The 288,358-nt window shown below is 37.2% G+C and overlaps 2 protein-coding genes and 1 long non-coding RNA gene across 6 annotated transcripts; 2 read left to right on the plus strand and 1 right to left on the minus strand.

Moving 5' to 3' along the window:
• Window positions 1-992: 992 nt before the first annotated feature.
• On the plus strand, window positions 993-82,440 carry NRAP (nebulin related anchoring protein). 3 transcript variants are annotated; one of them, XM_074233648.1, is made up of 42 exons: window positions 993-1,272; window positions 1,806-1,900; window positions 2,773-2,860; window positions 8,074-8,178; window positions 10,736-10,840; window positions 12,369-12,470; window positions 13,905-14,009; window positions 16,664-16,771; window positions 18,304-18,411; window positions 21,244-21,351; window positions 22,629-22,745; window positions 24,411-24,515; window positions 28,370-28,477; window positions 29,192-29,296; window positions 31,969-32,067; window positions 33,507-33,611; window positions 36,683-36,790; window positions 37,068-37,169; window positions 38,321-38,518; window positions 39,195-39,299; window positions 40,491-40,589; window positions 41,992-42,096; window positions 42,851-42,958; window positions 44,560-44,871; window positions 46,227-46,331; window positions 50,577-50,675; window positions 52,571-52,675; window positions 54,167-54,274; window positions 55,331-55,444; window positions 58,367-58,564; window positions 60,828-60,932; window positions 62,539-62,637; window positions 64,522-64,626; window positions 65,505-65,612; window positions 66,498-66,809; window positions 71,247-71,351; window positions 72,178-72,276; window positions 73,439-73,543; window positions 78,453-78,560; window positions 79,565-79,876; window positions 81,317-81,448; window positions 81,968-82,439. In XM_074233648.1, the coding sequence occupies exons 1-42, from the start codon at window positions 1,201-1,203 to the stop codon at window positions 82,169-82,171; spliced, it is 5,295 nt and encodes a 1,764-aa protein (XP_074089749.1). In that variant the 5' UTR covers window positions 993-1,200; the 3' UTR covers window positions 82,172-82,439. The 3 variants fall into 3 exon arrangements, with proteins under 3 accessions (XP_074089749.1, XP_074089750.1, XP_074089752.1); XM_074233649.1 differs by having other exon boundaries at window positions 21,247-21,351; XM_074233651.1 differs by lacking the exon at window positions 50,577-50,675 and having other exon boundaries at window positions 81,968-82,440.
• On the minus strand, window positions 80,523-134,896 carry HABP2 (hyaluronan binding protein 2). 2 transcript variants are annotated; one of them, XM_074233652.1, is made up of 13 exons: window positions 134,736-134,896; window positions 112,488-112,527; window positions 101,506-101,616; window positions 100,354-100,461; window positions 99,179-99,295; window positions 97,778-97,897; window positions 97,098-97,269; window positions 96,281-96,378; window positions 92,263-92,515; window positions 89,313-89,455; window positions 88,806-88,943; window positions 87,046-87,182; window positions 80,524-83,208 (listed from the first exon to the last, which is right to left on the minus strand). In XM_074233652.1, exons 1-13 carry the CDS (start codon window positions 134,805-134,807, stop codon window positions 83,041-83,043), a joined length of 1,677 nt encoding a protein of 558 aa, XP_074089753.1. In that variant the 5' UTR covers window positions 134,808-134,896; the 3' UTR covers window positions 80,524-83,040. The 2 variants fall into 2 exon arrangements, with proteins under 2 accessions (XP_074089754.1, XP_074089753.1); XM_074233653.1 differs by lacking the exon at window positions 101,506-101,616 and having other exon boundaries at window positions 80,523-83,208.
• Window positions 134,897-135,027: 131 nt separating this feature from the next.
• Window positions 135,028-165,064, plus strand: LOC141519976 (uncharacterized). Its single transcript, XR_012477492.1, has 4 exons — window positions 135,028-135,264; window positions 162,931-163,019; window positions 163,184-163,281; window positions 164,932-165,064. It is a non-coding gene; the product is annotated as an uncharacterized LOC141519976 (long non-coding RNA).
• Window positions 165,065-288,358: the final 123,294 nt, after the last annotated feature.

The raw sequence follows: 288,358 nt of genomic DNA on the forward strand, positions 1-288,358 counted from the left end.
AAAGTCACTTAACCCCATTGCCTTGCCAAAAAAAAATTACCAAAAGTAAGTGCTACTTAAATGTGTTTTTACTCTAATAATGGCAATAAGTCTACTTAAACCATTTCTTAATTTTATGAAAGTTTTTAAAAATACAATTAATGAGAGTTTAAAAACAATTTTTAAAAAAATCTTATTCATTTCAATAAGTATTTATAATGGGCCTATCACATTTTAGATACTACGGAAAACCTTAAAATCCCAAAGAGGAAAAATCCAACACAAACTCAAACCCAGTCCACCTTCAAGAACGTTAAATTCTAAACACAACAGTTATCCTGGTCTTCTTGATTCCTGAAAGAGGGTGAATTTAAGACCCAGAATTAGTTATGATACCTGGTATTTATATAACATGTTAAAGTTGGCATATATTATCTCATTTAAGCCTCAGAAAAATCTTGTGAGATAGATACGAGTCTATCACAATCCCTATTTTACAGATGAGGAGCCAAAAGCTCAGAAAAGGAAGTGACTTGTTTGTGAAGACACAGTCATCAGAAGTAGCACTCAGTCCTACAATATCCAATGGATCATTCTTCACAACTTTACCTCTACTCTATTTAACCTCAGTTATAGGGCAAAAATATTCAGTGATAAAGCCAGCATTCATCTGCCCTAGTGAGTTGTTTACCATATTGGAAATGCCCAGTCTGGGAATAGACATAGATAAACTTTTCTTCTTCAATGATCTTATGAGGAGAGAGTGTTATCTCTTTAAAGCTTCTTTTCTTAGCTCATGATCACATTAGCTAGCATGAAACAACACAGGGTGAATGCAGAATGGTCACCTCCCAGGATTTGGTCATCCAGACAGACATGATGCCGTTCATGAGTTCACTTTTCTATTTAGAGAACCATGTCAGCTAGAAATGCTTCTACTATCCTTTGCCCTAGCATGTGTGTTGACAGAGGTGCCAAAATAGACCCTGTGAGTAAGTGGCAGCTTTATAAGCCATCCAGCTGCTGATTTCAAATCAGAAAGTCAAGAAAGCAAAGGAGGTGGTTGGATAGAGAAGGTTAACACAGACTGGTGGCCACAAAGGACAAGAAGATCCAGCAAAGGGTCAGGGGACACAGGGGAAGTTGGACAGTTTGGTGAAGAAGTTATCCTTGGATTCCTTGTCTGTTCCTTATCTTTTCCCCCCTTCTTCTGACGCTAAGATGAATGTGCAGGCTTGTTCTCGGTGTGGGTATGGGGTTTATCCTGCTGAAAAGATCAACTGTATAGATCAGGTCAGTAGATATTTCTTTGGTCTTTGAGGAAAACCCTGGGGATGTGAAATTTGTTATTTATTTTTTTTTGCCTCAGCAGAAAAACTCCTGTGCATTTTGAAATGGTAACTTTTGAAAAGGATAGATTTACCTACTTTTTTCACTTATGTCTGTTTCCAGAGTAGAAATATAACTGTCTTGAAAGAAAAGATGCTAGTCTTTTAATATATGGTAGATTTGCTGTTGCTGTTTTTTAACCCACTATCTTGCCCAAACTTGAGGATGACTAAAATTTGATGACTGTGTTTGGGTTGGAATCTGGCTCTGTTTAGTTCCTAAATGTCATTTCTCTTTGAAATTAGTCCTTTTGTCCCTTCCAGCTTGCAGTTTATAAAATTCTAAGATCAAAACCTAAATTATAATTAATTTAACTTCAAAATACTACATTTACTCTCTCAAACAGGAACTATACATTTAGTCTTATCTGAATTTAGTCATATCTGAATATTTGGAAATTATGGCATCTCCCTTTCTCTTTTCTGTGTGATTTCTAGATTTGGCACAAAGCTTGTTTCCACTGTGAGGTTTGCAAGATGATGCTAACTGTCAATAATTTTGTGAGTCATCAGAAGAAGCCTTATTGTCATGCGTAAGTGTGTTTGTGGCTTTTTCCTCTTTGCTCACTCCCCCTTCCTTTTTTTGAAAACATCCTTTTGAACCATTTTTTTGAGAATCACTAAGAAACTATCTAAAGAAATGATACCAAAAAAAAAAAAGAAAATTATATAAGTTTTATAACCTGAGTCACATCTTGGAAAGTATAGTTTAGTGTATTCAAAGAGTTTCCAAGTTTAAATATTTTGTAAAATGAAAGATCAAAATTAATCAGATAAAGGACAGCATTGTCCCTCAGCTCTGCAACTTCATACTTGTGTGACCTTGACTATGTCACTTAATGTCCCTAGACATTGGTTTCCTCATCTCGTATGAGAGGATTGGACCAGATGACTGGCATCTTAAATCCCTTCTAATTATAAATGTGACTCCTAAGTCTGAACTGTAGAAATGGGCAAACTCACCTAATGACCATAAAATCTGGGGGCTAGAGTTTTGAAAAAGCAATTTGAAAATATATTATTTTTTTCTTCCAGAAAGTTTTCATTTTGTATTAGCTTTTCCCTATTAAACAGGGTGTTAAAAAAAAAAATAGGACACATGAGAACGTTGTACAGAGAGCAGTAGACTTGCATTTGGAAGAATTGGGTTGGAATCTGGCTCTGTTTAGTTCCTAAATGTCATTTCTCTTTGAAATTAGTCCTTTTATCCCTTTCAGCTAACAGTTTCTAAAATTCCAGAATCAAAACCTAAATTATAATTAATTTAACTTTAAAATATTACATTTACTATCTCAAACAAGAACTGTACATTTAGAATCTTATGATCAAGAGTTTTGGGATAAGGAAATTTGCTGAGAGATTAGCACTTTCTAATTTCTTGTCATATTTCTCTTGTGTTTTATAGACATAACCCCAAGAACAACACATTTACTAGTGTCTATCACAGTCCATTAAATATAAATTTGAAAAAACAGTCAGAAGCAGGTAGTGAGGTAAGTAGCTTGATTTTTTTTTTATTGGGAAATTGTTAAAAGAAAAAGTATGACCTCTATATTTAAATTTACTCTGCTTTTGAGAATCTTTCTCTAGACTGAATCTCATAAATTTTCTTCACACTAACACATTTATGTATTTCTTGAACAAGTATTTAGCTTTCTGTTTGTTGGTACTTTTCCCCCTCAGCTTTATGGTAAATATTCAGTGGGCATACCTAGTAAGTGACAAAGAATAAATATTATTTAGGTTTCTATGCAACATAATTGGTTTAAATAGTTTCATATTTTTCTAGTTAATTCGATAGTGAACTTATTCAGTGTAGTGAAGCATATTATGGTATTTAATAAATACTAGCTGAATGGAATTGATTGTTGAATTGAAAAAGGATATATTTGATTTTTCTTCTTATCAGTGAGATTGTAGGTGTTTACGTGTGTGTGAATATGCATTTTGGGAGATAATTCAGATAACTTTAAGTCTCTAATTTCCCAGCATGAACACTATTAGTTATAAGAGCTGAGGGTAGAAATGCTTGAGACCTTCCATGCCCATTCTTGGCTAGATTGATTTTTCTTAATAATGATCTTCCAATCAATCAATAAACATCTATTAAATACTTATATATTGCAGGGTTATATGCTAGTAGACCGTGTTTACATCTGAGTGAGTTTAAAAAAAAACTTTTAAAAACAGAACCATTGCTACAGAGTGGTGAGGAAATATCCATCCAGGAATTGTTATCTCTGCTTTTTAATCCAAGGTCTCTCATTAATGTACTGTGCAAAACTTATTAATTGCTATACCTTTCTAGGATTTAATTTCCTCATCTTTAATGAGAATATTGAACTAGGTGATCCCCAAGTATCTACAATTCAGGTATTAGTGGTATGAGCCTGGGAAAGTCATTTAACATCTTTGACCTTTATTTTATTTAATTGGAAAATGATTGGTCAGTCAATCAATACATTTATTAAACAGTGCTAAGTACTGTGGATAGAAAAAGAGGCAAAAGACAGTCCCTGCTCTCAAGGAGCTTTTAATATATGGGGAAAAGATATATAAACAGATAAATACAAAACAAGTTTCATACAAAAGAGATAGAAAATAATTAACAGAGGGAAGGCACTAGAATAAAAAGTCTAAGGTCAATAATAATGCCTCCCTCATGAGGTTGCTATGAGGATCAAATGAGATAATGTATGTAAAATATTTTGGAAACTTTAAGGCATAATGTCCATATGAGGCATCCTTATAATAATCATCATTATAGCTAAAGAATGAAACTTATTTCCCCCTTTTTTAAATAACTAATTGTTCAATTGTGTCCAACTCATCATGATTCTGTGAACTATATTGTCAAAGACAGTAGAGTGGTTTGCCTTTTTCTTCTAAGGATGAAGACAAACAGGTTAAATGACTTGCCCAGGGTCACACAGACAGTGAATGTTTGGGGTTGTGGGTCTTCTTGACTTTAGGCGCAGCTTACTACCTACTGAGCCATCTGGCTGTCTCTTTGGCAAAAGATGCTAAGTGACTTGCCTAGGGTCACTCACCTAGTAAGTGTCTGAGGTCAAATCTGAACTCTGGTCTATCCTGACTCCACTTCCATTACTCTATCCACTGAGTCACTTAGCTACCTTTCAACTAATTACTTGATGCTATTCAGGTATTCCTCTTTCTGCTCTCCAAACAGGAGAATTGATCTTCTCAAAATAGAAAATTGTGGAAAAGGCCCTGCTTTGTATTCCTTCCAAATACTGCCCTCTTACCTAGCTGTGTGGCCTTGGGCAAACCACTTAACCCCATTTTCCTTGCAAAAATATTGTCCAATGCCAAATATTATCCTGGTCCTTAGACTGCTTAACCTGTCACAGTCCTTGCGAGCAGGGCATTACAGAAAGGTTATCCCCTTCTGGTGGTCCATATGGAATAGCACAACCCACTATTATAGACTGTTTCAAATTAGTCTTATGAGTTGTTCTATGTTATTTTTTTCTCAGTTGAGGACTTTGACATTGTGGAAAATTTTACACAAACCTCATGAAGTCCTGGTACATCTGTAGATTAGACTGATGATGTTTAAGGGAAGCAACTTAAGATAGAATTTATATTAGTGATAGAATGCCCAAATATCTAGTTTTAAAAATCAATCAGTTGGAAATACAAAATCAATGTCTCATTCTTACTATTAATATTATAAATTTTCAAAAATTTCAACTTTTTGCATTTTAACTTTTTAACTTTTTTTAGGGTTTTTTTTTTTTGCAAGGCAAATGGGGTTAAGTGGCTTGCCCAAGGCCACACAGCTAGGTAATTATTAAGTGTCTGAGACCGGATTTGAACCCAGGTACTCCTGACTCCAGGGCCGGTGCTTTATCCACTGTGCCACCTAGCCGCCCCTACTACACCACCTAGCCGCCCCTACTTTTTAACTTTTAATTTTCTTATTATGAATGTAATCATCAAAAAACTCACAAACATTCCAATAAATAAAGATAGCTATAACAGTTTTATATATGTATATATACACATATATATATATATATACATATATATATATATGTATATATATATATATATTGAATGAGAGGTATATTTTTAAAGTCATCTCAATATCTTTTACTTTTCACATTTCCCAGAGGAGGAAAGCACAAGTTTGACAGTATATTTGTTTCTTCCTCCCTAGTACAGGCAATTCAATTCTCCATCATGATCTGTCAAAAATCATGCATTATTTGCTATCCTTTAAGGTAGTGATGGCTTCACTTTCTTTTAATGGTGTATGACAGACTGTACTGGAATGAGACAGAAATTACCACAGGTTCTATTTCCACTAGCTGACTGTAATCCGAGAACCTCAAGAGAGAAAAGGATGTAAACTGAACAATTGGCTGCTGAGGTCATTTTCCCTTTCTTTACCAAGAGAAAAACAAACAAACAAATATCCAATGACTCAGTCTCTTTAGAGTGCCTGAATATTTAGGTTTTTCTGCACCTTGGGAGGGAGGATGGATTGAATTTTTTTTTATACTTTTGAGAGATTTTGAGGTAGTTGTTACTGTAAGAGATTGTGTTGACAGTTGTGGGAAAGGTTATGTTTAGTTTCTATTTTTTTTCCTGTAATGGTGTTTGAAGTCAAAGAATGTCAGAGATGATAGATTCCTTAGAGAACATTCAATACAATTCCTTCACTTTCTTTCCCTTTTTAAAAAATAAACATTTAGGGGTAGCTAGGTAGTGTAGTGGATATAGTATCAGCTCTAGAGTTAGGAAGACCTGAGTTCAAATCCAGTCTTAATATTTGATAATAACCCAGTTGTGTGACCCTGAGCAAGTCACTTAATTCTGATTACTTCACACACAAATTAACAACCCATAAAAATAAACATTACAAGGCTGAAATCTCTCCTTACTTTTTTTTTGTAGGTACAAGTATAGCTTTAAAAACTTTTTATTTATATCTTCTAGTATTTATGCCATCTACATTCTCCATATACTCCTCTACACTTCCCCAAAAACATTCCTTTTAATTGATTCTTTTTTAAAATTTTATTTAAGACAATGAGGTTAAGTTACTTGCCTAAGGTCACACATCTAAGCAATTTATTAAATGTCTGAGGCTGGATGTGAACTCCAGGGCTGGTGCTCTATCCATTGCACCATCTAATTGTCCCAAAACCATTCCTTTTAAAAAAGAAAAAAAAAGGAAAAACAATAATTAAACAAAACTAACCAACATATTGGAAAAGTTTGACAATGATTGTATGCTGTGTTTCACCCATGATCTCACACCTCTGCAAAGAAGTAGAGGAAGTAATTTTTCACTTCTCTTGGGGTTATGCTAGTTCATTATAGTTTCACAGTATTCAGTTTTATTGTTTTGTAGTTGTTGTTTTTATCCATTACAATAATGCAGAAATTGTATATATTGTTTCCCTTTTCTTTGCATCAGTTCATATAATTCTTCCCATGCTTACTCTAAATTCATCATATTCATACATATTTGGTTAACATTCTTTGATCACTGAAGTAACAGGTATATGTTTTAAGAAGAATATTAAAGTCTGGTTTCCTCTTTCTGACCTGAGATAGGTCTTAATGAAATTCTCCCAATTATAACAAATAGGATGTATCTCCTTGTCTTAAATATCTTTGATATTAATTCCTCTTTATCCTCTACTGATAGTTTTTATTATAGGAATGAACAGTGGAAAAAAAATCTGCTTTGAACAGGACTAGAACATTGTTCAATTATTTTTAATGCTTAGGTCTCACTTAGTAGCCTTGTGTTTTCAGATAGAGAATGCATATTAGCATCTTTCTGTATTTATAGGTCGTGAAAAAAAAATAAGAACTTCTTAAAGCATCACATTAAATGCTATCCTAATGGTATCAGATGTAATCTAATACCAAACCATAGTAAATTTCATTGGGTGAGACTATTCTCAGGTCAAAAACTTCACTTAGAATTCTGTACATATGGGTATTCAGTGTTGACTAGATAAAATTAGAAGATAAATTTAGAAGGTCCCATTTACTCTTCCTTACTATCATTTGGAGGTGACCCTAGGTTCTCAAAGGGTTTGGATCTTAAGTTCTTCCAGGCTCTACTTGAAGACTTTCTAAGCAGGAAAGGTTTTAGGTGCCCACAGATAAACCATGTCATCTGTAGCTAAGTTCTGAAGAAGGTTCCATCAGAAAGAAGACTCAACCAAAAAGCTTGCCACAAAGTGCTGAATTTTCAAGAAGATATCAAATCATGAAGGTTGTCCCCTAAGGAACAAAGGGATTATGAGGCAATTCAACCAGTGAAATCCTTGAAATATTTCTTCTAAAATAAAAGGCATCAGAGTTTAAGTGAAATCTAGCTCCATCATTTACTTCTTTTTTTTGCCTTGCCAAATTCCTCCAGTAGGAAGTGATTTATCTCTTATAGATCTCATAGTACTTTTTGCCCCTGGCCTGGGTTATATTTTAATCTGTACATTTATTCTTTAATCTTATTTTTACAAGTTTAGAAAATCCACAAGATCAGGGACCATGTCATTCATTTTATTTGTCTCCTCCAGAACCTAACACGTTCTACTAAATATAATTCATGGTTAATGATTGTTTTGTTGAATGTATGGTCTTATAATGCCTCTGTGACTTTGACTGCGAACTAATGATTTTTTTCTTCCCTCTGGGGAACCTTTCTGATAACAACTAGATGAAATATGGAGAAGATGGAGAACGGTTTAAATCTGTTTTTCATTGGGACATGAAATCCAAAGATGAGACACCTACACACAAAATGCCAGCACTGGCCAATGAGGTAAAAAGAAGGTTTTGAAAGATGTATTATTCAGATGTTAGTTATTTTTAAAATAAATTTAAATTTATTTGTTGTTAAACTTTAAGTTTTGAACTGTTTCCTGCCCTCCTATCTATGCACAATGGGTCATCATGTTACATGTACATATATATATATATGTATATATATATATATGTATGTATATATACACATATATATATGTATATATACACACATGTGTGTGAACAAAACCATATTATGCATGCTTTTATTTATCAATTATTTCTCTGAAAAGACTTTCCTTCATAAATCCTCTGTTGTTGATTTGAGTATTTATAATACTGAGAATAATATAGTCCTTAACAGTTATTCTTTGAACAATATAGTTTTTCATTTATTACAACATTCTCTTTGTTCTGCTGATTTCACTTCAGTATTTCATGTAATTCTTTACATGGTTTTTCCCTAAAATCAACTGACACATTATTTCTTAAAATATAATCATATTCCATTACACTCATTTGCCACAATTTGTTTGGTCATTCCCCAAATAATTGGCATTCCCTTAATTTCCAGTTCTTTCACATCACAAAGAGAACTGTTATCAGTATTTTAGAAGTTATCAATAATTTTTACCTGATCACCTTGGGAAACAGGTCAAAGGGTATACAACAGTTTTATAACCCTTTGGCATAATTCCAGATTGTTCTCCAATAGTGTATTAGTGTCCTAATTTTTCATCCTCATCAACAATTGTCATTTTCCCCCTTCTGTTAACCAATCTGATAGGTATGAGATGATATCTCAAAGTTTTTTTAAATTTGTATTTCTCTAATCAATGATGATTTAGAGCACTTTTTCATATGACTAAACTTCTTCATATCATTTAACCAATTTTCAATTGGTGAATGAATTGTTACTGTAAATTTTATACTTTACATATATCTATAGCTATATCTATATATCTATCTGTCTCTCTATCTATCTATATAAATATGTAGATTCTTTATATATTTGAGACATGAGAGACTGTCTATAAAATTTATATGAGGAACTGTCTATAAAATTTTCTCCTAGTTTTCTGCTTTCCTCCTGATCTTCCTTCTAATTTATAAATGGTATCTTCCTTTGTATCTAGGTCATGTCTATAATCTATACAAAATTTCTGCTAAATTGCTTTCCAATTTGATTTTATTTGTATGAAAAGTATCTTATGATTTTGTTCATGTAATTCTTGAGTTTGTCTTGGCAGGTATACGCTCAGGTATTTTATATTATCTACTATTAATTTAAATGGAGTATCTTTCACCATCTCTTTTGCAAGGTTTTTTTGGTTATATATAAAAATGTTGATGATTTTATATGGATTTATTTTCAGATGTTAGTTATAGTCATTATTTCAGTAATCTGGTTTGATAATCTTCATTTAGTTGTTTCTTGATATTACTGTTTGCCTGGCCAGTTTTATTTCTCTACCAGGCTTCTGAGCTCTTTGAAGGTAGGGACTACCCTTCGATTGTTTTCATTCATCTTTTTTACTGATATTTGACTCTTAATGACCACTTTGGGGGTTTTCTTGGTAGAGATAATGGAAAGATTTGACATTTCCTTCAGTTCATTTTATAGATGGGGAAACTGAGGTAAACAAGGTTAAATGACTTTTGTTAAGTGAATTTGAACTTCAGAAGATGTTTCCTGACTTCAGGACTAGCACTCTGTCCACCTGACTACCTATCTGCCCCACCCCTAGAGTCATTATACAATCAGAAATATATATATTTATTTTAGTGCTGTCCAATGATAATGAAGGTTCCTACTAGTGACCCTGAGACTCTGTGACATGACTACAAATCTTTTTTAAAAAAAGGAAAAGAAATATTAAGTTGTGTTCAGTATAGTTAGTTGTTTAGGGTTTTTTCCAAACTAATTTTTTTAATTACACATTGGTGTCATTATTCAACTAAACAGAACATCAAGTTATTTAGATTATACCAATATTTGACTATTCTGGATGAATAGAGATTTAGTTGAGGTGCCATCATCATTTTTATGTTATATCCACAAAATGACAAATGAACCAGTAAGTGGGAAAAGAAAGAGTTTGCTTGATTTTTTAAAAACTCTACTTTTGAGACAGTTAGATAACCCAGTGGATATAGCATTGGACTTGGAGTTATGAAGACCTGAGTACAAATATTGCCTTAGACTAGGTGGGGGGGGAAATTTTTCTGTTAGGGATGATTTGGATATTTTATAACATATATTTGATCAAACATTTAATTAATTTATCCCTAAAAAGCGTCTAGATTTATTTAATTTTTGAGTTCCAACTGGCAACACCAGAACAATACAGCCTTCAAACAGGAGATTGCTCACCTCTGCCTGACTTACTAGCTGTGTGAAACCTTGGGCAAATCACTTAACCTGTCTGCTTCAGTTTCCTTATCTGTTAAATGGGGAATAAGAATAGTACCTATCTCCTAGAGTTGTTGTGAGAATAAAATAAGATAATATTTGTAAGTATATTGCAAACTTTAAAGCACTATTTAAATGCTAGTGATTCTTCTTTTCCTTTTAGAATGCTTATTGGGCAGCATTTAGTGGAGGGAATTCTTGGTCCCCTGGAACTCTCCCAGACCCTGAAATTGTAAGAATGGTTGAAACACAGAAGTCTCTAAGTGAGGTAAGCAGAAATCATTTTCTATTTGGATGTTAGTTTCTACTGGGAATCTTGGTAAGTGTTTACAGGAAGCAAATACATACATACATACATATATATATATATATATATATATGTGTGTGTGTGTGTGTGTGTACATATACATATTTATGCATTAATAGTATAGCAAAACTCTTTTGCTGAGCCTTGCAAAAGTTTACTCTCCATGATGAGGTTCATCCTCTCTGCTTTTGTGTTTTCCATTTAAATCATAACAACAAAGGGAAAATTTACCAAAGCTGTACACTTATTCATCTTATATTCTCCAGCAGATATGGGAGTAGGTCCCACAGAAGAAAAAAGAGAAACTTTTCAGAGTATACAGAGAAGATGGGTCTTATCATGGAGTGTAAACTTATGCAACATTCAACACAAAGAACTTTGGTCATTGTATTTTGTTATCAGTCATCATAAAGATATCTTAATGAGCCAGAGGCCTTAATTTCGGTCAGAGCAGTTGGTCTATGATTTACAGTTAGCATTACTTTAAAAAAAGAGCAGCATTCAATAAGTAGCCTTTCCTAGTTCTTGAATTCTTATTATTTGTCCTTTGAATAGTATTTTCCATTTTCATGTTGCTTTGTAAGAATAGTTTTACTTGCCAGAGTAATTTTTCTTTAAAGTATGTCAATGGGGGTGGCTAGGTGGTACAGTGGATAAAGCACCGGCCCTGGAGTCAGGAGTACCTGGGTTCAAATCTGGTCTCAGACACTTAATAATTACCTAGCGGTGTGGCGTTGGGCAAGCCACTTTAACCCCATTTGCCTTGTAAAAAAAACCCTAAAAAAAAGTACGTCAATGAGTACCTCCATCTATATGTTCAAAAAGTATTTATTAAGTATATGTTCTAAAGAAACTATTGTGGGAGAAAGGCACTGAGAGAGAGGCCAAGATTAAATAAGACATGACACTGGACCTCAGAGAATTTTTAAACAAACTGGTGCAGAGGGCAAAAAGAAGATATAGCCTGTATACAAATAAATATTATATGAAAATGCTCAAGTAACAAGCAACTATGGCATGGGGGGGGGGGAGAGTGTTGGATTTGGAATTAGAAGATCATGATTGGAATCTTAGATTTTCCACTTTTTACCTATGTGCATTTCACCTCTTGACCGCTAGTTCTTTATCAATGAAACTAGGAAATTAGCATAGATGGTCTCTAGGGCTCCTTCCAACTAACCTGTGATCCCATGATTCTATAATATAAAATAGAGAATGGTTAATTTACAAACACAATCGGAACCAAGTGCTTTCTGTGAGATTTAAGGAAGAAATGATAATTTTCTATTAGTGGAGTTAGCAATTGAGTTTGAGCTTGAATAATATATAGGATGTCAAAGGTGGAGTTGAGTAGGGGAAGAAGAAGGTGATGGCATTTAAGGATAGGAAAAAAATGTCCACAAGGGCATAAAGGTAGAAAAAAATATGGAGTCTGTATAATGACAAATTTTAATTAGATTCATTTGACATTGTTACTGTTTAACCCAAGTATGCAGAAGACTATGAAGAGCAGAGAGGAAAGGGCAGCTTTCCAGCTATGATCACACCAGCCTACCAACGAGCCAAGAAAGCCAATGAACTGGCTAGTCAAGTAAGTTTTTTATAGTCTTTTTATTTTTTTTAATTACATGCAAAGATAATTTTCAACATTCATCTTTTTTGTAAGTTTTTAAGTTCCACATTTTTTTATCTCCCTAACTCCTCCCCATAACAGCAAGTAAGGGTAACCTATTTCCATATCAGTCATATTGTGAAAGAAGAAGAATCAGAATTAAGGAAAAAAATACCAATAGGAAGAAAAAATATAAAACAAGTTTGGTCTGCATTCAAATTCCATAATTTTTCCTCCAGATGTGAATGGCATTTTCCATCACAAGTCTTAGAATTGTCCGTAATAACTGAACTCCTGAGAGGAGCTAAGTCTACCATAATTAATCACACAATGTTGTTAATTTATACAATGTTCTCCTGGCTCTGTTCACTTCACTCAGCATCAGTTCAGGCAAGTCTTTTCAGGATTTTCTGAATCATGTCACTCATGATTTCTTATTTATTTATTTATTTAGCTTAAAGATTTTATTTATTTTGAGTTTTACAATTCCACCCCCCCTTACCTCCCTCTCCCCCACCCCCCCAGAAGGCAATCTGCCAGTCTTTACATTGTTTCCAGACTCTTGATTTCTTACAGAACAATATTACTCCATCTCATTCATATACAACAATTTGTTTAGCCGTTCCACAATTGATGGGCATTTTCTTAATTTCCAATTCTTTGACACTATAAAAAGAGCTTCTATAAATATTTTTATGATCTCTTTCATCTATTTTTTAATGTCTGTAAATGACTACGTGATCTCAGTTATGTGAGCAATTCCCTCCAGTGAATGCAGATGACCATTATTCTCTGGGATTCATACATTTCTAAGGTTTTAAGAATCACACACGTTTTAGGCTGTCTAAAAAACTTAGTTTGGCTATACTCATCATGGATTAATTTATTCTCTGTGCCATTGAAATAATTCTAAAATTATGGATGAATTAGTAGAAATATAATACTGTTTCATGTGTATTAAATTAAGAGATAGGAGAGCCAATCTTGAATGAATGTCTTAATTTTCTGGATGCTAGTTTCCCCAACTTGGGGATTTTATGGATGAGGTAATTGACATCCATATGTCACTTAAAAACAAACAAATAAACCTTTCTGTGCCTCAGTTTCTCTAGCTGTAAAATAAGTATTGGACCTTCCCTGTGTTATGTCTAGAAAAGATGTGGTCTTTCTAAACCTATGAATCTATAAAATATATGAAACCGGATGAACTCTTGCTGAGTAGGATTTAAGAGATTGGCACAGCTGTTTCCACTAACTTAAATAACCATGTCAGACTCCTGAAGGATTGATCAGGGCTATTAATTTCAAGGCAATACCATTGGGAATGTTCAACCAGTCACATGTAAGAAATGAGAACTATTAAACTTTGGAAAATGGCTACAACCCAAGCTCTGTGTCTTCGTTTTCTATCAGGTACATTATAAACGGGGGCATGATGAACGTGTTTCCAGGTTCACCACAGTGGCAGATACCCCTGAACTCCTGCGTGCTAAGGCTGGTGGACAGCTTCAAAGTGATGTAAGGACTAGAGGCTGAGACACATTTATTCACATTTACAATTCGTTGTCACTGTCTCATCTAGAAGGGGGAAGAGCAAGAAAGTAGGAGGCAATTTAATATGGTGCTTTTATTTCAATACCTATGGAAATCTGAGAGTTTGGATTCTCAGACCCTCCACCCATACAGCTCACCTTAGCAGATAGTCTCCATGAATTGTTATGGTAAAAAAAATTATTATCTGTTGACCAATCCATTGCTTAAGGGCCTCCTCTAATTTATCCAGGTTGGTCCTCCAAAAGTACCCATCATAGGATCCTTATAAATAGCTTTTCTAGCTGTCAGATGCAGAATTTTTTTTCCATAGCCTTTTAGACTTTCTTCTATGTCTTGATAAACATCAAAGTAGGGCTTTAATACAAGACCAGGTGACATGAAAAATTCCCTTTTAAAAAAACTCTCTATGCTTAAGTTTTCCTGTCTGTAAAATGAGAGTTGGACCCAATTGCCTCTTTTAATTCTAGTTCTTTGATTCAGTTTATATTGGCAGGAATTTTTCTTAATCTCATAGAATATATTTTCCACAGACATTTTATCTGTCATGTTGTTGAATATTTTCTTTTTAAAAAAAATTAAATATATTTAATTCAATTAATAAGCATTTATTTTCTCTTCTCACCTTTCCAAACTCAGTTGAGAAAGAAAAATAGAAAAACAAAACTCTGGTAACACAGATGAGGAGTCATGTTTGAAAATGTATGTCTCCTTCCATACTTTAAGCTTTTTCCCTTTTTGACAGGAAGTGGGGAACTTTCTTTTTTATCAGTCATTGCAATCATGGTTGATCACTGTATCAATCAGAGTTCTTAGTCTTTAAAATTGTTTTCACACTGATGTTATTATTGGATATATTATTTTACTGGTTCTGCTTGCTTTATGTTGTACAAGTTTATATAAATCTTCTCAGGCTTCTCTAAAATCATCCCTTTCATTATTTTTATGGCCTCTTATTGTAGGATTTTCATAGGTAAAACTCCAGAACAGTATAATGTAGTAAATATAATATAGGAAATAAATTAAATAATAAGAGAGAGAGAGAGAGAGAGAGAGAGAGAGAGAGAGAGAGAGAGAGAGAGCCTAGGTTCAAGTTTCAGCTCTGTCAGTTGTGACTTTGTGACTTTAGTCTGCTCAAAAAAATCTCTCTGGGCCTCATTTTCCACATTTGTAAAACAAAGATAGTGATACTTATATTTTCTTCCACACATGGTATATGCAGATGAGAACCTGTGAGTACTTTTCTATGTAAAGATGAAATGAGATAAAATGTGTTCATGTGCTTTGTAACTTAGAAAAATGTGATAAGATCATGATTTAACACCTTCAGGTTTACAAAATGTTTCATATATAAGATCACATTGGGATAAGTAGAGCAAGTATTCTCATTCCATATATATACATATATGCATATGTAATACATGCACATTTATAACAGATATATGGCACATTTTATAAAAACAAATATCACAATGTGATTTCCCCATATATGTATATATTTATATAATTCACATATAATCCATATATCATATATATTACATATGGTATATGATACATATTATATATAAAATTTTACATGCATGCATATGTATGTATATACATACTCATCTTTTTACAAGGATTTTCTTTTCCTACTTTTCTTAATGATTTGGGGAAGGTGAGGAAAGAAAATAAATTCTAATTTATTGATAACATAGCTATATCTATACCTGGTAAAACTAAGGCTCTGAATGGGTAGTGATTTGCTAAAGTTGGAATTAGGACTTTGATTTAGGTCTTTTGACTGCTAAATAAGAATTTTCCACTATTTTCATGGTTCATTAGTTTTTTTATTTGGGGGGTGGGGATTTCTTGGCAAAGATACTGAAATGGTTTGCCATTTCCTCCCCCGGTGGATTAAGATAAACAGAGGATAAATGATTTGCTCAGGGTCACATAGCATAATGATTTCTAAGGCCAGATTTGAATTCAAATCATTCTGAATTTAACTCAGTTCTCTATCCACTGAGCCATCTAGCTGCCTCTGCATAGTTTTTCACTAACTATACACTGTTGCTATAACATCTGCAAATATAACTAACAGACTCATTAAGTATAAATTGTTCTTATATTTGCATTAAAGCAAGTTTCCAAGGAGCCATCTAGTTAGCCTAGTAGTTACTATTGTCATTAGTCTTTCTCATTGACTTGAAAGGAAAAAAAATCTCTCTCTGATGGTCCAAATTACTAAAGCATTATTTCTAGGGGGAAAAAATGTCTTTTTTTTGTATACCTCCCTGCATTGTAGTGCAAATACCCAGATAATTGTGTTATACTATGAATAAGTCTAGAAGCTTTCCCAGTAAGACCAGATGTGAAACAGGGATGCCCATTATCACCAGCATCTCTGTAAGACAAACTCCAGGCTCAGCTTAACAGCTCTGCTTTTATTTTAGCCTTGATTCAGGTCTGGGTTTGAAGTTTATGTACTGCAAATCCATACCTTCTAGAAAAGGAGGTAGCAGCAAGTGGCTCTTGGATTTTTTTTTTTTTGCTTTTTCTTTTATTTAAACTTTGTGCCACCCTTAACTTTTAGCCTAGTACTATGTCCAAGAAATGTTAATAAATATTTGTTGTATTAGGTACAATATATGGAAGACTACGAAAAACAGAGAGGAAAAGGTAGCTTCCCTGCCATGATCACTCCAGCCTACCAGATTGCAAAAAGAGCCAATGAATTAGCTAGTGATGTGAGTATCCAAATGGGTGTTTTGATGTCAGGGGCTCACAACCAGGGAGTATGCTTTCTCTAAGAACCAAAATAATGATTCTTGCTTTGTTGTTTTGGGGTAATTGCAAAAGGTCTGTGAATCCATAGGTATACCACATATTGTCATTGTTATCATTATTTTGCATCACTAAATTATAATAGTACCTACCAGGAACATTTGCTTCTGTGACCTTTCAGAATGAAATTTGACCTTCCTTGGTGACTTTTTGTCATTGAATATAGTTATCTCTTGTGGGTGTTAGGGACGTGGCACCTCTGAGTTACTGAAAATTAAGTATAAAATTTTTTGGCCTTCCCTTTGTATTAGAAAACAAGTATGATTTTTTCCTTTTTTGCCCTTTATGAGGTACTTACAGTAACTTATTATACAATTTGGTTAAATATTTGGTCATAGGCTCTGTATCATCTGCTGGTCTTTTCATGTTGTCTGTAGTTTCTGCAAAAATTCCCAATTAATTTCTTATGCCAACCCACAATATATCAAAACTTCAATGAAGAAGGTTGTGACGTGGAAAGGATAATTGTAATTTCTCACTTAGATCACTGAAGTAGAGCTACTCTCATAAGGAGAGATTGAGTCCACAAAAAAATTATATTAAAATGGATTATCATACTCAAAAATGAACCAGTCAACAAGCATTTATGAAGTACCTAATATTTGACAGGCATCATGCTGGTTGTTTGTTTGCTTGGTTCTTATCCTTCCTTACTGAAGAAGACCAAAGCAATATCATATGACAAAGGAAGTTACAGTGAGTTTGCTGTGGCTATCAGATCAATACAAGTTTGGAAGGCCCTACCACAGGTGGGTTTTCTAAACATCAAACTATTCACTCAATATACAACCACAAAAGTAGCCTTTTCAAGGATAAATGCAACTGATTGATTTCCAGTATACAGACCCCAGAACCAGGAAATATATTTAATTTCATGGTTAATAAGCCATATGTACCACATTTTATTTAGCATCTGAGAGCCAACATCATGTAGTGGATAAAGGGCTTATCTTTGGAGTCAAGAAAATCTTGGTTCATAATAATGTTTTTGACACTTATTGATTGCATGGCTCTGAATAAAACTCACTTAACTCTCATGCTGTGGTCAATTTTTGACAGTGAGGTGCAGCATTACATCTGGTGGAGGGAATTTTGATGTCAGCTATTTCCATCATAGATGAGATTCACAGTCCCAGATCTTTTCTAAAACTGTATCTGTTTATATATCTTCTCTCTCTCATTAAATCATAAGCTCCACAAGGGAGGGGAAAATTACTTGTTTATCTTTGTAATGCCCCCTTTATCTAACAGAAAATTGCTAAGAATTATCACTTAAGTGTTCTGTTTAATGAATAAATATGACTGTTTCAGGAATCTAACTCTTCAGTGTCCATGACATTTTCCTGAATTAGAAGCAAGAATTTCATTTTTAAGCTTTAAGACTGAAAAATAGCTAACTAAATTCTTCTCACTTGTTCCTATTACCCTCATGCAGGTTAGATATCACCAACAATACCAAAGGGAGATGAAGGGGAAAAACAGTCAAATAGCTGCTGGAGCTGAGGGTCCTTGGGCAAAGGAATATGGAGATCAGTTTGGCCAGGTATATAATTATGATTATTCATTATTAATAACTTAAGAACCCATTGATTGGTCTCTAATCTGGGGTACTCAGTCATTTGGATGGATGATCTATTCTTTGAAAGAAAGGTTTGCTAAATAAATGATCGATGAAAATATAATCAGAGGGGATATGTTTAACCTACTTAAAAGAACAAGCTACTTTAAAGACATTTATAAAATCTGCAAATATAGCTAACTTGTTAAATATAAATTATTCTTATCTCTTCATTAAGTCAGGTCCCAGGGAATGCTAATTACCAAACCCTAGCTTGCCTGGCAGTATTCATTTGAAAGCCATAAGACTACATTTTTTTAAACTTAGTCTATAATTCAAGTGCACCAGGGATCATTCCATGGGCAAAGAGCAGTGCTGCATAAAACACTGTGTGAAGGATGAATTATTCAGATCTTTTACCCAGCTTCATGCTATACATGAATTGAATATGTTCAGTGATTATAACAATTGTATGCATTTGAAAGATAATCTTTGGGTTTTTTTAAAAGCCCTAAATTTTCTTCTTCTGGAAAAGTTCACAGCTGTTTTTGGAAGGTTATATTTTTGCTTTTTAAAGTAAGAAAGATACTTAAGGAGAGAGGGAGAGAGAGAGAAGTCAAGAGGAAGAGAGAAAGATATTTAGGAAGAGGAGATAAGACTATAAAAAAAGAGGTTTGATGACTGCTTCTTAATTAGCCAGTACTGTATCTTTTTTAGTATCAGTCTTATTGGCATAGGTATAAAAAAGGAAATATAAAGACTGATAAAGACTTTCCTGTCATTTTTTGGTGTTTGTACATACTAGTGAAGTGGATATGTATATATAAATGTGTGGATATGTATGTACATATGTTAAGACCTATTTGCAAACTTTCTGGTATCTAAAAATGAATAAATGTGATAGAGGAAAAATAATGAATTCAGCACTTAAAAATGGTTTCAATCTTTTTTTTCCCTTTTAACTCAAGTAGTTTTAATGAATAAGTATATTTAAACATTATGTTTTAAGAAAATAGATTCAAAATTTTTTTATTTAAATTTATTTTAAAAGATTTGAATCAAGTGACTTAGCTACATCTTGACTTGTCTTACCTATCATAGTTATAACATATATCTCATGTATTCAATACACACACATATACATATATACAAACACACTTAGGTTAGTCATTTCTCTCTGGGACTCGGTGAATATACATACATTTTTTTGTGAAGATTTTCTTTGTTTACTACATCTGAAAAGAATGCCTATATGGGGAACTTAGACTTGAGAAAATCATTGGTTCAATACCTAATGAATCTCTAAGAATTAGTATTTAAAAATTGGAAACTCCAACCAGTAGTTTTCTGATTAAATTTGTATATACACAAGCAAACACACATTTACATACTTGAAGTACAACTTTGTCTCTTAATAGTCCTGGTAATTTAGTCCTTTTAGATGGGCTTCTTTAGACCTCATTAAACATACAAGAGAACCAGAAGAAGCCCTGATTGACAGAATCACCATCCCCTTTCAGTTGTTGAGGGTGCTCTGTAGAGTGTGATTTCCACTTACTGTGTGACATATGATTTATCATGTTCCACCGCTTCACAAGAAGAAGTAGGATAAAAGACTCATGGAGAGAGAGAAGCTATACATATCTCAACTGCTTAACATGTCACATTATTCCCACCTACCACTAAGGGGAAAGCAGTTGTCTTAGTCTGACAGACTATGGCACATAGGGAATAAGGTATCAATGCTTATGTAAAATGGCTCATATGGTTTACATAATTCATGCATTGACAGAATGTCTATAAAAGAAAATTCTAGGGGAAATAGTAGGGTCAAATACTCTGCCTGAAATACCCATTAGATTACATTTCAGATGAACATCTGTCAACTTGAAGTTTCCTTTTCAGGAATGTGTACCAAAATTTGAATATAGCTTCATGATACAGACTTTATTTTGAGAGGCAATGTTGTGTGGGGGACTGAGGAATCAAAACACCTAAATGTGAAACTCAATTGAACCAATTTAGTAGTTATGTGACCATGTTCATACACCTGAATCTCTCAGCCTTGCTTGTTTCATCTATAAAATGAGGATAATGTTATTAACAGCAGTGATAATGATGGCTAGCTTATATAACAATTTGTTCATGAAGCAGCTCACTTGATTTTTATCATAACCCTATGAAGCAGGTGTATTATCTTCATTTTTACAGAGGAGGAAATTAAGGCAGAGTTTTATAGCAAGATGATTAGCTAGGTGGATTTGAGATTAAAAAGAGTCTTCTTCCTGAGTTCAAATCTGACCTCTGAACATTTATTAGTTGTTTGACCCTGGCAAGTCACTTTAACTCTGTTTTCCTTGGTTTCTTCATCTGAATGAGTTGGAGAAGGAAATGGCAAACCACTTCAGTTTCTCCCAGTGAAACCCCAAATGAAGAGTTGGACATGACTGTTATGACCAACAACAATATATACTATGTGTGTGTGTGTGTGTGTGTATGTGTGTATATACATATATGTAGGTATATGAAGCAACATCTTTCTCTCAGGATTCTGGGTAATACTCTTGAGGGATAATGGAATGATTCATTTTTGGCTTAATACCCCAGTAGTTTCTGGCACTCAGTGGGTATTTAAAGAAAGTTTATTAGATTGCATTGAATTGGATAATAATATTTATCCAATATTATTTCAAAAATATTTTCTTTCAGTGATTGTTTTTGCAAATGCTGCATTAGTATGAGTTTTGATAATGGCCTTTCATCATCTACTCATTCTGTGAAGTTAGCATTAACAATTAAACTTCCTACATGTCTCAGCAGGACTATTCAGAAGAATATGAAGAGACCAGAGGAAAAGGTAGCTTTCCTGCAATGATCACACCTACTTATCTGAATGCGAAGAAAGCCAATGAATTGGCAAGTGATGTACGTATAAAGTGGAGAAAACTGAAGGGCAACATAATAAATGGGTTTTGTCCACCACTGTTCTTATAGAACCTTATGTAATGTCAATGTTGAAAATGAGAGGGAAGAAGATACTTGGATCAGACTGCAGGCTCTTCCTCTAATTCTCCTTGTAATCTTGGGCAAATCACTAGACTTTGCTGAACCTTAGTTTCCTCACTTGTAAAATTTTAAAAAGAATAGATTGGATGACCCAAAGGCCCCCTTTCAATTCTAGCAGTTCTGTGAAACTGAGTAACATGGGTACTTAGTCACCAGTTCCTGTTTGGCATTCAGGGACACTTTGGACGTTATTTAATTTCTGGAGATTATTGGAAGTTTTTTGCTCCAGATGGGATTTGTATAGACAAACAGGATAATTGTGTTTCTGGTCATTTTGGATTCATGAAGATTTTGAAACAGACATGCAGGCAAGAAAAGCCTTCATATAAAATGGGAGTCTATGTAGAAATTCAGCACTTTGGGTAAATTTCTGATTGCATAAACTCATGTACTAGTCATCTGATTGTACTCATAGAGCCTCAATCAGTAACCTGACTCTGCCTCATGGAATCTCAGCCAGCTGGCATTCCTTGAAAGACAGGCAATAATTAAATATCATATTCTCCAAAACCCAATGAAAAAGCTCAATAATAATCTCTAGATGTAAAAGGAAATCAGAAGCAGATTATTTATATTTCCATTTTCCATCTCCTCCCTTTGAGAGAATACTCAGGATGTTAAAACTTATAGAAGTATATTGTTTATTACAGATGAAGAGGAGTTCCAACATTGAATCTCCTTGCTTATTAAAGTCTTTTGCTATGTTACCCTTACTCTGGGAGAAGAGATGAAATTCAAATCATTAAGTTTTGCCACACACTGATCCTAAGATAATTTTTACTTTTGAGGGGTGGAAATTTCCTTCCATTTGTATAACCAGTTGGTATAAGTTGACTGAATATATAAGTAAAATCAAATCCTTTATCAGAAAGTATTTCATAAACACATAGAACTGGATTGGACCTTACAGATCATGTAGCTTAACCCCCTCTTTCAAAGAGAATAGAGAAGTGTAAGGTACCTAACTGATAATAAAAAAGTAGCTAATTGATAATCTAAAAGTGGCACATACTATGTAGCTTTATGTCAGATTCAGAAAAGAAAAATTTTGCGCCATAAACTAATTATGGGGCACTTTCAAACATGGACCATGAACATAGTGAGCTCAGATCTCCTTTGTTCATTGTTTCTTTCAGATAAAATACAGGCAAGATTTCAATAAGATGAAAGGAGCTGCTCACTATCACTCACTTCCAGCCCAAGACAACTTGGTCCTAAAACGTGCTCAGAGTGTGAACAAACTTGTCAGTGAGGTAAGAGTGAGGAGGGGGTTAGCTGTGCATATGGGCATACCAGGGATGCTGTTAGGTGGCATGGGCAGGGAACAAGATATTTGGATGATCAAATTCTCTGGTTTAATAGAGAATCACCGTGTCAACATTAGTGAGTTTTCAAAAACAAAATAAGATATAATGCATGTGACACGGACATTCTTTTACCACTTAATTGATTCCTTGATGATTTGGAAAGTACCATGCAGAGATACCTCAACATTTTCATTACAAATATCAATTACCTTTGTACTGTAGATGTGGAGAAAGTGCCACATGGAACACTCATTGAGTAGATGACCATCATGCTATGTTTTTCTGTAGCTTTTTGGTTTTAGATAAAGTACTTTCAAAGACAAGGCATCAAGTTCTACATGCTGATCTTCACTAAAACTCAGAGGAAGGAAAATATTTTTATTCTCAATGACTACACTGATTCCAATAAGTGCAAATAATGACTTCCAGAAATAGTCCCATGCACTCAAATTTGGACTATTTGAAGTTATAATTATGTAAAATGTGGTCACTGGTTCCAGTTCAATGGAAATATGCAGTGTGAAATCAAATAATTCAGTTATTCCAGAGGATTCTTTATTCACACTCATTGGAACTTAACTTATCTGACATCTCTTCTTGAAGTGAGAAAGTATATTGAAACTCTTCAGAATCCTGGTATTAATTCATATTAAAAAGAAAACTGTGAACCTCGATTGCCTTGATGGTCCTTCCCCAACTCAGGGACTATTCTTATTACAGAAAATTGTTTTATAAACTCATGAAACTTGAATGGATCTTAGATGTAGTCCAATGCCCTCATCTAAATGTTTTGGAAAAATGAGGCTCTGAGAAGAGATTATCCAAGGTGTGTGTGTGTGTGTGTGTTAGGGATGGTTTGTGGTAGAGAAAGAATTAGAACTCAAATCGGACTTCTACTCTGATGTTCTTTCTTTCTTCCAGGCCATAAAGCCTCTTAACTATTTGGTGCAAAGATATTGTTAAATAGACAGAAATTATATGTTTAGAACACAGGAGAAGTGCATAGCAGAATTTTGGGGAAGATTTTTCTAAGAATATGCTTTAAGCCCTTAAAAAAAGAACAAATCATAAGCATATTTTTCATAGTATGTCACATGAAATGGAGCTACATTTCCATCTGTAAGAGGACACCAGGAATCTTCAAATGCCTTTTGACCATGTGTTTATCTGTGGAGATAAATCAGCTGAAACTATTAATGGTAATAGGACTTTTCTTGGCCTTTCCAGTTATCCATAGTGATTTTGAGTTGATTTAATAGCTAAGACATAGCATTTCCCATTCTGTTATCCAAGAGTTTTCAAACAGTCATAAATTGAAAGGAATTCACCTCATCCAATTCAATCACAATCTGTAAAACAATTACAAATTTTTCATTATATTGTTTGAACTAGTTAAAAATGTGAATGAGTTTGGTAAGGAGTGGATGATTATGGGGGCGGTGATGAGGAACGCATGTTTAATTAAAAATTCTTTTTAAAATCCTTTTAAAATTCAAATCATAAATTGAAAAATTTTTAAGCAAGTCATTCTCATTTCCTTCAGAGATTTTAGAAGCCTATGCCTATTTAGGGTTTTGTTATATTGTACTTCATGATTCTTTGGTTTCTAAGGTGGAGTATAAGAAAGATCTGGAAAATAGTAAAGGTCACAGTATTAACTACTGTGAGACTCCTCAATTCAGGAATGTCAGCAAGATCTCAAAATTCACCAGTGATGTAAGTTGGTAATCTCTATATGTGTAAGTCTTGTAGCTCTTGTCTTTGCAGTCTAGGACTAATAATATGCTTCCGTTAATGTGACTGTATATATATGTTCAGATAACAATGGCCAGAACATCATTGACTTTTGAATATAGTAGTCACAACTGACAAAATTGGAGTGATAACCAGTCCTTTTGCTCTGGTCAAGTAGCAGTAAATATGTCCTTGAATCAGTGGTGATAAGGGCCCTTGACTCTTAGGGATGGGGTGAGACTCACATTAGGCCATTGTTGAGGAGGCTCTGTTTTTGGAAAAGGAGTAAGGAAATGCTCAGTGGAGAAGAAGCTCTCCTTGTATGTGACTAACAGTGGAAACTCACTATCTGAGTGAGTTTAATTATTCTTGGTGAATCATGTGGCTAATTATATAAAAATTCTATTAAAATGAAAATAAAATGATTTTTTTAAGTTGTACAGTTTTTTTAAATCATTACTTAAATTTTCGTACTCTCCAAATTTCATTTTTCAGGGCAAATTTCCAGTAGCTTTATCCTAGTTTTGGCTTTGTGTACCATATATTTTTTACATATGTGAAAGAATATCATAAATGTACCTCAATTCTAAGCATGATTTTTGATGTGCTTTTATTTTACCACCTTATTTCACTTAGTCATAGATTTTAGAGTTTAAAAGCACCTTAAAAATCTAGTTTGATATAATCTTTGATTAATCTTTATCACAATTTTTTGACAGTCATCTTAAAATCCCTTCAGAGAAAGGGAGCTTGATAATGTGAGGACAGCTTATTCCACTATTCAAGGGATGTGTTCATTAGTAAATTCTAATTTATGTTGAGTCAGAATATTTCATTTTGTAACTCCACTGGATTTGGTCTTTCTTTCCTCTCTTCCCACTGATTCTAGTTTGCCTTCTTCTGCCCCCTCATTCTAATAGAGTTTTCTTGGGAAATATTTTATTTTTTGTTTGTTTTTTTCATTTTAAAGATTTTATTTATTTTGAGTTTTACAATTTTCCCCCTAATCTTACTTCCCTCCCCACCAGCCCCCACAGAAGGTCATTTGCCAGTCTTTACATTGTTTCCATAGTATACATTGATCCAAACTGAGTGTGATGAGAGAGAAATCATATCCTTAAGGAAGAAGCATAAAGTATAAGAGATAGCAAGATCAGACAATAAGATATCTGTTTTTTTTTTCTAAATTAAAGGTAATAGTCCTTGGTTTTTGTTCAGTCTCCACAGTTCTTTCTCTGGATGCAGATGTACTCTCCATCACAGACAGCCCCAAATTGTCTCTGATTGTTGCACTGATGGAATGAGCAAGTCCATCAAGGTTGATCACCACCCCCATGTTGCTGTTAGGGTGTACAGGTTTTTCTGGCTCTGCTTATCTCACTCAGCATCAGTGCATGCAGATCTCTCCAGGCTTCCCTGAATTCCCATCCCTCCTGGTTTCTAATAGAACAATAGTGTTCCATGACATACTTATACCACAGTTTGCTAAGCCATTCCCCAATTGAAGGACATTTACTTGATTTCCAATTCTTTGCCACCACAAACAGGGCTGCTATGAATATTTTTGTACAAGTGATGTTTTTACCCTTTTTTCATCATCTTTTCAGGGTTTAGACCCAGGAGTGGTATTGCTGGATCAAAGGGTATGCACATTTTTGTTGCCCTTTGGGCATAGTTCCAGACTGCTCTCCAGAAAGGTTGGATGAGTTCACAGCTCTACCAACAAATGTATTAGTGTCCTAGATTTTCCACAACCCTTTCAACAATGATCATCCTTTCTGGTCAAATTGGCCAGTCTGAGAGGTGTGAGATGATACCTCAGAGATGCTTTAATTTGCATTTCTCTAGTAAGTAATGATTAAGAGCAATTTTTCATATGACTATGGATAGCTTTGATCTCCTCATCTGTAAGTTGCCTTTGCATATCCTTTGACCATTTGTAAATTGGGGAATGGCTTTTTTTTTAAATTTGACTTAGTTCTTTGTATATTTTAGAAATGAGTCCTTTGTCAGAAATACTAGTTGTAAAGATTGTTTCCCAGTTTGCTGCATTTCTTTTGATCTTGGTTACAGTGGTTTTGTCTGTGCAAAAGCTTTTAAATTTAATGTAATCAAAATCATCTAGTTTGTTTTTAATGATGTTCTTTGGGAAATATTTTAAAATGTAAAAGGAAAATATATTTTTTATCAGACTGTTCTGAAAAGCAAAATCTATTACTATGAACAGTGATCATTAGTATCATAAAGATTTCACAAATGCCTACTTGCATTCATACTACACAATTTCACAAATGCCTGCTTGCATTCATACTACACATAATGATTAGGAAAGATACAGTTCTTGCTTCCATGGAAGTAAACTAAAATCAGTTACTTAACTAGATGTATTTGGGTCATTTTCATTATTATTTGTTGTGCAAGTCCAACCACATCACTCTTGTGTTCAAGAAGTTTCAATAACTTTTTGTTCTCTCTGGGATTGAATACAAATTCCTCTATATGGAATTTTAAAACCCTTCACAATCTATTTCTACCCTAACCTTTCAGGATGATTGCATAATACTCCTTGTCAATCACTTTTATGTTCTCACCAAATAGACCTGCTTGCTGCTCTCATTCAGGATATTCTGCCTCCCATCTTGATGCCTTTGTCCATGCATTCATACCCACAGTGTTTTCTGTCCCTCCCACATTTGGGAACCTCTAAAAGATTCAAATCCTTATTTACTCAATTATTAATATTCTTTCCACCAGAAAATATTTTATGTATATTTTGTATATATTTGATATCTACTTCTCTGTATATAGCCTGTTTTCTCTGGTGGAATTGAAGTTTCTCATGGGCTAAGCCTTTTTTTGGTTATTGTATCCTCAACATCTAGCATGATATATGAATGCCAAATAAGTGAGTAATAAATTGTATTGTACTGAATTGATTTTGGTCAAAACTCAAAGTTTCTGATTAAAAACAAAGTTTGGATATATATATATATATATATAATTATAAATATGTATATATTTATATGTGTATATATAAAATATAGTTAGAGATCTATGGATAGAGTTCTAGATTGATAGAAATCTATATAGCTAAATAGAGATCTAGATAGATATTTGTATATCTCTTTGTAGATATGCAGATATATACTTTACATTTAGAGATATATAGTTATCTGTCTGGCTATTTTCAAATAATTTGTGCTTATGTATATACATTCATTTATAGTATATATTTTGTGTATATACTTGATTTTGTGTGCAAATATGTATATGGACACATATATACTATATGATGTATATATACTGACATATATATATATATATATATATATAATTTTTATTTGTATATGCATACATTGACCTGTGCTTTAAACAAACACCAGAAAAAGAAGTGACTTATAATGCCTTCTTACAGTGCTTGGAACAATACCTTGCCAATAGTAGCTAACACATAAATATTGACTCAATTAATTGACTATAATCTGATTAAAATGCTGCAGGTTTTCACAATGGAAGAAGAGAACTGAGAAACTGATTTTTTTTCAGATAAGACTTTAAAAACTCAGTTTTCTTGGCTTTAAAAAATGTATTTTCCCCGCTCTGTGTGTTTGCTAAGATGTACTCAACAATGTTCTGGTGTTTAATTGAAACTTTGAATTAAAAAATGTTTAAAAATTTTTTAGTGAATTGGTATAACAGCTTAGAGTAGTAAGCACCAGAACAAATGTGTATTTCATCATTTCTCTTTTGATTTTGAGGCTAAAAATTGAGGATTGTTTTCTTTTATAACATGGGCATGAGAATTGTGAAATTGAATGGAGTGTGCTTCTTTGCAGAATAAGTACAAGGAAAATTACCAGAATCAACTGAAAGGTCACTATGAAGGAGTTGGCATGGACCGCCGTACTCTACATGCCATGAAGGTCGCGAACCTGGCAAGCAATGTAAGTCTTTTTTTTTTTTTGAGACCAAACTGGCCAACATAGAAAAACAGGTGATGCTTCATGAAAGGGAAGGAGGGAATTCTTTTATACTTTGTTTTTTTCCTAAATGAAGTGTTAAATGGACCCACATATAATACCAAAGCTTTAAAATGAACTAATCCCTATTATTTAAATATTATCAACTTTGTTTCCCAAAGAATTTTTGTTAAATTATTTAATTCTCAGTTCTTCAAAATGAGATAGGAAATATATTGATAGGGGTACTCAATAAAATAAACTTATTCAAACTGGCATGTATTGGATATTAATTCGGGGATAGGAAAAGAGGGTAGGGAGGGGAAGGTTCATACAGCTATGGATTTATAATTTTTAGGGATCATAGAGGCCATCTAGCCCAATTCACTAATTTTACAGATGAGAAAAATTTGAGGTTCAGAAAGTTTGTGACCTTCTTAAAGTCATACAGATCATAACTATCAAAAGTGGGATTTTAATCCACATCCTTTTTGCATCAAAGGTAAAAGTCAACTGGTATTATATTAATTGAATAGAAGAACTAGAATCAACTAGTGTTTTTTTGGTAAACATGCAAATCAATTTCTTACCTTAACTTCTTTTAGTTTTGGTTTTTATTATGACTCATACTCAAATAACTTATGGTTAAGGCTTCCTCCACTCCTCAAATTTGTTGCTATTGTTTTCTGTGTATTTCAGATAGCCTATAAATCTGATTATAGACATGACAACATTGATTACAACTACCCAGCAACTCTTACTCCTTCCTATCAGACAACCATGAAGCTCATTCCCTTGAAGGATGTAAGTTGATTTCCAAGATTCCCCTTTGTTTTTGTTGTGTGTTTTATTGCTGTTTTGTCTTGTCCTACTCTTTGTGACCCCTTTTGGGGAGTTTTTTTGGCAAAGATACTATAGTGGTTTGCCATTTCCTCCTCCAGCTCATTTTGCTGATATTTTCACTGCCTTATTGTAACTTTGCTCCATTGTCTTATGTTCTCAGTTTCTTTGACTAGTCAGCATTTTAATTTAAATCTCCTGGAAACAGATGAATTTTTTGCTGCAAAACTACTTTAGAAAAGGTTGGGTACTTTTAGCATGTCCTTGTGGGGCAGAATCCTAAATAATCAGCAGATTATTTAGACATATGAAAATCCAGAATGGAGGTATTCAAGTTAGGCCATAAAATAACAAGACTTGTTAATATGTGGATTTAGATAGGATCTCAATCAGATTATACCACCACAAATTTACCTGCTATGTGTTGGGAATATCTGATATAATAGTAAACCTAGAACATGGTTCTTATTATCAATTTGTATAGAGGCAAATTATCAATTTCTATAAAGGACTAAACCTGGAGTTAGGAAGACCTGAGTTCATGTCCTGACACAGAGATTAACTATATGTATGACCCTGGGCAAGCCAATCACTTTCAACCTCAGTTTCCCCATTTGTAAAATGAAAAGGTTGGATTTAATGATCTTTAAAGTCCTCAGATCTAAATCTATGTTCCTATCATTCTATTTCTGGCCCTTATAGATTCTTGCTGGATAAAAATATGAAAAAATTACCTTTTTGTTATTGCAACTGTAGTCAGAATTAGGCAAACCCGGTAGCTGCCTCAGGAACAATACTCAGAGAACACAGTAAGGGATACTTTTTACAATTTCTTTTTATAAATGCATATATTTTAATACCATAAAAATCATACTTTCTATGACACACATAACATACAGTAGATTCAAAGCTTCACATGGACAAGGACAATGGACTCAATTTTCATGTGCAGGGAGCTACAATTTTGCCTAGGAAATACTAATATCTCATCCCTACTCTGTCTCTGTTCTAGAACCATGAAGGTAGGTTAATGGAGCAGAAATGGGAGTTAAATAGAGGTACTTAGTTAAAGAGAATTCCATTTAGAAGGATTTTGTCAACATTAAATGTCATTAAAATTAGACTTCACTCTGTGACAAAGAGCCCCTTCAGAAGCTAGATTGAAGCAATGTACATGCATTTCTGATGTCGCAAGGAGGTGATTAACTGTGCTGACTGTTAATTATGTCCTACAGTGAAAAATAATTGTGTTCTGCTCCGTATTTAATGCTTAGTTATCTGACAGGCATATGCAGCTTAAAAATATATTTTCATTACATTTAATCTTGCATAACTCAGAATTGTAATTCACTTCTTATGAGATGATCATTTTAGCTACTGAATTAATACATTAGGATGCTAACATACACTAATCTCATTAGTGGTTGACATTGAAATAACTTCATTTTCCCCTACTTTTCACTATATTCTAATCTTAGAGCATGCAAAAAACTTTATTCTGAATAATTACCTAAAAGTCCAATAGTAATACTATCATTCACTTACAAAGATGGCACAGGGTTATTTCTAGACCATTGTTAGATTGGCATGTCATTTGAATTATTTCTGGTACAGGAATAGCCACCTTACAAGTGGAGTGTGTTTTAGAAGTTCTTTTGCAAACTGGTTGTTTGGAACATTGAACAGTTTTTCCTAGAGTGACTTGCAGCAGCCTATTGAAGTCATAATGCATGTGACTGTAGCATTAATAGTATTAAAAGCATGAACCATTCCATACTGAAGGGAGAGGGTGACAAGGAAGACCAAGTCCTCCCTATTTCTTGATTCCACGGATAGACTTTGGCTAGATTTTTAAATAGGTAATATTTAGCCATTCTTTAGGCTCCCTTTCTGCTCTCTTCTTGTCTGTCTGTCTGTCTGTCTGTCTCTCTCTCTCTCTCTCTCTGTGGATTCCTTCATATTGTCCTCACCCCATAACCTTGTTTGTCTTTATTTTCCTCAGACTTTAATCAACTGAACCAACCCCAAATGCAAGGCAGAAACAGTAGGAATCGGTCAATTCAGTTGGTTGGCAGAACCTTATACCTGTCCCTGAAGGGAGATTCATAAATTTATTCATAGACCAAGAAGAAAGCTTAGAAATGATTCTTGGGGGCAGCTAGGTGGGGCATTGGAGAGAACATTGGCCCAGGAGTGAGAAGGTCCTGAGTTCAAATCCAGTCTCAGACATATAATTACCTAGCTGTGTGACCTTGGGCAAGTCACTTAACCCCACTGCCTTGCAAAAACTAAAAAAAAATAAAAAGAAATGATTCTTTGATGATCCATTAAGGGGAAGAAAATAGAAATGTCCCAAAATAGAGCAATTAATACTTCATTCCCCCTTATAAAAAGTCATGTCAATTATATTCATTTGTTGTGATTTTCTCTCTTTTCAGTGGACAGCATTTCCTGGACACAGGCTATACAAAAATCTACTCTGAATCTTGTCTTTGGTCTCCAAGAATTATCCTGTGCCTTATTTTAGCTAGCTGATGAATTTATACTTAGTTAGGACTACTATCCAACAACCAAACAAACATTGTCCATCATATATGAGAGCAAGCTGACTTCTTTGATGTCTTCTTTTAAACCAGGTCAACTACAGGCAGAGCATTGACAAGTTGAAGTACAGCTCTGTGACCAATACTCCGCAGATCATTCAAGCCAAGATCAATGCTCAACAACTCAGTCATGTAAGGGGGATGCCACTGACCACCAAGTTGTTCCTGACTCTTGGCAGTCAGCTGGGAACATTGTGATCATTTTAATTTTGTTCCTCTTTATCCCCTGGGCTTTTGATCATCCTGAGATTCTTCCTTGATCAACCATGTAACTGTGGAAAATTGATATCCTGTTACTTTTCACAAACTCAACTCCCATTTTTTAAATAATACTTTGATATTTGCAGAGTGCTTTGTATGATGCTTTCTAATATGAGCATCTAATCCTGTAAAGGAGATGAAATTATTATCCCCATTTTATAGATGAAGAAAGCTTCAGAAAGGTTAAATAATTTGCTCTGGGTCACATCAGTAGTACCTGACTGATCCCGACTGCAAACTCAGTGCTTCATCTTTAATGCTACCATTGAAGAAATGTTTCTGATTTTCTTTTGAGGGGGACAGGTAAAATTAATCAAATCACTCTATGAGAGGTCAGTGTTCATATATTATATTGAACATGGAGTTTATTAATGCTTTGAGGTTTATTTTATTAAGTCCTGGTGGGTTTTATAGTTCATTTCTAGGGGTTTTTTTTTTGAGTCCTCTCATTTGATTCTCACATGATGGCCAGACTTAAGTCAACTGAACCAACCCCAAATGCAAGGTAGCAACAGTAGAAATTGGTCAGTTCAGTTGGTTGACAGAACCTAATATGTATCCCTTAAGGCAGGATCATAAATTTATTCAAAGATCAAAAAGAATGCTTAGAAATGATTCTTGGATGATCCAGCAAGGGAAAGAAATGATAGAAATGTCCCCAGATAGAGCAATCAATATTTCATTACCCTTTATAACAAGTCATATCATTTATATTCCATCTAAGAGTTAGATTCAAACTCAGATCTGGCTGCAATCCCAATGTACTTTTCACTATTGGACTTATTCTGAATTCATGGAAATTTTAAGCAGCAATGGAGCAACAACAAATAAAAGTCCCTCAAACTCCTCAGATTTCTATATGGTGCTGACCTGGGAGCCCAATAAGTCTGGATTCATGTCCCAGCTCTGTCTGTCATAGTCTAATTTACCCACTCACCTTGGCCAATCTACTTTTACTACTCTCACACTCAGTTTCTTTATCTGTAAACTGAAGAGGTGGGACATAATGGTCTCTAAGGTGTCATCTAGCTCTAATCTTTTATGTTCATTTTTGATAGTTTTAATTATCATCTTCTTATTAAAAGTATCTTCATTCATCAAATCATAGTAATTTTGAAATTACCATCTTTCCTTTTTTTCTCTTCTTCCACATTTTCCTCTTACTCTTTACTCCACTCCATGATTGCCAGTTTGATTTGATTTGAAGGAGAATTCCCATGGATTTTTTAAAAATAAATTAGGGGCACGTGTTGACATTTTATCTGTTTAGAAACCTTGTTCTCAAAATTTTGTTTCTGGGATTCTAATAGGTGAATTACCGGGCCGATTATGAGAAAAACAAATTGAATTATACTCTGCCACAGGATGTACCTCAGATAGTAAAAGCAAAAGCCAATGCTGAGTTGTTCAGTGAGGTAAGCAATGAGAGGTGGTTCAAACCATTCATCAAATGGCTTAAGTTTATTGTTATGTGCATAAATGGGAAGATGATTCAGTTCAATTTAATACATATTTATTATATGCTCACTATATGCATATCACTTTGTTAGATGATAGACACAAATGAAATGCAAGGAATTTACTGTACTTTTGGGGGGTAGTAGAATGTGTATGCAAAAAAAATACACTTTTTGTGACTAAAACAGGGGAAACAGAATGACAGTAATTGGAGGAGGAATCATGAAGAACTTCATAGAATAGAACAGGATTTTGAGATGAGGACAGAAATGAAAAGGAAGTATGTTTTGAGGCGTGGTGTGTTACTTGTGAGAATACAAGAGGCTAGCCAATAGTTGAATTTAACTGGAATATAAAATTCGTGAAGGAGAGTAGTACAAAGTAGGGTTAGAGAGGTTGATGGGAGTTAGACTTTGGGTTGACTTTAATTGTCAGATTTGAATTATTGACATTTTAACCCAAGGCAAAGTTTTAGAGCAGAGTACTATATCTAACATGTCAGATCGATGGTTTAGGTAGCTATAAGAAGAATGGATTGAAGAGGACAGAGACTAGAAACAAGGAGACCAACTAGAAGACCCTGATAATAGCGGAAATAAAAGGCAATGAAGACTGGAATTAGGGTAGTGACTATGGAAATGGAGAGAAGGGGATGTTTCAGAGAGATTTCATGGAAATAAGATCAAGAAGACCTTTTGAACTGACTAGAAATGTGAGCTGAGGCAAAGGGATCAGAGATGACCCCAGAGTTATGAACATGGGTGATTAGGAGATGATGGTCTCCTTAACAGGACTAGAGAAGTATGGAGGAAGAAAAGATTTATTTTGGGGAGTTTGGAAGGGTAAGGGAATAGTGAATTTTGTTTGGGATTTATTGAATTTGCTTTGCCTACAGAATATTCAGGCTGAGATACCCAACAAGGAATTGGTAATGAAAAATAGGAGTCCAGGAAACAAACTAGGGCTTTGTAGAAATATCTGGAAGTTATAAGCATAGAAATCATATTTAAATCCATAGGAGGGGATGAGATCTCAATGAGAGACAACCTTGCAGAAGGCCAAGGGCAGAGCACTAAGGGACCCCCATACTTTGGGGAAATGAAACGTGGAATAACGCAATAGAGAAATGGGTCATGAAGAGTCAGACACGACTGAAAAGAGTGAACAACAACAATGAATGTGACAAATCATCCCAGGACAGGCATGCTTTTAAATGCCTTTTGATGGAAGACTACCAGGGAGGGTTAGGGGAGAAATATCACCCTAGTCTGCCCCATGCTAGTGTCCTACTTTTAACTACTTCTTGGTTGCTGAGTGCTAAATCATTGTATTTGAGTGTTGGTTTTAAATAGTTGAAGGACTGAACATGTTGTCTTTGTTCTATAGTTCTGTAATCCTCTGAATCAGATTCCTTGGGGGGAAAGCTCTAGTTGCCTTACCTTAGCTATGACTTTGAGTTGCAGAGATGTTGAGGAGAATTAAGGATTGGAGAATCAGTTTTTGCAGTTTAGAGATTACTGGCAACCTTGGAAAGAACAATTTTAGTTGAGTAAGTAGTTTGGAAACTAGGCTGCAAGGAAATGAGACATGCATTGTGGTAAATAGGAAAGGTCCCAAATGTAGGTTTTTTTCTGAAAATTTGGCAGCAAAAAAGAGTAGAAAGGATTGAGAAGATGGAGATGTCAGGTTCAAAAGAGGATTTTCTTAAGGATGGGATATATATATATATTTGCATATATTTGTAAGTGGTGGGGAAAAGGTGAGGAGGCACTAAAAGATGACAGAGAGACACAGAGACAAAGAGATACAATTAAATTGATTAACTATTATGGGGTGGGTCAAGACTCTTAAAGAAGGAAAATTAGGCTATAGCGGGGATGATGAATTGGGAGAATAGGGAGAAATGGAGGAAGCAACTGGAAGTTGCAATAAAGATGAATAATAGTCCGGGAGAGTTATGGAAGGACAGGAGATAATGATCTCAGAGCGAAATTTTAGAATTCACAATAATGTGGATGATACAGTAACAAGGGGTACTGAGGTTTAAGGTGTATGACTTTAAGACTATTTACTATTGTGTGAAGAGTTTACAGTCTGCATCAATAGAGGGAATAACCAAACTCAATATTATAGACCTTTTGAAGCATTGACAAATTATTATTATTATTATTATATTTGGATCTATAACTGTCCTTGAACTGTGATTTCATTGGTCTAAGGAAGTTTTGATGTGCAAACTCCCTTAATCTGTTCAGATCATCAATTTCTTTGTAATTTATAATCTTAGATAGATGCCTTGATCATGGGCACATAGCTCATATGTGTATGAAGCAAGATTTGAAACTTCTTGACTCCAAGACATATACTGCAAGGATTCTCCTTTACATATTATTAAATTTACTTGCCTTCATTTACATGTTATAAATATTGATAATATTCACATTTTGGGTACTATTCACATATCCATAATATTAAATCTAGTCACCATTATGTATATATTATCAATGTGACATTCATAGAGTTGATTATATTCATATGTAATCAATAATATTAAATTTAGTTATTTTCTTGTTATCAATATTCATAATATCCACATTATAGATGCTATTTGTATCAGTAATATTAAATCTAACTACTGCTATTTACATATTTTCAATATTTTGATCATTTATATGATTGATTATATTCATATATTGTCAATAATATTACGGTTAGTTGTCTATATATTTTCAGATTATTCACATTATTAATATTCATCTTGCAAATTATCATATGATTAATAACATTTATATGCTATCATATTATTAAATTTGGAATCTTTATTTAGATGTATAGCTCCTGTTTTCATGGACTTTTAAAGATAATAAAAATAGTAATGATAATACAATAGTAAAAGTTCTAATTCTGATAGCCCATTTTTCTATTTCTTGGGAAAGATAGAGGCTTTCTTTTCTTTTTACTTTTTCACTTTGACTTTAAGCAGCGCTGCCAATAGCGACTTCTATTCACCTGGTGTTTCCTTTATCAGGTTAAGTACAAAGAAGGTTGGGAGAAGACAAAGGGCCGAGGGTTTGAGATGAAGCTGGATGCCATGCCTTTGTTGGCTGCCAAAGCCTCGGGGGAGCTTGCCAGCAACGTAGGTTTTACCTCATTAACTTGTAAATGCATAAGAAATTGTTCCGATGAGGTGTTGGTGGTCATATGGGGAAAATAATGATTGCTAGGTTGCATTTTAAAGTTGCAGAACTTCTAATACTTTCATCTTATTCCGGATTGGATAAACATTGAGATATGCTTTAAATTTTTTTCCCTGGGATCCTTTGCCTCGTACTTGTAACAGCCTGGCCTCTTTGGATAGCGGACTTCTCCCCCCATTCTGCCCACTCACAAGAGACTTTCTTCTTTCTCTCAAGATTAAATACAAAGAAGACTACGAAAAAACAAAAGGCAGAGCCACGGGAACCAAAGATTCAAGGCTTTTGCACTCCCTGCAGGTGGCCAAGATGAGCAGTGAGGTAAACTATTTCTTCCTGTTACTTATAAGGTATTTTAGGGAAAACTTCTTCAGTGAGCATTCTTTGTTGGTCACCCTATGAGGCCATGAACCAGTTAGAATCTCCTGCTCGAAGCCCCTTCTATGCTGAACTGTAGGAGAGATTAGAGGGGTGCAACCCTTGTTCATTACTCCTGACTTGTTGCTATAATTTCAGAGTAGCTCAGGAATTGGTCTTCAAAATGAGCAATAATTAATAAATAAATCCAGGAAGTTACACAACAGAATAGAGTTTGGGAAGACTCTAAACTTACATTAAGAAAGTAGGAGCAATGACTTGAAATCAGGAGTAGCCTGGGTTCAAATTCCACAACTTTTCTGAACCCTTTTCCCTCCTGGAAAACATACAGTTCTTATGAGGATCAGATGAGATTCTGATTTTGTAAACCTGAAGGCACTATAAGAATATCTGTGAGCATTCAACATTTACTACTACTACTACTACTGCTGCTGCTGCTGCTGCTGCTGCTGCTGCTGTTACTGCTACTACTGCAACTACTGCTGCTACTACTGCTACTACTACCTACAATTATTGCTACTACTACTACTACTACTACTACTACTACTGCTGCTGCTGCTACTACTACAGCTACTACTGCTACTACTACTATTACTCTCCTACTTATTACTCCTGGTGCTGCTGCTATTACTATTACTCTACTACGAATGCTACAACTACAGCTCTTACTTTGGCCACAGCTGCTGCCACCACTGCCACTGTTGCTGTTATTCAGTCATCTCTGACTCTTCATGATCACCTTTTTTGGGTTTTCTTGGCATAAATACTAGAGTGGTTTGCCATTTCCTTTTCCGGTTCATTTTCCAGATAAGGAAACTGAAGCAAAGAGGGTTAAGTTATTGTCCAAGGTCTCACAGCTCCTAAGTATCTGAGGCTAGATTTGAATTCAGGTCTTCCTGATGTCAAGTCCAACACTCTGTCCACTGTACCACTTAACTGCCTACTAAGCCCCTACATTTGCCAAATACCATGCTAGGCAGTGATAACTAATGAATCTCTCTTATTTCTTTACCCATCCCTTCTACTTCTCTACAGTCAAGTTTTAAGTCAAATATATTTATATATTTGTGTGTGTGTGTGTGTTTATACTTAAGGTTGAATACAAAAAAGGGTTTGAAGAGAGTAAGACTCATTTCCACTTGCCTATGGATATGGTCAACATCCAGCATGCCAAGAAGGCCCAAGCTCTAGCCAGTGACCTGGACTACAGGAAGAAATTGCATGTCTATACAGTGCTCCCTGAGGACATAAAAACCAACTGGGCTAAAAAAGCCTATAAGCTTCAGAGTGAGGTGAGGTCTCTATCCATCTTGTTACCAGGTATTCCCAAACTCATCTTTGTGCACAGTAATCCTTAGTCTTTGTCTTATATAATTAAGTCTTAGATAATTTGTCTTAGTCTTTAATTCTTTTAGAATTAAAAAAGATGTGACTATATAATAGCAGAAGGCTGGTTTCTCAGAGTAGAAAAGTTTAAAAATCCACTTTGGGGTCTTATATTAATTACCTGGAGTATTGTGAGAAAGGGAAGAGGTATCAGAGCTCCTGAGAGGAAAAAAAGAGAAGAGAACAATGGAGAACTTGGAGATGCTAACCCTACTTGAGAGAATGCAATAGGATCTGGAGAAGAGAAAATTAGAGTTGGTGCCTGGAGATGTTAGAAAGGTAAAGAGGTGTTGGCAATAGGATGGGGGAAAGACTAGGAATTTTGTCACATAGCAAAGGGAGAAAGTGTTTGTCAAAAGAGCAACAAATACTCTTTGAAAGAGCTCCTGTGGGGCAACACAAGCTAAATACTTGGACTGGGCACAAGGTTAGTCCAGTTATTTTATTGCTTGTGCAGGACCCAAAATTGTTTATTTTAAATGAAAAACACATGCAAAGTATAGAGCTTTTTCAGTTCCCTGATGATTTTTCTATTTCTGTTTCAATTTCTCTAATTACAACGTGGTGATTTTTCTCTTGCAGTTGCAGTACAAGGCAGATCTGTCATGGATGAAGGGAGTTGGTTGGATGGCTGAGGGGAGTCTCAATATAGAACAGGCCAAGAAAGCCGGAGAGTTGATTAGTGAGGTAATCAAAATACATTTCTTTTGGTCTCTCAGAGCCTGCTTAACCCTGGAAACATTAAGATACCTGATGAAATCTCTTAATTTCCCTGAACTCTATTGACTTTTATATCTGATGAATAAACTCCAAGTCAGAAGGAAATGTATTGCTGCTTATGAATTGGAGTGTGAGAAATTTAAATCTCAGTAGAACAAGTAGAGGGTAGAAGGCAATAAAAGATTTTGGAAACTTGTCAGGTCTCTGCTAGGCTTTAGGGGATACTGCAATCGTGGAAGGAATTCATACTCTTAGACCAAGAGAGTTGAATGCAGGCTCCTTCAAAAGCCTAAGCTTGGGTTCTTAACTCCAAGAAGGAGGGTTAGCAGGTCAGGGTGAATAGAGAGTCCAAGCTTTGCCCATACCACATACTATGAGACCATGAGCAAATCAAGTAACCTCTGGGTACCCCAGGAAACTCAATAACATTATAAGTTACAGGTGAATGGTTTATCTGGATTAGTGGAGAGCATTCTAAAATGAGAATTCCCATACTGAAAATCTTCCATGGTTCATTCATTCTCTTGGGGCAGAGATAAATTGGACAACTCATATATACAGGGGCAGGCAGAGAGGGAAAAAATCACCCACTTGGGCCCCTGTACCTCAGTTCATTATAAAAAAACCTGCTAAGAACCACAAAGTGATAGTTAGATTTCCCCATATGACTTAGATACTTCTAACTCAGTCTTGTTCATGGTTGGGGAGTTAAATCACTCTTAGGGGCACTTAAATCCTTATCTTCACTCTCCCCAATTTCCTATTTGTTTCTGGGGAAGTTATCTTCCTTTCCTAAACCAGTTCCAATATTTCTAAGATGAACATAAACAGGCTGTACAATTATATTTGGGAGCCCCCACCTAAAGGCAAACTAACCCTGTTAGCAAATCCTAGCTCCATCAAGGAGGCACTCCTCTTTGTGAGGTTTCTACAATATTAAAATTGTTGAGAGTAATATTTAAATTTATGGATCAAGTAATCAATAGTTATTAAGCATGCCAGTCTCCATGCTAAGTACTTTGTACAGCAATGCCCATGTCCTATAAGTAGTTATGAGGGAAAGTCAATAAAAACTTAATTGAAATGGAAGTATATACACTCAATAGTATTTTTATGTCATGGTATTTTTCTTTTCTATTTCCTTTTTTTTAAAAACAGAAAAGGTACAGACAGAGAGCTGATGCTCTGAAGTTCACCAGTGTTACTGACAGTTCCCAAATGGAACATGCCAAGAAAAGCCAGGAACTGCAGAGTAATGTGAGTATTGAGTTGTCCCTTGGAATAAGACTTAAATTTGGAAAGATCTTAGAAATTAATTTCATAGACTGAGAGCTGGAAGGGACCTTAAAGATCATTAAGTTCAACCTCCAGATGAAGAAACTGAAATAAAAGGATAATCAATGGCTTGCCGAGGCCCACAATGCTTACCCTCAATCTACTGTACCATGTTGCATCTCCCTCAAAATATGTTGCTTATTATGGAAAAATCTGGTCTGATGAGATGAAATTATTTGCCATGCATAGAGAATATCAGAGACTTAGACTTAGGCTTGGTTTCAAGTGTTATTTCTCTTACCTAGGTCACCTTGGCTCCCTTATCCACCAATCTCTTCTACCACAAATTTGGTGAACTTCCAGGGAAATCTAAAAAGCAAATAAGGATTACCATGGACCTTTTTGTAGTATAACTTTTAGGTTTCCTCTAAAAGAGGAAGCCTCTTGAAGTCCCTAAATCCCTATCATCTTTATGAAACACAGTGTTTGAGGACCAAACTGAAGCTAGGTTTTAGTTTTGATGAAGTTGCCTTGAGTCTTTCTCCCTCTCTTGCATTTACATGTATCTCATCCAAATCAAGTTGTATGGAAGTCATTAATTGTGTGCTCAGTGTCTCTCTCTCTCTTTGAGCATGTGCTGTTTGACATTTTTATTAGTGAGCTGGGAAAAAAAACAAACATCAAATTTGTAAGTTGAAAGGGAAATTAAAAGTCTTACATGGTTTAAAAAATATTTCATAATATGACTGTGATTAGGCAATAGTTCATCTAAAAAAAGATTGGGGGGTGCTAAATGGACTTTATGTGTGTGTGTGTGTGTGTGTGTGTGTGTGTGTGTGTGTGTGTGTGTGTGTGTGAAGCTGCATTAAGAGAGGCATAGACCCAGGCTTCCATATTCTAATCAGATCACATTTTAAGTATATTGTATTTGGGTCAGGATACTACATTTTAAGAAGGACATTGATAAAATGATGTGTGTCCAGGGGTGGGCAACCTGATTGGCAAGTGGTGTTGAGATTATGCCATATGGAGATCTGCTAAAGTTACTTGTGGAAGATGGTGGTAGAGGGGGAAATAGTATACTACTGACTTCAAGTATTTGAAGTGCTGTCTAATGGGAGAAAAAATTAAACTTATTTTGTTTAGTACTAGAAACAGGAGCAAATGGGCAGAAGTTACCAAGATAATCTCCTACCCATGATACCAATGGAAAGACAACTTACTATTGAATGGTTGTTCCCTGGCTTTTTTTCTTATGGAGTGATACAAATATGAATATCAGTTACGCACATGGAAGTAAAATACAAAGAACTTCACGATATATTAAATGCTTATTGAATTGAATTGAGTTCCTTTCTGCTGACATTTTGTTTTGTTTGGCTAGGTGGCTTACAAGTCTGGGAATGAGCATGATGTTCATCAATACACCATCAGCAAAGATGAGCCACTTTTCCTGCAGGCCAGAGCTAATGCTCAGCATCTCAGTGAGGTACTGGGAGAGGGATTGTATGCCATACTTGTTTTTTCTTCAAATGGGATTTTATGAGACTTGCTTCATTTGAAATTCTGTGGATAATAGACTAATTCAAACAATGTATCAGTGTCATCTATGATTACCTGTATTATGTGGTTGGACTAGATCCTGATCCAACTCTTTGTGAGTCCTTGAAAGACTTGGTTATTTGGGAAACTACCAGCATGGAAAGTCCCCCCCCCAAAAAAATGCAGATTGCAACCTGTCTAAGGTTTAGTAACTAAGTTCTAGGGGCTTGCCCTACCTCTTACTCATATTTCATTTCTGATTGGCTAGAGAATGGAGTGAGAAAAGGATGCCTAGCAGGAGTTATTTGGTGACATAACTCAATTATTTATATATCACCCTGTGAGAGAAATTACTACAAGATTGTAAATTCTCTCCCATGGGAGCAGGGGCCCATGTCTTATGTGAACTTTATATTTCTCTCTTGGTACCAGTACAATGTCCTATACACAGGTGCCTAATAAATACTACTTAAAACTGTGAATAGTTTAGAGATTGTAACTTATTCCTTACTAGATGACATACTATTTAAGAATCAATACTTTTATTTCTCACATAGTTTTAATGAGCATCATTGGAGTTTCTTAGGTATTGACAGATGACATTTGGTGATTTAATTTCCCTTCCTAATGAGGCTATTAAGAAGTCTGAAGCCAACCTCTCACCTAAAGATTAATTTTTTTAAAAATTGATATCACTTTAGAAACTGTATAAGAGCAGCTGGGAGAAACAGAAGGCAAAAGGATTTGAACTTCGTCTGGACTCCTTGTCGTTTCTGTCAGCCAAGGCCAAGAGGGACCTAGCAAGTGATGTGAGTGGTTTCTTGAGGTTTTAGGATGTATAATTGAATCACAGACTATCACAGTTACCAGAGACTTTAGAGCCTATCTAATTGAAGTCTTTCATTTTACAATCGATAAAACAGAGAATCAGAGAAGGGAAATCCTAGGATTTACAGTGAGAAGGGACTTAGAGATCTTTTATTCCCATCCTTTCATTTTAAAGATAATACGAAAACCCAGAGAAATGTGAAATGTCTTGCTCAGGGTCACACAGGTGCCTTTGAAGTATTATCAAGATTTGAACCCATATTTTTTAACTTCAAATCCAATAGAATGTTGGATTTGTAGACAGGAAGATGCCTCACATACCAACTTCTTTTGTTTCAGTTTCCTTATCTCTAAAATGGGGACAAAAAAAGCACATACCTCAGTCTTGTGATGACCAAATGAGATTACAAGAAGCACCACATAAATATGAACCTTTGTTATTATTATACCAAGCTACCTTTCAAGTAACTTATATATATATATATATATATATATATGCATATATATTATTTGTTCCCCAATTATATGTTAAAAAATTTTAAACTTTTTAAAAAAGTTTTGAATTGCATATTTTATCCCTCCCCTCTCTCCTTGAGATGGTAAGCAATCTGATAAAGATTATGCTTGTGCAATCATGTAAAACATTTCTATATTAGTCATAGAAAATGAATTTAAAACAGAATGAAATTTAAAAATATCACACTTCTATCTGTATTAGACAGTATCAGTTTTTCATATCGTACTTATAAGTTAAATATGCTCTCACATACATAACAGCTGAAAATTGTTTAGCATTTCATGTTTTGAAAATTTTCCATTTGATCTTCACAATAACCCTGTGAAGATGGTACTAATATTATCTTCATTTTACAGATGAGTGAACTGAGGCAAACAGGATTAAGTGACTTGCCCAAGGTCACACAGTAATTGTCTTGCCCAAGGTCACACAGTAATTGTCTGAGGCTTCCATTTGTTGCCTTTAGCTTTCACTCCCACTCCAGGGTTTTTTCTTGAACATAATATTATCTGCTCTACATTACTGTTTGACCAGTTCCTAATCACTTTTGCATGACACATACCCCTTTGGCAGTCTGATGCAGCCTATCTACCACTTCTCAGAACAATGTTTTTAAGATTATTAAAGGAAATTCTAAATTTCAGTTAAAAATTAGCAAAAATTAAAGTATAATTTTTTTTCCTATTCCAGTTAAGACTACCATTTAAAGCCCTCTGTCATAGAGGAAACCTTCCAAACTCTTATTTTGTTTGTACTTAAGCAATTAATATTCTACTTTGTATTATATTTCCTTGAACATATGTTTTCTCTCCCTACCAGATTGCCTTGAAGGCAAAGATTATGCCTTTTCATCTTATATATCCCTTATGCTTAGTGTAGGGTTCTGAACATAGTAGGTGTTCAGTAAATATTCATTGAATTGGATTTATAGATACAAACTTCATCAAACCTGATCTGGTTTTCAAATATTCTGGATGTTTGTTTTGTAACCTATATTGAATATAGACTGAGGCTTGATCATTTCTCAGGGACAGTCTCATGCCTCCTGTGCTTTCTTTCCATTAGATAAAATATAAGGAGGACTATGAGAAATCTAAAGGCAAATTGATTGGAGCAAAGGGTGTACAAGGTGATTCTCAGATGGCTCATTCTCTCCAAGTGTCCAAGCTGCAGAGTGATCTGGAATACAAGAGAAGATTTGAGGATGTCAAAACACAGTGTCATGTTCCCTTGGACATGATCCACCTTGTCCATGCTCAGAAGGCTCAGCATTTAGCCACGGACATAGGATATAAGACAGCCCTACATCAATTTACTGCTCTGCCTACAGACATGAAGGTGGAATGGGCGAGGAAGGCATATGGTTTGCAAAGCGATGTAAGTTGCTTATTTTAAACGACATTCCCATTAATGACATGAAGATGCTATTTTTTTCCTATCCCAGTTAAGACCACAGTTAAGGTCATTTGTTATAGAGGAAACCTTCCAAACTATTAAGAGTATTTTGTTTGTACTTAAGTAATTAATATTATATTTCCTTGAGTATATATTTTCTCTCCCCTACCAGATTGTCCTTAAATGACATCCATTCAATATAACTGTGTGGTTTTTCAACCTTTAGATTAAAGCTCCTCTTTACAGATCCAATTCAAAATGTTTAGTCCCAAGAGATTTTACTCTTTCCCAGGCAATCAAACTTAGGTTCCCACCAGCAATGAAGCTGTAGAGCTATATTCTTTTTCAAGGGATATTTTCACAACAATTTCCTATATTCATGGAATATTCCATAATTACATTTTTTCCATGTAGAAGTGTGTATATGTGTGGTAGTAGAATTTTGATTGTGTTATTTTATATGTGATGGAAAAAGAGGTTATAATGGAATGAATGGACTCTGTTTTGTGGTCTTTTGGGGAAAGGGCTTAGGCAATGGAGAAGACCCTTAATAAAGGTTTATTGATTGACTGATATATTGTTTCATCCACACTACCCTTCCAGGAAATGATAGCCTCAGCTGTGAAAATTATCATCCATTTCTCCCCTTCTTTGCTCTTCTGACCCCTAATTGTACTTAATTTTTATTTATTTATTTAGTTCAATATGGTCAATGAACCAAAGCATCAGGACAGATGCTGCTGAATCTTACACTTACATCCTCACCAGTGTGGTTACTCCATGGTAGATAGGTGAACTAGTTTCAACAAGGGATCCATTTAAATGGTCATTCCCATTAAAAACTCCTTGTATAATGGCAAGTAAAGGAATATTTTGCCCCATGGAGATATGTAGGAAGGAACTGAAACCACAGGAAGCCCTGAATGTCTTATGAAATTCCATCAAATACTTTTCCACCTGCGTTCTGTTGTGCATTCTCATTTTCTTCTCCCCTGCATGTCATTTGAAAGAAGAAAACTGGTAAGACAGACAATGAGATCTGCTCCTTTCAGCTGTTGGAGTCAGTATTGAAGTCAATAATGAGGAAAAAGGTTGAGTCCCCCCCCCCCATATTGCAGGGTATCACATAAAGTCATCCTAAGCAGAGATGGCTCCGATTTTTAAAAATTAATTTAATTTTTTTTGGGGGGGAGGCTCTACCTGTGACTGTGCAGAAGCAGATAAAACAAAAGCAGGAGCTAATTTGACTCAGTTGGTCTCTGGGCTATGTCAGGATCCTTTAATGGTGCTTTAAATGTCTGAGCACCAACAATGGTGCATTTTTTTTTCTTTGTCAGAACCAATATAGAGCCGATTTGAACTGGATGAAAGGAGCCGGATGGATAGCCACTGGGTCATTAAATGTGGAACAGGCTAAGAAGGCAGGAGAACTCATTAGTGAGGTGAGATTTCGTGACAGCATGTAACAGAACTGGCTGCATTATGTGTGCAAAATTCCTGTATAAAATTAAAATCATTTCCACTCAAAAGGCAAAGAAAAAGGCAATGCCACATGAAAGGACTCCAAACCCAGACTAGGACTGGTAATTAGAGGGAAACCACATACCAAACACACGCCAGTAGGAGCCCATATAGCCTTTGCAAAAACAAAGTAGGTGACAAATGATATTATGAATAATAATGGCAATCAAACAGTGCTCAATTGCTACCCACTAACTTACCTTTTTAATGAAGCAACATAGGAGAGATGATGAAAAGATACATTGATTGCACCCAGAAAGCCCTTTTGTCACTTTATACACACATTTCTCCCTTCCTCCCCTCCTCCCCTTGCTCGCCAAACACCTGAGACACCGGTAGAGTGCCTAGCACTCTGTATAATTCAGCCCTTTGGGTCTCTCACCTGCATTTTAATACTGGGGCTATCCAAGGTTAACTGGACTAAATGGACCCTTCCCTAAGGCATCTCTACATTCTCTGCACTAATTGCACTAGAGTTTAGGCAGAGGTGCTTCTCTCACATCTGAGGGCAATCTTTGGGAGTCAGACAGTGGAATAGAAGTAAGGTCAGCTCAGTTTAATTTAATAAGTGTTTAAAAGCAATTTTAACATGTCAGCAAGCAATGTGACTCAGTAGAGGGAGAGCTGTCATCAGAAGACCTGGGTTCAGGTTTTACCACTGCCACATAATGCTTATGTGCCCCTGAGTCCCTCAACAGTGCTATGGATGGATCACTGAAATACATACATTGAAGAGAAAATACCAGCCTGCTTTGGTAAAGGGGGTTTCCTCCATTCTCTATTCAAAATAAATCATAGGTCTCTATCACTATCCCAAGTATATGCTGGACACTATCCTAGCTATCCTGGGATCTGAGGATAATAAAGTAAAAAATAATGATCTGTACCTCAAGGAGCTTATGTCTTATGGGTGGGGGAGGTTAAAGGTGGCATAAATATGAGGGAAGATAAAGTGATTGGGGAAACAGCAATGATAGCCAAGGGGATCAGAGAAGGCCTCAGAACAGTGAGAATATAAGCCTAGAGGAGAGGAAGGGAGTGTCTTAGGTTAACATGCCTGAGCATCCCCAACCAAAGTCTCTTTCTGTCCTTAATGGGCCTTTAGGCATCTGTCTGATGGCTCTAGGGACAATCTGTACTTTCATAAAGGCCTAAAGCCCTTGAAACCAAGCAAAAACAGTAGCAACATATACTTCATTAGAACCTTGGGTCAAAAAAGTAAAACATGTTGTGTTGGCATCCTCAAAGAACTTATAGTCTAGTGGAGGTGAGTAGCCATATGCAGATGAACCAAATAGAGCAAAAGCCATTGATCTTCCATTCTGGGAAATACATAGTCTTACTCCTAGTGGTCATTTTAGTCTGTAAGAATAGATAGTAATTCATAAAGATTTTTCAGTTTTTACCCCATGGGACTGCCCTGTCTTCCTGGGATTGATAATTGTCTTGTGGGATAGACTCCCAATTACTATGATAAAGTTGTTCTAATTTGTAGTGCTTTTCCCTTAAGATTAGCTTCTAGCTGCTCTATAATAGGCATCTAATAAATGAATGAATATATCCTTCCTCACTCTTTTCCCTTTCTTTCCTTCTTTCTCTCCTCCTTCCCTTTCTCTTCTTTTCCTCATTTCTTCTTCCCTCCCTCCTTCCATCTTTCCCTCCCTCTTTTCTTTTCCTCCTTCCTTCTTCCCTCCCTTCCCTCCCTTCCCTCCTTCCCTCTCTTCTCAGCACTCCTTTCTTCTTCTTTCTCACCTTCCCTCTTTCCTTTCTTTTCCTCCTCCCCTCCTTCCCCTCTCCCCTCCTTCCTTCTCTCTTCTTTCCTTCCTTTTCTCTTTATACTTTTCTCCCTTCTTTCTTACTTTCATTTCTTCTTACCTTTCTTCCTCCCTTCTTTCCTTGTAAAGATTTATGTATTGTTATATCCGACAGGTGGTATAGTGAATAGAGCATTGGACTTGGAATCAGGAAGACCTGAGTTCAAATAGGTTTTCAGCCATTTACTTGTTATGTGATCTTGGGCAAGTCGCTTAACCTCTGTTTGCCTCAGCTTTTTCGTTTGTAAAATGGGAATAATGATAGAGGTGCTATGAGGGATCAAATGAGATAATATTAATAAAGTATTTATTACGATACTTGGTCCAATGTAAGTGCTATATAAATGTTAGTTATTATTAATTACCATTACTTGAGGGCAGAAACTTTTTTATTTTTTCTTTGAATCCCAACTAATTCATAGAATATCTGGCATGCAGTAAGCATTAATTGAAAACTTGTTGATTGATTGAATTCTATAGCACACATAACTTTTTGCTGGCCTATATATGTATCCTCTTAATTAATCAACAAGCAATTATTAAGTACCTACTATGGTTCTGGGAATAAAAAGATAAAAAAAAAGATCCACAACCCCAAACTGGAGTTTTAAAGTTCTACCAGAAGGTGGTATATGAAATTCAGGGGAGTCATCTTAGGATGACTACTGTGACAAAGGGACAACATGAGCCTTGGACATCTTAGTGGAAAATCTTTCTAGTTCTAGAATTTGTAATAATTAGTCCAAAGATCATGTGAACATATGAAATGAAATGAGGAATTATGAACATTTAAATTTCATTGTTTAAAAATGTATTTTCTTCAATTGTCTGCCTACTTACCCCCACTCTCCTGTGATATGGTTCTTTTATAGAAAGAATTATCCCATAGTGACTATCTAATTTTAGAACTTGAATAACTGAATTTGCTTAGCTTCTTTGAAGCTTTGCAAGATTTCAGCCTTTAATTGTGCTAAACGCTTTTTTAAAGTAGATAATTAAACTTTTGCAACATTTCATGGGAAGTCCAACCATTTTCAATCAGATCCTTTGGCCTCAAGTATATTTAGAGCTGTAAAGTATCAGATCTCGTCTGATCCAACCCCTTCATTTTACAAATGAAGAAATGAGGTTCAGCAAAGTTGAGTCACCTCTCCAAGGTCATGTAGATAGTAATAGAGATCCTAGCACTTCTATCGCATCACTGAGATTCTCAAGATGAACCAGATCAATGCCATGTGAAGAGACCTCTGCTATTTCAGGATGAAAGCTGAATACTGGTGAGAGTCTCAGTATACACAGGCAGCCACACTATACTCAGGCATATTGACTCAAGAATTATCTTTGGGCAGAAGGAAAAAGCACACTCTAATCTTTCTGGCCCAGAGACAAGTGAGTAGCTAGAAATAGACAGTGAGAGAAACCATGCCATTACCTTGCTTACCCTTTAAATAAATTGGCCAGGTGGGGAAAGAATATTGTGGTGGGCCTTGTTTTAGAAAGGGTCAAAGGGGTGGTTATGAAAGTTCCTTAAAATAATCACTTCTAAGTTCCTCAAAATAATAATTAGCCTACTTCATTGCAAATATAGTCTGCCTATTTGCTTCTTTGTTTTTTTAATTCATTTTTACTCAGTTTTTCAGGAACTAACATAAAATCAGAGAAATACCATTTTGCTAATCCAATATTGAATTATCATTATTTATATTTTAAACTAATTTTATTTATAGACCCCTCAGTACAAGGCCAGTATGTAACAAGTGTTTAAAAATACTTGTTGAATGAATGAATGAATGTTTTAAGTTCTATATTCTGCCGTGACCCCTTTTTTGAATATCATTTTATTATTCTTGTCATTGTTATCATAAACATTTCTGAGAGCCTACTGTATGAATGATGATCTCATTATCTGGCATGTTATATGAGCTATTTTTGACTCCACCATGTTCTTGTGTGGGAAGAAAAATAGAAAACTTCAAATATTAAATGTAACCATTCCAAAAATTTTTTTTGCTTAGAGGAACCAAAAATATGTAAACAACACACTACATAGTATTTGAAGCTTTTAAAAGCCCATTTCTAAGTGTGACTTATAGTGTTTTACTGGGATAACCTAATTTTGAGGTGTTCCCTTTGTATCATGTAGAACTACTTTAATGTTAATTGACACAAGGTTATGCTGAAATTGAAACAAATATTAACCCGAAGGCACCTAGGACATAAAGATGGAGGAAGTGGAATTATAATTATGTTCACAAATTCACTCTAATCTCAAGCAACCTATGATTTTTCTCTTTCAAATGGCATGAAAGAACCACACAAAATTCACAGCTTTGATCTTTTTCTGCTCAACAGAAGAAGTACCGTCAGCATCCGTGGGCTTTGAAGTTTACCAGTATTAAAGACACTCCTGAGATGGTCCAGGCTAGAATTAGTTATACCCAAGCAGTGGATGTAAGTTATAATGTATATACATTATGATTATAGAGTGGGATCCTCTTTCAACAGTCCGATAGAAGCCAAAGTGTTTCTTAGTCTTGATTTCCCTGTTGTCCGAAGCATAAGTAAGCTTTTGTGTACTAGCAAGATGGACCTAGAATGGGGTTGACTTTTCATTTGTGTGAAAATAGGGTGTTATTTTCTTTATGATGAGGAGCGGAGTCTTTCCCCTAAGACCCATCCAAATTTGTGTTTCTTTATATTATCTTCTGTTGTGATACTCCTTAATTCTCTCCTCCAGTTCTATATCGATCACCCTCTTTTTTAATATACCATTTTTAGAGCAAAAAATTTTATTTTTGTTTTTAATTGTTTTCACTTTTGTCACGTCATGAATGGCATGCTTGATGCTACAGTGGGATCCAAAGGCCAGACACCTTTACTGGAAAATGATTTGAATGTGCTCTGAGGATATTAAATTGAATTTTCAAACTGTTTCTCCATCCCCTTCATTTCAGAGTTCTGATAAGAAATGAAACAAATTCAATCAAAATTTGGGTTTGTCTTTATCTACACAGCACAGAGTAAATTGAAGATCTGAAATTTATCCATTTTACCTCACACATGGAAGCTCTTTGGACTTTAATGGGATTCATCTGCAAAGGGATGGAATGGGACTGGATTATTTTCAAGGTCCCTGCTAGCTCAATGATTCCATAGTTAGAACTGCAGAAATTTGCTGTAAGGAGCATTATCTTAGTTTGGTTGCCTACATTGAGATATGTTTTTCACTTTGCTTTGCCAATGTCTTCTTTATTATGTCCTGTGCATGCCTAAAATATTTTCAAACCATCTTAATTTTCCACTAAGTAATACATTTTGTAAAGTTTAGGCAGGAGTCAAATTCCTCATTATATCTCCAAATTGAGCAGATGTTTGTTGTCATTAAGTGTTTTGCTAGCCTAATGTCCTACAATAATCTGAGATTAATTTTAATGTTTTCAAATTGTAAAGGTAATGAATTTTATTTGACTTTATTTTAGACAAAAAAAATTTACATTGAAAACTGGGGAAAGTTGATGGTGAAATTTTTCTATGTTGAGAAAACTGTCAGATACTTTAGTTAACTGACTCTAGGGGGCACTGCTGTGATACTTAGAAACACGGACTCATTAAATAAGATTTGGGGGTTGGGTCAGCCCAGCCCAGTCCAGAGTACTTTACAGTTAAAATGGGAAAGACAGAGAAACCATGCCAGGGTGCCCACATTTACTGCTAGGTCCCATTCATGGTCTAGTTAGAGCAGACATATGGGAGAGATTGTAGATAAATCAAAATGCAGAGAAAATTTAAGGAAATGAAAATGATTCAAGAAGTGGTCATCTTATCTGATGACTTTTCAAGTCTGATATCTGCTAGTATAGCTTGTGGATGAACACAGTTTTTATTTGTACCTTTCCTTTCCTCATTTTATACAGTTGAAAAATCCCTTAATTTAGAATCAAAGGATCTGGACTAAAATTCCTATTCCTCTATTCCTATTTCTGTGACTTTGGGAAAATCACTTAGTCTTTCTGAGCTGCTTTTTCTTTATCTATAAAATGAGGGGGTTGGACTAGCTGATTGCTGAGGTCCTTCCCACCTCTAAATTCTATGATTTTTGGCTACATTCTTCAGTTGAGAGTTAGTAGGAAAGGTCTCAGTCTGTTATATTCTGAGCATAAAAGAATTAAGAGAAATGTTCCAGTGAGATTGTGGGATATCTGAGGAGAAAGGGGTGGGATACTGAGATCTGGGTACAGATAGACATTCACACCACTTCCTTAACGTTTGGATTTTATCACTTGTCGGCTAGAGTAGTCCTATGAGATATACTCCATTTTTAATAAGAAATTATTCCCTGTTCACAGAGGCTGTATAAGGAGCAAGGAGAAGACATAAAACATCATTACACTCAGACTACTGACCTCCCCGAAGTACTCCTAGCCAAACTGAACGCCATGAACATCAGTGAGGTGAGGTTGACTTTGGAGATGGATGCTGCTCTATAGAAAGAGATCTACACACACACACATACACACACACACACACACACACACACACACACACACACACACAAACATTTAAAATAACAACTTGGAGAAAAGGAATATTTTGCTTGGAAAGGAGAAATCTCTTTTTGCATGAAGGACCTTTTGAATGAGAAAGCATGAATACATAAAAAAGGGTGTATTACCTTTAGTCTCTCCCCAGTCTGATCCATTCTCCTCTTATTCTGCTGCCAAAGTAATCTTCCTAAAGAGTAGTTCTGAACATGTCACCTTCTACTCAAACTCTGGTGGCCACTTGTTATGTGCAGAAACAAACATAAAATTTTCTGTTTTAACTTTTAAAAGCTTTTCACAACCTGACCTCTTTCTACTTTTCTACTCTTCTTATATTTTACTATCTTCTTGATACTCTATGGCCTCAAAAGATGGGCTTTTTGTATTCTTTGTATATAACATCTCTTGACTATTCACTGACTGCCCTTTCAGAATTCCCTTCCTCTTCCCCTCTGCTGCCTGTTTTTCTTATCTTTCTTCAAGACTTAACTCATATCCCATCTTTTGCAAGAGACCTTTCCTTGTATCTGCCCCCACCCCAGGTCCCTTCCCTCTGAGATGACCTTTGTTTATACTGTATATATCTTAAAGAAACATGGATATTTGCATGTCATCTTCTCCATTAGAAATTAGTGACTGATTTGGAAAGAACACTTGATAAATGTTTGTTGTTGTCTATGATGATGATGTTGTTGGACTAATTAGTCATCAAAAGCCTTGATGCTGATTTCAGAGCAGGTGTATCCCAATGAAAATATGGGTATCTAGTATGTTCTAGGGGATTGGGTCATGTTCTAGGGGGTTGGGTCATGGAAAATTTAGCACATGGTCTATGCTTTCAAGATTGGAGAGGGAGATAAGACAGGTAAACAACAATAGATAAGAGATGGCCCAAGGCCATATATTGGGCAATATTGAGCTTATTTATATTCATATAGTATAGACTCTTTTATATTTAGGCAATATTTGCCTTCTTGACAAACAACATAGTGTATTGAATAGAAAGCCAGTCATTGAATCAGGGTTGCTCAGGTTCAGGGCTCACCTCTGACACCTGCTGTGTGTGTGTCCACAGGCAAGATGCTCACTGTCTTACTGCCCCAAGTGACATTCTGTATAAGTTACATCTTTAAGAGGAGTTGCTCACATTGATGGAATCATAGATTGACCTGATGAAAAAAAAGAGAGTTTATTATTTTCAGCCTGAGGAATCTATAATTGTAATAGGAAGCCAATGGAAGCACATTCCCAATGCAAGTGTTTATTGAATGGAACAGTAATCATTCAATAATATTTGTTGAATGGATAGATGACTGAATTAATGAATGCATTTTGGGAACCTAATGGTTAGGAAGACTTCAAGTCAAATGAAGAAATTAATTTGTGTTCATTTTTTCTCAGACACGATACAAAGAATCCTGGAGCAAGCTTAGAGATGGTGGCTATAAATTGAGACTAGATGCCCTTCCATTTCAGGCTGCAAAGACATCAAGTGAAATCATAAGTGATGTGAGTTTTTGTTGCAATTACCTGGTTGATGCTAAAAAGTTTTCATCTTTTCTCTCAAATTCCTGCTTCATTTTCTATATCTATGGATATTCTCACATTTTCTAAACCAATGAGTTGACTACCTCTTCTTTCCAGAATCCTTCCAGAAGGCTCCCTCTAGGATGTCTCCCATATGAGCTGGGTCTATGCTACTATTGCCCCCCTCTCCAGCCATACCTAGTTCTGCTGCTGCCTCTCTTTTCTCTTTAGCGCCATCTCTGGAACTGTAGGTTTATCTGAGAGGATTATATGGAGGGATGTATAGGTTTTACCTCCCTCCCTCCTCCCACCTTATTCAGAGATGTTCTCACTTTCTGAACCTACTTTTGATAAATAATAATAATAATAATAATAATAATAATAATAATGATAATTTCTTGTATATGACTTTTTAGTTTACAAAGAACCTTCTTTATAGCAAACCTATCTGAAAATTGACTTGTCAAAGATCAGAAGGGTTAAATGACAGAATTAGGACTCAGACTGTCTAAGTTCAGTATTGTTTATCCTGCACCAAGTGCCTTCTCATAGTAGCAAAACATATTCATCTCTTAGGCAGAAAAAAATAAACATGACACTTTTTTCTTTTTTTGTAAAAACAAAACAAAATAACCATACAAAAGACCCACAATTGCTTTAAATATAAACACGGGCTCCAAGGAGATGGAAGTTATTATTGTCTTGAAAAAGCCCCCAGGAAGAAATTGCAAACAGTTCAATGTACCTTCTTCTTCCAGGCAGGACAACCCAGGTCCCAGCAGGTAGAACCAGACTGGAATTTGATTTACTAAAGATCTACTGCCATTCCCCAGAACAGAACAGAGCCCTTTACTCTTCCTGAGCCTTGCATATGAAAGAAGACTAGACCTCTTGACTTCTGCACCACATTTTCTTTTAACTCATTCACTTGGTGACTGTCAAAAGAACAAAACATTTTCACCCAATACCCACCTCTTCCATTCTGCATCCCTTGTCACTTATGTATTATTATTTTTTTCTCTTTCTCTCTCCTCTTAGTACAAATACAAAGAGGCGTTTGAGAAAATGAAAGGGCAGATGCTTGGATCCCGAAGCTTGGAAGATGATATCAACCTCTCACATTCGGTGCACGCAACCTCAGTCCAAAGTGATGTAAGTTGAAAAAAATGTAAATGAATATGTCAGCCCACCTATAGTAATAGTCCCAGGGAGTCCAAGGCTATTGAACTGCTGGAACAAATAATGTGTTTATCTTTGAGATCATTAAATAACTGAACCTTGGACAAAGCCTCAGGTTATTAATTAAAAAAAACCTCTGCCCCCTAAATAAAACAAAATAAAACAAAAAAAAAACAACCCTAACAGCAAAAGAAAATACTTTGTTTTATTTTTAAAGTTTTTAAAATGTTGGCATTCCCAGAATGGGGAATGAAAAAGAGTACTAGAGTCAAGTGACCTGGAATTTGCAGTTTCTTCACTAAGTAGCTTCACTAATTGTTTCTTCATCTATAAAATGAGGGTGCTGGATGGATAACCTCTAAAGCCCCTTTCAACTCTTAATGTTCTATGGTTTATACAGTTATTTGGCTATCATAATAATTATGACTTACTCTAAATGCTTTACAATTCACCCAGTGATTTGACATCCATTATCTCCTATGGGTTGGATCTGTGTGCATGCATGTTGCACTCTTCTGCTAAAACACATGTATCTTGGTCATTTCTCTCTGCCTCATTTGCCCATGATTTAATTCTTTCCCTTCATGTTCAAAGAAGTTGTCCTTAGAGGAGATAATACTCTCTTTAATGTTGTTAATTGGTTCTAGGAAACCTAATGTTAGGGGAAACAGCATTACAGGGGGAAGTTTGTTCCATAGAAATAATTTGACATGTTATAAATGAGTGATCAGCCAGATGATTTTAGAGGGGTTTCATGATCCCATGAAAGGATTTTGTTAACAGTGCATTCACAGTATTTCTATGTAGTGGCAAAAGCACTGGATTTGGAATCAGAAGACAAATCATAAGTTCAAATCCTGGCCCTGCTTCTTACTGTAAGGGTAATGTCCAGCAAGTCCCTTAGGACGACCTCTGTTCTTTTTCTGTGAAATGAAGGAAATAGACTAGAGCATGGCAGTTCTAACTACTTGATTTTTTTTTAAAAAAATGTATTTGATTTCCTCCAATTACATGTAAAAGTAATTTTTTTCACTTTTTAAAGTTTTAAGTTCCCATTATATTCCCTCTTTCTGTTTTTCCCCTCCTCTTCTCTGAAATGGTTATGCAATCTGATATAGGTTATACAAGTGCAATCATGAAAACATAGTTCCATATTAGTCATTTTATGGAAGAAAACTCATGGCTCTATGATCTTAAGATGTTAGCACAATATAGTTATATAGCTGGTCAAGGAAGCTGACCCAATAGGTGCTTTGGTGAGAGCCAGACAGTCCAGCAAGCAGGAATGGTGAGGGGAGAACCAGGAGCCCAGGCTTCTGGTGCTGTCATGACCTGAAGTTTATATATCAATATCATGAACACATAAAGCAGAGGAAGCCTGGAAAGCGTTACCTGGAAATAACTTTCCTTGAACCAGTGATGTACTCCCTACTTGGGCTACATATTGCCCCTTAGTAACCTCTTTTCTCTTTCAAGTTAGCTAGAGGTGATTTTCTTAATTTGGTTTCGTGATGTCATATAATGAGTGGTAAGAGTGTTTGGGAGACTGAGCAGCTTAATTGGCAGAAAATTCCAGAAGACATTTCTTCTGAAGACCTGATAACTGCCTTTGTTTGTAGAGGGAAGGATTGAGATTATAAATGGAAGTTGCAAGGAGTAGATTTACAAAGGAGTATATTTAACTTTTTTTTAACGTAAGAATTTATCAAAAAAATCCCAAACTTCCTGATAATTTGGGCCAACTAGCAAAAGCAGACTAGATTGAGAGTTAATGGATTCCCTGCTACTGGATGTCTTTGAAACAGATTGGAGAGAAGGTTGTAGAGTTTTTTTTTTGTTTTTATTGTTCAGGTACAGTTTAGATATGATAACCTCTGAGGTTCCTTCCAATTTTGTGATTAACCTGAATTAAAGCATTGCTGGTGAAGGGAAACAGGTTATAATTGCATTTGTTCTTGGTTTTAGGAATGGCATGGCCAGGTTGTACCTGTTGCTTATGTCTCCCTCCTACCTTACTCCATTCCTCTCTGATGCATAGGATTCAATGGAAGGCTTTCAAGTACTTAGCATTTTAAGATTTTCAAAGTTTTTTTGCAGCTTTCTTCACCAAAATATAGTGAGTCAGATAGAATGAGCTTTATTTTTCCCACTGTAGTAACAGAAAAACTGAGGTTCAGGGATTTTAATGTGGCTATGACCCAAGGACTTGAACCCAGCTCTTCTGACTTTTCCATGGACTCTTTTCTTTTGTATCCTGCTGTGTCTTTCCCTCTTCAGTCCAGTTTCAGAGTTTTGAAGATACAGAATAATCCCTGAACCTGTATTGCAATTTTTGCTTATTGTGAAATAAGAATCCCCACTGGGCCCTTAAAGCAATTATATATACATATATATGTATATATATGTATATATATATACATATATATTTATATATGTATATGTATATAAACATGGTTTCCTGGGGGGGGAATCACAGATGGCTAGAAAACTGAACCCAAAAAGGAGGTGGTGAGAAATATGGGGGGGGAGAATAGCAAAAGTTTACCAAATATGTCCTTTTGCATCTAGAAAATTTGTAGAATTGCCAGAATTGGATGAGAAATTACTTAGTATTTCCTCTGTACCCTCTCTTATTTGGGGGAAGCATAGAACTAAACTGGGTCTAAAAACTGTGTCATCAATCCCAGTGGGCTAGAGAGAATGATTTGCCCTTTCTGGACCATTCATATTTTCTTAACATTAGTTGCAGTGAGGAAGGAGAGTTGGTCTTGCCAAGAATCCCTCCTGGGCCTTAATGAATGGGTAATTATATAACATTTAGACTTTGCAATGGAGACAATAAATATAGTAATAATGCTATTGAAACTGTTACTGTTGGTGTTCCTACCTCTCTAGGTGAACTACAAGAAAGGCTTTGAACATTCAAAGACTCAGTTCCATCTGCCGTTGGACATGGTAACCCTGGTGCATGCCAAGAAGGCCCAGAGCTTGGCCAGCGACCAGGACTACAAACAACTGCTCCACCAGTACACATCTTTGGCAGAAGACCTGAGGTTACACTGTGCCAAAAAAGCTTACCAACTGCAGAGTGAGGTAAAGAGGGAGAGACCTTGCACCATTTTACTTCTAGGTTTGATCATAAATACTCCCTTGGGTCAATGTTAAGCCTTGAAGGTTGTTCAGTGGATCTGAAAGTATAGAGTAAACTACAAAGAGCATCCTATTTATCACTTCTTATAAAAGTCTATATAAGAATTACAGGAGAACCTGGAAAGGGGCTATTTATAGTTTCCCTCAGGAGCTATTTATTGGTTATTTAGTCACCAACCATTTAATAAGCATTATGTACCAGACACTGTGTTCTGCCCTCAAGGATCTCATATGTTAACAGTGGGGACCAACATGTAAAAAAGTATACATATAGTATCTCTCTCTCTCTCTCTCTCTCTCTCTCTCTCTCTCTCTCTCTCTGTCTGTCTCTCTTGCACTGTCTCTCTCTGAACTGTCCTGTCCTTTTCCTTCCCTTCCTCTCCTTTCCCCTTCTCTTCTTCAGGAGGGCTTCATATGTTTAGATATTCAATTATCAATAGTGAGGGGTCCCAGGAGAACAACTCTTCTCCTCTACCTCCCCATTCATACTAAATATGACCATTTAATTTTTTAGTTTTTTTTTTTTTGCAAAGCAATGGGGTTAAGTGGCTTGCTCAAAGCCACACAGCTAGGTAATTATTAAGTGTCTGGGGCCGGATTTGAACTCAGGTACTCCTGATTCCAGGACCAGTGCTCTATCCACTGTGCAACCTAGCCACCCTGACCCTTTAATTCTTTTCCTCCCTTTTCATACAACTTTGTTAGCAGAAAAGAGATAGATCCTCTGTCAACTGAGACCAGGTAGGAAAAATAGCTTCCTCTTCTTGCCCAGGACCCTATTATCAGGAGGTTTCTTTGGAAGTGAAGTGGAATATGCACCACTTCTATTTGCCTTGCCCCATTTCCACTATTTTCTCTCAGGGAAGAGGGCACAAGAAAAAAAATTGGTGGAGAAGAGAAAGAAGAAAGGAAATCAGACCAATGGCCTCACTGGAGACTCTTCTAAATCCTTTATAAGTCTTAGAAATGTTCAGAGTTCCTGGATGATATTGTTAGTGTGGTCATTTCTAGTCTCTCCAGTAGGAAAGTGTATGTAAGGCAGAATATTCATGGGTTTTTCCATTCCTGCATATATATCTAGTATATTTTCTGTGAATCTTTCTCTATAAGCATCAATTCACTCAGAAGAGTTTAGGGGAGAGACAACTGGGACCATTGGGACCATGTCCCCCCCGGGACAGAACTTTGTCAGATGTGTGTGAGGGTTTGTCATCAGTGTGTTGTTTCATACCTATTTACAGACTTTGCTGCAAAACAAATTGCCAGGAAGTTCACAAGGGAGTCACCACACTTACTTATTAGAGATAGAGCTGTTACACAAGCACAAAAAGCCTTACTAGTTTCTCTTCTTTTCATCATGAGTGGATGCAGAAAGAAGCACTTCTGACTCGTGCCCCCTGCACCAGAAGTGAAGGATGGCTCAATTATCTATTAAATTTGGGGACATCAAAACCATTAACACAAATGACAAGTGTGTGAGCAATCTCTCTCTCTCCCTTTTCTTGGGAAAAATATCTTGAATTCCGTTAGCAAAGTTCTGAATCTAGACTAATTGAAGCTACTATTACTTAACTTGTTATAACTCAGTGGTTATCAAATTTTGTAATCTTAAGACCCTCTTAATTATTAAAGGCTCCACAAAAAAAGCTTTGGTTTGGGATTTTGTCTATCATTGTGTGATATTAGACATGGAAACATATTCTATTATGATGAAAATAAGTTTTCAGATCCCCCTGAAAGAGTAATCATAACCTCTAGGAGACTCTGGACTGCACTTTGAGAACTACTTCTGGTGCTTTTGGGGGCTCATTTTAAGTAGTGTAAATTTTGCCCTGGATTGTTTATAAACCTAGTTATTGTCTCTCTACATGCATATTTTATTTATTTTGATTTGCCTGACTTCCTTTCAGATGCTACTAAGTAAATAACATTGTTGAGTTTTTCCCCTACTGAACTCAATAACCACCTATTCCAATTAGATGGTTATTGATGAGACTCCGGTATAAACTAAATTTTGATCTGAAAAGACCTAACTTGAATAATGTATGAAGTAACTGGTTTGGAGTGTTGTTTTGCCTTTAAGATGGTCTTTAGTGGATCTTTGCCCTCTCCTGTTTTACTTTGATTCTGAAATATAATGAAAAAAGGTTTTAAATTTATGTCTGACTAATTCCTCTGTCTCTTCCTCTCATCTTGTTTCCTTCAGAATTTGTATAAATCTGACCTAAACTTTATGAGAGGTGTTGGCTGTGTTATTCCAGGAACTTTGGAGATTGAAGGAAGAAAGAAAGCATCTGAGCTCATCAGTGAGGTAACCAGCAATTTTCCTTGGATTGGGTTAATTGCTTCTGGGTATTAATATTATCAGTAATATTTGCCATATTGTGGGAAATATCTTTAATTAAAGAAAGTACATTACTATGCTATTTAGATGTGACTCATTAGATTAATCTTTAATTTCACCCATTTTATTGGTGTGCACATTTGAATCTTAGTGCCATTTAAGACAGTTCTGCAGATAACTCCAAACTTTCCATTACCCAGAACAAAAATTATTTTACTAGCTTGTAAGATGTGGTTTCCTGGGATTGCTTTGAAGAGTAGTAATTTCCTGTGGGCTTTGAAGAAAAAAATGCTGAATTCTGATACTGGGATTGAGAGACTAAAAACCTTTTCTCTTTGACTTAAAAAAAATCACCTAAAAGTTAGATTTCTTGGGTGGGTTATAGGACCATACTCTAAGTAAGCATGGGAGCTTTCAATCTTTTTAACTGTATGTGGGAGAACATAATAGAGATCACAATATTTATCATTTTCAATTAATTCATTTGGAATAAGATAAGTTTTGATCCAATTAGCTGTTTATGATAATATGAGAATTCTTTCCCTGAAGTGCTACTCTTAATGCCTCATCATGGGACACAAATGACCTTGGATCCTTAATGGCCATGCCTGCAGAATACCAGCCAGGACCTATCTATATCTATTAAACTTGAAAGTCCAGCTATGTAATCCTGGAAAGTATGGAGACCCCTACCCTCAGAGGGGTGAACACAAGGATATTTTCTTTCTCCTTCCTTTCTTCCTTCCTTCCTTTCTTCCTTCCTTCCTTCCTTCCTTCCTTCCTTCCTTCCTTCCTTCCTTCCTTCCTTCCTTCCTTCTTTCCTTCCTTCCTTCCATCCTTCCTTTCTTCTTTCTTTTTCCAACTACATGTCATGCTAGTTTTCAAACAATCTTTGTTTTTTATATTTTTCTTCTTCCCTTCCTTCCCCCTTTCCCCTGACAGAAAAACAATGTGATATATGATTTTTGTGTTTAAACACATAGCAACTCATGTAGATGATCTATGATGTGGAAGACTTGGGATCGGTGTCAGTGAAGAGAGTGCCCCTACCAATGAGCTCATAGGTCCTTGAATTAATTGAAAAATTCATAGGGAGTTCAAAGAGACTAGAATGTTACATATGCTCATAGATTTTTCTATGGCTTCCCATTATTGGTATAAGCCTATTGATATGACTCAAGAAATATATATGTAAAATAAATAAAATAAATTTAAAATATTAAAACACTTCTGTGAGCAGTGGTCCTGAATACATTTAGTATCTGAACCTCTAATTTGTGTGTCCCTCTGACACTTACAGAGAAGGAACAATGGAAACTTCCCTTTTATGTTGAGCAGCATCTGGTCCAACCCTCTACTTTTCCCTCCATTTGCTTCCCCCTTACTAATGAGTTCTGAATGTCCTAGATTGTTTCCAAGTCCAAGGAAAGAACTGACACCAGTGGCTGAGAGTCTCTGGTCTTGGTCAAGCCCAGTTTTATGGCCAAGACTGGAGACAGAGGAGACCCTGGAACTTCTCAGAGCCAGTGCCTCATGGAGCCTTCCTTCTTTCTTTTTCTTTTGCGGAACTCAGAGTAAATACCGCCAGCAGCCCCAGTCCTTCAGGTACACAGCTGTGACAGACTCTCCAGGACTCCTTCATGCAAAATTCAGCAATCAGATTACTAATGAGGTAAAAAAAAGTCTCTACTGAAATCAGGGGTGGACTTTTAACATTGCCCTCTGCTGATAAAAGGAAAGGGAAAAAAAAGCAACAAAAGTTTGGGAAGAAAAGAATCATGTCCAAAGAATAATAATAAGACCAGTTAACATTTATATAGCACTTTAAATTTTATAAAATACTTAATTTGGTAACTTTCTGGAATACTCCATTACCTTGGATCAACTTACATTTTCTCATTTGATTATCTCATGTCTTTTAGCTTCTAATATAATGCTCTTCTCAATTTACCAAAAGAGTATCTCTCAGTCATTGTCTTCTTTATTTCTTCTTTGGAAGTTGGACTTCTACCTAAAGAAAACAACAATTGAAGGATTTTGGATAATTTCTAGGTTTAGAATACTGGTTCATGATCCTAGGTATTTTTATAATTAGTTGGAATTTGACTATATACATATATACATTCATATGTATAGGTATGCATTATATACATATGCATGTATATATTTTTCCTACCAAGTAGTGATTAATATTTATAAAAGGCAACTCAGTACAAGAATATAGGGAGTATATGGCCTAATCTCTGTTAGGGTCTTGTCTTACGAGGTGGCTTCTTCAGTCTACTAGGCCATTTCCAAACATTTGAATCATTAAAATCTTGGGAAATAAGGAAATATATAGCAACTAACAATGACTTTAGTGAAATGCACAAAATTAGAAATTATTAAATTATCATCATCGTCAAAGACCATTGTGCTCCCCTAGAAGGAGCTCTCGATTTAAAGGCAAAAAATTTAAGTTAATTTCTAGTTCTATCTCATATTAGCTCTATGATTTTAGTCTTTTGGACTCTTTTGAGTCCATTTTCTCCTTGGTAAAATGAATTGAATTCCACCTCTGCTCCTTGTTATCTATGTGACCTTAGTGAGTCAGATCCCCCTTGCTAGATCTTAGTTTCCTCCTCTGTAAAATATGGAGATTAGAGTAGATGATCTTTAAGGTACCTTCCAACTCTAAATCCTATAGTTCTACTTGACAATTTTACTATGTCTTTTCTAGATGGGGAAAATGCCATATTACTTATTTTTCTTTCTCTTTCTTTGAGCATTCTAATCCATTGTTGTTTCTTGCATTGCATCTTTATCCTTGGTTGTATATATAAACGATTTGTTTGGTTTGTTTTTTGATTTGGCTTGAACATGAACAAATATCTTAAAGTCTAAAGGTGTACCATCCAATATATAACCTTCTTCTTCTTTTATTTTTAATAAATAATTTATTATTAATTTATTAATAATTTATTATTTATTAATAAGTTGTTATTAATAACAATGGACAGTGCATTGAATTTGGAATCAGAAAGTTTGAGGTCAAATATAATATCTGTTAGTTATTATTTGTGTGACTTTAGGGAAATAATTTCACCTCTGGGTCTTAGTTTCCTCATCTGTGAAATGGAGAAAGGAAGATTGGAGTGGATAATATTTAAAATCCCTTCTAACTCTCAATTTATGATCCCATGAAAATTAGGAAACAGATCTTTTTCAAATTGAAATTTTTTCAATTAATATACTTTCCCTCTTACCTTTTTCCTGTTGAAAAGCAAAACCTTTATAACAAATAGGCAAGATCTAGCAAAAACAAATGATGCATTGATGTCTCAAAGTCATAAAGTCTAAACTATGTTTTAATAAATGGAAAAATGAATGCATTTTGGCAAACTAATTACTAGCATCTCATTTGCTTCATGATCCCTTCCAATCTCTTTTCTGTTTATAGCCTTATAGGATATGAATAGATTTTCAGAAAGTACATTGCACTCTTTATACTCCCAGAAGAAATTATTTTGTTATTCATAAAGGTTTCAATGACTTTAATGATTCTTTTTCCCCTTAGCGTCTCTATAAAGCAGCAGGAAAGAACATAAGTCACCAGTACACAACGACTCTGGGTCTTCCTGAGTTTATCAGGGCAAAAATAAATGCAGCCAACCTCAGTGAGGTAAGTAGTTCTCTCTGGGTGGCCAAACTTGGCTGCATGAAAAATACTGAAGTTCATGTCTCTCCTTTCCTTGGAGTGGTGGGAGACAGGCAATGAAGGGAGAATATTGCATAGACTCCCAATTGCTTGAGTTTGTTGGGTAAGACTCACTGGACTCTGGATGGGTCATATCCCTAGAAGTCTTTAAACAGAAGCTGACTAGCTTCGTCTTAGTGGGACAAGAGGTTAGATCTCTCTGATTGGGACCTTTCAATCCTGAGATTCTGTGGAACCCAAAAATAATTTTGATATAAAGAGAAAAAATTAGTAAAACTTTGCAATAAATAAACATATGTATGTATGCATCCCATCTTAGTGATGCCAGAATTTATTTTTCAACAGAGTTTAGTTGCGATGCAAAGATACTTATTTCTGCCTCTTCAGAATGAAGTAAAATTTTTTTGGTTTTTGCAAGGCAATGGGTTTAAGTGACTTGCCCAAGGTCACATAGCTAGGTAATTATTAAGAGTCTGAGACCAGATTTGAATTCAGGTCCTCCTTATTCCAGGACTGGTGCTCTATCTACCATGCTACCTTGTTGCCCCAGAATGATGTAAATTTGATCAGAGGATAAGCCCAAAACCTTACTAGAATGGGTAACCTCTTGTTGTTCACATTTAACCATATCTTTGTACAAATGTGCTGAGTACAGATGTTGAGGGAGTGGTAGTATGCACACTAATGAGATGTTCTACACAAAATAGAGGGCTTTGGCATGTCAGAAATTGATTCATATACACAGAACTACAAATGAGAGGAGGGGGTGTTTCTTTGTTCATTGATTCATGTATTTAAAAAAAAAGAAAAAAGAAGGAAATCTACATGTGTTCCCACTTTAGGCAAAATACAAGGAGTCTTGGCATAATCTGTGTGCTCAAGGCTACAAGCTGACAATGGAAGCGATCCCCTTCCAGACTGCAAGGGCCTCCCGAGATATCGCCAGTGATGTGAGTTGAATGATATGACCTTCCATCTTGCCTAATTTCTGTTAACTTCATGTAAAACAATGTCTATGGCAAATTTTACTGAATTAAAGCAAATCCATAACCATGTGAGACAAGAATGTCACTTGCAGAATATATTACTTATGAATGAGAGTCTTTGTAGGAGGGAAAAAAAGACTCTGCTAATCAGAAGCCAAATCCAGTCAAAGACCTTCCAGGGGGAACTAGGCTGATTTATTTGTAATCACAATGCTAGAGAAATAAATGTTCTTCACCTATAACTCTAGCCCTGAATTAGGTAGAGAAATCACAGTAATTCAAGTCACGAAATTTTTATCTATTTTCCTTTCCATCTTACTTTTAGGGACTAACATTTTACTTTGCCCACTGCAATTCAACCCACTGTGATGATAAAGTCCATAGCTTTGGGACATGAAGGTGACTTTTCCTTTCCCATAAACAAATCATAGAAAACAGGAACTTCAAATGCATAGATCTTGTTTTGGGGTTTAATGTTTTATCAAGTGCATCAGGATAAAACACAACTTTCTCATTTACACTTTTTGATAAATTCCTTTTGGTCATAGGCAAAGTAGACAAGCAGGGCTCCTTTCTGTTGGTTTCAATATCCAGTTTCTGATCGGAAGCAGAATAGAACTATGCTTTGGGTTCTTCCACCCCCAGGGAAGAAGGTGCTTTATCTGGCTAGCCTGCATTTTGTTTTGATTCAGGAATTTTCTCCCCAGTAATAATCATCCCCTTGTACCAAAAAAAGAAAAAAAAGAAAAAAGAAAAATGTGATTTTTGTAGAATTTAAAGTAAACAAAGACAACTAGAATTGAAGCAAGTAAAATGCAAATTGCTGATTGATTTTCTTTTCACCCAAAGTGTCAGTACAGACATGACTTTGTGAAGGAGAGAGGGAAACTTATTGGGGCCCGAAGCATTCTGGATGACCACAGACTTCAGCACTGCCTGCGGGTGGGGAAGCTACAGAGTGACCAGCAATATAGGAAGGAGGCACCAGGCAGCAAAACTCAGTACCACCTCCCCATGGACATGGTGAACCTGGTCCATGCTCGAAAGGCTCAGGCCCTGGCAAGTGAGCATGATTATAGGATGAGATGCCATGACTTCACAGCACTTCCTGAGGACTTGAAGCTATTTTGGGCCAAGAAAGCCCATGCACTGCAGAGTGAGGTAAAGTTTCTTTATCCTTCCCTTCCCTTCCCCTCCCTTCCCTTCCCTTCCCTTTTTTCTCCCTTTTGTTTCCCATCTTCTCTTCTTCCTTCTCTCCCTTCCTCTTTCTCCTTCTTTACCTCTCTCTCTCTCTGTCTCTCTCTCTCTCTCTCTCTGTCTCTCTCTGTCTCTCTCTGTCTCTGTCTCTCTCTGTCTCTCTCTCTCTCTGTCTCTTCTCTCTCTCTCTCTCTTTCTCTCTTTTTTATTTAAGGCAAATGGGATTAAGTGACTTGCCCAAGGTCATACAGCTATGTAATTATTAAGTGTCTGAGATTGAATTTGAACTCAGGTTGAACTCAGGGCTGGTGCTTTATCCAATGTGCCACCTACCTCTTGTCTGTCTGTCTGTCTGTCTGTCTGTCTGTCTGTCTGTCTCTCTCTCTCTCTCTCTCTCTCTCCCTCTTTCTTTCTCTTTTTCCTCCTCCCTCACTCCTCACCCTTCCCCACCATCAGTTCCAAAATTGGAACAACGTTTTCACTTAACTTTATAGTATCTCCTAATCTTTCTTCTCTAATTTATTATAATTTCACACACATGTATGTATGCATATATATATATATATATATATATATATATATATAGAGAGAGAGAGAGAGAGGAGCAGATAGAGATAGGTATATAGATCTCTATAGCTATTTATGTATCTTATATATACATATTATATGGACTTGAAAGAATTCTTCTACAATGTTTCATATTGGATAAACTGTTAATTTTGAAATCTAGAAGATGTATGTTCAAATCATGCTTCTAATACTTAGAAATTTTATGACATCCAGAAAGTCAATTAACCTTTATATGCCTTAGAAAACTCCCTAAGAATTATCTATTAAGTCATATAATGAGTTGTCCATCTGCACAGGTAGTTCCCATTTAAAATTATTGAGTTTATCAAGTCAAACACCCTCATTTTCCAACTGAAAAAAAATGGAATGCAGAGATATGAAGTATTTTGCCTGAACTCACACAGCTCATGTGGATTGCAACTTAGGAGACCTTGAACTGGAAATCTGGTTCCTCGATGTTTTTTTCACCATATCATATTACTTCAGCATGATTGTGTCAGTAGCGTCTTTGGTCAGAACCAACCTTAGGACGACTTCTTGTTGATAATTCAGTAAGGAAGATTTAGATGCAAAATCTTCAAAGTAGTCCCACTCCTGTAGGACACATGTCCCCACTCTCTACTGTTCTCTGGACACAGCTGTCTGCATTTTTCTGCCCCACCATGCCCAGTTACTAAAAGTCACAGTTCATTTATGGCTTGTGCATTTGAAGCGATTGGGCTATTAAGGAAAGGTGGGGTGCATGGGGACTCTGAAAAATGATATGTGAATCTGAAGCCAGTTTCTATTATAATAACTAACAACAATAATAATAATTGGCGAGGATAGAATGGTCAGTTCTTGCCTGCAGTTCTGAGTAGCATATGGAAACCAAGTTCAGGGGTTCTCAAAAAAAAACGTTTTGGAATTGTGCTTAGAAACCATCTTGGGGAAGTTGATTTCTTGTTACTCTTCTCCTCCTCCCATTTTTTATTATGAAGCCTGATGCTGGCATGTTGTTATTAGGTTCTGTCTGAATAGTTGAAGCTGGACTGGGAGACGAAATATCAATAGCCCATCCATTTATGAGCGAGTCTGAGGCACAATCAAAGCATTGGGGAGCCTGCATCTTGCTTTCTTACTTACCTGCAATCGTACTGTTCAGCTCAACAAAAGGAGAGTTGAAAGAGCTCTCCCCACTTCATGTCTTTTATGAAAGGAGCAATGCCCGACTGTGAAGAATCCCTGTTGGATTATTCTCTCTAACTTAGAAATTTATCCAATTTCCTCTGTTCTTTATCAGAGTGGAAGGCAAAAGCGTTGCCAGTATAGACTGAAAGATCCCAATATAAAAAGCAAGCTACTGGCATGGGGCATTGAAACCCGCTCCTGAACCCGAGGTAAGGGAGACCTTAGATGTCTCTCTTAACCAGTTTGGTAGCAAAGTAGAATTTGCACAGGGACATTAACCACTAGACAGTAGATCAGAAAGAAGCCTTCTTTGTGGCAAACTGTGAGGAACGCTGTAAACCCTGAAATGAAAGGAGCCAGCACGGATTTCAGGAGTGACATTTTTCATTATGGCAGAGCTTCTATCTAAATTAAAGGGATGCCATCAGCTTCGTTTAGATCCAAAATTTAGATTTCCTTACAGGTTTCATTTTTTCCCCTTTACAAAAACCTAATTTCCATAAAGATCATTTGCTGAGACCACATCTAGGGTAGGTGATTCTGGGAACATCAAGACAGGGAGGACGTAGGGGACTTAACTTATCTCCATCCTGGAGCAAGGGGCATGTGGCAGGAATAATAATATCCTGCACTTCTGGCATTTCTTTCATCACATTTATAGTTTCCAAATGACTGATTGTTTTTCCCAGGAGTATATAAAGACAACACTTTCCCTTTTGACTATAGTTATAATCTTGCAGCCTTGGGGGGGAAAAACAAACCAAGAATCTGATGTTCAGTCCAGCTTTGCAAGAGAAGCATGGGTAAACTGAGTCATGGACAAATTGGAAATAGCCTGTTCAGAATTACTTAGTTAGGAAGAGTCAGAGTGATAAAGAGCCCTTGATTTGGAAACAGAAAGTTGGAATTCAGGCTCTCTTCTTTTACTGCTTTGGTGACCTTGAGCAAATGACTTCTTTTTCTGATCCTCAGTTTCTTCATCCTTAAAATAAAGGTGTTGACCTAGATCAGGATTGACAAATTAAGACCCCCTAGACCAAATGTGGACCATCTGCCTGTCTTTCCATAGCCTGGCTTTGTGAAACTGTGGCCAGAGGGTGATAGATTGGGTAACCTCTGATCTGGATGGTCTCTAAAGTCCTTCCTTATGAGACTTTTAGGTAGACACAGTTCTCATTCTCTCAGGTGTCTTAGCATGACTATTGGATTTTCCAGATTCATGGAATTTTATATCAAGAGGAGAATTACTGTTCTAAGACATGAAATAAAACAATATATTTTATCAATCAGTCAATCAATGTGCTTGCATTTCCCAAGTACCTTAAGATATTGTGTTAGACCGTGAAGATACAAATATAAAAATAAAACTGTTCCTATCCTCAAGGAGTTTATGTTTTAATAGGATATAAATAAGCTTGCAGTATATCAGTATGTATATATATAATAAATATTTGAGATTTTTCACTTTAAATACAAGGCTATTTCAAGGGTAAGGAGGAGGAGGAAGAAACAAGTATTGAAATAACCCCAGGAATGTGCTACAACTATTATCTCATTTTATTCTCACAATAACCCTGGATATTGGTACTATTATACTTCACCTATTTTATAGGTGAAGAAACTGAGGCAAATAGAGGTGAAGTGACTTACCCAGGTTCATACAACTGAGGTTGGATTTGAACAAATGAAAACACGTCTTCCTGATTCCAAGTCCTGTCTACTGGCTGCACTGGTAGCTCAATGGAAATCGAGAAATATTTCATGTGGAGAAGAGCTGAGCTTTGAAAGAAAATAGAGATTTCTAGTAATCTAATGGAGAAAAAGATAAAAACTAAAGAAAATAATGGTTGAGAATTAAAGGATCTGAGTTATCCTTACATTGTGTGATGGTGGACAAGTCAATAACTTCTTGGTGTCTCATTTTCCTTATATTTAAAATGTGGGAATTGGACTGACCAATTTATTTCAAAGGAAAAAAGATTGTTGTTATGATGGCCATTTTTACGGTTTGGGTAATTAAGGCTCAGAGAAGCTAACACCTGATACCTGAACTTCATTTTTTTACTCTAAAGTTCAGAGTAGTGACACTGATGTATAAATGCTACCTTTCTAAGGCAGGAGGTAAAGTGGTGCCATGGATAGAGTGCCCAACCTCATCTCTGTGAGTTCAATTCTGGCCTCAGACTAAACTTAGTAACTGTGTGAGCCTCAGTAAGTCACTTAACTATGTTTGCCTCAGTTTCCTCATCTGTAAAATTAACTGAAGAAGGAAATGGCAAAACTACTCCAGTATCCAAGAAAACTCCAAATTGAGTAGAATTGGGAGACTGAACATCACCAATCAAGGTTGGGGGGACTGGCTCTTTCCTCTTTTGAGTTAATTTGAACTTTAGATCATTCACACAGGCCATTCATATCCATTGCTTTATAAATCATTGAAATTCACGGTTAGAGTCTCTTTTTTCTATTCTGTTTCTGTTACTTAATTTCTGTAAGAATGCACTCAGGCAAACAGTCCAACTAAATGGTAAGAATGAGAAGAGAGAAGGAAGATTCTGGAATGTTGTTAGGAATCATTACTGCAAATCAAGGATCTTTTGAAAGAGTCTTAATAGTCATAGATGTTATACTGATAAAAAGTCAAAAATTTTCTTCCTGCAGTCACGCTACAAATCAGACCTGAACTACATGAAGGGACTGGGTTGGCTGGCGCTGAGATCTCCACAGATAGAAAATGTAAAGAAGGCTGGTGAACTCATCAGTGAGGTACTGATAAATCTTTTATGGACTGGTCCCTCTGTAGGAATTGTTTACCATTAGAATGCTTTGTTACTAGGGGGTGTGGTGGGGGTACAGTGAACATTACATGAGAGTAAGCCTGTGCAAAGTCCTGAAGTCAGGGAGTGGAATGTCAACCTTCCATTATAGTAATACAGTTTGACCAGAATATAGAGTATGTTATTCCTCTATTCTGAAAACATTTTCTAAATTATGGCATTTTGAAGGACTCAGCAAGATGAGCTAATGATTTATTCCACACATTCAAACATGTATTATCAATTTGAGAGAAAAGTTGTGATTGCCATCCAAATGTGTATTTATCATAAATACTGCAAAAATAGAGGGGAAAGCAAAATATATTTATCCAAATGGAAAAATCAAAATGCCCAGTGCCTCATTATTTGTCTTGGGGGATAACCCCATGGTTGGATGATAGTATATAGTAAAGTCTTCTCAATAATTGAGTAACTAAATCTTTCTAGGTCAGAGAATGAACAGGTATGATTGATTTTATACTAAATTCTGTTGAATGGTGTGCATTCGTATGAGATACTAGGGCAGTTTGTCCTTTCATACCGGTAGTATTATTTTCAAAAGATTTAAATATCTCAAAGATATTTCTCATTGCATAGAAACATAGATAGTCTGTTCACTTTCAAAGCATTGTTGTTTCTATTGCCCATAATTGGTGGAGATGTATCTGAATAGGTATAATTGATATATTTGGTTCTGAATTAATTATCTTAATACTTACTGCAATCAAAAAGTTGTACTCCTGTTTCATGAGAATCTTTGTTTATATTCCTTGCAGGCTAAATATCGTCAGAAGCCGGACAGTATCAAGTTCACTACAGTGGTTGACTCCCCAGACCTAGTCCATGCTAAGAATAGCTACCTGCAGTGCAATGATGTAGGTTTGATGTTATGTGCCACTCCTGATAGATGGTTCTCTGCCACCTTTATTTCAAACACACCTTAATTTTCAGTGGAATCCAATGGAGATAAAAGTTTAATTTAACTCAACTGGAGACAAAGACCAGAAAAGTTAAATGCCTCTCTTTACTTTCAGTCTCTGCACATTTGCTCTTTCCACATTCTCTCTCTGTCTCTGTCTGTCTCTCTGTCTGTCTCTCTCTCTCTCTCTCTCTCTCTCTCTCACACACACACACACACACACACACACACACACACACACAATGTCTTTATATTTTCATTTCTGTCTCTTTCTTAATTTCCATTTAAATTGTACTTGAGTTGAGCCAGAAGTAGAAAAATATTGCTGACATTGGGAAAGATGTAAAATTTACACCCCAAAACAAATTAACCTCAGTTTTCCTGTTACATATAAAGTTTGCCTTTGGATTTGAGAGAGGGTTAGAACTGGAGGCATTCTGTTTTTCTACTACAAAGTCAAAAAGAAACTGAACCCTTTCAGATAAAATATACATATTTTTAAATTTTATAATATTTATATTATATTGTATTTATAGAATACTTATATCATTTATATTATATTATTTGTGAATCATTTAAAAAATCTTCAAATTCAAATATTCTAATCAATACATACATGTATTATATACATGCTTAGAAAGTGGCAGAGTATAATCATTGGAGGTCTGGGCTTAGATTCAGAAAAATGTGGAATCAAGTCCTATCACACACAACCTGAGTAATTGGGGGCAGATTATTTTTTCTGTACTCTTAGGAAATTCTTTAAGCCTATAAATTGTAGGTGAGACATTGATATACATCAGTCAGTCAGTGTCTTAGGCTATTTCATCTTTTTATGGGCTGATAGTATTAGAACCCTAAATGAAGTATGCTTTTAAATGGGCTCTGTTTGAAATCTGCCTAGTCTGTGCACATTTTTCTATATACTCAACTATGAGCAAAAGAGTTGAGTAGCTACCATGGCCAAGATATTGTTAAAAGTTCTGAGAAATGCTAGTATGTGTATTTTTATAATTATTTTTCATGTGCATCTGTCTATGATGTTCTGAATTCCATGGAAATGTAGCACTACAAGTTATAATCTATATTTAAACAGGAACCTATTTTTGATTTGACAGCGTCTCTACAGAGCTGGGGACTCAGAATTGATGCACAGATATACCTTCCTTCCTGATCACCCTGACTTCATTCGAGCCCGTTTGAATGCTCTTCATCTTAGTGATGTAAGTAAATTACACATTCTTCCTGTTTTCTCTTTCTGTGGTTCAGTGATCAAATGAGATTTGCAAAACTTTAAAATTCCATATAATTGCTAGCTATTAATATGTCCAAGTTCTTGCCAGTCACTCACTGTATGGCTTGGGTAAATCATTTCCTTTTTCTGGGTTTCAGTTTCCCTCTCTGCAAAATTAAAGGGATGGGCTTTAGGGTTTCTTCTAGTTCTAACATTTTATAATCTGTGTTTGACTTCAAAGTCATCACTTCTAACTTTATGTTGAGCCAGGATCAGCCTCAGTTAGGCTTTTTACTGACTGTAGATGTTGTCTTCATTTATTATCTAGAACATTTTTTTCTTTTCTGTAGGTGACAGTTCTCCATATCAATGTAGTTTTTGTTGTTGTTGTTCAGTTGTTTCAGCTGTGTCTGACTCTTCATGACCCCATTTTGGGGTTATTTTGGCAAAGATACTGTAGTGGTTTGTCATTTCCTTCCCCAGCTCATTTTACAGATGAGGAAACTGTGGCAAACAGGGTTAAGTGACTTGCCCAAGGTCAAACAACTAACGTCTGAGGCCAGATTTAAACTCAGAGAGATGAGTCTTCCTGATTCCAGGTCTGGCATTCTAGCCATTTAGTATCACCTACTTGAAGTTCAGCAACCTTAAAGCAGATGTACTTTTTTGCTACAAAAGGATGTACTTTTCTCTTAACCTGGGATCTATGAGTCCCCAAAGAGTATTTAAATAGATTTCAGGAGTTCTATGAACTTGGATGGAGAAAAAAAAATTGCCTCCTTAGTATAAAGGCAATGAGTAAAGTTTAGTCTTAGAGCAGAGATTGTAAACCTGGGATCTGTAAACTTGCATTTAAAAATATATTTTGTCAACTGTACTGTATTTCAATATAATGGGTTTCCTCTGAAGTCACATGTGTTTTATTTTATGCTCTTAAAAATATTACTCTGAGGGGCAGCTAGGTGGCACAGTAGATAGAGCACCATCCTTGGAGTCAGGAGGTCCTGAGTTCAAATCCAGCCTCAGACACTTACTAATTACCTAGCTGTGTAACCTTCGGCAAGTCACTTAACCCCATTGCCTAGCCAACATATGTGTGTGTGTGTGTGTGTGTGTGTGTGTGTGTGTGTGTGTGTATGTATATGTATATATATTGTGCTGAGAAGGGGGCATCTGAGAGGTTTCATGAGATCGTTGATGTGATCCATTTCACCAAAACATGGTGAAGAGTCCCTACTCTAGACAACTTCAGAGTTGTTCCTTTCACCATGAAATTACTTTGGAATGGCACCGAGTAGGACTTTAATAAATACTTGATGAATGGATGAATGGATGGATGAATGAATGAATGATGAATGAATGAATATGAGTTCACATTTCCCTTGCCCATGGCCCAAATCCTTTTTTTGTTTGTTTGTTTTTCTTAGACATAAGTTCTTTGAGTGTATAATGGAGGAATCTTGATTTTAAGGCACATTGAAGGCTGCCTGTTACCAGGAAGGATTTGAAGTTACTGATTCTAAGTGAATAAGTGGCAGCTTGTCCTCAGGGGCTGTGATCCTATGATAACAGGTAGTGAGGCTGATGAATCAAAAGAAACCTGTCAGATCAGAATAACATGGTCTGAGTGTGTCCAAATGTGGTAGCAATGGGCCACCCAGAGCTCAGCCATTCTTCCCTCCCTGTCCTTCCCATTGTGTCCTGTGGCTGCGTGTGGTTAAGCAGCTGTCACTTTTCACCCCGGAGGTGGCTCCTTCTCAGAGGATGGCAAGATGCTCCTTCTATTTGACGTGTGTATCAGTTTGTGGAGTTTGTAAAGCACCATGGGATTCTTTGCAGTGAATTGTGCTTTATAAATATAAGTTATTATTATTATTTGAAGCTTTTGATGGGAGTGAGGATAATTTTAGAATAGCCGCTTAGGTGGGCCTATCTTCCCCTGGGTCAAAGAATCCTTTCCTTTGGCAATGCTCGGGCAAAAGGCATTTCTTATCAATCTCCCTGAAATGTGGGAAGTTGCCTTCATTGGAGACTTCTCGTCACCTGCTTGTGGCAGGTTTGGAAACCAAGATAAAATAGGCAGCCCTTTGCAGGGGCTTCTTAAGAAGGGGAGGCCCGCACAGGATCTTGAACATTTGCCTCTAGCGACCGCTACCAATCATCAGAGGCGGTGAACTGAAATTGCCAGCTGGGGTACGTGGCTATGGAGAACTCGTGAACCTCTTATGAAAGAGTACTTTTGGGGGGAGGGCATGTGGGGTGTGTACAATTGGATCAAGCTCAGTACATGGAAGACTGGAGAGGGAAACTGACCTTCCTGGGCAAAGAAAGCCATTGATATTTGTAAGGCAGCAGAAATAACTAAAAATCAAATGGCTTTAATGTGTGAGGATGAGGACAAAACTGAGCATACTGTGATCAAGAAGAAGCACGCCCAGGGTTCCCATCAAAGGACCCGCGCAATGTAAAGACTCCCAGTGGCAAGGCAAAAACCTCAACAGATTAAAAAAAAGGAGAAGAAGGCGGCAGGAAATTATTACAATATAGCAAATAGTATACAGAAAGAAGTTATCCTGAGGGAAAGGGTGCCAGGGAAATGAATTGGGGAGGGGGGGAGTGGTGAAGCTCTGGATTCCTGATCCCATTTGGAGCAAGCATAGTTGGAACTCCTTTAACTAAGCATATTATTATCTCAAACCTTTAATTAAAAAAAAGTCCAGGGTATGGGAAAGTCTAGAAATATGGGAACCTGGAAATTTTTGCTGAGGGTGGGCAATCTGAAGTGGACTCAGAGGCCAAATGAGCTGCCATATTGAGTGTGTATGTGAGTGTGAATGAGTGTGTGTCATCTCTGTTACAAAGTCACTTCTCTCTTGGACTCAGTTGCTTCTTCTGTAAAGAGAGAGAGCAGCATACTAAATTATCTCTATAGTCTGTCTAACTAAGATTGGTTGACTCAATGTATATTAATAGCAGTTGACTTCTCAATGGCACTCCATGGTTATACAAGATGCTTCACCAACAGCTCATGATCATCATGACAACCCTGTGCAGCTCACTTTTTTGCATTTTTGGGGTGAGGAAACTGAGGCTGAGAGATACTAAATGACTTCCTCAAGGTCATTCAGTCAATAGAAGGTAGCATTTGAATCCAAGGCTTCTTGACTCCAAGACCAGCACTTTATCGTCTCCACCATGTTGTCTCTATGATGTCAATGGTGGTAAAGACCACCAGGTTTAGCAAAATGAAAACCATTTTGCCTCCATTCATTTCAGGAACTTTCTTAGTCAGACCATCTGAATAGGAGGTATAATGTAGCACGTTGGTCATTCTCCTTCCTTTGGGGGACCTCTGGTCCTTGATCTAAATTGCATGACTAGTTCAAACATTTTTGTCTTTCTGAATGTATAGCCAATGGTGTCATAATTCACATGAATTTTTTTGGTTATGTCCTCAATGCCTGGCACAATCTTTGTCACTTAGTCTATACTTAATAAATGTTGGTTGATGTTATTGATGACAGTGACTGTAATGATACAGCTCAGTCTTGGATTGGTTTGGTTATCTCAAATACATTGACCTAGCTAAAGTCTTAGGGATGGAGCATAATGATAAAATTTTTTTCCATTTCTCTGTGCTACCTTCTCTGATCAATGTTCTAAGCCCCCCTGGGAAAATAGAAGCCACTAGCTTAGACCTCATTTTTCAGGAGGCAAAACCAAAGGCCTCCTTCCCACCTAGCCCACCAAGGTCATTGACCTGCCCTACCTGACTTACAGAGCGGTCATCAACAGAGCTGGGCTAAGGACACAGCTTTTCAATCTGCTAGGATGATGGTCTAACAACTGTCTCCTGCTGCCTCTCTTCTCTGTGGATGGATAAAGGACAGCTATCCACTGAGATCTCCATGCGACACCTTTCATGGATCCCCTCAGTTACTTTTTGGGAGAGAAAAACCTCTTTAACACATGAAGGCTCTGAAGAGTTTGATGCCTATATTGGTGATGTGGAGCTCTACCTGAAGCCCTCCTAAAGGAAATGATTACAAATACCTGGGGGGTGTGTAAGTACAACTTGAAAGGGAAAGAATGAAAGGGGACACTGATAGAGGAAGATATTAAATGCATGGGGCGCATACTCAACCAGGGTTTTTGACAGTATATTAAATACAAGTGAAGGCTCTTGCCTAGATGTTGGCACCAAGGGTGGAAACTAGATTTAGGGCACCTCAGAACAAAAATGTACTGAATGGCATCAAAGTCAGACTGAATAGGTTCCCAGTAAGCCAGAGGAGCTAATGAAAATAAATATGCTGGAACATTAGGACCAAGATGTTGGAAAGGTTGGAAGAGTTGGGTGTTTTTAAAACTTTGAAAATTTTCATCCTAATGTTCAGATGCCACAAAATTCAGGAGCCTGTGTCAAAAAACAACATGGAAAGGTGCCATGGATGGTGAAGCCAGACTATGAGCTGGGAGACCTGGATAATTGATTCATATTGCAGCCTCAGTTTTTCTCATCTACAAAAGAGAGTAATATCTGTGACATCTCACAGCAGAGCTATTTTATGGATCAAATGTGAAAGACCTATAAATAGTGAAATAATATAAACATATAAAATGCCATTAAAATGCTGTTTGCAAAGTTTTGTAGATTATCAAGGAGAACTTCAAAGTGTTTTCCATAGAGTGACTGGTCAATGAATATTTGCTGAAAGAATGAATTCAGGAGTGAACAAATTCTCAAAATAAAGCACTGATTACTACTCTTGCCTGTTGAAAAGAGTCCTTTTTAAAGTAACCACAATTCCAGGAAGGCATTTAGTACTTGAAATAAATTTATGTGACACTTAAAACAACTTATTCTCTTCTCTCTCTTTTATCTTTCTTAACCTTAGAAAACATATAAGACCTCTTGGGAAAAGATCCGAGCAGCTGGCCATGACTTCAGACTGGATGCCATCCCTTTTCAGACTGCCAGAGCCTCCCGAGAGATTGCCAGTGATGTAAGGAACCCGGGCCCAAACCTCTCTCTCTGCATCTGCTGTCCCTGAATATGTAGCTTTACTGTGATTTGAAAACAGACAGCTGGGACCCAGGGAAAATAGTTCCCACTTGTTCCCTAGTTATAGATTTCTAGATCTTGGCCAGGAGTGGTTTGGAAGGGATGTAGTGAAAAAAAAAAGTCATGTTTAAAAGTAAATAGTGGTACATAAAACCAATAAACAAGGACCTGAATCATGATTTTTCCCCTTCTTCAAAGGGTTTAGATCATTTCAGTTAGATCATTTAAATCTAGACTGGGCAAAGTGGTGACTGTGAGAAGAGACACATTTCTCTTCCTTCTGAATCCTTATATAGAAGGAAGGAAACAGAATAAGCATTTATTTAGCACCTGTTACATAATAGCATTGTGTTAAACGCTTGTTTATAAATATTATATCATTTCTTTCTCACAACCATCTACAGACTCAATGCTTTTATTATCCCTATTTTGCAATTAAGGAAACTGAGGTAAACAGAGATGACCTAAAACAGTTAAGTGACTTGTCCAGGGTCACACAGCTAGTGACTGTTGGAGGCCAAATTTGAACTTAGTTCTCCTTGACTCCAGGCCTAGCCCTCTGTCCTCTATTATATCTGTATCTATATTTATGCTCATGATTTATACACATATCTAATCATATATAGATATAGATATATATAACAATATCTATATATCTACTTATATATATATAAGCTATACAGATATGCATAGATATAGATAGCTGTAAACAATATGTATCTCTCACATATATAAATCCATCTATCACTATAGCTATATCTATCTATATAGTGTGTGTGTATATATATATATAGTATATATAGTATATATATATGCTTTCTCTGCCCTATATCAATATATCATAGCAATTGGGAATCCACTGAGGTGGTCCAGCAGATAAGGATGTCACCAAAGGAAACCTGTGTATTTTTGAATGATTGGTGAACTTTCCTCTTTTCCCTATAGTTCAGGTATAAAGAGGCCTTCCTGAGGGATCGAGGTCTTCAGATTGGGTACCGCAGTGTAAATGATGACCCAAGGACAAGGCATTTCCTCACCATGGGAAAACTGCAGAGTGACAATGAGTATAAAAGAGAATTCATCCAGAGTAGGTCACAATTCCAGAGCCGGATGGACCAGCCTGGATTTATCCATGCAAAGAGGAGCCAGGAGCTGGCCAGCGATGTGAACTATAGACAACACTTGCACCAATACACCTGTGACCCAGAGCAACTCAACCTGAAGCATGCCCAGAAAGCCCACAAATTGCAGAGTGATGTAAGTCTGTGACTACAGGTTTCTCTCAGTCCTTTTACTCTTTTCATAATCTCTAGAATCCAAAAGTAGCAGAGAAATTCCTAACTACATTAACTCATTCTTCACCAGTAGGGCATCAATTGAAACAACATGGCAGGGGTGGGGTGAAGGGAAGCATGAGTGTAGTTGTTGATAGGGTGATGGACTCCATATCAGGAAGACTTGCGTTCAAAGTCTATCTCTGACACTTTCTCATTGTTGGATGATGCTGGGCAAGTGACAATCTCTTACCCTCAGTTTCCATATATGTAAAATGAGGCCAATAAAAGCTACTGCTTTACAACATATTTGTTGAGGGGTTCAGATGGGCTGGTGTTGGATCCTAGATCTAGAGCTGAATGGGACCTCAGAATCCATCTAGTCTAGGCTCATTTTAAGGAAACTGAAGTTCAAGGAAGTTAAATTACTTGCCCTCAAATTACATAGGCAGGATTAGAATCTTCTGACTCCAGGGTCAATAGAAATCTTTAGGCACTACTATTATGAAAGTCAGCTCCGATTGTTCTTTCTTTCATGAACAAGATTATGCTATAAATTGGTGATCAACTTAAGTGACTTTATAGCAGGGCTTCAGAATATTCCAATAGATCACATTTCAATCATTTTTAATTGTTTTATTGGGGTAGATTTCCAATGTTTTAATGCTATTAATGAGAAATGACATGCTTCAGGGAAGCTTTACATGGAAGATAGTTCTGTATATTTCATTACTGGATGTTGGGAAGTATGAAACTTGAGCTGACATAGAAACATTGAAAAGGGATTTTTATGCATTTTTGGTATCATAGATCGCTCTGGTGAAGCATGAACAGTATTTTTAGAGGTGTAAAATGAAATACATAGGATTACAAAGGAAACCAAAGTTTAGTGAAAATGAAGTTTACTATGTCTCTTATCCAAATTCATGCCTCCCCTAAAATCTATTCACAAACCCTTTGAGTATCCATGGACTTCAGGAGAAAAACACCTGATATAGAGTAAAATAAGTATGGAGAAAAATTTTAGAGCTCATTTAGGTCAGCCACCCTCATTTTACAGAGGGAGAAACCACTTCCCCAATGGGAAAGCCATTGCCCAAAGATATATGACTAGTTAGTGGCAGAGGCAGTATTAGAACTCAGGTCTCCTGACTTCCAGGTCTTTCTCACTGTCTCCTCTTAGAGCTAACTACCCCAAAGGAAAGAGAGAAGGGAGAGTACTATGAAGAACCCATAGATCAGTGTGTTCTGCTTTGAGTATGAGGAATTTTTCCATATAAGATGGAGAGGGCAGAAAAAGGGCAGAAAACAAGTTTTTGACCCCTTTTTATATACTAATCAACCCATTAAATCACCCCGAAGTTCAATGATGTTTTCCTTTCTCATTCTTCCCCTTCCCTCCTTTGCACTGCCCCCAATCCAGGTCAAGTATAAATCTGACTTGAACTTGACCAGAGGCATTGGCTGGACTCCTCCAGGCTCCTATAAAGTGGAAATGGCTCGAAGGGCTGCTGAACTGGCCAATGCCCAGGCCCTGCGATCTCAGGCTCCCTATGTAAGTATGCTGCCTCAACCTTGCCCCAGCTGTGGGTTTCCTCTTCATTTTATTTTGGTTGTCACTCATGAACTATGAAGATTCATGCCAATAAGAAGCCTGTTTTCCTGGGTTCAAGATGACCAGGCATGGGAACCATAGTTCAGCCTCTCACAAGGTGTCTCTCATGTTGTCCTGAAGAGGAAAACATCATTGAGCAAAGAGAGCCTGCATCTCAGGTTCCATTACTTTATGATGGTTGAAAGGTCAGGAGCACAACATCTAAAATGGTTTTTGTTTTGAGCTCTGTTTTCTTTAGAGTAAAGAGGCCATGTCCAAATGAGACACTGGATTTTTCCTTCTCTCTTCTCTTGCCTTAAGGATTTTTATTTTTTGAGGTCTTTTGTTGGGGAGGTAGAGTAGGGAGGAGGGACATAGGTAAAGGAGAAGACTTAAAGTTGTATATTCTCCTGAGGGATCTTAGACTCTTCTTAGGAGAGCTCTGAATTTCACTCAGATGTGATCATTTTGTTTCCACAGGCAGGGACCAATCCCTCTGGGGAGGAAGATAATAACCAGGGTAATGTGAACCCGGATGCTACCGAGATTCTGCATGTCAAACGGAAGAAAGCACATGTGCTTGTAAATGAGCAGCCGCCATGCAGAATGTTTGACAAAGAAACTGGGCATAGAAGTAACACCCTTCCTCCCATCCTCCAGGTCCCCCCAAAAGGCACATTTTAGATTCTTGAAGTTTGGAGGTTGGCATCACATGTCAGAAAGGGGTCTTGATTGCCTGAGGTACATGATAATGCCCACCCCCCCCCATCATTTTTGAAAAACAGCTTTGTTACACCTGGATGTTTCTTACTTTTTTTCTTTTGAAACATTTTTGAACACAATATCACCATGGAATGAAATGTAGATCTTTATATTTTTAATTCAATATTTTAATATCCTGTATTGAGTGTTGGTTCTGTCTAGCACCTCCTCTATGTGTGGTGCTGAATAAAGATGATCTGACATGATCAGAGTCATTCTTGTCTATTCTTTAAGGGTCTGTGTTATGATTGTTCTTGGGTTGGACCTATGCTCCAGAAATCCTCCAGAAATGAGGATTTCTAGACCACAAAGCCATAAGAACTGAAGAAAATAATCCTGGAGAATTTAGGTTCCCTTCCATGATTACCTTGCAAATGGTAAGAAATAATGAGGAGGCATGGATAGCTAATGTGAAAATGCTGGCTAGAGTTATGGAGGACTCTATTTATAAATGGAAATTATTTCTATTAAGCCCCAGTGAAACTCTTTAATTTGGTTGCCTTAGCTAGAAGAGACTTTGGAGATCACATGATCTAATGCCCCTCCCCATTACCCCACATCTCAGATGAGGAAACTGAGTCCCAAAGAAAAGGAGGGATTTGCTCAAGACCAACATAGTGGAAGAGTAAGGTTTCTTTACTAATCTTGATCCATGCAATGTTCTTTCCCTCTGATTACTTCTTGGTAGTAAACCTTCCTGGTTAGGCAATAGGCAACAATGTGATGAAGAGAAGGATGGATATAAAAGTATTGTAATTTGGGCCTTTATCAGCTTCTAGTTTAAGCACCGTCTAGTATGATCCAGATTCTTTTTGAATGGTGTCTTTGATCCAGCTATGGAACTTGGTCACTAGTGTATAGATTCCTGGTTTCTTTCCGCAATGAAAACCCCAGCTCACAATCCCATAAAGGTAGTATTTGCCATCCCTTTCACAGGTTAAAGGGCCACCAGAATCACCCTAGAAGAAAATAAGACAGTTAGCCTTGTAGGAATAGCAGAATTGTTTGTGGGAGTGGGGTCTACCCCATAAAGTTGATGTCAAAGTTAAGAGGAAAGTTATGAGTAGTGATTCCTCTCAGACCCAGAATAGGAACAAAGAAACACTATATATTTTCCCCTGGACTCTGAACCCTACACATGACCTATTCCCTACTTTCTTTTCCTCAGACCCAACCACCGTGATAATCTTGACTATCCCTGTAATTAGACTGGTAGCTTCATAAGGTCAAATTGTCAGTGGCAATTGCGGATAGGGATATATAATGGATGATTCAAATCATGAAGAATCTAAAAACTACACTTTGGTCATTAGCATTGATTTTCCAGAGTCTCATACTACATAACACAGCAAAAGAATGGGAAATGGCATAATTAGAACTAATATGTAAAATAGAATATGCACTTGACTTTGATTGAATTTTCTACTTTACTACTTATTTATATCTTGGACAAAATTTTATTTTTCTGACTTTTAGCTTTCTTACCTCTGACCTGGAAATAATAGTATTTGCATATTCAGCCCCTCAAATTTGATGTGAGGAAAGTAACATCAACTAATGCATTGTCTATGACTAATGGCATGGGGACATCCCTTATCTCTCTCCAGTGGGACTTTTTTTGGTCTCTTCTCTCAGACTATTAAAATTATACATATTCTGTTTCCTTTCATGGTTGTTTTGGCTTAGATTATCATATATATTATTTTTCTTGGAACCAATTCTTTTGTATTTTCATGTTTTCTTCAATTTTTCATATTTATTATTTTTTTACAGTGCAGTAATATGCCATTACATCACATAACACATTGGTTTAATCATTCCCCAATCAACAGTTACTTTGTTTCTAATTCTTTATACTACATTAGATATTTCTGTCAATATTTGGTTTTATATAACATAGTTCATGCTATCTTTAACATTCTTGGGTGCCTAGTAGTTGGTTCTCTGTATCAAAAGGGATGGAAATTTTAGTCACGTTTCCCCCCTGCATAGTTATAAATAGTTATCCAATGGTTGAAACAACTTCCAGCTCTATCAATAGTGTGTTAATGTGCCTACCCCTTCCTCCTGAATTGATTATTTACAGCTTTTCTCCATTTTTCCAGTTGGCTGGTGTGTTTCCTCTTCTTTTCCATCACAATTCTAGGATGGATATGTCACTTCCACACAAGGTTTTGGTTTCCTCCCCAGAATCTAATTTTCTTTGTTTATCAAAATAACTGCTTCCTCTACCTCTTGAAATATGAAAATATCATTAGAAGCCAAGGAGTTGTTAGCTTCTTTGTCTTTGGAAGAAATAAAGAGATCTATGAAATGTCTAGACAACTAAAATTTCCAATTTGCATTTCATATCTTGACTTCAGGTAAATATATTACACAACAAATGGAAAACCAACCTTGTTATAATAATATTTTGTTTGTCCTTCATTATAGAAAACTATGACACCAGGGAGGTGATGCCATGATAAGCACATGAACTGGATTTGAGTGAGGTAATGCTGTGCTAAGTCACCAGTCTCACTTTCTCCTCCAGACATCTAGGTCCAGTGGCTAAATATGACTCAGGACAACTGGAGATCGCCCTGAATGTGAGGCAATCAAGGTTAAGTGACTTGCCCAAAGTCATACAGCTAGTAAGAGTCAAGTGCTGAGGCTGGATTTGAACGCCCATCCTCCTGACTCCAAGACCAGTGCTCTATCCACTGGGTCACTGCCCTTAATCAACTTTTGTTAGATGTACTTCATCCTACCAAGAAAATTCTCATTTCTATATTTTAAACAATGATTTAAATTATCTTGATGAGATGTTTAGTTCCCAAATTTGCTCTTTCTTCTGAAGTCCTTGCCTTCAACTGCAATAGTAATGAAGATACCACCTGATGTTCTAAGGTCTTCCATTTCATGTTCAAGACTTTTTAACTCTTATCCATAATTTCTGGTTTTTTCTGTCAGTATATATATGAGAATGATGAGAAGTGTGTGGTAATATTCATAGCTCTCAGATGAAAGGGACAGAGGAAGGATATAGAATTTTAATCTCTCAGCTTACTTATAGAGGGGAAGTCTGATTATGAGTTTGATAGGAAGAATATCCATGTTAATGGTCATAATGAAGTTTGTGGAACATATCTAATATTGAATTATCTTTTCTAACCCTTTAACAATGGGAAGGGTGGTTTTAGGGTTCAAAGCTTTTGGCTGATGGTTGTGGCAAGGTGGTGGTAGAAATACAGAGTTGAGGATGAGTCACAATCCTAACACCTCCCTATTTCCCCCCCTGCCCAAGAAACTGGGACCTAAAAAAGCAAAATAACTGTATTCAGATGAAAACAGGTTAAAATTGATATCCATGGGGTGGATAGATGGTACAGTGGATAGAGCACCGGCCCTGGAGTCAGGAGTACCTGAGTTCAAATCCGACCTCAGACACTTAATAATTACCTAGCTGTGTGGCCTTGGGCAAGCCACTTAACCCCATTTGCCTTGCAAAACCCTAAAAAAAAAAGAAAGAAAGAAACTGAAAAAAAATGGCATCCAGAGAAGCCTTTAAAGGTTAGTGCAAACTCTTAAGGATTATATGAAGAATATGAAAGCAGTTTAGAGAAGACCTCCAGAAAGAGCTCCTAGGTCCTTTTTTTTTTTTTTGAAACATGAGTTCCCCTTACTTATGTCACAACATAATCTTATTAGTGAAGCCTCATCTCCCTCTACTCCTATTTAGGAAATGTGGCAATTAGGAGTGACTCTGAACACAGACAATTCAAAGCTGACTGCACATATATAAGCAAACAATAGCTGTCAGTCTATTGGAGTCATAAAATGTTTGTTTTGGGTTTTTTGCAAGGCAAATGGGGTTAAGTGGCTTGTCCAAGGCCACACAGCTAGGTAATTATTAAGTGTCTGAGACCGGATTTGAACTCAGGTACCCCTGACTCCAGGGCCGATGCTCTATCCACTGCACCACCTAGCTGTCCTGGAGTCATAGAATGTTGAAAGGAAATGTGCCTTAGTAGATAGTCTGCTAGATTTGGAATAAGGTAGTGCTCAGATCAAATTCTGCCTCAAATACTGTACACAAAGTGCTATGCAAAATTTCCATCACTATTTAGTTATAATCTAGTCCTACCCCTTCCTTGTATATAGGAAGAAACTATGACTTAGGAGAACAAATAATTTGCTTATGATCACATAGTATATTAGTACCCCTGTAACTCCAGCCCAGGGCTTGGTATAATGAGGATTTTCATGGGATCTATAATACTGATGTGAACAGTGTCATTAACTCCAAGCAATATTACTTGGTTTTTGCATAGCTTGTCATTACAAAGATCCTGATTGTTCAAATGATTTTTGAAAGTGTTCAAATATTCTTAAAACACAAAGATCATAAATTGAACTGGCATGCTTAGCCTAGAGGACTAATCACCATTCTGTCCCTTAATGCTAGGGTTTTATGGAATTCATTGTATCTGTTGTTTGGTTGTTTCAATCATGTCTGACTTTGCATGGTCCCATTTGGGGTTTTCTTGGCAGAGATACTGGAGTGCTTTGCCATTTCTTTCTCCAGTTCATTTACAGATGTGGAAATGAGGTCATCAGAGTTAAGTGACTTACCTAGGATCACTCATCTAGTATGTGACTGTGGCTGAATTTGAATTCAAGACTTAATTAGTCTAGGTCTGGCACTCTCATACTTAGTGCCTCCTAGCTGCCCATTATATCTACAGTATTACAAAGTTTAAAAAAATTCACCTTCCCTCTTTCCAAACAAATTAAATTAATTAAATGTGACTTACTTGGCAGGAATCAGTCCCCTGTCTGCCTGCACAGATCATGGTGTCATCAATCAAGTTATTATATTGGTTTGGAGCATTACAACGAGATTTGGAGATCAGTTGGACTTTAGCATCCAGCAGATGACGAGATCCTTTTCCTACATAAGAATAAAAGATAAATATTATTCCTAATGAAATCCAGAAAATATTACTATTATCAATTTATTGGCACAAAATTTAGATAAGAGGGGAGAATTTTCCAAGAAGCAGCAAGACTTCTGGAGACTATTAGAAATCAGTATGTTAAATCAAGCTAAATCAATGTGTTAATACTTTGAGAATCTGTAACTTCAGTGATCCAGTAGCTCCCTCCAGGATAAGGCAGAAAGCAAACCCCTTATTGCTTAGTAGATAAATCTAAGAGTATCATTCGCCTAGAGCTCAGAGAAGGCTTGTCCAAAGTCACACAACTAGCAAATATCCCAGGCAGAATTTTTACTCTGGTCTTCCTCACTCCCAGTCAAATACTCTATTCATGAAACTAGATTGTCTCTCCTCAGGATGAATAGTTCCCCTTACCACCACCACTCCAATGAATCAGATTAGCAACTTTCCAGAGTCAAAATTTTCCTGCTGTCAAAAATAGGGAAACCAGTTCACATTTTCATTGACTTGTATCATCACTCTCTAGCTACAAAGTGCCAAATAATCATTGTTGAGACCAATCATATTCAGAAAGATGGAATGGAAAGAATGCTGAATTTGGAATTAGAAGATTTGGATTCAAAACCTGACTCTCATTTTCTATCTGTGACCTTGGGTCAGTCATTTCACTCCTCTTGGTTTCAGTTTTTGTCATCTATAAAAATGAGAGAACTAGGATAAATAACCTTTAAGAACTCTTCTTAAAAACACCCAAGAAGATAATTAAATGAAAAAATTTTTTCATTAAGCAAAAATTTATTTCCTCCCCTCTAGGAGAAAAAAACTAGAACTCTGGTGACAAATGTTCTTAGTCAAGCAAAATAAAATATGACATTGGTCACATTAAAAAAAATATGTCTCATTCTATACTCAGAGTTCATTATCTATCAGGAAGAGGATAGCATAATCCATCACTGGTCCTCTGGAATTGGTGTTGCATTAAATTTTTATTATCAGTTATTTTTATTTAGTATTTAACAACTATTATTTATTAAAAATTAATCACATTAATCAGAATTCTTAAGTCTTAAAAGTTGTTTATCTTTGCCATGTTGTTGCTATTGTTGTATAAATTATTTTCTAGGTTTGAAAACAATCTAATTTTTAGTTCTTGTCAAATAATTGAAATAATACTCCAGATCCTTTATTCTGGAAAACAGATGACTCACAATAACATGAGAATAGTGTCCTCATTTTTTTTGGTAAGGCAATGGGGTTAAGTGACTTGCCCAAGATCACACAGTTAGGTAATTATTAAGTGTCTGAGGTTGAATTTAAACTCCGGTCCTCCTGACTCCAGGGCCGGTGCTCTATCCACTGCGCCCCATAGTGCTCTCATTTTAATGCCCCAAATAGCCTCATTTTTAAAACTTGACTAAGTCTGGGCTGAAGAGATAAATAGCCTATTTGGAAACTATCAACTTCTTTGAATATCAATATTTTCATTTCAATTTTGGAGGGAGGAATTTTATCTCCAAAGCTTATCTGTTTTGTCCCAGAGAACACTTGGTTAATTGAATGGGGGGTGTGTGTGGATATAGAGGAAAGAAACAGCATTTATTCATTGAAGATCTTACCTGCTGATGATGTAACTCCCCATCCAGAAATGTAGCATTCTGTCTGAGAAGGAAATGGTGCCTCAGATATGCATGCTGTCTTTACAGATTTAGTTTCCTGAGCACAGTGACCATTCACTGGTTTTAATTTGAGCAAAGCTAGACAGTAAAAAGAAGACAAAATGATGAGATGCTATGGAGTCTTATTTGTCTGAGATTTATCAGTTTCAGACTATTAGGGAAGAGGTGGGGGTAAAAATATCTGAATTTTATGGTCCAATTCTGTCTATAGTTTATCTTCTTCCAAGAAGCAAGGAATTACTCATTTAAACTTTTTGTGATGACTTCTGAGAAATAATAGGGACATAATGGCAACTAACACTGATATAGATAAATGTGGAATAGAAATTTATAGGCTTCACAATGTTAATGATTAGTAAAAAAAAAAAAAAGAGGTTTTTAGAATCTTCTAGATCCAATCACCCAGGAAAATATACCCACGAAAAACCTATAATAGGAGACATTTACCAATATCATTATAGGGAATGTCATCTATATCTTCATAATCTGGATGGACTAATATTTTCTCCACTTTAAATCTCTGCTCCTGTGTTTCAGATTTCATCAGGTCTTGTTTACCAAGAACAACCTGTACATCTTTGGCTTTTAACCTATAAAAGCAAAATTAGAGAAAGTATAAAAGGTAAAAACATAAAGTCCTAGCATTTATTGTTTGGAAAACTCAGACAAGGTTGGGCAAATTGTTCAGTAGACCCAAGATAATGTTACACACACACACACACACACACACACACACACACACGTATGTATGTATGTATGTATGTATATTAGAATTTTATGCTAATTGACTCCAAGAGACATTTATGGTAAAAGACCTCTTCTTCCTCTTAATTCCATCAAGTTACCAATGAACCAAGTTTTCAGAATTTTAGTTGGTAGTTATAGCTTCCAGTTTTAGTTGGTCTGATGCTCTTTGACAGCTCAGTTAACCAGTCATAATCTACCTTCCTAATGAAGCAGAGGAAATACTAGGCAAAGAAAAATACTATGTCAACAAATATTAATCTGTTCTTTTCTATGCTGGCCTTGTACTAAGAAGGATCATGTTGTATATTTAATATTTTGGGCTGATGCTTATCCTTTATATCATGTTATCCAGACAAAAGATAAAAGGAATTTGTGCCGCAAGGCTATCTCACCAGAAAGGGGAAGCTGAGGCACATATATTCACCGAGACACTAATTAGAAATACTACACTAGGTAAGCTGCTCCAGACATGCACAGTAAATTTAAGAACTAGTTACTCCCTGATCCCTCCCTAATACTATCCTAAATCTTCCCTAAAACTACCCAAACTTCTCCTAGCACAAACACCATGCCATGTTCTCCTTTAAAAGTCCTTATTTAATCTCTTTCCCTAAGGAAACTTAGCCCAAAATAACGCTAATAAACTTTTAAGTCCTTAAGAACTCTGAGCCTGAATCTATGAATTCATTCACATATCCCCCCCCAACCTCGCCCTCCAACCTTTGTAATTTTTATCACCCCATATCTCTCAGATAAAGCCTCTTCATCACTCATACCACTCTGGTCCAAACCTTTATCATCTGTACCTGAGCTAGTTTGCTAGTCTGCCTGCTTCAAGTATCTCCCCATTCCATTCCATTCCATTCCATTCCATTCCATTCCATTCCATTCCATTCCATTCCATTCCATTCCATTCTCTACTCAACTCTCAAATTGATCTTTCTCAGGCACCAATTTTTCATCTTCCTCTTCCCTACCCCTTCCATCTCAATAGACTACAGTGGTTCCCCATCACTTCCAAGATCAATATAAAATCCTCTGGTTGGCAAAGCCCTTCATAAGCTAGCCCTATTCAACCTTTCTAGTGTTCTAACACCTTACTCTTTCCTCTTTTTACCTCCCTCCAACCCCTGTTCTTTGCAAACCAATTAACACCAGCCTCTGCTGTCCTTCACATTTCCAGATACTTTTATTGGTCTTCCACCATGCCTGGGATTTTCTCCCTCCTCATCTCTGGATCCTGGCATACCTAGCTTCCTTCAAGTCCCAATTAAATTTGATCTCTACAAGAAGCCCTGAATGCTAATGTTTTTTCATTATCATTTATCTCCAATTTATTCTAAATTTTGTTTGTGTGTTGGTACCCTCATACGCCTGTGAGCTCACTGAGATGGAAGATTGTGTTTTTTTGTTTGTTTGTTTTTATTTGTTATTTAACAGAGTCTGGTATATATTAGCAATGCTTATTAACTAGTGAGCTAGTGAACTAGTTAACTAGTAAAAGACATCAGACTGTGGTTCTCCCTTGCCTTGCAAGGCCAGGGTACACTGCATTCTGGGAATGTCACAAAAAGACTCAACATCACTGAATCTTCTGAATATTTACCATACCACTTTAGGTTGATGGAATTTGGAGATGTATAACATGTTTTCTCAGTATATCAAGCTTCTTCCTTGTATCTGGGTTGGAGGATTTTATAGATGGAGTTTTGTATTCCTGAGTGAAGAATTTTCCCCAGTGTAGTAACATTTTCAACCAGAAAAAAATTATCTTTGGTGCTATTCTTTCCACCCATCCCTTTACTTTCCCTAAGTTTCCAAACCCTGAACCTTTTCCCTTTTCCTGTGTCTCTCTTAAAAGCTTTCTTTCTTTCCTATCTCCCTCTCCATTATTAAAATTTATTATCATCCTTAAGGATTTGTAAGCTAAGGACTAATTGATTTGATAAAAGAATTCCCAATTCCCAATAAACTGTTCTATTCCCAGGAAACACAAGTGCAATTAATAATGGAGCTTTCTGCAAAGGGTTGACTATTCTAGGGAGAAGGACCACCATAAAATTGTATTATATTGGATAGGACATGAAACATCAAATTCCAGGGTTGAGATGGTTGCTTTTTTTTGAAGGATGTTTTTATAATTCTGGCTCAAGTAAGTAATATAAAAGGATTTGATGGGGCAGGGACTGCTTAGTCTTGGAGCTCTGGTTAGAAAATGCCAGGATATGGGGTTGGGGCTACTTTTCTCCAGTTTGGGAGAGATCTCTTTCCTAAGTCATGTGACCTCAGCAGCTTGTGAGGATTCCATCCAGCAAAATGGAACAAAAGTGTTTTGGCAAAGTGTTTTGAATAATATCAATTCTTCAATAAGAAATCTTTTGTTGGAGAAATTTATCTGTGTCAAACCTGTAAGTCTGTTGCCTAAAAATAACATTTCCATAGCGTTTTATGGTTAACAAAGCATCTTCCTTATAACACCATTAAGTGTGAAGCATAAGCATCATTTTCTCCATTTTACAGAGGAGGAAACTGAGGCACATAGAAATTAAGTTACTTGCTCATGATCACCCACCAGGTAAGGGTCTAGTCCCTGGACCCCTTCTAGGTTTTTTATTTTAGAAAAGTGACCATCCCTACATCTTGAACTTACATTACACAGTGTGCAGCAGTGAGAACCCAACAGGGCTCAATCAGGGTGCCTCCACACATGTGCCCATTGGGCATGGAAAGAGTCAGGGACAGAGACACTTGGAGGGATGCTTGCCAGGGATGCTTGCCTGGAGTACTCTTGAAACCCCCATAGATCCTTTTAATGTTTTCAAATATCTCTGGCATCCCACAGGTGCTGAACTTTTCACTTGAAGTGATGAGCTCAGTGGGCCTCCATGGAAACTCCAAGACATCTGTGGTAATGGAACAAAAACAGAATTTGATTAATACCACGACCACTTGCCCTCTGCCAGTCCTATCTTTTTTCCTCCAAGAAGAATTCAGGAAATGAAAATCAACCAGTATGGGTCCACTCTGGGGCACCAATCCTAGAGTGATTTTTATGGTCTCGTTTATTTAGTGCAATCTATTCTTTACTTGGCTTAGACAATGAAATTTAAACCTGGAAATTAAAATGGCCAAGATCACACAGCTACTTGGTGGAAGAAATAGGACTAGGAATCTTACGTCTGGACTCATTTAAAATACAAAAGTTTTACAATTTTGAAAGCATATTATAAGGGAGGATGGTAGAAAAGTGTGGCACTTAAAAGCATGCAAAAGGATAAATGTAGAAAACCAACTTTTCATGTAAGTGTAATTTCAGAAAGTATACACAGGACAGGTATTATTTGCATTTTTTAATAAAAAACCAGCAGAGTGAGAGTAGCTAATAATAATTGATGTAATTCTTTGTAGAGCTTTTCAAATATTGCTTAGTTGTTTTCTCTTCTGTCTAATTCTTTCTGATCCTCTTTGGGGTTTGCCTAAGATACTGAAGTGGTTTGCCTTTTCCTTCTCCAGCTCATTTAACAGATGAGGAATTGAGTGACTTGCCCCAGGTCACACAACTTGTAAGTGTCTGAGGGCAGTTTGCCTGACTTTGGGACAGGAGTTCTATCCACTACACCACCTAGTTATCTCATTTGATCCTGAAAATAACCCTGAGAGACAGGTGCTATTATTATTTTCATGTTATAGATAAATAAACTGAATCATATAGAAGTTAAATGACTTTCTCAGGATCACATAGCTAATAAGTGACAGAGACTATCTTCTCTAGGTGGTCTTCTCCTCTTCCCTCCTAATATTACCTTTCACCCTTTCTCTTTGTGTCTCTTTTTTGCCTCTGTCTCTCTCTGTTTCTCTGTCTCTGTGTCTCAATGTCACTTGCTGTCTCTCTCTCTCTCTGAATTATTTATTCTCCCTCTCCCCACCCCTATTTTGAATATAAGTTCTTTGAGGGGGACAGATGTATTGATTTATTTTTAACATTTATAAAAATTTGATATTTTATTTTAAAAAGCATTAGGACTGTTAATATTATTGCTGTTCTTCTGGGCTCTTTACAAAATGATATTTCAAAATGTTCAGAATATTGACGTCTCACTTTATTGGTCTAAAGCTACCATCTTAAAAGAAAGGAATGAGGAGGGACCTTCAGTGCACTGTCACTGAACCTACTTTAATGTTTTTCTACAACTGTTTAAAAAGTTACTAGAGAAGAGTCAAGGTATAATCCTAGAGTTGTGGCCAAAGTTATAAAGTTAAAATTTTTTTGGTTTTAAAAAACTTTAGTTTTTTTAGATGTAACTGGAAGGTGAGGCTAGGGAGACTTATGCCCCTAGTTGCTTCCATCTCCATTCCTGGTGATTATCCTGTTTTCTGGGCATTCCATGTCCTATTCTCCTTCTTCTTATTTCTTCCAATTTGGATCCAGGGGGATTTTAAGGTCTCCTTGTTCTTTTTCCACCAGAACCTTCTTGATCGATTTGGTCTTGATTCATTTCTTAGCCACCAGGGTCTCTTCTGAATATCCCATTAGGTTGATCATGGTCAATGAGCCTATCTACTCTTCCCCTCTTGCCACCAGGGTCATCTCTTTCACCATTACCATAACAAGATGAAAAGAGTAATAGAAGAAAGACCTCAGATTTAGAGACTTCATACTTACTAAATTCTCCTTTTTAGGAAAAAGTTTGGTTTCCATTGCTTAGATGAGGACATTGGCTAGTACCCTGCTCTTTATTAGACATTTCCTCTTCCAGAGAGGTTTCCTCTTGAAATCCCTAGGTGTTCTTCATGGAAAACCTTTCCTTTCTCCTGATATGCCTCCCATGAGACCCTATCCCTACCCTGTCTTTCCTAGCCCACTACAAAATGAAGGATTTTTGCTAGTCATTGGAGGAGCAAGAGAAATTAATTGTGCCACTTTGAAATTCTTTCCACTAAACTGTTCCCTTATAGTTTTTGCAGGAGTTGAGTGATCATAGGATACAATGACATTTCCATTTGACTTCCCTGAATCTTTATTTAACCAGGTTGTATGTCATCAGTTTCCTAGTCTTTTTAAAATTTAATTTTTAATCTTGATAATTCCACACTAATTCAAAAGATCTTTGAGCTCCTCAATAGTCACATTTTCACTCAGTCAATGCCCATAAATTACACTATTTTCACATTTTGCATCTAGACCATAGTCTTCCAAGGCTTCACCAGGTTTATTGAAACTACCTTGCTTTTCAACACTTCTCCATTTCTTCACTTCTTATTCCTTGCCCTTCTCTACTCATGCTCACCTTCCCCCTCCCATGAGGGGCCACTCAGGTTCCAGTTTTCTCCTGGTCTAGTAAAGCCTCTAGGCCCTTGTCTATATAAACTCATGAGGCCGAGACTGAGCCAAGGAATGGACTTTGCTGCCTGTAACTATAGCTCTGTTAATTTGCAGCTTGGCTATAGGAGCCAGATTGAATCTGTGGAAAAAAGAGGGTTGGGGGGGATTGGAGGGGGAGGGGGAATTGATGGCCAAGGAGGAATTGTTATTCATAGCTACTTTTTTTACTTTGTTGATCACAGCCATTCATTATCCATAGATCTGCTGCTGCTCTTGGGTATTCTGCTAAAACTACTCTAATTCTAGTTTGTCATCTGCACAGTTGATAGGAGGACACCCACAATGGTGCAGTGAGTAGTTTCATGACACATCTACTGGTCACTCCTCCTCTTCCTCTTTCTCCTCTTCTTTCTCATTCTTTTCATCCTTCTCTTCCTTCTCCTCCTCCTTCTTTTCTTCTTTCTCCCTCTTCTCTTCCTTCTCTTCTTTCTCCTCCTTCCTTTTCTTTCTTTTCCTTTTCTTCCTCCTCTTCTTTCTCCTCTTTTCCCTTCTGTTCTTTCTCTTTCTCCCTCTTCTCTTTCTCTTCTTCTTCATCATCTCTTTTTCCTCCCCTTCCTTCTTCTCTTCCTCTTCTTCCTCTTTCTTTCTTCTCCCCTTTATCCTCTTCCTTTTTTTTTAGGTTTTTGCAAGGCAAATGGGGTTAAGTGGCTTGCCCAAGGCCACACAGCTAGGTAATTATTAAGTGTCTGCGATTGGATTTGAACCCAGGTAGTCCTGACTCCAAGGCCAGTGCTTTATCCACTACACCACCTAGCTACCCCGCCTCCTGCTTTTTCTTATCCTTTTTTCTCTGTATCTCTTTGCCTCTCTCTCTGACCCTCTCCATTCAGGTACCATGATTTAATTTTTCTTAGTATTATCCATTTCTACCACATAATAAGAACTTGCTGACCAATGGTTTTTGTTTCCATAGTACTGTGCCTTACACATAGTAAGCAGTTAATAAGTGTTTATTTGACTAGTTTGTCTTGTCTTTTATTGCTTTAAAAATGATAGGTTTTTTTTAAAATTTTTGAAGTAACAATAATTTAAAAAAGTAATCAGTTGCTCCTGTTCTTCTTTGAGATTTGATGATTCTATGATCCCTGGAATCAATTCTTTGATCAAAGACCTCTAATGAGGGAAAAATATAACTGGAACACACATTCACTAAGCTCTCTTCCTGAATAATGGTCTATGACCCTAATATACATATAAAACATGCAATATATGTACATATATATATATATATACATATAATATATATGACCAAATGTCTATGCATTCTGACTTCCAGTAACTTTACCTGATGATAAGCAGGAGGTGACATCACAGTACTCCCAAATCAGTGTTTTCTTTTCCAATTGAGTGAAACACCATGGACTTTTGTCACCATCTGGATTCCTGAAAAGAATGCATCCCAATACAAATGAGTCCATCGGAACTGAACAAAAAATCCTTTTGAACAAGACCAGATCTACCTAGTTCAAATTTTGTTTACTGGTCTACAATCTTAGAGTTGGAGGGTGATCACAGAAATAAGCCAAACTCCCACCCAGTGCAAACCCGCTCCAGAATCCCTCAGGTATCATCATTCCACCTCTACTAGAAGTCCCATATATTATTGCATAGAGAAAAGGAGGCTGGGCTGTTGCCTTTTTTACCTGGAATGAGGAACTGAAATACGAAAGAAGAAGAAGGAGGAGGAGGAGGAGGAGGAGGAGGAGGAGGAAGAAGGAGAAGAAGAAGAAGAAGAAGAAGAAGAAGAAGAAGAAGAAGAAGAAGAAGAAGAAGAAAAGAAGCAGCAGGAGGAGGACAGAGGAGGAGGGGAGGAGGAAGAAGAAAAGCAGAAGGAGAAAGGAGGAAGAAAAGGATGAGGAGGAAGATGAGAAGGTAGAGGAAGGTAGAGGTAGGTGCTATGGCTGTTCTCATTTTATCATTGTAGAAACTGAAGAAAATAAAAGCTAAGAGATTTGACCAATATCACACAGATAGTGTCTTGAGTCAAATTTGACCTCAGATCTTCCTTACTCTGGGCCCAGTTCTGTTCACTGTAAGAATAGGAGGACAGAAAAGAGAAATAGCTCTTAGTTATCAGAGACAAATGATAAAACCTCTTTTACCTGCAGTAGTTGTGGTCACCAATACCATGTACCTTGGCATCCTCCATAAATATGTTATAAGCCTCTTCTAAGAGAAGATGAGAGTTCCAGTGAATACAAGTATTTTGGTTAATTGTCTTACTGACTTTCCCTCGGTAGTTGAGGCCATTGTCTTCATAACAGTCTTCAGGACCTCCAAGAAAAGACAAACAGAGGATCACAATTATCCACTCCATTCCTCACCTGGGGGAGGGACTGGGTGTCTTCTGCATAGTTAATGTCAGTGATAATTTTTCCTCTTCTGGACTTTTGCTACTCTGAGTGCCAATAGCAATGTCTCAGAAAGTAAATAGGTTCAATTTCCAATTCTCCTACCAGAGTTTGGAAGTGTGGTTGAAATATGTGGAGAACTGGCCAAGAATGAGTTCAGGATGACTTGAGTTCTAGTGGCCCAAAGCAATAATTATGTGAAAATGATCAGTCATATTCAAACCTGGTAAAGTTTGGTTTCAAATTGGTCAAATCAGAAATCAATCACATTTGAGATTTCTGTTCTAGAAAGGCAGAAATAGCGAATGCAGTCATTATAAGGAATTCTAAGCCCTAAAGACTAGAACTGTGACATTTTGAGTAAACTTAGACATCAATGAGAGAAATTGTTGTTTGGCTCTCTTGATCTTGAGTGTAGGAAGTGATCATACCTATTTCACAGAATTTCCCTCTGAATCTATCAGGACAGTTACATGTAAACTTGGATCTCCTTCTGTTGCGCCTGCAGACTCCTCCATTCTTGCAGGGATTTGGTCTACATGCTGAAAAGACTGTCAAAAGGAAAGTGGGGTCAGTGAGTTGCTTCATAAAGAGAATGCATCACCTTGCAACTGAAAGGAAGATAATTTCTCCTGTCTCATACATCCAGATTATATATTTTGGTGATGAGGAAATCAGATCACCATAATATTTGCAGCTGCCAAATGATCTATGGTTTAGGTTTCTGGGGGTACAATAGCAATTTATGGTTTCCGGTCCTATTCTTAAGCGCTAGATGATGACTTCACTCTTAATTAACATTAATTAGCAAGATTCCTCCTCTTGATTCATAACATTGGCTAATCTCTATTTTGTCCTGTGTCTTATACTTTTACTGCTGGTTTTCTAGTATATTAGAAGACCCCATAACTATCCTTTACACACCTCCTGGGATTGACCTTTGCTAGGAAGGATTGTTTAGTTCTCTACTCATGGGTCCTACCTAAAGGTAAATGGAAAAGGACTTCTCTGCTTCACTTTATTAACTGAACCAGCTAGGGCTAGATACTGAAAAGATTTAGAGTTGGAAGGGATCTTAGAAATTTTCTAGTCCAGCCCCCTCATTTTAGTCTGTTCCTTTCCTAATTTTCTTAGTACAGTCTAGAATCCTCCCAAGACATTTAGGGTTATATCTAGATGCCATCTTCAATTCTTCTGTTATTCTCTTCATCCTAAAATCCATCTTCTATGAGAACCCTTACCTAATTCCCCTTAATTTTATTGTCTTCCCTCTGTTGATTATCTCCAGTCCATCTTGTATAAGTTTGTCAGTACATAAATATTTGCAAGTCTCTTCCATTAGACTGAGTTCCTTGGGAGTAGAGTGTCTTTTGACTTTTTTTAGGCAGCTAGATGGCTCAGTAAATAGACCACAAAGGCAATGAAGAATAGAAGCAGCATTCAAACTTATTCCTCTGATTAACTTCTCTACAGATACTTTTTTTTTGCTTTGTTGATCATAGCTACTCATTATCCACAAATGTTCTGCTACTCTTAGATATTCAGATAAGAGTGACTACCTAATTCTAGTTTGTCATCTGCATAGAGGATGATGGCAAGAGGACACCCACAATAGTGCAGTGAGTAGTTTCATGATACATCTAATGGTCAATCTTCTTCCTCCTTCTCTTCCTTTTCCTCCTCTTCTTTCTCTCCTCCTTTTTTTCTTTCTCTTCCTCTTCTTTTTCCTTCTCTTCCTCCTTCTCTTCCCCCCCCATACACAGTGCCAACCATGTCTAAATATAAAATCAACCTATACAGATTTTTTCCCCTTACCCCCACCTAAGACTTACCTTTAGAACAATTTGGACCCCTATATGGATGGTTACAGGCACATCTGTAATAAGGTGGAGTCTGTATAATGAGACATTCTCCTTTGACACAAGGATTTTTATGACATGTGTTGAGTACTACAAGAGATTAGTGGAAAATCAAGTCAATAATATTTATTAAGCATCTACTATCTCCCAAAAACTGGATTTAGCACTGAGAATACAAAGATGGAAACAGCATGATCCCTGCCTTCAAGCAACTTAAAATAATAAAGAAAATAAAATCTATAACTGATATCTAATGGGGGAAAAAAACCAAAGACTTTAGCATTGATTTGGATGTAGAAGGAAAAAAAGAAGGAAAAGAGTGTGATTAAAGCATTTTTTAAAAAATTGCAGAGAAGAAAATGAAAAGACCAGAAAGAAGCATAGACAAGCAAGATAGTTTTGAAAGCTACAGGTTGAATTTGTTATATATTTTAAAAGAAGTTTAAGTTGTATATGATAAAATCTAGAGTTTTGTATTTAATGCCCTTTTTTCTATGTGAATGGAAATGCCTATTTAATTTGGTGTTTGTTAAATTCAGAATAAAAATATATTTAAAAAAAATTTACCTAGCGCAATTCCTTTATTGTATAGATGTTAACCACTATGGTAGGAAGAATTTCAAGTAATAATTACTTATATTTCTATAGAACTTTAAAGTTTATAAAATATTTTCCTTACAATAGCACCATGGGGAATATCCCACAGGTATTATCATCCTCATTTTTAAGATGAGGAAACACTCTTAGGAAGGTAGAGTGAGTTATGTTAAAAGGGCAGACCTAGGATTCAGTTTCCTCATGCTAGGCTGAATGCTCCTTCTGCTTCTGGGGTCTGCTGCTAGTTAATAGTGTAACTGTGGATCAATCATTTCTCCTGAACTTACATTTCTTCCCTTACCCTTCCCACACCAGTCTTAATTCTCTATCTAGAAGCTCTCTCATGTCCCATCTAATTCCATAATCCTTTGCCAGAATAATTGTAGCTGTGCATTTCACTCCTTTTTCGAAGACCAGCTTGGTTCATCTTTTAATAATCCAGGGAGGGAGTAGAGGTAAAAGAGGAGGGTGAAGGGTGAAGTCTGATAGATGGATATGTTTTCTTTTCAGTGTGAGAAATTCAAAAGCAAAATCTAGAAAAGTACACTCACCACTTTTACAGGTCCTCCCCCTGAATGGAGCAGGGCAGTTACATTTGAAGTTGTCTCCTTTTATAACACAATCACCACCATGCATGCAAGGATTGGGGTGGCATGGATCTGTAGGTTTAAGAAAGGAGACAATATTTGTAGTAGTTGCTGTTAAATCAAGCAAGCAAGTACATTTATTAAGCTATCTATGATTGCTGGACACAGTGCTAAGTACTGCTAATATATGGACAAAGAATGAAATAATCCCTATTTGTGAGGAGATTATTTTCTAACTTTAAGATCTCTAAAATCATTAGTATAATGCATTTATTAACACAGTAGTAAGGTATATAAAAAGAAAAAAAAATTCTCTCCTACTCAGGACACATTCTTTTAAAGATTCCCATGGCACCAGTGGAAAAGAAGAGACTTTCTTTCAATCTAGAATTTATAAATGATTCACATTTTAAAAATTCCTTCTTCACAACAATCTTGTCAGAAGTACAAATAGCATTCGTCCCATTTTAAGGATAAAGAAATTAAGACTTTAGATTAACTATTATTTTTTAGTTTAACTATTAACATATAGTTTGACTATTAACTAAGGTTAATAATTGTCAATAGTAAGCAGCTAGCATGGGTCTACAGCAGGATTCAAAAACCTGACTCCCACTATCAAGTTCTGCACTCTATTTACCATGGCAATCTTCCTGTTATCCTCTCTCTTGGGTCCCCATCACATACAATTACAGCCTCTTCTGCTTGTGACCTGTTTTGTATATGAGAGCCTATGCTGTGACAAGAGATAAAAATATGACTGGCATTGTGGTCCAGCAGTCAGAGATCTAGTGAGTTCTGCCACTCTTTCTACTACTCATTAACAATGCAATCTTAGATATTCAGTTTATTTATCTGGAAGTCGGTTTCCTCATCTGTAAAAAAGGAAAATTTTTGGTGAAATAATCTCCAAAGTCCCTTCTAGACATAAGATTCTATAGCTCTCAAAAGGAGAAAAATTCTTAGGTCTAAATAATTCCTCTAATACCACCATTTTGAGAAAATATTTGATGAAGAAGAGGTGAAATATGCAAGGAGAATACATGCATTCAAACATTTACTCCTTTCCTCCCCAGTTTCCCATCTATTACATCCCCCCCAAAATGATTTTCTTACCATTTTCTACAGAGGCCCAACTAATGTATTCTTGATAATCAGACAAATTACTTAAAATTATTTCATGATCATAATATTCAGCACTATATTCATAGTCATCAGGAATCCAATCTACAGCAAGTGAAAGAATGAAAGAAACATAACATTTTAATGAGCTTATAGAAATAATATTTTTAAAGCAATAGTAGAATGCAGTGTCTTCAATTTGTCCTCTGAAAATTCCACCTGAATTCATGGTAGTCTTGGAGGTAGTATGGTTTCAAAACCTTTGGCCCAAGCCCCCATTCAATAAATTCTCTTAAATACCAAATAATAGTTTGTACATAAAATCATTAGTAAAAGGCATTTATTTATTTATTTTTAGTTTTTTTGCAAGGCAATGGGGTTAAGTGGCTTACCCAAGACCACACAGCTAGGTAATTATTAAGTGTCTGAGATGGGATTTGAACCCAGGTACTCCTGACTCTAGGGCCTCTGCCTTATCCACTGCACCACCTAGCTGCCCCTAGCAATCACCTCTACCACTCTCCCATTCCCCACCCCCACCCCATCTCCTGCTTCTTCTTCTAGAGAGCTGGTAGTTAAACACTAACCAACATACTATTAAACAGGATATAACAGAACAGAGGGGTACTATTATCTTTCTTTTTATTTGGGAAAACTGAGGCTCAGAGAGGTGAGATTTGCTTAAGGACAGGTAGGTGCACAGTGGATAGCACATGGGACTTGGAATCAGGAAGACTCATCTTCATGAGTTCAAATCTGGCCTGATTTACTTAGCTGTGTAACCATAGATAAGTCATTTAGCCGTTTGTCTCAGTTTCCACATCTATAAAGTGAACTACAGAAGGCAATGACAGGCCATTTGAGTGTTTTTACCAAGAAAACCCCCCATACAGGGTCATGAAATGTCAACATAATTGAAAAACAACACATAATGGTAGAGGCAGGTTTAGGACCTGCTTTTCTCTTGCCTTTGCAAGTGGATTAATTCAGATTTCTTAAAAGACCTCTATCATTTACTTCAGTTACAATAAGTCAAAGAAATTCCTAGCTATTTTCTTGTCTATTGTTGTTTGGTTTTCTACTTATTCTATTATAGGGAGCAATTTTGATAGCCACCAAAGACAATCTTGCAAATGTTTATGGACCTTAAATAATGTTGGGAAGGGTAGTGTAGGATAATAGGACCCAGAGCTCAATCCCTCACTGGAGGTCAGTCACAAACACTGAAAGCCTCCAAAAACCACTGGCTTATGTCTTTAAACTTGGGAACAACAGGAGGTAGGAGAAGTTTTGTATGTGGAGAAAGTTGAGTTGACTTTCTTGACTCCAGATGATATTAAAGACAGCAGGAATTATATAAAGAGCTCGCCAGATACATATGATAATGAGGGAGAGAAAATGCAGATAGTAAACTTGAAAAAAGCCCTCCTACAGAGCTGGCCTGATGGCTTACTGGATAACACTCTACCTTGGACTGATCATCAATTGCCATTATCTTAGCTTCCTTAGTCATTCAGTTATAGTCCTTATCTCTTTGGCTTTTGAAAAATCTACTTTTGTAAAATGACTTTTGTATTTCATATTAAAATAGAAATAGTCCTTTATTTCTTCTTGAATACACCAACTCTGGTTTCTTTCCAAAAATTTCACCTCATTTATCACTATGTCAAGTCAAGACTCCCTTTCCAGGCTCATTATCTTACAAGAACTGAATTTTTACAATATGAAAGTGCTCTTGGAGCACACCTAGTCAGGGATAAGGATCTCAGCTGAAGATAAGACCATTGTCTTCCTGGAGCAAATCAAGTTTCCCTCCATCTGAGGAGACAAAACAAAGAAAGAAACAACAAGGGGAAATAAAATATTTCTCCAAGTTTGATATGCAAGATTTTATTCTGGCCTTTGCAGGGGGAGGGGCAGCAGGAAGGGAGGGGTAGAGAAATGTCTTTGGTAAAGAGAAGATTGGATCATTTATTTATTTATTTCCCCTTGGAGAACTGTCTTTTTTTTTCTTTCCAGCAGGTGTTTTTAAATAATTACTTTTCCAGGTGTTTAAGTCATTTCCTGAATAGCTTCAGCATAATGGTGCATAGTTTCTCAGCTTCTTTGTAGGTGTTGAAAAATGGAAGAAAAGCACATGTCTAGAAAGGATGGTTAAAATACTGTCTAGCATTTTAGGACGGGGGGATGATAGAAATGACTCCCTGCATGTTTTCCAGTGCTAGGAAAAATATGACATTAAACAAGTGCCATTTGATTGTTGTTTCATTTTTTTTTTCTCCACTAAACTATGAGTTTTGTTCAGGCAAGAAATCTGCCTTATTTGTCTTTTGTTTCCTTTGCTCAGTCATGACTTTACACATATTAGGTATTTAATCAATATTTATTGAATTGAATGCAATTGAATAGACTGCAAGTTCAGTGAGTCAACAGTATGATATGGCAGTTCCCTTATCCTGCTCAAAACTAAATCTTCGTCTGTATTGGGGAGCATAGTTTATAAGAACAAGGGGCATCAGTGCCACTGTACTCTTCCCTGGTGAGATCATGAGGAAAGAAATGTGTAAGTAGTAGGCTAAAAAATGTTCAGAGGAGAATAATTGAAATAAAGACCTTGAATCCATGTCCTATGAGTAGCAACTAAGTATTTTTAACTTGGTGAAGAGAAAACTCAGTGTGCCACACATTGTCTTCAAGTAAATATTTAAAGGACAATCATATGGAAGAAGAAGAATTGGATTTGTTCTATTTGCCCTAAAAGATAAAACTAGGAGTGGATGGAAGTACCAGAAAGGAAAGATTAGGTTTGATTTAAGGAGAAAATACCCTACAACTTCCTTATAATCAGGAGGCACACAAAAAGAGAATAGGATGGCACGAGAGGCAGCAGGCATCTATCTCCCCAGTGAGATTTTTCAAGCAGAATGACCACTTGTGTATGTTGTAGTAGGGATTATTTTTCTGCTATGGGTTAGTCTATATGACTGCCAAAATCCCTTTCAACTATGAAATTCTGTTATTCCGAACTATAGTGATCTCTGACTGCTTTATAAAACAGCAAAGGAAATGATTACACTTGTCTCTACTGAATAATCACATAGCAAATTTAGCAGGTACTCCCTGCTAAAGAAGTCAGCTAAATAGAAATATTCTAGGACTTTCTCATTCTTCAAAAATATGACTTTTTCTTCTATTGGGATGGATAGAATCAGTGAGGGGATTGGGTCCCAGATAACCAAGAAAGAAAGAGGACAAAAATGTAGGGATGCAAACAGAACTAAGGCACTTGGACCTCAATGAGGCCCAGTATGGTATGGAAACTCCCTTCAGTAGCAGCTACATTTCTTCTTCTGAAGAACTTCAAAGAACTAATAGTCTACTATAGATGTGACCCTGGAAAGAGCAGCATGCTCCAATTCCTGGGGAGAAAGAGCCTATACCCATCCACATCCACATCAACAAATTACTATCATTGGGTAGATAAACCCAAAAGATGAAGGAATCAGCAACACACAGAGATCTTAGGCCACATGTCCAGTTTGGCTCCTCTAGGGGCAAAAGTCTTATAGAAAGAAAAGCTGGAAACTAACTCTACATATCAACAAAGGAATTAAACAATAAATTATTATTAAGTGCCATCTTGATGCAGCCAGACACTGTGCTAAGTAAGCACTGAGGATAAAAAAGTGATAAAAGACAGTCCTACCCTCAAGGAGTTACCAGTCTAATGGGAGAGATAACATACATACAAACAAATACATATGAAGCAAGATACAGGATAAATAGAAAACAATTACTAAGGTGAGAAGTTAAGAGGAGTTAGGGAAAGCTTCCATTAAAAAGATGGAATTTTAGTTGGGACTTAAAAGAAGCTGGGATAGGTTCCACCTCCTCAATAATCAAAACTATTGAAGACTCAAAAAAAAAGTTCTTGATTTTAGAGTTCTTGGTGTAATCAACACATACACATGCTATATATATATAATATACACACATACATACATATAAATAAACACATACATATACAATTGTGTATATATATACATATGTAGTGTATATTTATGAATGTATACATATATGCAAAGAAGTTTCATCAAAAGGAAGAGAAATCTATTAATATTCAGTTCCCTTCCCTCCCCATTACATGTAAGTATCATAAGAATTCAAAAATATTGAAAACATAATCCCTAACCTAGACATGCATAGAGAAACTTATAAGAGAGTGGAAGGAAGAAAATATGCACATAAAAGGTTAAATAACAGTATAGAAGATGCTATATCTATGTACATATATGCACACATACTATATACATAATATATATATATATATGTGTGTGTGTGTGTGTGTGTGTGTGTGTGTGTGTGTGTGTATTTGTTACTGTTGTTCAGTTGTTTAGGTTGTGCCTGACTCTTCATTGACCCATTTAGAGTTTTCTTGGCAAAGATATTGGAGTCATTTGTCATTTCCTTCTCCAGCTCATTTTTATAAATGAGAAAACTGAGGCAAATAGGGTTAATCTTAAAACCAGAGTAACAAAGCCAGTAAGTATTTGAACTCAGTAAGAGAAATCTTCCTTACTCTAGATTCAGATCTCTATCCACTGCCATAATTATATACATATACTATATGTGTACAAACATATGTAATATATATCCATACTATATATGAACACATATAATGTGTATATTAAAGATATAATACTATATCTGTACAACCATATATACTAAAAACATAATACATATATACTATATTATATAAACATGTGTAATGTGGACATTATGTATACATTTCCTATATCTGTATAAAATATAATATAGTCATATATTATGTACATATAGTTACAGTATAGACATACTATATATGTGCAAACATATATGTATATTTTATATACTATACATGCATAAACATATACTACATATATAAATCTTCTTTATGTATGGGGGTATATGGGTATATGAGTGTTCCTTATTTTTAGGTTCCCTGGTTTTTCTTTCAACTTCTTGTTCATTGTAAACTTTCTTTGGGTCCAGGCCAAGCTCCTCTGTTCAAAGGAATATTATTGGACATTAGTAGTCTTAAAGTGAGACTTTCTCATTTCATTAGGAAAATTAAAATAGCCCCAGAAAAGAGGGAGAAAATGAGCAACTATGTGAAGCATTTTACTGTTAGGACAAAATACTTCATGGATTTCTCTAGTTAACAGTTCAATTCAATAAAACTGCATTAAGTGCCTCCTGTGTATGTAGACATAGACTTAATGAAGGGGTTGAGGTGATATGAGTAGACGGGAACCAAATTACTGAGGGTTGATGGCTGCATAGGGAGTTTGTTTGTATGCATGCATGCATGTATGAAATAAACAGAAAGATGGGTTCAGAGTCAGGAAAACCTAGCTTTCAAACCTGCCCCAGATACTTACTTACAGTGTGACCCTAGGCACATAGTTTAACTTCTCTGTGCCTTGGTTCTTCATCTGTATAATGAGAAAATTGGATTTGATGACCTCAAGTGTTCCTTCCAATTTAAAATCAATCATCCTATGAGTGTGAATGTGATATATGTGTGTGTGTGTGTGTATGTGTGTGTGTGTGAGAGAGAGAGAGAGAGAGAGAGAGAGAGAGAGAGAGAGAGAGAGAGAAAATGATATATTTATAAAGCAGTTGGAATAATAGGTACTACATAATCATTAACAATTATATAAATAAGTAATAGAGAAGATTTATCATAAGGGAGAGAAGTGCTTTGATCTTTGTTTAATAATAGTAATTTAGCAGTAATGTGAAGGATATTTTGAACAAGAGAGAGACTGGAAGGAAGCATTCGTGGAAATGTTGAGAAGACACAACTGAAGAAATGCGGTGGTGAGGAAGGGAAGAATCAAGATGACTCTGAATGATACCCTGAACAGAAATAGAAAAATACAGAAAATGGCAGAAAATAATAAATTCCATTTTGGAAATGATATGATGATTTATGGTGATCTCCATTTGTTGAACTGAAAATTCACCAAAAATAAAGAAGCCATTCTGTTGTCCCTATGTTATTATGCTCTGATGATAACAATACCTACCACTGTAAGGATCAAGTATTTTGAAAATACTAAATGTAACCTATTTATTGTGATAATAACCGATGATGATGATGATTATATTTAGTGCTCATGTCTACCCCATGAGGTAGAGAGGGAGGTCCTCATTAGAGATAAAAAAAAGTTTAAGGAACAAAAAGATTAAATAACATATTTAAGATAATACAGTTCATTAATGACAATCCTTGGACCTGAATCTAGATCTTTCTATTCATAGATCTGTGCTTTCCACTACTCCACAAGGTTTCTCCTTTATTTCAGTGCTATGGAGATCAGCAAGTGTTAGGAAATATCAACAATGGAGAACTTTAGCTCAGTCAGATGCTGAAGGCCCTTGGACCAAGCTTACAGTGGTTCGTGCCCAGGGTCTTCCTCCCAAAAGCTCTGAGTTACTGCAAAGTTGCAGCTGCTCTGGTTAAAGAGATTGCCAGATGTGTGAAATGCAATCAAAATCCCTGGTATCACGTCCCTGTTGGCATCATCAATCATCATGGCACAGAAACCTCCTTGGAGGGCCTCCACCAAAACACAATCCTGTCTGATTCCATTTGACATTTTGAGTCTAGTTGACAGGGTGCTCTCTATGGAGATCCTATCTGGCAGGCAGTGGGATGGCTGATGGATGAGCTCAGCACACATTTCAGGAGAGAGCCAAGCTTTGAAAAGGCACCTCTGTGGCCCTGGTGGCTGACAGTGTCACCTGCCTTGGTTAGATCCACAAAGACCTGAGTTGTCTGGCTTAATGGTTCTTTCTCCTACAATTGGGTAATGAAACAGAGTTTTCCTCTGACTCTTAAAACCATCCTGTGCTGTCCAATGAGGAATAAAGAGTAAGGAAAGAGACACCAAATCTGGAGTCTGAAAGCATGAATTTCATTCCTGGTTCTCCAAGGTACTACGTCTTGGGCAAATCATTCCCTCTAATTGAGCCCGTTTCCTTGTTTGTCAGATGGGGGGGGGGGGGGCTGCTGAACTATAAATAAGTTCTAAGGTCCTTTTCTGCTTTAAGTTTTAGAACTTAAAGGTTCCTTAACCTGAAATCTGTGAACTTTAAAAAAATTTTATATATATATATATATATATATATATATATATATATATATATGTAACTATTTCAGTAAAATTGATTTCCTTTGTAATCCTATGTATTTCATTTTGTGCATTCAGAAACATTATTTTGAAAAGAGACCCATGAACTTCATCAGACCATGCCAAAGGGATCTATGAAACGAAATGTTTCCCCTGGCCAGTTACTTAATTTTTGATTGAGCCATGTCCTTGACAAAATAATGAATATAATAATAACTAGAATTTCTGTAACACTTCCAAGTTTACAAAGCAATATATATATATAATTTCATTTGGTCCTCCCCATAAGGTAGGTGATATTATTATACCCACCTTTCAGATGAAGAAACTGGAAATGAGACAGTTTGAATTCCTGGCCCAGGGTCACAGTTAGGAAGCAAATGAGGCAGAATTTGAAGCAGGTCTTCCTGACTCCATACTCTAGGCACCCTCAATGCTTCAAAAAAAAAAAAGCAACTACAAACACAATGGGCTCTTCAAGGACTGAATTTAGAGTCTGAGGACCTAGGATTGGATTCCAGGTTTGCTACTGAGTAGTGTCAATTTGGTCAAATTGCTTCGCTTTTCTGGGTCTCATATTCTTAGTCTCCAAAATGGAGGAATTGGGCTTAATGTATTTTAAGATTCTTTTTGGCTCTAAAGCTGTCATCCTAAGAAGTCAGAATGCAAAGTGTGGATGGGTGGGGAAGAAGGAGAAGAAATGAAGATAGATTACTTTTCCTAAGCCTTTGGCAATGAAAGGGAGGAGACATGTCTAGGATGCTCAGTGGAACTAATTTGTCTCCTAAGTGGTCTTTCAGTTCTTCTCTCTCTCTCTCTCCTCTCTCTCTCTCTCTCTCTCTCTCTCTCTCTCTCTCTCTCTCTCTCTCTCTCTCTCCCTCCCTCCCTCCCTACCTCTCTCTCCAATTATTAAGTCATTTAACAACTGTTTAATATTCATTTACAAACTTACCAAAATAACTTTCCAAATGCATAGGTTGTACCATATCACACCCTAACTCAAAAACTATTGGCTCTCCATTGCCTCAGGGAAAATGTACCAAAGAGCAGGACATTTAAGGTGCTCCATGACTTGACCCCAATCTACTTTTCCAACCTGATTCCACATTATCACTCTTCATAAATTCTATTTTCCAGTCAAATTCTATCACTGGATATTCTTCCCTAATGTATCTTGCACACTCCTATCTCTATATATTTATACAAGTGCTCTCACACTCAACCTTCATCTGTACTTCTTAAAAGCCTCTCTTCCTTCAAGGCCTAGCAGAGCTTTTTTTCTTTTTTTTAACTTCTTTCTTTTTCTTTTGAAAGCATTGTGTAAACAAGGCTGTCAAGGGTTCTTACATCTACATTTCTTGCCCAAAGCAGCCAGTGTCCAGGAGCCTCACCTCTCAGTCCTCTGGAGGCTCCTACTTCATCTGTCTTCCTAGGACTTCTGAGTAGGGAGTGAGAAGGGGAGAAGCCAACCCTTCTTTCACCATAACTGTGGTCCTAGTGGGGCTATCTTCTTTGTTACTATACCTGTCCCTCCCATGCTAAAAGACTGCCTTCTATACCCTGCACCTTTCATGTCCATGAAGATGCCCTTAGTACCTCTCCTTAAGTTATTTGATAATACCTCATCATGTCAGTCCCTTTCCCAACAAGTGAATTTGAGCCTGGTGCAGTTTGGGCCAGTTTTGATTCTGAGCCATGGCTGTGGTGCCATTTCTTCTGCCAAACTCTCCCCAATTTTCTACAATAAAAGTTCTTCTTTCTCCTCAAATTTTCAGGCATTTATCCAGATTTCTCTTTTGCCTCCATCATATTTTACCTTGCATCATACTTATTTATTTACTTGGGCTATTGTCCTTAGTACAAAATAGGGTTACATTGCTGAGAGCAGAGACTGTTATTTTCATTTATATAGCCCTCACAATGAGCATGGAATCACAGTGGGTGCTAAATAAATGTTGGATTGAACAAGCCCACATAGCTTAGGGGATCTGGAGCTGGTTTGGAGTCAAAAAGACATGGGATTCAAGTCATTTCTGACATACAGAGGCTATATGATCTTGAGTCAATCCCTCAGGGCTCCAGGTAATTCTCTAAAGCAATCAAATCAATCACAAACATTTATTAAATGCCTACTGTGTGCCAGGCCCTATCATCTATAGAGAGGTCCTGATAGGCATTAGTGGAGGGAATTCCTCACCAGGAGCTCCCTATAATGATAAAATCTGAGGTCTTGTCCAAAAAAGAAATGCAGTGAATTTAATCAAATGATCATTTATGAATTGATTTTTTTTTAGTACTGAGGCTAGGAATTGGGCACATCTTTGAAAAGGTCTTCTCTGTACTGATGCCAAGAGATGGGCTCTCCTCCAAGAGCCAGTGACTCACAATTCATTCCAATTCAGCAACAGAGCCATAACTAAGCATTGTGGTACTTGGGGCATATTTCATAAATTATGTCCAGGGGAAGCAGCAAGAAAAATGATTTCAAATCATTTTTTTTCAGGAAATTCAATTCCCCATTGGAGGGGAAGAAAAGGAAGGAACATAGAAGTGCTTACCCTGGGTGGGCCCCAGTGGTAGGGAGATCCAGGACTACCAGATTCCTTTGGTGGGGGGGGGAGACTGGAGCCTATCCAGTGATGGGATTAAAACATGAAATGCACCAGTAGAGACCCCGAATTAGCATGAGGCAATTGCTATGGTGGAGTAAGGATGGGATATACTTGGAAGGAATTCACCTGTATTAACAGGGTGGGGTAGAGAGGAAAAAAGATGCTAACCTTTAGTTTCTTGATATCTAAATGCTAAATTTAATTCTTCTATGCTGTTGAAAGCTCTAAGTGCTCTCAGCACTTTCTAAATTTTGAATCCAGGGGGTAAATCTGGCTGTCTCATTCTAGTTATGGTTCTTTTTTTTCTTTTTTTTAATGTTGAGAGCCTACTGTGTGCAAAGTCCTTTACCAATACACAATAGAACATGCTGATTTCACATAGAGAACAGTACAAATTCTCACAAAGCTACTCAGAATAATATCCTGTATTTTCTAACATTTTTGTATTGCCTCAATCTGGCATCAGTTCAGACTCATAAGCTTCTTGAACTTCAAACTGCATTTCTCTGGGGATAAAACTCTCCTTTCTCAAAACCTATTGACAAAAGTTGGGATGCTCATACATTGTGCAGATGCCGGATTCTCTGGTGTGTAATGTTACAATGGAGCAGCATGTGGAAAGATGTGGCTTTCTCTGATGGGAACAATCACCAGAGAGGATTCTCTTTGGAGCTTTTCTCATCAAGTTGAACAGGGGACCTCCTGCCTCCTAAATGGGGCTTTCAGCTCAGTGGGACTGAACTGAGTAGAGCTTTTTTTTTTTTCCCTGAGATTAGGCCTTGAGAAGGAAAGGGAAGGGAAGAGTTGAGGCAAGAAGGGAAGCAAAGTGAGAAGCAGGAAATGGGAAGTAGGAAGAAAAAGGAGATAGGGAAGGGGAATGGGAGAGGCACCTAAGGGGAAATGAGGGAGCAAAGGACCTAAAAAGGTGAGAGAACAAAATTCACCTATTTTAAAATAATGCTTACAATGGCCCTGATTTCAAGCCTGGTTGGTGGCATAGTCTTTGGTCTAAAGTTTTACTCTTTCTGCCTTGGTCTTCTAAAGAATAGAAAATAATTCTAAAATAAACAAATGAACAAACAAGCAAACAAATAATCCAGTTGCTTTCCTCTGTGCGGTATTCTTTTATCATGGAGATGAGCATTTTCAAAATGAGCACAAAATGAGCAATGGAAAACACACTTACCCTTGTCCACACTTGCTGTTGATGAGGTCAAGGAGGAAAACTGCAGAATAAAAACAAAAGTCAACATTTTTGAGAGTCCTTTCCTAGGTACGGAAAAAACAGACTTACCTTAGGGTAAACTTTCTAGGGAGCAATTTTCCATTGAAGTCAAGTGAGATGCTGGGTAAACCTCTGCTAAATAGCTTTTATTATTAATTTAGATGAAGAAACCTGGGCCATTTTATAGAGAAACCTAGACAAGAATGTCCTAGTGAATCTATTTATCTATCCAAATCTGAACTCTACCTCTAGATAATCAGAGCATCCCTCTGCCCTCTGATATACACACACAGCTTTGTTTTCCACATGTGAACAATCCTTTTGATTGTCTTTTAAAAATCTATTTTGATTGTGTCTTTAGTATTTAATTATCTATATTTTCCAAATATCTCTCCACTTTCCTTTTGCCCTTGCCCTTATAATGAAGGGAAAAAAGTCAAAACACCAGTTTAGAGCAACTACCAAACATACTGAAAAAAATATGAAATTATAAACAGTATTCCATACCCAAAGGCCAACCTCCACCTCTACAGAGAAGGGGAAGAAGGAGGCTACCTTCTCATATCTGTTCTCTGGGAGCAAACATTCTTATAATTCTGAAGCATGCAAGTTTCAAATGTTTTATTGTTACTCTTTAATTTATACTATGTAGTCATGGTGGGTTGTTTTCCTGACTGTTACTACTTCATTTTGTATTAGTTCATTTAAGTCTTCCCATGCTTCTCTGCATTCTTAATATTCATTTTTCCTTATGGCACAGTTATATCCCATTATTTTAATATATTTGCTTAGCTTGTTAGTCAACAGGCACCTAAGTGACCCTGTGAATCCAGTTCTGGATCTGGAATCAGGAAGATCTGGGTTTTAAATCTAGTTGTATGACCCTGGGCAAATTATTTAGCCTCCATGCCTCAGTTTCCCTATCTATAAAAAGCTACCTTACCTCCCAGGGTAGTTGTAAGGATCAAATAAGATCATAATTGTAAAGTAATTGTTACTATTATTAGATGGGCACCTGCTTTGTATCCACATTTTTGTCATAAATATTTTGCTGTATTTGGGTCCTTTCTTTTTGGGACGATGCCTTACAGTGAATGTTCAGGTCTTAGAGTGTGGACTTTTCAGTCACTTTCTTAGTATAACTTCAAATTCCTTCTTAGAATTATTGGATCCATTCACAATTCTTACTTACATTATTGGGTCCACCTTTCCACAATTCCTCTAGCACTGACTATTCCCACATGTTGTATCTTTGTCAATTTTCTGGTCTGAGATGAAATTTCAACTTTGTTTTGATTTGCATTTTTCTTATTGGAGTGATTTGGTTCTCCTCTTGGTTTATTTCTTTTATTTGTTTGTTTATTCTATAGAATTATTCAGATCATATCAAAATTAGAAAGTATATTAGAAAGTATATTAGAGGGCATGTCTTCCTTAACTAGAATCACAATATCCTCCCTAGAACATCCATAACAAGGAATCACCCCGTCTCTAATTTTTTCACTTGTGCTAGAGTAGATATCTTCTTTCTATGAGTTCCTCTAGCTCTTAGTTCCTTGATTTTTCATTGAACCTAGAGATAAATTATCTTATATTATTTTTAATGGGGTTTTTTTGTATTTAAATCTTGTCTCTCCCACTATGTGGTAAAGTTTGTGAGGACAAATATTACTTTCTGTATTTCCTTTTTTTTTTGCTTATCCTTTGTTTTCTCTTTTTTTAAAAAATTTATTTATTTTTAATTTTACAATTTTTCCCCTAATCCCTCCCCTCACCTCCCACAAAAGACCTTCTGTTAGTCTTTCTGTATTTCCATTTATCCACCACAGTCTCTACTTTGACATGACCTGGGCCAGGAATCTGTGTTCTAAAGATCATTCCCAAATTTCCTTTTCTTTGAATTTTAATTAATATTTTTTATTTTTAATATACTTTCATTTCCAAATAAACTCTGTCTTCTTTCCTTCCTAGGCAGCCATTTCTTGTAACAAAGAATAACAAAGAAGAGGCAAGCAATTAAACAATACTGGCCAAAGTATCAACTGAATCTGATAGCATATGCATTATCCTATACTCATAGTCCTCCATACTGGAAAAGAAGGAAGGGAGGTACATTTCACAATCTTGGGGTTGGTAATTTATCCTACACCCATACTTCCTGCTGCCTTTAAAGTCCAAGACATAGATCACTCTCTTCTTACAGTTCTACAACCCTGCTCGCCCCCTTCTACCATCTTATTATTAACCAGTACATGCTCTTCTGCCCTAGAGGTCTTGGTCAGATTTCTACTTACCTTTCCCTTGAAGAGAAAGACAGGACTTGGAACTATAGACCTCACTTTTCAAAGTTTGCTTAAACCCAAGCTGAAAGAGTTATCTACACTTGTCAACCCTGCTTGTTCATCATGACTGCTAATCTGACCTCTAATTTGCCGCAATCACTCTATAGCAATTGCTTTAAGTTTCACTAATCACAAAATACAATGATCCTTTTCCTGTTGAAATTACCATTCTTTTCTTAGTAAATCTAGATTTAAGATTATCTTTAACTCTTCTCCCCGCCCCTCCAAACTAATCAGTCATCAAAAGTTCTACCCTTTCTACCTCTGAAGATTTTTTTCATATCCTTTCTTACTTTCTACTTCCACTACCCCTACAGTAAGACTTCCTAACCAGTCTTCCTCCCTCAGGTTTCTCCATAATCCAGTCGATTTGCTTTATTACTATCAAAATAATCTCAAAGCATGCATTGATGGCATCACTCAAACTTTCAGTGGCTTCCCTACTAATCTGAGGATAAGAATAAACTCTGTAGTCTGGTCTTCAAGGCTCTCCAAAATCTGGAACCAGTTTACCTATCTGCCTTTGTTTCACTGCTCCTGCCTTTGATTCTTACTACCTGTGGCCTTAGGCAAGTCTTTTAAATTCCTTGAGCCTCAGTTCCATCTGTAAAAATGAGAGGATAGGATTAAAAGGCCTCTGAGCTCCCTTCTAGCTCTCATATATGATGCTATAATCCTCTTTAAGCATTCTTCATTCCAGCTGGAACACTGACTATTCCCCAGTTCATCTCAGAACTATTCTCTCCTGGGATACAAGACATAGAAATTCAGATATGAAGAAACCTTAGAAATGATCTACTCAAACATCCTAGATGGTGCCAGGCCTGGATCTGAACTCAAATTTGACCTCCAACACTTGATACTTACTAGCTATGTGACCTTGGCCAAGTCACTTAACTCTGCCTTGAATCAGCTCCATCTCCAGTCTTCCTGATTCATATCTAGCCACTGGACCCAGATGGCTCTGGAGGAGAAAGTGAGGCTGGTAATTTAGCACAGCACTACTCAAATCCACTTTATGTACTTGTCATGTCATCACCTCCCTGAAGACATGGACTTCTTTGAGAACAAAAGTCAAACATCATTTATAGAGGAGAAAACTAAAGCATAGGGAGGTGAAGAGGTTTGCCTAGTAAGAGTCAGGATTTGGATCTAGGTCTTTTGACTCCAAATCTCTTGTCCTTTCTATTATTTCCTGCTGGTTTTGCCACCACACTGTCCATCATGCCTGAAATGGATTCCTTCACAAATTGTCATATTAAAGTCCCCCTACAGGGCCCAGTTCAGGCACCCCGTCCCTCACTAGGAGCCTTTCCCTCCTTGAGTTCTTTGAGGCATCGCTGATCTTTCCTTAGCATTTACTCATTTTCTAACTCAAGTAGTAGAATGGCTATGCTAGAGATGACTTTAGTCAGCAGACATTGGACTCAGGTCCTGCCCCTGACCCATATTAACTTGGTTGAATTGTTTAACCTCCCAGTCTTTCCAAGCAACTTTCTAAGACTGGGTTGTAGAGAAGTCACTGATGTATATTGTTAGAAGACATTTTCTCACCTGGAACTCCCTGCACTAACACAGGTCAAGATCAATTTGTATCATAGTTTTAGAGACAATTTGGTAGTTGTTAGAATGCTGAGCCTTTGACACTAGAGACGGCATGTTGTGCCAATTACTTTAACTTGTATTACTTTAGGCAACTCCTCAAGACTTATACTGTCTCAAATAAAGGAGATTTAACCTTTGGTGGAAAATCTCTATTGCTTTGTCTCATCTTATCTGACTATTAGCTCCTTGAAGACAAGGGCCATATCTAATTTCACTTTTGTATCCTTTGGGTATTCCATAGTGTCTTCCCCACAATAAATCCTTAATAAATGTTTTTTGAATGGGAACAACAAGAAGATATATATATATATATATATACATATATATATATGTATATACATATGTTATATTTCTGTGACACACACAAATCTGGAATGAGTTCAGATAAATGGAAGGAGGAGGCGAAAGAAACTTCTGTGAATCACCAAACAGGAGCTAAAATGTGATAGTTAAAAGATCTTTGCAGGCATCAGCCTCTTCACTCTTCCTCAGGCTAAACCCAGTCGAGAACTGTCTGTTCCATCCAGTGCAGGCATGTTTCAATCCAAAGTAAAGTAATATCATACTTGGGTTTGAATGGGGAACAAGATGAAAAGGCCAGAGTCAATAGCCTAGAATAACACCTGACCTTTTATATAGGTAGTACCATGACTAGACTGGCTCCTTTTTCATCATTTCTGTTAGCTCATTTCCTCCTCAAATGCAAACTTAGCCTGTCCCTGAGCCTGGGACCAACTCAGCCCTTGGCAGGAGAGAAAAATCTTTAGGTTCAACAGTTCAAAGGCTCAGTACCAAACCAATTTGACTGCTGGTTCACTCTGATCTTTAGAGTCAAAATCCTATCTTCTGCTGTGGTCCTAATGACCTAAATTCTATAGTAAGTCTTTGCCTTGCACCAATTCCTGTAGGACTGTGATACTACTTGACTCTGATCCCCTGCTCTCCTAGACAGGAGGAGCCCTTGTCTTACCATGCCATGCTTATCTAGACTTCCTCCTACAGCTTGCTGGCCGTCAGCCTCCCCTGACTCTGTTCTCACTTCTTCCTTGAGCACACTGCTGGATCCTTGCCAGATTGCTCTGGATTCAGGATTGTCTCAGGTTCTGATGATCTTCACTCTGGTCTTTCTCATGATAACTTTCTCTAGATCACTAGAATTGGGACTAATTGGAGTGCTCTCTGTCCTAGATCTTCTGACCCCAAACCTCCTGCCCTCCCCATGAAATTCCTCACTATTCATGCTCCTCTTCAAGAGCCTTCTTGAGATTTGAATCTCTTAGAGGTGCCCTCCAAGCCTAAGATGCTCTGATCCTCTATGTTGACCAAGAGAGGGGTGGCACATTAACCAGATAATAAGTTAGCAAGGATTGATGCATTGGGGCAACTGCTCTAATAATTCAGAGACATCTAGTGCCATTCAGTTTAGAGTAGAGGGACACTCTAAAGGTCTCTCAAGAACTTTGGGATTGATTGTGCAGCATGGGAGATACTGGCACAGGACCGCCCAGCTTGGAGTGCCCCATTAGAGACAGTGCTGTGTTGTAAGAGCAAGGCAGAATGGAAGTGACTCAAAGGAAACATGAGGGGCGGCTAGGTGGCGTAGTGGATAAAGCACCGGCCTTGGAGTCAGGAGTACCTGGGTTCAAATGTGATCTCAGACACTTAATAATTACCTATCTGTGTGGCCTTGGGCAAGCCACTTAACCCCATTTGCCTTGCAAAAAACCTTAAAAAAAAAAAAGAAACATGAGATACATAATTTTAGAGTAACCAGCCTAGGAGCTTACATGTGATAGAGCATTCTGAGCTCATATTGGTCTGATCAGCCACAGTCAGACACACTGTAATCTGTCTCTAATACAGTGAAATCATTTTGGTCTTCTTTGATAATGAAGGAGAAGAACCAACCAACTAACCAACAGGTAAGTGGTAATGAGAATGAGTGGTGGAACTAGGTATTCTTTAATCAATCAGTCAATCAACAAAAATTTCTTAAGTTCTACCACATGCCAGACATTATGATAGGAGCTGGAGATATAAACACAGCAGAGAAATAGTCTGTGATCTCAAGGAGCTCATTGCAAACTGGGTAAGGAGAGGGAAAGAGGGAAAGAGGGGTCAGAAAAGTTTAATTTCTTTTCTAGGTCTTGGAGAATAAATAATAATAATAATAATTAATAATAATAATAATAATAATGAATAGCTAGCATTTATGTTATACTTTAAGGTTCACAAAGCACCTTACAAATATTAGGTAATTTTATCCCCATAACTTGGGATGTAAGTGCTCTTATTTTTTCTATTTAGGGATGAAGAAACTGAGGAAGGCAAGTTAAATCACTTGCCCAGGGTCACATAACTAGCAAGGATCTGAAGTTAGATTTATCATCATCATCATCCTTTATCCTCATCACTACCACTATCTTCATCATCATCATCATCATCATCATCTTCACCACCACCACCATCAGCATCAGCATCATCACTGATGATGACAAATGCAAATATTCCTACTATAAGTCCAACAGCCTATCTATCTGTTGTGCCCAGGAATCCTCTAGCAACCTGAGATCACTGAATACTTGTCAGGGCAAGGTTATTTGGCCTCGATAGGCTTTATCAGCTTAACCATTTTGGTCTGGTCAGTCCTTCTGAGTGACTCTAACATTTTGTAAATCCTGGAACTTGAGAGCAACAAGCTCCCATTCCATCCTTAGAATTTAAACCTTGGATAGCATTTAAAGGACCCTGCAGTCCAGCATCCTCATTTGACAAATGAGGATACTGAAGCCCAGAGGGAAGCAGCCAAGACTTGAATCCAGACCTCCTGACTATGAGTCTAGGCCCTTCCACCCCTGCTGTCCACCTCCTCCGCCTGGGTTGGCCAGCTTCCTTGGCCATGCTGGCCCGGATGCTATCTTTCCCAAGGGCAGCAGGGGGCAGACTTGTCTTTCCCAGGAAAGCAGACTCTGGTGCCTGAAGCTAAATTCAAACAAAAGGGGAGCCTGCAGACTCCGGGCTTGGCTTCACCTCCCATTATTCCCTCTGCAGCCAGACATCGGTGCCTGCTGTTCTCAAGGAAACTGAAATTGCTGAATCCCGTCGGTGCATCCAGGGTTGCATTTCAAGGACTTTCAGGGAGAAGGCAGATGGATCACTCTGTACTTTTCATCCTCCAACTCATGAAGGGAAACAGAGAAAGGAGCAGAGCTCAGCCTCTGGATAACTTTTGACAGGCCTGCTGAGCACCCCTCTCTGTGAGCCAACAGCAGGAGACCTGGAGCCGGCCAGTGCAAACAGGGTTGCCAGGTGTTTGAGCATCATAGCCGAGGGCAGAAGCCCTGGGTTTGAGCCCCATTCATGCCACCGTGTGACCACCCGGGGTGATCTGGGGCTCAGTTTCCTCCTCTGTAAAATGGGGGTGCTAAGGACAACTGGGAGAATCAAATGAAGTCAGGCAGATAAATGTTAGCAATTATTATATGGAAAATGTTATTGAAATATGAGCAATTCTTACCCTATGTTCATGTGGTTATTGAACTGGTTAACTAGAATTTCTGGTGTGCTGCTGGAGGCTTGGTATGGTCTAGACAAACTCCTCTTCACCTATTTTAGTTCTATTTTTCTCAATTTAGAGATAGAACTGCTTATCCCCTCTATCACCATCCCATTAATGAAGGAAGGAAATAAGCCTTTATTAAATACTCACTAGGATCAGGTATTGTACTTCATAACAACCCTGCAAAAGTAGTTGCTATTTATACCGTCCTTTTACAGTAGGGAAAACTGAGGCAGGCAGCAGTTTAAAAATGCCCAGGGTGATATGTCATAAATATCAGAGGCTGACATTGGAGGAGAAAACTAAATTTGAACTTGGGTTTTTCCAACTTCAGATCCAGCTTTCTAGCCACTACACCATCAGCTGCCTAATAATTAGCTATGGGAAACAATCTAGCATTGCCAGGAGAAAAGGACAGCTTTGAAGTTAGGAAGACCTGGGTTCAGACTCTACCTCCAACACATGCATATTTTCTCATTGTCCTCAGTCAACTCCCAAACATTACAAGTTGTAGAGTTTGACAAGCTCCACCATGCATTCCCTACTTTCATGAAATCACAGTACTGGACCAATAATGTTGTGACATTTTTTGCAGAGCTTTTTGGAGACAAATCATTTTCATATCAGTTCTGTGATCTGGCCCTGATTTGAGGAAGATAGTATAAGACAAAATATTCTCAATTGATTGAGAGAGAAACCAAAGCTAGAGGTGCAAAACAGGTTCTTAGAATTCACTAGTTACTAAATAGATGTAGCAGCAAAATTTGATCTGTTTTTCTGACTTCAAGTCTATGCTTCTTCCGCCTTAGATTGGATGACAAAGTGAGTTCTATAATTCCAGAAAGTGTGGCCTATAGAAAGAAGAAAAGGAGTAAGAGATATGACCTATAGCAAGTATCTTCCCAGTTTTTCCTCAGTTTTCTCAGCTGCAAAATAGTCCAATGTTAGGATATTGTGATCCTATAAAAGAAATTTCCATTAGAGAAAATGGCATGGCATCGACTAAGCTGAGTAAAAAAGATCATTTTTGATTCAAATCAATGCATAGTTATGAAGTATTTGTTTTGTATTAGGGATTGAGTTGCTGTTTTTCCTTCATCTTTGAAGATGATCAATGACATCCCTGGGTGATGTCTTGACTTGCTTGTGAATTTAATTTAAATGAGGCAGAGTGACACAAAGTTGTTAGCCTTGCTCTCTCACCCTGAGTCATTAAAGTCCAGGCTAGAAGGTCAAAAGTCTAGAAGACTGAGTGTGGCCTGGGGTACAGCGGATGACCTTGGCATCCTCAGTGTCTGACCAAACTCTAAACTTTCCACAAGGTCTGCTTCAGACGCCTTTGTGACTCTTGGAGCAAATTGTTCTCAAATTCTCCTGGGGAAAGGTCTTCATGTGCTTAGAGTAGACATCCCTCAACTCAATGAGTTTGAGACTTCTTGGCTATTCTCAGCCTGGTGGTGGTTCTTGTCCTTCTTAATTGAAGAAAACCAAAATGATATCAATATGTTATAGACAAATTTCAGTGTGATTGACTGATTGGTTGAACAGACCAATATGAGATCAGAATGCTCTACCACAGGTCAGGCATCAATAGTCCTTGTGAAAACCTGGGGAGTGTTCTCTATACTTGTGTCTCTCAACCTAGTTTAGCCTGTCTCCCAAGAAAATATACCAGAATGTGGACACTTTTAATTCTACAGTTTCTTGAAGCCACAGGTGAGAGCTGGGTGGCAGGTAGACACCAAAGGAGTATAAGTAACCCTGAAGAGGCAAACCCTCACACAAGCCCTCCTTGAATACCTCACAGGTACTGAGCATACAGCTTTGAAAAAAAGCCTTGTGACTTTCAGATATTACATTCACTGGATATATACATGTAAATGCATGAGTAAATACAAAGTTAACTGAGATTGAAAAGAGTATAACAAAGGAGAGAGATTAGAAAAGGTTTCTTGTCCTAGATTGTGTTATTTTAATTAGTTGATGATTAAAGAGAAGGATTTGAAGAAGTAGAGAGAAGATAATATATTATCAGGCATGGAAAATAACTTATGCAAATATGTAGAGTCTAGAGATAGAATTTTGAATCTGAAGAATAGCTAGGGCTGCCTGGATGGTGGTTTACTTAATGGAGAAAGGCCAGGTCCAGAGAGAAAGATTTCATTTTAGGCACATTGAATTGAATTGAATTCCAGGTAGAAATGTTGAACAGGTAACTGATTGTGAGAGATGAGACCAGGGAGAGATGATGACTAGAGTTACTGACTTGGGAGTCATGGACATAGATAGATTAACTCTAACCAATAGAGAAAGGAGAGAAGACTCAGAACAAAGGCCTTAGGATACTCCCATAGATTCAGTGGCTAAAACATGGTCCAAAGCATCATAGTCTGAAAGTTGGAAGGGGTCTTTGAGATCATCTATTCCAATCTCTTCATTTTACAGTTGAGGAAACTGAGTCCTAGAGGTCTAGTATCTTGCTCAAGATTATTCAGGTAATTTGTGGAAGCGACAGGTTTTGAATATAGAGCCTTTGACTCCAAATTCAGCATTCTTTCCTTTGTATCATGGGTGAAGATTAAGCAAAGAAAATAAAAAAGAAGTTTAGGTATATCATTTCCCCTAATCTGCCTAATTTCTTCTTCATGAGATCCCCTTTAAGCACTTGAAATCAGTTTTTATTCGCCCCCCCCACCAACAAAAACACACACACTTCATTTTGATCCAAGTTAAATGTCCCTAGTTCCTATACTCAAACCTCATTGCTAGAACAGGGGCAGTAAGAGTCATCAGTTTACACTATGCTTCTTTTCATATATCCTATGACTCCAATAACTTTATATGACTGCCACCTCACCCAGGTGACACATAGACCTCAATGAATTGCTGACATTTTATCTTTAACTTTAAACAATCCCAACTTCATGAAGGTGTCCAATTGATGCCTGGGCTGGTTAATTTAACAGATTACAGTAATGCTAATGGAGTCAAAGTTATTGGTTCAATTCTTATAAAAGCTAGAGAAAATGGCTACAAATTGTCCTCTAACTTCGTCTAGATGACTCAGAAGTGAATGTAGTAGACCTAGCATTCAAATGGCGTAGTGTGAATCCCCACTCTTGGAAAAAAACAACCCGATGACTTGGAGCTACTCTAATGAAAGTAGACTGATAACATGACCATCACAAGTCTTGCAGAATAATGAGTGTGGTAAAATTTTAGGGAAAATGTTCTGGATTGTATTTATACTCATTGTTCCTATTACCAACAAGTCCTACAGGATGTCAAAATCCCTATATTTAGTATTGGCAATAAGGTATTGCCATTGAACTTAAAAGCTTATATATAGCTCCATGAAGTCATTCTCCCTTACAATGTATCTATGACTTGCTTTTCCCTTCAACCTTAGCTATACACAGGGACGGTCCTACCCATAAAAGGTCTACTTCTCTGTTCAGTAATGCTGGATTTCTATTTGGCGGTAATCTTCCCAATATTCTCTCTTCTTTACTCTTCCTAAATATGTTCTTTGTCCCAACTGTGACTTTCAGGCCTACAGTTCTCCATTCCCCCTGTGGTGACAAAAGTCTTCTCGGTTCCCAGATTCAACCACCAGGTGAATCAGTTCAACAATGGTCTTGAATTTTTTTTTATTTTCTTGTCTTATTGCTGATTATTACTTACCAAACCCTAACCTTGGATTATTCCAATTGTCTCCCTCCTTCACTCCTACACCCATGATGCTGGAGGAAATCACAAAACCTTTCATACTAAGATGACTACAAATTTATGCCAGTAATCTCAACTGGGTCCTCACTGTACCAAAGCAATCTTACTCCCCCTTAATGATTTCTAACCTTTTTATCACAGAAGCTGTCCCAAAGGTTCATTTCTCTCTTCAAACCTCCTATAACATTCTCTTCCCTCAATCTCCCAGTTTAACATATTGTCAGTTTACAACCCAAATTTAGACCATTCACCATTCTTCTCTTCTCATCTCGCATCTCTTTTTATTATCCTCTAGTTTCTAGTGATAAGGAGGACTATCTGTTTGCCAAGACCACCCCTTCCTACTTACCCTAATCTAATATCCTACAATGTTTCTTCAGAAAATTGTCCCCACCCTCATCCACATTCTAATTTTCAATTACACTCTCTGTCTCCTACTTTCTCTCCTGATGTCTCTAAACACATTTAATTCTTCCTCTGCCCAAAAGAAGAAAAACCAAAATAAAAAAACCTCACTAGATTTTATCACTAGCTTTTTTATCATGTCAACTTATTCTATACCTTTTCTCCACTTCTTAGTAAAATGCCTTGAAAAAGCTCTTTAAGCTGATTTAACCATACTGAAAACAATTTGGAAGTATGCCCAAAGTATGCTATTAAACAATGCATGTACCCTTTGACCTGGAAATACTCTACTAGGTCTGTATCAAAAAGAAACAAAAAGCAGAAAGGAAGAGGATATATATGCACAAAATATTTATAACAGAACTTTTCTAGTGGCAAAGTATTAGAAATTGGGGGGGAGACCATCAATTTGGGAATGACTGAACAAATTATAGTATGTAATTGTGATATATTATAGTACTATAAGAAATGATGAGCAGGATACTCTCAGAAAAGCCTAGAAAGACTTACAAAAATTGATACAAAGTGACAATAATATTGTAAGATGATCAGCTGCGAATGACAACTACTTTCAGTGATACAACTTTGAATGACTTATGGTGAAAAATACTCTTTATCCCCAGAGAAAGAACTGATGGTATCAGAATACAGACTGAAGAACACTTCTTTTTACTTTCTCTATTTTTCTCAAGTTTGTTTTCTTTAACGTCACTAAAACATTTTTCATGACTAGACGTGTATAATCTATGTCAAATTGCTGGCCTTCTCAATTAAGGGAGAAAGGTGAAAAGGGAGGAAGGGAGAGAATTTTAAATTCAAAGTTTTAAAAGTACATGTTAAAATTGTTTTTATCTGTAATTGGGAGAAAATAAAATACTAAACACATAATTTTTAAAAATTTTTTAAAAGAAAGGGATAAAAAACCTTCTCTATATATGGTGCCTCCATTTCCTCTCTTCTCAATTCTTCTAAATCTTTAGCAATCTGGCTCCCTACCTTAGCACTCAATGGAAACTGCATCAGTGATCTCTTTATTTGAAATTTAATGAATTTTCTTTAATTCTCATTTCTCTTAACTTCTCTGCAGCACTCCACACTCTTGAATACCCTTTTTTGGATATTTGCACCTCTCTAGGTTTTGGTGACCTTTGCTTTTTATTGGTTTTTCTCCTACTTTTATGATCATTCCTTCTCTCTCTTCTTTGATAGATCTTAATTATACTACACCCATTAACTGTGGCCCAAGGCTTTTCTATGTCCTTTTCTCCTTATGCTTTCTCACCTGGTGAGCTCATCAACTTTCCTGAGTTTAATTCCTATCTCTATTCAAATGACTGCCAGCTCTCTCTCTCTCTCTCTCTCTCTCTCTCTCTCTCTCTCTCTCTCTCAACATAGCTATCTATCTATCTATCTATCTATCTATCTATCTATCTATCTATCTATCTATCTATATCTATATATTTATCTCTAGTCCGAATCTCTTTACTAAGTTTCAGTCTTGCATCAAGTCCCTATTAGACAGATTGAAGTATATTCTTCGGAGGTATCCCAAACTCAATATGTCCAAAACAGAACTTATCTTTCCAACTAAATTCACCCTTCTTGTGGATTTCTCTGTTACCAATAAGGGTATGATCATCCTTCAAATGACTCAAGTTTGCAACCATGCTTTCATCCTCAATTCCTCTTTTGCTTACCACACAGTTACCAATCGTTGTAATTTCTTTCTCCATTATATATCTCAAATTCATTCCCTTCTCTTCATTCACAAGCTACTACCCCCTTTTCAGATAATTATCATTTCTCTTGTGGGCTATTGCAATGGTCTTTAATCAGACTCACTTCCTTAAATCTCCCGCTCATTCTAATGCATCATACACTAGGTACCAAAATGATTTTCAAAATGCAGGTCAAGAAACTTCCTATCACCTCTAGAAGCAAATACAAGCTCCTCTACCATTCAAAGCTCTTTACAGCCTTTTCTATATTTCTAGTTATATTGGCCTATCCATTTCCTCATGCCTAGAATAATCTGTCCTAACTTCTGAGAATTCCTGCCTTCTAAGAGTCAGTTGAAATGTCACCTCCTGCAGAAAACCTGTCGTCCCCCTAGCTACCAGCACCTTCCCGCCTAAGGCTACTTTCTATCTATTATTAGTTGTCTTTTATGCAGTAGCTTATTTTCACTCATTCAATTATAAACTTCTCCAGAGCAGGGACTATTTTTGCTTTTGTTTTGTATAAGACACCCCAAAGTCTTACTGCAGCAAGGTTTAGTGAATTAGGAGTTTGGGGCCCCCTGGTTTTCCTTGTGATTAGCAAACTACCTAGCACCTAGTAAGCCCTTAATAAAGTCTCATTGACTAATTATAGGGATCATCAAAATTTTTTATCTGTACTATGGATTATCAGAACTGAAAAGGTCCTGGTGATTATCTAGTCCAACCCCCTCATTTAATAGATGGGGAACTTGAGATCCAGAGAGGAAGAGTAGTTTAAAGAGCTACACAATAAATTTGTTGCCGAGTCAGGACTATGTTGATAGGATTTAGATTTGGAAATGAATTCAGAGATCATCTGGTTTAATCTCATTTTACAGATGAGGGAGCTGACGCCAAGGGAGCTTAGGTGACTTTCTCAAAGTCACAGAGTAAAGAGTAGCACTATTTATGGTCCTCCTTATTCCTGTTCATATTTCTCTTCTCTGTACCACTCTAACCCTATGGAATTCATAATATATAGACAAAGCTATCTAGAAGCATCTTAATTTTGCAACTCACTAGGGTACATTCCCTACCATAGTAAATGCATATGGTACTGATATGAAACACTTATACAAATTAAACTCCCATTCAACAGGATTAGAACTATGGTTTCATTGATTTGACAGCCAATGCAATTACTCTGCCCTTGAAAGGTGAATTAGAAATGGGAATTGTGCTACTATTCTAAAAAGGAGAGACATGCTTTTGCTTAATTCAAGAAGCACTGACCTGAGATGAGTTCAATGCCCATCTCCATGATATAGCTGTTTTGCTTTATGACTTGGGAACAGGTTTACAAATCTTACTTAGTTTATCCATCTGTAACACAGTTCTCTACCTGAAAAATAGCTGCAAGTTATCCTCAAAGGACTTTAAACTCCTCACAGAGCACTGAACAAGAGGTTTTGTCCTGGTTAAACCCCTAATGAGAAGCCATCTTGGAGTCCAAAAGACCTTGATTCAGTTCCTAAGTTTGAAACTTATTAGCTGTATCATGAATGGGCAAGCTACTTAACTTCCCAGTGCCCCAGGCAGATCTCTATGACTATGAGTTATTAGGTCAGTAGAAGGAACTTTCATAATATTGATAAAATCACTGGTCTTAGGGAGCCCTCTCCCCCTGCCATGTCACTACTAACTAGCATTTATGTCATGTTTTACATACTTTGTCTCTTTTAAAGCTTACAACAATCCTGTGGGGGCAGGTGCCATAGATATTATTATCCTTATTTTACGGAGGAAATAACTCAAACTGAGAGAGATTAAGTGACTTTCCTAAGGTCATCCAGCTCATAAGTCTGAGATTTGATTCAAACCTAGAAAGTCCTTGCTCAGCTTTTTCTATTGAGTAATTTCAATTGTTTTTTGACTCTTTGTGACTCCATTTGGGATTTTCTTGGCAAAGATCCTAGATGGTTTGCCATTTCCTTCTCCAGCTCATTTTACAGATCAAGAAACAGAACTAAGAGACTTGCCCAGGATCACATAACTAGTAAGTGTCCCAGGCTGGATTTGAAATCCAGAAGATGAATCTTTCTGACTCCAGGTCTGATCCTCTATCGACTGTGCCATCTGGATGCCCAACTAACCTCTCAACTAGCTCTTTAACAATAAAAAGTTGATAATTAGGTAATACTTAGAAATTTTCACTTTATGTACATTATCTCTTTTGATAGTCACACTAATCCTTTGAGATAAATACTGCTGGAATCATTGGCATTTTCCATTTTACAGATGAAGGAACTAGAGCCAAGAGAACTGAAATGACTGACATTCCTAATAAGTATCAGAGGCACGATTTGAAACCAGGTCTCCTTTGTTCCAAGTATAACATTTTCTAATATTTCACTAACCAGTGGTATGACCTTAGACAAATCACTTAACTTTGTTTCTCTTTTTCCTTATCTAGCCAGGAGGGTAATAAAAATATGCCCCCCTACCTTGCTAGAGATGAATGAGATAATGTAAAAGGGTTTTGAAAAATTGTTAAGTGCTATAAAAAATGTGAATTATTTTTGCAACTGATCAATAATAATAAAACATACTAAAAAATTAGGGATCCCATACACATTCCATCTCATCCTTATCCAGGTCCTTATATTATTAAGATTTGTGTGTGTACAGATTTTTAATTCAAATCCTTGCATTCAGCAATTTCTTAGGGGTAGATTCAAAGGTCATTCATTCAATGAAGTGCAAATTGGGGAGATAAACCATCCTCTTAGTCAAAGCAACTTATAATAACCAATTGAACAACTCAGCAACAACTAGTAGTATCTATGTAGGGTTCTTAGATTGATCTTTTTGGATTGGTTGATTTGGACAAACAGTTCATTAATTCAATCAAATAAGTAATTACTTCAGTCTAGCAACCTATTTGTTTAAAAAAAAAGACTAATTGATAGCTGTTTGTCTCAACTGGTTTAGCCACAGAATATCAGAACTGGAAAGAACTAACCCATTAATTTTCATAAGAGGCCCATGGAGGACAAGTGATTTCCCCAAAGTCATATAGTCAGTCTTTGTTTTGATATTGCAAAGATACAGTCAATTGTTTTCAGGAAAAGTAATCTGGGCTAAGTCTAACTCTAAGCCCCAAAAGAGTCAGAGTCACTAGAAGGTTTTTGTTTGTTTTTATTGTTTTTGGTTTCTTTTTGTTATGCCAAAGTGAATGTACTTTGTTCTTTGTCTTGGGCCTGCCAGTTGCCCTCAGTGCTAGTTTTTGGAATGTCAACAAAGCCTCTACCTAGAGGAATGTTCTTCTGTGCAACCTGATTTCTCTTTTTGGAAGGCTGAGCAAACAGTTCAATGAGTTGTGACTGAGAACTAGTTCAGCAACCAAATATATTTTGGGGACTTGTTGGTCCAGTGATGATCACGGCACATCACCTTTCACTATCCTCCACCATGACCCCTTCTCCTGTCCCCCTCCTCTTTTTTCCCTGGGATTCTTGCCAAGTCCTAAGCCAGGAAACCTTGTTATATTAATTATGAAGAAAAACATGTTTTATTAAAAAACCCGGCTGCTGAATATTCTGTCATGCTGTTTCCCTGTGACAGCAGAATTGCTTTTGCATTTTAGACACCCTAATGAATTTTAAATATAAATACATATCTGGGCTGAGGCATACTAACACACACACACACACACACACACACACACACACACACACACACACACACACAATTTTCTACAACCCCATTTCCATAACTTTTGGCTTACATTGCCAAAGTAAATGAATTGATTCACCATTTAGGGTCAGTTAGAAAATAATCCTAAGAGGTTTCAATAAAATTCAGACTTTCATCCTATCATAAGGCTTTTCATCTGAATTAGAGTAAAGAATTAATCATGGACTGAAATTCCTGACAAAAGCCAGAAACAGGTCCTGAAATTGACTCATAGATGGAGCTCTATGAGGAGCTGTACAGCTCTTCCAGGTTAATCTTTTCATTTTATAGATGAGATAATGGAGGTCCAGAGAGGACACAGAAGTGCCAGTGCTTAGCTTCAAACTCAGTTCTTCTGACTTCAAGTCTCACCCTCTTTCCACTATGTCTCACTCACTATCTCCTACAAGGGTAGGTCGTCTTCTAGGATGACAACAAATACATTTTTTCTTTCAGAGGTCTTCTTGCTATCTTGTGGCTGATGTGGATTTATGTATATAAATAAATCCAAATTCTGTGGTGCCATGAAAATTCTTGGAACCATTAAAAACCATCTGAGTGCCTCAAGAACTCAACAGAAAAGGTAGCTCAACATAACACATATAATCACATGGATAAATACATGTATGAGCACATTTGATTATTCTCAATGTAAATATTTCTCAACATGTTTATGTGATGATTTCTCTAAGGATTCAGTATGGACCTCTTTATCTGAGGGACACTTTTCAGGTATGGTATAGAGGGATTGGAGTTGATTTCTGTGGTCCTTTCCAAATCTGAGATTTTAGAATTTGAGAATTTTAGAAGCTAAGAGATCAGAGACACCATTGGTATCGTGAGTTGAAAAAATCTAATAAAAACATTAGTAAGACAGGAGTAAGGGAACTTTCCCACTAGTCCTAATGTTACAAATTCATCAAATGATATAACATCATCTCTGACTTTCAGTTTCCTCTTCTATAAAATGAGATAAGGGGTTGGACCAGATGATCTTGTCTAGATCAAAGATTCCTAACCTAGTGAAATCTAGTTGTGAAATCTATTGAACTTTCTCAGAATAATTTTTTATGTGCTTAAAAGAGAATATGTAAAACAAAAAAAATCATTTAAACCAAATTACAGTTCTCAAAATACTAAAAACATAACAAATAAACTAGCTCACAGACCTTAAGTTAAGAATTCCTGCTCTCCAAGTTCTCTCCTAGCCCTAAATGTTTGATGAATTTAAATATTACAAATTTGTTATAATTATATATATATATACATATATAAATATGTATATGAATATATTTGTTATAATTCCTTGAGAGGACATTTTTTCATTGTTGACATGTAAGAAGGAGTTATAAAAATATTATTCCAGATCTTCTGATTCTCTCTTTTGAGATGGAAAGGTATTTATCCTAATGTGGCTAAGAGTCAAAGACAAAAACATGGACAGATGTTAGACACAATAGACACTGTACTCTTTTTTTTTTTTTTTAGGTTTTTGCAAGGCAAATGGGGTTAAGTAGCTTGCCCAAGGCCACACAGCTAGGCAATTATTAAGTATCTGAGGCCGGATTTGAACAGGTACTCCTTATTCCAGGGCCAGTGCTCTATCCACTGTGCTACCCAGCCACCCCAACACTGTATTCTTAATGGCTATTTTGTTGTTGCTGTTATATAGAGATTTTTGGTTATATTGGGATTTATTGTTGTTGAACTTGATTTAAACTGAAATAGTGCCCTTGCCACAACCAATTATAACACTAACCCCTTACATTCATATAGAATTTTATATACATGAGATTATATATACATAGAAGCATAAGTTCACATGTTATTTCATTTAATTCTAATAACAAATCATTTGTGTTATAGTGACTTGCCTATGGACACATGGTTACTGATTGACATAAACTGTGTCTAAGCCCAAGACTATTTCTCCTACACCAAATTGTTTCCTTTTGTTAATTCAATGCTTCCCAGCAAATAAACCCACACTGAACTTTATGACTCCTTATCTATAAAAGGGAATGTAATTCAATATATAAAATCCTGATCTAAGAAGCTAAAAACAAAATAAAATTGGGTTCAAATTCTATCTCTGACACTTCAATCTCTGTGACCATGGGCAAGTAACCTCTATGAGTCTCTGTTTTCTCATCTGTAAAATGGGGTTAGCAATATCTATGACCCTATCTCTCAGGGCCATTAAGTTCAAATTTAGATTTGACCTTAGAAGTCAAATCCAGTCCCTTCATTTTACAGATGAGGAAGTGTCTGAGATGGGATTAACAACCCAGGTCTTGCTGACTCTAAGGCTAGTATTCTGTTGACTACATCACACAAACTACCATAGCACAGATCAAGCATTTTGCAAATTTGAAAATAATACATAAATGTCAATCACTATTATGATCTTTTGGCGCAGTTGGACACTTTTACCCACCACAGTTTGAACTAGCAATGGAATTGTGCTCTCAGGGGGCAATTTGGGCAGGAAGGAATCACATCCTGATGTGCAGACATCCGAAACCTGCTCCCTGCATGCAGAGCAGGTGGATACAATGAACAGGATGCAACTTGTCCAATAATTATCTGATCCATCCGGGGCAAGAAAGACAGGCCAGGTGGATATTTCCCCTGTAATCGGGCTTTCTGGCCTCCCCTCTCCCAGACTTCAGGGATAATTGGCCACTTTCTCTTTCCCTTCAGCCTGTTGAATGAAATCTGTGTGCTTTTACCACCTGTCTGGTGCACATATGGACTAAGAGGCCCTTCTGAAGACCACAAGCCTCTCTTTGGAACTGACTAAGCTCATCGCCTGAAGGATACTTTCTCATATTTTCTTTTATCCATTATTGACTTATAATTTCATCATTAACCCTAAAAAGTCGCTAGGGTTTGCAAGAGATTCTTCTAGTCCATTAGCTTTGTAGCAACTTCAAACAAGGGCTCCTGCCTCCTCCTCCTCCTCCTCCTCCTCCTCCTCCTCCTCCTCCTCCTCCTCCTCCTCCTCCTCCTCTTCTCTCCTGCAAACTTTAGAATGTGATTCTTCCCATCCCTAGCTTTCCCAGGCAGTTCCTCATGTGCCTTGCTAGAATAATTTCTCCTACCTCTCTCTGTAGACTTTTGGTATTTCAGCTGGGTCTCAGCCATAGGCAATCAACAAGCCTGCAAACTATTTAGATTGCTTGATAATCATCTGTAATTGCAAAGACCACATATGTGCAAAAGATAATTTTAAAAGAAAACCCCTTTGGGAAATGACTCATAGGCAGCTTATTGGCTGGTGGAGGTGTCTGAAAGTACAGGGCACAGGAAAAGGGGTGTGTGTGTGTGTGTGTGTGTGTGTGTGTGCACACGCGTGTTGGGGGGGGTTGCTGTTTTAAAAGAAAACAAGGCTGTAATCAGGAAAACTTGGATTCCAATCTGGCTCCTGAAGAAATAACTGCACCCATCAAATGAGATAATGGATGAGTAAAGGTTCTGAAAAGTAGAAAGCACTATATAAACATTTTTATTGGAGTTTTTAAAATCACCCTCCTTACATCCCTTTTCTTATTCCTCCCCCTGCATCCCTCAAAAAGGAATTATCTGAATTTTGTGGAGAAACTGCCTTCTTGCTGAGAGTTTTAAGCAATTTTCAATGGCACTTAAGTTCTTTGAATCTCAGTTTCTTGTTCTGTAAAATGAAAGGGTAGTGGTAGATTATCTCTAAGATCACCTTCCAGCTTTAAAATTATGTATGAGCTTATGTTCTTCACCCAAGTGCTCTTTAATAGGGGACAACTCCATAGGAAACTGAATTTCCATTCTAATCCATTTCCCTAACCTGGAAGCTCGTTTCCAGATGTCCCCTGGGGCCAAATTAGTTAAATTCTTGGATATTAAGATGGCAGAGCTATCTCTTGCCATATGCTATTAAAGAGCACCTGGTAGAGATAGCGTAGCATAATATATATAGCATATATAATAATATATTATTTTATGTAATACTTGTAGCTGCATAGACTTTAGAGCTAGAAGGAACCTCAGACATCATCTAGTCCAGAGACTTGGCAAACTGCCTATGGATCAAATCCAGCTGCTGTCTGCCTTTGTAGAATCCACAAACCAAGAGTGGTTTCCCCCATTTTTTAAAATAAAGTTTTGTTGTATTTTAAAATGGAAAACCATGTTCAACTTTGGTCATTCAAAAGCAGAAAGAGAACAAGATTTAGCCCTTGGGCCATGGATGATTTAACCCTGAACTAGTCCAATCATTTCATTTGTAAAGGAAACAGAGTCTAGAGATATCAACCTAGTACATAAGCAGCAATGGCAGAATCAGATTTTGAACTCAGGTCTTCTGATTCTAAATCCAATATTCTACATTCTCATTTCTACTCTAAATTTTGTAATTTCTTCCTTGGGTACTGAAACATAACCTTGAGTTCACCCTGATGACCATGATAAACTCTAGTCGAGTAAATTGGATTGGAGGGGGGGAAGAAAGAACTACTCTTCTCAAATTGTCCACATCTGAAGGCTTCAGCCTAGAACTTATCCTATAGTATTTCCAAGAGAAACCTTGTTAAGAGATCTTTCTCTTGTTGTGTTGTAGAAAGACAACTGAGTCTGGAGCCATCAGAATTCTATGCGAACCCCAGCTTTGCTACTCCTTTGTGATTTGATGTAATTCAGAAAATGGAGAAGGGCTAGGTTAGATGATTTCTGAGATCTCCTGTTACAGAATCCAAGAATTTAGAAGATAAATTAGATTTTAGTAATTTTTTTAAAACCAGTTTCTGTGGATTTGCTACTCAGCTATCAGTAACTTTGAGCCATTTTTGATTTAATGATAAAATCATAGAGTTGGAAGAAACTATAGAGAACATCTAGTACAAACCTCTCATTTTACAGAAAAGAAAACTGAGGGCCACAGAAGCCAAGTGGTTTGCTGGAAGTCAAACAGTTGTCAAATGGTCAACTCGAGAATAGATCAAATAATGTTCAATTTAGCAACATCAAATTTCAAATGCCCAGTTTCAAATGTTAATTAATATTAAAAGTAATACTTGGTCTTATTACTAGAAACACTGCATTTGTTATACTAATAACTTTCTCTAGTCCACTGACCACAATTATTTGAAAAGACACTTACCCCAAGGGTTCCATGCCCCACCAAGATCATTAGAGGAATAATTTGAAGCCCAGAAGCCCAGGTGGTCATCATTACTACAGTGTCTTTCAGAAGTTAATAAGATCTCTTTTGCTATGTATACTTTTGGGGGAAGAAAGAAAATCCACTGTCAGTCTTGAAGGATTCAGGAACAAATGAATAGGATGCAAATTATTAACTAGGCAACAAATACTGTTTAATGTTTTGTGAACCAACTATCTTGATTAAACAAATGTGACCTGATGGGTTGGACTGAGTCACAGAAGTTCTCTTTTTGCCCAAGAAGAATTAGCATAGAAGCCGATGAATTTCCTTGGTCTGTATATGGATCTGCTACTACCAAATGGTCCCTGAAGTTTACAGTGAAGGCCAGATAGTTTAACTCATCGCAGAGACAATGAGATGAAAGGCAACCAATACTGGACGGGTTCATGCAAGGCGTCTTTGCCTCCTCTGATTTGTCCTGAATATTAATGGGGTCCTGATTCATCAAATCTCAAACAGAATTAAGGTATGGATGGGCCTCTAATAACATCGTGCTTTATATTCATGAAAGATAAATGAAAGGATGCAAAACTGCTATTGACAAACATTGATTATGAACACTTTGAAGTGTTGCCAGGACTACCCTGTCAGCTTTAAAAGTTTTCTTTAAAATCTCATTATGTAAGGATTTTATTTTTTAATTATTTTTTTTCTGAAGAGTCTTTGATCAGTCAAAAATGTAGCTCATATTTAGGGACAACTCTTTCCCAATGTGCTTTATTTAGTTACATTCTTTATGAGCGAGCTATTTAAAATAGCCAATACTTAAGTACCAACTCTTTGAGGGCTAAATTGTCTTCTTATATAAGGCATCATTTCAACTCATGTAAACACCTTATCTCCCTATGTTAAGTGGTCACTAGGGTTTTATGACTACTGCAAAACCCTCCGTAGCTCAGGGACTTCCCCACATCTGAGTTCTAAATCCAACCTTCAAACTCCTTCTGTTGCCTGAGGCAACCTGCTTCTCTGAATCTGGTACATACCTCTCTCCTCACTCTGGCCTTTATTTTTATTCTACACACGGGCCTTGGAAAACAGTAGCTGTTTAGGGCGCCTGAGTGTGGATGAGAATCTGACTGGTGTGAGAGGACCTTTTTCTTAATTAGCTCTTAGAATGGGGATAGGGGAAGGAAACTCAGAATTTGGCGGGGGGTGGGGTGGGAGTCATTTCTTGTCAGGGCTCATTTCTTTGAGCAACCTGAAACAGCTCCCCAGTTTTCTCTGAATTTTCAGATAATCACAGAGCAAAGGGGAGCCCCCCACCCCTGCCAAGAATAAAAGCTCAAGAGTCCCAACTGGAGGAGATTCAATGTCATTTATAGTCAAAGACTGAAAGAATATCAGAGATAGGTGGTGCAGCAGATAAAGCACCTGCTCTGGAGTCAGGAGTACCTGGGTTCAAATCCGATCTCAGACACTTAATAATGACCTAGCTGTGTGGCCTTGGGCAAATCACTTAACCCCATTTGCCTTGCAAAAAAAACAAAAAGCAAAACAAAAAAAAAGAATATCAGAGATCCTCTTAACTCACACCAATCAAAAAATTCTTTCTATAGCATCTCTGATAAAAGGTCACTGAGACCGGGAGATTTCCTGTGATAGAAAGCTGAGAGTAATTGATGGAAAGTTGTAGAGAGGCAGAATTGAGATCAATGTAAAGAAAACTTTCCTATTAAGTGGAATTATCCCCAAATGAAATGGACTGTCTAAGGAGGAAGTAGGCTTCCTTTCCTTCATTGGACATGATTGTCCTATAGAGTATGTTGAGGATATTTTAGAAGGAATTCTTGGTCTAGCATTTATATTCAGTGATTCTGGTATTCTGCGAATCTGCCACAGGACCTCCTGGGGCAGCTCATATTCTACTTTTGGATAGCTCTTACAATTAAGGAACCTTTCCCAACATTAAGCCCAAATCTGCCTCTACAATTTCAACAAATTGCTCCAATTTTATTCCCACTGCAGCATAACAGAACAAGTCTTCCATGTGACAGTATTTCAAATACTTGGTGACAGTTATCTTGTCCCTACAGCCCTCCCCTTTCCCCACTAAATGGTCTCTTCTCAAGGCTAAGCATCCTCAGTTTCTTCCATTGGTATTTCTAAATTCTTGACTCATCAGCTCAAGTATCCTCACCATTCTGGTCCCCTCTTGCTTAGACAGATCCACACTCCAACTTGTAATGTCCTTCCAGAATTGATCATACTGCCTCTATTTATCCTTAGTTGTACTCAAACAGAATTCCTTACTTTTCCATGAAACCCCTTTTCACACCTTCCTTTTTGTTCATGTTTATTCTCCCCCTTGGAATGTCCTCCCATTCTCCCCCACCTACTTCCACCAGGTCCTACTTATCAAACTCCTATTCATCTTTCAAGAATCAGTTGAAATGCCTTTCAGTTTTCCCTAATCCCACCCGAGGATGATTTCATTCTCCTCTAAACTCACATAGCATTTGATACTTCTCTTGTAGTGTATTACATTTTGAAGAACCTTAGTCTTCCAACAGGTAGTGATAAAATCAAAAGAAAAGAAAAATAAATCCAGGCAGATTGAAGACTTTCCACTACTCCTCCTTCAGAAGATGCTCCCTCTGAACCATCCCCACCCACCCTTGGAGGTTATTGATTTAAAAATAAGCAAAAAGAAAAGGGAAGAGTTGAAAGAAGAAAAAAATTGAAAGAGACAAGTGTGATAAGGAGGAATTTGGCTGTTACTGTGCCCAATATTTATCACATATTTATTTAGTGTTTAGCAAGTCAGACCAGGGGACAAACTGAATGTAAGTTAGAACTAAAAACTAAACAAAATTATGTTTATAGCAATTTTTAATTTATATGTGTCAATTTATCAATGAAATTCAAAAAAGAAAAAGTAATATATGAATAATAAAACAAAAATATAATCATAGTAGTGGACTTCAACAATCAACATTAGAATATGAAAAAATAAATCATTAAGAATTCAGGAGCATCTAGGTGGCACAGTGAATAGAGCACCAACCCTGGAGTCAGGAAGACCTGAGTTCAAAATCCAACTTCAGACACTCAATAATTACCTGTGTGACCTTGGGCAAGTCATTTAACCCCATTGCCTTAAATAAATAAAATTTTTAGAAAAAGAATTCACTAAGGACTTACTATGTATCATATACTCTATTAGGTTTTGGGGACAGAAAGACAAAAATGAAACAGATTAAATAAAAATAATAACAACAAAGAAATCAGAAATCTCAACTGCCTAATAAAAAAATTGCAGTTAGCACTTAAATTACTCTGAATTTATTTTGTATTTAGTTGTATACAGGTAATCATTCTTTCCTCCCAATCCTCTTTCCCCCAACAGAAGAAGGGAATCTTCTTGATAGCAGTGACTCTTCATTTTTATATATACTCTATATGTGCCTAACACTTCCCTGGTGCCTAATGAATGCTCAGATTGAATTGTCAAGTTAACAGGGGAGAACAATTAGCAAATCCAAAGGTCCTTATTATGAAAAATAATTATATGTTAGACTTAAAAAAAACCCTTCAAGACTCAATTCCATACATTTGCACAAGAGTTGTAACCAAATCTAGTTCCCAGGCATGAAATAAAAATACATCTGTGGAACTTAAAACATTTACATTTACTAATAGTCATAAATAATATTAATAACAGCAAAAGGACATTTAGTTTTTTAAGAAATCCAGATGGTTAACCTTGACAAAAGAAAGATATTCAATTAATTGATAGTGCTTAGCACAGTGCCCAGCAATAACAAGGCTTAAAAGATGTTAGTTGACTATCATTCCTTCCCTCTTTTATACATCACGAGTAAACTCAGGGGTTGGATAAGATTGACTAAAGCATTCCCAGCTCTTTATTCATACTCTTGTGATTCCATGTTTGCCATCTGTCAATGACTGGGGAGAGGAGAATTTGCCATTCTTCAATATCTTCCTGACTTTAGCAGACAGAATATAAAGTGAGACATCCTCTTAGCCATCACAGTGGTGATGTCATTGACTGTGTCATTGCCTTGATCTCTCTGTGGTTTTTAGAGAGCTTAAGACTTTGCTTTGAGTAATACCTGCAATACTTACTGACTTGTGTGAAACTACCTACCCTCTAAAACTCTTCTATCTAAGTAAACAGTGAAAGATCTATGCAAGTTTATGGTAGCTCTCTTTAATCTAGATTGATTTTTTTTCTTTGATAAATAGTCAACATGCTTCATTGTCGTAATAAACTCACTATTTTCCCTCAACAATAACAGCAGGCTTTCTACTTTCCATATTGCTCTGTTTGGTCCTAAATAGAATAAATATTAAATCAATGCAGAAAAAAAATCATGCTTTCATATTTAAAGAAAGAAAAAAAGTATATTCTTTTCATGTAGAAGAACAAATGATTTAATTCTAAGATATCATATTCATTCTGGAGGGGGGTAATAGTGGTAGGAAAAAACATAATCAATGCTCTCCATGTTTTGGAATGCAGCTATTGTGCCTCTATTCCTCTAGTCCCCATGGGGGTTTCAGATGTTATCCATTCTTAAATTATCCAGATAAAGTCCTTTCCTTCTATAAGAAGCTTTCCCCAGTTTTCCTTAATCTTGGTATCTTTCCTCTGACATCTCCAATTTATCCTATGTATATCTTGTTTGAACATTGTTATTTGCATGTTGTCTCCTCCATTACACTGTGAGTTGTTTGAGATCAGGGACAGTCTTTGCCTTTCTTTGTATCCTCCCCCGCCCCCCCCTCCCCCAGGACTTAGCACAGTGTCTGCCACATAGTAAGTACTTGTTGACTTATTTTGACTTACTTGCCAATTTGTCAAGTAAATACATTCCCTTTCCTATCTTTTGATATTTTCCTCCCATTAAAGTCTAGGTTAGAAAAAATGATTCACTATCTGCCACCTTAAAGCACATAGGTTTGCATTCTCAATTGTTCTAGGATTCTGGGTTTTTCTTTTGGACTGATTCTTAGTCTCTAAGGAAATGTTCCTTAACTTTGTCTTTCAAGAAACCCATGTGTGAAGTGAACATTTTGAAGTAGAGACCTTTTTTGTATATAACCCATTCCCATATTTCACCTTGGGTGACCATTTAATTAAACAATAATACTCTTCTAGGTTATAACTAAATTGTCCAGTTATTTTTTAAAATGACTTGATTTAATTAAGATGACCAAATTGATTATGAATTTAGATCAAGGATAAATGATAAATATTTCATGACTAACTCTGAAAAAGAAAAAAGAAGGATGTAGGTATATGATGTACTTATAAATTAAATTTGCATTATTTACATTTTTCCCATCCCTTCATTAAATCTAGGTTATTAACAAATCAATAAATCAAGTCCTGTTTTATTATCAATTTCTGAGAAATAAGTGCATTAGGAAAATTTAACAATTGACTTCCTTGAGTCTATTTGAGTCAGCTCCTGTTTTAGACCCAGCTGAAGTCTTAGTTTATTCTTTTCAGTCATAGTTTCAAATGGACCTGAAGAGATAATATAGGTGAATCTAGTCCTGCTAACTGGGCCCTTAATTAGTATTTAAGTACATCAAATTGTGTTAACATTAACTTCCATTTTTCACAAGGAAATACAGCAAAATTGACCTTCAGCTTTGCTATGGTCCTCTGTTTTCACTCCATCTGGAGACCTAAAGAGTGCACTCCAGCTTCATTTCAAGCTGCATTCTAGATCTTGTCTACAAGTTTATTTGGGAAGATTCTACCAGTTTGAAATTAAAAGAGTATTGACCTTTAATCAAAAGAAAGCTGCCTCTTTGATCTTAGAGTTATTACCATCACTTATGTTATTTAACCTACTGAGTTCCTAAAAGCTTCAATTTGTTCTCCTGTTTCCTTTTTGCTACTTTGGACATTTCATCCATTTGGTAAGGTCTATAAAAACAGATAGTAGCATTAATATGCTTAAAAATATTCCCCAATGCTTCACAGGGTGCCCTGAGCCAAAAGTTTATGGAGTCTTACAGAAACCAAAATGACTGGACTTAGAGCCAGAAGACCTCTTTTTTGGGTCTTTAACTGGTAGAATTGTGAAAATCCTATAAGGTAATAATGTATATGAAAGTGTTTGGTGACTTCAAAGCACTGTAAAGATGATAATGATGCTAAAGATGATAAAGACAAGTATGATGATGACTATGGTGGTGGTGATTATGGTAGATTCTCAATAAATATATGCTTGGTTGATTTGTTGACTCCTAAGTTGTTAGTCACTAAACAACTAAAAAATGTTTAGTGACTGCAAAGCAATGTATAGATGACGCTGCTGCGGCTGACATTTATGATGATGATGATGGTAATGGTGATTATGGTAAATTCTCAATAAATATGATTGTTTAAGTTATTGACTTCCAAGCTGTTAATTACTAAACAATTCATCTTAATACTGGCTTGTCTCCCTGTCCCAGAATCACAACATCTTATTGTTGTTAGGGATCTCAGTACCATGCAGTCTAACCTGTAAGTACCAATACATACCAAAAGTGTCCATGCACCCAATTTTTAGATACCTCTAATGAGACAGATCCATGATCTCCTAGAAGGATTCCATTCCATTTGGAAGGAAGCTCTAACTGCCAGTAAATTTGGGGTTTTTCTCTTATATGAAATTTAAACTTTTCCTCTTTGCAATCTTCATATTGTGCTCCTAATTATACTACCTGGAACTGAATTGAACAAGTCTAATCTATTTGACAGCTCTTCAAATGTTTGTACAAGATTTTCATATTGCCCATCGTTATCTTTTATTCAGGCTATAAATCTCCATGTCCTTCAACAGCTCTACATATTGCATAAACACTGTGCCTTTAACTATCCTGGTTTCCCTCCTCTAGTGCTTTCTAGTTTATCTATTTTTTCCTAAAATATTGTGCTTAAAAATTTTAGCAAATATATAACACACACACACATATATATATATATACATCTACAATATATGTATATGCAACATATATATGTATATGAAACATATCTATGTATATACAACACACACACATACTAGGCACCAGGATTTATGCTAAGCACTTGGCAAATAAGGACTATTATTAGATTCATTTTATAGTATAAGAAACTGAGGCAAACAGAAGGTAAATGACTTGTCAAAAGTCACACAGCTAATTGGTGGCAGCTGAATTTGAACTCAGGTCTTCCTGATTCTAGGTCTAGAACTCTATTCAATGTACCATTTAGTTACCTCACTTTATATCTTTTCTACTTTTTCAGGCTTTAGTTATGTGGTACAAGTGGTCTATTATCATCTTCCTACTTATTTTGGCATTCAGTTCCGTATTAATCATTTTTATATTATACTCATTGTATAAACAAAGATGATATTTATTAGCTGAGAAAATAGAAAGAAAATAAACGTCAAGCCCTGCCTCCTCTCCATCATCCATTGGTTCTATCTTCCCTGAGTAATGTCCTATCTTTTTTCAATTTATTTTCTCCATTGTAGCTAGAATTTCCTTTTTGTTGTCCTTACAATGTCTAAACATCCTCAGTTTATTCTGACATTCTTGTTAGACTATGTCATACATATTTATCTTGTTAGCTTCTTTGGTTCCATCTACAATCTATGTCTTTTTAAAATATAAATTGGTGGAGAAGTTCCCTCTGTGGGCAGTTCCTTTTATTCTTTCTTGGATTTGCTTCTCCTTATGACTTCAAGATTTCATTCTTGAGAGCATCTCATCCTTCCTAGGCTGACTGTTCCTTTAATTTATGAATTCATATGATTACCCTTCCTGAATCTTACATACCTTTCCTTCCTGTTCAGAGCTTGCCATTCTCAAGCTATAGTCCAGAAATCTTATCTATTACTTTAGCTTAGAAAGAAAAATATTTTTCAAGGTAGTATCCTTAATATTATTTTGTGCTGAGTAAAGAGAAATTTGGAAAATGGAGATATATTGGAAGAGGGGAAAATGAATTTCAAGTTCTCAAACTTTACCCCTCACTACAAACAAAATCTTCAAACATGGAAAAATATTCCCTGAAGTCCTACTTTGAAGTCACGTCATTGCCATAAACCATATAAATGGACATGATGAATTACTAGATAAATATTTAAAGGAACCTAAGGTTTTGAAATTAAATAATTCAGAAAATGAGATAACAAATGGGATAACAAATATAAAACACTTTACAAAACTTAAAATTCTATATACATATATAGTTAATAATAAATATACTGTTTGAAAAAAATGAAGCTGCATCTGGGGGGGTGGATCATAGTTCAGGCTTCCTGGAATTGAAATTTACCTGGGGTCATAATTGGAATTGAAACACTCACCTGAAGTCAGTAGTGATACTATTCAGCCATTACATACATGATAATTTTAGTCTACTTTAACCTAAAGTAAATATTTTGGTGCTCATAGATACATTAAATAATCCAGGTAGGAATGCAATAGCCAGATATTGAAGGAAGCAAGAGTCCAGAGATCCTTTCTAAGTCAAGATAACTGCTTGGATGTATCTGATCTTAAACTGTCAAGTCTTAATTTGGTGGGGATAACATAGGAAGGTAGCCAGTGGAATATATATTTGTGCAGCTGGTCCAAAGTTTCAGATAAATCCCATGGTACGCACGCTTCTATAATCATTTTCTCCCCAAAGTCTTAGAGATGGGAGGGGTCATTAGAAATTATTTAGTCCACTTGCTTTACAAAAGAGGAAACTAAGGTTCAGGGAGGGTAGGTGATTAGAGCAAATTTACACAGCTAGAAAGAATTGTCAGGAGCTTGGGCAAGAACCTACCTACTCAAGAATCAAGTGTTCTTATGAGCAGCCATTTCTAAGCCAGTGTCATCATCTTGTGTGTACATTTAAGTCTACCATGTCATTCAACCAAGACACCAGAGCTCCATCCTTAGAAACCTGAGTATTGACTCTTTATCTTAGGGGGTTTTAGGCCCCATGATCATTCAGGGCCACATCTCAAGGCCAGAATTTTGAAAGTGCCCTCTTAGAAACATCAGTAAAAGGAAACTGTACAGAAACTAAATATAGAACAGTCTGATATGAATTAAACAAGATCTTAGATTCCTCACACAATAACTGATTTGCTCATTTGTACTTCTTTCTTTTCTTTAATCTTTCAGCAGGACTTCAACCTTCCCACTTGCTTTTTCAATTTTTTTTCAGGTTGTCTGTTGTCTTCAACTGCCTTTTCTGATCTCCCCCATCCCATCAATCATCTATAGAGAGGCACAAGTCCACACATTCAACTATCCTGCCCTGCAAAGAGATATCACGTAGGCTCAGTGAAGCTCATTGTTCTAAGTGTGCCTTTGATTTATTAAACACTGCTGCATAATATTCTGCATATGTTTGGTTGGTTGGTGTTTCTTCGTGCCTCCCTTCTAACTTCCCAAAAGACACCTGAAAGAAGGGAAGGGAGCTTGAGAATTGGAAGCCTATTTCTGTCTAGATCAGTTGGATCACAGAATAAAGAGAATATTTCAAACAAAAATCCTTTTTACTTTTAGAGAATCACGCCTTCTTCTGAATCTCATTTTAAAACTCATATCATCTAGACAGAAAGCACAATACCAAATCAATTGAATTTAAGGGATTGTATGAGTTCAAATTAATAAGGTAGTAACTTACATACTATTTTTTTCTTCTAAATTTTACTTGTCCAAAATTTATTTTATCTTTTTCTACTAAAAAATATCACACTTTTGTTGGTTTTCAGTGTTTTGAATCATGTCTGATTTTACATTTTACAAAGGAGGAAACTGAGGAAAATAGGGCTAAGTGACTTGCCCTATCTGACAGGTACTATTAAACTAGAAATATTTTGTGTACAGTTGTAGTAATACACAGCATTTATATCATCCAAAAACCAACCAAGGTAAGAACAGAGAACTATGTCATCAGAATATGGGCCACTTTCTTAATGTGTAAATGTTTTCACATCAATGATCTCAGAGAATCTTGAAACTATAAAAGACCTCTAAAAGTCTATTCCAATTCTTTACCAGATCCATGAAGCCATTCTACAGTATCTCTAACAAGTAATTGTCTAGTTGGTTTGAAGACCTCCAGTAATTCCATCTTATTTTGTGATCTTATTTGTTCTGCCATTCTTCACCGGTTGGTTCAGTCCTCATCTATGTGGCAATAGTTATGCTTTTACCCAAACAGGAATGATCATTAAAAGAAGCAGGTCATGTCAAATAGTCAGTGAACTATAAACATTTATTAAGAGCTTACTATATACTAGCCTTTGTGCACTGGAAACCAATGGTGAATAAAATGGAGTCAGCAGATGGAGAATCATATTTAAGGACAAGTAAGAAAGCTAGTGTCACATAATAACATATACACAGAGAAAGGAATAGAGTTCTATAACTTTCTGCTATTAAGACATCATTGATTCATTGATTTATTTGTTCCTTCCTTCTATGACAATTAATAGTTAATAACATAATAATTAGCATTTATAAAGTTCCATAATGCTTATGAAGTTCTTTAAAGATGTTATCTCATTTTATTCTCACAGTATCCATTGTGTAGACAATTTACAAATGAGAAAACTGAGGCAGAAAGAGGCTAAATGACTAATTTAGCAGCTAGTGAATTTTGATCTTCCTATCTACTTCTTTCTTATTAATTGTATTATTATTATTATAATTTATTAGTAATTATTTGACTATAGTAATGATTAATCTTATCTGCTTCTTTTCTAAATTCTGCCTTTTTGGAAGGAAATGAAGACACTCTCTAGTAAAAGAGTCTATGAGTAAAACAGTGACTACTGGTTGAATTGATATGCTGATAAGACTAAAGAAGAAAATGGTTCTAGGGGACTGTCCAAGCAGAAGTAAGGGTGTAAGGAAGAGCTCAAAGTCTTGCTCCAAATAAATGAAAACTATTTTTCACAAAAGATATCCTATTTATTCTATGAACCTACTTTCTAGACTGCAAACATGCCTCCAATCTCAAGGTCTGTTTTTCCCCCCTCTGATGCCCTTCTTTGGCAGGGCTAAGGGAAAGAGAATTGATACCAATCAAAGCATATACTGATTTAGGTTTAATCTTTCAATGAAGATGCTTATTATAATAATGGGCAACTTTCAGCCTAAATGATATTTCTTTGCAGTTGTTAGACTTTGTTGAGGATACCAAATAAGTATCCTCCTGGAGTTTATAGTCTAACTGTGGAAAAAAAAATATGAACATATAAACAAATAGGCAGGCATTTCATTGAAAGGCTACATTTAAGTGCAAAAGTCTATGACACAAACTACATACAGAGACCCTGGTTGCATTTTAAGTAAGAAAAATATTGATCTGGAGAGGATTAGACAGAGAAAACTTCCTGGAAGAAGTGAGTTGTGAAATGTGTCTTGAAGGAAATGTGAGATTTGGACTGATGGGGAGGCTGCGTAATGTGTTGAAAAAGAGCTTTGGACTTGGGTATCACAAGAGCTTGGTTTGAATCCAGATTATTTTAATCACTTTCAGGATGATCTTAGATCAGTTACTTTACCGCAATGGATATATGATAATATTTGTACATTATATATATATATATATATATATATATATATATATATATATGGATTTTTTTCTCAATAGAAAAGGGACAGAGACTCTCTAAGGACAAGGACTTTTTTATATTCTTTGTACTCTTTCCACACAAATAGTAGATGATTAATAAATGCTTGTTTGAATTGAATTGCAATGGGAATTATCACTTATAGGTATGGAATATCATTTCCTCTTATGAAAAGGTCAGAGCTGCTGAACAATCCACACTTACTAGCAATGCTAAATTGAAGGATAGATTACATCTAATTTCTTCTAGTTCTAAAGTAATAAAATCAGAGAAACACAGATTTTCAGAGTTCAAAGGAATTCAGTGATCATTTTGTTCAGCTTATAGCCTGAAAATTAATCTCTTCTACCACATTCCTAATAATTAGTCATCCAATTTCTGAATACTTCTAATAAGAGGGAACCCATCACTTGTTGGAGAAGCTAGGTGGAACAGTGGATAAAGTGGATAAAGTAGATAAAATCAAGAAGTCTCATCTTCCTGAGTTCAAATTTGGTCTCAGACACCTACCATCTGTGTGACCCTGGGTAAGTTGTTTAACTTTATTTGACTCTAGTTTCTTCATTTGTCAAATAAACTAGAGAAGGAAGTGGCAAACCATTATCTGCATCATTGAGTATTATATCAGATGAGGAAATTGAGGCAAGCAGGATTAAGTGATTTGTCCAGGGTCACAAGACTAGTAAATGCCTGAGGTTGAATTTGAACTCAGCTCTATCTATTGTGTCACCCATCTGCCCCAACAGAACTGGAAGGAACCTTAGAAATCCAACCTCCTCATTTTACAACTGAGGAGTTAAGAACTGGACTGGAGGAGTAAGTTGTCTGAAGTCACGTGGCTGGTCTGGGAGAGAGACCTCAGTTCTAGTCCCAACTCTACTACTAACTACCTATGACAAGTCATTTTTCTCCTAGATCTATCTGCCTTATGTACAGGGAGAATATTTTTCTACCAAATGGTTTCTGTTCCTTCCAGTTCTGAGTACAATTGCATCCAAACTGCATAAGATTCATTGGCTCATTTATTTTTGGTATCCCTTAAAGACTGAAAGACCAGACTGGATGGAGACATTGGGAATGTTAGTCAATTGAGAGGAAGGCTTTAGATTGCAAATCAGATTGCTTTTAATAAATAAGAGACAAATGTTTAAACCAAAGTAGAAACAAAGATGGAAAGAAAACTAAAATCAGTTCCTTTGTAAAGACAATCTCTTACTTGATGATATGCATTTAAATCTTTTCTTCTTCAGGTGAAACATTCCCAGGTTCTTCAAGATTTCCTTATTGACTCATTTTCAAGGTCCCTCACATTTCTGGTCACCATTTTCTTTAGATGTTGTTATCATGAAATAGAGAAATTGGAGGGTGTCAGGAAGAGAGAAGACTGGATTTGAGGGACCAGAGTTATGTCTTCCTGACTCCAGACACCATCCCATGCTTTATCCACAGAGCCACTAGCTGTCCCAACAGAACTGGAAGGAACCCAAGACTTCCAATCTTTAAATCTTAGTCCTGGAAGAGAGATGAAGCTATCTTCTTTTTGATGGAAAAGTCTCAGAATACAAAAACCTAACTTTCAGATGTGGTTGCGTGATTCAGCAGGTTTTACTTAATTTTCTTTGGGGAGGAGGAATATGGAGAAATGACAAATGCCAAAAACAAAAGTCTCCAAGACAATAGATAATAGTCTGTCAAGTCAAGTATGATTGTGTTACCAATAGGTAGGGGTGTGTGTGTGTGTGTGTGTGTGTGTGTGTGTGTGTGTGTGAGAGAGAGAGAGAGAGAGAGAGAGATAATTTTAGAGGTGACGAGGACATTATAATACCATCATTTTAGAGTTTGATGCAGAATATATATATATATATATATATATATATATATATATATATATATATATATATATCTGTGTGTGGTTGTAATTAAAAGAGCATGGTGTGGTAGATATTAAAATAGTTTTGAAGTCATTAAGGCCTGGATTGAAGTCTCAACTCTGACACATACAGGCTGTGTGACCTTGGGTAACACATTGCCCTAGGCAGTATAATTATCTAATATTGTATATAGCTGAGAAGGTGCCAATCTGTATTAGTTGAAGGAATTCCCTTCTCTGGGAATTTCCTATAATAGTGAAGCAACAGTTCCATCCCTGACCCCATGTTGTATTGAAAAGGAGTGGTGTGGGGCTGAAAATAGGCTGACTTCAGACATATCAGTGACTATGCTTAGGCAAGTCCCTTGACCTCCCCAGGTCCCCAAGCCTCTCTCTAAGACTATGCTCCAGAACAATTGCACAGGTAGAAGGAAACCTCTGTACCTGATAAAAGTCACAGAACTCCTCCCCTACCCTACAAAAAGATGGTGTTAACACTATGTCTGTATATATATACATATATATACATATATATACATGAGAAATATATATGTAACCACATATATAAAAATATTTATAACATCTCTTTTTGTGGTGGCAAAGAATTGGAAATTGAGGGAATACCATCAATTGGGGAATAGCTGAACAAGTTATAGTTTTTACTGTAATGGAATACCATTATTCTAAAAGAATTGATGAGCAGGTAGATTTCAGAAAAAAACCAGAAAGACTTATATGACCTGATACTGAGTAAATCAAGAAGAACCAGAACAGCAACATAGTAACATTGTTCAGTGATCGACTATGATAGACTTAACTCTTCTCAACAATAACAGTGATCAAGAGCAAATCTCAAAGACTTGTGATGGAAAAAGCCATCTACTACCAGAGAAAGAACTGTAGATTCTAGATGCAGATCAAAGCAAACTGTTTTCACTTAAAAAATTTGTTGTTGTTGTTGTTTTCCCCTTTTTTCTAAATTATTATTTTATAACATAGCTGATATGAAAATGTTTAACATGATTATGCATAAATATAATGCCTGCTGTCTTGGGGAGGGAGGAAGAAAGGGAAGGAAGGAGAAAATTTTTCAAAAATGAATGTTGAAAACTATCTCTACGTGTTAGTGGAAAAAATATCATAATTTAAAAAAAGAAGTATATAGTATGAGTGTACCTCTTATTCAAACAAATCTGATTCAATAAGCGTTATTAAGTATTCATCGAATATATAAGGCCCAGTGCTAGGACCTGGCCATACAAAAACAAAAATACAAAATAATCCCTGCTCTTAGGGAGTTTATATTCCACTGGGGGAAGTTGCACATACAGAGATTATAAGAATAAAATTTATGCAAGGTAGTTTCTGAGGGAAAATGGGAAGGTTTGGGAAGGTTCTATTAGGTTATATTATTAATTTTAAAAATTCTGTTAGGAAGGGCAGCTAGGTGGTGCAGTGGATAGAGCACAGGCCCTGGAGTCAGAAGTGCCTGGGTTCAAATCAGACACTTAATAATTACCTAGCTGTGTAGCCTTGGGTAAGCCACTTAACCCCATTGCCTTGCAAAAAAAAAAAAATCTGTTAGGAAATAGATTATAGAACCTGGGTTGATAGCAGGCAGGGATTCTAAGAGTTGAATAATTTTAACTCTCATGATTTTTCAACCTGGGAGGGGTCTTAGAGATTATCTAATCTAGTCCTTTTATTTTATAAATGGAGTCCCTATTCAAGTTTGTAATTATGGATGATAATGGGGATCCTGGATGGATGGGCATTGTGGATAGTTTGTATCTCCTAGGAAAGGTCACAAGGCTCAAGATGTACCTCCTTATTTATCCAGAGTCTATTCAGATATTTAAACTCAACTAAAACTTAGTCTTAGAGCTAAATAAATATCTCAGTAAATAAAGTGGCAATGTAGATAAAGGGGACATTTGTCAATAGCTCCCTGAGGACTGATTATCTACAGACTGATAGAAAACCACGGAGCCCTAAAGGGGAGCCTCAACTGAAATGTAGAGATCAGATCAGCCTTGGGTGGCCAATCAGGCAACATCTGGATGCAGCCCAAATAGCTCCCATTTGCTTTTGCACAGGTCTTCACCATTGCCTACCCAATATTGTTTTAAAAGTCACTGAAATGTGAGAGAAAACTCATCAGCTACAACTATGAGGAAGTGATCAATGTGCTCCAAGCAACAAACTACCGATACACGCACCCTGAGCTGCCAGCCTCCATTTAATCTCTCTGCTCAGTTACCTAAGCCCAAAGGAAGGAGAACAGAGTATGGTATTTACATGTATGGGCCATTATGCAGAAGCCAAACTCCAATGTTTTGTTCCTTCTTGGGGTTTCACAGTCTCACCTTCATCTAAGTGAAAATGATCTCTCCTTCCTTAAATTGCTCTCTGTTGCCTGTATCACTTTCTACTTTGTATTAGACTTAGTTGACAGGCCTCTCCACTTTAATTAGAGTGTATGTTCCTTGAGGATATGACCAAAACTATAACTAGCAAATTCTATCACTTAAGGCAAATAGCACAAATCATACCCTGGGCAAGTAGAATAAACATATGCCCTCCAATCAACTTAAAAATGAATTCAGTTAAGAAATAGGAGATGAGACCCTAAGATAGACCCGTGAGTGGTGGAAACCCTGTGGTATCACAAATTCTCTAGTGAGAAAGAGGAAGGGATAGCTTATTATTTTAACTAATTGTTAAATTAATCTTTCTAATTCAGTTAGCAGGGTGTTAAACTCAATAGCTTCTATAGTCAGCATCTCTTACTTTTGGTACCCTGGGGCAAAGCCTTAGTTGCCCTGCTCTAGTTACAACTGTAACAGGGACTTGCATATGTACTTGTCATATACTGTCTCAGTGCTGAACATAGTGTCTTATACATAGCACAAGTCAATAAAAGTTTATTTATTTGAAGTTTTGTATTACCCCAAATCAAATAATCCCAGAGATTTAGAGATGTTCTTCTAGCTCTCTATTTTTTTCTAGCTCATTCACATCAATTAAGTTACACCAATGAGTTTGGTTATATAACCCTAAATTATTTTTCTGACATCACCTTGCCCCTGGCATCTCTGGAACACCTGCACTGGTGTGTATTGAAACCATGAAGATAAGGACAGTCAAACTAAGGACATAAAAGGTTGGGTAAATCCTGTAAACCTAGGCAGATAATATCCTATGTCTGGGAGGTCAGAAAGTTATAGAATCATACATCTAGGGTTGGCAGCAGAATGCAAATGCTACTGAAATAAGCTCTAACTAGAGGGTAGAGCCTTTTCATAGCATAATCTGGTTCCAATTTATCTTTCCATATTGATTTCATTTCACATTACTTCCCCTCATACAATAGTAATAATAGCTAGCACTTATATAGAATTAAAGTCTATATATGGGTTGGCAAAGTATATTACTTATGCCATATTATTTAATCCTCAGAATAACTCTCTGAGCAAGATACTTTTATTATCTTCATTTTACAGATAAGGAAAGTGAGGCTGAGTGAAATGAGAGATGAAGGCACACAGCTAATTAGTAACTGAATAAGCATTTGAACTCAAACTTTCCTGATTGCAAGCTAAATCCTTTCTCAGTTACCATCAATTATATTACCTGGCTTTTTCTTTGTTTAAGGAAAACTGACTTAGATGACATTAACATTTAATTTCCTACGTATTTATCATTGCTCTACAACCCTTGGAGGTAGGTACTATAATTTCCATTTTTTTAGTTGTTTTTTTTTTTTGCAAGGCAATGGGGTTAGGTGGTTTGCACAAGGCCACACAGCTAGGTAATTGTTAAATATCTGAGGCCGGATTTGAACTCAGGTACTCCTGACTCCGGGGCTGGTTCTCTATCCACTGTGCCACCTAGCCGCTCCATATAATTTCCATTTTTAAGAAGAGGGATTGGCAAACTATGATCTGAGATCCATAATTGGCCAATCCAATCCTAGAAGAAGAAACTGAGGTTCAGAGAAATGAAGAGTCATTCATGATCACATGAATAAGTATCAGAAGAGCTGAACATTGTTTTTTTAAATAGTGTAATATTCTATCTACTATATACTTTCTGGGAAAAACACTGGCATAAAGAAACACATTTGTTGGTGTTAGTCTTTTTCCCTGTCATATTTAACTCCTTGTGAACCTTTTTGGTGTTTTCTTGGCAAAAACAAAAACTGGAGAGTTATCTCATTTCCTTCTCCAGCTTATTTTACAGATGAAGAATCCGAGAAAAACAGTTAAATGACTTGCCCAGGGTCACATAGCTAGTGAGTATCTGAGATCATATTTGAGCTCATAGTCTTCCTGACTCCAGGCCTGATGTTCTATCCTCTGCACCATCTAGCTGCCCAAAAGAAACACAATTAAGGGTGACCTAAGGGCATGGTATCCGTGGGGGGGGGGGGGGGGAGAGAGAGTGCACACAATAATTTATGTTTATAATTGCAACTTTGAATCATGAAAAAAATTGTTATGAACAGTATTTTCTATTTTAAAAGATGAGGAAATTTACAATTGACATTAGAAAGATACTTCATGAAGAGTTATGGCTTTGGTGTGCTGTATCTTTAATACTTTGCTGTTCCAATCCCAGTAGAATGGAAATTCTTTTAAAATTGTTGTCATTCTATCTCTAGCCCCTAGCATAGTGTCTTGTATTTAGTAAATGCTTGTTGAATTGAACTGAATTGATGGAGTCGATCAATCAACCAATCAATCAAAAAACATTATTTAAACCCCTAATTATCTATTGAGGAGGCGGCAGTTATGTGACTCAGTGAATAGAGCCCTGCTTCTGGAGATGGGAAGACCTGAATTCAAATTTGATATCAGACACTCACTAAATGTGGCCCTGGACAAGTCACTTAATTTCTGTTTGTCTTAATCTACTGGAGAAGGAAATTTTAAACCACTACAAAGTCTTTGTCAAGAAAAGCTCAAGGTTTACAAAGTTACAAAGAATCAGAAATGATTGAACAACTGAACAATAAATTATATCCTGAGCACTGGGCCAAGATAAAAAGGACAAAAAATAGTGCCTAAAAACCTTCCCTCATGTAACTCCCCTTCTAATATGGGGAGATAACCTATAAATAATAAGGTATAGACAGATACATACAAAGTAGATGGGAGGTAATCTCAGAAAGAAGACTTTTGGGAATTCTAAGTTGTTTGGTTTTTTTTGACAGTCTGGTGAAGCCTATGGACCTCCTCTTCCTAAAATACTGTATTTAAATGATAAAATAAAACATATTAGTAATGCAAGGACAATCAGAATATTGAAATGGAGTTATCAAAGTATTTCTTTAAAAAGTTCATGGACTCCCAGGTTAAGAATCACTGTAAAGTAGGAGAACTGGGAAAGAACAACTACAGGAACTGGGATTTGAAGGAAGAATCATTTAAAATTTAAAAATTTTTATTTTGTTTCTCTTCTTCCCAAGAATTTTAAGAGTATTGGTGTTTGCTGAGTACTTCATTTATGAGAGAAAATCCCTTAGGTGAAATATCTAAAAGTCTGACATTGCAGATTTTTGAGGCATTCTTCTACTTTGAAAAATTACTCTCCAGGCTGACCAATAGAATTTTGAACTGAATTCAATGATAATGGTGAAGCTAGAGTTAACTAAGACTACGATATCTTCTCCCTGACTTCCATTTTAGTCTGCACTTTGGCTGGCTAATCCATAGATTTAACATATCTTGTAATGCAGGAATGCAAATTTGGCTTTTCTTTTGGAGACTGATTTGCTCAATAGCCACCTAAACAGAATTTGCTGTTGTTCAGTCATTTTCAGTTGTTTTAGACTTTTTGTATTCCCATTTGAGGTTTTCTTGGCAAAGATGTTCGTGTGATTTGCTATTTCCTTCTGCAGCTAATTTTCAGATGAGCAAATGAGGCTACTTAGTGGCTGAGGGTAGATTCAAATTCAGAAAGATGAATTTTCCTGACTCCAGCCCAGCCTGCTACCAACTGCATCACCTAATTGACCAAACAGAATTACACTCAGGTTTTATTTTTCTTTTCTGAAAACTTTAAAAACAAAAACAAAATCCAAACAAAACAAACACAAACAAAAAACCCAAACCTGACTTGTTTTATGAAAATAACCACTCTTGCTCAGAAAGCAAAAGTATAATGTTAAAAAAGCTAAATGTGAAAAGTTAAAAAGTATAATGATATAAGCATCTGATCTGCCTCTATCTGATCACTTATCGAAGGGCCTAGACTATATGCAGGGTGAAAGAAACAGTGACATTAAAAGTCAGAAGACTTCTAGAATTTGACTTCTATTACTTAGTACCTGCACAACCTTGTCACAGCCATGACATTAGTCAATTGACAAATATTTATTAAGTGCCTACATTGTAAAAGGCACCAGGCCAGGCTCCAGGGGTACAAAGACAAAAATAAAATAGTTCCTGCCCTCAAGGAGCTTACATTTCCATATAGGGAAAGAGCATGAACATGAGCAAACATTTACAAGATATACACAAGATAAATAGAAGATAAGTTGGAGGCATACTGCGATCAGGAAAGACTTTAGGTAAGAAGTGGTTTCCTCTTTTCTAGACATTTTATATCTAAAACAAACAAAAAACTGTTTTGAGTCCTGAGCTTCTCTTTTTAGACTCAATTCATTCCGAACATTTTATCCTCTATTAACTGACTTTGCTTCTATTTTCTGAACATTTCTTTTAAAATATCAGTTGGTTGAACAAAGCAATTTGCCTCAGTTTCCTCATTGTAAATGGGGATAGTCATAAGGCAATGCATACTTGAAAGTAATTAAGGTTCAAACAATATGATGCATGTAATATGCTTCAATAATTCCATGAATTTTTGATCTCTTTGTTGTAGGTATTCCTTCCATTGATATAGATCAAAACCCAATCATACTTTCTCATCATTTGTTCTCTTGTCTTTCTTCTCCCACAAATTGTACCAGGGATTAATTTACCCAGAATTCTAGTGGGATGGTGAGAGTGTAGAGGCCCATCTTCTAGGGCTTTTGACCTACCATGGTACGAGTAAAACCTTCAGACTGTCCCATTTCTGCATTTCTAATATGTAAATGTCAATTATTGTTAATATTATCATTGTTATTTACTGTACTGAATTACTAGAAGGATCCAATGGGAAAATGCTTATAAAGGACTAAGTAATTTTAAAAGGCAAAAATGATAGCACAGTTTATTCAGAGTCAATAATAATTTTCCTGATATTAACAAATAATATTTTTTTCTTAAGACCAAGGCCCTCCAATTTAGAATAATTATTACTGTGGCTCAATAAAAAAGAGTGGGCTTGAATTTCACTAGGGTGAGTGAGGCAGCCTCAGTTAACAGCTTACCTAAAGAGAGAGAGAGAGAGAGAGAGAGAGAGAGAGAGAGAGAGAGAGAGAGACAATGAAGCTCATTGGAAAGAGGGTACAGGACCTAAGTTCAAATTTTGGTCCTGTCCCTTAATATCCATGGCTTTGGGTAAGTCATTTATAGTTGCTAGGCTTCCATGTTCTCATCTGTAAAATGAAGGGAATTGAAACAGAGGATTTCTAAGGCTCCTTCTAGTTTTTAATCAATGGGGTTCTGTGTGAGACAGTTTTTCTCCAAGGTTTATGGGTATATTTAAGCTAAGAAATGATTAACCTTTATAAGAACCCCAAAAAACTTCCTGTTTACTGTTATCACCTCAAATGGAATCTTTCTTTAGCTGCTACACACACACTACAGATATGTATGTATATAGATATATAGCTACATGTTTATGTATGTAGTATATTCTAATATATATGTGCACCATGTATTTATATGTGTATTGTTCAATATGTACTTATATGTGTGCATGTGTGTATTTATATAGTCCATTTGCATGTGTGCATTATATATATGCAGATATGTTTGTGTGCATGTGTGCATTCCCATACACACACATGCACACACACACACACATACATACACACACACAAGCTGATGTAAACACAGCAGGTTTAATTTTCACTGCCCTTCAGCCCTGGGCTACAGAGGCCTTTTCTCTGAGCCTCAGCCTGTTAAGATTTATACACACAGCTCTAACAAAGATCTGGCTTAGCCTGAGAGGGGTTCTGAGTCTTTGAAGGGAGACAAGATCTCCATCCAAGCAGTTCTAGGGAGATTACTTTGCTCTGAACAGATAACTCAATACAAAGAAGAGGAAGAAAAAGCGGAGGGGTGGAGAGAACGGGAGGGGAAAGGAGGGGGAGAGAGTGAGAGAAGTGGCAGCAGACAATTTCATAGAGCCCAAGCAGACGAGATATTCTCTGATGACCAAGGGGAAGGCTTTGATAAATGGTAGGGCAGCTCCTCAAATCCTGCTCCCTGAAAGTGGGGGTGGATCACTGTAGGAAATCATATGGGAGCCCCTGCTGAGGGAGTCAGGGAGACAGGGGAAATAGTTCAGGTAATAAAAAAAAATGTTAATATTACTAGACTGAAATCCATCTGAGTATAATTCCAGACTTTTAAGTTCCGTTTTCAAATCCTGAAGAAAGAAAGACGGCTAGCTGCTGATTCTACCTTGTCACATTGGTTTTAAGCTGTGAAATCCTGCAAAACTTTTTCCTTCTTGGAGAATTGTTCAAAGAGAGATATAAATAATACATGAAATATGCACATTATATTGGTATTCATCATAGGAAAAAAAAACATTTTTAAGGATGGCAGAATCTGAACTTGAATGCAAAGACATCTGTGGTCAAACAAACTTTGTCATGTTGTATATAGTCCCATGGGCACCCAGGACACTGTATCTGCTCACAACATCAGGGATCAGAACATGCCAATCCAAGGAAGAGATGGCATGCTGCTGCTAAGCTGCCTAACATGTCTAATGGAAGGGCATGGGAGGAAAATAGCAGAGGACACAGAACCCAAAGTCCTCTGAAAAAGGCCAGTTGCTATATGTGTGACTTTAGGCAAAGTTAGTATATCCCCATGAGCATCAGTTCCCTCCTGTGTAAAATGGGTATAATAACTCTTGCAAAATGGGTACAATAACAATTTAAATTGTCTCCCTCATAGAGTTGTGGGAATCAAAGGAGTGCGGGTACATCCTTTTGTAACCTTAGAATCTCTTGCTATCATGCTGTGGATGGCAGAGGAAGGGGGGGGGGATGGAGGAAAGAAGGCAGTCACAAAAAAACAAAAACAACAAACCTCAGAGTGATCACTGTGGATGACTTAGAGAAGGAGAAATCTGAAAGTCAGTTTTCTGTTGTGAAAGGAACAGGAAGAGCTTATGTGACTTAATGCTGAATGAATTATAAACAGAAACAAAACCAAACCATAAAATGTGACTGCAACATCATAAATGAAAAGGATTCTGAAGAACTTATGACACGTTTCAAGCAATGGTACTATCCTTGGAATAAATGTAGAGTATTCTATAGGGACCTCCATTTCAAAAGGTCTCATTTCTCAACTGGATACACTCCCAATGGGGTCCTTTGGTATGTTAGCTTGTCCTACTTGATTGTTAGTTCCTTAATGTCAGTGACTCTTTTTCTTATTTGTATTTCCAGTATGTGGAATATAAAATAAATATGTCTATTGATTATTGATTGATTGATATTTTGAAGGACAACATTCATTTGGATATTTGAGTTCTAGTAATTTTCCCTTTGCTGGCAATACCACTAAATAATCCAAGAGGTATCCTCTGGCCTACTTTGTTTCACTTTCTTTTCTCTTTTGTTAAAAAGAGCCACCATGGGGGCAGCTAGGTGGCATAGTGGATAGAGCACTGGCACTGAAGTCAGGAAGATCTGAATTAAAATTTGGCCTGACACTAACTGTGTGACCTTGGGCAAGTCACTTAACCATAAATAATCTTTTTAAAAGAGCCATCGTTTTTCCATTTTCTCCTATAGGAATTATTATTCCTCACATAATTCACTCTTCCTACTTTCTTCATGAGAAAAGTATTCATTACCTTGACAGTACAGAACTCCATTATATTGTTAGATAATGCGAACTGGAATTGGAAGAGGAGATTGGGTCAGGCTACATTTGGGAAACTATGTGAGGTTTTTTTTTTATTAATTCTAGGTTGCTCATAGCTGTAGTTCATAGAGATGGCGTAACCATTTTTTAATAAGATCATATGACTGTGAATACTTGGAATTCATTGTGATCTCAGGAGAATCACAATTACAAATGACTTAAAGGACAATGGAAAGATCCATGGTGAATAAGCAAAATGCATCATATGATTAGTAAGGTACAATGTAAGACAAAGAACTTATCTCACTACTTGCTACTAGTTTGGGTAAGTCACCTCTCTGAGTCCTAGTTTTCCTGTCTCTAAAATAAGTGAATTAGATTAAATAACTTCTAAGAACTATTCAATTCCATAGACATTTATTAAACTGTGCTAAATCTTGGGGTTACAAAAAGAGGTTGAAAATAATCCCTGCCCTCAAAGATCTTCCAATCTAGTGAAGGGGTAGACAATATGCAAACAAATATAAACAAAGAAAACTTTATAGAGGATAAAGAAAAAATAATTTTAAAAAGCAAGGCACTGGAATTAAGAGGGAAGGGGCGAAGGCTTTTTGTAAGAGATGAGAATTTTAGTTTAAACTTAAAGGAAACCAGGGAAGTCAGTGGTCAGGGCAGAGGAGAGAGACATTCTAGGCAGAGGGGACAGCCAGAGAAATGCTTGCTTGTAGAACAGCCAGGAAATCAGCATCACTGGATCATTGAAGAATCCCTGGTGAGAGTAAGGTGTAAGAAAACTGGAAAGTTAGGAGGGTACCGGGTTATGAGAGCCTTCGAATGTCAAATAGAGAATTTATAATTGCTCCTGGAGACAATAAGAAGCCACTGGAGTTTATTGAGTAGTGTGTGACATGAGAAGTGATTGAATGGAGGATGGAATCGTGTGGAGAGATTTGAGGTAGGTAGACTCTACAGCAGGTATTGCAAACCCAGTATGAGTTGTTGAGGGTAGGCACCAGGTTAGTGGCAGGGTCAGAGGAGGAAGGGAACATATTCAAGAGATGTTACAAAGGTGAAATCAGCAGGCTTTGGCAGCAGTTGGATATGGGGATGGGGTGAAGGAGGTGAGATGATTTCTAGGTCTTAAGCCTGAGGGACCAAGGATGGCGTTACCCTCTACAGTAAAAGAAGAGGTGGGATGATGGTGGTGAAAATGTTTAGGGGGAAAATAAAAAGTTTTGTTTTGGACGTATTGAGTTCAAGATAATTGCTCTGAGATGTCTGAAAGGCAGTTGTAGATTTGAAATCAGAGGCCAGCAAAGAAATTGGGGCAGGAATAGCGGGTTTAAGAATCATTAACATAAAGATGGTAATTAAATTTCATGGAAGCTGAGGAAGTAGTCTGGGGGGGGGGGCAGAACAGAACCCTAAGAGATATCTATAGTTAGAGGAGCTGATTCCACGATCCTCTGATAATTGATGACTCACAAGAAAATGGCCTAAAAGAATATAAAATGACTTGAAAAGATAGATAGGTCTTATAGTAAAAGCAAGAAATAAGAGATGGACAGACGGAATATCATACTGGCATTGATGAAATAGTAAAAGCAAAAAAGCTTAATGGCTAGATCCTCCATGGAGGACTTATGGAAAGAAATGCACAGAATGAGGTTGTGTAGATTGAGAGAGGGGCATTGTATTAATAATATCACAGTTTTAACAAATTATAGGGAAAAACAATAGGATAAGGGAAGAAAAAAAAAACTTTTCTCTTGATTTGTATGGGAAAAGGCCTAACAGTTAAACAATGCACCTTAAACAACACAAACATAGCTCATCCACCTTTGTTCTTTTCTGTACCTCCTCTAAGTCTTTTAGTATTGATTCCTTAAAGAAACAGTTTCTCCCCTTTTGTATCATTTGGTACAGTTTTCTTGTTCTTGGGTGGTTATATACTTCCAGAGTGGATAGAATGTCAGATTTGTAGTTAGAAGACTCATGAGTTCAAATCTGGCTTCAGATCAGTGGTAGGATTCAAATAAATTCAAATAAATTAACAACCAGTTCACCAAAATGAAGGTAAAATTAGATATTGATTCTGCTGAATCAGTGCAAACTGGCTGATACTTGCCTCAGATACTTACTAGCTGTGTGACCCTGGGCAAATCACTTAACCCTGTTTGCCTCATTTTCTCATCACTACAATGAGCTGGAAAGCAAACAATTTCAGATCTTAAATGGGGTCACAAAGACTCAAAATTGACTGAACCACAACAAATCTTGTCCTTTGGTTTTTTGAAAAGGACACTGTCCACTTTCTTTTTTAAACAGACATTCTGTTTGCTGTAACTTCAGAGAGTAGCTTTTTCTCACCTCTGTGATCTCCTCTTTCAGAATGATGTCCTGAGCTGATTTCAATTTGAGGATTAGTATAGCCAAAGCACAAAATCTACCTTTTCCTGCATAGCTAATGATCTCCATTATGCTGTTTATCTTTTCTCCTCCTTCATACTCCCAGCTTAGCATAATCTTTGGAGCTTATGGAGGCTTACCAGAGACTTAAAATTCTTCTTAGGCAAGGAATAGTTTTTATAAGACAATATATTGATGAGCTAAATGTACATGATTCAAGAACTCACTGTGTTAACTTTTCTCTTTTGGCTCTCCCTCCATGTGTACAATTGAGAGGAAGGGGAAAAAAAAACAACTTATCCACATTCCAAATACTATCTTCCAAAAGGAATTTTGCAAACTTAACCAGTAGCTGCGGCAACCAAGCAAAGAGTTGGGATACAAACTTGTTCCTTAGCTCTGATTGGACTAAGTGATTCCAACAATTGGCATCCTTCCCCCTGTTTATTTTGAAATGAGATAGCTATGGGATAGAGGAACAAGCTTTGGTTGGGACTCAAAAAGTCCATTTTAGTCCCTGGTCTACAAATAACGAGTTGTATGACATTGAGCAAGTCACTTTGCCTTAGTTTCCTAAGTTTATTTTGCAAAAGGAGATTGAACTGGATGATTCTTTAGGTTCCTTTTGGCCCCCATGATATACTGGAAGGTGCAGCTAGATCCAGAATACTCTTATTTCTAAGAGTAGAATTTTTTGCCTTTCATTTCCTGTTTAATCCCACTGCTCAGAATTCTATTATGTCATAATGAATTTAGAGCAAATTGAACACACAAAATTAAACAAACATTTATTAAGTAACTGCAAGGTATAGAGTAAGATATAAAATTAATTAATATATAATCCTTGACCTCAAACAGTTTACAACCTTGTAGGGTAGGTGATGTAGAGAATAGAGCAGGGACCTGGAGTCAGGAAGATTCATTTTTCTAACTTCAAATCTGCTCTCAGACAATTACCAGTTGTGGTGACTGGGCAAGTCACTTAACTCTGCTTGTCCCGGTTTTCCCATTTGTAAAATGAACTGGAGAAGGAAATGGTAAACTACTCCTGTATCTTTGTCAAGAAACCCCAAGTGCAGTCATGAAGAGTTGCACAAGAGTAAAATGATTGAATAAGAAGGGGGAGATAGAACATGTTTACAAATAACTATAATTCAATATAGAATAAAATAAACACATAGGAGATGAAGAAAGCTGGATGTGAAATCTGATGAAAGAAAGATCATCTCTAATTGGAGAAATCAGGGAAGACTTCCTAGAGGCTATTTGAATTAGGCCTTGAATTAGGTATGTAGGAATTCATCAGGAGGAGAAGAAGAAAGGGATTTCAAGGAGACCCAGGTTTGAATCTAATCTTTGTGATTTACTAGTTGTGGACCACAAGCAAGTCACCTCTTTAAGACTCTAAAATAGAGGCATAACTCCTGTAAGTAGCCATTTACAAAGGTTCAAATGAGAGAATTCATTTAAATAATTTCGCACTACCCAGCCTTCGAGATCTAACTCAAATACCACTTTCTCTATGAAGGTTGCTCTGATCTCCCCAATCAGAAATGATCTCCCTTCCATCAGATTTCAGTTATTACTTTTGTGAAAGTTATCATTTTTATTTTTTCCCATTGACAAGAATTCATTTTCATTTCATCCCCCCCATCCTCCATTTGAGAAAGGAAAAAGAAAAACAATATTCTTATAAGAAATATGCATGGTCAAGCAAAATAAATGTCTATATTGATCATAAATTGTAAGCTTCATTCTTCACTCTGAGTCTATCACATCATCTCTGTCAGAATACGAATAGCATGGTTTATCATTGTATCTCTGCAATCATTTTTACTCATTGAATTGATAGGCATCTTTTAGTCTTTCAAAGTTGTTTGTCTTTATAATACAATTGTTATTATATAAATTATTCTCCTGACTCTGCTCAGTTCACTCTACATCATAAAGGACTTTCCCAGTTTCTGCCTTCTCACTTTTACAGTAATATTCCATTATATTTATAGCAAAATTTTTTAAGCCATTACCTAATTGATTAACATTCCTTTGATTTTCCAGTTCTTCACTGCAACAAAAAGAATTCCAAGCAGATAGTAAAAGACTCAAAATGAAGCATCTTTTGAATGTCTGGCTCTGAAAAAATATTTACAGTTAGTAAATTTGAGACACACTATAGAAACACAATAACTATTTCAAATTTTAAAGTAGACATATACTATGATGTTTGTCCTTCATTCTTTTTTTTTTAGGTTTTTGCAAGGCAAACGGGGTTAAATGGCTTGCCCAAGACCACACAGCTAGGCAATTACTAAGTGTCTGAGACTGGATTTGAACCCAGGTAGGTACTCCTGACTCCAGGGCCATTGCTTTATCCACTATGCCACCTAGTCATTCTTGAAGAAGACTATGACATAAGGAAAGTGCTGTCATGACATGCATGTGAATTGGATTTGAGTGAGAGGAGGGGCTGTGTAAAGTCACAAGCCTCATTTTCTCTTCCAGAGATATCTGGAACAAATGACCAGCTATGGTTCAGGATGACTGGAGGTGTCCATGGATGCAAGACAGTGAAGGTTAAATGACTTATCCAAGGCCACACAGTAAGTGCAAGAGTCTGAGATCACATTTGAACTCAGGTCCTTCTGACTCCAGGAAAAGTGCTCTATTCACTACATCACCTAGTTATATCTCTATCTATCTATCTATCTATCTATCTATCTATCTATCTATCTATCTATCTATTGATCTATTTATAGATCTGTCTATATATATAGATGTATATATAGAGAGATCTATCTAGATATATAGATATACATATATAAGTTACTGTTAAATATTCAGAGTGAAGGGGAGAACTATATGAATAGAGAATTTAAAGAAGAAAATACAAACTGTTCTTAATCTATATTAAAAGATACTCAGACATCCCAATGATAATAGAAATATCAGGTACTCCTGACTCCAGGGCCAGTGCTCTATCCACTGTGTCACCTAACCACCCCCTGCATAATACTTCATGAGATATATTTGCAATCTTATTTATACTCAACATATATATAACATCATAGTTCCTTGGTGACTCTGAATTTTAATTCTTTAGATTTTGTAATATTTAATGACTTGTAGGTCTGACCAAATCATGCCTCTTCTCAAGAAACTTCAGTGGTTCTCCATTTCTTTTATGATAAAATACAAAGTTCTCTATCATTTAAAGCTTTTCTTTCACAATCTGACTCTTACTTATCCTTTTTACATTCTTAGATTAATTTTATTTTAAAATTAAATTTGACTTTTTAATAAAATTGATTTTTTTGCATTCCCATTACCTCTCCCCAATTCAAAGAAAAAAGAAAATAGATAATCAAAATTATTGTAACCCCTTGTAGAGGGGACTCCATAATATTCTAGGAATAGGTAAAAAAACACAATTTAATTGGCAGACAGAAGTAACTGGAAAGATATATTAAGTATACCTATCTTTACCTATATCTTTTCTTGCTATATAATATAGAGAAACTGGAACATCTCAAATTTTACTTGTTACAGCAAAATTATAAGTAATCTACATATTCAATGATTAAGAATGGCTGAATAAGTTAAATGTTATATGAATACAGTGGAATATTCTGATGCCACAAAAAATGATACATATGAAAAATGCAAGGAATTTTGGAAAACCCAAGTATGATAATATTTGTGATTATATGGAAATGATACAAAGGTAGACTGACAAACCAAAGATGTATATGCTCAAATTACTACCATATATTAAAAAGAAAACAAAGGTAAAATAGTAGAACTTCAAACAGTTATGGAAGAAGATATAAACAAATGCATTTTGTTATCTGTAAATTTATTTGGTTCTACTTGTTAAATTCTAAAGGTTGTGTGTAACATCTGACTCCTTATTTTGTGTTTTTATCTGGTTAATCATTATTGATTATTGTTTATGATAAAAATAAAGTAAATTAATAATTAAAGCAAAGTGTTTTATGCTGTAATATTTTTGTTTTGTTCCAAATTTTTAGGAACAGGTTGGAATTCTTTGGATAAATTGCTGAAATAATGTGTGTGTTACTTTAAATATATAGGAATAGCTAGAAATAAACCTACTTTTGTTTATAGAATATTAATTGGTATTATTCTTATTATATTTTTAAAACCATATTATCATAGGATCTTAGATTAAGAGTTAGAATAATCATCAAAGACCATCTAATCTAATGCTTCATTTTTTCCCTTTATCATAGATGAGGAAACTGAGACCCATGGGGACATTTCATGAGTTTCACAAAGTTACGTAGTAAATGTCAATGGTGGAAACTGAACCCAGATCTCCTGACTGGAGAAAAGGAGCACTTTCTACTATACTGGTCTTTATTCTCTTATACAAAATAAAAAGTATATATTTAATAATAAATCAGAGTATGATAATTCCAGAATGGGGGGGGGATCATAAAGTTCATCTAACTCAGTCCTCCTCATTTCACAGTTCATAGAGGAAATTGAAACTTGACATTTAACTGACTTGTTTAAGATTGACCATGTTGTAAGCAGTAGCGCCTATATTGGAAGAGTCAACTACAAATTCAGTTTTCTTTCCATTTGTTAGGGGTTTTTTTTGCTATTATTGTGGATAAGACATGAATTAGGCTAGTTTTTAGGACAATTGGATGTATTTGGTTGAATATTCAGGCCTAAAGAACAGCCAATAGGTTAATAATAACATCATTGTCATCACCATCAGCAGCAGCATCAACATCATTGTTATTGTCATCATTAATATTGGTTTTCAAAATGCTTTATATATATTATTTCATTTTATCCTCATAACAATTCCTGGAAGTAGGTATAAACATCCTTATTTTAAAAATGAAGAAACAGAGGCTATAAGAAGTTAAACAACTTGTCCAGGATTACTCATCTAAGAAGTGTCTGATTTGAATCTGGATCTTTCTGACTCAATATCCAAGAGTCTATCCATTATAGAAAATTCTCATGGATTACCCAAGGCATTTGCTTTTAATTTTATACTATATAAATTAAATTAACTTTAACTTCATATTATTAACTTTATAATATACTATACTATTGAATTGAGTTGAATTGAATTACCAATGAATTCGATGAAGGCAAAAACCATATTTTATTTTTTGCATATATAACTGAAAGTGGAGGGATTTGAACCAGTGTCCTCTGAATGTAATCTTGGTTGGGTTTTTTGTTTTCTTCTCTGTTTCGTGAACTTGAGTCTGTGACATGAGGCCTGGTTTATGAAATTAGAGATGTTTAGACTAGAATAGAGAAGACTTGGGAAGGGGGGATGGAGTGAGATAACAGTTATGTTTAAGTATTTGAAAAGCTGTCATGTCAAAGAGAGATTGGATATACTCTATTTAGCTCCAGAGTGAAGAACCAATTTGTAAGAGCAAATTAAGGTGTGATGTCTGGAAAAGGAAAAAACAAACAAACCAAAAACCTTCCTCATGTTTAGAATCCTCCAAAAGTGAAATGAAATTCAAGTAGAGGCTGAATGATCAGTTGTTGGATATATTATAGAGGGAATTCCTATTGGGTATAAGTTGGACCCAATATCCCCTTGTTGCTTTTCAGTTATTCTTTGATTTCTTGAAATCAAAGACTTTCTGTGGACATAATTTGTCTGTAAATTGTCTGTAGAAATTCAGCCCTGCAGAAGGGTACATAGAAGATCCACCTTAAGTGAACATATGGAAGAAGGACAATGTAGATACAGTCTGGGTTATATCTTACAAGAACCTTTAAATATATTCCTTGGCATTACAGAGCCAAAGGTCATGAACTACATTTCTTAAATCTTTGGAGGAACACATAATATCTGCTAAGGGACTACAAGAATGCCCTAGTTGTCTCTTAATGCAGTTATAATGGGCTTTGTTTCTATGTTTCTCTATGTTCCAGCATTTCTATGAAAAAGACAAGCTATTGCCCTCAACAAGGATTAGGGCTAATAAATTACACTTCAGGAAACAGGATACAGATACAATGCAAATACATGTGCAAGTATGATAATAAAAACAGAGAAAATTAATCATATACTAGACAAATAAACTCTGGACTTGGTTCAGTGGCAAGACAATGGAAAGCCTAAAAACTAAGTCTGTTTTGGTGCTGAAATGAAAAGATGAACAACTCCCAAAGGTTAAAGAACACTTACCCCTGGTGAATTTTATAGACACACGTGGACTAAGGAAACTGCCCTTAAAACATGGTGCCATTTCTGGAATAGTTTCCACATCACCATATACAATAACATTTGTGGTGAGAAGACAAAAATTACTGTTCATTGGAATTTAAAGTTGTAGATGCAGATGTGAAATCAAGGACCAGCGAGAAAAAATGATTTGTCCAAGGTCACAAACTCCTGCCCTTTAGTTTAGTTCTCTTTTGACATTCTATGACTCAAATTGTGCTCTTACATAAAATGAAATGAGTTTGAAAGAGGAATGAAAAAAGTAACAGAAGATCAAAATACACTTACTGAAGCATAAAAGAAGTATAAAATGTAAATGCGACAAAGATTTCTAAGTATAAGACAAAGGCTTTGTCTTCAGAGTCCCAGAAGTAATAAGGAAAGTCTGACAATATATGTGAAGTTGTTCAGACAACTTGTTGGCTTGGGGAAGAAATCACTATCACTCAATTAAGCACTTATGAAGCCCCTATATAGAGCTAGGCACTAGGGTTCAAAGAGAAAAATAACAGACACTGAAGAAGATTACTTTATATCCAGGAAGATAACACATGCCACATATGTGTGTATATATGTTTTATATATACATATAACAAATATAGATACAATAATATACAAATGTAAATTTATATACATGTAAGTGCATACAAACTGATACATATGTATACAACGTACATTTTTAAAAATGTATATATAGAAACAACTAGTTCATGGGTTGTATAAACACAGGAAGCAGGTTGAATTTGAACCTTGAGTCATAGTTTGCTAATCTCTGATCTAGATGTTTCAAAGCATCTTTATTGCCATGGAGAAAACACATCTTAATAGTTGTCTTCTTTTACCCATATGGTTTGGAAATATTCACATATAGCTGCTGTCTGGCATTTTATTCCTTTTGATGGCACAGTGGATAGAGCACCAAGCCTGGAGTCAGGAAGAGTTCAACTTTGACTTCAGACATTAGCAATGTAATTCTAGACAATTTATTTGACTTTTATTTGCCTCAGTTCCCTCATTTATAAAACTGAAGTAATTATGGTATCTATCTCCCATCTATCTCAAGTGAGATAATTTTAAAGTACTATATAAATATTAGATATTATTATTACCATTGCCACTTGGATCTTGGTGGCCATGGTGGTCACTCACTCACTCATGACATGATACAGAAGCATTGTCTACCTTGTCTCAAAGATGACCAAAGACAGTGACAAAAATTGACCTAGATTTTCAAAACAAGTCACAACATGTTACAATTGAAATACTGGGGGAAATTATTTGTATCAATGACAATTCCAAGTACCTTGCAAGGTTAGTAAGTATTGGGTTACTGGGAACAGAGAGCAATAGGAATAAGAACAATAACAATGATAAAATGACCATTGGTATTTATAAATTATCTCATTTGATTCTCAAAAACTGCTCTGTGAGGTTGGTAGCCAAAGTAATATTGTCCCTGTTTTATAGATGAAAGTGAGAAAAATTTAGAGTCAGAGGTTGGAATTCAAGATCATTTAATTAACCAATGGTATGTGTTATTTTTCTCCTTGTATATTTAACAGGTTTACTTTTGATGTTAATAATAGTAATAATTCACACACACACACACACACACACACACACACACACACACACACACATATATATATATACACTAGCATAATTTCTAATTCTTTAAAATGGGTATTTTACTTCTAAATAGGGTGGTGATAGATTATTTGAATTGGTTCTTCCTGATTCATCAAGCATTAAAGATCATATACTCAGGCAATCATGCATTATGTATTATTATGTATTATTATTATATATTATCATGTATTATGCATTATGTATTATGAGGGCCATCTGTGAACTGAGTATTGTTTTAGATACCAGTATAAAAAATGAAATTATACCTACCCTCAAGAAACTTATATTCTACTGGGTGAGAAAACATGTATAAATAGATGTAGGCTCAATATATAAAGAAAAAAATAAATTAGCAATTGGGAAGATCAGGAAAGGCCTGACATACAAAGAATGTGGTTTTGAGTTGTATAGACTGGACCTTTTAGATAGGAAGAACTCTGCCCCATTAGACTCTTGGAGATGAAAGTCTGTCCCCTCCTCCCTGCCCCCTTCCACCCCTCCCACCCTGTTCCTGTCCTCTTCCCAAGGATCTGTAGAATTTAAAAGGTATTCACAATGGTTAAGCATTCTTCTTTTAGTTTTAAAAAAGGATATTTGTGGCCCTTGGACCACACTCCCACAGTCAACGATAAGCAGTTAAACTGCTGGATTGTGTCTGTATGTAGGTCAGGAGTTTAGAGGTAGGAGGTGGAAGGTGGGGGTTGTGTTTGGAAGGAGGGAAAATGGGGGGAGGGAATCAATCATACAATGGAAAAAATTGCATATTTATTCCTCAGAATTTTACAGGGTGGGAAGGAATACCAGAGTAAATATAGCAAATTAGTTCAATTCCCCAGTGCCCCTGTTAATCTCAGGAAAATTGGTAAATTAACTCTCTTAGACCATTACATAGCAATAAAGGGTTCTCTAATGGTCTGAAAGCTTTAGTGTTTCTCCCAAAGGCTGTTTACATGACATCAAACATCTGGATATAAGGAAACATCTGGAAGAATGACCCAATCTTTGACTCGTAGACTGGATGCCTGCCATTGTACTGACAGCAGAGGAGTTGTGCTTTCTCTAGGGACTCATTTAACCTCTTGGAATCTTAGTTTCCTCATCTGTAAAATGGGGATAGTAATACTGGCACTACTGGCCTCTCTGGGTTATTGTGAGACTTAAATGATAAAATTAATGTCAGGAACTTAACAAACCTCAAAGTGCTACATAAATGTAAGCTTCTTCTCCTTCATCATCATCATCTTCTTTTTCTTCTTCTTTTCCTCCTCTTTCTCTTCTCTTCCTTCTCTTCTTCTCCTCCTCTTCCATATCATCATGATGATAATGATCATCATAATTTTTCTTTTTTCTTTTCCTCCTCTTCTTCCTCTTCATCTTCTTCCTCTTTCTTCTTCTTCCTCCTCCTCATCTTCCTCTTCTTCCTCCTCTTCTTCTTCCTCCTCCTCTTCTTCCTCTTCTTCTTCCTCCTCTTTCTCTTCTTCCTCCTCCTCTTCTTCTTCCTCCTCCTCTCCTTCTTCCTCTTTTTCTTTTTCTTCTTCTTCCTGTTTTCTTCTTCCTCTTCCTCCTCTTCTCCTTCTCCTTCTCCTTCTCCTCCTCCTCCTCCTCCTCCTCCTCCTTCTTCTTCTTCCTTCTTTTTCTCCCTTCTTTTTTTGAAAGAATTGGATTCCTGATGGTTATGTTGGCTATAAATGGATCTTTTCCTTGGAAATATCACAATACCTGTAGTATCTTTGCCTCACAAAGTCTTGGCACAAGACTTGGCACAAGAGTACTGTTTCATAAACAGTACTATAAATAATAATTCTTCTGTCCTCAAGTGCTAATTCTCCCCCCTCTTCCTTGAGAGGAACCATGGTACAATGTAAAGAGAACTTGAAAAATCTGTGTTCAAATCTCTTCCCTGATAAAATGTTCTCTGTACGACTTAACCTCTCTCAGTTCCAATTCCTCATGAAAAAGGTAGGGGTGGAATTAGATGACCTCTGATCTTTCTGCCTCCAAAGTTATGTGCCTATGAACCTTGGCCTTCACATCCTAATGTGTGACTCCATGAATGTATATCCTTTTTATGAATAGCACTCAGAATTTGTGAAAATCCCTCAGAATGGCAGAATTCTCCAGAGTTTCTCACAAATGGGCAGAAACTTCATCTGGAAATGTCTGTTACTGAATTGCCTTTGTTGATGTCTCCTTTGGGAGTGTCCCATCTACTGGTTGAGGAAGACAAAATTTGGGATATTGCTGAACCCATCAGGAGCTCCTGTATCACCAGGATCATAAAAAATATTCAGCTGTGTGATTAGCTTAAGAGAGATGACCTTGGGAGATTGACTTTCCTAATCTGAACCTCATTCTCTGTGTTTGTCAAGTGAGGGGATAAAGTTAGGCAATCTTTAAGGTCCTCTTAAATTCTAATGATAGCTGGCATTAACATAGCATCTTAAAGTTTCTCAAAGCCAAATAGAAAGAGAACTCACCCTGGAGTCAAGGGATCTGGATTTAAAAATGCAATGCTGATGCTCATTACCTCTGTAACCTTGGACAGATCACTCAGCTTCCCTGCATCTCATTTTTCTCCTTTGTAAAATGGTAGGAATTGAGTGAAATAACCTCCGAGTCCCTTCCAGATCACATTTATGACCCTATGCCATCTGTTGCTCTGGCTTGGCCATGTTCCCCTGTAGGTGTTACCTTGGAGAAGCACACACTAAATATTGATGCCTCAGGGCTCAGGCAGACATATTTTTAGTGTTCTCCTCCTCTAATCCTAGCCCCACTCCTTGCAGTTTTGTCTTAGTCTTGGGGAAGGCAGGGAAATTGATCCCAAGTTCAACTCCTCCCACCTTTGGACTTGTGGAAGCAACAAGTTAAATGGAAAAGCAGAAGATTTGCAGGAATTTCTATCATGAAAAGTAGATGAAAGTTTGTCAGGGATTGCTTAGTGTCCAGAGTCACGGTAATGTTGATGAAATGAGCCATGACAGTGGAGGGGAAAGGGAAACGTGCATTAAAATTGTGCCGGATATTCTGCTAAGCCTTGTTTCATTTAATCCTCATAACAACCCTGGGAGGTAGATACTATTATTACCCCTATTTTACAGTTTAGGAAACTGAGCAAACAGATTAAGTAATTTGCCTAAAGTTATAAATCAAGTAAATGTCTGAGATAAGATTTGAACTCACGTCTGCTGGCCAGGTCCATTGTGCTGCCTAGCTAGATCCTATGCTATCAAAATCTATTGAGATTACAGATTGAGGCTAGCAAGTACAATTACTTCTATGTTAAAGATTAGATTTAGTATTGCATGGTGGTAGATTTGGTATCAGTAAAATGATTTCATATTCTGCCTTTGGCATTATTACCTATATGATTGTGGGTGAGACATTTATATTCTCTGGGTCTCATCTTTCAACTAGGGATTATTATACCTGCTCTAGATTAGAATGATCTGTATAAACTCTGATAAATTTTAAAGTTCTGTAACTATATGAATGCAAGTTATTATGTTACAGATGAGTCTTAGATTAGTGATTCTCTCAAAGTCATATAGCTGTTGAGCCTGATTTCCTGTCCCCATTTCCAATACTCCAATATTCTAGGCAGTAAGACCCTTGACATGAGAGAGCAATTGCTTCTAATAATTCTAAGGTCACAGTAAAGCTTTCCAATTAAACTATGACTTTCCTTCAAATTCAATCAAGGCATTGCTCCTTGATGTCTTCCTTTCTTCTCCATCCGACTTTGATTTGGGTCCAAGCAAGGCAGAGAAAAGAATTAACAGACTATCTCTCTTGTTTCCATTTCTAAGAACTCAGTAGGAGCTCCCAGACACCTTAGGGACATTTTTCTCCCACAATTTATGTCATTTATTTTACCAACAAATATTTTACCAATTAGATCCAGCCTTGTCCTGGACACTTAACCAAGAATCTTATTCTACACTGCCCTGTTCACCTATCACTCACACAATAGTGGTTGTTTCAGTAATAGTTCAGCATAAACTGTGACATGTAATACCCTCCTATTCACTAACTTTCATGAGAGCCAGTGATGATGCTCTAATTTTAGTGCAAGGTATATGAGATAAAGGACCCCAAGATTCAATTTCCCTAAATCCCACACAGCTCCTAGAGTAGGGTTGAACATCAAACACCTTTTCTTTGAAGGTCTTTCTGCTTGACTCCCATTTGGAAGATTGGGAGAACATCACTTCATTTGTGGGATTATTTCTCCATTAGACTTCTATGCCAACTATGCCTAGGGGGCCCAAAGCCCTGCTAGGTGGTTTATGGGACTGAATTTGAACCCCACAGGGCAAGCCTCCAAAGAACTGACCTTGAGGAGTACAAAGAGGAATAATGCTCTACAGGGGGAAGCCCTTAGCTTGAATGGTGTTACTAACACCACTAGAGGGCACTAAAGCCCAGGACTACCTGCAAGCCATCTCAATATTCTGCACTCCGAAGTCATGGAAAAAAAAGGTTTTTTTGTGCACCTGTGAACAGTAATATGCGCCGATAAATTTCAGAACAAAGACCTGATTCAAAGATCATTGGAGTCACCTTCTCATGAGCAGCCTCAGCTATCATGAGAGTGGCCTGAAATTCATCCCTATCTTTCTCAGTCATTAGGATAACAAACAAACCCGGTCTGCAGGTCACCTTGTATAATTGCTAAGATCAGCCTTGGAGTGAGAAAAATCTGGGTTCAAGTCTTGCCTCTGATTCATGTTGGCTAGCTGACCCATGAAAAGCCTTTAATTTGATTTTTCAGTGCCTAGTAGAAACCCCTCAGTAAAGGGTAGAGATTTGCCAACCAATAAAATCAGAGATCTCTTAACTTATGCCCCTCAAGGATGAACCCTTAATTCAGGGGACCCTTCTTTCCCAAAGTGATTTTGATTGAGTACTTGTAAGCCCTCTTCCACCTCTCCCCCACTGAACAAACAAAATAAAAACGTTTTCTAATTGATCCAGAGATGGGGGCATTGTGGATCAGTGGGCCTATCACTGGCTTTTAAATCAAGGGGCCTGGGATCAAATTCTGACTTTGTAATTTACTAACAGTGGTTCTGCTAGGTAATTATTTCCCCAATGGAGACTTCAATATTTCTTTTCTACAAAGATCTTAAGGTTGAAGTAGATGATCTTCAAGGTCCATTCCAGCTTTAAATTCTGTTATTGAGTAAAATCCTACTGTCTCTCCTTCTCAGAACAGTTAGGAACCATATGAGGTCTGACAGGAACAGGGAGAATGAACATCGAGATTGCAGACTGAGTCTTCTGTACAAGTTAGTGTGTCAGAAAACTCCCTGATAGAAAGCTCATGAGCTTGTTCCTTGGGAAGCCAGGCTGGCCCTGGAGGAATCTTTTCTCCAGACCTGGCTTCCTTCCTATGTTCTCTTTCCAAAATGACACTTACTTGTTCTTTTCCTCACTCAAACTTCAGCAAGGATTCTGTAAAAGGGAAAAAAAGAGTCTCAACAGTGGCAGCTGATTTCTATTTATTGGCACCCTGCCTGTTAAAGATACTGAGAATCATAGAATCACAGATGTCAGAGCTAGAGGAGACATTAGATTGCATTGTGTCCAGCCCCCTTCATTTTACAGAAGAGAAAACTGAGGCACAAAGAAATGAAATTATTGGCCAAAGGTCATTCAGTTAATTAACCTGAGTAAGTTAGAATTTTAGGACTCTTGCTGAGATTTGAGTATTTAGAATAATTAGTCTCATTAGCTTTAAAGGAAAGGAGGTCCTTTCATATTCTAATTGACAATTTAGCTACACCAAAATTTGGTTTTAAGTCTGAATACATGCATACATATATTATGTTCATATATCCAGATGAATATATTATCTCTCTATTTCTCTATTCTTTAGGTCCATACACACATACACACACATACATATATAGTATCTAGGCATAAAATAGAGATAACTAGATAAATATATATGTATTATTATTCTATATTTAGGTACATATGCACACATTTCTTTTCTATATCTGGACACATACATACACTTATGTATCTAGATATAGAATAGAGATAAATGCAGGCATACATATACTCCCATAGACCTATATGTATATAACTATTCTATACCAATATCCATAATTCATGCATTTATATAATCTGTTTAAATACATATATATGTAAAGACACTGCATATATACAAACATCTTAAAGTAAGTTTGTACAGTGATGGGAATAGAAACCATTAGCTCTCTAAGATGGGAATAGCAATAGCACCTCTCTTACAGGATTGTAGGGAGGATAAAATCAAAGAAGAATCAAAATCTTAAAACATAATGTTGTAACTGCTAGCCATTGTTTTGATGGTCAACATGATGGTCAAGGGACTTAAGTTTTGAGGTCTCCCTCCTGTGATCCTGCCTCTGAGTTTTACCCATTTCCAATTGGGAAAGAGGTAGGGGAAGGGGAGACTACATTTGCAAAACTCTCCTGTTTAGGCAGTTTGGGAAAACAACATTGTCTAAGAGCAATATAGGAGAGTCAAAGGAACATTGAACTGGGGGGTCAGGAAGTTCAATCTCAACTATGACAATAAGGAGCCATTTTTTCTTCTTTTGGTCTAGAATCTCCTCAAATGTAAAATGAACAGTTTGAATTTCTCTGACCTTGAGGCTATGCTTTACATTGGCAGAAGAACCTGGTTCGGGTTCTATCTCTACCAATTAGCCACCTGTGTAGACTTGGGCAATGTCCTTCTTTTCTCTAGGTCTTAGTTTCCTCATCTGTAAAATGTGAGAATTAGATTTGATGACCTCGATGGTCCCAGTGATTAACATTCATCAATTCTCTACTTCTCTAATATTGACTCAGCATGGAAAAGGATCAACTTAATAAAACAATGAGTAGGGGCTGCTAGGTGGTGCAGTGGATAAAGCACCGGCCCTGGAGTCAGGAGTACCTGGGTTCAAATCTGGTCTCAGACACTTAATAATTCCCTGGTTGTGTGGCCTTGGGCAAGCCACTTAACCCTATTTCCCTTGAAAAAAAATAAAAAAATACAATGAGTAACAGAAGTTGAACTAGTATTATAAGCTTGATTAGGGCAGTGATGCCAAAATAACATAGAAACAAAACACTAAAACATACATAAGGATCCCTGTGGATCCCATATTGATAAGAAAACCATGTACCAACATTTCCTATGTTCTAATGTATTTTTATTTATTTTGTGAATCATTTCCCAATTATATTTTAATCTGGTTCTGACTGCACTTTGGAGTGATACATAGGTGCAGTGACTCAGGGTCTTGTGCTGAACACCTTTTGTACCCTGCTTGAATTGGGAGTTTGAAAGATCTGGATTCAAATCCTATCTTAGAATACTGTCTAGTTGTGTAAACCCAGGCAAATGGCTCTTTGACCTTTCATTTCCTCATCTGTGGGACTTAATACCTTTAAGGTCTTTTCCAATTCTAAATTTGTAGTTATATTTGATCTTTACATAGAAAAATAAAGATTGCAAGTTACTTTCATCATCCCATATCCCTGCCTCACTACAAACACACACACACACACACACACACACACACACACACACACACACACACACACACTGAGCTTGGTGGTATAACTTCTCTTCCTTGTTTTAAATATGAGGAAATTGAGGCATGATAACATACTCATGATCAATTGGTCAGTCAGTCAGAAAACATTTTTAAAGTGTCTACTATCTACCAGGCACCAGGCTAAGCACTGAGGGATAAAAAGAAAGTCAAAAGACAGGTCCTATTCTTAAGAAGTTTGCCACCCAATGGGGGAAAACATGCAAACAATATATATATGATTACAGAATAAACAAGAAATAATCAACAGAAAGATGGCATTAACATTGAGGGGGAAGGGAAAAGGCTTCTTGCAGAATCTAAAACTTGAAGGAAACCAAGAGGCCAAGATAGAAGGGAGACACATAGAGGACATTTTCTTTTCACTATACTTAATATAGTAATGATAACCTAGTTACAAAAAAGCAGCATCTGAACCCAGGTCTTGTGATTCCAAGATTTATCCCTGAAGTGTTACTTCTTCTCAACTCCCTTGCCCTTGTTTGCTCATAGACAGCCTCTACTTAGAATTTCCTGGAGCCCAGAATCTCCTTCCTGCCAACACTGACAGGTAAATAAGCCTTTTCCAGGCTAACTCCTACCTATTCCTCAGTGAACCCTTTTCTCTCCTATCTCTCCTCTCTTCCTCCCCACCTTGCACAAAATGTTGAACCCATCAGCCCTACCAAATAGAAGCGCCCCCCTCAAGAGCCCACATTCACACCCCTTCAGAAATGAAGAGAAAAGGAAAATTGCTTTAAACATTTTCAGGCAAGATTTGATTTCTCTTCCTCTCTTTTTGGCAACCGTGTCAGACTCCTACCTGGTTCTTTGAAAGTTTGAACGCTTAGTTAGGTCAGCGGGGGAGGCCAGGAAAGCAAAGAACATCTCAACTTCAGCAAAACTTTTCTTTTTTCTTGGGAGTGATTGAATTCTCTATTTTCTACCTACCTCCTGACTGCCTGTGCTCTCAAAAGAAGAAGCGTTTCACCTTCTTGAAAGGCATTCATGATATGCCTGAAGAGGCAAAAGTCAAATTTGGTGGTTCTCCAATTCACTGCATTCCCTGCCTCTTTACGAGCCAGTTCCGGGCGAAAGTCCTTCTTCCTGTAATTGGTGATTTATAGAGGAGCCAGCAGTCATCCATCACGCTAGCGAACCAATGTCACAAGTATCAGGGACAGGGAGAGGGACTGTCACTCCCAGCACTAGACACAATTCTGTCATGGGCTCATCCTTGCCAACTCTGTATCCCCTTGGTTTTCTTCCATCAGAAATGAGAGAAGACAGAGGTCATGACTATAAAAGCAGCTTCCTAATTCAGAAAAAGTCTTATTTATGGAGGTCACAGCATGTAATCTTCTCTTTCCAAAATGGTGCATGCATGCATGCATGCATACAAACATAAACACATACTAGGTGAAAGGACTTGCTCAAAATTCTTTAAGTTGTCCTTTGCTATAAGACTCATAGCCCCTTGTGCTAAGATCACAAATATCTAATTCCTGACAGAACACTAGACTGTTTTTGTTAAAAATGGTGGTTGTTCAGTCATGTCTAACTCTTCGTGACCCCATTTGGGGTTTTCTTGGCAAAGGTAATGGAGTGGCTTACTTCCTTTTCCTACTCATTTTAGAGATGAGTAAACTGAGGCAAACGAGGTTAACTGACTTGTCCAGGATTAATAAGTATCTGAGGATGGATCTGAACTCACTTCTTCCTGATTTCAGGTCCAACCTTCTATCGACTGTAATGTAACTATGCATGTGCACAAAAAGAGTCTATTAGTGAGTTTATTTTTTTTTTGACACAAACTGGAATTGTATGCTCATTAATTATTAAAGAAAAGACAAAGTGGGGGATATCCAAGGAAGGATGTGGAAGGGGATAGAAGTGGAGGAGATGGAAAGAGACAAGGGGAATAGAAGGGGAAGAGAATAAGCATTATGTAGAACCTATCATGTTCTAAATGCTTTCTATAATTATAATCTTATTTGATCCTCTCAACAATCCCTCCAGCAAGAGGAGACCACTGGGGTTACTAGGTAGGCAGGGAAAAGGAATAAGAGAAAGGGAAGGGACTAGTGAGAATTGCTGAGAAAGAACCTCACATAGTATTTGCCAAAGACCTAAACCCAATCCAACCTTCTCTGAGGGTCCCAGTCATATAGGTCTTCCTCAGTTCCTACTTCCATTCTTCTTTTACAGTCTGACAGGACCTTTAAAAAAAAAGAAAGAAAATGCATATGGAGGGACTACCTCCATATCTATCTGACTGCCACTCACCCTGGTCAGTCCTTAGCACAATTCTTACTATGTCCTCCTTGCTTTATCCTAAGGAAAGAAGAGATTTTGATCCCCTTTTCCAGTATCAGGAGGTACAAACAGAATGCTAACCACCTCCCACTCCCAACAACAACTATCACTACCATACAACAACAGAAGTAACAAACAAATGACAAACACAAGCAACCAAATGTTTCCTCTAAAGGGCTCTCCAAAGAAATCTCATGCTATTAATTGAAATTCTTTATTAAGAAAAAAGATGCTGAGGGTGACTTTTTAAAAAAATTTTATTTATTGAAGGCAATGGGGTTAAGTGACTTGCCCAAATTTCACACAGCTGGGTAATTATTAAGTATCTGAGGCCGAATTAGAACTTAGGTCCTTCTGACTCCAAGGCCAGTGCTCTATCCACTGTACCACCTAGCTGCCCCAGAGGTTGACTTCTAAAGTTGATAAAGGAGGAAAAATCAATAAGGCTTGTGGGGATTTTAAAAGCTTGAGAAACATAACAATTAATGGGAACTGGGCCCCATAATATATGAAAACAAGTGAAGAAAGTCATTAGTGTCTGTGTTCTGCTCTACAATTTTTATCCTAGGACTTCATTTCAGTAGGAAAATGGAGGCCTTCTTAGGCTATCTCCCATTAGGAAGTATCTGTACCATGAAGGCTTCGTGGAGCAAGACACTGAAAGGCTCTTCATGGGCCCTGGTCCATTTGCATACCCAGGAAATCCAAGTGACAAGCCTGCTTTCATCAAGCAGGACTTGAACAGAGTTTGGTTTTTCCCAGCTCAAAAAGAGCCATATGGTCCATGTTCCACAGAAGACATTTTAACAGCCAATGAAAACTGTGCCTTGATAGAAGGGAGCAGTTGTTGCTGGAAACGGGGGGGAGAGGGGAAAAATGATGAAATATTAGCACAAAACCCCTATGCTGGCTACATGAAGTTGCCCTTCAGCATGGGACCGCAGACTGAAACTAAAACAATTTTGTTCTGTTTTGTCTAGGGGCTATTCCCATAATGAAAGGAAGATGTGCTCAATAAAAGAACATGTCTCAGAGACTCAGAGAAACTTCTGGAGTTGCCCTTGAATCCCCAAATCATATTTCTCCCAGTGATCGAAGTTTACAGTTTCTATGGCTCCCAGTTTCCCCGTTAAAATAAAAAAAATCTAACTCCAGAAATAACATCTTGTTGCGTACATCTTCTTTCTCCCGTTGCTTTGTACTCTGATACTCCCTGCCGGTTATGAAGTTAAAAAATAAATTCACATCTGTCCTTGATCGTGTAAGGCAAGAACATAAAAATACAGCAATACAAAATATATATTTGGGGGTTTTTCCCCTCCTGTTCTGTTATCTCCCCACCCCACCAAAGGCCAACTCTGGTTTACTGCTCTTGGTTAGTATGAGCTCCTTTACATATGTTTTTGATGCTGAAACTATAACATTTTGGCTTTATTTCCCCTTCTCAAAAGTGCTATCCAAATAAATAAGAATTAGAAGATGTTTGTTCAAACCAAAAGCTATGACCTAAGATTTTTGCTCCTTTTCTGACTCCAGTGAGGGGTTTAGCAATTTAATCCTGATACTTACAGGCATGCATTTTATTTTTATGGAATCCATGCTTTCAGTGAACAACCTGTTTTTCAGCAAATATACAAACGATGAAGTTATTTCACATGCTCATAGGTCAAAGTTGAATGATCTCTAACTTACTTAAAGCCTTCTAGCTGTCTCATCATCAGTCCATTTTAATTAAAGATCTAGAAACCAGTATAGTTGAATGACCCCTACTTGCATATATCAAGGATGCATCCTTGATCATCATTTCCCAGATGTGTACTGTCAGAGACAAGGGAAGGAAGACTAAAATGCGTAGATGATTCACTGGCTATCTTCACTTGAATGTCCTGTAGGCATCTCAAACTAAGTCTGCCCAAAATAGAACTTTTTTGGTACCAAAACTTTGCTTTCATTGGTGTAGGGTTCTGATGCAAAAACCTCCTCTTACTAATGCAGATGGACAGCTGCTCTGCAATTTATAACCTCACATAGTTGTCTAGGGACACTGAGAGATCAAATGTTCATACTTCCAGTATATTAGAGACAGAACATAAATCTAGGACTTCCTGACTCTTTAAACTCCAGAGCAGTGACCTCTAAAGTGAGGTCCAGAGCCTAGGGTTCCATGACATGACTGCAAGAGTTGTGTAACCAACCAAAGATCAGTTACATTCCATCCTCCTCAAGATAACTAATCGGGGGACTTATCTCTAGCACAATCACACCCACCTTTTACCCATTTCAGAAGGGGTTTCCTTTCTCTACCCCTCCTTTAGGGCAAGCTCCTTACCTTCCCCCTTCTAAATAATGAGATGGTCTCTGGGGAAGTATTATAATCTAATACTACTGACTCAGGGATTCACATTAGAAGCTATAAACATGCCACTGATAAATTAATTCCCCTGCAAATTTCATACCCACCAAGGGAAGAAAAACAATGTAGTAATAGTATATAATCAACACATCACTAACTATTTCTTCCTGAACTTACTTCCTTTTCTAACTTATCCACTTTGGTTTATGAAACCTCTATTTTTTTTCAGCCACTGAGATTCATACTGTAAGGGTCTTTATTGGCTATTCCTTCTCTCTCAATCCCCATATCCAATCAAATTCCATTTCTTGTGTAGTCTACTCCTATAACCTTTCACAACTTGCCTTTTCTCAACTAATACAACTCAATCCTTTCCTTCCTCCCTCTTCATTATCTCTTATCTAGCCTATTTCAACCACCTCCTGGTCCCTACATCTAGTTGTTCCTTCTAGAATCCATTCTCTTCATTACTACCCTATAAAGTCCAAAAATATAGATCTGATCATGTAAAAAATCTTTATTTATTAACCTCTAGAACAAAATATAAAAATCCTTAGACCAACATTTAAAGAACTATTATAAGGTGTCTACTACCTACATTTCCAATCATTTCAAATTATTCTTCTTTATGCACTTTCCATTGCTGATTAAATGGTCTACTGGTTGTTATTTATCCATGACATATCATCTTCCAGATCTGTATCTTCACATGCGTGATCCTTCATATCTGGAATGGACCTCTAAATCATCCCTTCCTCACAAATTTCCTACTTCCCTTCAAAATCCACTTCAAGTGACAGGGATGGCCTACATGTGGTTTTTGGTGATCTCCCAATTATTCACATTCTCCCTCTTCAAATTATTTTGCATATATATTTTGTATTTATGTTGTATCTCTTTGATTGAATGCAATTTGCTCATTGAAGTTAGGGACTATCATGTTTATCTTTATATCTCCAATACCTAGAATAATACTTTGAACATAGAAGACTCAAAAAATATGTCAGATTAAATTAAATTGACTTGAATCTTTACTACTACAACATTATCTGAGAAAAGATGAACTACAGATAGCATTGTCATCTTCATGTGTGAAGAGAGTACAACATAGAATTCTGAGGAAAGTGAGAAAGAGAAAGTAGGTGAATGACATTAAAGTCAAAGTAGGAATGCTAAAATGTATATTCTTATTTCTCTCTTTCATTGATTTATTTTTTCCAGTTACAGGCTAAGATATTTTTCAACATTCATCCTTTTACAAGCTTCAGAGTTCTGCATTTTTCTCCCACCCTTCTTGCCCTTCCTTTTCCCCATGGCAGCTGATAATATGATAAAGCTGTACATGTACTGTTGTGTTTAACATATTTTCATATTAGTCATATTGTGAAAAAAGAAGTAGAACTAAGGGGGGGAGCACTTTATTTTATTTTCAATACTTGAAAATAAAAATGGAAAACTTAAATAAATTGTTGAGTGTTGTTGATTCTATCTTCACAATGTCTTTCCCATATAGTATGTACCCTTCTCTCCTCTGAGTGTAGGTCTGACCAAATTACCTTTCTATTCAATAAATTCGAGTAGATCCCTATTATTTTCAGAATCAAGTACAGAATCCTTATTTGACTTTTGAAGTCTTTTATAACTTAGCCCCAACTCTATCTTTCCAGTCTTCTTACTTCTTACCTCCCACAAGAACCCTGTAATCCAGTGACACTGGCTTCCTGGCTGTTCCTCCTAATCCATCTTCCAACTCAATAAATTTTGCTAGGCTGTCCTCCATTCCTCAGAATTCTCATCTCTCTTTCCTGATTTCCTTCGAGCATTAGTTAAAATCTTAACTCTGCATGAAGATTTTCTCCAACCCCTTTACTACTAATGCCTCTTCTCTGGAATTACTCTTAGTTTACCCGGCATATATCTTATTTGTACATAGCTGTTTGCATATCCCCTTCCTCCCCTATTAGCTTGGGAGCCCCTTGAGAACAGGGACCGTAGTGCCCAGTATTTAACAAATGCTTTTGGACTTGAATCTGACACTTATAATATGAGACTGTGATTTGTTAGCCAGTTTTCATGCCTGTATTCCCTAGTTTCTTAACCAGACTGAAAACTCTTCAAATGTAGGGACCATATCTTAGTCATCTTTGCCTTCTCCATGTTGGCAGGCACAAGGATCTGTAGATAATTTGACTGGAGGACCTGCCCACCTTCTAATTTATAGAGGTTTTTCATTATTTCTTGAGCCTAGAAGAGGCTAGATGAATAGGAGGACTCTAGAAAGCCACTACCAAAGTCCTTTCATGTATTCTATCTACTGGAGAAATTACTTTCTGGCAGTATGCCAGAGAATTAAATACTATAGGTTTACTCTGTAGTTCAAGTAGGGCTTCTGAACAAAGTGACCTATACAATATTGCAGAGAATTATGAAAGAAGAAAGAAACTGGAGCAGGCAGAGCGAAAAAGCAAGGAAGGAAAAGAGAATGGTCATGGGACCAGTATTTGGGGAAGGAAATAGATGGAAGTGGAAAATTTTGGTTTTTGTTTTTTTAGAGAGAATGATATGAATATAATTCACAGACTTCATAGACTATGTACCTATTTACTTCGAATACATTGATAATGAGGTTGACACACACACATTACCGGAGCTAGCTCAGTATTTGGAATGCTCCGAAAGAAAGTGTAGGAGAAAAGACTGACTATCAAACTGAAGGTCTACAGAATAACTGTGCTGATCTCATTGCTGTATGCCTGTGAAACCTGGATAGTCTATCACTGCCATGCCAGAAAACTGAATCACTTCCCTTTAAATTGTCTTAGGAAGATTCTGAAGATCAGCTGACAGGATGAGATACCAGACACTGAGGTCCTTTCTCAAGCTAAGCCAAGCATTCAAGCTTTACTACTGAGAGCACAACTACAATGGGCTGGCCATGTTGATCAGATGCCAAACCTACACTTGCCAAAAAGACTATTTTATGGAGAACTCACACAGGGCAAGCATTCACAGGGGGTCAGAAGAAGCAATACAAGGACACTCTCAAGGTCTCTCTTAAGAACTTTGGAACTGATTATGCAGCACTGGCACAAAACCAGTTAGCATGACATGCCCTCAGTAGAGAGGTGGTTGTGCTCTATGAACAAGGAAGAATGGAAGCAACTGAAAGGAAATGTGAGATGCGTAAGTTTAGAGTACCCACCCCAGGTGTGTTCACATGTACCCAACCTGTGCAAAATCTGATTGGTCTGATCAGCCACAGGAGGACACATTGAAACTTGTCTCTAACATAGTGATATCATTTTGATCTTCCTCAATAATGAAGGACAAGAACCAGCTACTTTGAATCTTGAAATAGCCCATAGACAGCTTACTGGTCTTTTTATCATTGTGGTAATTGATAACTGGTCCTTTATTTTCTTCTTTCCTAACTAGGTGACTTATATTAGGCAAGATTTTTTAATATGGTGGTCACTAGCAAAAGCCAGTATTGCTTAGCTCCCTTGATATTTCCCCTAGTTGGAGTGTATATAAAAGGGAGAGGTGGGGGAAGATTCTGAAAACAGCAATATTCACATAATGAGTAAAACTAAAGAAGTCTAGATAATAGAACATTTTTCAGGAAAGGGCAATGTACTTTGTCTCTTTGGAAAGATCTCCTTTCAAGGTACAAAACTGTTGTAAAATTAGATCATGATCTTTGTTCCAGGGTCAGAAAGGATTTTTTGCTTCTAGAGCTATGCAATCTTAGTAAGTCATCACCTCTCTATTTCCTCATCTGTAAAATGAAGATCCTTTTTCAGTTCTAATAATCTATATTTCTGAGGCTTTCAGTGCATAGATAGAGGAAAGTAGACCCAATGCTGGGCGTTCTGGGTCATTTAGCACATAAGCCCCCTTGTCAGATTCCCTGTCTGAGGGGGAAGGAAAGGCTTCAATGAAGATGGTTTAGGCATGTGCCCCTTGGCAAGCCCGAGGTCTGTCTAACATCACAGGCGGTTTCCAGGGTGACTGCACCGACTCAGGTCTCTTACCCCATCCATTTCTGTAACTTGCAGACAAGTAAGATGAAGGGAGGCTTCCCATAGGCCTTCTGCCTTCCCCAAGGCATCCACATAGTTAAGACTAGCCCCCTGTGGTTTCAATATTATAGACAGAACACACATGAAATTTGTGCAGCTTATACAAGAGGACATCTGGAAGTAGATCCCAATTCCATTGTGAACTGCTGCCCCCATTTCCAAGTGCCCGTAAACAGTGACCACTCATTGCCTTCCATTGTTCAGCCTAGGAGAATCGCAGTGGCTAGGTTCAACAATCATCAGCTCCATTCTTGAATACCAATGCCTGTGAATGTTCCCAAAGGGGTAATCGATGGTTGTTCCTTATCTGGAAATAAGTGGATAAAATGTCTACACTCATCCTTCTTTAGAAACACAATCTAGGCTAATGCAGGAGGATGTAGTTCTGCAGGTTCCCATATAAGAGTTTACCATGTTTCCTTCTAGTCTCTCAAAATGTTAAGCTATAGCTTTTTTCAGTAATGAGGCAACATGGAATAGTGGAAAGGAACCAAAAGATCTGAGTTCAAATGCTATCTCTGCCACTAATTAGCTGGATGACTATGGGCAAATCACTTCTTAGGGCTTGTTTCCTCATTTAGAAAATTTAAATGGGAATAATAATACTTATAGTACCTACCTCATGATGCTTGTCCTTCAGTCTTAAATAAGACCTTGATGGGGAGTGCTATGACAAGTGAATTGGATTTGAGTGAGGAGGTGCTGTGCTAAGTCACCAGCCTCACTTTCTCCTCTAGAGTCGTCTGGGTTCAATGGCCAGATATGAATCAGGATAACTGGAAATAGCCCTGGATACAAGGCAATTGGAGCTAAGTGACTTGTCCAAGGTAAAATGTCAAATGTCTGAGATCAGACTTGAACTCAGATCCCCCTGATTCTAGAGCCAGTGCTTTGTCCACTGTGCCACCTAAGATGACCCTAAAACTGTTGGGAAGAAAATATTTTGCAAACTTTTAAATGGTTTATTCATGTAAATTATTATCACTAGGAAAGAACTTCCTTGAAATGATGAGAACATACCAAAAGAATCTGACTTCACAAAAGCCTTTTCAGATAACAAAGGAATCTACACCATTTTTAAAGCCCTTCACAAACTGTCCCCTTCCCACCTTTCCAATTTTTCACATTTCTACGTCCATGCTCTCCATGACCTGTGACCGTGACCTCTACTGTCTGCTTTGTGAAAACCATGCTCCATCTCCCAACTCTGTCCCCCATGCATGCAATGTCTTCCCTCCTCATTATTGTCTCCTGATTTCTATGGCTTTCTTCAAGATTCAGCTCAAAGTAAAACCAGGACACTTTATACTATGATGACAATATTGTAAAAATGAAAAATCTATGAAAAACTGAAGAATTCTGATCAATACAATGACCAGCCAGAGGACTGATGAGGAGGAATGCCCCCAATCTCCTGGCAGAGAGGTAATTGACTCAAGATGCAGAACAAGACACATTTTTGGACATGCTTGCCTAAGCATATTTTTCACAAGAGTTTTGTTTTTCTTTCTTCATTTTTATCCCCTCTTCACCACATCTCCCAAACCCCAGGATAGAGAATGTTGGAGGTAAAGAAAAGAAATGCTCATTAATTGAAATAGCTGATTATTATTATTTTTTTAAATGAGGCTGTTCAAATCTCACCTTCTTCAGGAGGTCTCTCCCATCCCTTCCCTCATCATTACCTTTCACACGCACATACACACACAGAGGCATGCACACATGGCCACATATGCTTGTACCTGAGATTCTTTTCCATTTATAGAATATCTTGTATTTGTAATTTTTGTCAATAGTTTGCATTTATATTTTTTACATGTTGTACAGAAATTGGTACCTAGTAAACACTTCATGAATGTCATCTTGTTAATTATCATTTCCTCTGTTAGAATGTGATCTCTTTGAGTACAGGGATCAAGTATTTGCTGTTTTTTGTATTCCTAGTGCTTAGCACAGGACCTGATCTATAGTAAATATTTAATAAATGTTTGTAAGTTGACTACAGGTTTAATAGTAAATGCAATTCTGAAAAGAATACTTCTAAATAATTATATCTCATCTGTAGAAATTTGGCTATTCAGAAGATACTTTAGTGCCTATAAGTGACCCCAATTAAATGTGATTCACAGACTAGATTCTCTAAAATGATTTTTTTGCAAGCTTTTGACTTAAGTTCCCCCTCCACACACACACACAGACACACAGACACACACACATGCACACACACACACACACACACACACACACACACAAGATAGTTTGCTTTCAAGACCAGAGAATCATGGCATCCAAGATCCAGACTCATGTTAATTCAGTGACTTTTCCAAGAAACTTCTTTTATAATATGAAGACATGTCTCCAGAAATGTCTCAACCATAGTGACTCCCAAACGCAGATAGGTTAAAGGGAAAGTAGACTTAGATGGTTAAGCAATTATTTAGACCAACCCTTTCCTTTTATAGATAAGGAACTAAAGATGAAATGCTCTGCATAAGGTCATAGAGGTAGTTAAATGGTGGTCAAAGTTTGATTGATTGATAACTTTGGTTATCCTCCTTGTCAGCTGGGCCACAGGGTTTGAATATTATCAGAAACAACAGTTATTTTCCAAGCTAAAGATTGTGCTTCTGTCCATAGTCAACTAGTTCCCTTGCACCTTGATCCAACCTACTTGGTGTGGTGACTTACTTCACTTAAGATTATAAGCAACATTTTAGTTATTATCATACCCTGTGTAACTCTACATGATCCTAATTCTCTATTATCATAAATAGAGGGTTAGGGTTACAAGACCCCACAGTCTACTAGGAATGGATCTTGATATAGTTCCATGGGGATATTTACAGCTTGAATCACTCATCCTCCCAAGAAAAGTATTAAAAGTAAATAAAGGCCTTCCCCTGCCAACCCACAGGACTCTTCTAAACTTGGAAAGGAACTTCTGATTCCAGTTTCCCTTGCCCAGGGTGGTATCACCGATTGTGCCATTCTATCTCTTTCGCTCAAAGGGCTCCCTGCTGATCTGCAACAAGGAACCCCCAAAGCCTTGTTGTTCAAATAGGATGAGGATTAAATGGGAAAAGTCACATGATGAAAGCTTTCACCCTTGTGAAGTCTTTTTTCTTCTCTTGCTAGTATAACCTAGATGGTTAATTAAGAAGTGTTTTAGTTCACTAAAGCAGTCAATAATTTGAAGACTTGCTTTTGAAATAGAGGACAAAAGACAAGCAAAGTCAAAATTTCTATTCAAAAGTCAAAATATGTCATTCATTGTGTCTCCTGTCTCAGCTCTAGTGCAACTTTCTCTGGTTCTTTGGCACCTCCAAATTGTTCTCAAGAATTCCATTTCTATAGTCACTTTGAATATTACCTCTCTGACACATTTGAGATGGATGATTTAAGAAATGATTCAGAAATGGATGCAAGGGTAAAAGATATCAAAACTCTTATGCAGTGTCCAGTGCTAAAATTTGATTCCTATTTGGAATAGTAAATATTCCATCTGGGAGCTAATGTAGAATCATAAATAGGATAGTGAAAAGGACTTTGTCCCAGAGTATCAACATCAACCAGGGCATACTTCCTCTCCAAGGTGGTCTTCTGACATCTCTTATGTTTCTAATCTATTGGCCCTGAGATATTTGATGTGATCATCCTCAATCATTTTTTCAGCTTGAGGTTACCAACCACAGGCTATTACTGGGGCTCACTTCTTGTCCCAGACCTGTTACCTTCCTCATCTCTATCTTTTCATCCTTCCAGAGAAGATTCTTCAGGGACTCAAGGAACAAAGGGGAATACAAATAATCATAAAAGGAAAGTTACCCAGATAATCAGACTTCTCCAAAGGAAAAAGAGGAGAGAGCCTTCATCAGGTTTACTGACAGCAGTGGCTGATACAGCCACTGATTTCCTAACCCACCAATCATTGCCCTGCCTACCTTATTCTGTCAACACATTTTGGCATGGCAACTTTGTGGGAGAGAGATTGCAATTTATAGGTGAGGAAACTCGGCTCAGAGAAGCTAGTTAAGCAATTTCCCCAAGATCACATAAGTAGTTAAGAATGGAAACAAAACTTTGGTCCAAGCCTTCTAATGTAATATCTAGTCCTCTTTTCCCTAAACAACATAGTTTGGAGGAAGGAAACTAAAGCCTGGTATATCTTTTCTGGTGGAAAATTCTTATTATATTGCTGGAGAATTTTTGAAAAATTTGAAAAACTATGCCCTTTTCCTGTCATCAGTAGTCTACATAATTTATTTTTATAGTACAATATATCAGTACTCTTTTATTCATACCATCTTACCTATTTAATCTCATAGTAAAAATCATGAATTTTCAGGACAGCTGACTTGGGGTTCAATCTGTAGCCCTTGGCACAACTTACAAGAAGACAAAGTCCAGGACTTTGACCTTCTTAGTCCCACTCACTACCTAGATTTAAAACAACTTGATGACATCATTATGATTAGGTGACTTCTAATCTTTATAGCCAGATACTCCAAACTCAGGAAAAATAATATTAATATTGCCAAAGAAAATTGAGGAATGTCCTTGTATTTGGTCATTTGCTCCTTTCATGGAAGGGTTGACATGATCTGTCAGGTAGAACTTTATGTAAAATGAAATTCTGATATTGAAAATATCAGAGTGCAGTTCCCCACAAAAACAACTCAGCGTGTCACTGTCAACTCATTGCCTTTCTCTGTCCACAGCACCCTGGTTTCTAAGCAAACTCCTTCAGAGACAATGGAAAAAGGGTTTGTGCCCTCAACTCACATGTACTATTTTCTTAGGGTCATCCTGACCTTACTAAGCACTCCTTGTAGACAAAATGCTCATCATTTTTCATCTTCCTAGGGGGAATTGCTGTATTCAATGCAAGCTGAAGCTGGGCTTTGTAGTCTGAGGCACAGCTGTTGATGAGTCATAAGGAAGAAAAAGACTGAGCCATTTTGTGTCTGGGGCCAGGGTGAGGATCCATCCTTCCCTGGGTTTTCAATGTATGCATTTGGGGGTTGGAAAGAATAGCTACATTTGGCTCATACATGCTAGTTAAGGGCTCTCCTGAAAGTGCCTGAAGCAAACATCTGGGAAGATGAAGATGCAGTGAGTGGGATAACTCCCCAGCCATTCACAAAGGGTTAAATATGATGCCCAAGTGCTTCTAGAAACAGGTGGCCTCAGCCCAAAATAAGATTATCTCTGTCTCATGCCTCTCACATGCTCAACCATTTCCCTAAATCACTCAGTTTTTAGCTGTAATTCCTTTGTCTTTTTGGAAAAACAAAATCTTTTTCAGCTCATTGTGTTTATCCAAATCTTTATCACAATGTACTTTGTAAGGTACTTTTGATAAACCTTAGCTTCCAGGTATAATTAATGCCCATTATAATCATCCAGCTAACGAATCACAGAAGGTTCCCAAGAGGACCAGAGGAGAATGAAAGACTCTTTATGAAATTGTATTTAACATAGTCTTATCTTGCTGCCTATAAAAAACATCTGTCTGACATCCTGCAAACAAAAACTGCTCAGGTTCTCTGGCCATATTTGTTGTGGTGACTTCTGACCACAGTGTGTAGTGGTTGTGCTAAGCACACACACACACACACACACACACACACACACACACACACACACACACAACACAAAACCCAAGTGCAAGAATCAGTCTGAATTTCTATGGAAACCACCAGAGCAGTGTTGTCTATATTCTACTACTGAATGATACAACCCACCTTGTGACCAAGAAAACAGAAAAGAGGAAAGCAAAAAAAGAAAGGGGTCAGTATTTTCTGGGCTTCTTTTCAAATGCAGCCATCTGGTCCAGAAAAAACTAAAGGTTGAAGGGATTTCTTACTGCTCCCCCTATCCCACACCCAGCCCCCCAGGATATTCAGTTGAAATCACAGCAAAAACATGTTGCCTGAAGAGCTAATGAGTTCCATTCCCCGCCCACTCTCAGAAGAGAGTAATAAGCTGCATAGTTCAATGTCTCTACACAATCATGTATAAGGAATATCTGAGTCCATTTACATTAAACTCCAATTACTAAAATGATTATATTAAATCTATGTTATAATCATCATGAATGATTGATAACAATCAAAATTGGGACTTAAAAAAAAAAGCCTGTGCTTTGTGTCCTTTGGCACAGCATGGTTCTGAGTTAGATTGAACAGGGAGTATTATCCCCATTTTACAGTTGAGAAAACGGTGGCTCTGAGAGAAAGAAGCACAAGGTCACTTACCTAGAAAATTGAAGAGATAGACCTCAGGATTCCTGAATCCTAACTCATGCCCAAAGACAAGTGGACTTGATTTTTCACAAGGCAAACATGAAATAGAGTAGAGGTGGAAATGCCATAGTACCTACACAGAGGAAATGTATGTGATCTCTCTTACACATACACACATACATTCACACAAGATATGACAGACCACCAGAAGCATCTAGCTCAGTACCTCATAAACTGCTTGGCAACTGAACTCCATACTTCACCTCTCACTAGCCAGCTTGTATTCCCAGGTTTCCATCTAACTGCTTCAGACAGCATACCCCGTTGTTCACTCAGCAATTCCAATCTGACACACTAACCATAGCCCTTCAATGGGTAGAAGCTTTCATATGCATATTTTTTCTTGTCCACTTCAAATCAGGAATACTTCAGTCACCCAACCTTGAGCCCCTCTCCTTCATACCTAGATGCTGGTCAGTCTCATCAAATGAAGAATCTAGAGAGGTCTCCATACTCCATGGCATAAGGACTATTTTGATTGAATAACAAATAGATTGGCTTAATGAGCTTGAAGAGAGTATAGAAATCATTTAATTATGGAATCTTAGACCTAGGGCTGGAAGGGAAGTTGGGGCCAATCTCCTCTTTGTATAGCAAAAGAAACTGAACCCCCAGGGACATTCAGTACCTTGATCAAGATAATGTTGGTGTTCAGTATCAGGGATAAGATTTGTACTCAAGTCTTCTAAATGTAGAACCAGTGCCCTGTTCACTGGACCAATGGAGTTTAGAGATGGAATTGATCTTAGAAATAATCTACTTGAGGGGTGGCACTGTGGATAGAGCACCAGCCCTGGAGTCAGGAGTGCCTGAGTTCAAATCTGGCCTCAGACACTTAGTAATTGCCTGGCTGTGTGGTCTTGGGCAAGCCTCTTAATCCCATTGCCTTGCAAAAAAAAAAAAAAAACTTAAAAAAAAAGAAATAATCTACTTGAGCCCCATCATATTGTGGAAAATGGTGGGCTAGAGCGGTGAAATATGCCCAAGTTCATAAAACTAGGAAATTGTGGGGGCAAGAGTGAAACTCACTCATCTGCTTCCCTTATGCCATGGTGTCTCATTTTACAAATTAAGAAAATGATGAATGAATAAAATGGATGAATGAATGTGCTAAAATGTATTAAAACTTAAGGATACAATTACAAACAAGCAATATAGTCCTTACCTTCAAGGAACTTACACTTTAATGAAAGAAGACAACAAAATTCACATAAACTAAATGATGGTCTGGGAGAAGTGTTTTGCACAGGAAAATTGGAGAGAATGATAATTAGATTAATGAGACAATTGATTGAGATGTCTTTCTCAGGAATGGTAGTGTTGATTTGATTACAGAGCAAGAATTGGAAGGGAGGGGAAGAGGGTAGGGGGATATATATAGAGTCATCAAGTTGCTCCTGCAGACCCCAGTCGGTGACCCAGAAAACAAAAAAGAAAGAAAGAAGACAAAAAGAAAAGACAAAAAGAAATGGTCAGCATTTCCCAGGATGCTTTTCCTTTTTCTTAAGCCTCTTAAAGAAGGTCAAGTGTGAGGTCTATAGGAATCTCCACTCCAGTGCTTAATACCCTTCTAGGTCTAAGGGTATGGAGAAGGGTTGCAGGTGGAAACCTCTTCTATCATTGCAATAATAACCTATTCCCCCTTTCCAGACTTAGTTCTGTTTTGTGGCTTTCCTAAAATTTCTCCAATGTACTAAATCTGGGGAAGATTTCTGGAAATAAGGGATTTTTAATTTCCAGAAATACATAGACAACAGTAAAATTCATTTCCTGATTTCCTGGATATTTTGAAAAACAAATACCTTTCACTGGAGCAATTAAATTGAAGGCTATTAAAGTATTGTTTTACAATAGAAAATTGTTCTGCCTTCAGCTGCCTTTTCCCTACAAGATTTCGTTGGATGAGAGAGACCATTAAAGTTTTTTCTCCCTGTTTCAGTCTTGGCGCTATATACATTCCTGGCCAACTTTCCTGACTCTACATCTTAGTAAATTCTTCCTGACAACAGTTAGTGACAAGCATGTCAAAAACAACAAACTCCGTCATCTATATGGCTTATCAATAATTTAGTCTCTTCCCCTCGTGAGAGCCTGTGTGTTTTGCAATAATGAAATATATGATTTTAAAAATAAATAATAGGCTGTTGTCAGCCCGATTGTAGCTAGAAGTTATGAATTTGATTGATTGATTGAGCATTTGACTTCATTCTCTCTAGCAGGATCAAAGAGAAACTCTTCCACTTGCCCAAGGCCACTTGCAATTTATTTAGAGACTGTGTTCATATCCCAGCAGGTAGCAATATTGGACTGAGGTACACAGAAAATCAGCTCTTTGAGGTTTTTTCCAAGTCTAAGGGATGCAACAAATGAGTTTTTTTTTTAGTTCATTAAATCATTAACCACTTAATCACTAAAAACAAGACATTATGTGTTTTGCTTGAGCTAGAGTACTCCGAGAAATGGGAGGAACTCAGGCTGCCATGACAGAATCTGGCATTTGAGTGTGGGCCTTTTAAAAATGTGACAGTCTCTAATTTTTTATTTATGTGGCACTTTCCCCCCCCCTTAACTAATCAGTGTAGCAACAGCCGTGCTGACACCCCATTGTGACAGGCGTATGAATTGCAATGAGGAATCTATACAGCGGCCAACATAGGGGAAACAAAAGCGGAGGGTATAGAGGAGATGTTTGTTAAACAAATATTGTGACTGTTAAACTGGTATAAGGGGAAAAAAACAAGCCTTAGATTTGCCTGTGAATGAACGCTCCAGACCATGGGAAATAGAACTATGGAATTAACCCAATCTGGGATCCCTTAGCCCTTTTTTAGATCCTTTCCATGAGTAAGGAGATTGTACACTTCTTTTTCCAAATTCTTGGACTGTGCTGTTTTTTTCTCTTTGCTTAACAACCTTTCTTGGATTTAAACACACACATACACACATGCACTCACATATGTATACACATACACACGTGCACATGAATACACACATACACATATACACACATACACATACACACATACATACACACATATACACAGACACACACACACACTCCTGGACTACAAGCTACCTGATATAGGAGCTGGCATGTTGATGAGCATTCAAATGAGCAAGGCTAATGGAGAATCTGGGAGCCAGACTTAACCAGGGTGCAAGGAATAAAGGAGAGAGGATGTGAAGGCCTCAGGATATTCATCCACAGAGGGACAAGCCCATCTTAACAAGTACAGGTTATGGTCTTAGTTGTTCTAGCAGGGGAATGGAAGAAAGAGAGCTTGTCTTCTCTTTCTAGCTCCCTTCGTCATGTGCTGTCTGACCTCAGGCAAGGCAATTTAATAATCATCCTAATGCTTTATACTTCATAGTGCCTTTCATCCACAGATCTCAAAGCACTTCACAAATACCAATTCATTAACCTTCACAACCCACCCTGGGGGAGGATGAGGGGGTGGGAGCATTCCCCCTGTGGTATAAGCTCACAGTTGGAGGCACAGGAAAAATCAGTCCTTCCCTCAAGGTCACATGAAAGTCGACCATGAAGCAAGGAAGTGGGACTGCAGAGCATTTGACTTCAGATCTGGTTGTTGCTGGATGTTATCACCTCAGTTTACCTGTTTTAACCTGAGCTCAGAATTCTCCACATAATGGACAATGGAAGCATAAGTACAGAATAAATCCAAAAACTGATATTTACTCCTTTTTGAAAAGTTTCTTTTAAGTGGTTTGAAGGCTGAGATTGCATAAACAAAATGGTTCCATTGTTGCTCAAATGCCTTGTCAGACTGATCTAAAGAATAGTTTGTTAGACTAAAAATAAAACTTCAGTGAAATTATTAAAAATTATGTTCAGAGCTATAAAGGAAATATTCTAGTACCAAGGGAAAATTTAGTTAAACATGGTAGAACAGGACAGACATCAAGATGACTTCTAGGGGATATGACCAGGTGACTGTCCTCTTCATTGAACCAAAGGTATCCTGCAGGGCAGAGTCCCTAGGCAGTCTGCTCTGGTCAGGTATAGTCATGCTGGTACCATTTTGGGGGAAGGCAAGCCCAGAGAGGCATGTGACCAAAGTTGGGTTCCTGAGGATAGCAGCCTCTAGTGAGTAAGGAAAGGAACTGAGGGTGGTCCTGGGTGGCAAGAGGCCAGAGGAGGACTGCCATGGAGAGGAAGTGAACATCTCATGTCAGTGCCCTGGAACAAAGTCTCAGTTGCCTTGTGCTAATTACAGTTCTGATTATATTCCCCAGCTTTTGGAATGAGCTAACTATTTAATTCAACCAAAACGGTCAAATTGGCTTCTAAAACAATATAGTAATGAGGCTCAGTATAAATCTTACTAATTCATGAGATCATAGATATATAGCAGAAGGGACCTGAGAGGATATTAAGTCTATCCTACATGTCCAGTATTTATCTTATTTTTCTGTTATGTTCTGTGTTACTGTCAGAATATATTCTCTGCACAAACTCCAGTCTCTCCCATCTCTTTAAATCTGCCTTCCCTTTTGCCTATTGAATTCCAAATCAACCTCTAAAGCCAATCCAAAAGTCATTTCCTTCAAGAAACTCTTTCCCTGGTGCCCTGAATGAAACATTCTTCTTTCTTGAACCTCATATAACATTTTGTTTTTCCTTTCCTGAATGCACTTAGAAAGCAATATTGCATATTACATTTATCTGTACTTTTGTATCTTATCTCTCCTCTTAGATTGCAGACTCCATGAAGGGAGAGACTCTGAAAACTTTATACCCCCTGGATCCCCTAGCACAGTGCTCTGATCAAATACATCAATAAGTGGTTTATGCATGTTTGATAATTGAATAAATGACACAGAATTTAAAGTAAGCCCAGTTGTGAGCTGTTGGCCATTTTCTTCTCCCACCACACTCCAATCTTATTTCCTCCCCACTTTTAGGTCAGTGTCAGAAACTCACTTTTTGTGTGAAAGACATTATGTGAGGGTTATGGAATATCCTGAACTCACACAGACCTACTTTTCCCCAGCAAACACTCTTGGAACTGCACCAAGGACACATATCATTGACCCAAACTATGAGAAATTTCATTGATTTAAGATGGCAAAAATAAAACATAAAGCCAAATGGGGGAGTTATCATATTTTCTGTAAGTTAAATTTCCCTTAATTGTTTTCATGACCTGACAAGAGTCAGAGAGAATCAATTCTAGAATGCCACATGTTTTCCCACTCCTCTTCTAGCAAGTTGAGAGTACTGGACCCAAAGTGGGAGCTCAGGAATTGTTGAGTGATACAACTTGCCACATAAGCAAACATGGCAGAATAGACCTTCATGTGAGGTACCTTCTCTTCTGGCAGGCCTTAAGAATTCTTTTGATTTTTTTTCCCCCAATACATCTTCCTTAATACATCTTCAACTGGTTACACAGTAAGGACAGTAAGTCCTCAACATGTCTGAACACAACACATCAATCCCAAAGCACACAATAAATCAACAAACATTTATTAATCACTTACTCTGGGTCAGACAGCTTAAGTTCTAGTTAATGTGTTACTTGAGTTTCTCTTTTTCCACGTACGAGACAAAATTAAGATTCATGAGTATTCTGGAATCCCTAACACATACTGAACAATAGGAACCAGGAGTTGAGGCATAAGAAGGACCAGAGAAGCAGAGGGTAGGCATTTGAGGAACACTGGACATCATTTTTGGCTGAATTGGCAGATCTAGATTAGCTCATAGCATATTATGACTAGAACAATCTTAGGGCATCTAGAGGATTGAGTACTGGGCCTGAGAAAGGCAAACTCATCTTCGTGAGTTCAAATCCAGGTTCAGAACCTTATTGTATGACTCTGGGCAAGTTCCTTGTTTCCCTCAGTTTCCTAATCTATAAAATGAACTAGAGAAGAAAATGGCAAACTACACCAGTATCTCTGCCAAGAAAACCCCAAATTGGATCATAATGAGTTGGACAGAACTGAAAAGACTGAACAACAACAAAAAGACAATTTTAATTCAGGAGGTAAAAGTCACTGAGAAAAAAATGTAAGGTTAGAGAAGAATACTCTCTTTTCATTCTTAACAAGCAAGGTGCTCTCAGTGGCCCTTTCTTTTTTTTTCCAATTCAAACCAATAAATACTTATTATGTACTATTCTGAGCAAGGATAAAATTGAAATATTCTACTAATAGTAGAATAGTAGAACTAATAGTATGAGAAGGGTCCCTATTAATGGTAATTATATTACTTTTTTATTATCATTATTTATGAGTAATAAAGACTTGTAAGCTCCTTGAGAGCAGGGACTGTATTTTGTCATATATATGTATATGTATATATGTATGTGTATATATAAATATTTACATATAATATCTTCAATTCTTAGCATTTAGTAATTAGTAGGTACTTAATTTATGCTATTTGATTGCTTGTCTGCCTCATTTAGTCCTTTCTTAGTAAAATGAAGAAGAAAACTACTTTTACTAATTTCTATCTACATATGCAAATCTAAGTGTCTACTTACTCCAAAGATAAACATTCCTGCTTAAAATATTCAGATAACTTGGCTATTCCAGTAACCCTAGAAGTTCCTTGAGGGCAAAGCTTGTTTTGTTTTTGTATTCATCTGAAGAGGTAGTGTGAAGTGATGGAGTCCATGGAGCAAGGCTTGCAGCAAGGAGGACTTCGGTTCAAGTCCCCACACCCTATCCAAAATGGTACCTCAGTACTTCATTTCACCTCTTAAAGAATGAAGCAACTTTCTATGATTAAGATAAAAATGCCAACATGCATTAATAGAATTTTCTCACTTCCTTATATTAGTGAAATCCCAGGTCTAGTTAGATCCTCTCCTTTATTTATATGCACAGTGCCTTACATAAAAAAAGCTTAATAAATGCTTTTTGTGGAATTGAATCATATTATCCTTAAGTTATTTGGAACACAGCCTAAGCTTTTCACTTCACTGGTGTAGACTGAGTCTTACTAGGAAAAGAACTTGGGAAATTCACCCTCCCCCCCCCAATCCCCCTTCACCCCCTCCCCAACTTTGCCTGGAGTAAACATGGTGCTTGGATCTCCCTTGAACACTACAGCTTTACTTTGAACAATTCACACGCACTTTTCATACACTGCAGGTGTTCATTAAAGCCTAAATTCCAGTTCTTTAAAACTCCATTTCTTTTCATTGAAGACACCAAACCTTAGCCGTTCCGGGAGACTGAGGCCGAAATATTCCACTGTGATGACTCACCCCTTCTTTCCATCTTTCTTTTTCTGCTGCATTCAATTACCTCCCTTCCCATTTTCAGAGACAAAAGAGAAAATTCTATGACAACTGGACTCCATCCAGGAACACAGGGGAAAATGAGCCGAGGCAGACAATAGATGAAAAGTGTACAACAAAAGAATTAACTCAAATGAAACTGCTTAATAACCCTTTGGCTGGGCCTGATAGGTCACCATTCAGACTTTAGTTTTTGACTTGTCTTAAACATACTCTTTGGGATGCAGAGTCACAGAGTAAAATCAGGCATTAACAAATGTGTTTTGAAAAATCACAAGGAGAAATTAATTATGCACTATACTGTTAACTAAAAAGAAAAATCAAAGCTTTAATTCATCTAGAAGAAACCCAATAAATACTGGTGGAACTGAGTTTATTAACTTAGTGAACTGGCTTACTTTAGCCAAGTGTTCTTGGTGAACTAAGTTTATTCTTCTCCCCTTCTCCCCAAGTCCATGTTTGTATGAGAGGCAGTGTGGGTTACTAGAAAGAGAGTTAGTCTTGAACCTAGCAAGCTCTGAATTCAAGTCTCACTTCTCAGCTTGTCCAAGTAGCCCTAGGCATTTAAACTCTCTGTAATCTAAATACCTTTCTAAGAGTATAAGTGGTAGAGAAGGTACTTATAGCTTTGGATAGAGGGAGTTTCTTCACCTGGCATTCTCTATATCAATGAAATCTTAGTCCCCATCCTATCATTTCCTACTTCCTCTTTGACCTGAGAAACAGAATTTGATGAATAATAATATGAAACTTCTCTAACCAAACCAGGACCAGGAGTTGGTCATACATTTCATTTGTTTTTTTCATTAATGTCACAAAAATGTAGTAAATTTCTATTTTAAAGGCCTGTACTAGATGCTGTGAGGAATATAGAAATGTTGCTATATTTTGTCCTTCATTCTCAAAAAAGACCAGGGCATGACGGAAGTGATGTCATGACAATCACATGAATTGGATTTGAAAGACTTAGCTGTGCTAAGTCATCAGCTTAATTTTCTCCTCCAGAGCCATCTGGGTCCAGTGGCTATATATGGATCAGGATGACTGGAGATGGCTCTGGACTAGAGACAATCAGGGTTAAGTGACTTATCTAAGGTCACACAACTAGTATGTGGCAAGGGTCTGAGGTCAGATTTGAACTTGGGTCCTTCTGAGTCCAGGGCTAGTGCTTTATCATAGCTGCCCTAATACAGCTATGAATAAGGCAAAGGTCTGGAACTCTAAAAGAGAGGCAAAGTTACAAAACATAGACTTGGAGCATTTAGAAGACACCTAATCTAACCTCTCCAATTCACAAATAAAAAACCTGAGGCTCAGCAAAGGAAAATGACTTGTCTAAAAATGCCATCAGTGGTGGAATTGGAACTAGAAATCAGATCTCTTGCATCCAGAACCAATGTCCTTTTCACTGTGACTTTATTGGTATATGGAATACATCACAACTTCTAAGTCCACCAAAGATAATTGAGTGCAATGTACTGAGTACTTTATCCTATTAACTATTATAATTTATATTTACAAAGCTCTTTATAATTTGCAAAGTTCTTCCCTTAAGCAACTCTGAGAGATACATAGCTAGTTCCACTTTATAGAGAAACTAAGATTCAGAAAGGTTTCGAGGTTGTCATTTCATCACAGTCTCATAGACTACAAGTGATGGAAATGGGATTCAAATCCAGTTAATGGAATATAATGATTCCCACACCATTAGCCATCATAATCCTAGATTGTTAGAGCTGGCAGAGAATCATCTACCTCAATCACCTTATTGACTATGTATGAAATAAGAAATGATCTGGTAGAAAATGAAATAATGCTAATTAGTTGTTATTATTGAGTCATTTCAGTTGAGTTAGACTCTTAATGACCCCATTTGATATTTATTTTTGTTTTTGTTTTTCTGGAGAGATAATGGAATGGTTTGCCATTTTCTACTCCAACTTTTATAGATGAGGAATTTGAGCCTAACTTGGTCAGGGTCACACAGCTAGTAAATGTCTGATGTTAGATTTGAACTCATGAAGATGAATTTTTCTGACAGTGGATAGAGTATGTCCATTGTGCCCCCTAGGTACCCCTCAGTGCAAAGTAGTAGTTTATTTTTAAATTTCAGGCTTTGAGCACATTTATATAGACATTCCTCACCCCCTGCTACTTAGCCAGGTCAGTGACCCGAAAATATATCATCATCATTTTCCTTTTGGGAGAAAATTCTCCTTTACTATTCTCCTTCTCCAAAGATTTTAGGGCTAAGTAATAGTCAAAATCAAAAGTGCAAAACACTTGTGGGTAGAAGGAGCTTAAAATCCCAAGCTTTTTCACTTGCTCCTGGAAGTTGTCTTATAGGGAGCAGAGACTTAAAGGGAGGTAGTTTCCCTTCCCATCTTAACCAATGTCAAGGAAGAATAAGGGTAAAATAGGTAATTAGGAATTTGTCCACAAGCCCACAACAATGCAGTCACAAAGAGGAGGCTGCAATATGTGAACAAGATTCCTAGACCTGACCTCTTTTATCTGATCTGAAAGACTGTTTAATGAATCAAGCGAGTAATATGATGGGCCTAAGAAGTCTTAGGATTATATATGAAAGTAATTCATTGATTTGAAGAGTCAAGGTTCTGGAGTATTCTATGCAGACAATACTTGGGGAAAAAGAGTGAGGACTTTCTCTCCTTTTGCCTATTCCCCACCTATTAGACATTCCATCAAAATTATTGAAATAAGAGGAAACAGTGTATCCATTCAGAGTAGAGACACAAAGAACGAGGCAATTTCTGGGAGTGTGAATGAGAGGATCACCAAATATGGACTCAATAGAGAAGCCCAGCTGAGTGACCTGTCTAGAAACTAAGCTGCACCCAAATAGCTATATGAGGACTCTACAAAGAAAAAACTTCTAACCCTTTGCAGTAACAGGAATTCACAGCACCTCACTAATAACACTTTCATTTTGAGCCCATTCTTCCCATTAGGACTGTATATAGTTGCAGAAGAGTGTTTCTCATATTGGAGGAAGAATGGGCTATGCTAAAAGTTAATTTTTTATTGACTCATCTTTTATACAAACACACAAGCTATATATTAGGAGTTGCTACCCATGGGATCACTCCCTTGAATCTGATATAGCAGCCATATTATGAATATTTAATTTGTAAATAAATTGAAGAAATAAACCAGAAGAGGTGCTAGATAAACAAAACCTTTCTGATTAGATATCATTGAGTCTTCTTAACTGAGTGTCAAAGACCCCAAAGCATCTTGATTGATTGATTCTTGATGACCTTAGTTTTAGCCCATTAGACAACAACAGATGGGAAAAAGGAAACATCTCTTGGAGATTCAACCTCTCATAGAACCATAGGAGCATAGACCAAGAGTTTGAAGGGATCCCTAAGGCTATCTAGTCAAAAATTCTTATTTTCAAGATGAGTAAATTGAAGCCCAAGGAAGTTAAATGTTTTGTTGAAGGAGACATTGGCAATAAATGACAGAGATAGGATTTGAACTGAGATCCTCTGATTTGTGAGCTAGTGTTATATTTACTATAGCCATTTCTTTGTTTTGGTTCTATCAGTTATTAGCATTCTATCTTGTGTTACAAAATTAAGAAATATTTTAAATCATATTGAACAAATACATAAGACTATATGATTATGTCACTAGATGCAAAAATCTAACAAAACACCACACTTATTTTTGCTAAAAAAGAAAATAAAACAAAACTACATAGCATTGGTATTAATGAGCCATTTTCTGATACAATAAAAAGTAAAAAACTTAAAAGTATCATTATTTTTGATAAAAAAAAGAGAAACATGATCAATATAAAATTAAACAAAGAATGTACTACATCCTTAGAAATAGCAATAAGAGAAATAAACATAATCTATAAATATTAAAAAAGAGAGACAAAATTATTCCAAATTGTTGACATCATGATAGTTTTCTTAGAAAACCCTAGGGAATCAGCAAAAGAAATAATCTAGTCAGTTAATAACTTCGGTAATATTGCAAGATACAAAATAGCAATATTAAAGTAAAAAGGTATTATTGGGTTAATCTGATAAGAGTATCTACAGAGATGATTCTTTAAAATCCTAGCACGAAAGATACTGCTGTATTTATATTATGGATTAGAGATCCTTCTGCCAACCTATATTCACTTTAAGCATATCTATTTGGTCTTCTGATCATTTGGGTATATTATATTTTTGAACATATTGTTCTTTGTCTCTTGTATTCTGAGTTTTGTTAACATAAAACTGTGCATATAGTATATCCTAAATATTCTTTTTATTTCCTCTATTTGTCATGGTCATTTGCTAATTTATTGATTTGATTTTCCTGCTCTCTTCTTTTTAATCTGATTAACTCAGCCTTTATCAATTTTATTAGTTTTTTTAAAGAACTTCTACTTCTATTTATCATTTCTATTTGTCTATTTCCCCCCAATTTTGAAATATTCTCTTTTGTGCTTATATTAGGCTTGTTAATTTGTTAGTGTTGTATTTTTTTAAAGCATGTATTCAGTTCAGTAATCTTTTTTTCTATTTTGTTAATGTAGGTTTGTAAGGACATGATTTCCCCTGAGATTGCTTTAGCTGCATTCCAGTAATTTAGGCATGTTATTTCACCATCATTTTCTTTTACATAGTTATTAATTATTTCTATGATTTGTTCTTTGACCCACTATTCAGAATTTCATTGTTAGATCTCCCTTTAGGTATCTATCTTTTGTTAGCTGTTCCTGAACTAATTACTATTTTTATTGGATTTTGTCCTTTAAAGGATGTATTAACTATTTCTTCCTTTTTTATATTTGTTTGCAATATCTTTGTGCCTTAGTACATAGTCATTTTTTATGGAAGCTTCAGGTAAGACTGAGAACTATGTATTTTTTTCTTATCCTGTTTAGTAGATATCACAATTCTTTTACTTGTAGTTTATCCAAAACTGAGAGATATTGAAGTCTGTCACTATTGTGATTTTGTCTATATATTTTTGTAACAGATTATGTTTCCCTTATGAATTTGGATGCTAAGGCATTTATTACTGATGTTGGCTTGTCTATGTCTACTTTCAGCAAAGTATGGTTTCTTTACTTCTTTCATTTTTACAATGTTTGATTTTGCTTTATCAGTTAGCATGATTATAACTCTTACTTTTTTTAGATATACTTGATGCATAGCAATTTTTTTTCTCCATCCCCTTAAGTTTTATTTTGTGTATGTCCTTGTTATTTAAGTATGCTACTTTTAAGCTACAGATTATAGGTTTTGTTTCTTTTCCAACTATCATTTTTTAAAAATGGATATTGTGTGATGCATTCACATTTAAAGATATGAGAATTAAGTTTATATTTTCCTCAAACTGTCTCTAATATTTTTCAACTTGTGATTTCCCCTCTTTTATTATAACCACAATACTGATATATATATATATATATATATACATATATATATATATATACATACATATACATATATATGTGTATATCTATCTATACACACACACAATCTTATGCTACAATTTTCCCTATCGGGCCTCTCTTGTTTAATTAATCTATTTTCCCATTTGTATTACCATAATTAATCTGTTTTCTGTTTGTATTACCATGAGCATGATATTATTCCCCTTTCCCATAATACTCATCATTCTTCTCTTCACTTATCTAAATCCCAACCATCCTTCAGAACCAGCTGATATTGGAAACGTTTTACAAAATTTTGATTGACTTATCTTCTTTTCTATTGTAGTTCAGGTCTGAACACTCATTTTAGCACTTAATCAAAATTCTGCCTTGTTATTGGTCACTAATTTGATATATATTAATCTTCATTTGCCCCAGATGGATCAGATTCCCATAGGTTTTAGAGCTGGAAGATTCCTCAAAACATCAGCCGGTCCATTTCCTACCTTTTGACAACTGACACCTGCCTCCACTTATAGTATGTTGAAAGAATCGCTCTATTCAAACAAGCCTTTGGCTCCACACAGGGAAGAAATAAAAAGACAACACTTTAGTCTGGAAGGGCACTGAGTGTAGTTGTTATTATCTCAAGAAATATCAATAACTTTCTCATTTATCACTTTATGAGATTTTGACGTCAACTTGAGAGAATTTAAATTCTCCCAGCCCAACATCCTCTTGAGTCTGCAAACTTGAGCATACAAGTTGAGGCAATATCATTAATATGAGTCAGACCAATAAATAATTTCCTTTCTGGAACCCAGCACTATGTTTTAAGGTATTAGCATATATTATTTGCCTACTGTCTTCTAGATGATATGCTGACTGAACAGAGAAAAGAACAAGCTATATAAACACCAGATTTCGTATTCTAAAGGATGGGGTGGAGTCATAAGCCCTTCATGACATAACTAACTGTTGGTCTAAGGTGCCTAAGGATAGATGAATTCCTTTACAAAGTCTTTCAAAAGATTAGACTTAGACTTAGGGCTAAGAGGTGTTGATTAAACACCCTCAGAACAGAGTCATAGAATTAGAGAATTTTAGGGCTAGAAATGACTCCAGGGGCCACCATCTATTCCAAGTCATACATAAATAATCTTCTCTAAAACATCCCCAGCAAATAGTTATCTAGCCTGAAGACCTCTGATGAGGGAAAAACTACCATCTTGCAAGACAGCTCTTTACACTCTTTGTCAATTCTATTAACAATTGTTTTCTTCTAACAAGCCTAAATGTATACTTGTGCAAATTCCACTCATTCCCCTTCATTTTGCCCTCTGGAGCCAAGAACAAGATTAATCCCTCTTCTACATAATAGCCCTGTAAATACTTGAAGATAGATATCATGTCTCCTTTAAGTCTTTTCTTTTTCAGGCTAATATTTCCAGTTTTTGAGCCCATCCTTGGTGGTTTAGTTTCAAGACTTCTCACCATACTAGTTGGATCCAGGATGGAAAGACATTTTCCATACTTAAAGTAGTATTTTACTCATACTACATTTCAGAAAATTTTTGTCTCCAAAGGATTTTTAAAACAAGAATTGCCAACCAGCTCCTATTGAACCAAGAAGGCAGGATAAATGAAAGGGCTGAAGTCATAAATCTTATCAGGAAAACACTCATTCCTATCTTGAGACCACTGATATCCTAAGAACAAAGGGTCCAATTAAGCATGTGAAAATTGGAGGTTAGGGATGAGGGAATCAGAGATTGTTCAAAGGGAAAATAGGTGGTAAAACATAAGCTCTTGGTTCTTTCCCTCCAATTTTTTTTTCTGTATAAACAAAACCATTTGTAAGATCTAGAGTTCTGGCAATTGCCTTTGAATCAAGAAGATATGAATTCAAATTCCACCTTAGATACTCACTAGTATGTAACTCTGGGTCAGTCATTTGATTTCTGTTTCCTCTCTGTCTCAGTTTCTTCATCTGTAAAATAAGAATGTCTGGACTTAATAACTTCTAAGTTCCCTTTCACTTCTATAGTTCCTGTGTAAACTGGTAGGATGTTTAGAAGTCACCAATGTACTCATTAGGAAGATGAGAGTTTCACCAGTAAGTGGGGTAGGGTTCATCCCACCAGGGAGTCTGACCAGGGAAACAATCACTGAAATAGAATTTGAGGCAGAATCACTGGTAGAAACCCAAGGACCCACCCTACATTTCCTCTCCCTCAATAGCCTCCATGTGGTTTTCTTAGCGACAGACAAATGTGTAATGGGAAACAATCCCAAGCACATTTAATTCATCAGTGCCCCTAAACCTCCCAGCCTCAAGAAAACATGACAATTGAGGTAAGAGTATAGAAAAATGAACTGTTTCTATCTATTCCTGGAATCTGGTTAAAAAAGCAAAAAAAGCTCAACAAACAGGAGTTGCATATTGGCATTTCTTATACACAGTAGCTTTAGTTTTGTGTCAACCTAAAAGAAGGAAAAACCTCAATGTTTTGTTTAACTAAAGTCATTAAAATATCCTGTAACAGCCTGTTTCAGTCAGCAGGAGACTAGTAAATTACTGTTAAGTAATATTGCAACACAACTTAACTCAGTGTTTACTGAAGAATTTCTGTTTCTTTCCAGTTATCTTTTTCTATCATCTATCCATCACTTATCTTTCCATCCATCCATCTATCCATCTCTATCAAGCAAACATGAATAACCTCTATCACTGTCATAGCAATGTCAGCATTTCTCTACATGAAACTGTCAGAATTCATTTTTCATCAGAAGACTAGTCTAGGTAACAGAGCCTAAACAACCCAACTGTTAAGTTGTTCAGAGGTAAAAATAATCAAGGAAAAATATGCACGTAAGTAAGCCCAATTAGAATGAGTCTAATAGAGTGTAAGCCATTGGAGAGAAGGAACTCTTTTCATTTTTGTCTTGCATTTTGTAACCAACTTCTAGCAGTTTCTGAATTATGGTAGATGTGCTTCCTAATAACTCTTATTGAATTCATCAAACCTTGGCTCTGGGGAAGTGAAGAGAAAGGTGGATTCAATGCTTAATTAACAAATCATGGGGGCAGTTAGGGGTGCATGGATAGAGCACTGGCCCTGAAATCAGGAGACCTGAGTACATATACATCCTTACTAGCTGTGTAACCTTGGGCAAGGCACTTAACTCTGACTGTCTTGCACCCAGGGCCATCTCTAGTCATCCTGATTCCTATCTGACTTCTGGACTCAGATGGCCCTGGAGGAGAAAGTGAGGCTAGTGACTTAACACAGCACCCCCTCACTCAAATCCAATTCATATGTTTGTAAGGGCATCACTTCCCTGAAGTCATGGTCTTCTTTGAAAATGAAGGATAAATAACAAGTCATGGAGTACAGCACCTTCATATTACAGTGGCTGTGTCTTTACTGTAATGTATGCATGCATCCATCCAATGTATATATATACAAATGTACACCCAAATATTTATCATATATATGTACATGTATATGAAAAATCAATTTTTATATCTAGTGGAGAAAAAGGCTATTACTTTGGGTGAAGGGAGTCTATTACTCAAATAAGTTGTTGAATGTTATGTAGACATCAGGAAAAAATAAAGAAAAGTCCTATTTGAAATAATGAATTCATGGAACCAACCACCCAAAGATGTGGAGTTGGCAAGAAGTAGAATTGGATTCAGAAAGAATTTGGATACAATTATGAATAATTGAGCCACAAATGTCCAATAAGAGAAGCTGGGATAATTCGAACCTTTAAAAGTGACATCAGAAGATAATCTGCCTTTCTTATAGCCAGTCCCTTAAAGTTACTGTTGGTGACAGAATCCTGAGCTAAACATGAACCTTGTATCTGAACCAAGATGACAATTTTTAGGGTCCTATATAATTTTGGTATCAGCCTTTATCTTGGAGACATTTTTTTTGATGAGGGGAGGTGTAGGTTGGGAATGAAGATGGGTTAGGATACTCCTGTGATTTCATTTATAAAAATCAATAATCAACAAGTATTTATTATGTATATACTATATGCCAGGCACTTCACTAAGGTCTAGAGAATTCCCAGTAAGGAAACAGTTTCTGTATCATTGCTGTCTTTCTCTAGGAACTTAGAAGAATCTAAATTTTATAGAGAGTGTTAGGAATTTGTATATAGAATAAGTAGCAAGATCTGAGTTCCTGAAGGCCTTTTCCTGGGGCCATATAAGGATAGCTTATATTGTGGTAGCAGAGAATGGAGGTCATGGAAAAGCAGTTACCCACTGGCTCTCCCTTAGTTTCATTCCCAGGGGCTTCATAGTTGATATCAGAATATCTTTGGAAATTGCTTTCAATCCTTTGGTAACTGAGGAATTTACCTAGATGGAAGAGTGCCACATTTCAGATAAAACAGAGCTCTATTCCTAATGTTTCTCAAACATTTGAAAAGTTTCCCTCGAGAGAGTGTGTTGTGTTAGAAATACTGGTCCTTCCCAAGGGTTCCAGCCCACCATCTGTGTCCTAATCCTTAGCTGTACAGGTACTGGTTGAACCTTGCCTCTTGCTAGTTGACAACACATATTTGTCCACACCTAGTTACAGAAAACCCCAGAAAAAGAGAGAGCCCGAGACCAAGACCAAGACCTAGACTGAGACAGAAATAAAGACACACACACACACACACACACACACACACACACAGACAGTCAGAGAGAGAGAGAGAGAGAGAGAGAGAGAGAGAGAGAGAGAGAGAGAGAGAGAGAGAGAGAGAGACTTTTTAAATTGTGGAATAGTGCAGAATAGTGCCATATTTGGGGCTAGGAAGACCTGGGTTCAAATCCTATTTTGACAATGACTCTGGGCAAATCATATAACCTCCCTAGTACCTATATAGTGCCAGACTTAAAGTTAGGAAGAGCTGAGTTAGAATTCTGCTTCTAACATTTACTAACAGTGTGACTTTGAGTAAGTCACAATCTCTCAGCCTCAGTTTCTTCTTCTATGAAATAGGGCTAAGACTAGCATCTACTTCACAGGGTTGTAGAGTGGCTCAAATGAGATAATATATGTAATACACTGTAAGTCTTAAAGTATTCTATAAATGTGAGTTATGATTGCTATCATTACTAATTAGTATCTGCTAAGTGATAGAAAGATTGTTTCACCAATGGATACTGAAGTTTTACACTGGAAGTTCCCCTACAAAATCACATCTGTTGTATTCTTGCAAATTTGAAAACGGGTGATGAGAACAACCTGAGTATCTCTCTTTTATTTCCTCTTTACCTGAATTTCTGATTTATATTCTGTACTGCATCATTTCAGCAGTAAGGAAACAATAAATTTACAACTGAAACTTGGTTGAAATAGGATTTAAAACTGTCGCCCTGACTATTTCTATTAATATCTGACTTGACCCACCTGTTGACTTATTTTCTCTTACAAAACTGAAATCAGAGGTTCTTGCTACCTGACCATTTTCTTTTAAGGGCCATACCAAAATCTCTCACTTTGAAGGTGTGGCGAGACAGACTGGAACATAGAGATGAATGTGGAAATCAATAAGTAAAAGTATTTATATCCTATTTGGGGAAAATGGGCTTTTGTTGGCATCCAAATATAACAGAGGTGGCTTCACAAGCCAAACAGTGGTTAGCCTTTGACGCTAAATATGTTACTCCTGGCTCAATTTAGACACAAGGTTTTAGTCTGGGAAAGACTGTTTTTTTCCCCAAAATTTGTCAAAAACCCAAAAGATGGACGTAGAATCTTTGGAGGTGAAGGGAAGTTCAGCAAAAGGTCAGAACAGTCAGACAGTTAGAGCAGTAACAGGTGTTGGAAAAAGCTGAGAGCTCAACGATCTCACAATCCCATTCCCCTTCCCACAATTCCCCCAAAAGAAAGTCAAGGTTGAAGACTGGGACATTTCACCAAAGCAACTCATTGGAAAATGAAAAATTTGACAAATCAACTAGTTATTTTGTGTGCTTAATGCCAGTCAATCAGTCTGCTGGGTTTCATTTGTTTTTTTTTTTTCCTACAGATTCTTCTGAATGAATTGTTGATTTGAATGTTGAGTAACCAGGTGATGATATATATCCACACAGAAGAATTATTTCCCTACTGTTCAATCTTCCTATTGCTGAACTAAATGGTTTAAAGATTATCCTTGCTGCATAGGTATCAACATTTTCCAGGATCTCAGAGCCAGATTTAATTGTAATTAGGAAATATTTAATAAAATAAATAAAAATACAAATAAACATAGATAATGTTAATATGTGGTTTTCTGAGTCAATATGGAACTTATAGGGATCCTTATGTATGGTTTAGTTCTTTCTTCTCCCTCCCCATTTGATTTTTGACATCACTGCTTTATAGGATTGAGGATTTGGCAGCTAAAAATAATAATTAAAAAAAACAAAAACTCCCCCAAAATTTTAGTATTTCTAAAATCTTGCTGGAAATGCCCAAATAGCTAGCAAGTAGTTAAATCATTTATAAAATACCTATGTTAGTCAGGAATTGTATGAATATTATCTTATTTGATAGAATAACTGTGAGCGATAGAAGACTAGCTGCAATTTCTCTTTGTCAGTACCCAGAACCCCTCTCCTATCATAGAAAGAGGCACTAGGCTTAGAATTAGAATATCTGGGGGATCATATTAACTGACACTTACTAACTCTTCCAAACCAGCAAATCAAGTGCTGCCTAACCAGTAAATCAACTACTCAGCCTTATTTTGCTCATCTGTAAAATGGGGTCAAAAATATTTTTCCCCTTCAAGATTGTGTATCATTTGGGTCCAGTGGCCAGATATGGATCAGGATGACTGGAGATGACCTTTAAAAACTACTGTCCCAGGGCACAGCACAGAGATATCAAGGAAAATAATCAAACAGAACCTGTTTTTCCAAATACAGGGTTCTTTTCACCAAAGCAGATTGCCTCCTTATATGGAATGATAAAGCCTTATCTAAATATGAACCATTATTCCTATGGTCACTTTCTGATATACGTTTACCCCTTAAGAGAAATGTCTCATTCTGTGTGTCTAGCACGAGTCACTGTGTCTACACTTAAGAAATGTTTATGATTGATTGGATTGTATTACTTTTGTGCTGCATTCCCCATATCAGGCATGAGTCAGGCATATTATAGCCTTAAAAATGTTTACTGATTGACTTTGTTGATTGGATTGTCTCACTTTTGTATTCTATTCTCCACACCTGGCCAAACAGGATCTTGCATGCTATTTTCATTCATTCATTCATTCATTCATTCATTCATTCATTCATTCTTCTATTTACCATTCATCCTGAGTTTTATATATCTCTATATAGATATACAGATTATATCTATTTATCAATATATCAATAGCTAGATATCTACATCTGAGAAAGACATTTCACAACTCAAAGCTATTAAAACAGGTGAGGCATTTTTCAGGTGGAGAAAATGAGCTTTGTGGGATCACACATCAGCTTTGGGATGGATGGAGGAGTCAAATTCACCTTGCTTCTGGTTAGTCTTTCTGCTGCCACTGAAGTCTGGCACTACCTCAAATGGATTCAAAAGGAAGAGAGCAGTCACTGGTACAGGAGCCTCTCTCTAGGGAGTAGAGCTCAGAGAGACTCTCTCAGGTGGGGAGAGTTCCACTGTGGCCCAGCATGGGACCATTTTGCTGCTGATGTCAGGGTGGAGTCGCCCAAGTCAGCAAGCAGTCTTTGGTCGACCTTTTATGTTCACCAATATCTCAACCTCGCGTTGGTGCTCTGGCACAGAAAAGGCCAACATGCCTTCAGGTGAGGACAGAGTGTCAGAAAATAAATGCTTCTCAAAAATTTTCCATTGCAGGAAGCCTGGAGACCGGCACAGTCAGTCAGGACTTCTAAAGGTTGGCATCCTCTTTTTCTTTCTTGCACAGCATGCATTTATTGCTTCAGTATATCTGTGGAAAGGAAAAAATAAAGCAAAATAATAAAATAACCAAGAAAGTCACACACACACACACACACACACACACACACACACGCACACCTCTCTCTCTCTCTCTCTCTCTCTCTCTCTCTCTGAGAAGCCTCTATGATTAAGCCCTAAAGGGCTGGTTGCTAATCACTGAGGATGGGAGAAGTCTTCCATCAGGTTCTTGCCTTGTTTTCCACTGGTTTATTAAAACCTGCATAAAGCCCTTCCTTCCCCACCACAAACACAACTGAACCTTTTGCTTTGTTCCCCAGAGCACAGACACCAGAGCTTCTCTAAAATAGCTGAGAGCTGGGCTGCGTTCTGAGGACAGGTATGCAAGTAAATAACACAACCAAGTGTGTCCCACATTGCTTCAGAATGTCTGAATTTTTTATGCATTGTATGTGCTTTTTATGTTTTTATTTCATTTTATTTCACTCCTACTTTGACAAATAGAAGCTGATATGGATGTATATGTGTAATATAGGTACACATATGTGAGTACATAAATACATCTCACCTCATTCTAAGCTGTCTTTTTAATACATACACACATAGGCATACACACACACACACACACAAAATTCAGGGGGAGGTGGGGTGCTCATCACTACATAAACCAAGCTTACTTTAAGGAAAATATTTTAAGCAATTCAACCACAGGGTGGATGAAGGAAAAAAAAATGTTGATTTTTTTTAAATTCCTTAGAGGAAAAACCTTAGCTCCCCTACCTCACTTAAAAATAGAATCTTAGAATATCAAAGCTAGAAGGGAAGTCAAGACAGGTGAGCTCAATCTCCTTTTTTTTAAGTGAGAAAATTGTGACCTCCAGGGGGAAGAAGTGACTTGCCCAATGCCATGCATCTAGGAAACAGAACTCAGTTTCTCCAAACTAGGAAAAACTGATTTTTCTGATTAGGTGAGGAGGAGGAGGAGGAGGCCAGATTTGAAGACCTCAGCAGTTTTATAGACCTTCTCGATCCATATTTGCTTCCAATTTGGGTGGAGAAGCTGGTTGTGATCATTTCTAGGACCCTCAGAAGAGTCTCACCACCAATGACCCATCACCACCTTTCCCCATCATCAACAAGAACTGAGCTAACTTCAGAGAAGACATCAGTTCCCTTTTCACTGCCACATGCCCTTACAGCTCTGGGTTAGAGCTGGAATATTGGCCCTCCTGCCAAATACCTCTGTCTCTGTGGTATTTCTGGTTTGGCCGTTGGAAGGAATTGCTGGACAAATCACAAGGAAGTCCATTCCGGGGCTATTCCTGCCAGATTTTTTCTCTGAGACTTGGGATGGGTAAGATCATTTGGATAAGGGTTTGGGTTTCAGATAGCTTGTCTGAACCTGGATTTGAGACCTTTTAAGAATCCCAGTTTCATTCCAATCTTAACCACACAAAGAGAACAAGCACCAAGAGAAAAACACTGCAAATCTTGTAAACCTGAACACAGACTGTGTTCTCCACAAAAACCTAATAAACCCTGTGTTTGGTTTGCAATTGCTCTAGTTCAAGGACTACATTTTCCTTTCCATTCTTTTACTCTGCTCCACCTATACCTCGGCCTCTTTTGTTCCTTACTCAAAAGCTATGGAATTTCTATCACTAGCTAACTCTCCTCCCCAATCTTCCCTTCCCTCTCACACTTTAGTCTGCTAACCCTATGGATCATTATACTTTCAGATCTCTCCTTGGGTCCCCTTTCTTCTATGAAGTTTTCTCCCTCTTTTGACAGGTCTCTACAAAGTGATTGTGTCTTCAAGACTCCTGAATCCAAAGTCTTGGGATGGTTATCAAATATAGCCGAAACCCCACCCTCATTGAGGCATCCATATTTCCTCTGATATTGCTCTACCAGGCAAGAAGCATGTGGGAGGCTGTATATTTTGCCTGGTTCTATAGTGTGGCTACTATGGATCTTCCAGAAAACAAGTTGCTAGAAATTCTGGAGAGATTGGGAGAATGCACCTCCTTGCTATTACACGAAATTGAGTTCCCAGCAATAGTTTATGTATTGAGAGAATGAAGTCCCAGAAATACTAAAAATACAATTAAAAGCAGTAATAGATATTTCCATCTGTCTTTTTAGCTTCTCTTAGGGTTGCATGATCTCAGAATAGAAACAAATAGATATTTTGGCAAGAGTTACTTTAAAAATGCTATTTATACTTAAATGAGAACAAATAGATGCTCACAGGTTCAAGTCCAGGCCTCACTTTATTTGCTTTGAGTCTCATAACCAGACATCCTGATTTCATAGCTGAGTTCATGGAAATAAACAAGTGAGACAAAGTGTTTTCACCTACCAGTCATCTTCCAATCCTCCTTGTCATATAACAAGCCTGCATCTCCTCTCAAAGCCAGGGCATCATCCAGGTGCTCTCTTGGGTCTGAGAGAGCTAAAGGAGAGCAGTTCAACTTTCCCACTAATCCACTAAACAGAAAAGGAAGTTCTTATAGGAGGCTTCACAGCAGTGACTTCAATTAGGACCTGGGGAGAAAACGATGGGGATTTCCAGAAATGTTTAACTGGTATTAATTAGAGCCAAACAATGCATAAATAATAACAGTTGCCACATAAAATCTTTTCCATAAAGTCTGTAGAATTACCTCCTCTTCTGCCACCTCCCCCTGCCTTCAAATTGTTCCTCAATCTCCTTGAAATGTTTAGGCATTTGATGTAGAGACAAGGAGTAAATTTATTTATTGTGATATTTAATAATGTCTAATGACCTGCAACACTTCTGCCTAGGTTTTGTTGTTTTTATATTGTAAGTTCTGTAACTGATACAAGTTGTCATCAAGCATCATAAAAGCCAATCATGCCTCAAGTCATCAATATTTATTGTTCCTTTTAGAGCTGAGTCTGTTTTCAGTTTTTGACAGATGGGTTTAATTTTTTTTAATGGAATAGTCAAACCAGCCACACCTAGTATAAAGTTCTCGATCAATTCTGACATGATACAATTGAGATATTTAGGCAGCTGGAGGAATAAATATATTTGGAAAGAGGGGAGGAGGGAAGGAAGGAAGAAAGGAAAGCAAAGAAAGAAGAAGGAAAAAGGGGAGGGGAGAAAGGAATAGGCATCAGAGAACACAGGTGAAAAGAAGAGAGAAAAATGAAGGAAAGAAAGAAGAAAAAGGGAGGAATAAAAAGGAAAAAAGTGGAGACTACAAAGAGGGATGGGGGAAGAGAGAAAGGGGAAGAAATTAGAAAGTACAAGATGGGAAAAAGAAGGAAGAGAGAAAAATTGAAAAAAGGAAGGAAGGGATGAAAAGTTAAAATGAATCAAAATGAACTATTATGAACAATTAATATTTCTCACCTGATTTCCCCACTTACACTTGACCTCTGGGTAGTCTGACAATTATTTCTAAGATAACCCTGCAGTGTGGGTCCTTTTGCCCTGACTGCTCAAGAGGGAAGGCAGGTAGGGACCCCACCAGAGGGCAATATTCTATTGTAAATGGCCAGTGGTTTGTGTGAATGCCTGGCCCCTTGGTATTTGAATAATTTGTCTATGTCAACATTAAAAAGTGAAAAATTTTACAAGTGTTACATTTTCAAATTCCTCCTTCCTATGCATTCACTGGAATCTTCAGTTTATTAATATATCTCAGTGTAGCATCAGTTTTGCTGACTTTTCCCTAAAGACTAACTATTCCCTCCTGAAACCTATTGCCTTCTGCATAAAGATCATCTCACCTGGAATAAGATAGATTATAATCATATGTTGTCCTTCGGTTTTAAACTCTCTCCCCATTTTGGGTTTGCTCTCCCTCTACCCCTTCAAAACTTGTTCTTGAGAAAGTCCACATGTGATAAGTATTTATCCACATTAGATTGTGAGCTCCTCAAGGACCCCTATCACCTTTGCCTTTCTTTTTAGTCCCTAGGCTTAGCGCAATGACTAACATATTTTTACCAACTGATTTAAGTACATGGCTGAGTATTATTATTATCATTAACATTAGCTTATTAATTTTATATGGATTTGCAAATTATTTCCCATATACTATAACAGACAGTTAAGTAGTTTAGTAAACAGACCATGTCATGAAGGTCAGATTTGTATTCAAAGACTGGTTCTGTCCCTAATTCTGTGTGTGACTTCATACTTATGATTTCTCCTCTGATCACTGCAGCCCTACCTACAGTGAGAGCCATAGTTCATCTTCCCTGAGGTATAACAAGGTATAGTGGTTGTATGGATGACATGTTACCAGTTTCTTCATCTGAAAAATGAGGGAGATAGATGTCCTTTCCAGGTCTAGTTTTCTATGATTCTATAACTCATGTATCTTAACTCTTCAGGAGGTCATGTTTTCTATTGCCTCACTTTACCCCTATCCATTCTTTTACCAGGAATGGCGCAAATATTTACTATGTGTGAGGCACTGTGGATTCTCACTTTTCTTATCTCCAGCAAGGTGATGAAGTAGCTACATTAATGATCTTAGAGTCAAGAAGACCTGAGTTCAAATTAAAACTCAGACACTAGTAACAGAATTTGGGGCCAGTCATTTTTACTTCAGTTCCTCAACTGTAAAATGCAAATGATAATACCATCCACTTCCAAGGCTGTTGTGAGGATCAATTTACAGTAATTATAAAGCATAGTTGTCATTTCATAAATGTTTGTTTCCCCATTCTACAGCTAGGGAAGCTAAGTTTAAAGTGAGTTACCTAGGGTCACACAGCTAGAAGTACTTTAGACTTTAGACCCTGTACTCTATCTACTGTATTACTACCGTTGCTCCTGCTAAGGAATAGATTTTAGGGGAATTGATGGAAACTTGCAGATAAATAGAGTTTGAGTGTTATCAGTGATTCTGAATGAGTCTTGTGGAGCTTATTATCTAGTAACAGAATGAGAGAAAGGTCAGAGACTCTGCTTAGTACCACATTCTCCCAGGTCACCCCAACCCCCCAGCACTAGAGAGTGAGAGAGATTGAAGAAACTGTGTCCTTTTCCTTCCTAAGGTAAAATGTGACCTAAGCTGCCACTGTACCTTGTCATACCCCAGGGGAGAGGAAAGAGGCACATGGCCCTGTAGGGCTGCACCTATTGGGGAAAGACATTGGCACCACAACTTCCCACCCACACGGCCTTTTGTGGTGACATTAAAGTCGGGGAGAGAAAAAAGGGAAAGGGAAGGAGAAACCACGACAAAAGGAGAGTTTCCAAAAAGCTCCTGGCAAAAGAAATAGGTCGGACTTCAAAGCAACCCAGCAAACCCTCCCTAACAGTCCAAACCAGCACTTGAATTTAGAGGAATAATACCTCAAATTTATATAACAGGGCTCCAAGAAGTTTAAAGAGTTTCAAGTTGATTCTCTTTTTTTCCTTTTTTCTTCATTTTGAGTTGGGTGAAGGGTTTGAGATAGATTCACTTTATGGAAGGGGGCACTGAAGGACAGAGAGGTATGGTGGCTTGTCCATGCTCACAGAACTAGCCAACAGGAGGCATAACAAATCAAAACTCTGAACAAGTCTCTGTTCAGAGAGCATGTTGGGATCTTTCCACCAGCACACAGTGTCTTAGACAGGTGATGTCTTTTGGATATCTCAATCCATGATATCATAGATTTAATAGGTATCTCAGAGGTTGTCCAATTTAACCTAGATTTAGCCCAAATAGCAATAGTCAGATATAGGATTTGAACCTCCATCCTCAGATCAGAACTCTTTTGTCTGTATCATGTTGGATTATTGTGTTTTTTAATGAATTGGGAAAGCCATGTTCATCTTTCAGTCTAATCATCTACCTTGATTGTGAAATTACCAAAGGAGGAAGAAGAGAAAAATAATTACAAAGGATTATCTAGATAATATCTAGATAGCCCTACAGATACATTCTGAAGAACAAGAGTCATTGATGGATCAGTAGGACCCATTTCTCACACATTCATTTTCTCCTGAACAGACTATGTGTTTCCTGGTAGAAGGAATTCATATCCTCTACTGTCTTCTCCTCCTTGTTTGGATGAGCCCCAAGCATCCAAATGCCACCCATATCTTCTCATGTTGGCCCTGATCCAGTACAAGACTTTGGAGCATTAAATTACCTGATAGACCATTCCCAGCCCAACCTTGTCTGAGTTAAAATGGCTCCATGCCATTCTCCCCCAGGGACTAGGTTTGTAATCTAGAGCCCACCATGGAAAGGAAGACGACTCATGAGGGGGTGGTAGAGTTGGGAATCTTGTTCAGGCATAAAGGGGTCTTGAGCCTCTAAAGTATGATATGTTCCTGCCTCTGATGGAGAGAGAGCCCTGCCCAGCCATGACTTCTGGATTGATATCTGAAGGAGCTGTTAGTACACATCATTTACTCAGCACCTCTATTAGAGGTTTAGGCTCCTCTTTGCCCTCTGTCCTCCCCCTTCCTGCCACCCTGAATTAGTACTGCTGGAGAAAACAAAAGAAGACCTGGCCTATGCTCTTAAAAAGATACTGTCTAATGAAGGGAGACTGGCTTCACATGCACAAACTTATGTAAGGCAAATACACAAGTCCAAACTGTTCCCAGGAGATCACTCTGTAATTATCAGTGGTTGGATCCAGGTAGCAAGAATTAAGGAAAATATCCTGGATGGGGTAGGTCTTGAACATGGTTTCAGAATTGGGGAACAACTTGCATTGGCCAAGAGTAGCAACCAGGAAGTTAGCTGATGGTGTGGTGTCTCCTTGCTCTGTAATCCTAATTGAAAAAAGTTCTAGAATTGAGTTAGAGATCCAGTGGCCAAATAAGAGACAAAGTATTTAGACTAAACTGGAAAGACCCTGGAAATGGGTAACCTTCCTTGCAATCTCCAAATCATCTTCTGGTAAGATTTCTAGGTTTTTATGACATTTAGGTTACCCTCAAGCCTGGAGAAATAATGACTGAACAATACATAGTCTCAACCTGGAGGGTCAGAAAAAGAATCTGGAAGATTCCTGCAGGGGATCTCAAACACAGGTCTTTCAGATGATTGGACCCCAATTGTTCTTTGACTGAAAAGATGCCATCAGGAGATAGTAGGGTGGAAACTCCTGTCTAATCCAGAGCCACCTACTAGGTCATACACTCATTGGCTACCACTGAGGACTGGGTCAGATAAAATAAAATAGGGGTATGCTGGAAGCAGCTCTAACTGACTTTCCCAACAGATTGCTAAATTTTCTTCATGAATATTTACACCTCAGTAATCAGCAATCTCTACAAATTAGGTCTCGAAAGATTGTTTTGTTGATTATATAGACTTAATAATGCAGATTAGATTTAAAAGTGTGTATGTATGTACTTTATAGAGGGCCTGGTTGTTAAATATTTACCTGGACATCCCTCTATTACTCTAGAAACATCACTAGAACTCAGCAGGAGTACAGTAGAAGACTCAGGAAAAGGAATCATTCTGAGACTAGATGCTTGGTTATCCCTAGACTGGAGGCTAATAATAATAAAAATAAAAATAAATAGCTGACATTTGTATAGCACTTGAAGGTTTGTTAAGTATTTGCATCCATTATCTCATTTGAGCTTCATAATAACATCACAATAACACTTCAACAGCCCTGGAATAAAATGCCCTCTCTCTTTTTATTACTCAGGTTCTTCAGGGATTGCTACATGGAACAGAGCTGTGTCTTATGGTTTGAAAATAGATTTAATATGAGAATTTAATTGCAAAACCACCCTTTTAAAGATACCTATATGCAACCCCTCTTTACCTTCAGATAGGATCTATGAACTTATATTTAGATAAATGGTACCTTAAATAATTTTTCTCTTCCCTTTCCTTAGGCAGTTTCTTTACCAATTTAGATTTAAAGATAGAATGATGAATGTGACTTCATTTCCTCATTTTTCTCCTGAAGATCAATCCACAAATAATTTTTAGCAGTGCCTATCATGTGCAAATCTGCCCCATCACAATCTGAAGTCCTCTGGGTTCTCCTATCTACTATTTACTTACACCTTCTATCTCTCCAGGCATTGCCATCTGACTTGCTGATATACCTTAGGGACTCCTGGGGTTTTCCATTTGTCTATCATTGTACCCTTAGGATTTCTGGGTCTTTCTGTTTTTCCCAAAGATGAATTCTATTATATGTGTTGTCTCTCCCAGTTAGATAGCAGGGACAGTCTCACTTTTTCTATTAGTATTCCCAGCACTGAATATAGTTGGCATGTGATACACATTTAATAAATGATTTTTTTTATCTGCTCATCCATGTAACTGTTCTAGGAATTGTGAGGAACGTTGTGTATGTGTGCATGCATGTTTAAAGTCATGAACCCTGCCCTTAAGGAGCTTGCAATCTAATTGGGACAATAAAACATACACATATGTGCATATGCATATTTATATATGTTTATATATATACATATATATATATATATATATATATATATATATATATATATATATATATATATATATATGGAGAGAGAGAAAGAGAGAGAGAGAGAGAGAGAGAATGTTGCATAAAGGGTATGCTGGTAAAGATTTCACAACTGCATCTCCAAGGGGAATATGACACACTTTATTAAATTTATTTTTTTCTAATTACATTCAAAGGTAGTTTTCATACTTTTGAAAGTTTTTGAATTTGACATTTTTTTACCCCCCTTCTCGCCAAGGCAGTGAACAATCTTACTTAGGTTGTACATTGTACAATCATCTTTAACATATTTCCATATTAGTCATGTTGTGAAAGAGGAATTAGAACTAACAGGAAAAAGAAAAAAAGGAAAAAAGAAATTTTTAAAAGTGAATACAGTATGCTTTGTTCTGCAGCAAAAAATGGCAAAAAATGTTACACTTCTAAATTTAATCTGCATGACTAATATTTTCTCCATTACTTGCTAAATTTTAAGCAACATGCTAAATCAAGCCCAGTATGTTGCATTTTCTGATTTCCAAGATACAAAAACTCACACTTAAAACTTAACAATCACCCAAGTAGGATTGAACTGGTCCCAACACACTGCCTCCTATAGGCATATAGGATGCCTTCCCTTCCCACTCCTCTTCTTCCAATCAAAATTAAGCTGTTCATTTTTCAAAACCCAGTTCAACTCCCACTTCCTCTAAGACGTCTTCTCTGACTACTTTAGCCCACCCTGAGCTTGCCGTTTTCTAACCTTTAAAGCATTTATTGTCAAAATTGCTCCTTTGGCACTTAAGTGCTCTCGTGTGTTTTGAATTATCTATGTATGTGGTCTGCTTCCTTCACTAGACTATGAACTCCTTGAGGCAGGGACCATGTCTTATACTTCATTGTATCTCTTACAACCTCCAGAACTAAACTAGGTACAGCTCCTGCGATTCTCATTGAATTAGTGGGGAAAAAAATCGAGGCAATTTTAATGAAGTTTCGAGACTTTGTTCTTGGCCCTAGGGTAAAATACAAAAATTAATAAGAAATAATCTTTCTCACAAGTAGCCTACTTTCAATAGGAAAGATAAGACATATTTACAAATGTTTATTATGCAAAATAGTATAAATATCAGAAGAAAGATTCAAAGTGCCATGGAAATGAGAGGAGAGATCAATTACTTTTAGATATGAGCCAACCAAGATGGTTTCATGGAAAAGGGAACATTTGAATTGGATGGGATTCAAGTTGGTGAGATGAGGACCATTTCTAACAAAGAAGTGATCATCTGACTGTAGACACAAAGTTCAGAGAGTAGGGGACGTGGTTAAGAAACAGTGAGTAATACGATTTTGTTAGAGTATGGGGTTCACGAAGTGGGTAAGAGAGTAGGATGAGCTGGACTATCATGTTCCCAGAATACCAAAGTAAAGCATCTAAACTTTATTTAATAGGCCAAAGTGAGCCATTTAGGATTGAAATGTGGGGGTGGTGGGGGTGAGGAGACTTGCAATGAAAACTGGACAGCAGGTTATGAAAAAGGGTAAAAAAAATCACTTGTACAAAAATATACATAGCAGCCCTATTTGTGGTGGCAAAGAATTGGAAATTAAGTGAATGTCCTTTGATTGGGGAATGGCTGAACAAACTGTGGTATATGTATGTTATGGAACACTATTGTTCTATTAGAAACCAGGAGGGATGGGAATTCAGGGAAGCTTGGAATGATTTCCATGAACTGATGCTGAGCAAGATGAGCAGAAGCAGAACAACACTGTACATCCTAACAGCAACATGGGGGTGATGATCAACCTTAATGGACTTGCTCTTCCATCAGTGCAACAAACAGGGACAATTTGGGGCTGTCTGCAATGGAGAATACCATCTATATCCAGAGAAAGGATTGTGGAATTTGAACAAAGACCAAAGACTACTACCTTCATTGGGGGGGGGGCCATTATCATATTATGTAATTTTGCTATCTCTTATACTTTGTTTTTCTTCCTTAAGGATATGATTTCTCTCTCATCACATTCAGCTTAGATCAATGTATACCATGGAAACAATGGAAAGACTAACAGACTGCCTTCTGGGGGGTGTTGGGGGGGAGGGAACCGAGAATAGGGGAAAAAAATTGTAAAACTCAAAATAAATAAAATCTTCCTTTAAAAAAACTAGACAGCAGGAAGATCAATCTGTCAGCAGTTCTTAGAATGAAGATGGAATTGGAGTTTCTACATTCATTCTTTTGCAAGTTTTAAGGTTCCGCATTTTTCTAATTCATTCTTTTGGATTGGATTGGAGAGGGGAGAGACTAGGAAGGGGGGGAATGGGCTTAGAGGCTTATTGCAGTCATGAAGATAAGGAAAATGATGAGAACTTGAGCTAGGGAGAATGGAAAGGAGGGAACAGAAACAAAAATCTTTTGGGATTCAGATAAGTCTTGATTCAGATAAGTCTTGATGATCAATGGAAAAAGGGGGAGGGAGGGGAAAAAAAGAATCAAAATGACTTTAAGCTTTCAAACCTTGGTGACTGGGAGAATAGCATATTGGGGCATGTGATGGAACACTATTGTTCTATTAGAAACCAGGAGGGATGGGAATTTAGGGAAGCCTGGAAGGAGTTGCATGAACTGATTCTGAGTGAGATGAACAGAACCAGAACATTGTACATCCTAACAGCAACATGAAGTTAATGATCAACCTTAATGGACTTGCTCATTCCATCAGTTCAACAATCAGGCACAATTTTGGGATATCTGTGATGGAGAATACCATCTATATCCAGAAAAAATAATTGTGGAGTTTGATCAAAGACTGTTACTTTCAATTAAAAAATACATCATCTTATGTAGTTTTGCTATCTCTTATACTTTATTTTTTTTTCCTTAAGGATATGATTTCTCTGTCTTCCCATTCAACTTAGATCAATGTATACCATGGAAACAATGGAAAAACTAATAGACTTCCTTCTGTGGGGGTGGGGAGGAGGGAACTGAGATTAGGAGAAAAATTATAAAATTCAAAATAAATAAATTTTTAAAAAAAGAACAGCATATTGAGATCATAAAGAAATGGAGAAGCCTGGAAGATGAACGATTTTGGTTGGGAAATGATGTTTTGGGTTAGATTTAAGACTGACACAAAAAATAACAATAGTACACAGGATTGTAAAGTAGAAAATAAGTGGAACAGACACTGTGTTCAACCCTAACAGTTCGGAGGAGAGAAAGTTCAGCCACAGTCTCCTTGGACACCCTCCTCTGTAAGGAAGTACAATGCCATTGAATTCCCCTTTCTTCCTCCCCACCCCCTACTTCTTCTTCTCTGAGGAATCAGAGGACTGGAGAATCAGGACAGCAGAGATGGGGCTGCCAACTTGTGGGTGGTCTCTCCAGCTGATTTGGTAGATTTCTACTTTGAGAAACAGTCTTTAAGGACTCAATCCCTCCTCCTTCCCCCACTCTCTTTGGTTTTTTTCCCCCTTCCAACTGAAAACAGCTGGCAACTTATTCAGAACTTCTAGGAAGGAACAAACTCCCCTTTCATGATGAGAAGGCCAAGGACAAGAGGCCTGTGTTTGAATGTTTATAGGCTTCACCTGAGATAGGGGGACCATGGGCACTGTTCTACACCAGGTCTCTAGAAAATACCAAAAGCATATTACGGGTAAGGAGTTGGCAGGCCTACTCGCAGCTGTGCTTGAGTCTTCATCAGTCTGACCAAATGTTCTCAGGCTCTGTCTCACACGATCCATAAGGCTTAATTCTAAAGCTGTGTTAGATTAAAAAAAATAGCTACAACTAACCCTGGGGTTCTAAACGTAGAGGTCAAAATCCAGGGAGATCTGATCAGCATACCCCAGATGCTGCTGGAACAGTATAACCCAAGGAAGAGAAGGAAATGGGGAATGAAAATGTCTTTGGAGACTTCATCTGAGGTGATTCTTGCCTGTTCTTGCCTATGGGATATCCCAGTGACTAGGAGATAGATAATTGACTTTCTCAGCTTAATCCCCCCCCCCCCCCCAACCATAAAAAAAGAATCAGATCTTGAACTTCTTGGATCCAGAGCAAGGCAGCAAAAAGGGATTTGTCCCAGAATACCAACATCTAAGGGAGTCTCTACAGGATGATCATTGTCCCTACACTTTTCCTCTCTGGTGCTCCAAGCTGACAAATGAACCACTATTGGTCAAGGTCTTCTTTCCCCTTCTGATGCATTCCATCACATGCCTCAATATGCTATTCTCCCAGTCACCAAGGTTTGAAACCTTGAAGTCATTTTGATTCCTTTTTCTCTCCCTCCCCCTTTTCCATTGATCATCAAGACTTATCTGAATGTGGTGGCACATTTCTGCTCCTGGCAATCCCTTTCCCCTACCCTGAGCATACTCTTCTAGTCCAAGTGCATGTACCCACAACCTCCTCTCCTCCTCCACACCCACCCTCCCAACGGTACTAGTTGATAAAGAACATCTACTCTAGCTGGATCCAAGAAATCACCTCAGTATGCTTTGAACAAAGTACTTTTTCTATTTTTAAGGGAGAATAGATAATGATAAAATGACCACAACTCTAGGATAGTCTGTTTAGAGCTTGATTTGAGAAACAGGAACACTAAGATCCAAGGAAGGTTAATTGAGATCGAGGCCATCATGGGGACAAAAAGGGATGTTGAGATTCCCTGGGTCAAATTCTAGTCTTGCTTCCCAACCCTTGACATCTTAGAGCATTGGTCTGGGGCTCAGTAGTCACAGATTCTCATCTGTGTCATTGCCACATTCTCCATCTAATTGTTGCTAACTCTGACACATCTCTCTTTTGTTCAATGATTTGGAGATTGTTTGCCTTCAATTAATGTAGTATCTCCCATGTAGATGGGTGGAGGCAGCATTAACGGTTCACAGTAAGCAAGATTATAAAATTCCATCAATATATAAAGAAGCTGTGAATTTTCCCCTAATAATAATGAAGTGCTACCTTAAATCACTCCATCAACATAGATCTCAACCTCTCTATGACTTAGAAAGTCAGTCTTTGGAAGTTGACTGAGGTTCATTGAGGTTAAATGACTTTCTATGTACATTGAAATACATAGCCATAATGTACATAGGAGGAATTTGACAGATCTAACTCTCCAAGACTGGAACTCCATCCTCTCTGCCAGGGTCCCTCTTCAATTGACTGAGTTATGATGTGTATGGTATTAAATACTGAAGATATCATGAAAAAGTAAAATAATACCTGTCCTTGAACTTAACTGTAGAATTCTTTGAAGACTCATATAAGCACAAAATATTGTATTAGGAAGGGCTAGCCAGTCTGCTCTTTACCATCTAGGTGGACAGAGCACCCTGACCTGGAGTCAGGAAGATCTGAGTTCAAATGTGGTCTCAGATACTTGCTAGCTGTGTGGCCCTAGGCAAATCACTTAACCCCATTCGCCTCAGTTTCCTCATCTGTAAAATGAGCAGAAGAAAGTAATTGCAAACCTCTATAATATCTTTGCCAAGAAAACCCCAAATGGGATCATGACGAGTCAGACATGACTGAAACCACTGAACAACAACAACAAATAACATCTACCTCAGTGTTGTTGTGAGGACAAAATGAGATAATGTCTGAAAGCACTTCACAAACTTAAAATAGGATGTAAATGCCAGTTCTCATGATGATGCTAGTGAGCAGCGATTCCTTGCCAGTACTCAGCTAAGGACAAATACTGCAACTAATTATTGCTACAACAATATCCTACATTTTGGCTAGAGCTTTAAACTTTTGGAAGTTTTTTTCCACTCTGATCCTCTAAACTCATGAATGCAATGTTCCTGTAAAATAGGTATAGCTAGAATTATCACATTATTTCACAGTTGAGAATGTTAAAGTACAGAAAAGTTAAATGAATTGCATAAAGCCAAATTCCATGTTGGGTGGAGGAATAATTTGTCATTACTGTTTAAGGCTCCCTGGGGATAATGCCCTCGATGTCCAGGACTAGTCCTTGCTTTGGTGACCCAAGTTATTCAAATTCTTCAGTTTGGCATTTGATCTTGCTCTATACAAGTTTTCTAATCTGATCTGCTAGCTCTCCCTTGTATATGGCAATCTATCTCTTTTTTCCATGGCTGAATACAGATATTTTCCCATGCCTAGGAAGTTGGTCCAACTTTTAGACATTCCCTTTCAAACAAGGAGATTGCATGAGACCTTCCCTGGGGGGTTCTTCTCAAAATACCTTTGTATCATTTTTTATAAACTTGGTATTTATTCCTGTCTCCGATCATCCCAGTAGAATATAAACTCCTTGAGATGAGTTGTTTTGCTTTAGCTTGGAATGAGTAACACAATTTTGTTGAATTGAATTGAATTGAATTGATTCAGTTGAACTGACTCTACCTCTGACCCAATACTAAACATTCACATGAGTTACTTTCCAAAAGCATGTGTTACATATGTGTCTGATTAGGACAAATATGAGAAGGCAAGTCTTCTAAACACCAATTCTGAGACATATAATAGTTAAGTGAATAACCCAAGGCCACACAGTGTTTCAGAGTTATAAATCAAATCTCCTGACTTGGTCTGGTATTTTCCCCAGAGGACCACCATATCTCTTTCTCTTTCCCCTCTCACTCCATATAGTCTCGCCAATATTAAATGAGAGTCAACTTTCACACATTCTAGATCTTTTGAGTGTTTGGGGGGGGCTTGGGGGGGAGGAGGGGAGTATGGGTGGTAAAAGGGTGTTGTTTTGAAACCACTGTTAGTTGCAAAACCATTAGACAAAAAGGACCCTGGCTAGCTGCAGAACAACAAAGATTTCAATTAATTGTGAAGGTGAAAGGGCTATAAGTCAAAGGGCTAGAAGATACTATGTCTGTTGGATGAAGTGATGCTCCAGAGGCACCCAGAGCATGGCTTACAGAGAGTTGAAAACCTCTTCTTATACTAAGCTGAATCAAGATTCTTGTACCCAGAAAATCATTTAGAGATCATCTAGTACAAACCCCAAACTTTACATATAAGAAACCTGAGTTTCAGAGCAGTTCAGCAACTTTTATTGTTTATAGATATGGTTCTTATGTTTATGGGTAGATCTCTCTCCTCATCAATTTTGCTTTTGTTATTGTTGCTGCTGCTGCTGTTGTTGCTTTCTCTTATAACAAACTGTAGTTTAGGCCATATGAACTCTATGGTGTTTTCATTTTGAATTCATACCCTGACTCATTCAAGATCACACAAATGGATGGTGGCAAGAGCTTGGTTTTAGAACCTAATTTTCTCCTTTTGCCAGACCCACTCTACTATACACACCATGTCCCTTCGTGTTTTGATTTTTGAAATATCTATAAGCATGAATGAGTGACAATGCAGCCTAATGGATAAAGGGTTGACCTTAAAGTTGAGAATGACTGGCTGGGTTCATAGTTGCTACTCTGGAGCATGTGTCATCCCTGGCAAGTCACTTCAGCTATTACAGACCTTGGGGTTCTCTCTAAGGCTGAAAGGGCTGAAAGAGGAAGATCCTTCATTGGGAGTATCCTATACCAATGAAAGCACAGGTTCAGTCCCCTCCCATGTGGTCCAGAGGGGATTAAGAGCAGGCATTTTGGCTTTAAGACTCTCAATCATGTGGACTCAGTTGTCCTGGGCAATAAAGTGGAGAAGCCTGGAGACGGTAAGCAGCTAGTCTGACTTAAGTATAGTCTGAGTAGAGGCACATACATGTGTCTTTGGGCCTTTCTGGTCCCCTCCTGTCAGCAATCTCTTCTCCACCAAGGAGCTGGTACTAATAGCGAGTCATTTCACAAGTAGCCTAGAGCAAAAATTAGTCCTCTATGTGGATTTCTACATCAAATGTTGGGTTTGGGTGGGAGCTATGTAAACAGTTGGGAAGCAGATGTAGCCTGAGGTGTAACCACTTCTTGTACACAAGTGGAGAAGGGAGGGGAGGATGGAGTGGGGTGGGCGTGGAGGGGGAGTGAAGAGGGCAAAGAGAAGAGAAAACAGTCTTCTGAATGGAAGATTCCTCATATGTTGGACCTTTAAGGGACTTTAAAGACCCACTCATCAATTTCTTTCATTTTTCCATGGGAGGAAAATGAAGTTCAGAGAGGGCAAGTGATTTTGCTAAGGTCATAGAACTGGGAGTGACAGCAGGGCATCCAAGTCTCCTAAGTACCCATTTCAAGATTCTTTCAAGGACTTAGGGAAGGGATGATAACTATTTCAGATACAATAAATATCATAATATATATAAATACAATATACATTATATTATATTAAGCATATAATATATAATAATAATTATAATAAAAGATCTTAGGATCCAAATCCTTAAGGAAAAGGTATCAAATGACAGTCAAACTATTAATGAACTTGAGATCCCTGATGGTGAGGCTCAGCCTTCTTCAGATGGTGACATAGAGTCCATTAAATTCTTTATACTACAAAGATCCTACATCCCATTCGTTGCACTTCATGTACATTTTCTTGGTGGAAAGCATCTCTTTATAACTTTATAACTTTATAACTCCATATCACTCCATATATTAGAAATCTTTTTAGAAAAACCACTGTGCCTACCTGGAGGGAGTGGGAAGGGCAACATATAAGCTGCTAGGTCTCTTTCTACTCAGATTCTCAGTGGCCAAAACTCAATTAATGATCAGCACCATCCTGAGGCATAGCTCCAAAACCAGAGATTTGTCTTATTAATTCCTCCCTCAAGGATCTGACTGAGATGGCTTCTCAAATCAACCCCTCACACCTTCCCTACCTCAGCTTATCTTAGGATCTGAGTGAAAATCATTTCTCAGATACATCCTAGCTGAGTGACCCTGGGCAAGTCACTTAACATACTACTTGCCTCAGTTTGCACATCTGTAAAATGGGTTATGATAATAGCACATAATGCCTCAGGGTTGTTGTAAGGCTCAAATGAAATAATAATAAGGCACTTACCACAATGCTCAATGCATGTTATATGTTGATAGTGGTGTTTGTTCAATTGCTTTAGTGGGGTCCAACCTTTTATGACCCTGTTTGGGGTTTTCTTGGCAAAGATACTGGATTGGTGTTTGCCATTTCCTTCTCCTGCTCATTTTACAGATGAGAAAACTGAGGCAAATGTGACTTGCTCAGGAACCCACAGGTTGTGTCTGAGACCATATTCGAACTCAGAGTCATAATTAAAGCCCAGGATGTAAGAAATCTCTGACTACAAAGGATCATCTCAAAGTGAGAAGGTGCCAAGCTGTTGCCCCGCCCCAACACCTTGGAATTCACATTTGCTCTTCACATTAGCTGTTCCACCCAGAGGCCTCCTGGGCGGCAGCAGTTGTCCTGGCTTTGGCTCAATCAACCCTTTCAGGGGCTGTGGAATGTTTGCGTGCATATGTCATCACCTCCATGATGTGGTGCTATCAAACCCCTGCTCTGCCTGGGCTTCAGCATCTGAGGGTAAATATGCCCCCACTTCAGCACCAGCCAGATATTTCCTGTACCAGGAGAACTCCGCATCTAAAAAAACAGGTTGGCTGCACACAGAGCTGGCTTATTCATCCTCTGTCTCTACAGCCTTCTTGTTTCCAACTTCTAAGAGGCTGGGGGCAGGGAGAGCTAATTCCCTGGCCTCCCCCTCTGAATAAATCCTTCTCTATCTGCAGAGAACAAACAAAACAAAACAAACAAACAAACAAAAAAGCCACGCCACAGGATGGCGGTTTCACCATGTCCCAGGATGGAAAATGCAGGGAGAGAAAGAACATCACGATGTGCAAAAAAAAAAAAAAAAAAATCCCTTGGTTCTAAGGGAATGGTTTGGTTCTTGCCCCAAACACCTCCCTGCTCTAGCCTCCAAGGGCCGCGAGATGGCAGCATTTCTGAACTTTCCCTCTTTGCCTAAGTAGGCTTTGCCATTGTGTTGCTTGGGCTCCCGGTCAGCCAGCTAGCCTCCCTTGGGGACCCAAGCACTCAGGTCCGTCCATAGCTGGGTTGTTTCTCCCTTTTCAGCCAGATCCTGGGAATGGAAGGGGGCCAAAGTGGACATTCTTGATAACTGTTTCAGCAAAACCAGATTGAACCTCAGAGTTGTGTGGGTCAGCTACTGACCCTTCTGAGGCCACTCAGAAATTGGATGTCCTAAGCAAGGTTCTCAAGGTCTGACTAGTCCTTGGGGTCCTTGGAGGAGCCCATCACTCTGAAGTTTCTACTTGTCTCCCCTCTAAGGATCCTTCTTGTTCAAATTTCTGGTCAAGTAACAGAATTGTAGAATGCCAGGGATCTTAAAGATATCCTATCATTTCCTTCCTTCCTTCCTTCCTTCCTTCCTTCCTTCCTTCCTTCCTTCCTTCCTTCCTTCCTTCCTTCCTTCCTTCTTTCCTTCCTTCTTTCCTTCTTTTTTCTCTCTTCCCTTCTCCCTTCTTTTCTTCCTTCCTTTCATTCCTTTTACTTCCTCTATGCTTTCCTCCTTTCTTTCCTCCTTTTTTTCCTTTTCTCTCTCTTTTTCCTTCCTTCCTTCCTTCTTTCCTCCTTTTCTCTCTCTTCCCTTCTCCCTTCTTTTCTTCCTTCCATTCCTTTTACTTCTTCTATGCTTTCCTCCTTTCTTTCCTCCTTTTTTTCTTTTCTCTCTCTCTCTTTTTCCTTCCTTCCTTTTTCCATTTCCTTCCTTCCTTTCTTTTTTTCCTTTCTTCTTCCATGCCTTTCTTCTTTCTTTCTTTTTTCTTCTCCTTCCTTTCTTCCTCAGTGATTCAGACAAGTCATTTGACCTCCTTGGGTCTCATTTATGTCAATGGTAACAATTACCCTCTTCATAGGACTGCTGTTATTATCAAAGGAGATAATATCTGTAAAACACACTGATGTTCTTGTTACCCCTAGTCCTTAATCAATAAGCATTTATTAAGTATCTATTATCTTCTAGGAACTACCTGATGTGTTGAAGATACAAAGACAAATATGAAATTGTATGCTCTCAAGGAGCTTACATCACAGAGGTGGAACAACATGCACAGATAAAAATGTTTGCAAATAGACACAATATAAATGCAAAGTAATTGTGGAATCAGGAAAGGATTCATGTAGGGAGGAGATACCATGAGAGCTTTGAAGGAGATGACTTCTAAGAGGAGCAGGTGAGGAATGGGTGGAGGGGCAGGCATGGGTAGAGGTGAGGAAGGAACCCATTTTAGACTTGGGAGGACAGCCAGTGCAAAGATCTAGAGAAAGAAGGCAATATCATTCATGAAGAAAGCAAAACGACTGGTTTGTCTAGACTGTGAAAGTTATAAAAGGAAATATTGAAAAAGCAGATTGTGACGGACTTTACCAGACAAGCAAAGGAATTTCTATTTGATCCTCAGAGTAGTAAGGAACCATTAGACTTTACTAAGCAGGGGAGGGACATGGTCACTAAGTGCTTTGACAGCTTTGGGGAGGGTGGACTGGAGAAGGGAGAACTGTGAGCTGGAAGGAAGCTATTGTAATAGTCCAGGTAAAAAGTAATGAAGACCTGAACCAGGTTGTATTAAAAGAGAAGTGTTTGGATGTGAGATGTATTGTAGAAGTAGAAACAGCAAATTCTACCAATCAGCTTATTATGGGGAGGGGGATGAGAAAGTGAAGTCATCCTAGACTGAGTTTGTGGCTGTGAACCTGGATGCCTGGAAGGATAAGGGTGCTCTTGAGAGAAATGAAGTATTGCCCTTCTACTACTAGCTAACATTTATATAATAAAATTTACAAATATTATCTCATTTGTATCCTGACAACAGCCCTAGGAAAGAAGTGCTCTTATTGTCTTCCTTTTACAGTTGAGTAAACTGAGGCAAACATAGGTTAAGTGATTTGCTAAGGGTCACAGAACTAATGAATATCTAAAGTAAGATGCAATTGCACAAAGCTTCCTGACTCCAAGTCCAACTGCCAAGCCATACCTCCTAAGTTGCCCCTCTTCCTGCTAATGACCAAAGTCAGATTGAGGACAAGTTGATGAAATCCCCACTGATAATGTCTTTTCAAACCATATCTGTGTAGAGGGATGGATGTCTCATTCCTTGAATTCTACATTAGAATTTCACATATATTATCTGCGGATGAACCATTTCATGCCTACATCCTATCTCTTCACTAAGATTATAAGTCTCTTAGGATCAGGGTCAATGTCTTACATTACTTGGCATACTCTCCAATAATAGATATGCAGTGAAAAATTCAATGAATTTCCATGATAGGTCTCCTTGGAGCCTGCAAAGGTAGCTTCTCATTTGTAGGTCCTAGAAATCTAACCCATTCATTCACTTAACAATACTTATTAAGCACTTTCTGCACACAAGGAACTATGTTCATTCTCTAGAGAAATACAAAGATAAAGAGGACATGATTTCTAATCTTATGCTCTTATAATTTATTGGGGGTAAGAGAATTGACACTCACACAAATATGTAGTCATGGCATTCTCTCCTACCCAGAGAATATAGAATCCTGCCTCTTATCCTGATAGTGGAAATTACTGGGGAATACATGAACCTTTTACTTTTTCCTTCTATAGTTCAGACTTGCAATCACAATTCTTAATGCATTCCTTATGTGAATGTGAAGAGGATCACAGGATTTGGACCTAGAAGGGACCTCAGAGATCCTTCAGAATAAGCTGAGGCTGGCAAGGAAAGCTGAGGACAACAAAGAGGGTTTCTTTTTTTTTTCTTTTTCTTTAAGCTGTACTGAGGAAGAGAGGAGGATGAAAGATAGGATAAGACCACTGCTCAGGGTGAATGGGTCAATGATCACTGACGATAGGGAAAAGGCAGAGTTCTTTAAATATCACTTTGCTTCTATTTTTTCCGCCAAGGATAATGATCTTTGGACTGGAAAGGACAGAACAAAAAATGACTAATAGGGAGCTGATTCTCAAGATAAGTAGGGAATTGGTAAGAGAACATCAACCTGACCTTGATGAGTTCAAGGTGTGAGGCTCAGATGATCTATACCCTCAGGAGCTGAAAGAACTGGCAAATATGACTACTTACTCTCTTACTGTTGGTGATCTTTGGAGAGGCATCACAGAATTGGAGAAAAGCAGAGATCTTCCCAATTATCCAAAAGGATAAAGGATTGAGTCTGTAAACTATAGACCATCAAGCTTAATGTTGCTTCCTAGAAGATTTTTTGACTTATTAATGGGTTTATTAATTCTGAATTCATGGGATAATTAATGAACATTTAGAAAAGGAAGCAATGATCACTGAAAGTTACTGTGGCTTCATCAAGAACAAGTCTTGACAGGCTCATTTCCTTTTTTAAAAAAGTGTTATTAGATTGGTAGAACAAGGAAAGGCTATAAAATTAGTTTACATAGATTTTAATAAAGGAAGGGACATAGACTCAAATGCTGTTCTTGATATGGGGACAATAGTTACAGTTATAGATGGATTCAAAATCTGCTGAAGGAGTGAACCCCCAAAATCATCATTAATAACTGATGTCACCTTAGAAATCTCTAGCTCCAGGGAGTTTTGCTTGGCCCTGAGCCACTGAACACATTTGTCAAATTATTTGAATTAAGAAATAGATGACTTGGTTGCCATATTTATAGCTGACAGAAAAATGGGGAAGAATAGCTAAGTCAAATCACAAAGAAAAAATTCAGAAAGGTCATGATAGGTTCAAACATTAGGATGAATCTAAGAAAGTGAAATTTAATAGACATAAATATAAAGTTTTACACTTGGGTTCAAAAGTCATTTTTCTAAGTGTGATATGGTAAGACAGTAAGTCATCTGAAAAAGATGTGGGGGTTCTAATGGTCTACACAATAAAAAATAATAATTAATTAAATAAAATTTCATGTTCCCTGTTCTATTTTCTCAGACTTAGAACAGTTATAAGCACTTAACAATTTTAAGTGTTTAATAAAATATTTATTATAGAAATGTTTATTTATAAAAAAAGTATTAATAAAATGAATTGAATATCTAATATAGAAATCCAAAAAAGGAAATGAGATTTTAGGTTGTTTAGGTCTTCAGGACTAAGAAGTTCAGGACTAGATCAGTTTGAAGTTCCATATTTTCAGAAGGATATTGATGGAAAATGTATAGAAGAGGAACTGAAAAAGTAAGAGCTTTCCACTTGAAGCCTTATTGAAGGAAATGGGAATGATTAGCCTAGGAGAAGAGATGTAATCTTCAAGTATTTAAAGTGCTATCATCTAGAAAGGTAGACTTGTTCTGATTGCACCCAAAGAGTAGACCCAAAACCATTGAGTGAAAGCTTCAGTGAAGAAAATTTAACTTGGACTCGGGGGGAAATGATCTATGAATTAGAAATTTCTAAACTTTCCTTGATAGAGGCCTCCTGTTGTTTGCAGTTGTTCAAGCAAAATGCTACAACTAGCTGTTGAGTATATTGTGGAGAGGTTTCCTTTTTAGGAACAGGTTGGACTAGATGGTTTCTAAAATTGTGAATAGGGATTGTTTTATTCGTCATAATTATATTCCTAGGGCTTAGCAGATGCCTAGTACATAGTAGTAATAAATGTTCACTGTTTAACCCCTTCAAAGTCTCATCTGTGATTTTGTCCAATTCTCGCATTTTACATGGACACTAAGGCACAGAGAACTGAAGTCACCTCTCCAAGGTGACATGGGAAGTATGTGGTTGGGCTTGGATTTGAACTAAGAACTTCCAGAGTCTAGGTCTGATACTCAGTTCCAGTAAACCACAAAGAACTTCCCTCAAGCAAAGTACTAGGAAGGTTTAGAAGCTTTCTCAGGCCTAATGCCATCACTTCTGGCTCTGTCTAATTCACTTTTTTTAGCTTCTTCATGGCCAGTGTCCACAGGACACATATGTTCCATCATTCGGGGTAACTAAATGGGCTATTGAGGTGACTAAATTAATAAATCATCCAGTGTGTCATCTGGGATGTCTCTTCATTGTAGAGATAGATGGAGTCAACTTAGAGCAAGAGAACTGATCAATTTGATCAATTTAAATAATCAAGGAAGGAAAAAAATTCACTCAGACCAGATGTTTCAGAGAAATGTCTTCTTATTTGTTAAGGCATTTTTTTGTGAGTGAAAGATCAGAGGATTTACAGTTAAAGGGGACCTTAAAAAGTCCTAGATTTGGAATCATTGGAATTCTGCTTACGGAACTTACTAAATATGCCACCTTCAACAAGTCATTTACTCTCTCCATGAAACATTTCCTCATCTATGAAATGGGATCATCATCTATCTCCCAGAACTATTGTGAGAATCAAAAGAAATTGTGAAGGTAAAGCACCTACTGTTTCAATTGTGACTTTAATATTTATTCTCTGTATAAATATGAATTATATTATTTCCTCTGTTTGAACTCATTTCCTTATCTATGATATGAGGGGTAGAACCTGGAAACCTCTAAGGTTGCTTCCTGCTGCAAATTGATGTCCCTATGCTCTTTTTGTGAGGACAGTTGGCATTTTAGCCATATTGATTGAATCTACTTGGGTTGATTAGTTATTTAGTCTTGGTTTGGTTTTTTTTTTAAGTTTTTGCAAGGCAAATGGGGTTAAGTGGCTTGCCCAAGGCCACACAGCTAGGTAATTATTAAGTGTTTGAGACCGGATTTGAACCCAGGTACTCCTGACTCCAAGGCCAGTGCTTTATCCACTGTGCCACCTAGCCGCCCCAATTAGTCATTTAGTCTTAATGGTTTATCCAATATCACACATTTAAATGTATACAGAATGAATAGAAAATGATGATCAGGTGGTTTAGGAAATGAGGCCACTAGTGATTAGGAGAAACAAGAAGAGCTCCTTGTAAAATATATAATGCTTGAGATGAGCATAGGAAATACTCTTACCCAGGAGAAGGGATGAGGGAGTGCATTCCAGGCAAGGGGACTAGCCAGTAAAAAGTCACAGATGTGGGAGAAATAGCTGTTGTCCTTCTTCCTTCCTTTTCAAAGAGGAGCAGTGACATCCAGAGTGTGATGTCCTTAGATCAATTTATAGCATGGAAACAATGTAAAGACTAAGAGGCTACCTTCTATGTGGGAGGTTGGGAAGTAAGATTAGAGGGAAAATTGTAAAATTCAAAAATATATAAATTAGTTAAAAAATTTTTAAAAAGAGGGTGATGTCTTGACCTGAGACTGAATTGGATTTGAGTGAGGCAAAACCTGTACAAAATAATCAGTTTCTGCTTTCTTCTCTGCTTTTCTGCCACGGGACTCTAGAGTAATTGGAATCCAGTGACAAGACCATGGTCAAGAAGACTGGCAATAGCCCAACATACAGTGGATGACCTTATCCTTTTTCAATTAAGGTCTTTCCTAGAGATCAGTTTGTCTGAGGCCATGCTCATTCAATGACTAAGGGCTAGGTAAGCACTGAGACAAGAGATGACCCAGTTTACTGCCCCAAGATTATCAATCTGAGAGGGAAAGACCCTCAGAGTTTTTGACCAGAACAGAAAACAATTGCTTTTTGCACTCATTCTAAGCCATTAGGGACAAAAACCTAAACAATGAACCACAGAAGCTTATTCACTATTCAATGACAATCAAAATGATTTGGGTTTAAAGGTGTAGCCAAGTAGTTCCAGTTAAAACATGATGGACTTTGAAATGCCTGGTTTTTCAGAGCTCTATTTCAAGAAATCAAAAATGAAAGCTGAGCAGGACAAAAATAAATTGTGCTAGCTTTGGGGAAGAAGGAGAAGGAGGAGGAGGAAGAGAAGGCAGAGGAGGAGGAGGAAGAGAAGGAGGAGGAAGAGACCATTTCCCAACATTTGTTTGAATTGGCAGATTGGGTCCCCAGAGAGCAGCTGCTAGTACTCTCAGAAAACATGTTAAAGTCAGTTAATACAAAAACCTTTTCCTAAGAACCTGGTTCACTCCTTCCCATAATACACACAGCATTCATGGGAAGAGTAAAATTAAACTTAGACCATAATAGTAGTGAGCCACATGAATAAGAAATATGTGTGACAAGGTTTTACTCACATCACCTACTCTGGAAATTTTTTTCTCTTTGTAGAGACTTCATGCAAAACCCTTCTTGTTATTGTTTATCTTTCCTTCTTGAAGAGAACCAATGACATCAGAAATTACGCACGAATTGGATTTCAGTGAGTCACCCTTGCTTAGGAGACAATCATGCATATGGAACAGTGAGAAAGTCTCTCTGGTCAGATTGTAGAATGCAGAGGGGTAGATTAATCTGTAACAAGTCTGGAAAGGTAGTTTGAGAAAAGGCTATGAAAGACTTTAAAAGATAAACAAAGGGGTTTATTTTTTTATCCCAGAAGCAATAGGGAGCCAGTGGAATCTATTGGATACTATCTGTGCTTAAGGAAAATGACTCTGGCATCTATATAGAGAATGAATTAGATTATAGAAAGAGACTTGAAGTAGGAGACAGACTAGAAAGTCATTACAATAATCTAGGGGAAAGGTGATGAAGAACTGAACTGATATGGTAGTTATATAACACATATATAAGTTTTGTGGAAGTAAAAATGGTAAGGTTTGGCAAGTGATTGGCCATGTGGCATGCAGGAGAATGAAGATTTTAGGATAATACTGAAGTTATGAGCCTGGATAACTAGAAGAATGATGGAACCCTCCCCTGAAATATGAAAATTTAAAAAAAAGAAGTGAGTTTTGAGGGAAAATTAATGAGTTCTATTTTAAACATACTGAATTTGAGCTGTCTGAGACATTCAGCAATAGAGGCAGCTGGTGAGGCAGGAATAGATTTTAGGGGAGTTCCTGAGCCTAGACAGATAAGCCATTTTCATGGAAGTGATAATTAAACACATGGGAGGTAAAGAGGTCACCAAGTGAGAGTGGATGGGGAAAGAAGAGATGAGAGCTTTCAGATATACTCACAGTTTGGAGCATGGTGTGTATAACAAGTCATCCAAGGAGACAGAGGAGTGGGTAGGCAAGCTAGAGGAGAAGTAGGAAGGAGTAGTTTCACAAAAACCCAGGAATGAGAGAATCTCCAGGAGGAACTGGTAGTCGTCACTATCAAATGCTGCAGAGAGGTCAAAAAAGATGAGGTCTGAAAAATAACCTTTAGATTTGACAATGAAGAGGAAACAGAGGGAATAGAATTTACCTGGAACCTACCATATGTAAAGTCTGATGATAAGCACCTTACAGATATAATCTCATTTGATCCTCACAACAATCCTGGCAGGTGGGTACTGTTAATTATCCTCAGTTTACAGTTGAGAAACCTAAGACAAACTGAGGTTAAATGAATTGCCCCGTGGTATCTCAGTCAGATTTGAGCATAAGTCTTACTGCCTCCAGGCCCAGCACTTTTATCCACTATCCACTTTTTATCCACTTTTATCTAGTTACCTCCATCATTAGCAATTTTTGGATGGGGAAGTTTCAGTTAAGTGATGAGGAAGCCAGATCATAAAGGTTAGTGAAGTGAGTGATAGGAAAGTAAATGGAAACAATGATCTCAGAAAACCAATTTTAGGAATTTGGGTGAGAAAGGGAGGAGAAATATCAATTGAAAGCCTAAGTAATGATAGGGTCTGATGAACCTTTTTTAAGGATATGGAAGATATTTGTATTTGAAGGCAAGGAAGTAAAAAACTGGTTGATAGGAAGAAATTAAAGATTAGAAATAAAGAGGAAGCAATGAGGAGCAATTTTCTGGAAAAGATAGGAGGGGATAGGATTGTCCTTGGCAAGGAGAAATTCCACTTCATTATCAGAGAATGGAGAAAAGAAGAGAGTAGGAGATAATGGAGACAAATGTAGCTCATGGCTTAAATGACCTGTTTTCTCAGTAAAGTAAAAAGTGAGGCCTTCTTCTGAGAGGGTAAGAATAGAACAGAATAGAAAGTTTGAGGAGGGAAGAGAAAGTTTGGGATAATCTTTCTGAGACTGATATAGAAAATTAATTAAGGAGGAGTAAAAGGATTGCTTTGCTGCAGTGAGAACCCAGGGGTTAGCAAACATATTTCTTATAGACTTAGCATAGTTATATGACATCTTCCAGCTCCATTCAGCAGGGAAGGAATGGGAAAGGAGGAGGAGGAAGGTGGTGGTTTTAATCCCTGGATTAGGTTTGGGCAAGGAACAAGAATAGGAGAAGAGGTAAGGGGATTTGTGAGCAGGGCAGAGAATTAAACTGAACTGAATAACTATAAGATCAAGACTGAGAAGGGAGAAAAGTGAAATCACAGAAGGAGCAATGGACACATACAAACACTTGTTAGAAAATAAATAACAGAAAAAAATGGTTGCTCCACCTGCTTACAGTTTATGTGGTTAAATCCTACTGAGCCAGACATGATATTCTCCTTATTTTCTCTGTCTACCTCACCATCTCCTTCTGGTTAAAACAGGACTCAGATTGCTTTCATTAGAGGTTCTGACTCATTGGGTGACTTCAGAGACATTCCAGGGCTCACCCTCCTCCAAATCATCTTTAATATAAAGATATCTTTGTTCCTAAGGTCACTGGAAAAGTCCTAAATTCCCCACAGAGAAAGGAAAGAGATTGTTGTCCTCAATTCTTAGGATTGACTCAATAGTGATAACCAAGTTTTTCTACTGACTATGTGAGGTCAGCATAGTATAGAGGGAAGAAATGAAGACTCATTATCTTTGTGCAATACATTTTGGCTTCCTTATTTTCTTGCTTTCAGGACATTTTGGCTGTTGAAAAGTGATAGTGTTCACCAAACTATAGTAAAGCAATGTCAAAAAGATGTAGCTTAACTTGATGATTTAGGTGAAAAACCCATTTTGTTCCAGTCCTAGTTAGTGCCAAGAGTTTTTAAAGAGGAGGAATTATCAGAGTGTGATGAATACATCTGAATCTATTAAAAGCAAGGCCTGGGGTCATCATTTTAAATTTAAGAGAATGGAGATTAACTAATTTAAGACTTTCTTCATACAAGAAGGGAAACAGAGTCCCTGACAGATGAAGTGATTTGCCAGTGTCAGTAACAAGTTGATAACAGAGCCAAGACTAGAGCTCTAGTCTAAGTCATTGTCCAAGGCCCTTTTTGCTGAGGCCACTACCCACTGCTCCCTTATTCATAGAGAATGTCTTTTCCTTAAGGATAAGAAGAATTTTATTCTTGGGTTTTCATTTCCCTTATACCTAACACTCAGTCTCTGACACATGCTAGGGAATGAACAAATGCTTGTTAAATTGAGTTCAATAAATAAATGAAAAAAGGACAAATCAAATCCAAATCCGAGTGAAGGTTCTACTTCACTAACTCCTATTAAATGTAATTATGAAAAACTTTTCACTTGATTCACAAAGATCATTTTTGTTTCCTTTAGTCATTTGGGCAACAGCTTCAACTCTCTCTTTTATCCTAGATATGAATAAATTCTTGGGCTTAATCCCTGTCTTCAACACTGTTCCAGTCTCATGTAGCTCAGTCCATTTCCCTGTCTCCAGGAAGAAAAGGGAGCAAAGCTGGCAAAATCCAAAATATTTTAGTGGTGCAATCGTCATTGAGCTCATGTTAAACCCTTCCTATTTCTAAGGTTTCTTCCATTCCTTAATTACATATGTGTGTGTATGTGGGCACACAATTTAAAGGCTTACATTCCATCTGAAAATACTTTCCTAGATGGCAACAACCTCTCCAAAAAATATTTTGATTAGTTAAGTGTAAATGAATTAAAACCATATGGATTAAGTCTCCTCTGTAATACACACAGTATTAAGTATTGTAGTCAAACAGTTAGAAAAAATTGCCCTGGGAGTAAGGAGGGAGATGCTTATTGGTTTCCAAACATTAACAAAATCATCACCATCATTATCCTTGGAGAGATTCAACCCTTCCCAAACATACTCTGCTCTGGGTCTTGGATGCCCTCATTAGCAAGGAACTCCCCAAGGTCCCCTGCTCACTTAATAATATCAGGTTGTGGGTTTGGGGTTTTTGTTGGGTTTTTTTGGTTGAAGTTTTTTTTGGTGTTTGTTTTTACAGGTAAGTAGATAATCTTGGGCTGGAGCTTAATGAGACCTTGGAGGAGAAGCAGAAAATCAAGAGCATCTTGATCAGGCTGCTGTTTTTGCAAATTCCCTCTTTGAAAGCTAGTAAGGCAACCAATTTAGAAGAACATTGGAAACCATCCTACCTCTCAATGTGTCTCTCATGACCTTTCATGCTACCAGACCATCTGCTAAGAGGCTGGCAGCCCAGCGTGGGCATGTGCTTTTCAGGATTTCAGTTGAGGAAGTAAACAAACTGGGATGCAGTTTATCTGGTCTACAATCTGTGTGCGCCTCAATCTATCCTGATGCCCAGATGGAGATGATTGCCCTAGCCTTGGATGTTCATATTCCTTGGGACCTCTCTTGGGCACTTTCCACATTCTACATGGTGTAGATGTTATTTCATGGCTTCATAGGATAGGACTGCTTTAAGGAGCCTAATTGATTATCTTGTCTAAATTCTTCTTTTTTTACAAAGGAGTAGAATGAATTCCAGAGAGCTGAAGTACCTAAATTGATGAGAGTGGAATTTCTAATCTAGCCTTTTTTACTGTCTTCCTTGTGCCTCATCTTATTTTCCCATTAACTGGTATGTTCTTTGAGGTCAAGAACTGTGTCTTTTTCATCTTTTAATTTTCCAGACTTTTAGCATAGGGTCTTACATAGAGTGGATATTAGATAAATGTTTGATGAGTGAATGAATGAATGAATGATTCATTGCCTTCCCAATATCCTAGTAAAAATTAGTGAATTCAGGGCAGCTGGGTGGATAGAGTACTGGCCCTGGAATCAGGAGGACCTGAGTTTAAATCCACCCTCACACATTTAATAATTGCCTAGCTGTGTGACCTTGGGCAAGTCACTTAACCCCAATGCCTTAAATTAAAATAAAAATTTGAAAGTTAGTGAATTCACAAAATTTCTAAGGAACTCAAGGTATTTATTTGAAATTTTTTGGAAGTAGCATTTCCTAATCTTAGCTTTAGCTTCAAATGAACCCATAAATGATTTTCCTATTGATCATAAGAAGCCTAAGTTAATAAAATATAAAACATGCATCCTGACTACAGTAATTAGACTGAGTCTATACACATCAGTTTGTTTTGTTACTTTATCTCTCTACCATCAATTCAATTTGACAGGCATGCACTAGGTATTTTTTAGATGCTAAGTATTATATTATACAAACAAAATAAAATAATTCTTACCCCCAAGGAGCTTACACCTTGACAAAAATCACCATCCCTATCTCAGGTTTGTCCACTTCTACATATGACCAGACTACATGCACTCTTTAGGAAAGAGAACATTTATGAGGTTAATTTATATGTCTGTTTAGGAGGAAAAAAAAGACTAAATTACCTTTTTAAACTTTGTTAACCAAGGAAAGAGTGAAATACGAGCCAGAAACTCAGAAAGCTGAATAACCATTTACAGAGTTATGACTAGCAATTTTTCTGTATAGTGCAATCATCACAAAAATTGACTTTTTTAAGACAATTTCAATTGGGAACAGAGAAAAAGACTCCAGGACACATATCTCCTTTGGGAGTGACTAGGACTACTCTGTTATTGACAGAAATTACAGATTACCAAGGTGTGGCCAACAGGGGAGGAAGTAGACCATTTGGAAATCTCAACCTATTTATGACCCTGACCACATATGTCCATGATTCCTGTTTGGGTATGAATCAGACTAAGTAGTCCTCTGAATTCTTTCCAGGTCCAAAATCCAAGATTCTATGACTTTTATTCTCATCCCAATATGCTATGTCTGCTCAGCACACTATCTCACACATATTTAGTGTTTCATCAATGTTTGTTGATGGACTGCTTTATCATAAACAGGTCATTAGCCATAATGTGGCTTGTCACCACCCTTGTAACTATCCCCATATCTACCATGCCACTAGTGAGGGTAGGGATAACAAGAAATGTATAAAGCCCATGGAACTCTTCCAGAGAAATCTGAGATAAATATGAGAGGACTTTTTTTAAAATTAGATAAATTTACCTTTAAACCATCAACATAAAGATTTTCTAAATGAAACAAACATTTCACCTTGTATGTTTGACTTTCATCATACTAACAGATGGTGATTTCACAAAGGCTTCTTTGTCTTTCTTTCCTTATACCCTCATCACCTCCTCCAGGAAGGCTTTCCTTCTTCACTCTTACTCCCATTTACTTTTTGAATTCTACCTTCATCCTTCAAAGGACAATTGCTATGATAGCTGCCCTTATCTCTAGCATTATAAATGATGTATCTCTCCTTGAAAATCTCACAGTCCCATTAGTAAAGTTAGCCTGTTTCATTTTGTGTAATCTTAATTTGTATCTCTGTATATTTTAACTCTTCTTCTTGTCTATAAATTCCTTGATGAAAAAGACTACATCAATTCATTCTCTGCTTCTCTCTGCACCTCACTCATAGAGGTGCATGCTAGAGGCTTAGTAGATGTCTACTGAAAAGTTAATTCTTAGGATTCACAAGCTTTTAAAAGGTCTTCCTACATGCCCATTTTCAAGCTCTCTGAGAATAAGGATCATGAGGATAAATAATTTGAATAGTGTTTGAAAGCATGGAAGATGGCCAGGACAAGGACTTGAAAAATGAAGACATTTTAATGTGTGTGATGATCAGAAACTTATCCAGTTTGCTTGGATTATAGATGAAGAAACTGAAACCCAGAGAAGGGAAGGAACTTGTACAGGACCACACAACATGTAAGTAGCAAATCTAGGATTTGAACCCAGTTCTCTTTCCACTACTCAATGTTGCCTCCCTTGGATTAGCCAGAGGTTTTTTCAGTATGTTCTGTACTATCTACTGCATGCAGAGTTAGACTCATTGTAAGCATTTGATTAATATTGCTTTAATTCAATCCCAAAAGAATTGTATGAATGGCATCTGATAGCCTGTACTGGAATCTGAAAACTCACTGGCCCCTATTGGAATATAATGCCTTGGGAAGAGACAGTCCCTTTCACTTCAACCTCCTGGGGGGGGGGGGGGAAGAACAGGGATCTTCATTTGTTATTGGCAGCTGAGTCAAAGCGAACAGCTATGTGAAATTTGAGAATGGAAGGAATCTAGCAAATCCCTGCAAAGCCTTCTCCCAGACTGTGGGCCAGTTGGGTGTATGACTCTGGAGTTATTTCTCTAGTCCTCTAGTACTCTTTCTGACCCCCCAGCTTTCTGATGATGACACAATTATTCTCTCAATCACAAAGGTTCAATACCTCAGTGCTTTTATTGCTCTTTTCCTCTTGCCCTTAAATCCAATTAATTGATAAGTCCTATAAGACTCAATCTTCTCACTTAGTCCCCTCTTTTCATTCGTCCTGATGCCATTCTGATTCCAACCAACACAACACTGACCTCAACTACTACAATTGTCTTCTAACATAGTGAATGTTCAATAAACGTTTATTTAGTGAAAAAAAATGATTGAATGAATGATTGAATGATTTGTTGCCATCTCCATTGGTGACACTTATTTATTTGATTCTCACAGTGGAGACAACAGAAAAGGAAAGTAGGATGGCAGGGAATAGCATTCTAGAAAAGTGTTCTAAACAGACCTGGAATGATTTTGTTTATGTCAAGAAAGATTTATAAAGTCCTTACAATGTTGAAGGTGCTATTCAACCAAGGCACTCAATTTCTATTTTTGAAATATTTTATTTATTTAAAACAATGGAATTAAGTGACTTGCCCAAGGTCACACAGCTAGGCAATTACTAATTGTCTGAGACTGGATTTGAACTCAGGTCCTCCTGACTCCAGGACTAGTACTCTATCCACTGTACCACCTAGCTGCCCCAAGACACTCAATTTCTACTCTGCTTCTCTCCCTCCTTTCTCTTCTACTCTTTACCTACTCTTCTACTCTTTATTCACCCTTTTCTTGACCCTCATTTCATCCCTTTCCTTCTGGTAGGATAACAAGGGATAGTGAAAAGAGTCCCAGATGTAGACTTGGGTTTGAATCTGTTGACCTAGATTAGGTCATTGAAATTCAATATCTTCAAATGTTGAGCAATGTCATTGAAACTCAATATCTTCAAATGTTGAGCAATGGCTCTGCAAGATCCCTTCAGATTCTTAATTTAGGGATCTTGTGATTCTCATTCCTCTGGGGACACTAAGTATTGCCTCCCCTTTACCTGCCAATCCTCTTTATATACACATCCTCCTTTGTCCTCCCAATCCTGAATTCTTGCTATGATTGACTACTTCCTTTGCTTAACTCTTATTTCTTAAATTAGACTCCCGGGATTACCCCATCCTGGAGACTCTGGAAAGGGAATCCAACAGATTCTTTTTTGAATGTTGAAGTGATAACAGTGCTGGGTTAGGCTAAATTTCTAACTCAGCTTTCCAGGATCCTGTGATTGAAGCAAATTCCTGTCCAGCCCAAACTGCTCTCAGGTAAGGTGAACCCTCCAGAGGTTAGGGAAAATATATTATTTGGCAAGGTGCCTATTCCCAGTTGAGATGCAATTTCCAAAGGTTTAAGGAAAACATACAGTTTAACAAGTCAAATAACTAATTTAAATTCTCAGATTTGAATTCTCAGCCTGGAGAATGAGAATCTATGACTCTCCCTGATTATTCAGCTTCGCTGGCAAATAAATACCCATGATGCCTGGTCTCTGGGATCCATGATTTGGATAAATTATTGGCAGAGCTGTGACTAGAAGCTAAAACTTCTTCTCTCTGGCTCAGTTTCTATATCTGTAAAAAGGATAAATTTGTAAAGATGTAAGTTCTCTTCCAATTTTAACATGATATGAGTGGATGATTTTGAACACAATCCACTCATACTCCTTCCTGCCTTTTGTTCTAAAGGCAGAGGTTTCTGTAGTGAGAGACTGCCTAGTTCCTTATAACTGAAGTCCATTGCCTGTCATCCAGAGCCTTCTTTCAGATCTCCTTCCTTTAGTTCAGATTCATGTTTCTTTTCTCTATCAACCCTCCCACCTTGCAAAGGCCAGGAATCAAATGTCCAGGTGGGTAAGTAGCCTTATCCTTTTAAATCTGAAAACCTGGAGGATGAACTGAATGCCTGCTTGCCCTTCAGAAGAGGACAAATGGAAAAGAGGGTATTTAGGGGAGGTAGGCCCAGGGGGTGAAAGAAGCTGCCTCCCCTAATCTGATGATGTTTTTCTCCTTCAGATTCATTGTTCACATGGTACCCTCAAGTATCATCCACCCCCCCAAAAAAAATCCCCCAAAACCAGGAGTTAGCCACACCCTTTGTTGTAATTCACAGCTCTCTCAGACTTGATTTCCCTTAGGAGCCCTGTTATTAAAATTGAATGAATCCAGAGTTCACATATGTTGCCTGAATGCAGCATTGTGCATCTCTCTCTCTCTCTCTCTCTCTCTCTCTCTCTCTCTCTCTCTCTCTCTCTCTCTCTCTCTCTCTCTCTCTCTCTCTCTCTCTTTCTCTCTCCTTCTAAAACCTTGCTCTCATTGAGTGGCATACAAAAAAAATCCCCCACACTCCCACTAAGAGGACTGAGACATGGGGAGCAGGAGCAGAGGAGAGGTTGTCGCCTCTAAAGTTCAGAAATAAAAATGACTTTCTCTTTTCAGCTGCTGTTCCCTGATGTGACACTGTGATCAGTATCAAATACTATATGGCAAGTATTTCTGTAGAGAGCTTTCTCGGCTAAAATAGATTTAACCTACCCGTTGCTCTTTGTGAGTCGAACAATGTGAGCGACAATAAAGAACGGCTATATTGTTAATAAATGAATAGTCTCGATTCTATATATTTACTGTTGTGCTCTGTGGATTACCTGCGAGGAATGTTTGGCTGCCTCTATTGAGAAAGGTTATGCTAGAGCGAAGGAGTTTAGCCGGCTTCGTGGTAATGAATCAATAGGAGCCTGCAATTAAGGAAAGTTTCATTTTGAAATGGTCCGATTGCCTTTTGAAATGGGGTCAGTTTTCTCTGTATCCGCCTCCCCCTAGTCAAAATGCGCCATTCTGCTTTGAATGGTTCGATTTAAAGAAGAATAAAAAATTAGTCCAAGGATTGGGGTTGTGGGATAGGAAGAAGATTGGATAAGGTTTGAGAAGGTAACTTTGTGTAACAAGGATGTAGCAATTATCAGAAATAAAATAACTAGTTTGTTTTCCTTCTTATAAAAGAGGGTTGGACACTGTCTTTCTGGAGGAAAGGGATTTCCACCTGTACGCAGTGGATAGAGCACCAGCCTAGGAGGTCCTGAGTTCAAATGCCACCTCAGATATTTAATAATTACGTAGCTGTGTGACCTTGGGCAAGTCACTTAACCCATTACCTTGCCCAAAAAAGCCCCAAAATGACATGTGAAAACAAAGACTACCCTAAAACTACTTTTGAAAACATTTCTCAGGAATAAAATAATAAATCAGTCTAATTTTTTGATGTGTCTTCCAGGATGAAAAAAAGGAACCAATCAAAGGCAAGGTGGAAGGATGAGAATATTCTGAACTAACTCTTGAGTCAGGCAAACTCATATTCAGCAGGAAGCCCAGGAACTTCGCTGTAAATTGGCTCTCCTCAAGCTCTTTAAATAGGCCAGCATAACCTGCCTTCTGGAATCCCTCTCCGAGACCCACCAAAGTAAGACAGAAGTTGGTTAGGCGGGGGAGGAGTGGGGTAGACCAGTTTCTGATATTTCCAGAACTTTCTGTCTTCCCCTTCTCTGCCTGTCAGTCCAAGCACATAGGGATTCATTTACATAGACCCTGGCTGCTTATTATTAAATCAGGACTGCTGGGGAAATGGAGCTAAATTAGGGGAGATCAGAGGCTTAGATAGGTAAGGATACTCTATAAGTAACTGCCTGTATTATATAAGACACTGTGGTTAAATCAACTCCAAAAACAAAGGAAACAACCTGAATGAAGAAACTCCTTGAGCTGACTACAGAAACCCTACTGAGCTAAGGAAGTAAATACTGGAACCAATGGGCACAATAATAATTATTTTTTTAAAAGAAGGCCATAGCCTCACTCTCAACCCCTGGAGCAACAGCTGCCTCTTAAGGGCCAGTGTCTTCTAAGAAGAATCCATTAAAGTGCTAGGGACAGATAAGAAGGAGGAGCATATTTTAGCTAAATAGGAGAGGAAGCCTTCACCCCATTGAAAAGGCCAGAGAACCTCTGCAAGGTATAGACAGTTCCCCCTTCTGCCCTGAAATGCTCTGCAGAATGATCCAGGAGCTGCCTCTCCAGGTGTACACCCAGGGTAAAAGTGAACAGCAAATGATCTAATCACCATTAATGTGGCGGCAGAAACTGCCAGTCTGACATCCCTCCTAATGGCTGACAAATGTCAGGGTGACTTGTATGCTTTTTTTGTTAATTGAATTGGTTAATTAGGTCCCAGAGGCCTAGCTGCTAATTATGAGCTGTAGTGGAATACGAGCTTTAAAAAAAAAATGATGCAAGGAAGTTAAAACAAAAGAGAAAAAAAGCCCACCAAAAACTCCTTTGTGTTCTTTACAATCTGTACTGTTACCTTCCCTTAATTTCTGACCTGCCACATGTTACTGCTTTCTTGATGTGCTCAAAAAAATAGGGCAAGAGAACTTCCAAATCTGCCTTTTTCCATGGGAGCATCTGCTCAATCAGTTCTCCGTTCATTAATTTTCTGCCAATTAGCAAGGAAAAAAAATGATAGAAGGGAGAGGGGCAATTTTTTTCCAGATTTGCATCTTAATCTGTCACTTTGTGAAGAATGTTATTTTCCAAAGTTAAATATTCCCTTCAGTCTGTGTGAAGGAGGTGGTAATGTTCCACCCAAACACAGTAATTATCAGCAATGGGAAATGGAGCAGCCTGAGACAATACCACTTGTTGGTTCCATAAGGACTTTCCTGGAAAAAAAAATTCATAAAGCAACTGTTGAAGAGAAGGGAATTTTCATGGTGTCTTATTGTAACTGGTCATTGCGACTAGTTAGTTGCTCTAATTTGAGTATTCAACATACAACTACTCATAGAATTGGGATTGTAGAATCCTATAATTTTGAGTCTTAGACAAGTTATTTGTGAAAGTCTCACTGATGCTTCCATTGTGCCCAGTTCTCAAGTTGACAATGACCAAAGGTTTCTATCCAACCAGTAAATCAAAACTTTCATCTCAAGAAATCTGAGAATCTCACAAATTGGAGAGAAATATTAAAAAATATAAATTAAACATCTATTAGTATTCTTCTTGCTATTTGAGTCTATCCTTCCTCCTTCTCTAACCCCAAATAAGGAGAGCTGGAGATTTGTTTGACTATGTAGGGGACAGAAGGAAATGACCAACAAATAATGAGTCAATGGCAATAGAGATGTTCTGTGGACCAGGTCACTTAGATTTAGAGGAAGAGAAAGGATGTGGCTTATTTTGTAGTTCCTGGGAATAGGAATTGAAGGTCTACGTGTCACAGAGAGATGCCAGGTTTCTGTTGTCTGTGTTCTATACTTGAGTCTATAATTACTATCCAGAAATGATGTACTTACCATGCCAAGAAGCATCAAGAATTCCCTGTCAATAATGGGACAATGATAGAAAGTTCCAGTATGTACTATATCTGGGGTCTATACCCCATACCATCAAGTAGATTTGCAAGTCAAGTCTGGGTCCAGAGGCCTTGAGTCTTCAACTAATGACCAAAAGTATTTCATTTAGGAAATGGATGAATATCATTTGAAAATTGTGTTGTCTACCCTCCTTTTCTTGCTCAGAGAAGGACTGATTCAACAAACCAAACTGCAATTCCTAGAATTCCTTCTTTTAGACTGGCTGATGTATCATTTTGAAATTGCCTGATTCACACTAGTTGTGTTACAAGAATGGTAGAATAAAAAGAAGCAGCATCAAATGGATAGAAAGTTAGGTTTGATGTAAGAAGATGTGACTTCAAGTCTCTCCTCTGACAAATACTACCTTGGAAAAGTCATTTAACTTTTCAGTGCTCATCTGTGTTGGAAGATTTTCCTCACTGGGAGTTCGCCATTACAAAGAAACTATAGATTTAGTCGCATCTAGTCCTAAAGTACTGTATATAGTGAACATTCTCCAGTGTTCCTTTGGGAAATCAATTTTACTTTGACTAAAGCCTAGTGAAATATAACAATTCAGATTGGGGAAATCTATACTAACTGTACCAAAAAAGTCATCCAGAGAGAGAGAGAGAGATGGAGCTGGGTCATAAAATGGAACCCAAACTCTGAGAGCTACAGAAGGCTCAACTTTCCAATATTTCTCAGCAAGGCAAAATGTCATAATCGCCAAGGTGGGTTTGGGACTCATTGCATTTAAGATTCTTCCCTGAGAATTATACCAGATAAATCATCTCAAGATATATTCCAACTCTTTGCTCAAAGTTTCCTGCTAGTTCTACTGTTCTACAATTCTATGAGTTGACTTTTGGGGAAGAATGTTCACCCAACATTAATGGCTGTGAGGTGGAGTTGGTCTGATGACCAACTAACCCTCAAGGTTAGGCCTTCAAACAGTGGCCTCTGAAGCAAAGCACAGTCAACTGACCCATGCAGGCTCTAAATGCACCCCAAAGTAGTCCAACTATCAAAGCTAATGAAGGATAGTTGTCAATGCATAGATAACTTCAGAAAGGCAAGGGGTTGTGCGGTTGATAGAGACCTGGCCTCAGGGTCCTGACTACAACTGGTATTTGTTATAAGGATGACTACAGACAAATCATTTAATCTCTCTGAGGCTCAGAAAACTCTTTAATACCCCCAGTTATAGAAAGGTTGTACAATGTGTGCCTCATTTTGTTTCTATAGTCCACCACCTTCATTTTCATTCATCCTCTGAAGTTATAATTGGACAGTATCTTGTTGGGTTCCAATGTTGTTAATCCCCTTTCTTGAAAGGAGCACCCATATCTGGAATTCCCACATCAATGAAATCCTGGGTTTTTCATATGCAAATACTTCCACTTCATTGAGATGCTTTCCAACCTTTTTACAAGTTATTATCCTATTCCATCTCGTTTCCATCTTACTATTGACTAGAATCCTATGTAATTGAACAAGTTCATCCCTTACTTCTGACCAGCAGAAACTATCTGAAGAAGTCAGAGGTGACAACAGGACACAGGATAAATAGAACATACTAGAATCTGGGATGTCCAGACAGCTAATGGACTGGTCTTATTACTCAGGATAGGAGTGGAGGGAAATCAAGGTGGGGAAGAGAGGGAAATGTGAAAGAGTGAATAAAAGACCCTTTGTTTCAGCTTCTGAAGTTTTGCAAAATTAGTACTATATATGGCAACAATTTATATATGTACATTGAGAAATGCACATCTGAATAACTTACCAAGGGCCTGGGTTTGCTTTCACATAACCTCTAAAAAGACATTTAAGATATCATTATTAAAATATGTAGAATGCTTGCCAAGCTGGATTTGGCTGCTAAAGGAAGAAACTAAATTACTTGGACTTCACACTCTCAATTCTTTCAAAATCCAAAGTCCAAGAATTGCCTGGCATGAAGAAAAGATCTGCAGCAATGTAGATGCCACACCAGGGGATTGGTAAGTATGGGAACTTTGTTTTACTGATCCAAGTTCTTTTCACATTAAATTTAAAATTCTAATTCAATGGCCTCTGGTCTGAGGCAATCCGGAGGCTGTACCTCCTCTGGAGAATGAAATTTTGATCCTTCTTAAACCCAAGGGGGCAGCTGGATAGAACTCTAGGTTCAAAATCTTCATGAATTCAAATTCAGCCTTAGACACTTATTTAAGCAAGTCACTTAACCTTGTTTGCCTCAGTTTCCTCATCTGTAAAATGAACTGGAGAAGGAAATGGTAAATCACTCCAGTATCTTGGCCAAGAAAACCTAAGTCAGGCATAATTGAAACAACTGAACAAGTACAAGATGATTTGGGAAATCCCTTCAGACATTTTTTAATGTCTCCAACATCCAGGGCAACTCAGGAAGAAGCTATCTGCAACCAACCAACATCCTGGCAAACAGTACATCATGTTAGAAAGTCTTCAAGGAAGAGAAATTTTGGTGTACATGTTTGAAATCATCAAACTTCATGGGAAGCTGGATGATAATGTCAACCTGGATATGTAAGTTAACTTCATCTCTGGACTGAAAAGAAAGTGAAAAGTCTCAAAATTATTTCAGAAGAAGGCATGTCTACCATGCTTATAGGATGTTAGATCTAGAAGCAACCTTAGACATTATCTAATCTAAGTGGCTAGATAATCATCTGAGACTGTAATATTTTGCCCACATTCACATCAAATCTATGAATATATCTAAAAACCATTCCTCTAATGCATATTGGCTGTGTAGCCCTGGGCAAGTAAGTTATTTAGCTTCTCAATAGCCTTCTCAACAACTCTAAAATAATAAATTGTAAAGAAGATGCTGACTGGTAATGGTAGAGGATAGGGGCCCACCCAGAAGTTCCCTCATCTAGATGTTTTCTATATCAATGAAATCACAGCTACAGTCTCTAATATGTTTCAATGTTAGAAGGGGCTTCTAGGTCAACCCATAAATGACAATGAAAATCCTTGACAACATGTTTGACAAATGATCTAGATAGATCTAGATAGTCTAGATAGACTTTGCTTAAAGACATACAGGGAGGAAGAACACAACACATCCTAGAGCAATCCACAATCCATTTCATTCTTTTTTTTTTTTTGCTAGAATGCTTCACGGGGAGAGAGAGAGAGAGAGAGAGAGAGAGAAGGAGGTTCACAATTTCCTTTCTGGTAGAAAAACCCTACCATTTCTGCCCATTTTCTCTTCTTCATTTGGCAGAAATGAAAACTAACTAACCACTATTCTTGGCATCTTCCTTAATCATACTTAGATTCATAGAGTTGGAAGGAACTAGAGCAATCATATTCTAACTTAATCTACCATGCCTCAGCATGGTAATATGACACTTCAGTTATTGGTGGAAGGAATTGTCCGTTATTAATTATAGTAAGTATAAGGTATTTTTCTATTATAAATTTAGAGAATTTTAAACTCAAATAAACTACTGGTAAATGGGATGGGGTCTGCTGGTAAGTCTTTAACAATTGGTTTTTCAGAAAAGAGCAGGACATATTTTAAAATGTAATCTGCATTATTAAGATTTTCTCCATTACTTGATTAAATCTAGATAATCAACAAAACAATTAAGCTTTGATCTTATAGCATTTACAATTTCAATTTCTTGGTGAAAATGCTCACTTAACAATCTCTTTTCATTAGAACTGGCTCCAGCATAGGATTTCTAAAACAAAGAGAAATGGATAGAGCGGACAAGTGAACCACAGAAAAATATGGGACAGCTAGTTGGCCCAGAGCACAGATTACCAGCCTTGGAGTCAGGAGGAACTGAATTCAAATTTGACTTCGAACACTTAATAACTATGTGACCTTGGATAAGTCACTTAATCCTGAGAGAAAGAAGAAAAGAAAGGAAGAAAGAGAGAGACAGAGAGACAGAGACAGAGACAGAGGCAGACAGAAAAAGAAAAAGAATCAAAGAAACAAAGAAAGAGTGAGAGAGAGATAAAGAAAGAAAGAAAGAAAGAAAGAAAGAAAGAAAGAAAGAAAGAAAAAGAGTAAGAATGAAAATAAGAGAGAAAAAGAAAGAGAAATTGGATATATTTGCTCCAAAACAGATTTATCTTTGTGTCCACCAAGTGTCCATCAGAAGATCCAGTTTATAAACTTCAAGAGTTCTTTGGTCTACTTTCAGAACTGTCAGTTTCAGAAAATGTAGTTATGTTGAGATATACCTCATGGCCTCATATAAATATGACCTCTAAAGAATTTGAAATTCAGGTACCAGTCTAGGGCAAGAGATAAAGATGCCACATCTCACCTTAAATGGCAAAACAACAGCCTTAACCACTAGCTGGCAAACTTGATTCAAAGAAAAACCAAACAGGTCAAGAGAGAGAGAGAGAGAGAGAGAGAGAGAGACCAAGTACTAACTTCCAGGGGCCTAAACCCATGAAACCTTTAGAAAAGTAAATGAAGGGACTGCAATATTCTATGTAGGATGGCCTAAAGGCAGACTATTTGAATTTTTTAAAAACTATTTTGTGGCTAACCCCAAACCACTCAGGAAGTTATTAAACGCATTAACTCAGCAAAATCAACCCACTCCATCTTGCACCTCTCATTTGTGCCAAAGAAAGTCATGTTTCCATTCATGAATCCAAAGGTAGGGTTCTTAAGACATGGGTTCTAACAATGTCTTAGTAGCACAGAAGGCAATGTTGAGGTCCTCACTATATGTATATGTATATATATATATATATTTATATATGTATGTGTCTATATTTATATTTATATATACACATAAATACATGTGTGTATAGGTATGTACCTGTATGTATATTGTAAGTAAATATGCATGTGTTTTGATGGAGAGATTCCACTGTTAGGTGTGTAACCCAAGAAGGACAACAACAGAAAAGAAACATCCCACATACATCAAAATATTCACAGCAGAACCTTTTGTAGTAAAAAGTAAAAAAGAAAAATGAAAACCCTTCACAGCAGTCTAGTCTTTGCTAGAACTAGAACTTTACAAAGTTCTAGAAAGTGTATATTCAAGTTAAAAATAACTAAACAGGGCAGCTGGGTGGCATAGTGGATAAAGCACCAGCCCTGGAGTCAGGAGTACCTGGGTTCAAATCCAGTCTCAGACACTTAATAATTACCTAGCTGTGTGGCCTTGGGCAAGCCACTTAACTCAATTTGCTTTGCAAAAAAACTAAAAAAAAAAAAGAATGACTAAACAAATTGTGTTACATGAGTATAATGAAATTATCACTCTAAGAAAAGAACAATATGAAAAATTTAGAAGCTTATATGAACTGATCCAAAATGAAGTAAGCAGAAGAACCAGGAAAGCAATATGTAAAATGATAAAAATAACATAAAGATAATAAAAAAACTTCTCCTTCCTACCACTCCTGCAATTTTATACACTGTATAATTATAATAACAAATTTAGTCCTGAAGAAGAAATGAGAAAATGCATCCCTTCTTTGTGGATTTAAGAGGTTATGGGTGGTAGGATATTTAATATACTGTCAGATTCCTGGGAAGGAGAGCCATATAGATAGATATATTGGGAAATAAAATTTATATTTAAGAGTAATTAAAAATTTAAAGAAAAAAGGATTAAATAAAGCAAAGGATAAGAGTACTGAGACTACATAAGTAAATGCTGACATAACAAGAGAATCTAGCACATCCAAGGTGATCAGATCCCAAAACTAGTTGAAATAAACTATTTCAATTATAGCTTGGATTGAATCGGTCTCTCAAGTTGGGAAACTGAAGGAAGAAGGGGAGATGAACTCTTAAATTAAATGATCACTATCATATTTCCTTTAGGAAGTAGAGGGAAAAGAAAAACAGACAAAGAAGCAGATCTGTTTCATCATTTTTAAGTCTCTGAAGGGAGAAACTGTCAGAGAACCAAAAGCACTTTGGATCAATGAATTGGTTAGTGAAGAAAAACCCCTTCCAAAACTAACTTTCCCTGGCCTGGCCTTCCCCCCCCCCCCCCACCCTTTTTCCTATCTCCTTCCTCCCCAAATTTTTGAATAATCTGATTAACTTCTTTGGTGTTCAGTCAGCTGGCAGAGAGCTTTGGGACTTGGGTGGGAGAGACAGAAAAGAGAGAAGAATGGAGAGAGGTATGGAGGAAGGAGCTTGAAACCAGAGGTAGAAGGGGGAAGAATGAAAAAGGAAGTGAAAAGAAGGAGGAAATCAGGAGAGCAAAACAGAAGAGGGGGAAAGCAAAAAAAAAGGGGGGGGGAGAGGAAGATGAACAAAAACGAGAAATGAAGTGCAGAAAGGGGTAAAGCAGAAGGAGAAAGAAAACGAGAAGGAAAGAGGGAAGAGTTGAGATCCTCAATCTGTTTCAACCTCCTCACTAACCATTGCAGAAATTTCTAATCTTGCCTGCCTTTTGAATATTGACTGGTTGGGCATTGACATCCCACCTGCTGAGGCTCCTTTCCTTATTGATAACCAATGGCATCTTGTCTAAAGTTCAAACAGTGACAGGCACCTTTCATGTTTGTAAACAGTATTGATCTGCATAAATAAACTGGCCATTAGAATTCCGGATTAAACAAGAACGAATATAGAGCATTTGTGAGATTAAATCCGGAAGCAGTTAATTAAAAATGAGCTAGGAACCCAGAGCTGTAAACAGCAGCCAATTAATGCAAATGTGTCTCAATCTATGAGTTCCCACCCCCCCAGCCTTCTTCAAACACCCCATTTCAACCCAGACTTTTTATTCTGCTGCCAGGATTGTCCCCAGGGTAAAAAACAAGTCCAATTTTGAACTGTGTTTCACCAATCCCCTGGAGTATTTCAGTGTGCCAACATCCCCAAAATAGGAGTTAATCAGGATTAGCATCAGCAATGATAAAGGGTCTATAGGAAAAATTAAGCATAAATAGTACAGGATGAGTAAGAAGCAGAATAACTTATACATACACACACACAAATGTAATTTTACAGTTTGTGAAATATTTTACATTGTCTCATTTGATCCTCACAACAATCCTGTGAAGTTGGGTCTATTATTTCTATTTTACAGCATGGGGAAACTAAAGCTGAGAGCTTAATAAATGTCTGAGGGAGAATTTGAACTCATGTCAGTCTGGGTTCAAAGTCCATCACTATCCATTGTACAACCTAGCATAATTAGATGAAGGTCATTTGTTAAGGTCACTCACTCAGTATTAGAAGCAGAATTAATTTAGGACCTTCCTGACTCCAAATCCTATGGTCTAACCATTCTTCCAGTTGTCTCTGTTAAAGGCACATGGAACACACAGGATTGTTGACAGGATCCAAAGAGATAAAGCATGTGAAAGTATTTTAAAAAGCTATCAGCATGTAAGCGATGTTGGTCAGAAGGAATGAAGACTGATTTGAAGTCAACACACCTAGATTCAAATTCTGGTTCTGCAGCTTGCTACCTGAACCACCTTGGGCAAATGAAGCCCCATCTCTCTTATCCACAAAGTGAAAGTGCACTTGGGATCATAGATTGAGATCTGATAGGAACCTTAAGAGATCATCACTTCCAACCCAGAATGGTCAATTCAACAATAATAATTAAGGTCCATTTGACCTTGGGGTCAAATAAGCAGGCTAATGGACCTGAATCAAATTCAAGAGTTATACACACACACACACACACACATACACACATAGTTATTATTAGAATCTGAGCTCAGATCCAGCCTCATATACCTCCTTGACTCTAGGCAAATTCCTTAATAACCTATTTTTGCCTCAGTTTCCTCAATTATAAAATGGGGATAAAAATGGTGCCTAGCCCCCCCGTGTTGTTGTGATGATCAAATGAGATAATATTTATAAAGTACTTTGCATCCCTTAAAGTATTCTGTACATACTATTATTATTTTCCATCTTTATTTATTTTAAAAATAACTGCTATTGATGTATATTTAAAATTTCACCATGATTTCCCCTGATATTCCTCCTCTTCCCCTCCATGTTAGTCATATACATCCCAAATAGTAGTTTTTTAGAGATAAAGAAAAAGAGGGGGAAAATCAGCATGACCAATCAATAAATCTGAAAAATCTGAAAATATATGCCATCTATAACCTTGTGGATCTCTCTTCCCTGCTAATGAGTGGGGTGGGAGTGTCTTTTCATGTCTTCTTTACAGCCATGTATTATTCTTTGTTATTTTGCTAAATTCACTTCTAATTTTGTGGGGTTGTCTTTTCCACTTCCATCATTTCATTGCTATTATTATTGTGGTTATCATTATTATTAATCATATAAATTTCCCCCATCTCTGTGACCCACGGACCCTCAGAACACAATGGCCTTCTGATTTAGCCTCTGATAAAGAGAACAATCTAAACAGCAAGGTGACTGAATTGTGTAAGGATGGGGCGAAACTCCAAGAAAGAGTCAGAGAGCAAGCAATATTCTGTTCCTGATATGAGTGAGGTTAGCTCCAGGATTGGAATGCTTAACTTATGTGCTTTTCAAGCTTAATCATAAGTTACAACAAGCTACACCCCCTTGGGGTATTTCATTTACATCATTTTCTCTCCCAGGGGGCTAGAGGAAGAAAAAATATCCGCTGCACAGCTTTGGAAATTAACTGCTTGTCACTCACCAACTTGGAACAGGATTTGGAGATCATATCCTTTGCTCCAGAGCCCTGGACAGGTTCTTCCATTAAGGAGCAGCTGGAAAAAGACAGAGTGCAGCAGTCGGAGAGCTCAGCTCCAATGATGAAAACCAGTTGCAGGCAGTTAGCATGGTAACAATGAGACTTGGTATTCTTAGGGCCATCATTTATCTGGAGATCTCTAAGCTCTGTACACTGAAATGATTTAACTCTCTAGCCTTAGCTTTTCGAGTCAGAGGGAGATAGCATGGTCATCTTCTCAGAAGAAGAGAGTATTCAGACAAAAATAACATTCAATTGAACAGAAAGTGCATGAGACCAAAAGATTAGTCCCTGCTCACTATAGCTACAGCTGTGCAATGTGCCCTTGGATGAGCTGCTTTCCCTCTCTGGGCTCTCAGTTTGTTGAGCTGTAAAAAAAGAGGGGTGGCTGGGGGGTGGGGTTGGACTACATAATTTCTAAGGTTCCTTTTAGCCCTGATGTTCCGTGACATCTAAGTTCCTGAGATCCTGCTGGCCAGTGTGGAGGATGCTGTGACTGCTTGGAAAGGGGCTAATTGTTTAAGCAAAATACACAGATTAGTTCTGTTCACTTCAAAGTACTCTTAAAATTTAGTGGAAATAACATTAGATTTAGAAAAACCTGGGTCCTAATCTCACCTTTGAAACTCATTGCTTGTTTGGCCAAGGGAGAATCCTTTCATTTCTGTGAGCCTGTTTCCTCATCTACAAAATGGTGGTGGTGAAGCTTGTCATACCTATTTCATAGAGTGGTCATGAGGCTAAATTGAAATTAAAATACTATTTAAATGTCAGCTACTCTCATTTTGTAACTACTTATCAAGCCAAGGAAAATTGCCTTATTATTTTACACCCATTCTTTGTTTTTAATGGTAGAAACACAACTCAGCTTAATTCCCCTGATTACCAAACAACTTCAAATTACTTTGGGCTATTTTTAAAAATAAAATCTACTTTTAAAGGATAATAATTTGCCACTTTTGAGGAAAATCAAAACAACTTGTCACTGTCTCTGAAGGAAACTCATAGACCTCAAAATTTGGACCTAAAGGGGATTTTAGATATCTTCTTATTCAACTCCCTCAATTGGAAACTGAGGTCCAGTGAAACAGAGCTGTAGTTAGGGAAGAGTGACTGAAAGCCAAAATGTATACAGTACTGACAGTACTCATTATCCCGCTGCAGAATAAAAAAAAAAACAGCTTAGTAACCAATTAGCAAGAACAATTAGTTAAAATAGGAAGCTATTTTTAAGCATGCAAGTTCTTGCATCACAGTTTCCAAATGGAAAGATGGTTAGTTATAAGCTTTGTAGACAGCTTCAGTGACTTGTCTAAGGTCATGCGGGTAGTAAATAAGAAATAAGCAAAATTAAGATAGGAATCCATGTCCTTTGACTTCAAACTCAATATATTTCTAGAGATTCTAACTATGTTGTCATGTTTTATTTTGTTTTTAAAGTTGGCATTATCTTTCTAGTGACTGTATATCATTTCTTTTTTTTAAATTAACATTTTTTTAAAGATTTAAAGATTTTTAAAGATCTCTCCCTCTCTCCAGTCCCTCCCCCTGACCATTGAAAGGCAATCTATTTGACATCAATTTGTGTATCCTTTCAAAGGAAATGCTTTGAAAATGAAGACACTCATTTAGATGTATGAATTCTGGTAATTATTAAATTATATTGAACTTTATAGACACAGCTGATACTTTAGGTAGTGTGATTTGCATATGATTACAAGGCATTTCTACATCAAAAAAGAGATATCGACATATAGACTTATAAATTTTTAAAGCTGGAAATGTCCATAGATATATTCTAGTTTAAGCTCCTCATTTAATAGGTAAGGATGGGAGCAACTAGGTAGTATATGGGGGGCAGCTAGGTGGTGTAGTAGATAAAGCACCAGCCCTGGAGTCAGGAGAACCTGAGTTCAAATGCAGCCTTAGACATACACTTAATATTTACTTAGCTGTGTGACCTTGGGCAAGTCACTTAATTCCATTGCTTTACAAAAATAAGAAAAGGTGACGAAACTGTAGTTTAGCTAGGTGTTGTGATTTGACAAAAGTCTTATAATGACAGTGAATGAGTTCTGATACCAACTCTGCCACTAACAACCTGTATGATCTTGAATATGTAATTTTTTTTCTTCTTGGATTCATTTGAATCATTGGCAAAATGAGATGAATTTGCAAGTCCCAAGATCTGTTCCAACTCTTAGAACTTTCAAATTACGTTTCTGTCATATTTTTATCATTTGGCTTCATAGAGTTAAGGGGTTTTAAGGACCAGGCAAGGTTGAGATGTCATTGTAACTTGAGTACTTAATTGAGACTCAGGAAGAACTCATTTCCAATCTTAATCTGTATACTGGCTATGTGACCCTAGGCAATCTACTTCAGTTTTTTCATCTGTAAAATGGAAGACTAAATAGCAAGCTCTTTATAAAGTACTTTTAAAACCTTAAAAATCTATTGAAATGTTAGCTGATATAACATATGAGCTCTTTGAGAACAAAAGCTGTCTTCCTTTTCTATTTGTACTCACCAGTACTTAGCAGAGTGCTTTGTACATAGTAAATCCTTAAGAAATGCTTTTTCAGCATTTATATCATTATCATTGAATACCAGCAATTTGATGTTCTGGAAAGCAAATCCCCCTTGGCAAAGTAAAACTCAGTGGCTTAGAACTATATGGAGACAAAAGTGACAGGAAGAGTAAAACTGAATGCTAGGTAAAGATATTCCTTTATATAGGGGCAGCTAGGTGGTACGGTGGATAGAGCACTGGCCCTGGAGTCAGGAGTATCTGAGTGCAAATCTGGCCTCAAACACTTAATAATTACCTAGCTGTGTGGCCTTGGGCAAGCCACTTAACACCATTGTCTTGCAAAAAAACTAAAAAAAAAAAAAGATATTCTTCTATATATATAACAATAAATATGTCTATTCTTCTCCAAGCTAAACATTCATCTTTATTCTTGTGGGCATGCTTTCCAATCACTTCATACTAATGGTTTTGATTTCCTTATCATATATCCTTTGCTCAAAAGAAGGAATTAGAATATTATTGGAAGTGATGCTATTAAACATCTTATTTGGGAAATGTGACCTCTTGATCTACTGAGACCATATATAATAATGATAATGGCTTTTATAGAACACTTTCCCATTTACAAAGTGGCAACTGTATATAATATTCTACTTGATTTTCACAACAGCACTGTGAAGTCAGTGGTATAAGCTTTATCTTAATTTTATAGAAAATTAAGACTAAGAGAGGTAATGGAAGTTCATAAGATTATGGGTTTTTGAGATTTATTTTTTAGAGATTTAGTCTAAACCTCTAATTTTATAAATAAGTAAACTGAGGTCCACTGAAGGGAAGTGAATTTCCTCAAGGTCATCATACAGGATATTAGACCCAATATATTTTTCACTCTCAACATTTCCACTCAAAAGAGTGGATCATTATCATTAGAATATTCTCATAACCTTAACTGGCTGATGGACTATTCAACTATATTAGATGTTTGTATATGGAATCCCAATTACCCAAATAACATTCCAAAGTATTCTGGGTTTTTCTCATGCACTCTTGAGATATGATCATGTTAGGGATGGATGGGAGGAGCCAAATTACAGATGGCCTATAAGCCATAGGAAATAGAAGACTGCCCTATAAGCATATCCCCTACTTTCCAAAATCCTTATCAATATGGCAGTTATCACATCACAAATCCAAAATTCAATCTGCATGGAAAAAAGGATGATATTTTCCTCTGTGCTGGAGATAGATTTATTTGATTTTCAAAGATCTAAAATTTCTGACTAGAGTCATGATGTTGGTAGGACCAGAGTTGCACGATTATGAGCTCAACAGAGAATATGGCTAGCCAGATGAAGGCTGTTAATATAGTTTAAGGATCTCTTTCTGTTTCTGAACTTGAATATTTAAATATCTTCCTCTTCTTGACCTTTACAATGATCTTTCTGTAAGTATATCTTACCAGTTCTGTCTGCTTCCATGGTATTCTTTGTACAGTCCCTTCCCTGCCTTTCCTTTCATTAATTGACATCCTTTAGTAATTGCCTTCCCTCTAATTGATATCCTCACTATCTCTTTCCTGGGTAACTATATAGATTTCTAACTAGTCTTCTTACCTACCCTTTCAGTCTTATCCTGAATACTCACTGTCATATATTCTTTGCTGCTGTCAAACTATTCCTTAAGCTCATCTTACCCTTTCTCATATACATGTCTATATTTACACCTTGCTTCACTACCATCCCTGTCTTCCACTTGCCCCATCATTTTCACTTATTATAATCCTCCTCATCCTTAAAAATCCAACTCAAATACCATCCCTTCCATAAAGTCTCATTGTACTTTGTACCTTTCCAAGGTGGACTTTATCTTGCATCATGCTATTTTTTGTTTTAGGTGTATAGTTCATCTCTCTATGTAGAATGGTACCTCTAGTTTCCTATAAACCTATCTTCATCCTTGAGTCCCACTTAGAATATAGAAGGATGTATTGTGCATATTCAGCAAATATATTTTGAAGCAAATTATCAACAACAAAAGAAGTTATTACTAATTCACTTTTTTTATAAACCATTAAATTCTTTCTACTTCTATAAGGTAGACAGGTTATAGGTTATTATCCCCATTTTATGGAGATTGAAACTAACCTTTCCTGATCCCCTCTCTCTTTAAATAAACTCTGCATCAATTTTGGTACACACTGTATCTATCCCTCCACAACACCAGAATCTCTTGCTCTTGTATTCTCAGGTGCTAACTTGAATATTTCTTTAATGTTTAAGTAACTTCCATACTTCATTTAAGTAACTTGTATACATTCATTCTTTAATGTTTAAGTAAGTTGTATACTTCATTAACGTTTATTGGGATAAATGATCTGAAGCCCAGAAAGTGTCTCCAATTAGTAAGTGCAGAGTCAGAATTTGAATACAGATCCCCTGACTGGCCAATGTCTGGTTTATTTATTTGTTTGTTTGTTTGTTTGTGGCAGTGGGGTTAAGTGACTTCCCCAAGGTCACACAGCTAGGCAACATTAAGTGTCTCAGGACAAATTTGTACTCAGGTCTTCCTGACTTCAGGGCCTGTGCTCTATCCATTGTACCACCTAGCTGCCCAGTCAATGCCATTTCAGAGAGAGAAAGAGAGAAAGAGACAGATAGATGGACAGACAGACAAAAGACACAGAGACAAAGATAGAGACAGATAAAAAGAGAAAGAAAGACTTCATGATGTTTGTTATTCACTCTCGAAGACCACGACATGATGGAGATGATGCCATCACAGGTACATGAATTGGATTTGAGTGAGGGGATGCTGTGCTAAGTCACTAGCCTCACTTTTTCCTTCAGTGTCATCTGGGTCCAGTGGCCAGATGTGAATCAGGACAACTGGAGATGGTCCTGGATGGAGGAAATTGGGTTAAGTGACTTGCCCAAGGCTGGGACACATATGACCAATATAGAATTGAAGGAGGGTACCAGTCACTAGGCAGATACAGAGAAGGCATCATGGAGAAGGGAGAAGAAGACTTCCACCAAGAGAGAGACAGAGAAATAGAGAGAGAGAGAGAGAGAAAGTCACTGGTGAAGGTATACTTGAGAGTCTATTAAATGAATAATCTGGGAACAAAGGGAAAAGTTCATCCTCTAGAACAGTGATGTCAAACTCAAATAGAAATGGGACTAGTAGACTATATATAAGAATCCCTATCAACTAAATATTGGCTTAGAATACCACATATTAATGTTACCTATGCTTTACTGTATTTTATTTTGATAAATATTTCCCAATTATATTTTTATCTGGTTTGGACCCCCTTCAGGAGAGTTGTAACCAGCATCCAGCCAATGGCTCACGTGCTTGAAACCTCTGCTTTCGAGTTTGACATGGAGTCAAGCCAGTACCCCAGCTCATAGCATATCTCCACCCCAAGTTTTCAACTAACCAGGAATCACTCTGCTAGCCCATGAGTTGGAAAGCATGAAGTGTACAATTGGGGGCAACTGTAAACTACACCATACCAGGGCAGGCGCAAGAGTTCTCAAACAAGACACGGATTTGTGTGTATTCTGCGTAAATACTACCACATGTGCCTAAAGTCCTTGGATCATTTACTCTATGCTGACATGAGTCCCCTCGGAAGAGTTACTATTTGCTTAGGTAAATGTTTTTCCCTCTGAGCATTCCCCTACTCCCTTCCCTTTCCCTTTCCCCTTCTACCCCCTCTCCAGTCCCCCATCAATTTCTTACAGATGTTAGAACAATACCCTGAATGAACAGTTTCCCACAGTGGAATGCCTGCATGGTGAAGAATGCAAAAATGATTTCTGGCTGTTTCTGACACCGAACCTCAAATCTGGTTGAGGCACCCATATTCTGCAGCTCACAGACTGAGTCCTCTATCGCTTACTGCCAAATATTAAGTGCTTGTTCCATAAACCTGGTGTAGATTATCACTTAGCTGTATAGATGTATCTAATAGAATTAAATAGTTTGGCTCCTGACCAGTAACAGATGTGCTACATATAATGCAATAATAATGAGATTGAAACCACCATGTAATGCCAAGGGAAGAACGGAGGAGAATTCATGGCGCTCCAGTGAAGCCGGGAATGCTTAGTAAGAAGTAAACGGAAAGGAAGGCTATTTATTTGAATTAAACAAGCTTTAAATTTCTAATCCCCGGATTAATACTTTCCACACAGCCTCTGGTATCCTGTAAAGGTATACACCAGTGGTTAAATGTAGTCTATCCCATATTTGGGCAATGCCACAGATTGGTTTGTCTGTGTGGCTGTTAGCCCAGAGCTGCCCCAGACTCAGGATTCTGTAATCAGATTATGATGGACTAAATCTTAACAATATCAGTGGATGGTGCCTATGTAACCAGAGCCAGCCAGGTCAGAAAGTGAGAGTTAGAAAGAGGTATTTCTCAATGGGGACAAATCAGAACCAGTCTGGGGTCTTGGTGTGGCCTCTGACATTCTGGTTTTGGTGAATGGAATATTTGGTCCTGTCCTTCCCTCTGAGACTTTCCTCAGAATTAGGACCAGCTGCTGGGGAAGGGTGCTTGGTCCAGCAATATCTCTGGTGGATCTGATTGCCAGAAGCCTGGATCCAAGGCCATATCTTTTGCCCCACTTCACCTTTTGCCTTATAGTATTACAGAATCTTACAACTGGAAGAGGCCAAAACAAAAATCTGCTCTCTAACAAACCAAGCAAGTGGATATCCAGCCTTCGTTTAAGTCAATCCATTGATAAGCATTTATTAAGCTCCTATTACATTTCAGCCACTGTACTAGGAGTTTTGGATAATGAGTTAAGAAATAAGACAGTCTCTGCCCTTCAGGGTTTAAATTCTATTGGGGGAAAAAACCATGATTTCTTTGTTTTCTTACCTCTCCCTAGCTCCCCTTGTTCTGCCTCCTACCCCCAGCCTTCTCCATCTTCCTCAAGAAAAAATTGAAAAGACTTTGTTGTTTTCCTTTCTTCCTTGACCTTTTAAATTAGATCAGTGGCTCTTAACTGTTTTTGTATGTTCTGAACAATTTTGTTGGTTTGTGGAAATCTGTGGACCTATCCTCAGAATAATTTTTTAAGTGCATAAAATATAATACATATGATTACAAATGAAATTGATTATACTGTAGTTATAAATATAAATATATGTAATAAATATAAATATAGTTATAAAATTTTTTTAAGAACAAGTTCATGGACCCCAGGTTAAATATCTCTTATTAAGATGACCTGAGACCTTGGGTCTTTGGAATCTGACCCCCCCACTCTTCTCTGTTTCATCGGCCAGCTCCACTGACTTATATTTCATTACCTCCAGGATCCAGGACTTTATCCTCTCTCTTTCTCTACCCTGATGAAAATTGGAACCCTTCTTGCCAAGCAGTCTTTAAAAACTGTTGTGGCCCAAAAGTTCATCTCACAGACACCCTGATAATGTCTCTATACTTATCTGGACTGTTTTCAGACAATAAACAGCCTGTGGTCAGGTCCAAATCTGAAGTCTTTCCATCTGTCTTAGAGCTAAGTACATAGTCTTTGAGTACACAGGATCATTTTCAGGTCAAAATGAGGTATCAAAGTAAGTCTTTAATAAACTAAGAAAATACCACTGTGACAAGTAACTTGTTCATACCTTGGCCATATGTCCAATTCTGGACATCAAACATTTGAGATACCTATCCCTCAGTAAACATAAGCACATTGAGTTGCAAAAAGAGGGAAGTAGAATCAGAAAAATAACATATATAGCTAAAGCAATGTAAATGGAAAAAGTAAAGCATTGATTGAACTAAGCATTATGTAATAGTAACAAAATATATTTAGCCCTGAAAAAGAAAGATGAAAAAGGGAATGGAAGGGAATATAAAGGGGAAGGATGAAGAAGATATAACAATAAAAGATATCAAGACAAATTAAAAAAAAAATAAGCCAGTCAGTAAATTGAAAGATCAGGACACAGGAATTATAGAACTTAATAATGAGAACTCTGATAGAGGGATAAAGGCACCAAACAAACTCAAAACAAACAAACCGAGGTCAAGGGTCATCAGCAAGGCACCTAACAACAATTCAAGGATTGATTGAGTCATGAGGAATCAGACTAACAGTGGCTGAGACTGGAGCCAAAGCAAATCAGTAGAGGAGATAGAGGTCTGGATTCTTAGCTCTAGTGGAATCCAACCATGAATGGAAGAGTATCACAGAACCTGGGAAGGTGAAACAAATGGTTAATTTGTACTGAAAGGTACTGTTTAAAAGAGAGTGCCACATGTTTGGGATAGGCATTGTTGTGGGAGAATTTAAAGAAAGGAGAAAGGATTTCCAGTGGGACTTTGGCTTTGGAGTCAGGAGGATTGAAAACCATGGTCAAAGTAGACGGCAGGGTCAAGGTGGGCAGGACAAAGATTGGCATTCAAGAGATCTGATAATAGCAAATTATCTGGCAGGGCAATGGAAACCCTCACCACTGGGCCAAAAAAGGAGGAAAAGAAAGAAGGAAGATTACTATTAAACATCTACTGTGTACTGGGATTGATAGATGGGCAGAGATCAGAATCTTCAACTTTAAGTAATTAGATGAAATACAAGAAAAGATTAGATGCAAGACTGATGACTGAGCTACAATGTCCTGAAACAGGACCTCTTCATGCGCTGCTTATTCAGGCTAGGGTAACTCAGGACCTTTCCAGTTCTGTGAGGTTCAGACGATGATTCAACTTTGATTAGAGAACACTGGATTCAGATTTTAGGGGAAATTTAGGATATATTTTATGAGTCACCTAAAATGTCATAGGCAAAGAAGTGGTAGAAGACAGGAAATAATGATATGGTCTACAAAGTAGAACTGTGAAGAAATACTATTCTCCTAATGCCCCAAAATCCAAACATACAAACGATTGATTTATTGTTTATTGTCCCTGTTTCTGTTATCCTAGGTATTACAGGAAATACAAAGTACAAGTCAAGATTTCAGTCCTCAAAGATTGTATAAACTTTCAGAGGAGAGAAGATATATACAAACATGAAACAATCTGAGAATATGACCATACAAACCTCCTTTATAATATGGATGGAAGTCTGTGAATGCCCTGAGAATATGATCAGTAGGTTACACAATTTCTCTCCTCTCCTACTCTTTCAAGGTCTCTTCAGATAGGAGACAAAAATAAACAATTAAAAAAAAACCTGTCCTCAGCCAATGGCACCACTTGGTGGCTCACACAGAAAAGCATGTGAGCTGCAAGCTTCCCTACCACCTCTTTCTTTTTTACTTAGGAACTTGGGTATATACCATGCTTCTTTCTTTTCCTCTGTCTTACACTACTCACAGCTAAAATAAACTTCAGGAAATCCTTGTCTCACACACATCCTCTTTAACCCCACCCTTCAAAATATTTCCCATTTACCTCAGGAAAATCATTCTTCCTTTCTTCCTTTCTCTTTTCCTTTGTTCTATTTATTTGTGGGTCAAAAAATCCCCACAGTCTTAATCATGACAGTGAAGTAAAAGTTGTTTTAGTTGTACAGCTGTGTTAAAGGAAAAGGAAGACTGCAAGTTTTTAAGTTAAATTAGACATCAGGAAAGACCACTGCCACCAACCTATAAAACCCTTGAAAAATCCCAGCAGTCTCAACCACCTTCTTAATCTTCACTAATCAAACCTGACTTTCTTCTAGCACTAGCATTCAAGAATAGAAAGATAGATGGTTAAATGGATAGATAAATCGATAGATGGATAGATGCATGGATAGATATACACACACATATATATTCAAACACATATAATATACATCTATATACACATATATGTATGTTATTACTGATGTTTATAGTTATATATGGATATATGTGAGTATATATAGAAAGTGTGTATATCTGCACATACATACAAATATAAATAAATATACACACAAATACATTTGAACATTAGAAGGAATAGGCATGCCAATTGATATAAAAATTTTGTTACACTTTTACTTTGAAATAAAACTTTCCATCCTGTCTCTATTTTCTTTGCTTTATGGATTTAAAGAAGTTGTACTGTGACAATCGATGCAGCTTGCCCAAGGCCATACAGCTAGGTAATCATTAAGTGTCTGAGACCAGATTTGAACCCAGGTACCCCTGACTCCAAGGCCGGTGCTTTATCCACTACACCACCTAGCCACCCCAGTTTCATTCCTTCTAACAATGATTTCCTAGACAATATAATCCCTGTTGCAATGGAGAGTAAAGCTCCTGAAACTCTTGACTTGTAGCTAAGCCAACCAAGTGTCCACACTAAGCTCAATATTTCTGTGGTGAGCATCCCTAACTGGAGGACTGTCAGGTTAGGACTGGTCTAGGTGAGAAACAAAGATTCTGGGTTAATCACAATGGGACCAGGACCTTCAGCAATCCTGGCTGAGAAAAAAAGGAAGAAGTTGAGGGATCAGTTTCCTGTCAAAGAGATGATGGAGTCAAAAAGCAGGATGAGATACTTCCTTTTCATCTGGACAAGGCAAAAGTTTATTTTTTCTGAACTCTGTTGGTTATAAGGACTTCTTCTTTTTTAAAAGTTAATTTTTATTTTTTATTTTCAGTTTCAAATCATCTTCCTTTATCTCTCCCCACCCATTGAGAACTCAAGCAATATGATATCTGTTCTACAAATGAAGTCATGCAAATCTTATTTCCACATTTGTTTTATTCTTCAATTAGGGGAAGGCAGTGGGAGAGAGATAATGAAGACTAGTAAAAATAAAAATTAAAAAAATGAAGGAAAAGCAAGTGTGAAGAGATCCTTCCCTCTTGACACCTCTTTTCCTACTTCTTAGACAATGGAGGCCCAGGGAGAAAAAAAATCTTTTCTCCAGTCTTGACACCATCTTGATTCTCCTCTTTCAATCATCACCAGAAACAGTTATCAACACAATTCTGTAGTTGACAAAGTTTGGCTTTAGTGAACTCTTCCTCTCCATTCTGAGACCTTTCCCCTAACAGCAGTGGCCCCTCCCCACTCCACTTTATTTTTTTAAACAACCACTATACAAAGATTATCCTGTGTGATCTTCAAAATAGTATCTGGAAAAAAATAAGTCCTAGAAAAATAACACCTACTCCGGGAGGTAGATTATTAGAAACACCGTTTTATAGTTTAAAAAAAACTTTGGCTAAGTTACTTTCCAGGGTCATACAACTCATAACTCATTGAGATAATATTTGAGTTCCAGTTTTTCTGACTCGTCGTAGTCCAGCATTTTATCTGTTGCATCATCTATCTGCTAGTATGATCACTTCCCCTCCCCATTCTTTCTCTGTCTCTCAGTCTCTGTTTCTCTCTCTCTCTCATCTCTATCTCTATCTCTCTGTCTCTCTCTCCCCTGCCCTCCTCCCCTCCAAGAAATCTTTAAATTTGTGCATACTGCAAAGTAAAGAACATATAAACGTTGTGTTTTTTACTTAAAGAGAAATATTTTAACGGAGTAGAGACTTATGAACCAAAGAACTATTGAATCACGAAATTTCAGGAGAAAAATGTGTTTTAGGATGAGGATACTTTCCTGTTTGCCCTAATACAGCAGATTTCAGGTTTTTTTGTGTGTGTTCCAGGTTTTTTGACAATCTGGTGAAGACTATGAACCCCTTCTCAGAATATTATTTTTCAATATACATATATATATATATATATATATAAAAGGAAACCAATGATTATTGAAATAAAATTTCAAAATATTTTAAATAATAATAATTAATACCACTCTCCTAAGAATTTTACAATTATTATTTCACTTGATCCTCACAACAACCCTGAAAGTTAGGGGCCATTATTATCCTTATCTTATAATTGAGGAACTGTTATGTGTGACATGACTTGTCCAGGGCTTGTCACACAGCTACGAAGTATCTGAGGCCATTTTGAACTCAGTTCTTCCTGACTCCAAATCCCAAACTCTATTCACTGTGCCATCTAGCTATCATTTTAAAAGAAGTTCCCAGATCCCAGATTTAGAACCCTAAAATTATACACAGTTGTTTATTCCTAATAATACCATTACATTTATTTCTGTGTTGTGTTTGCAAAGCTTTCACATCCATTATCTCATCTAATTCTCACATCATCCCTTTGAAATAGGACTGATATTCTTATTTTTTATTTTTGTTTTTGCAAGGCAATGGGATTAAGTGACATGCCCAAGGTCACACAGCATGGTAATTATTAAGCATCTGAGGCCAAATTTGAACTTGGGTCCTCCTGACTCTAGAGAGGGGTCTCTATTCACTGAGACACCTAGCTGGCTCTTCTATTATTAGTCTTACAAATGAAGAATGAAGTCCAAAGAGCAGGACTAATTTGTCAAAGGCTACCATGACCTAATAAGAAATGGAATCAGGATTTGAACTCCTATCTTCTGACTCCAAATACACAGTTCTTTTCACTACATAATACTCTGTACAATCCTATAGCACAATCTGAGTGCCAAAGACTCCTTCCTTAATCTGGAAAATAGCATATCTTTGCTTCAGTACTTGGATATATCCATTCATCTAAGATTAACCTGTTCTAGCCATGCTTCCTACATAGACCCAGCTGCTGTCCAATCAACACCTCATTAACTGGATCTACCTGTGGGCATTTTATTTAATTATCTAAATTGGAATTTAGTCAGAATGCTGAAGTCAATGTCCTTCCATTTTCAGAGAGCTAATTGCCACCAGTGGCATGGACCCAGCCTCCTACAGAAGGTGGAAGATAGGTCATCATGGCTCGGTGATATCATAAACGTAGTAGTTTTCTCACCCTGTGCCCATAATTAACTTTCCAAAAGAGCCCAGGAGGAAGGCAAAGCAGAGTCTAGATTGGAACTAGGTGTGAGTTGGTGGGTTTTGAGAAGTTCATTTATCTTGCTTAATAGTTTTCAAAAAGTTTTATAGTTTTTATTATAAACATTACAAATTTTCAAGCCCTGTAACTCTACTATAAGTCTGTCCTAAGGGAGCTTGTGGGTGAGGTCATTTTTGTAATGTAGTCCTTTCAGAATAACTAACAAGGAAGGTAAGCTCACTAAAATCAGGGTCTCTGCCTTATTTAAACTTTGTATCCTAACCCCTCCCTCCCCCATTGGTACAAAAAGCCCTTAATGAATGGATATTAAATTCCTTGAGGGTGGAGACTGTATAATATCTTTTACATTGTAGATATTTAATAATCATTTGTGAATTCATTTGAATCTCACTGGAGCAGGTTTGAGATGGACCTCATTTTGAAAGACTTCTGCTGAGTGCTCAAGAATGTTACTGAGAAATGTCAGTGCACTTAGAGACATATGATCTAAGTGTTCAGTCTGTCCTTTTTGGTGAATCTCCCTATACACTCATGATATCAAGGGAAAAGATTTCTTAGAATGATATAATGGAATGAAGATAGCCCTAGAAATCAAAAGACCTATTTCAGCCTCCAATCCATTGTATGACCCTAGGGAAATCACTTTGCTTTTGAGTCTCAGTTTCCCCATTTGTAAATAAGGAGGTGAGACAAAATGATCTCCAAAGACCCTCCTAGCAATAAAATTTTATGATTTCTGGAGTACAATGCAAGGAAAAGGATTGGATTAAGAATTCAAGGACTTAGATTTGAATTCTAGCTTTGCTACTTGCAAATCACTTAACATCTCTGAGCCTGATATTTCTTATTCATAAAATAAGAGAGTTCTATAATTTTTAGTTCTAAATCTATGATTTTCAATAGTTCAGAACTAGGGTTCTTAGATGCCAGTTTCTATCTGCATTGCCAAGAAAATGTTTGTTGGGGATTCTTTTTGATTCAATAATAGAATTTATTATCCCCATAAGTCTTTGCTCAGAGGCCTCAGTGTGTCGTGGATCTGATGGATGTTCTTAAATGGATTACCCCAGAATATTAAAAGTTATGGCATATCCCACTAATCAGTTCACCAATACATAGTAAATGTACCCAAGCTCATGAAATCACAGACATATTGACATGTCAAAGTTTAAAGTGATGCTAGGAAGTATTGGATAGCTAGGTAGCACAGTGGATAGAGGGCTGGTTCTGGAGTCAGAAGGACCTGAATTCAAATTTGACCTCAGACACTTATTGGCTATGAGACCCTGGGTAATTCACTTAATCCTGCTTGCCTCAGTTTCCTCATCTGTAAAATGAGCAGGGGAAGGAAATGCCAAATCATTCCAGTACCTTTGTCAAGAAAACCCCAAATTGGGTCAAGAAGAATCATGAAAACAACAAAGGTATTTAGAGATATTCCTATTTCCTCTCCTCCCAAGAAGTTGCAGAGGTCATGAGGGATTGTTGATAATCTTACTGCAATATATTGTCACATATACCTCCCTTTTTGATGATTTTTTAATTCATCAGAAATCTCTGAAGATCCTTCCAGTTTTAAAATTGCATAATTCTCAAGTACAAAATGTGTGTGTGTGTGTGTGTGTGTGTGAGAGAGAGAGAGAGAGAGAGAGAGAGAGAGAGAGAGAGAGAGAGAGAGAAGGAGGAAGAGGAGGAGAAGAAGAAGAAGAAGGAGAAGGAGGAGGAGAAGGAGGAGGAGGGAGAGCACTAGTTTAGAAGACTGGAGGACATGGATTTGAATGCTGCATCTGTTACTTGTGAATGAATAAGAAAAAATGTTATCTGATTCTGTAATTTCCCTGGTGCTGAAGCTCCCTGTATAAATAAGTCATGGAGAGACATGATGAGAGAACAATAAAAATCATTTGGTTCGAGCTTCTCTTTTATACAGAAAGAAACTGAGGACCAAAGTAGGGAAACGATACCTCTACTGTCCCATTGCTATATCTCCCCCTTTTCCTTGGGCCTGCCAGTCCCAACAACTTCAATCTCTTTCTGGGGTCTGGCAGGTCAGGGGCTTATCAGTTCTGTTAGGGTGGCTTTGATTCTGCTCTCTGGGGGAGCTAGATTGCTTTGTTTGTTGAATATCTATGAGTATCTACTAAAGGAATGGCAATGTGCAGAGCCAGAAGGAAATAAAAGAAAATAGCTAGACCACTTGCATCTCTCTTCCCGTCTTCCTCTTTTTCTTTCTATCCTTCCTCCATTCTTTCTTCCTTTCCCTTTCCTTCCCCACCCCACCCCCCACCGCTCACTCCCTCAAATCCCCAATCTAGAGATGATGCTGTTCCTTCAGCCATGCAGATTATTCATTTCTTGGCAGGGAATTTGGGACTCGTAAGAATTAACATTTGGATTGTATTTACTAGTTTAAAAGGGGCCCAAATTGCATGGGGGATTCAGTTGCACAAACTCTCTTGATGGGGAAATCAATGACAAATTGAGGAGAGGAGGCCTGGAGGATCAAACAGCAAGCCCTTCACAATCCTTGTTTGAAAACTGCATCGGAGGGTGATTTATCACTTTTCTAAAAGTGAAGCCAGTGAGAGGAGAGGCCCCTTCCTGGAGTCCCTTCACTGACCACTAAACCACACTGCTCGACCCTTTTCTAGTATTACACTAGATTAGTCACAGGATATTTCATTTTAAAGCCAACCCAATGTTTTCCTACTGAAGACAAGTCTCTCTAAATGTTTATTGCTGTTATGTTGGAATCCTTTTTTCGCTGGGGATGGGATTTGAAAATGGAATACATTTCCTGTTGGAGACCCAGAGCTGGGAGCTATGTAGAGTACAGAGCCCTTGGCTGGCTCCAGTAGTAAATAATCACTTCTGTTCCAAGAAGGCGCTCTCATTGGCGAGCCTTCCCCGGCACCTGTGGAGAACAGAGCTCCAGGCCAGACCAGGCACTTCATCTGGATCATCCCTTGTGACATCAGTCAGGCTCTGGCCCTTGGAACCCCAGGTTGTTGGAGCCTTGGCTCAAATGCTTCAAAAATTAAAAAGGTGGCAAGCTGCTCAGAGCAGAGATGTATAGAAGACAGTGGGCAGTATTTTCTTCTTTTTTTTATATAATAGACCTTTCTGTTCACCTCCATCCTCTTGTGGGAAAGGGAAAGAAAGCTTTTATCTTATCAAAGTAGCCTCTCTTAAGGGTGAAGAGTTTGTCTGAGATCTGTCTCACTCAGCCTTCATGTAGATGAAGGGGAAGAAAAGGAAAAGAAGGATGGATGGACAGGAAGAGAACTTGCTGAAATTGTAAGTTTTTTCTACAGACCACAGGATCATTGTTCTAGAGCTCAAAGGGACCTTGAAGGGCATCTAGTCCAACTCCATCATTTTACAGATGAGGAAACTGAGGCTCAGAAAGATTAGGTTGCCAAGGTAATAAGCATCAGGGCCAGATTTTGTGACTCCTAGTCACATTCTACCTCCCTCACAATCTATATCCAGATAAACAGGTAGAGAAATGGATGGATGAAGCAAGAGATACAGTACATGTTTTACTAGCCATTCAGTCATCGACTAGGGTACCTGAGCCAACCAGCCAAGTCCCTGGCCATTTTCCTTCCCTCCATGCATACATCCCATTCTTCCTCTACTTCTTGCCCTTATTCTAGGAGCAATTATCAAAATCAGTACTACCATTGCTATTAGAAAGACCATGACAACCACTGCTCTGTGTCTCCATTCAAAATCCTTGTTAGTGTCACAATCAAAGCTTCTATCCCTGGTCAGCACTTCCTTATAAAAATACATTAGAAAGCATGATTCATCTCACTTTTCTGTTTGTAACTCCAGCATCTCTAGGACTGGATATGACACATAGTTAGCAAACTAATAAACTCAGATTGATTGACTGATACAGAGTGATGCATAGAAAGAGATGGATTGAAAGAATGGTGGATTGGTAGAAATGGAACTAAATAGATTGACAGGCAAATATTTAGCTAACTAATGATAAAATTTCACAATTATATTTGAGGTTTACAAAACATTTTCAGGTCAATTCAATAAGCATTAATTATTCATCTCCTGGGTACCTGCTAAGTGCTAGAACGATGAAGACAAAATGGAAAATATTCCCTATCCTCAGAGAACTTATAACAATGTGAGATGGGTGGCTTAAATATTATTCTCCTTCAGGTCACTGAGGTTCAATGTCTTATCCTTAGTCATATAGGTAGTTAGCCCTGGAACCAAGATTTGAAACCAGCTATCTTACTCTTTTCCTTAACTAGATAGTGTCTCGATTCAGATTTGAGGAGATGATACAAAGATGGATTCCGAACACTTCTAAGTTTGAAATGAGTAAGTCACTAGAATTGTGAGGATTTAATTTTGAGCTAGTTTTACCTTTCCTGTCTAATTGCTCATTTCTGCCTCAGCACTTATCTTACTTACATGGAGCAGAGAAGGATTACCATGTGACTGAAAAAGCCTTCATCCATAATATGGACAGCAACAGTCATTAACATTTCCAATAGGATTTTATCCATTATACTTATACAAATATGGAACACATTCTTTTCATATTTTCCTTATATAAAACTTGACAGCAACGTATAATTGATGTGTGTGTGTGTGTGTGTGTGTGTGTGTGTGTGTGTGTGTAGACACCTGTGATTTCATTTGCACTGGGAACTCCCAGTGAGAAAATTCCCTCCATCATTGCACATCTAAGCAGTTGCTTTGCAATTGATAACCTTAGTTGCCTGAGGGCACTGAACAATATGACCAGCCTCAGATAACCAGTATGTGATCATGGATCTTTTGGACTCAGAAGCCAATTTTTTAATCCACTACCACATTAAATTAGCTATACATTTTCCCGCCTTTTCCAAGAGATTTCATTTAGTGTGTGCCACATATTCAGGAATAGGCTAGAATTAGAACAACATGAGATTAATGTTTTGGGCAGCTTGAGAACACATTGATGGAGGGTTTTTTGCATAGAAAAGTTTCTAATGTTTGCATTCCTCAATTTGGGATTTCCTTTTTTTCTTATTAAAAATCATCCCAGTTCTCTCAAAAGGAAGTAAATGTCATAGAGTCTGGCTATTTCACTATCATGGGAAAGCCGGAAGGTGAAATATCAGCTCAGTGTCTGTTGTTTTTTTGTTTTACAAGGCTGGAAGGTATAATATAAATCATTCTGGATGAAGGAATTAGGAAAGCTTGACTCTGTAACCAGTTCTGCTATTTCCTAGCTGTATGACCTTGGGCAAGTCATTTCACCTTTGAAATTCTTATTTTTTCAGCTATAAAATCACAGAAACATGGAAGCACAGATTACAAAGAAGAGATCTCAAGGGTTATCATTTAACCTGTACCCAAAAAGGAATTACTTTTATAATATACCCCACCACCACACATACACACACACACACTCAAAATTTGTCATGCAACTTTCATTTAAAGACCTTCAGTGATGGTGGAAGTTAATACCTCCTTGACCTTTTCCTAACAGCTCTAATTGTTTTTAAGTTTTTTCTTGTATTTCTTGTATTAAGTATTTTCTTCCATATATTTCTTCAATTTCTTGTATTAAGTATTTAAATTTTTCTTCTATTTCTTCCATCAGTCTTCAACTCCATTTTTCTTCTATTAGCCCTATATTAGCCTCCTGTTGTTTCTCCCACAGACCTCTGGGGCTAATAGGAACAAGTTTAAGCATGAAAGTTCTTCAAATACTTCAATGCAACTTTCAAGGCCCTGCTAAGTCTTCTATTCTCCCAGTTAAATACCTGTAGTTTCTTCAATCTTCATACGATATGATTTTTAAGTCCCCCATTTTTCCTGATCAGTTCATTCTAGATTCTTCCTAGTTTATCAATGTTCTCCTCAAGACACAACACTCAGAAACCAACAAAATACTCCAGTTATGACCCAACCAGGATGCTGTATAATAAGACCATCATTCCTCTTTTTTGGGATCCCATACTTTTACCAATATAGTCAAAGATAACATTAGGGTATTTTTTTGGTGTATCAAGTCACATTATTGACTAATATGCAGCTTATAGTCCCCTATAACTCCCAGATCTTTTTCACATGAACTGTTGCATAGTCATAATTAATTATTCTGAAGATTGGATAAGATAACCAATATAAGGTACCTTCTAACTATAAAATTTGCTATAAAAATATGAGCTATAATTAAACTGTAATAAGATAAATAAGATTGGAATCTTATATTATAGTAGATCTTCCCACATTATCCAATTTTCTTAGAGATAAATTTCCCTTGACTATGAACTCAAAATAAATTTAAAGGAGAGAGGGCCTTCAGTTATACAACCTAGGTAGTGGTATAATGTTTCTGTAGCATAGCTAGCTTTTTGTTGAATTGAAATTCAACCAAGAACTGCTAATCTTCTCTTATAGAACCTGATCAAAAAGAGTCTGCTTTTTCATTGAGTTCTAAGAGGATTTTGGACCCATAAAACTAGTTGGGGTCTCTCAAACAAATTTCACACTCGAACCCGTGCACATTTTACCTCCAGGCTTTTTAATTCCAGTACTACTTCCCCCACCTTATTCAATTCAAGATAAATCAAGTAAAAAGAAATACTAATATCCTACTGCTGTTCTAGGTTTTGTGCTATACATTGGAGAAACAAGCAAAAAGAAAGTGATTGCTTTCAAAGGGTTCACAGTGCAATTCAATTCAACCAAAACTTGAACCTTAAGTACTTGACTTTACTTTTTATATTTTCAATAATTCTTTTTAATTCAATAAGTATTTATTAGAAAGAAACAGCCCCTTTTCCTCAAGGAGCTTCATTTGACTGGCACTTTTGGGGGCAATGTCCCATTACTTCATTTCCAAACTAATGGTACAGGGCTGCAATGTTGAGCATTGGAATGGGGGTAGGGGTAAAAGGCAGTAACTTCAATCAAGCAGTTTTGTATAACTGGTACATGTATTCTGTTTGAAGATACACTGAATTCATACTTAAACAGAGTCTTGGTGCATTATCTTTCCTTTTAAATTCACTGTACCATAATAATGTATGGAGAGGGTGTGTGGAAAAGTGGATAGTGCTTGTAGTTAGAAAGATCTGGGTTCAAATGCTAGCTCTGCTACCTAATAGCTGTGAGATCTTCAGCAAGTCAATTAGACTTGACATCTAAATTTACTTCTCTGAGGATGGTTTTGATGGTTTCCACAGCTCCTTCCACCTTCAGATATATGATCCGATTTAAACAACTCCAGAATAACCAAAATGGAAGGAACCTCAGAAATAATCCAGACCTATCTTCTTAGTTTATGCGTGAATACAATGAAGACCAGAGGGAAAATGTCCAAGCTAAGTGGTGGCAGAGCTAGGACTTCTATTATACTTTACTTTTGTACTTGTACTTTCTGATTAATACATTATGGATTTGATCTTTATAATATACAACCCCATGGGGTAAGGAGAAGTATTACTATTGCCATTTTACAGATGAGGAAACTGAGGTTCTTGGAAATTCAATGGCTTTCCAAAAATCAGTTAGCAAATGACAAAAAAACAGTCTCTTCATTCCCTTGGGCAACACAAGGCACTGATTGATCAGATTGAGTTATGTAGCAGAGGAAAAAAATGGTAAGAACCTAGTAATCCCAGCCATGCTCTATTGTATATCTTCTGCATGGAAAGAAAATGCTTTCATTCATTTTTAGCCTTTCCTTGAATACTCTCTCTCCTCCTCTCCTCTTCTCATAGCAACATTACAATTGTAGGAAGCCTCCTGCAACATTTGCAGTCCACAGTAATCTCTCTTTCTCTCTCTCCTCTATATTTTTCTAACCATTAACACCTACTGGACCTACTTGGACAGGATACAATCTTATGTTGTCATAGTTCTCACCAAATATTTGATATTTAAAAACTTTCATCCTCTGTCTGCAGCCCATCTTTCTAGGGTATCCCTTTTCATGTACTCCATGTAACAGTGGAACTGGACTTTTTGCTGTTCTCTGTACGGATCATTCTGTTTCTGAGCAATGTGGGATATGGAAAAGAATACTAGATTTGGAACAGAGGGCCCAGGTTCAAGTCTTACCTATGCTCATCATTACCTACCTACCTTGGGTAACCCATAATATCTCTGAGAGTCCAGGAATTCTTCTGTAAAATGAGGGAATTGGACAAATGACCTCGGAGAACCCTTCCACTTTCAAACCTTTGATCATCTACATAAGCCGTTCCCTTTTGCCTGGAATGCATTTTCTCTTTATTTCTGCCTTAAAAATTCTTAACTTCCTTCCACACTTAATCCAAATGTTACCTCTCCACACCAACATGATTCCCTACAAAATTATAAATGCTACTTTTTCTCCTCTGTCATATGTTTATTTCTCCTACTAGAATTTAAATTCTTTCTGGGAAGGGACTGTTTGTTTTTGCCTCTGCATACCTATTTCAAGAACCTAGTAGGTTCTTATTAGGGAGAGAATGAAGGCATCCATTTATTTATCTCTTAGTTTTCCTAATCTGTTAAGTGAGCACATTGTACTACTAAGGTTTTTTCTAGTTTTCTAGTTTTTAATACTCTTTGGTTCTCTGTGAAAGTGCTTTGTAAACTATAAAACTATAAAATATTATACAATATTATACAAATAAAACTTGCTGTTAGAAACATGACCTTAATAAGTATGAATATGTGCTTTTAAATTCATTCATTGAAGGGCAAGAACCATAGCGCATACTTTTATATCTTATCATGTCTTGCATTAGACTCTAAATCTATGATCAAATGAGTCCCAGTAGGTATTCAATGAATAATTGTTGAATTGAATGGAGGTCTGAACTGCTTGATATCCTCCAAGGTTAAGCCTACTCACAGTCCCCCTCTTCCCTAAACATTGCTAGTATATGGAAACAGTCCTAGTTCCCACACATGTTCACTGGCCAGACACGTGTGTGTTCTGTCTCTTGGCCAAACCTCACTCCAGCAGGCCATCGCCATAGGCAATTACTCTAGAACAAAGCCCTGTCTCAATCTGAAATCATCATGCAAAAGTCAGCCACAGGGCCCCCAGACTGACAGGCTCTGCTTGGTCTTCTTCAGCCAAAGAGAGCTAAGTGGAACCTGCTATCCACCCCTGCTGCCCTCCACAGGGTCTTGGGGTCCTGCCCATCAAAGGAACACCTTCTGCACAGCATCATGTCAATGCCAGCTTCTAGGCTGGGAGGAGAAGCTCCTTCTATTGAAAAGTACAAAGGCACTGGGTCCCTCCTCCTCCACTAAACAAACTGTTAAAACTCCTGACCTTTGGAAGGAATAGCAAGAATGGAAGAATTTACAGCTGTTTGTTACAGGTTGAGTCTCTCAGGGTTATAGAATGCATGCTTCTTAAAGTCTCAGCCAAAAACTCAATGCTTGGCAACACTCTCAAAGGATCATTTTCTCTCTCTCTCTCTCTCTCTCTCTCTCTCTCTCTCTCTCTCTCTCTCTCTCTGTCTCACACACACACACACACACACACACACACACACACACACACACACACATACACACACACACACACACACACATTCATCCATCCATCCATAGCTATAAATGAGTCAATACAGCCACAACCACCTACCCCTAGGCTGTGGGCTGGCACTGAACAGGTATGTGCCCACCTGCTTCCAAAACCCCTCTAAAATAGAGGTAGAGTCATATGCCTTCATAGCCTCAAGGAGGCTAAATCAAAACTTGTCATCTGAACATGGTGAGGTCTGGTTTTCTTGTACTGGGTCATTAGCCATGGTCATGGGAGAGAGACATTCAAAATTGGGAGGGAGGAGCATGGAGCAGAGCCTCAGAGGAAATCCCATTCCAATACTACTGATATTAAACACTCAACTTTGTGAAATCCTTTTCCTGTATCTAGCAAGGATCCCAAATTAGAAGATATTGAAGTTATACTAGGAGGTTAAGTAGGTAACTGCCTTACCAGGCCAGGTTTTTAGGATCTCCTTGCTTCCCAATACTGAAAGAATCATAGAAGATAAGTAGATTTCTGGACCTCCCACTTCTACTCAAGGACTTCATTGTCAATATACTCTTACTCTCCTTTTCCTGGATGGTTTCAGGAAAAGTAACTCTTCCTCCCAGGGAATATCCACCTAAATGATTGGGAGATCCATTCAGGAAATTGTGCAAACACTTAAATACAATATCTTTCTAAATTGTCAGTTAAGAGAAGTAGAAGATTAAGGAATAATAACCAACAGCAAAGGAGGGACTGTGTGTTTGAATTACATCTTAATCAAAGGCTAATCATGATCATTTATGTCTGAATAGAGAGGCAATTAATTGGTCTCTGATATAGGAATACTGGGTTCAAGTCCCACCTGTAACACATTCTGGTTGTGCAATCTCAGGCTGTTCACTGGAACTTCTCAGGGGTCTGGGCATTTTCTAAGACTATAACTAGTGATTGAAGCATTCTCAAAAACTGTAAGTAACAGAAGGTATTGATCTGCCTTGGAAAGAAAATTCTTCCCAGAAAATTCCCTACACTGATTTGGTAAAAGTTTTTTAAAATTATATAGGACTTACTATCAAGTAAGAAAAGATGAGCAGGTAGATTTCAGAAATATCTGGAAAGACTTACATGAACTGATACTAAGCATAAGGAGCAGAACCAGGAGAACATTGTCCTTATTAATAGCAACATTATGTGATGATGAACTATGATTGACTTAGCTATCCTCAGTAGTACAATAGTCAAAGACAATTCTAAAGGACAAATGATGGAAAATACCATTCACATCCAGAAAAAGAACCATGGAATCTGAACACAGACCAAAGTATACTATTATCCAATTTCCAATTTGTTTTATGCTTTATGTTTTGTTTTTTGTTCCTGTTTGCTCTGATTCTTCTTTTACAACATATTATGGAAATATATTTAATAGTCATACATGTATAAACTATATCAATTTATTTGCTGTCACAGGGAGGAAGGAGAGAAGGGAGGGAGGGAAATAACATGGAACTCAAAATCTTACAAAAAAATCAATATTGAAAACTATCTTTTCATATAGTTGAAACCATAAATGATTTTTTTAAAAATATGAAACACTTTCATATCTTTTAAGTATTTTCACATTGGAAATGTTATCTTATTTTTACAACCATTCTGGTAAAAGGTCACATTGGTACAACTCTCCCATTTTATAGATGAAGAAATTAAGGCTCAGAAAATCTTATCCATGGTAAAGTAATGACAGAGTTCTGTGAATCTTCCAGGATGTGGTTTGTCTCTGGGAAAATCTTTGAAATAATCACTGGGTCATCTCAGCTCTAGGCAATCCCAGGAACAGATAGCTACTCCCACTTGACACACTGGAGAGGGAGGAAAAGAACACCACCAAGTATTTGTGATTTTTATTGCTTTTTAAACCAGACACCTTTTTTGTTACTAGAAAACCAACTTCATTTCTGATGGTGAGGGGCTCTGATAGCTCTTTCCCTTGCTACCTCACAAGTTTGATAGAATTGACCGACTTGGGGGTGGGAAGAGTACACTTTCTACAGCACATGGGATGAGTTAAGGATTGGCTTGGATCCTGTGGGTTGTTCATCCTAGCCAGGACATTACATACTCCTTCCCTTATCCCCCACCCATGAGGCAAAACCCGTCCTTGAACATCTGGGGTTCACAGGAGTTCAGCTTCTCAGTCAAGCACCGATGTGGAACCAATCCTTTATACAGCATGCATTTTCTGAAGAATGGCTCCAGCACAATATTCATGAGAAACAGGGGATCAGGCCCCAGGAGACACCAGGTTCTTGAGATCAAGGACAGTTCTCTTAAAAAAAATATCAGGCTTGAACTTGCCTCCACCCTGACCTTGGCATTTAACTCATTTCTATGCTTTATTCTTTCTATCTTTCCCCTTCTTCCTATTCTTCCTTGTCTCATCTACTGGGAGAAAACACGAAGCTGGGGGGGGGGGAATAGAGAAGGATTACTAGAGATCCTCAGGGATCTACCCCAAGAGTGAAGTTCTTAAAATTGGGCCTGTGGAAGGTCAGGAATTGACCATGGGAAAACCACATGGTAAAATCACAACCCCTTGTCTGTTTGGCCTCTGTCCACTCTTAGTCCCATGCTCAGCTATTTGGCTGCTGTGGTCTGGGAAGAGGGAAGGATCTCCAAGTTGGGTAGGAGCTAAGTAGGAAAGAAGAGAATGAAGGAGGACATTTCATGTGGAAGGGAAAATAATGAGCAAAAGCACAGACAAAGAAAAGCCTCATAGGGGAAAATAGTAGCCTTGGATGGCTACTTATAGAACTATGAGAGCTAAGACTGGCATGGGAAGGTAAAACAAATGATGCAGAGTGTTGACTGTAAAGTTCAAGAATTTGAACATTATCCCAAGGACTATAGTGGCTATCTAGCCTAACATTTTTTTAAAGATGATGAGGAAACTGAGTCCAGAAAATTAAATTATTTGCCCAAGGTCACACAGTTCCTCTGGTACCCAAAGTATTCTTTCCACAAGACCAGATCTTGATAACTAGAAGTGCTCATCAAAAATAAAGAGGCATGCTGCAGTCAGGGAGATACAAATGGAAATGCTAAGAAGAGCCAAGACTTTACTGGAATTTTGTATTAATAGAGTCCCAGAAATAGCCAAAGGGCACACAAAAATGTGAGGAGGAGATCACTTACTGTGCAAATTGTCCAGCGTCATCAGCAAAGTTATTTGGAGGATAGTGCCTTTGCCCTTACATTAAGGTGACTTAAGAAAAACTCGGGCAGCACTTTAAATGGAAGGTTCCTCTTGCTGCTATGGATAAACTGAAGCCTTAATTGGCTTCTTCAGGTCTCATAAGACACCTCACAGGGATCATGAGAAATCTTCCATCCCCAACCGCCTCTGGCCACTTACAGTGTAGAGGCAGGGACAAACATCAAGAAATGTCCAAAGTAAAATAAGTCTATTTGCTGGTCTTTCTACAGGTTGTTTCATCTCCAGTCTCTATCCTTTTGCCTAGACCATGCCCATGTCTGGAATGCTTTTTCTCCCTAGCTGGAATCCCTAGTGGTCTTCAGGGTCCTATTAAATATCACCTCTTATAGGAAGTCTTTACGGATTTTCTTTGTATTAGTTCAACTCTCTGGAACTACTCTGTTTATATTTTGTATTTACTCATCTAGGGACCTGATTCCCCCCACCACCACCAACTAAGTTCCTTAAGAGTGGAGATTATTTCATTTTTATTTTTATCTTCACTTTTTTGGTTCATTCCTGTGATTTCATGTGTATAGGGAATTCTAGGTGAGAAAATACTGTCTATAGATGCCAACTGGCAACTGTTTTGCAACTTAAGTGTTAGAGAGTCACTGGGAAGCATTGAGAGGTTAAGTAACTTCCCTTCCCTAGGGACATATATAAACAATATGTATCAGAGAAGGGATTTGAATTTGAGGTCTTCCTGATTCTGAAGCCCAGTGCACTAATTTCTATATCATAATGCCCCATAACAATTATATCTGTTCAAATAAGTGTTGGTTGAATTCTCTAAGCTGAGGCCATAGTTTAGAAAACACCAGCTTGGTTGTTCCATTGTATACTCAATGATGTTCTTAGGTGACTCTTAATCACCCACCTCCTTCCCACTTTAGACTGATGGTCCATAGAATGAGTAAGTAGCTGCTTCCAAAGTTGATGTTCATAGAGAGTCCCTGGTGGAGACAAGCATATTTGCAACATTCAGAAAGGCACTTGGCTTCCTGACCTGCAGTAGGAGAGTTTTCCCCTCTAAGTCCCCAGTCATAAGTTCCCTTGGGCATCTGTTACTGTTTGTTCTCCCCCAAAACTATGTACATATGTATGGTCCAGTGTCTAAACCCTCTGGAATTAGCTGTGTTTCCAAGAAATAAAAAGAATGAGTTTAATTTTTTAATATTGAAATTCCACTGGTCATTATTATTTTTCCCCAATGGCTTTTTGCTCTTGGATAGAGCAAGAAAGTAATTTAAATTATATGAACTAAGTTGATTAAAAAGTGGATATGGTTGGAAATAGGTGGGGTGGAGTATTAGGGTAAATTGCATTTTCTTGATGCCCTAACAGGCTTACCTCTCCCCAATTCTAAAGTCTTTGAATGTGAGACAATTTTATTGAACAAGGGACTCATTCCAATCAAACAGTGAAGAGATCTCATCTGAGCTCTCCAAAGAATCCATGCTGTGTCAGTACAATGCCAATTAGTGGGGTAGGAGAAAACTCAGCCATCTGAACTCTATTGTTGCTGGACCAGTTTGTCAGCTTTTCTTTTCTACTGAACTAAACTGAATTGAATTTTACTGAACAGAATTGTTCAAATGGGTGGTACAATCCCCTTGAGGGTCTCTTATTTTTTTTTTAGAATCATTGTGAATGTATAGGAATGATGATATAGAAAGTAGGGGGTGAGGGAAAGCTATAGAAATCTATCCCCTTCATTGTTTCCTGTTATGCATTTCTGAATGTTTTCTGAGAGATCTGACTCATAGTTCCTAATTTAGCACAAAATGTATCAAATCAGGTCAGGGAAAAAACCACAATCATCTTGCTTAGTCCTACTTATGGCTAACCAAAAACTCAGGAAAACATCCTTCAGTCATGCATTTTGACCATATCCTTCTCTCATTTCAATAGCTTCTTCTAAGAGAAGTGATATGAGAGAAAGACAAGAGATAGAGAAACAGAATGAGAGGAGTGAGGAGAGGAGGAGAAGAAGAAAAAAATCTGTGAAGAGATTCATATTGAAAATTGATAGATTGACATTGTTAACAGTACATCCAGAATTTTTTAGACATTGTGATTTGGAACGTAAATGCTCTTTTTGTAACTCTCAAAATGGGTCCCTCTGTCTTTCGCATGTTGGTTTTTTCTTTACTTTTTTCAAGAGTCTAAGGAAGAATATGATTACATAATCATAGAATCTGGGAGTCAGAGTTTACGTGATATATCATCTACTTGAAGCACAGATCCCTTCCACTATATCTGAACAAAAGATCTGCTTGAACACTTCTAAGTGATAGGAAATCACTACCTCCCAATGGTGGGTGGGAATTTAAATGATCAGAATAATTCACTTTTGGAGAGCTTTTATTGTTAGGAAGTTTTCCCCCTTATATTGAGACAAAAATCTATTTCTCTCTAACGTCTATCCATTGGCCCTAATTTTACTATTTGAGACAAAACATCTTATCTAGCTTGACAATTTTTTAAAATGTATGAAAAACATTCTTTTTGTTAGGGAAACTGAGGAATAAGTAATAGCATAGGTTGACACAGGGAAGGTTACTCCAGACAATCTTTGACTTTGACCTTGCAATGAAATTAAGGTGTTCTTGATAAACAATTTGCATAGCCTCAAACCTCCCTCTGTAGAAAAGCAGGATGGCAGACTCCCAGAGAATGCCTGGGGAGATCTTGTCCACCAGTCTGAGCTGGGCTGATAACGCCTCCTGAGCCTGCCAAACCAATCCTCAGAGTGATATACAAATCTGAATAAGTAGTAACATCCACATGTACCGTAGCAACCCTTCTTATCCGCCATTGGTCACAAGGGTGAAAGTTGTCTCTTCCAGATGTGCATTTGATATGCAGTTGTTGACCTCTGTTGCTAAATTGATGTGATTAATTATTTTTTAAAAAATGTTAAATATGTTCAGTTTCGAAGACCTCAAGCTGTCTCTACTGCAGCTTTTTTCTAGGTGGAGTAAGGTGAACTCCTTTTCCCCTATAGGCCTCCCCTACAAATTGCTTTTCAATAATCCCAGAACCGGGAGGATAGCCTGCTGGCAGTCCTGTTCTTCGTGACAATGAGACTCACAAATGCATCACCTGCAATTATAACTCCTGCCTTGATGTGAGACTGAACTAAAGATAGAGTATCTTGGTCTAATTAAGGCAGCTTGCACTCAAACTGATAAGGACCTGTCCTCATTACAGCTGAAGGAAGGGGAAAGCAGCTGCACAGGCAGGAATTGGTGGGGAGTTGGGAAAATTTCTAAGACGTTTGGAAACATGCCTTGTTTTAGTATTCTAAAATGGTGTTCTGATTTCTATGCCCAATACTATGGGCTCATTAGCATGAAGCTGTCTCTTCCTCTGGGTGCCCATCATAAAAATGATCATCAAAGTGGGCAAGGAGTGATGAGAAAGGGAGCTTGGGAGTCTGATTAGGATGAATAATAGACTTTGAGATAGCAAACACAAAGATATTCTCTATAGCAAGTATTGGGGCATGGTAGAGGATAGTGATGGACTTGGAGTCAGGAAGATTTGGGTTGAAATACGGCCTCATGTGTTAGTCTGTGGGCTAGTCTGACTCAGTCTCCTAATGTGTAAAATGGGGATATAATAAATTCTAGCATCTATCTCATAGATAGATCTGTGGTAAATATCAAATGAAATAACATATGTAAAGAGTTGAGCAAACAAAAGCTCCATACTAATGCTAGCTGTTATTGATGTTGTTACTGCTGCTATTATTCATTCA

The sequence above is a fragment of the Macrotis lagotis genome, chromosome 4 (genome assembly GCF_037893015.1).
Source record: "Macrotis lagotis isolate mMagLag1 chromosome 4, bilby.v1.9.chrom.fasta, whole genome shotgun sequence".
Lineage (NCBI taxonomy): Eukaryota > Metazoa > Chordata > Mammalia > Peramelemorphia > Peramelidae > Macrotis > Macrotis lagotis.

Bases quoted from the DNA above. Each gene is read 5' to 3' on its own strand.
- NRAP (XM_074233648.1), top strand. From the start codon at position 1,201: ATGAATGTGCAGGCTTGTTCTCGGTGTGGGTATGGGGTTTATCCTGCT. The intron at 1,273-1,805 runs GTCAGTAGATAT...TGTGATTTCTAG, and splicing joins AGATCAACTGTATAGATCAG to ATTTGGCACAAAGCTTGTTT. The intron at 44,872-46,226 runs GTAAGTTGCTTA...TTTCTTTGTCAG, and splicing joins CATATGGTTTGCAAAGCGAT to AACCAATATAGAGCCGATTT.
- HABP2 (XM_074233652.1), bottom strand. From the start codon at position 134,807: ATGATGACCACCTGGGCTTCTGGGCTTCAAATTATTCCTCTAATGATC. The intron at 88,944-89,312 runs GTAAATGTCTCC...TTTACTGTCTAG, and splicing joins CATTCCCTATAATGATATTG to CTTTGCTCAAATTAAAACCA. The intron at 87,183-88,805 runs GTAAGATCTTCA...ATTCTTATGTAG, and splicing joins GGGAGTTACATCATCAGCAG to GAAAAGGATCTCGTCATCTG.